The 285,693-nt window shown below is 46.3% G+C and overlaps 3 protein-coding genes and 5 long non-coding RNA genes across 50 annotated transcripts; 4 read left to right on the forward strand and 4 right to left on the reverse strand.

Annotated features, from left to right (window-relative positions):
- Nucleotides 1-28,868: 28,868 nt before the first annotated feature.
- On the reverse strand, nt 28,869-37,847 carry LOC138925127 (uncharacterized). Its single transcript, XR_011440916.1, has 3 exons — nt 37,331-37,847; nt 34,087-35,686; nt 28,869-32,401 (listed from the first exon to the last, which is right to left on the reverse strand). It is a non-coding gene; the product is annotated as an uncharacterized lncRNA (long non-coding RNA).
- Nucleotides 37,848-39,555: 1,708 nt separating this feature from the next.
- Nucleotides 39,556-114,377, forward strand: GLB1L3 (galactosidase beta 1 like 3). Of its 25 annotated transcripts, none has more exons than XR_011440909.1 (20): nt 39,558-39,818; nt 40,581-40,712; nt 40,879-41,091; nt 46,651-46,719; nt 47,346-47,441; nt 48,719-48,827; nt 52,126-52,218; nt 53,660-53,741; nt 54,693-54,757; nt 80,843-80,927; nt 82,142-82,279; nt 82,884-82,964; nt 83,643-83,749; nt 84,584-84,724; nt 85,045-85,116; nt 85,575-85,653; nt 86,118-86,205; nt 86,514-86,625; nt 103,558-103,690; nt 103,826-104,205. XR_011440909.1 is itself a non-coding variant. In XM_070273950.1 (20 exons), the coding sequence occupies exons 1-20, from the start codon at nt 39,649-39,651 to the stop codon at nt 114,282-114,284; spliced, it is 2,118 nt and encodes a 705-aa protein (XP_070130051.1). In that variant the 5' UTR covers nt 39,558-39,648; the 3' UTR covers nt 114,285-114,373. The 25 variants fall into 25 exon arrangements, 20 of the variants coding, with proteins under 20 accessions (XP_070130051.1, XP_023500945.1, XP_070130052.1 ...); XM_070273950.1 differs by lacking the exon at nt 103,826-104,205 and adding an exon at nt 114,216-114,373 and having other exon boundaries at nt 103,574-103,690; XM_023645177.2 differs by having other exon boundaries at nt 103,574-103,690.
- A 39-nt stretch (nt 114,378-114,416) lies between these two features.
- GLB1L2 (galactosidase beta 1 like 2) lies at nt 114,417-161,083 on the forward strand. 10 transcript variants are annotated; one of them, XM_023645179.2, is made up of 20 exons: nt 114,458-114,688; nt 127,313-127,360; nt 127,833-128,030; nt 129,707-129,775; nt 130,403-130,498; nt 132,761-132,869; nt 140,653-140,745; nt 143,570-143,651; nt 149,124-149,194; nt 152,239-152,323; nt 153,631-153,768; nt 154,337-154,417; nt 154,830-154,936; nt 155,631-155,771; nt 156,065-156,136; nt 156,399-156,474; nt 158,711-158,798; nt 159,106-159,217; nt 159,630-159,746; nt 160,022-161,083. In XM_023645179.2, the coding sequence occupies exons 1-20, from the start codon at nt 114,603-114,605 to the stop codon at nt 160,106-160,108; spliced, it is 1,956 nt and encodes a 651-aa protein (XP_023500947.1). In that variant the 5' UTR covers nt 114,458-114,602; the 3' UTR covers nt 160,109-161,083. The 10 variants fall into 10 exon arrangements, with proteins under 10 accessions (XP_023500950.1, XP_023500947.1, XP_070130061.1 ...); XM_070273964.1 differs by having other exon boundaries at nt 114,584-114,688; nt 127,313-127,629; XM_023645180.2 differs by having other exon boundaries at nt 114,613-115,048.
- LOC138925126 (uncharacterized) lies at nt 115,638-117,909 on the reverse strand. The gene is made up of 3 exons (XR_011440915.1): nt 117,616-117,909; nt 116,988-117,089; nt 115,638-116,405 (listed from the first exon to the last, which is right to left on the reverse strand). It is a non-coding gene; the product is annotated as an uncharacterized lncRNA (long non-coding RNA).
- Nucleotides 126,533-127,884, reverse strand: LOC138925129 (uncharacterized). Its single transcript, XR_011440918.1, has 2 exons — nt 127,538-127,884; nt 126,533-126,824 (listed from the first exon to the last, which is right to left on the reverse strand). It is a non-coding gene; the product is annotated as an uncharacterized lncRNA (long non-coding RNA).
- Nucleotides 161,084-163,314: 2,231 nt separating the features above from the next.
- B3GAT1 (beta-1,3-glucuronyltransferase 1) lies at nt 163,315-194,160 on the reverse strand. 9 transcript variants are annotated; one of them, XM_070273965.1, is made up of 8 exons: nt 193,384-193,522; nt 178,848-179,571; nt 172,786-172,879; nt 172,474-172,620; nt 168,449-168,957; nt 167,468-167,764; nt 166,681-166,779; nt 163,315-165,511 (listed from the first exon to the last, which is right to left on the reverse strand). In XM_070273965.1, exons 3-7 carry the CDS (start codon nt 172,787-172,789, stop codon nt 166,693-166,695), a joined length of 1,044 nt encoding a protein of 347 aa, XP_070130066.1. In that variant the 5' UTR covers nt 172,790-172,879; nt 178,848-179,571; nt 193,384-193,522; the 3' UTR covers nt 163,315-165,511; nt 166,681-166,692. The 9 variants fall into 9 exon arrangements, with proteins under 9 accessions (XP_070130066.1, XP_070130067.1, XP_070130068.1 ...); XM_070273966.1 differs by having other exon boundaries at nt 175,442-179,571; XM_070273967.1 differs by lacking the exons at nt 178,848-179,571; nt 193,384-193,522 and adding an exon at nt 194,007-194,160.
- LOC102151035 (uncharacterized) lies at nt 193,772-202,552 on the forward strand. 2 transcript variants are annotated; one of them, XR_002809174.2, is made up of 5 exons: nt 193,772-193,926; nt 195,001-195,160; nt 197,164-197,335; nt 197,899-197,985; nt 202,247-202,552. It is a non-coding gene; the product is annotated as an uncharacterized lncRNA (long non-coding RNA). The 2 variants fall into 2 exon arrangements; XR_002809176.2 differs by lacking the exon at nt 193,772-193,926 and adding an exon at nt 194,032-194,200.
- An 8,167-nt stretch (nt 202,553-210,719) lies between these two features.
- Nucleotides 210,720-216,349, forward strand: LOC138925128 (uncharacterized). Its single transcript, XR_011440917.1, has 3 exons — nt 210,720-210,856; nt 211,380-211,472; nt 216,213-216,349. It is a non-coding gene; the product is annotated as an uncharacterized lncRNA (long non-coding RNA).
- The last annotated feature ends 69,344 nt before the right edge of the window (nt 216,350-285,693 follow it).

The following is a 285,693-nucleotide window of genomic DNA, read 5'->3' on the forward strand; positions in this document are numbered from 1 at the left end:
CAGAATTTATTACAATATCTTTTACACATGCATTAAGCTTTGAAATAAAAATTCTATTCTTCGTGCATCATATTTTCTTATTTAAAAAATTATTAAAATACAGATAAATATGGCAGTCCCTGCCTTCTGGTCCCTGACAAGATGCTGCACTAGCAGGTCCCTCAGCCCAACCACAGAGATGCACAGAGGCTGTAACCAGCTGTGTGCAAGCCCTCTGGCGACCAAGTTAGCTGACCTGGTGTGGAATGAGGCAGTGGCCCGGAGACAGAGAAGCTGGCACCAAGATCAGAGGATGGGGCAGTTGAGGAGAGCACTTGCGTATGATTTTTGCTCTCCCCTACTGCTCCACTCAGCTTATTGCCACCTCTTTGAAGCTCTGGAGTTAAGAAAATAATGGGCCGTATTTCTTGAGTATTTATTTTGGGAGAGGAACTTCAAGTGTAGCATTTTACGACAGCAGTTTAGTGTGGTGGTCACTTGAGGTCCAAGGGCTGCACGGCGTCAGCAGCTGCTTTTCAGATGGACGTCGTTGACCTGCCAGGCGCCCTGCAGTCGCCTGACAGGCTTCTCTGGCTCTGGGCCTCGTGCAGAGCTGCGGCCCTATGAGTTCTGTTAGTAGTTGGCACACTTCCCACGTGGGTCCAGTTATGAGGACCAGTTGTTTGGTGGATGTAGGAAGCATGAAGCTCCCCCGACAGCACCTGGCATGTGATCAACACGGCATACGTGTTTGCTCTTATTGCTCTGTATTTCAATAGGTGCCAGAGCGAATCCTGCTTTCTTATTGGACCGCGTGAATTTTAGAGTTACTTTGACAAATGCCATGAATTCTTGGATTTTGGTTAGAATTACATTAAAGTACACATTACTTAAACTTCTTTTTAATAAGATGAAGTATTTCCATCCATAACCATGGTATGTTTTTCTGTTTCTTAAAGTCTTCTTTTATGCGGTTCAATTGAAGTTTATATTTTTCTCCATAATAGTCTGAAAATTTTTGTTAGGCTTATTCCAAGAAAGTTTATAGTTTCTGTTGTTATCATGAACAGTATCTTTTTCCTATGACATGTTATAATTGGTGCTTGCTATTGCATGGGCTCTCTGTTAGTTCCTATATTTCAACCTTGAATCTAGTAACTTATTAATTTCTAATAGGTTGTCAACGGATTCTCTTGAGTTTTGTATAATGATTATGTTGTCTACAATGTCAGTTTTGCATTTTATATTTCAATCTTTTTTCACTTATTTTTTATTATTTTATTGGCTAGAACCTCCAATATAATGTTGAAAAGTAGTGACAGTGGAGGTCCTTGTGTTACTCCAGAATTTAATGTGACTGTTTCTAAACTTTCACCATTGAGTGAGATGTTTGGTAGAGGACTGGTCAGTGACATTGGGTGTCTACCTGAGGAGAGGCGACTCTGGTGCCCTGGCGCTCACCTCCTCCCCTTTCTGTGGATGAGCACAGCACTAGCTTGGCAGCCCTTTGGTTGCTCAATAGAACCAAGGCCTGGTGGGATCCTGAGTTCCCCTTTCTAACAAGACGCTTCCCGGCCCAGGGAGCTCCCACTGTGGCATAGTTACATAGAAATGCTCTGCCTCCCTAGCCCTATAAATGCATACAGATTTACAGGAGTAGGCCCTCTCTGTGAGACATTCCCAGGCACGTGCAGACCGTCTATGTCTAGCCTAAGCTGTGAGAAGATGAAAGTTGGGGAGGGGATGAGTGCACTCTGCTGCCTCTCTGCTTGGCCCCTCCAACACCCTATATTATGTCTGCATCACGGAGTACTGGTGGTGTGTGTATGGGGCTCCTTTGCAAAATGTTTGGGATGATCAGGACAAGGATTAGGTCTAGGACTTGGTACCCTCTGCTTTCCACATACCAGAGCTTACGTGCCTGCTATTTTGATGTCTTTGTGTTTGTGTATCTGGACTATAATTGCTGTTCTTTTGTTGACCTGTATAATATGATATGGTGGTTCTTGGTATTAGAGTCCATGGACTTATGTTGATTACATCTCTGTGACCCCTGGCTTTTGCACCTGTAAAGTCAGTCAAATACATGGCCAGGAATGGCCTGTAAATCTTGCCAAGATTGCACTTTTGAAACATTTCAGACCAGGAGAAGAAAGTGTATTGGTCTTTTCACACAAGATTTAATATAGGCAGGGATGCTATATGACATTGTTTCCAAGTTCAACAGCCATTTCTTGCCAGTGAAAACCACTGCAGCTTGGAGTTTTACTAAAGACTATAGAAATTTAGACAAGGAAGTGGCACTGCAGTTCCCACTGCACTGATATCGTAACAAAGACTGAACGCGCCACTATAGTCGGCACTTGGTATGCAGCCTGGACATCGCTAGTGCTCTGCTAGAAAGAAAATCAAAATCAGTTTGCCTTAACCCAGAGTGGTGTAACAGCAGCACATCATCAGAGTGTTGAACAAACCCTACATAATGTAAACTGTTGGTGGATGTTCAGAGGTTCTATTACAATGATAATAGCTTTTGCTTAGAAAAGGGCTTGCGTTGTACTACGTGCCACCCAAGCACAGCTGATTAAGAAACAATGGGCAAGGAATGAGGACAAAATCCAAGACCCTCCTCCCAAGTCACCTTTTTGGGAAATCATTGGGCTGTAGCCTGAAGAGACATTCTACAACCAATTAATGATAAACTGCTGGGCCCTTTAGCCACTAACTACAAAGAAAAAGGCCCAGCACTTGACTGGCCTCTTTGAAAATTGTAGATGGTACATCTCATACAAGGGAATTTTGCTAAGTAAACCATACTGAGTTACTAGACAGATGGTCAAATTTCAATAGGACCCCCTCTGGCCTGAGCACTGGAAATAGTCCAGAGAGAGTAAATCAGTCCCTGCCCCACTATTTCCTGTCTCCACTGAGCCCATAGAATTGGAAGTGTTTGTGGCTATCTCAGAGCTGATTGGAACCTTTGGTGATAAGGCTCCACTGGTACTGTCAGCCTTTGTGTTTTGGGACTTAAGGATTTCTTTCTTTTCTGAGAAGCCATGGAAGACAGGTTGCCCCACAGAAAAGTCATGGTTCTCTGACCCAGCATTCTCATCTTGAAAAAGATCCTCCCATAACTAAATTTCCATATGGTGAGGAAAACTCCAAAAAGTTCCATTGTGATATGAAAGTGATACCTCCTATTATGAGCTACATCTGACGCCAAAGACCAGAGTTGCTTCATATATAGGGGGCGTTCTCCCCACCCCTAAGTTATCTTTGCCTAATATATTACTAGATTGGGGTCTTGCCTACAAGACTTAATGCCTGAAAAGACAGCCTGATCATAGGAGAAATAGCTTGCCTCAAGATGGAAATATTTAATAGAATGTTGCAACCATCTATCCTGGTGACGATGACTTGCCAATAGCCCACAACACTGAATATTTTCACGGTAGGCTGAACTTCAAATGATGTTTCTAACTATAAAGCACAGGCTGGAATACCTTTACATGGACATTACCTTTAGTGGACCAACACTAATGTCTTAACTATAATACAAGACTGGATTACTAAAGGCTTCTCTATGTTAACAGAGACAACTTATAAGGTACCCAGTTTTTATGTTACATGTGCATGTGGCAGTGTACGTGTGCATGAAGCAACTCAATCTAAAGAAAGGTATCTGGACTGACAAGGCCAATCAAACATGTCCAACCATCATCCCTCTCAATGAAACCACTGTAAAGGACTGGGATGCCCCAAAACAGGTTTTTTGACATGTATGGGAGCTACCGTTCTCTCCAATGACAACCTCCATGGAATCAGCTCATCTGGCTGTCTTCAATTATTTATATGTTGCAGGCAACTGTACTGCCCTAGCCTTGGCTGAGCCCCAAGGTGCCCAGAACTCAGGGGATGGGGTACAAGGAGAATTTGAGGAGGAACAGAACTTCCTCTTCCTTTGTTATGGTGCTGTACCCACTTTTTTTTTGTGCCTCATTGACTTCAGCAGACAGATGGATAAAAATCATATTGTGCTTTCTTTGACTTCAGTGGGTGGTCTGACAGTTCATATTGGTTAGAGCCAAGGCACTGGGAAAGACTTGAACTTGGACGTTGACTGCCTTGGGTGGTCCTATGGCTACCCTTTTTGGCCCCCAGAGGTCACTTGTAATGACAGCACGGCAACTGTGGAACTCATTACTCTTGGGGGAAAAAAAGAGAGATAGATTCTCTTATCCCCAAGAGGGGTTAATAAACTTCAAATGGTTGGGCATATATAAGTGAGAACTTGGAAAGTGGGATGGAGGTAGAGGGGGAGTGAAAAACTCTCTCTTTTCCTATTACAGAAGTGAAACTAATAGCACCAAACAGCTTCCACTAGTGTTCTAGGTGTGGTTCATTATGAGAACTCCTCGTGATGCTGGATATGTCACTTTCATCTGTCCCAGACCCTGGGATATCATTGATGTCTCACTCCTGGACAGAATTGTAGCAACCACTATGTGGTACATGAATCAGAACTGATGAAGATAGTAATTGTATTTTCTGAGCCCCCAAGGACCTGGCAATGCACTGATAGGAGATAAATCTGAATGGCCCTGGAGGGTCTTGTCTTCCTCACTTCTAGCTAGCTTAGCAGAAAGATAGCTCCACAGGTCTGAATTAGTTCAATGGAAGGCTGATATCAGCTGAGGTTTTTCTTTCTAAGAAGGTCACTTCTTCAACCAGGGCACCTCTGTTATTATATAGACACATAGGTGTTTCCTGTCCTCCTGACATGTAAATATGTAGAGCACTATAGGGTGAGGCCATGATGTGCACCGACCACCTGGCTTCTGCTCTGGGATGGTAAGAGATTGGGAGGATTGTGTAAATTCTACCACTTCTCTGCTTGTAAGTTTGCTCCCAGTAACACTTACTGTATCTCTGTATCGCACGGCACTGGTGGTGCGTGTTTGGGATTCCTTTGTGCCACACTCCCCAATAGCCAGGCTTCCACTCCTCCTGCTGTATATAACTTAGTTTTGTTGTGGAATCTACACCTTTGGAAAGATAACCCTGACTGTTGTGCACAGCAAAATTCTAATTGATGTAAGCCAATCATGGTCATCCTGTTGTGATTGTTGGTGTGGGTGTGGAGGTGGGCCTGTGCTCCCATAAGGAACGGTTGAGGCATGAGGGAAGCTGCCTAGGGCCTTCTGGAAAACTTTCTCACTTTTAAAAAGAGACACAAAAACAGATGTTGATGCTGATGTGACAAGTCTGTGTTGGATGCCTGGAGCCATTGCAGCACCATGCCACTGTGAGGGGGACCAGCGTAGGAACAGGTCAACTCTCCAAAGGCAGCAGAGGATAGATGGAATGTACCCCTGGAATAACTGATCCTAGAGTCCTTCTCACCCAGATTTCTCATTTTGAGAGATGACAAAATCTTATTCTTTAAGGCGGTTGAATAAAAACTTTCTGTACTGATACGGTACTTTATTATGTAAAACAATTTCCACTCTGTTTCTAGTTTTTAAAAGTGTTATTTTTAATTTTACATGTGTGTTAAATGCTTCCTGCTTCTATTGAGATGATCCTGTGGCATTTTTCTTTTGATTTGTTAATGCAGTAAATGATATAGATAGACTTTCCTGTGTTGAAAATGAACACTTGCTTTGCTCAAATAAACCCTACTTTATTGTTATATTTTGGCTTAAATTTACCCTATGCACTCTGCATCTGTGTTTATTAGTGCATTTACTGCAATTATCTTTCTTTTCATGTATTCCCCTTGTTCCCTTGGTTTGCATCAGAAAATGAGCTTGGTAGATTTCCACCTCTTCCTGGTGTCCGGAACAGCTTGTATGACATAGAGGTGATCTGTTTCTGTAAGCATCTCCTGTAACCGTGTTTGGGCTCGGAGCTGTGCACTTCTGAGACAGACATCGGTGTGCAGGGCATTTTCCAGGACAGCTTGGATGGCCACCTGCCCCTGTTCATACACAGGCAGCTGTGGAGAACTGCTGGACACCTGCCCCCAGATGTGGGGAAACGCAGAGAATCTTTGCTTCCCCTGTGTGGTCTGGCTCCAAAAAGCCATCACAGAAATGTTAATGTGTAGCATATCCAATTTCATTCAGTTCTAACTATTTAAAAATATGTATTCTGATTTGTTTTTTAATCCAATGATTATTTTGAAATGTGATTTTCATTTCCAAATGCATGGCTTTTTAGTCTTTTTGATGCTTTCTCATTTAATTTTTATGTATGGAAAATGCTTTTCATAAAATGTCAATTATTCGAAATTTTCTGAGACTTCTTTGGAACTAACATATAGTCAAATATGAAAAAATTGGTGTATGAGATTGTTGTGGCTGTAAGAGCCTCTATATATCTATTGGCTTAAGCTTATTAGACACATTATTCAAATTATTTATTTTTGGTCTGGTTGAGGTAAATGTTTTCAGAGAAATACATCTTAAAGTCCCCTATATAACTTTAAATTTGTCATTTCTCCTTGTAATTATGTTACTTTCTATTTTATATATTTTGAGACTACAGATGGTCCCCAACTTGCGATGTTTCAACTTAATGATTTTTCGACTCTACCATGGTATGAAAGCGATACACATTCAGTAGAAACCATACTTTGAATTTTGAATTGTGCTCTTTTCCCAGACTGGTACGATCCTCTCCCATGATGCTGGGCAGTGGCAGCCACAGCCGCCAGTCAGCCCCGCGATCTCGAGGCTGAACACCGATACACTTACATCCGCTCTGGACCCGGACAGCCATTCTGTTTTTCATTCTCAGTACAGTATTCAATCAATTACATGAGATATTCAACACTTTACTATAAAATAGGCAATATATTAGATGATTGTGCCCTACTGTAGGCCCCACTAAGTGTTCTGAGCACACGTAGGGGAGGCCAGGCTAAGGATGATGTTCAGTAGATGACGTGTGTTAAATGCATTTTTGATTTGTGATATTTTTAATTTATGATGGGTTTATCAGGACATAACCTCCTCATAGGTTGAGGAAGGTCTGTCTGTACACTTAAATTTGTACATGATCATGATTATTATGTTTTCCTTGCAGATTTCCTTTTCTCATTTAAGTAATATTTCTTAACTCAAATCCCTTTTGCCTTAAACTCTATCTTGTCGTTTATTGAGTATTACTATACCTACTTCTGGGGAATCATATTTGTTTGCTTATATATTTTTTCTGCAGTCGTGTCAGTGAATTCTGTCTGATGTAATCTTAGCCTTGGCCTAGCTCAATACCCTTGGACCTGACTCCCATACATGACCCCAAACTCCTGTTGATGCAAACTCGTAAAATACTGACCCTCTCTAATCCGTGGACTGTTTCTTTCCTGAACCAGACCTTGCACTTCCCTACTGGGCTGTGGTGGGGTCAGGAATGGCTGATTTAAGGAAGGATAAAGGGATTTGCTCTTGGCTGCATCAGCATCTTCAGGTGCCACGAATCTTACTCCAGCAAAGGCTTTCTGATTTTCTGTCCTTTCCCCGAGTTGGACATTCAAAACTGTTGTCTCTTCTCCATGTGTACTATTCTTGGGCTGCACACACATCCTGCCCACTTCACAGTCTTTGTAGTCACCATGGAAACCAGTGCCTGGCCCCTTGATCTCCTAGTACCTGCCTTCCACCTGCACTCTATCTCATGCCTCTCACAGTGACAACTGGAGGAATCGTGCCACCCGTCAACACCAACAATGCCCCATTTCCTTCCACCACCAAGAAGGTCATCCATGTGCTTATTAACCTTTGTAACCGGTCCCAAAACCTTTTTTAAAGGGTCTCTTTTCCGGGGCCGCTTGTGTATCAATTACTCTACCAGTTAGGTTTCCAGCAGGAAAGAGGGTCACACTCAGAAGGGGTGATTGAGGTGAGCACAGTTAGGGTTAAAGTCAAAGAAAGCCAGTGAGGGATAATGAAGGACCCTGGGCTGCAGCCGCAGGAAACAGGGAGCCACTCCCCCCTGAAGCCTGAGGGTGGAGAGAGTGAGCTATTGCCAGAGGTCAGCAAGATCTGCAGCTGGAACGTCAAAATGCTCCCTCGCTAGGCTGACCCTCGGCCTTCTGCAGCGCCTGGATTTCCCCACTCCAAGCTTGGGGCTCCCGGGGTGCCTCCTTTCTGTTATGGTGACAGGCTGCTGTGTGGCCATTCTCAGTGACTATTTCCTCATATATGATGCCATTTACTTTCTGTCTTTAAGGGATTCCTATTTTCTGGAGCATTTTTTCCCTTGCTTTTGAGTTTAGTTATCTATTTACCTATTGAAAGTAGAATCTATCCTGATCGTTTCCACTGCTTGGTGCAAGGCAGGAAGACTGTAGGCTGGGTTCATTTAGCTAACTTGAAACTAGAACTCCACCTACGTTCCAATAATAATGTAAACATTTACAACTTTACATTCCCTTATCCATAATTCCGACATCCACAAAACTCTGTAAAACCTAAAGTATGTTTTTTTCACTCATCTGGCGGCAAAGCTTGATCCAAAGTAAGTTAATTTAGAAACAAAAACCTGTCAAGAATTGACATGACACTTTTTAAAAAATTTTTATTTATTTATTTTGGACAAACAAAAATGTATTTATTTAAGGTACACAATGTGATGTTTTGATACGTGTGTGTGTTGTGAAATGATTGCCACAAATGAATTAACATATCCATCACCCCCCATAGGTACCTTTTCTCGTGTGTGTGGTAACATGCACTTAAGATCTACTGTCTTGGCAAATTTAAAGTATACAATACAGTATTATTAACTATAGTTGTGATACTGTTCATTCGGTCTCCAAAACTTGTTTATCTTTTTTTTTATTGAGTTAATGATAGGTTACAATCTTGTCTGATTTCAATTGTACATTAATGTTTGTCATTCGTGTTGTAGGTGCACCATTTCACCCTTTGTGCCCACCCCCCACCCCACCTTTCCCCTGTTAGCCACTAATCTGTTCTCTTTGTCCACATTTTTAAATTCCTCATATGAGTGGAGTCATACAGAGATTATCCTTCTCTAACTGGCTTATTTCACTTAACATAGTTCCCTCAAGGTCCATCCATGTTGTTGCAAATGGGATGATTTTGTTCTGTTTTGCAGCTGAGTAGTATTCCATTGTATATATATACCACAACTTCTTTATCCACTCATCTGTTGATGGGCACTTAGGTTGCTTCCATGTCTTGGCTATTGTAAATAATGCTGCAATGAACATTGGGGTGCATAGGACTTTAGGAATTGCTGACTTCAAGCCCTTTGGATAGATACCCAGTAGTGGAATGGCTGGATCGTATGGTAGTTCTATTTTTAATTTTTTGAGGACTCTCCATACTGTTTTCCATAGTGGCTGCACTAGTTTGCATTCCCACCCGCAGTGTATGAGGGTTCCATTCTCTCCACAACCTCTCCAACATTTGCTACTATTCGATTTAGATATCTTTGTCATTCTAATGGGTGTAAGGTGATATCTTAGTGTAGTTTTGATTTGCATTTCCCTGATGATCAGCGATGATGAGCATCTTTTCATGTGCCTATTGGCCATCCGTATATCTTCTTTGGAGAAATGTCTGTTCATGTCTCCAGCCCATTTTTTGATCGGGTTTTTTGATTTTTTGTTGTTGAGTTGTGAGAGTTCTTTATATATTATGGATATTAAGCCTTTGTCAGATATATGACTTGCAAATATTTTTTCCCAGTTAGTGGGTTGTTTTTTTGTTTCAATCCTGTTTTCATTTGCCTTGAAGTCCCATTTGTTTATTCTTTCTATTGTTTCCCTTCTCTGAGAAGACATGGTGTGCAAAAAGGTCCTTGTAATACTGATGTCAAAGAGTGTACTGCCTACGTTTTCTTCTAGAAGCCTATGGTTTCAGATCTCACCTTTAGGTCTTTAATCCATTTTGAGTTTATTTTGGTGAATGGTGAAAAAGAATGGTCAATTTTCATTCTTTTACATGTGGCTTTCCAGTTTTCCCAGCACCATTTGTTGAAAAGACTTTCTTTTCTCCATTGTATGCCCTCAGCTCCTTTGTCGAAGATAAGCTGTCCATAGATGTGTGGTTTTATTTCTGGGCTTTCAATTCAGTTCCATTGATCTGTGCACCTGTTTTTGTACCAGTACCATGCTGTTTTGATTACTGTAGCTTTGTAGTAAGTTTTGAAGTCAGGGATTGTGATGCCTCCTGTTTTGTTCTTTTTTCTCAGAATTGCTTTAGCAATTCGGGGTCTTTTGTTGCCCCATATAAATTTTAGGATTCTTTGTTCTAATTCTGTAGAGAATGTCATTGGGATTCTAATTGGCATAGTGTTGAATCTGTAGATTGCTTTAGGTAGAACAGACATTTTAACTATGTTTATTCTTCCAATCCATGTACATGGAATGTCTTTCCATCTCCTTATGTCATCATCCACTTCTCTCAGAAAGGCCTTGTAATTTTCATTATATAGGTCCGTCACTTCCTTAGTTAAATTTACCCCGAGGTATTTTATTCTTTTTGTTGTGATTGTGAATGGTATTGTGTTCTTGAGTTCTTTTTCTGTTAGTTCGTTGTTAGAATATAGAAATGCTACTGATTTATGCAAATTGATTTTATACCCTGCAACTTTGCTGTAGTTGTTGATTACTTCTAAGAGTTTTCCAATGGATTCTTTGGGGTTTTCTATATATAAGATCATGTCGTCTGCAAACAGCAAGAGTTTCACTTCTTCCCTCCCTATTTGGATTCCTTTTATTCCTTTATCTTGCCTGATTGCTCTGGCCAGGACCTCCAGTACTATGTTAAATAAGAGTGGTGATAGAGGGCATCCTTGTCTCGTTCCTGTTTTCAGGGGGATGGCACTCAGTTTTTGCCCATTGAGTATGATGTTGGCTGTGGGTTTGTCATATACGGCCTTTATTATGTTGAGGTAGTTCCCTTCTATGCCCATTTTGTTCAGAATTTTTATCATAAATGGATGTTGGATCTTGTCAAATGCTTTCTCTGCATCTATTGAGATGATCATGTGGTTTTTATTCCTCAGTTTGTTGATGTGGTGTATCACGTTGATTGATTTGTGGATGTTGAACCATCCCTGTGTCCCTGGTATGAATCCCACTTGATCATGATGTATGATCCTTTTGATGAATTGCTGAATTCTGGTGGCCAAAATTTTGTTTATAATTTTTGCATCCATGTTCATCAGTGACATTGGCCTGTAGTTCTCTTTTTTCGTGGTGTCCTTGTCTGGCTTTGGTATCAGCGTGATGTTGGCCTCATAGAATTTGTTAGGAAGTGTTCCATCCTCCCTAATTTTTTGGAATAGCTTGAAAAGGATAGGTATTAAATCCTCTCTGAAAGTTTGGTAGAATCCCCCAGGGAAGCCATCTGGTCCTGGGGTTTTATTCTTTGGGATGTTTTTGATTGCTGTTTCAATCTCTTTCCTTGTGATTGGTCTGTTCAAATTGTCTGCTTCTTCTTGAGTGAGCTTTGGGAGGTTGTAGGAGTCCAAGAATTTATCCATTTCCTCTAGGTTATCCATTCTGTTAGCATAGAGTTTTTTGTAGTATTCTCTTATAATCTGTTGTATTTCTGCAGAGTCTGTTGTTATTTCTCCTCTTTCATTTCTGATTTTGTTTATTTGAGCTTTCTCCCTTTCTTTCTTTGTAAGTCTGGCTAGGGGTTTGTCAATTTTATTTATCTTCTCAAAGAACCAGCTCTTTGTTTCATTGATCCTTTCTACTGCCTTTTTTGTTTCAATAGTATTTATTTCTGCTCTGATTTTTATTATTTCTCTCCTTCTGCTGGCTTTGGGCTTTATTTGTTCTTCTTTCTCTAGTTCAGTTAGGTGTAGTTTAAGATTGCTTATTTGGGATTTTTCTTGTTTGTTAAGATGTGCCTGTATTGCGATGAATTTTCCTCTTAGTACAGCTTTTGTTGTATCCCATATGAGTTGGTATGGCATGTTATCATTTTCATTAGTTTCCAGGTATTTTTTGATTTCTTCTTTAAAGTCTTCAATGATCTATTGCTTGTTCAGTAATGTATTGTTTAGTCTCCACATCTTTGTGCCTTTCTCAGCTTTTTTCTTGTAATTAATTTCCAGCCTTATAGCATTATGATCAGAGAAGATGCTTGTTATTATTTCATTTTTTTTTAAATTTGTAGAGGCTTGCCTTGTTTCCCAGCATATGGTCTATCCTTGAGAATGTTCCATGTGCACTTGACAAGAATGTGTATTCTGCTTTTTTAGGGTGAAGTGATCTACATATGTCTATTAAGTCCAATTGTTTTAGTTTTTCGTTTAGCTCCACTATTTCTTTGTGTGGGTCAGGAATTCGGGCATGGCTTAGCTGGGTCCTGTACCTCAGAGTCTCTCATGAGGCCACAATCAAGATATCAGGGCTGTGTCTTATCTCAAGTTTTGACCGAGGAAGGACTCACATCTACTTTCACTCAGTGGTTTTTGGAAGGATTCAGTTCTTTGCTGGCTGTTGCCCAGAGGTTACCCTCAGTTCTTTGCCAGGTGGCCCTCTCTCCCGGAGCAATCATGAAGAAGAGTCAGAAAGAGAATACCCAGAGATGGAAGTCATAGTCGTCTGTGTCCTAATCATGGATGTGATCACTCATCATTTCTCCTGTGTTCTATTCATTCGAAGCAAGTCATTAGGTCCAGCCCAAGTCAAGGGGAGGGGATTATACAAGGTGTGAACCCAGGGGGTGAGGATCATCAGGAACCATGTCACAGGCTGTCTACCACTGGCTCGATGTGGGGGAGAGAGAATGGGAAGAGTAAAGGAAGAACCTCAAATTCCTGGCTGGAGAAATTGGGTGATCAGTGGTACTAATAGCGAAATACAAAAGAATGGGAGAGAAAAACAGGTGTGCAGGGGAAAGCTGAGTTTCCCCTGGGAATTCTAAGTCAATATTATTGAGTTACTGACTTCTTCATGTGGAATAGGAAAGCCCTTTCCTAACTCCTTGCTGGTTGATGTACTGTCAGACAGTTGGACGTATCACTAATTAGGAATAGAAGGGAGACAAAATGTCAAAAGCCATCATTCTTGCCCTGAGGGATTTTCCTACGTAAAGAATGACTGTAGGGTAGGTGTTTGTTTCTTAGAGACTGGCTTTCTCTCTTTGTATTTTTTGGAAGAAAGAACATAAATAAAGCTAAGTACCAAAAACTTTATCTGGTTATCATTTTCCCTCTGGTCAAGCCCTTGTCGATGTTCTTACAATAGTGAGTACTCTAGTTCGGGGTTAGGAGCAAGGCTCCCAAGTCAGACTTCTTGGGTTCGAATCTCTGATCTATCACTCAACTAGTTGTGAGGTTTTGGGTAAGCTACCTAATATTTCTGTGCCTCAGTTTCCTCATCTGTAAAATGAGGACAATAATAGTTCCCATTTCATAAGGTTTTTAAACAGTTTAAATGAGTTAATTCATGTAAGACACCTGGAACAATGTTTGGTACAGAATAATCAGCTATTATTATATTCGTATACTCATTCAATAGATTGAGCAATTACTCTGTACCAGCGTCTGTGCATGTTCTGTGTATGTGTATTCCTTCTCTCTTGGAGCTTATATTAGCAATGGGGCAGAGACAGACAATAAACAAAACTAAAATATGTGGCATGTCATGAACTAATAAGTTAGAGGATGATTTATCTGTATAGTGTGTAATCCTTGGGGTTTTGGATCCATTATCAGGGTTATTTGCAGAAGTTCTCACATACTCACAGTCCTCTCAAACTAATATTAATCATCATCTTGTCACTTCTCTGAGTCACAGTGAGAAGTCAGCTAATGCTGCCTCTGCCGCAGCCATGGCAACTTGCTTGGTGATGTATTGCACTTCAGTTTGGTCTTTTGACTTTTTTCTTTGCTGAGAAAGATTGGCCCCGAGCTAACATCTGTGCCAATCTTCCTCTCTTTTGTTTGTGGGTTGCAGCCACAGCATGGCCGAAGGTGGTGTAGGTCTGCACCTGGGATCTGAAACTGTGAACCTCAGCTGCCAGACTTGAACCACTATGCCAGAGGGACAGTGCCTCTTTTGCTATTTTTATGTGCCCTACTTTTGCGTACTGTGATATGGGGCGTTAAAAGATGAACTGAGGCATATAAAAAATTATAAGAGTTTATTTGAGCAAAAATCAATTTGAATCAGAGAGTATCCAATCTGGCAGATAGAAAGGAGCTAAAAGACTTTATGAAAGACTTTTCTAGGCAGAAGGGAGCAGGGACAGGGACGTTATACTGGCAAAAAGCAGGTTGGTTATGGCAAGGTCACTTTCCTTTAGGGGATGGCAGGCTCTGTCAGGCAAATGCTCTCACTAGTGCTGATCAGGAGATTCCTGATGGACTGCTTTAAGATTCCTTTTCTGAGAGAGCCAAAACTGTGATTGTGTCAGTTTGCTGGTGTGGAACTGGCCCTAAGCAATTCTGTTTGGGCCTGTCTCTTGTTTTTAACAGGGCCCTTGTATCTTTTAGTTTCAAAGCACATGCACATTTGCATTTTTCTCTCTCATTTCATTGTTGATTTCCAAGGTAATCAGGGGAAACCACAGCCTTTGCTCCACTGTCAAACAATGGAAACTCCCCTTATTTCATTTGTTAATCCAACCTTTCCAACGCTTGTTTCTTTTAGCGTTTAGATTGAATTAAACATTTGGCAAGTTCTTGGGAAAGACAATGAGGAACCTCTTTCTGAGCAATTTTGTTTATAAAATGAGCATCTTCTTAGCATTACCAGAAAGGACACTTGGATATCAGATTTACTTTTTAACTGCAGTAAGGCTGATTTTGAGTGAATTCTGCATTCAAGGAACTCAGATTCTGGAAGGGAGGCAGGATAAAATGCGTCAGCTACAAAAACAGAAACCAGTCTAGCAGGCAAAGCATATTTGGGATCAAAGAATTGCTATTCGGGAGGGCAGATTCAGGTAGGAACCCCAGGAGAGAGGCTCAGGGTTTTTATGGGGAAAAGCGAGGATGAAGTAAGTTGTCTCATGGAAGACTTCATAGGGGCTAGATGAGGTAAGGGTAGGCTTGTACTTCAGAGATTGTCTTGAGATTCAGTCATCAGGCAAAAGGCTAGCCTGTGCTTCACTGATTGGTTAGCAATTTGGTCCTCAGCAAAGTCCAGTTTCATCAGTACTTATAAACAGGATGTTCTTGTCCTTACTGACTGTTTGGAATGTTGGTGGTTTGGTCCAGCGTGCAAGATAAAGAAAACAAGATGTGCAAGGCAATTCCTCTGAGATGGCTGCTCCGGCTCTATTTACCTCGGGACAACAAAACATCGAGCCATCAGCCTTCCACTTGAGTTCCAGAAACTCCCCTCCTGTTCAGTGTTATGATCTTAAAGTTATCAAAGCCTGTGTTCCAGGGTACTTGTCAAAGTCTTTTCTGTGAATCTTGTTGAAAATTAAACACATTTGTAAAAGCATCAGAGGAAAACAATAACTGTAACTGATAAAAGTCTTTTAAAAAAGTCAATGGGTAAATGGAGTTGACAAGAAAATTTGGCTTGTTTTGTGACATACATTTTAGATTGTAACTAGAATTACAGGTAATAACATTATATTAGGACATGGCAGATCTTTAGGAATTTCATATAATTTCTAGAACACTTTTTAGTAACATTCACCCATACACTATAACCTCAAAAGGTTTATTATTGCTTATTTGACCACGCTTCTCATGTACTATACCAAATAAGCTTAACTAATTTAATATCTCTCTTTTTATAAGGCGAGGGAACAGATATTTTGAGAGAACCCAGGTACCCTTGGGAAAAATCCCAAAGTTACATCCAAATTGAAAAGATGTTATTTAAATTTTGAATATTTGGGGAAGCTTGTAAAAAATATCAAAAGGTTTGGACACTTGACCAAATAGGGTCACAGATCAGTATAAAGTAATACTTAAGTATCTACTTGGCCACAGTAAAAACAAAGGGTTTCAAAGGCAAATACAAAATGATCACAGTTGTGAGCAGAACTCAACTCCTTCAATACAAAGAAGACTTAGTTTTCTTAAATAATTAAAAACCTGATTAAAAAACATGGGAAATTATTTTGATAAAACATAAAATCTCTATTTTCCGGGCATATTACTTAAAATGTAAAGAAGCTTCCTCAATCTGTTATCAAAAGCAGACCAATAGCCCAAGAGAAGCTTGTCCTTTCAGCAGAAACAAAAGCCAAATTTTAATCTTGCATCAGCTTATTTTGGTAGTAAAACTCATTTTAATAAATTGATTTTAATCTTAGGCATCTTGACTACACATTGAAATTCCTTTCCACAAACCTTCTATACTTTCTTTTCAGATTTAGATTTTGTCTTTTCTTCTTTTCCACATTCTGAAATAACCAGCCCTTCTTTAGGACAAAACTGTTTTCTTTTCCCTCAACAAAATGCATTTCCATTCCTCACACCTTCTTTTACCAAAACACACATCCTACTTTACTTGCACACAGAGATGTTTCCCTTATTACATGTATTGATTAGAATTCTTAACCTTTAGGATCCTTAGTTCCAAGTGAAAAATAAGAAGTAAGCAATGGTGAACTACATTAGCATTTTGCAGTTTGGTGAATTTATAAGTACCTTTTATAAATTTATAGAAACATGTGCCTTTTTTAATAGAAAATTTCTCAGAGTGGCATAAAAAAAGTTCACTAATAGAGTCAAATATCCTTAGCCTGTCTACAAGAGGAAGCCAAAAGTAGATGAATCCATGTTCAGTAGTTAATGTTTATCTTATTTGGAAATGATTTAGGTATTCAACGATAATCCATTACTTAATTTAACTTAACATAAACTTTGATCTTATTTACATTTATTTAAATTACTTGCTTTTAACAATCTGCTTGGATTAGACATTAAATAGCCAACCATCATCTTAAGTTACTTTCTTGCTGACAAATTTTGTAACAGATAACGTGAGATTAATAAATCCAGGCAGAATCAAAGTTGTGTGTATGCATTGTATTCAGTTTTGATAATTCTAAAGACATGCCTGTTTCAATTAAATCAACAATCTTAGTCTAGATTTTATTTACTAAAGATTAAGCCTAGATCATGTAAACTTGAAAACACTTGGGGTAGTTTTTGTTATTTTTCTGAGGTTTAGGAATACTTAATTTATAAGTGCTTGATTTCAAGCCAATTAAATAGAGCTTTTTACACATTGGTTTTGGCAACGCCATCCAGAGGTAGGAAAATATCACATCTCTATAACATAAATACATAGACACATAGACAGATATAAATAGAGATCTCAGAGCTTTCATTTTAAAACTTTAGCTGTGTCTCAGGTACAATAATATAAAATTCAAAAGGAAAGTTGTGTCCAAATTGTATTTCTGGCAGATGGACTAAGTTAAGATTATCTGTTCAGATGGCCAAAGCCTTTTACTAAGCAATTTTTTAATTTGCATGCTGTAAGGATCCTTTTAAAGCTGTTTTTGGAGTCATTTTGTCTTTTATCAATAGTCTAGAATACTTGCAATTTAAATTTTTCCTTCTAGCTGTTTATTTGCTCCAGTTACCTTAGGAGTAGTTATTAGGAGTTCAGCATTTGAATCCTCAGAGGGTCTGATTTTAAAGAGGCAGGTTTTCACAGAATGGAAGAGAGGAAGATGGAATTGGGGGTGGAGTCTGAGCACATGATGGCTGCTGGGGTGGAGTCTGAGACAAAGGAGTCTGGGAAGACAGACAAGATGGCCCTGAGACAAAGAAGATGAAAGAGGGGAACATGAGGCTTCAGAAGCCATTTTGTTATCCTTCAGTTTTTTAGTTGTTTCAGCCAATTTAGACAGGGTATCTTGTAATGAGGCAATTTTAGAGATTTCTGTGCGTTCAGAAGTCTCTAGGTACCAATAAAAATAGCCATACCCCTTGTTTTGCTTAATTTTAGAGCCATGGTCTTCCAATTTGGTTTTGTTACTGGACACAAACACAGGTTTGTTTACCTGGCACTCAATAGGACCAATAACTGGAAACACCAGGCTTGTGGCAAGGAAAGAGATTTATTACTATAGAAAGGCAGCCAGATAAGGAAATGGGAGTTAGAATTCAGATCCACCTCCTTGAAGGGAAGAAGGTAGGGGTTTTTATCTGGGGTTTTACACAGGGGAGAGAAGCATGTGGCCCTGCTGGTTGGTGCCCTCTCACCATCCTGTATTTGGCCTTGAAGACTGAATTTCTTTTCTCTTGACTATCTGGACTTTTCTGGTTGATTTTCATCTTCTGCCTGCATTTGGCCTTGTGAGGCTGAATCTTGCCGTCTGGACCTTGACTTCCTGGGAAAGACAGCTCACTCACACACTAAGAAGGACAGAAGGAGCTGGTTAGTTTTGAACAACAGTTGATGATGCTGAATATGCACAGCTGCGGTTAGCAAAGCTTATCTCAAATGTTTTTCGCTAGCGAAGATTTTTTAACATCTTTGTTCTCAGTTTCAGTTTTTAAAAAAGTAAGTTTGGGGAGACCAAAAATTCCCCCAAACAGCCATTGCAGGTTTGGACTGCTTTTGGTCTGCATGGCCCACTTAGCTAAAAATGCGCATGTAGGGGCCCCAGAGTTCTTAAACATAAGCCAGGCTAGGGTTCTGAAGGAGAGTTTCCCTCAGAATGTTTAGATAACTGGAACCTCATTTCTGAAATTTCCTCTGAAAACCCAAGAATGTTGCTAGAGTCCTTGCCCGGATCCCCAAAAGAAACTAAAATCAAAAGAAAGTTGCTGGATTCCCAGCCCTGATTCCAAAAGGAATTTGAAAAGCAGAGAAAAACTCCTGGGTTCTTAGTAAGCATGAGCCCTAAAAGGAACTGTGCTCCTTCGGAAAATACCTGACTGCTCACCAAGATGAAGCCCTGAGCCAGGAAGGGCAAAGTCCCTTCCTCTAGAGAACAAGGCCTCTTCCGACCCCAAACAAAGTTGGAGAGTTCAGAATGCTGATGTAACAAAAATGTAAAATACTAAAGTGTATGAAGAGCTATTCTGTTCCAAACCTGATTTGGCCTAATTTTGTTTCCACGAAAGCAGCCTGACTTATGGCCTGACAAGCATGCATTGTACATGTGCTTTCACTGTCCCGAGGTGAAGGACGCACACTTTGAAGAGAAGAATGAATGCCTCCCTTCCTCTGACATCAGCACCAGGACTCTTTAGAAGATAATTTTTTCTTTCCAGAAACCATGGTCAAGTTGATCTGCTGTGTACATGCTAAATTGCAGCAAATTATCTCCTTGTGACTTTGGAAAAATCTGTGTCTCTGTCAAGCTTGATGTATGTTCTTTGTTCTGAAATGGTACGTAATCACGCTGCAAACCACACTTCTCCAGAAGGCTTTCTCCCTTGGTGGAGGCTGCCTTCCCAGCTCAGGTAAAATTCACCTTCTCTCCTATCTATAGAATAGTTATTGGTTATTTTCATTGACAACGCAGAGAGAGTGAAGTATGGAAGCCAAGAGGAGACTCACCAAACCAAAAACGGGTGGCTACTCACACATGCAATGAACTCGAGGGGCTCAGTGCAGGCACTGTGCTCACTTCTGGGGGTCACCATCTCTTGGGGGCGGTCTTCTTTGGACCCCACTTCTGGCACCATATTTGTCAACTTAAAAAGCAAATTTTTCAGTTATTTTATCCTCAAAACAAGTTTATTTGGAAGAGCTAAAAGAATACGAGCCTTCTCGACTCAAATTTAGTTGATGTTTCTCTTATTCATTTCACAGAATTCATATGCTGAGCGGTCCTTACAGTGTTACACAAATTAAGGGGCTCACTGAATGTTTATTCTCTCTTTCATGGTTTCCTATCTATTTAAGGACATTTGGTGAAACTGTAACATTATTAAAAAGACATTTCCCATGAACACCCTCAATTTTGTTTTTGGAGAAAGTTCTCAAGTGGAATAGACAGCTGCGGAAGGATGCGACGCTAATAGCAGAGTATCAGAGTGCTTTGAGCTATTGTCTGGCATTTTTAAGTTACACATATCAAAACAACACACACGCACACACACAGAATAAAGTGCTGGTCCACAAACTTTTACTGAAGGACATCTTCTGTGCACCAGGCGCTAATCCAAGTGCCAGGGGCACAGAGAATACTGTAAGACAAACCTCACTCTTTGAGAGGCTCCCTGTTCTCAGAGGATGGACAAACACACAAGTCCAAAAATAATGGTAAAAACAAAGATAGACAGGCATGCAGGTTTGGGCATTACAAGAAGATTTTCAATAACCGTATAGTGACTTGAGTTGGATTTTAAAAAATTTCTCCAATTATCAACTCCACAAACTGCATTCCATTTTAGTCTGAGTAAACTGAGGAAAGAATAGATTGCTTTAATAATAAAGAAAACAGGACAATTTTCAAACCTTCTAAAATTATAATAAAGTCTTACAGGTTCACCATAAGTTATTTTGTGGATCTGCTAGTTTAGAAGCATTTTGTTTTCCCTTTTATTAATCACATAGATAGACTTTCATTTCAGGTGCATCTGTATTTTTCCTAGAGCGCTCTCCTCTGGGTTACCTCACTTGGCTTGTCCAGTGTGTTCAGTGTGGTTCATAGATATCTGCTGGGCTGAGTCCAGCTGAACAGAATTGAATCCTGAGCACTTGTGCAACACGAGACTAAAGTTCGCTATTAAAATCCTTTCAAATCCCAGCTCCGTCGCCAACCTACTGTGTGACTTTAAACAAGTCCCTGAACCTCTGTGCCCTAGCTTCCTCATTGATAAAATAGGGATCATGATGGTACTTGTTTTCTGAGGCTTGAGAGTTAAGAGATAATAAAATGTTAAACACTTAGAACAGTGCCTGGCACATGAGTACCTGGTAACGGTTAGCTACTAAGAACAGAGAAAATAAACTGACGAAAATGAATCACTTTGGGAGAAGGCTTTTAATATCCTTATAGGCAATGCCCATCCAACTCCTACCTCAGTGGATGAAGTTGTCTGCATGGAAAGCAGCCTGCTCAACATACACTCTGTGGGGAGATGGTGACTCTTCTTTCTCTCTTGTACCATTTAAAGGCCTGGTACTTTTCCATCATCGAACTGCGCAGGAGCAGAGAGCAATCTTCCCACCTCTGCCTGATCAGACTGGCTAACTTCAGTTCAAAGGGAAAACACTCTGCACAGCACATTTTAACTGTGGAATCTTACCGAGAGCTTTGCCTGGTTTTCCATTTCCTTAAGTGGTGAATGCATCTAGCAGATTTGGTACCAAAAAAAGACACATTTGAGTGACACTAAACCAGAAGGAGCAGCTGAGATGGGCTGCCTGCCAGTGAAGACCTCACTTAGAGATTCTTGTGTCTGATTACCATCCTGCTGAGGGTTCATTCCCCTTTGCTAGGAGCTGCCCCATGTGATATGCAGCATATCTGTTTTATTTACATCCGAATGTAAATAAAGTGGTTCTTAATTTACTTGAAGATTGAATTTCTATTAGGAGAAAACTTAAAACTAGGGATTTGAAGGTTTCTGACTAGCAAGAATATGTCTGTCATCTGTCCCTCTATCTGTCTTTATCAACTACATGTCATCATGGGTCAGATTAATTACTGGGAGCTGACTGAGTTCATTATATAGCTCAAATGAGCATTTTCCATTTCCTACAATAAATATCTTACAACTTAAGTAAACAAATAGTTTTCTAAAACAAGCATGGTTTACAAGTAAAAGTGGCTAAATTTTCACTTTTACAAATTTTGCTACTTTTCACGAACCATCAATAAGCCTAGTGTCTTAGTCTGCTCAGGCTGCCATAACAAAATACAACAGACTGACTAGATTAAGCAGCGGATGTTGATTTCTCACTGCTCTAGAGGCTGGAAGCCCAAGATCAGGGTGTCAGCATGGTGAGGTCTATGAGGTGTCTCTTCCTGGCTTGTAGACAGCTGCCTGCTTGATGTGTGCTCACATGGCAGAGAAAGAGCAAGCTTTCTGGTCTCTTCTAATAGGGACACTAATATCATCAGGAGGGCTCCATCCTCATGACCTCATCTAAACCTAACTCCCTCTCAAAGGCCCCATCTCTGAACACCATCACATTGTGGGTTAGGCGTTCAACATAGGAATTTGGGGAGCACATAATTCAGCCAATAGCACCTAGGAAGATAGACAACAGATTTTGCATACCTTAACCTTAAAAATACTTTTGTCTCACTTGGATCTTTATTCACAGTCGTTCTTAAATCAGTAGAGTATTAATAGTTAATAAGCTTTTTGTTTAATTTTCCACTGATAATATCAATCTCTAACCCATAGTTTTGGATTTCACAGGTTTCTTAATAAATGCAATTGTTATGCACATTTTTAAAGGTGAATCTAAGAGGAGATCCAATTTTGTAATTTCTAATTCATACATTAATTTCTATAGGGCCATTCCCAAATGCAGTGGAATATTCTGTTGTCTTTTTCTGGAAGCTGTTGTTATATAGAGGCATTTAGGAGCAGGAATTGTGCCTAACATGGAAGTGCCAGCAGGGGAGTCCGCACAGTAGTTCCAGGAACCCTCTGACATTCTCCCCTGCCTCGGGAAGTTAACTTGTAGCTGCATCATCAGTTAGCTGGATGGGAACTGAAGGGGAAAATATTAATTTTTTTACAAATAGTATCAGAGTTGGGTCTCCAGCTGCAGTGGCTGGTTTGTATTTGGGATGTTTGTGTGTTGGAAGTTGGCTTTCAGACTATACTGGTTTGCTCAGGCTGCCATAACAAAATATCACAGACTGGGTGACTTAAACAACAGAAATGTATTTTTCACAATTCTGGAGGCTGAGAGTCCAAGACCAAAGTGTCAGCAGGTTTCTCCTGAGGTTTGGTTTCTCCCGAGGCCACTCTCCTCAGCTGCAGATGGCCACCCTCTTGTGGCTGCTCCGCATGGTCTTTTCTGTATTCTTGGTGTCTCCGTCATTTCTTATAAGAACACCAGTCATAATGGGTCAGCGCTTCACCCTCATGATCTCATTTAACCTTAATTACCTCTTTAAAGGCCCTGCCTCCAAATGCAGTCACAATGGGGTTGAGGCTCCAACATGTGAATTTTGTGAAAACACAATTCAGTCCATAACAGAGGTGTGCTCCCTTAGTCTCAAGACATAAACTGACAGCTTTATCTGATCAAAATCTTACTTCAGGGGCCAGCCCCATAGCCTAGTGGCTAAGTTCAGCGTGCTCTATTTCAGGGGCCTGGGTTTGGTTCCTGGGTATGGACCTACACCACTTGTCAGTGGCTGTGCTGTGGCAGTGACCCACATACAAAATACAGGAAGACTGGCACAGATGTTAGCTCAGGGCAAATCTTCCTCAGGAAAAAACAAATCTTACTTCACTTTACACCTCCTTAGAAATTCTACAGGTTTAATTGACATGAAAGTCTGGGAAACTTGCAAACTCTTTCCAGGGTTCATTTGCAGAGGCCCTCAAATACACATTGTCAGATGGAACCTAAAGATGGCAAACAAGCACAGGATCAGTCTTTCTTAAAATGAACTTATAGCTCAGTGTCTGAATCCTCCACTCTTGTTAAAATTCCTCTATCTGACTCTGCAGGAGATCCTGATTGCTGGTATATAGTTTGTCCCCACAAGGTATGTCAACATTGCAGGTGACTGTGGACCCAGCCATCAGATACGTAGCTGAGGTATTAAATGCTCAGTGCACATGGAAGCCAACCTCACTGATCTTGTCTAAGGAAGAAACAGAGATGGAGAAGAATAGTGTGATTTTTCTTAGTTTTTCATTTAAAACTATTTATTGGGGCTGGCCTCCTGTCATAGTGGTTAAGTTCATGTGCTCTGCTTTGGCGGCACAGGGTTTATGGGTTTGGATCCTGGGCACAGACCTATACACTGCTTGTCAAGCCATGCTGTAGCAGTCCCACATACAAAATAGAGAAATATTGGCAGAGATGTTAGCTCAGGGCCAATCATCCACCAAAAAGAAAAAAAACCCTATTTATTTCACAAAGTTTAAATCACATACAAAAGCACAAGAAATAAGTAAATATCATTCAAAATTCTACCATCCAGATATAAATATTCTTAAAATATTGATAAACAGTATCTTACACATATTTCTAGGAATCTGTACTGATATAGATATATGCATTCATTTTACATAGCTGATTATTGCTTTATATCTATCTTTAACGCCTTATTTTCACAGGAAAAACGTGATGAGAAATTTCATGTCAATCAATATAACAATCAATATAGGTCTATGAACTTTTAAACATTTGAATAGTCCTTTTTGTATATATGTTCTTAACTGCTGCCACACTGATGATCATTTGGATCATCTCCAAAGTTGCATCATAATAAGCAATACTTTGATGATTGTCCTTGGATATTGATGTCTTTTCACATTTGTGTGATTAACATTTTAAAGTGAATTCCTAGAAGTAGGATGAATCAAAAAGTACATATGAGAGTGGCAATTTACTCACATCCTCAAAAACTGTTATTGTCAGTGTTTTAAAACTTTCCATATAAATAATATTTTATTTACATTCATTTTATTATTAGTGAGGCTAAACCCTTCTTCACATATTTTGAACACTTGTATTTCTTCTTTTGTGAATGTATCATTTCTATCATCTTTCAGTTTTTGTTGTTTTTCCTATAGTATTTCTATGGGGTTTTTTTACCCATTAATCTTTGATTATGTGAAACTTATGGTGTAACGGATGAGGTAGGGATCATGTCTTAGTAACATTTCTGGAATAATCATCTTTTCACTCCACTTCTCACAAAGGCAGGGGTTCATTTTGATGTTTAAGAACATGGACTTTGTTGTCAGCTGCACCAGGGCCTGGGCCCTACGTTGGCCCTTACAGGCTGTGGCTGAGGGGAAGTCACTCTTCCTTTCTAGGTTTCAGCTTCTTCATATAACATGGGGATAATATTAATAACTGCCTCAAAGAGCTGTGGTGAGGCTAAAACAAGAAAATTCGTATGAAACGCTCATCAATATGTCCAGTATTGAGGATCAATAAGTTTCTTAATTATCAATAGCTATTATTAACATTAGTGTGTAAACTCCCAAGTATATTTAGATCTCTTGTGTAGTGATTAAAAGCATGGGTTCTGGATCCAGAATACTGGGGTTCAGACACCTATCTCCAGGGGAGCGACATCAGCATCATGGCGGAGTGAGAGGTTCCTTTGTCTCTCCCTCTAAATTTCAACCAAACAAACATCCATTGACCAACAGAGGATTCTGCACACAGCACAACAGGATGTTAAGAGATCCAGGCAGCTATTCGTCTGAAGGTGAGTGGACTGGACCCCTGGGAAGCAGTGAAACTAGGGGAACAGACCCCACCCCCAGCAGCAGTGATCCAGGATGTGGATCCTCATGCAGCAGCCTGCATGACTGTGAGTGGAGGTGAGGATAGCCCAGCCCCACGCATCTGAATGCCAATGGGGTGGCAGCAGTGGCTGATGGCAGCCCCAAGTGCACATGAACACTCAGGGGATGGTGGCAGCGGCCGGTGAATGCATGAGGGGCAGCAGCAGCAGAACAGCAGTGGCCCCACCACACAATGGTCAGTGGAGTGGCAGCAGAGGCCGTGGCCCAACCTGCATACCTACAAGCAGACACGGCAGGAGCACAAAGCCCCCAGTAGTGGCACCCCTGATACCAGCTCCATCATTCCAGGGGCTGCATATACGAGTCCCCAGATGTCCAGGCCTCCACCAGTGACAGTGGCATCCATGAACCCAGTACCCCTGGCAGTGGTGCAACTAGCACCCACAGACAACTGGGGAATAGCGACAGAGGTGGTGCATGGGACCGCAGCATCTGAGCCAATGGAGAGCCAGTGGAGGAACATGAAATCCAGGTGGCCAGAACCAAAGTAACCAAAGCTGTACCCAAATAAGAGATGGTGGTTACTACCACAAATATGCTGGCAGAGGATCAATTCATCAAGTACCATGAAGAATTACAGTAACACTGCAGAACAGAAGGAAAATGACAACTCTCCAGAAACCAAATCTGAACTCACAGAAGATTACGATCTAACTGACAGAGAATTCAAAACAGCTATAATAAAGAAACTCAATGACCTACAAGAAAACTCAGAAAGACAGTTTAATGAACTCAGGAATAAAATTAATGAACAGAAGGAATACTTCACCAATAGAGCAGAATTTATGGAGGAGAGAATTAGTGAGCTCAAAGATAGAAACCTAGAAATATTTCAAGTGGAGGAGGAGAGAGAACTAAGTTTCAAAAAAGTGAAGAAATTCTTCAAGAAATATCTGATTCAATTACATAACATAAAGATTATAGGTATCCCAGAAGGAGAAGGGAGGGAGAATGGAGTAGAAAGCTTGTTCCAAGAAATAATAGTTGAGAACTTCCCAAACTTGGGGAAAGAACTGGATATACAAGCACATGAAGCTAATAGAACTCCTAATTACATCAATCCAAAAAGACCTTCTACAAGACATATAATATTAAAATGCTCAAAAGTCTATGACAAAGAAAAAAGATTAAGGGCAACAAGAGAGATGAAAATAACCTACAAAAGAATTCCCGTCAGGCTTTCAGCAGATTTCTCAGCAGAAATCTTACAGGCTAGGAGAGAGTGGGATGATATAGTCAAAATACTGAGAGACAAAAACTATCAGCTAAGAATACTCTATCCAGCCAAATTATCCTTCAGATATGATGGAGAAATAAAAGTTTTCCAAGACAAACAAAAGCTGAAGGAGTTCATGGCCACTAGACCTGCCTTATAAGAAATGATGAAGGAAGCCCTCTTATCTGAAACAAAAAGGCAAAGGTTTACAAAGCTTTGAGCAAGGAGATAAACAGACAGACAAAATCAGAAAATTGCATGTTTATATCAGAATGAGTTAGCAAACAATTATAACATAAAGGATAACGTGAAAGAAAGCATCAAAAATAACTATAAGCATTTCAATTCGGTCACAAACTCACAACACAAAAAGGAATGATTTGTGACAGCAAGAACATAGAAGAGGAAGAGGAAAGGGATGGAACTTTCTTAGGCTAATAGAGATTAGAGGCTGTCAGAAAAAGGATTATCTCATCTATAAGATCTTTTATACAAACCTCATGGTAACCACAAAATAAAAAATCAGAGCAGAGTCACAAATCATAAATAAAGAGATAACTGAAGAAACCATCAGAGAAAACCACAAAACGGAAATGGCAGACAGAAATACAAGGAAAATGAAATAATGGAAATATAGAACACCCAGAAAACAAAAGATAAAATGGCAGTATTAAGCCCTTATAAATCAATGATCACTGCAAATGTAAATGTATCTAATTCTCCAAAAGACACAGAGTGGCTGGATGGATTAAAAAATAAGACCCAATGATATGCTTCTTCCAGGAAATACATCTCAGCTCTAAAGGCAAATATAGGCTCAGAGTGAAGGGATGGAAAATGATACTCCAAGCAAATGGCAAGCAAAAGAAAGTGAATGTAGCCATACTTATCAGACAAAGCATAATTCAAGATAAAAAAGATAAGGAGAGATAAAGATGGGCACTATATAATGAGAAAAGAGACATTCCACCAAGAAGACATACACTTATTAACATATATGAACCTAACACAGGAACGCCAAAGTATATTAAGCAATTATTAACAGAACTAAAGGGAGAAATTGACACCAACACAATGGATGGACCATCCAGACAGAAAGTCAACAAAGATACAGTGGCCTTAAATGAAACACTAGACCAGATGGACTTAATAGATATATATAGAACACTGCAAGCCAAAATAGCAGAATACACATTCTTCTCAAGTACACAGGGAACATTCTCAAAGATAGACTGTGTGTTGGAAAACAAAGTAAATCTCAATAAATTTAAGAAGGTTGAAATCATATCAAACATCCTTTCAAACCACAACACTATGATACTAGAAATCAACTACAAGAAAAAAGGTGGGAAAATCACAAATATTTGGAGACTAAACAATGTGCTACTGATCAATCATTGGATCAATGAAGAAATCAAAGGAGAAATCAAAAATTACCTGGAGACAAATGAAAACACAATATACAAATTCTTATGGGATGTAGCAAAAGTGGTAGTAAGAGGGAAATTTATAGCAATACACGCCTACCTCAAGAAACAAGAAAAATATCAAATAAGTAATCTTAAACTACACCTACAAGAACTAGAAAAAGAAGAACAAACAAAGCCCAAAGTCAGTAGAAAGAAGGAAATAATAAAAATCAGAGCAGAAATAAATGAAATAGAAACTAAATGAAAAGGAAAGTTCAATGAAACTAAGAGCTGGTTCTTGGAGAAGATAAACAAAATCGACAAGCCCTTAGCCTGGCTCACTAACTAAAAAAGAGAGAAGGCTCAAATAAAATCATAGATGAAAGAGGAGAAATTACAATGGATACCACAGAAATATAAAAGAGTATAAGAGAATACCGTGAAAAGCTACTCACCAACAGACTGGATCCTAGAGAAATGGATAAATTCTTAGAATCATACAACCTCCCAAAACTGAATCAAGAGGAAATAGAGAATCTGAATAGACCAATCACAAGTAAAGAGATTGATAGCTACCAAAAATCTCCCAAAAACCAAAAGTCCAAGACCAGATGGCTTCCCCAATGAATTCTACCAAACATTCAAAGAAGACTTAATTCCTAGCCTCAAATTCTTCCAGAAGCTTGAAGAGGAGAGGAAGCTTCCTAACTCATTCTATGAGGCCAACATTACTCTGATACCAAAACCAGATGAGGACAACACAAAAAAAGAAAATTACAGGCCTATATCGCTGATGAACATAGATGCAAAAATCCTCAACAAAATATTAGCAAATCAAATACAATAATAGATTGAAAGGATCATACATGACAATCAAGGGGAATTTATTTCAGGGATGCAGGCATGGTTCAACATTCACAAATCAATCAATGTCATAAACCACATTGACAAAATGAAGAATAAAACTCACATTATCATCTCAATAGGTACAGAGAAAACATTTGTCAAGATCCAGCATCCATTTATGATAAAAACCCTCAATAAATGGGTATAGAAGGAAAGTACTTCAACATAATAAAGGCCATATAAGACAAACCCACGGCCAACATCATACTCAATGGCGAAAAACTGAAAGCCATTCCTCTGAGAACAGGAACAAGACAAGGATGCCCATTCTCACCACTCTTATTCAACACAGTACTAGAAGTTTTAGCCAGAGCTGTTAGGAAAGAAAAAGAAATAAAAGGAATCCAATTTTGAAAGGAAGAAGTGAAACTCTCACTATTTGTGGATGACATAATTTTACATATAGAAAACCCTGAAGAATCCACCAAAAATCTATTAGAAATAATCAACAAATACAGTAAAGTTGCAGATACAAAATCAACATACAAAACTCAGTTATATTTCTATGCACTAACAACAAACTAGCAGAAAGTGAAATCAAGAATACAACCCCATTTAAAATCACAACAAAAAAAATAAAATATCTAGGAATAAATTTAACCAAGAAGGTGAAAGACTTATACACTGAAAACTACATGACATTATTGAAAGAAATCAAAAAATATATAAAGAAATGGAAAGATATTCTAGGCTGATGGATTGGAAGAATAACCATAGTCAAACTGTCCATATTACCTAAGGCAATCTACAGATTCAATGCAATCCCAATCAGAATCCCAATGACATTCTGCACGGAAATAGAACAAGGAATCCTAAAATTTACATGGCACAACAAAAGACCTTGCATAGCCAAAGCAGTCCTGAGAAAAAAGAACAAAGCTGGAGGCATCACAATCCCTGACTTCAAAATATGCTACAAAGCTTTAGTAATCAAAACAGCATGGTACTGGCAGAAAAACAATACAAAGATCAGTGGAACAGAATTGAAAGTCCAGATGTAAAACCACACATCAATGGACAGCTAATCTTTGACAAAGGAGCCAAGAACATACAATGGAGAAAGGAAAATCCCTTCAATAACTGGCGTTGGGAAAACTGGACAGCCACATGCCAAAGAATGAAAGTAGACCACTATCTTGCACTCTACACAAAAATTAACTCCAAATGGATTAAAGACTTGAATGTAAGACCTGAAACCATAAAACTCCTGGAAGAAAATATAGGCAGTACACTTTTTGACATTGGTCTTAGCAGCATCTTTTTGAATATCATGTCTACTCAGGCAAGGGAAATAAAAGAAAAAATAAACAAATGAGACTACATCAGACTATGAAGCTTCTGCAAGGCAAAGGAAACCATAAAGAAAACAAAAAAGAACCCAACTGGGAGAAAATATTTGCAAATCATATCTCCAACAAGGGGTTAATTTCCAAAATATATAAAGAATTCATACTACTCAAAACAACAAAAAAACAAATAGTCTGATCAAAAAATGAGCAGAGAATATGAATAGACATTTTTCCAAAGAAGATATACAGATGGTCAAGAGGCATATGAAAAGATGTTCAGAATCGCTAATTATTAGGGAAATGCAAATCAAAACTACAATGAGGTAGCACTTTATACTTATCAGAATTGCTATAATTAACTAGACAAGAAATAGCAAATGTTGGAGATGATGTGGAGAAAAGGGAACCCTTATATATTGCTGGTGGGAATGAAAATTGATGCAGCCACTATGGAAAACAGTATGAAGAATTCTTAAAAAATTAAAAATAGAAATACTATATGACCCAGTTATCCCGTTACTGGGAATTTATGCAAAGAACTTGAAATCAGCAATACAAAGAGAGTCATGCACCTCTATGCTCATTGCAGCATTATTCACAATAGCCAAGACGTGAAAGCAACCCAAGTGCGCATTAACTGATGATTGGAAAAAGAAGGTGTGGTATATATAGGGGCTGGCCTGATGCCATAGTGATTGGGTTCGTGTTTGTGTGTTCGGATCCCAGGCGTGGACCTAGCACCACTCATCAAGCCATGCTGTGGCAGTGTCCCACATAAAATAGAGGAAGATTGGCATAGATGTTAGCTCAGTGACAATTTTCCTCAAGCAAAAAGAGGGGGATTGGCAATGGACATTAGCTCAGGGCCAATCTTCTTCACACACACAAAAATGTTATATATATATGCACAATGGGATAGTACTCAGCCACAAAAAAAGACAAAATCATGCCATTTGCCACAACATGGATGGACCTTGAGGGTATTACATTAAGTGAAATATGCGAGACAGAGAATGACAAACACCGTGTGATTTCACTCATATGTGGAAGATAAACGCATGAACAAAGAGAACAGATTACTGGTTACCAGAGGGGAAGGGGGTGTAGGAAGAGCGAAAGGGGTAAAGGCGCACATATGTACGGTGATAGATAAAAACTAGATTATTGGGGGTGAACAAAATGCAGTCTATACAAGAACTGATATGTAATAATGTACACCTGAAATTTATACAATGTTATAAACCAATAGGACCTCAATAAAATAATTTTATTTTATTTTATTTTTTTTTTTTGAGGAAGATTTGCCCTGAGCTAACTGCTGCCAATCCTACTCTTTTTTGCTGAGGAAAACTGGCTAACATCCTTGCCCATCTTCCTTTACTTTATATGTGGGACGCCTCCCACAGCATGGCTTGCCAAGCAGTGCCAGATCCGCACCTGGGATCCAAACGGGCAAACCCCTGGCCGCCGAAGCAGAACATGCACACTTAACCACTGTGCCACTGGGCCAGCCCAGATAAAATAATTTTAAAAACTATTAAATATGAAAGATCTGAAAGATGTGAAAATAATAATAATAGGAATGATAAAAGTAACCATGATAAACAAAAAGATGCTCCATATCATATGTCATCAGGAAAACGCAGGTTAAGACATTAGTGAGAAACTACTACATATCTATTAGAATGGAGAAAATCCAGAACGTGCACAATACCAAATGCTGGCAAGCAGGTTGAGCTTGAAGAAGAATAAGAGTAAGAATTCTCGTACATTGCTGGTAGGAGTGAAAAATGATGCAGCCATTTTGGAAGACAGTTTGGAGGTTTCTTACAAAACTAAACATACTCTGACCATATGACCCAGCAATCAAGCTTCTTGGTGTTTACCCATGGTACTGAGCAATGGGCTCTCTCTGCTCACTGTCATCTGAGCCAACTAATCACAATGAGTAAGGGATGGAGAAAGGAAGTGTAGTTAGATTAGCTGGCTAGTCAGAAGGTGGGTGACTAATGCCTCAAAAACCTATCTTCAAGGATTACAGAATCTTGAGGCAGTCATATAGGGAAAATGGGCAGTGAGGAGGGGATCCGGGGATGTTGGTCTCCAGGCATGACGGGCTCCCGGCATCACATTGTTCCATTCTTCTGTCAGCTGGGATGGATACCTTGTAGGTGTGTTTCCTGCCTGCGGTCAGCCTGTTCCTGGAGAGAAAGTCATAGAATAAAGTTTTAATTTATCAAGGTATTAGGGAGTGCATGCGTAAGCGGAGGCCATAAATCAGGAGAACATGTGAATTTTTTAAAGTATGTGCAGAGCAGTGAGTAGTCACACAGAGAAGGGGTTGGGGACATTTAGCAAAACAAGATGGCCTCACTTTTGCTCACCTACAATTTCCCCCGTCAGTAGTAACCCATAATCTTATGGTCAAGGGGGAGATAGGGCATTGTAATTCCTCTAGCTGCTTCCTGCTGAATCAGGGCGTTGTAGGGGGACTATCGCACGGAAAAGAGTTACTTTCCTTTTGAATTAGAAGAAGGGTTAGATAGATTAGATCAAAGGGTTTTTTTAAGGACATATTTTAGTTCTCCAAGGGGTTCCACCACCCACATTCCCATCGATACATGTGGGATACTTTTCTGTGATTTGGGGGCTGCCTGATCCAGGAGTGATGTATGCAGGGTTTCACACCTACAAGCTTTACGGATGAATGAATGGTGAGAAGACTCTCAAAGGGGCCCGTCCATTTGAGTGACAACTGGTTTTTGGGTCCCTGATCTTTCCAAGTTTTTAGCAAAACATGATCACCAGGTCGGAAGGTGTGTAGAGGGACATCAGATGGATATGCAGACCTATGAGGAGCAGACTCAAGGACAGAAGTTAGTACAGAGCTTAATGATTTAACATAATAAGCAATCATGACATTCCTTAAAACGTCCAGAGATTCAGTCCTGGGGGTAGATGCCTGAAAGGGTCTCCCATATAGAATTTTGAAAAGACTCAATTTGAGTCCACTTTGGGCAGCTACTCTAACCCGTAGCAGGGCAAGGGGCAGTGCCTTACCCCAAGTTAGTTGTGTTTCCTGACAGATTTTGAGAGATTCATTTTCTCTGTCTTTCCAGTTGATTGAGGTCTGCAAGCTGAGCATAGTAGCCATCGGATGCCTAAGCTTTTGGACACCTGCTGGGTTATTTGGGAGATAAAGGCTGGTCCATTATCACCCTGAAAGGTATTAGGCAGACCAAACCCAGGGATGATTTTTTTAGCAACATGCGAGTGAGTTTTGATGCTTTCTCAGTCTGAGTGGGAAAGGCTTCTACCCGCCCAGAGGTGTCCACAAACACTAATAGAAACCTAGAATTCCCAGTTGCCCAGGGCATCTGGGTAAAGTCTATTGCTAGTCTTCAGTAGGCCAATTTCCTTTATGTTGGGTGCCCAGATGCGGGGGACTGGAAGCAGTCTTGGGGCTGTGTTTTCCACAGATTATGCAATTTTTAGTCACCTGTTGTATAGTCCTTTGTAGGTGGGGCCTATGATGTACTTCTGGACCCATTAGATTTTCCCTCTGGTGGCCAGGGCAGTGCATGATAGCTACCTAAGCAGGTCCATTAATAACACCAAGCAGTTTTAAGGTTTTAGGGCCATGTCTGATTTCTGTTCTTTCCTGCTGTTAAGAATCCCCTTTCTTTCCAGATTGCCCCATGAGCATGAACTACAGCAAAGGCATAACAGGAATCTGTGTACATATTTACTCTTTTCCCTTGACCTGGATGTAGAGCCCAAGTGAGGGTGACGATCTCCACCTTTTGAGCCAATGTCCCTGGGGCTACGGCTTTGGCCTCTAAAGTCTCTTGTAAAGTTATGACCATGTACCCCATGCGTCTCTTACCTTGACCCATGAAGCTGCTGCCATCTGTGAAGACTTGCAAGTCTTGTTTCCTCCAGCAAACAGTCCAAGAAATCAGGCAGCTAGAATACACTGTCTCGATAACTTGCAGGCAGTTGTGTCCTAAGGCTTCTGATGTCTTGTTAGGGAGTAAGGTGGCTGGGTTTAGGATACTTGCATCTGTACATTTGGATTGTCCAAAAGGATGGCTTGGCATTTGCCCATCCTTCCTGCAGTGAGCCAGTGTCCTCCTTTTTGTTCTAATAATGTGAGTACTTGATGTGGCACACATACCATGGTGGGTTGGCCCAGGGTGAATTTTTCAGCTTCCTGCAGGATGTCACAAGTAGCAGCCACTGCCCTGAGGCTGTGGGGCCAGTCTTTACTGGTCTCATCCAATTGCTTGGAAAAATAAGCCATTGGCTGGGGAGTCATGCCCAGTTTTTGAGTTAAAACCCCCAAGCTTATTCCCTGCCTTTCACATGCATATAGGTTGAAGGGCTTGTCCAAGTTAGGAAGTCCCAAGGCTGGGGCTGAAATTGTTTGTCTTGATGGTATCAAAGGCCTCCTGACATTCCTTTGTCCATTCTCGTGGCTCCTGGTCTAGCCCGGTTAGAGCCTCATAGAAGGGCTTTACTCTGAGGCCATAGCTAGGAATTCAGATCCGACAGAAACCAGCCCTGCCCAAGAATCCTTGTAGCTGTGGCCAAGCGGTGGGAGGGCTCAGACACACTAGCTTTCTCTCAGTCTGGCAGCAGTTCCCTTTGGCCTTTTGATAAGGTAAACCCTAAGTATGTAACTTTTTGTTTGCATATCTGTGCTCTCTTTTGTGAGATCTTATACCCACATTCAGCCAAAGGATTCAAGGTCTTTATTGTGTTGGCCAGGCACTGCTCATAAGTGGGGCTCGCTATCAGCAAGTCATCCACACACTGTAACAGCAATCCTTCTCGTAATTGCTCAGGTGGCTCAGGTCTTTAGCTAGGGCCTCCCCAAATAGCATAGGGGAGTCTTTAAAGCCCTGAGGGAGCAAGGTCCAACAATATTGTTGTGTGGCCTGAGTATTTGCGTCATGCCATTCAAAGGCAAAAAGTGATTGCCATTCTTCTGTGAGTGGTATGCAGAAGAATGCATCATTTAAGGCCAAAACTGAAAATCAGCCGTATTCACCTGGAACATTGGTTAGCAAGGTGTAAGGGCTGGGCACCACAGGATGCAGGTCCTGAACCACCTCATTTATGGCACAAAGGTCCTGAACAAACCGATATTCCTCTGAATTAGGTTTCTTGACTGGGAGAATAGGAGTTTTGTATAGCGACTGGCAAGGTCTGATTAATCCTGCCTTCAGGAATTTCTGCAGCACTGGCTGAATGCCCTTCTGAGCCTCCTGTTTTAGCAGATATTGTTTCAGGCTAGGCTTTATCTTTTGGGTTTTCAAGGGTCTATGTATTGGCTGGACATTCTGTGTTTTCCCAGGCTTCCCATCTGCTCACACGTCCGGTCTCACCTCCTTGAAGATCTCCAGTGGCAGTGGGTTTGGTGGTGGTATTTGAACACCTAGGGGGGCCATCTGGAACCAGCAGCACTTGCACCTCTGGCTGGCCTAGAGTAAAAGTCACTTGAGCATTCAGTTTACACAGAAAGTTTCATCCCAGGAGGAGAACAGAGCATTCAAGCATATAAAATCTTTCTAATTAAAAGATTCAAGGTAGAGAAAGGAGAGTGCATCCAAATGAAGCTGGCCAGTCGCCCGTGTCCATTTATGTCTATGCGATATTGTCACAGTGGAAATTGCCCTGTTCCGGGAAGGCCCCCTGACCAAACTGTGTCCCTTGCCAGGTTCGAGAAGGAGAGAATCCTTCTCTTAGACCCAGCAATCCCTCAGGCATTTTCTGTTGGGTGAGCAGTGGACCTGGAAAAGGGAGAGGAGGCGGAGGAGCCAGGGGACTCCTTGGTCCATTGATCTAGATATAACAGCATACAGGCTTGAACATTAGGAGTTTTGGTTTTTTTTTAAAGATTGGCACCTGACCTAATATCTGTTGTCAATCTTTTTTTTTTCCTTCTTCTTCTCCCCAAAGCCCCCCGGTACATAGTTGTATATTCTAGTTGTGAGTGCCTCTGGTTGTGCTATGTGGTTCACTGCCTCAGCATGCCTGATGAGCGGTGCCACGTCTGCGCCCAGGATCCGAACCCATGAAATCCTGGGCCACCAAAGCAGAGCATGTGAACATAACCACTCGGCCACAGGGTCAGCCCCTAGGAGATTTTATCTTTTTTTTTCCTTCTTTCAGAACAGTTCTAGCTGCCAGATGGTATCATAATTGGGTGACCTATTGGGGCCGCTTTTCTCCTGAGCCCAGGGTTCAGTGGGGCCAGGCTACATTACAGTAAAAGATCATCCTTTTCTTTGTCATGGGCTCACAACTGAAATCAGCCCAATTGGCCAGCATGCACCCTGGCTGGACTCTTTTTTTTTTTTCTTGGAATGGACAGGGTAGCTCTCCTGGTGGTCGTTTGTGTCTGACAGTTTACAAACCCGGAGCAGGGTGCAGGGGTTGAGTCGAGGCGTCCGTATCACTACAGGACTTAGCCAAATCCCATCCGTCTGGGCACACAGTTCTTGCTAAATCAGCCAAGGAGACAAGAGGTACTGGCTTCAGGCGGGGTAAACATCTAATTTCCCAACACTGGAATAGGCGGTCAGGCGCCTGGCACAAAGATGTTTAGATCTTCTATTTCGCGGGAAGTCCAAATCCAGCTTACTTTAAGCCTAAACCTGACTTTTACACAATGACAGCAAAGATCATGCCAGACTAGACAGACTAAGCGTGGGAAAGGTGGTCAGGCCACGCTCTCACGCCTTCCTCCTAGGGGTTAGCACACAAACAGTGGTGCCCGCACTGAAGTGTACAATTCTAGCTTGACACTTGACAGAAAAGGTCACAAACTTCGAGTCCCCACAGATGATGTAACAAGCACTGGAAGTATGTTGTGAGATTCTGACAGAGAGAAAAACTGGCAAACAGACTGGTGGAACAACACACACACTCAGGAGAACAGACCATACTGGTGTGCGCACCACAGAAAAACCAGAGACTAGTCTTCCGTATGATATACTAGGCAGTCTGTACTTCCTCTATCCCTAAACAACGGTGCCTAAACCAGACGGGCGTTGGCCTGATCAAGGCACCCAGAGAAGGGAAAAGGAATATGGTACCCAGGAGGTACACCCCAGATGACTCACCTAGCTGCAGATGCAAGCTCCTCAGCTCACGATCCAGTCCTTCGTTTCCCGATCACTGAAGCATTGGAGGCAGTCGCCAAATGAGGAAACCACAAGGGGAGTTCCCCAGGTGGAAAAGCGGCAGCTGCAGGAAAGAATCCCCAGACAGCCTCCTCCAAGTCGACTGGCCATGGGCAGAGGCTGTGGTCCCATCTGGGTTGCAGCAACTTGATACTGAGCAATGGGCTTGCTCTGCTCACTGTGATCTGAGCCAATTAATCACAAAGAGTTAGAGATTGAGAAAGGAAGTTTAATTAGATTAGCCAGTTAATTGGAAGATAGGGGACTAATGTCTCAAAAATCCATCTTCCAGGATTACAGAATCTTGAGGCAGTCATATAGAGAAGATGGGCAGTGAGGAGGCGATCCAGGAATGTTGGTCTCCAGGCACGACGGGCTCCAGGACTCATGCGCCATTCTTCTGTCAGCTGGGATGGGTACCTTGTAGGTGTGTTTCCCGCCTGTGGTCAGCTTGCTCCTGGAGAGAAACTCATAGAACAAAGTTTTAATTTATCAAGGTATCAGGGAGTACATACGTAGGAGGAGGCCACAAATCAGACGAGCATATGAATGTTTTAAAGTACGTGCATAGCAGCGGGTAGTCAAACAGAGGAGGGGCTGGGGCCAGCTCACTTACACCCACACGAGTCAAAAGCTTATTTCCACACAAAAATTGCCAAAACTTAGAAGCAACCAAGATGTCCTTTAGTAGATGAATGGAGAAATAAACTAGTATATGCAGACAATGGATTATTCGTCACCAAAAAGAAATGAGCTATCAAGCCATGAAAAGACAGGGAGGAACTTAAGGCATATGACTAAGTGAGAGAAGCCAATCTGAGCAGGCGACATATTATATGGTTCCAACTATATGACATTCCGGAAAAGACAAAACTATGGAGGCAATAAAAAGATCAGTGGTTGCCAGGGGGATGGGTTTGAAAGAGGTGAATGGGTACTATCCCAGGGGATTTTGGGGCAGTGAAAACACTCCGTACGATATTATAATGGTGGATATATAGCATCATACATTTGTCCACATCCATGGAATTTACAGCACCAAGAGTGAACGCTGTGTAAACTATGGACTTTGGTGATTATGAGGTGTCAATGCAGGTTCATCCCTGGTAACAAATGTACCATTCTAGTGAGTGATGTTCACAGAGGGGAGGCTGTGCATGTGCATGTGCAGGGGTTATATGAGAAATCTCTGCACCTTCCTCTTAATTTTATTATAAACCTAAAAATGCTCAAAGAGAAGAGATCAGAAGATTTCTCTTTTCATCACAGGGACTTCAAATCCAGCATGGCCAAAACTGGGTTCAACACTCTTGTCTCTATTCAAACCTCTATCATTTCCCGTGTTTCTGATCTCAGTAAAGGTCACCCCCATCTACCCAAGTCACTTAAGCCTGAAACATGGTCGTCATCCCAGACTCCTTTCTCTGTATCACCTGCCACATCCAATCAATTACCAAGAGCTACCAACTTTACTTCACAACATTTTCTTAAATCCACTCCCTCTTCCTGCTTACTGTTACCACCAAGAGAAACACAAGAGCCCTCGTCCCCGGGGGACCGGGTCTATTGGGATGACTTGTCTGTTCCCATCCAGCCTCCAGCCTGTGGCCAAGTAATCTCCATACAACCCTTTGCTGATGTAGTTCCTGCTTGAAATCTCTGGAAAGAGACTTAGCTGCTGGACGTGGCATCCACAGCCCTCCCTGCCCTGCCTCCTCCCGATCTGATGTCTCCAGCCCCGTCTCCTGCTACTTTATAAGCAAAGAATTCCAAGCTAGTTTCTTACACACATTAAGTCATTACTTTTAAGCTATTCCCACTGATAGGAACAGCATTCCCACTTTCCTTCGCTCTGATAGTTCACACTCATTTACCAACTCAGTTTGAGAAAACTCCTCCTCCAGGGTCGCCTGTGCGTCGTCGTCACACCCTGTGGAGCCTTTATTTTAGCACTTACTCATCGTACTGAAACTATTTTCCTGCGTGTACACCACATCTATTAGTCCAGAAGCGCCGTCTGGTACCAAAGGGCCACTCGTTAAAGTGGTTGAACCCGTGGAATCAAAACTTCCCAGCTCTCGGGTAGATTGAATTGTCCTCCTCCTTGCCTCCCCCTCTGCTCCGCCTTTCTGCCTTTCTGTCCCAATTGGCTGGTGATACGCAGTTTAGGAAAATCAAGGTCAGGGTGATAACCCAAGACTCGACCGCCTTACTCCCCCCAGCTGAAGGTCATCTGAGCAGACAGGTGGGCGGACACCATGTGTCGCAGGCCCGGCTCAGTCCCTCTTGCAGCCCAGAGCCCGAGACCTTCTCCTTGGCGCTGCCCGGCAGGCCCCGGCTGCGTCCCCAGGCTGCCGAGAGGCGGCGGGAGCAGCGCCCGACCTCCGCTCCTGCAGCCCGTGGGGATGGCTTCCCGGCCGCGCTCCAGGTGAGCCTCCCCGCTGTCCCGGGGCCGCGCCAGGCCGCAGCCCATCCCGCCCTTGCAGGCGGGGGCGCCCCTCTCGCCCCATCCCAGGTTCTCCGTCACGAAGCGCTCTTCCCGGGGAGCCTCCTGGACCTCCCTCCGCGTCTGTCAGTCAGCCAGTCAGGCGCAGGCACTTATTGCGCTGGCCCCTGGGGACGTTACGGGAGGGCAAGGGCCCCTTTAGGTTGGGATGCCTTTCTGGGCCCTCAAACCTGCCCAAGACTCTCCTTATCAACTCGCCTTTCAAGCCTTCTCTCCTCCGCTCTTTCTTCTGCCCGTACCTGGGTTACCGCGCCCTGCTGAGGATCTATCCATTTTCCAGATGGAAGAAAATCAGTGTGGACGCTGACAAAGGGCTCCAGGTCCCAGGCACTGTCCTTCCTGAACTTGGTGGATGAAGCGCTCCCGTCTCTCACTGAGCCCCTTACCCCTCCTCTATCCTTTCCCAGGACCCCCTGCCCTGGGGCCCAGCCCTGTCCTGCTGCTGGCTTCAGGCTCCTGGGGCTGAAAGTCTATCGGCATCTTTCTGCCCTGACTGAGGTGGACTGTGGGGCCGCCCTGGGTGTGCAGGGGCCTTCCTGGCCGTTAGGCCAGCCTAGGGGCGCTGCCGGTGAGGAGCCCGCCGGACCCCTTGCTCCAGTCTGCCTCTAGAGCAGCTTTCCAGCCCTTGTAGCTTGAGAAGGCCGATGCTTTCCCCTTGTCATTGTCATTTCTTTCTCTTTTCAGCCCGTGTCTCTTCTGGAAAAGAATCCTGTGCATCTTTTTCCTACCATGTATCTTATCAGGTTTTTCTCCTCGAGTGAAACATAAAAAGAATCTCTTATCTGGAAAAGCGCAGCCTCAGCTATCCCAGTACAGGTTTGCCTGAGTGGGGAGAGGGGAGCTTTCTCTCCTTTCTTGGAGAAAATAACATCAGAAGCATGCACAAAGCACGTCCTGCTAACAATAACTTCTTCTTCTGCTAAGGCTTCAACAGTCGCTCCTCTTTCCGTTTCTCTCTCTCAGTCTCTCGCTATCTCAGCAGGTTTATTTGGTCTCGTCTGACCCCTCTGGAGCTGAGGAACCGATCCATGGGACTGCAGACTGAAAGCAGAGTTGGGAGTAATCCGTACTTCACACTGGAGGGTCACAAGTTCCTGATCTTCGGGGGCTCCATCCACTATTTCCGCGTGCCCAGGGAGTACTGGAGGGACCGCCTCCTGAAGCTGAAGGCCTGTGGCTTCAACACTGTCACCACGTGAGTGCTGGCCCCTCGCCCTATGTGGCCTTGATACCTATGGGGCTCCTAACACCTGCCTCCCGGCTCAGAGCCTCTGGTTTGGGAACCTGGCCTGAGGGTTGCCCTGTGAACAGTCATTCCAACATGCGCCCATTACGCTTAAGTGCCACTTGCATCTCAGACTCAGTGTGCTGTGGTCGAAGCCTTGGACAAAGGTCAATGGGGGAAATGTAAAAGGAGTGAGTGATCTCCTCAGGAGTCTCTCTCAAGGGAGAGTTATTGGGTCCCTCAGAGCACCCAGTTTACTGACGATGCTTAAAGTATGCTTGCACATAAATACGTGGTGTCTTTAAAATAATTCTTATTTGTGTAAATGGAGATGAACGCGTAGATGCATAGTAGCAGTGTCAAAAAATGAGCAAGTCGGGAAATACCAGAATCACTAACGTGAGGTTTAGTGGTATAAAGGGAATGATTACAGCAGCTCGATGATTAAGGGGGTCTTCAGGCCCAGCTCTGCCTCCAGCCACCGCGTCTCAGGGCCCTGGTGTAAATGGGCAGAACAGTAATTGCTTCATAAGGTTGTGTTGATGATTAAATGAGATAAGACCTTTATCTTATTTATGTGAAAAATGCCTATCACAATGCCTGGCATGTATATACTCAATTATGGTGGCAAAAAGAAATACAAACCCAGTTTAGTGAATCAGAAGAATTTAAATATAAATTTAACATGATAAATTTAGCATGATATCTAACATGATTACGTGTATAGGGACAAAAGGTAACATGTATCTGGGGTGTGCTGATGGCCAGGCATTTTCTAAGCATGTTCACAAAGTCACTTAGTCCTCACCGACGTGCTGTGAGATGGCTGGTATGATGCCCGCCCTGCCTGTGGGTGAAGAGACAGAGTACAGCAGGCTTCATGAGTGTGGTCAGGGTAAGCGTCTCCTCCCAGCATCCTCTCCAGGCCTGACCATGCAGTTGTGACCGAGGATGCTACCCGAGGCACACATGGAGCCAAGGCTCCTGCCTGTTCACAGACTCAGCACTTAAAAACTGGGCGCAAAGCAAAAACCATATTTGAATTATCAACAGTGGAGTTCCTTTCATAACAGACCTACTTCCAGAAAAGTCTTAAAACTCAAAAAACTGGGAGTCAATTAAGGGTTGGGTTGAAGGGTGAGCCCAAAGAAAAAATTCTGTGGAAGGCTACACTGTAGAAGTGGATTGTAAAAGGGGGTGTGGTTAACTTCATGGGAGCCGTCTTGCTGGAGGTGAGAGGAAAGGTGGGGAAGCCCAGCCTTCATAGAACAATCGTGCTGGTGCCAGAGCACAGCAATGCTGATTTCAGTATGTCCTCCACGGTAAAGGAAGAGAACCAATTTTAGTTATTCAGTGAAAAGGTATGTGGTATTACACACGGCCAGGCATGGTCCAAACCTGGAAATTTTAATTCACTTTGTCCCTACAGCAATCTTGTGTGGTGAGGAGTGTTGTCACTGTCTTTTGTAGGTGAGAAAACTCAAGTGAAGGGAGCCGAGGGCCGTTTCCCAGAGTCACACAGTTGGTGGCAGCAGCGCTGTGCTTGAATCCAGTCAGGCTCCAGGGTCTAGCTGCTAAACAGCTCAGTGCCTTTCGTGCTTGAGGACTTTGCTTACAGACTGAGAATTACGTTCACGGCACTTTGCAACCCTTGTTGTAGAGTCTTGTTGTGAAGTCCAAGTGCCCTTTGCACGGCATTTTATCATTTCAGAGTTCAGAATATATTTTTCTGTTTCTTGATGAGATGTTTGTTACCAGCGATTAGAAAGGTCTGTTGTTTTCAGGTCAAGCTGTGGGATTTTATTAGTTAATGTCAGGAGACAGTAAAGGCAGTCCTGAGAAGCTCAAGCTTACAGTATAGTTAAGCAGGAGTGGAAGAATGTCAGCAAAATTCTATGGGGCGTGTAATGTAACCTTTTACATCTGTAACTATCTTGAATATGTAATCCCAAAATATTTAAGTTCCCTTTCCTTTCTGGGTGAATTCTACATTGCTTGTTATGGATTATACTTAAAGTATATTGACTTTTAAAAAAAGAGAGAACCACTGGATGTCCTCACATGCCTGCACCCTGACCAGCCATACAGCGGCCGGGGGGTAATGCGCAGTGAATCAGAAGGGGAGCCCTTCCCTCCTGGATGGCCCTCCACCGCCCCCTGGCGGCAAAGCCAAGCGTCGTACTCGCTGTGAAGGAGAAGGCGCCCCAAGGGCCCGGTGGGTGCATCGCTGCAGAGCTGAGACTCACGGGTGGATTTGAAGCTGACAGGCAGCAATGGATCATTGTCTTATCTAATGTGCAAAGAGTTTAATCATAAACAATTGTTAAGTTTTACGGAGAGCCTTTTCTACATCTATTGAAGGGAGTATGTGGTTTTCCTACACTCTTCTGTTAAAGCAGTGAATTGCATTGACATTTTTCTCACATTCCACAACCCAAGCCCTGAGATAAATGCCGTCCCGTTATGAGAAGTGCACACGTGCACACTCATGTGCACACACACACACAGGTTGCTAGACTTGATTTGCTAGTGTTTTATTTCAGATAAGTATATTTATGATTATAACTGAAATTGATTTAAAATTTTATTTCTGTTAGTGTCTTGTCCAGTTTTGATATCAATCTTATAGTAAACTCATTGTCAACTGAAATAAAGAGTCTGGGCAAAGGTGAAAGGAAGGAGTTTATTCGATAATCAAAGTGAGGAACTTGAGTCCAGGGAAACGGCCCAGCAGTGTTCTGAGGAACTGCTCCGAGGCCGCAGGTCTGAAGCAGTTTACATACCTTTGAGCAGGGCAGGAGAAGGCTAACATCTAACAGTCATCTACTGCAAGGGTAGCAGGAACTTTCTGGTTATACATCAAACAAGGCTTGTAATGTTGGTGTTATCTACGTGTGAGGGAGGCAAGGAGCAGGGCCATTGCTTTTCCCCTCAATCTCTAAGAAATGCAGCCTGGAAAGGTGAGTGTGAGGGCCCCACTGTCTCCTCCTGTTGCTTATCCATCCTGCTGGCATCTTCAGTCATGAGAGGGGACGCTGCAAGGCCATTTAGACACGGGCTTACGAGGCTGCGCGGCTGCCTCACAGCACGGCGCTGGTTTCTGGACTGACTTTAAGCCTATGCAGCTTGCTTGTTAGATTCACCTGTTAGACCAGGGAGAGGGGGCCCAGCTCATTCGTATCATCAAGTGACTACGTCCTCTTTGTCTATTCACTGTAAATATTTTGCAAAAGAGTTATCTTTACCCTGAACATTTCTTAAAATTCACCTGTAAAACTCAGTGACTACTGTCTTTTCTGGTTGTGAGGTGCAGATGTTGGGGACAACATAACTTTCTTGAATGATTGTTGTTTAACTCACATTTTCTGTTGCTTCTAGAGTATGTCCTATTTTTATTCTGTAGTTTTTCTTATTTTTCATTTCCTTTCTTCTTTTGGATTGACTGAGACTTTAAAAAATTCTCCTCTCTTTCTTGGAAGTTATATATCATATTGTGTATTTGGACCTTTTTGTACTCAATTTTGTCTAAGTTTTACTCTTTTTGAAGAACCAGCTTGTCGCTTTATTAATCTTCTCTATGTCTTTGTTTTCTATTTCACGATTTCTTAGTTGTGTATAATTTCCTTTCTTCCACTTTATTCGATTTTGTACCTTTTCCTCCTCCCCTCCTTCTCTTCTTGTCTCCTGAGTTGAATATTTAGCTCATTTTCTTTCCAGGATTTTATGTTTTCTACTATATTTATTCAGGAACATGAGTGTATCTCTAAGTATTGCTTTGGTTATATAGCCCATAAATTTTGCTATATAGTACTTTGAAAGTCATTTCGTTTCAAATATTTCACTATTTGGGTATCTGCTTTCTGTTATAGTTATTTTTTATTTTACTTTTTACTATTTTAAAAGTGTAATTTTCAGGGCCGGCTCCATGGCCGAGTGGTTAAGTTTGCACATTCCGCTGCAGCGGCCCAGGGTTCGGATCCTGGGCGCGGACATGGCACCACTCGTCAGGCCACGTTGAGGCGGCGACCCACATCCCACGACTAGAAGAACCTGCAACTAAGATATACAACTATGTACAGGGGGGTTTGGGGCAGATAAAGCAGAAAAACAAACAAACAAACAAATTGGCAACAGTTGTTAGCCCAGGTGCCAATCTTTAAAAAAAAAAAGTGTAATTTTCTAATTTAAATTGCATTTATCTTGGGATAACAGACTATGTGGTGTAGATTTTTGGAATTTGTTGAGGTTTATTTTGTATTTTACAAGTGTTCCACGTGGTTTTTAAGAATGTATATGCTCCATCTGTTGGCTCCTGAGTTCTCTATGTATTTATTAGATCCAGCCTTTTAATTTGGTGTTCAAATCTATTTCCTTACAATTTTTTGCTGTTATTATCTTTGTTTCTTAGCGGAGTATTTTAAATCTTCTCACTATGACTGTGGATTTATCCATTTCTTCTCTGATTCAGTAAACTTCTCTTTTACTTGAAGCTGTGTTATTAAGAGCATAGAAGGCCATGATTATTATATTGTCTTGATGGATCATTCCTTTTATTATTAATGTCTCTCTTAATATCTGTGAGAGTATTTTTTTGCCTTAAAATTCATTTTGCCTACTATTTAAGATTGCTAAAATAATTTTGCCTCATCTATATCTTTTTCCATTGTGTTTTCAACTTTTTTCAGCAATTTTCTTTAAAGTAAGTCACTTGTAAGCATAAGCATCATTTAGCAAAATGTTTTCATTCTATTCTCTCAGTGTGGAAGTATAAACTTTACCATGCATGTTTAAAGTTTTTAGCAAACCAACTTTTCATTTCTCCTTGCAACAAAAGATCTTGAAATACAGTCAGTTCTGCCATAATGCTACATACGCATTCTTAAAAATCTCCACACTGTGCAAAACTGTGTAATAAGAACTATAGGGCTTATGAGAAATATGAGATTAGGGGCACGTCACGCAAAAACCTTGTTGTTGACATGCAAGAAGGATAGTCACCTAATAACAATAGCACCTAATAAACATTTTACGCATGTCCCTTTGGCCCTACATACTCAGCCCTGTCGGGGAGGTCCCTGGTGGGGTCCTTCTTGGTAAGACCTGAAGGTGGCACCTTCCTTTGCTGTGTCTCTATTATCCTCATAGAAACTCCTCCTCTATTCTTATTTTGATCAATTCTTAGCAATAATTTCTTCAACATGTGTAGACATTTGTGGGTATTTTTCCCTTTTCTTTATATTTTTTTAATAGGTTTTACAAAGAATGGAGTGGTGAGTAGAATGATATATCTGTAAACCCAAAGAATCTAGAGTAGGATTAATGGCAGCTTGGACTACAGTTGGGTAATAGAGAAAGGAATTATTGAAAATAATCATTGCTCATGTAATAAAGGGTTAATTGCCATTGGAAACTTCAGCTTATTCCAAAATAGAGCTATCCCAAGTTTTGACATGGGTTTGGGATTGACCTAGGAATTTAGAGGAAAGAAATAAGAAGATGCTTATTGTACTTCCCTCTTCCCTATTACAGCTATGTTCCATGGAACCTCCATGAGCCAGAAAGAGGCAGATTTGACTTCTCTGGGAACCTGGACCTGGAGTACGTGCTGTTGCTGCTTCTGTGACCTGGCCCGGGGTGGGAGGCAGAGAAGTGGCTCCTTGGGTTGGTTAGGAGCCATGGGGGCATCTGGCTCTGCTTGAGAGCCAGAGAGACTGGGCTCTTGGGCCTTGTTCTCAGGACAGTGGGAAAGGCTCTGCAGCCAGCACCTAGACACTCTGCAGCTGTGAACCTGTTACCCCCAGGGGTCTCGGCCTGCTTCTTCCGAGCCAGACCTCTCACTGCCTCCCAGAGGTGCCTAATCCCAGGTGTCAGCCCCGCTGTGCAGTGTGGCCCAGCCCCCAGGACTGGGGAAGGGGTTGCCCCCTTAGGGTAGCAAGGCCGTTGGGGTCAGGTTCCCTGGTGGCCTCCCCTGCACCCTGTGTGATGCCCTCCTCCTCATGTCCCCACTGGGCCTGTGCAGACGTCCTAGGCTGGGAGCTGGCTGGGAATCCTGCTCTGCTGGGGCCGGGGCTGCGGCCTCTCTTCCCTCACCCGTCTCCCCACTTGGAGAGGAAGGCAAGCGAGGGAGAGGTGGGCAGTTGCGCCACCGTGGGCTGTGATGTGTGCTGGGCTCCTCCTCAGCCTGCGTCTGAGGCCGTGAGAGCTGCTGACGTTGACCTCCCTAGGGCCTTTGTCCTGACTGCTGCGGAGATCGGGCTGTGGGTGATTCTGCGTCCAGGTCCCTACATCTGCAGCGAGATTGACCTCGGGGGCTTGCCCAGGTGAGCCGGCTGAGTCCAGCATTGCAGTTGTAGTAGTTTGCTTTACTAAGAGTAAAGTTCAGTCTCCTAGTAGTGAGCCTGTGTGCTGTGTTTCACACCATGTTGTGTGTTCTATACACATTGTCTCAGGCACTGCTGTAGTGAGGGATAGGGACTATCTTAGTCCCCATTTTACGGATGAAGGACTGGAGACTTTGATCCTGGTGCTTTGGGCTTGTGGCCAAGAGTGCGTGTGGGGGAGTTCAGGGGGACACGTCAGGATAGTCATACCCTTCTTGCCCCACAGCAGGGCGGGGTCCCCCTCTGTCCTCCTGAAGTGGGAGGAACAGGAAGGGAACCTTAGAGAGTGGAAGGGAGGGTTCTGACAACTTCTGGGCTTGTTCTCCTTTTTCTGACTTCTGGTTTTTCTCTTATTTTGTTAACGGAAGACCGAGTTCTCCACTGTGTGAGTGCCCTCAGCTCCCTTCCCTCCCCTGTCATTTTTCTTTGCCTTCTTCTCTTGTCTGTGATGCTGGCCCTCAGTCCAGACAACTACAGTTCAGGGTGAGAATCCAAGAACGCTCTTCTAGTACCTCTGCAAGGTGAAAGGACTCCCCGATAGCCACGCTCTGCCTCCAGCTGAGCACCTTCGCTCCCGCGGGGCCGGTAAAGGCTCTGCTTTTCTCCAAGATGAGCTTGTTCTCCCACCCCAGCTCAGGAGCAGAAACAGCCTGACTTGGAGGGCAGTGGGTGTTTGAGAGAAGCAGGATTCACTGTGCAGTTTAGCTGGAGGCCTCAGCCAGCACCTTATGAGTATCATACTTGGGTGTGCTTCTTGGTTTGTAAGCTCCTACTCTGTGCTTGATGTCTTAGGTCTTAGAGGAAACGTAACCCTGTGCTTAAGGTACATATGCTGTGCTCACAAAAAATGTTTTAATAAGCTGAAAAAGAATGGAGAAGGGTATTCAATGACAGGTTATAACACCTCTTGTAAGACAAGGTGTCCAAGGCTTGATGGAGCTGAAAGCACCTCCTCAGTCGCAGAGTGTCACATTGACAAAGGGGTATCTTTCCCTCTAAATCTCACAAGTCTGTGAGAACCGTCCCAAGAAGCTCACGTGGTAACTTCCTTTCAGGACCTGAGGCTCCAGGATCATGGATGTGAAATCAAAGGATGTAGGACTGTGCCGAAGGGAGTCCTGAGAAGGGCTGGCTGCTGTGATCAGCCCCAGCCTCTTGCTCCCCCTCACCCCTGACTTCCCACCTCAAACACTGAGCTTGTCTGCTTTCACTCCCAGCCGGTTACTGCAAGATCCCCAGGTGAACCTGAGAACGACTGACAAGGGCTTTGTTGAAGCAGTTGATAAGTATTTTGATCATCTGATTTCCAGAGTGGTTCATCTCCAGGTAAGGCCAAATGACCTTTTCCCTCTTTCTTATATTTGCTTTAGGAAAATAGTTTGTACTGACTTGTTTATGGAATAGGCCATGCCCAGTCTCTCTGAGAGCTGAAGCTGACATTCTTAAATTCTCGACCCTTGTCTTAAGTACAGTCTTTACTCCAGAGCTTAGGAAGACAGGGACTGACAAAGAGTATTGGTTTGTGTTTGTCATCATCATTCTGAATGTACTTGAAGTTCACTAAACCCGTTGGCCTTTATACTGCTTATTTCTATGCTTAAATTATCTTTGTTGTTTTGAACAGTTAGTATGAATGTGTGGTGCAAAAGTTCAAAAGAGTACAGAGAGTTTATGGTGAAACGAGCTCATCTCCCTTCCACCCTGTTCCAGAGCCAGTCGGCTGCCTTTTCAGGAGACAGCTCATTTTATAGGATTTTGATGTGTCTTTCCAGAGATTTCCTACACATATCGAAGCTAATTACTTATGCACATGCTTACACATGTGTATCTGTGTGTACATGTATACTTTTTGTATAAAAATATGCAGTTCCCACTGGACATTTTTCTTTTGTCACTTGAAAAAACATTTTTGAAAGCTGCCATTCTTTTTAATTGCTGCATAGTATTCCATGATATCAATACATCATAGTTCATTTTACTAGTGCCCTTGTCACTGACATTTGATTTTTCAAGTTTATGCTATAATGAATAACTTGGTTCATATGTCATTTTGTAACTGTGAGGGTATATTTGCGATTGCTTACATTCCAGTTTATTCTAATTTCATAAATGCAAAGAGCACAGGTGCCATGCATTTTAATTTCTTCATGGAATACTCTGACCTTATGCACTTGATAAGAAATGCCTTTGTTTTCACGATGTCAACCTGCGGCACACAGAACAGTATGTAACAAAGAAAGAACAGTATTCCCTGAAGTCAACAAGGCGATAATTGTTTGATTGTTGTGTTTGCTTTGTAAAATGTGACTGTCTTCAAACAAGAGGAGACACATGGCTATTATTTAAATAAAAATATATCAGAACATATCTCTTGATATAGTTTGAGATACGACAAAACCCAGAATTATTAGATAGTAGACTAATAGCGTATTATCTTAGACTCTTCTTTTAGGGGAGAATATGATACAGATTCAGCCCTTTATAACTAATTATGGATTCTGAATTGTTAAGTTACTTTCATTAGGAGAACTATAAAGAGGGGACTGGGAAATTAGGGAGGAAAGTGAAAGGTTGGCAGTTCTGCAGCGCGCTGTCGGGGAGGCGGGCAGCACTGAGGGGAAGGACACCTCGTCTTTAGGACTGAGCTCCGGGTCTGTTAGGCGCAATCGAGGTACATTTTTTTGTAGGAAGGTCTGAGGCCATAGGTTTGTGGCTGGATTTCTGCCCTCCAGATGGGACTCAATGGCGGGAGTAAAAATCTCTGAGCCTTAAAACTAAAAAGACTTTGAAAGTTTGGATGGAAGCTGAGGCACAGGAGCATTTGCATAGATGCAGCAAGCAAAGTCAATTTATAAACATCCCGTTGAAATCATGAGGTGGGAAATCCTAGGAAATTTTAAGAAGCAAGGAATTATAAGTGAAAATGAAATGTATAGGGCTCATTATTACTAAATTGTCGGTATTTTAAGGTCTTTATATTTGCTTGGTTATCTTCATTGGTTAAATTGTTATATTTAAATGACTTTTAGGGTGTATTTACCGTTTTACTTGGGAGCTTTACTCTTCTAATCCTGTTGATTTCATAAGGCAACTATGAGTCCTCCTATGATGGAGTTTTTGGAAATCTCACCCTTCAAGTTGGGGAGAAGATACTATTCAATAATACAAACAACTTTTCTCAATTCATCAGTTCAGAATACTTGTGTTCATTCAACAAGTAATTATTGCACCTACTATGTACCAGGCGCTGTGTAGGAGCCAAGCTTCCAATGATGAGAAGGACAGACATGTCCCTGCCGCTGGGAGCTTGCAGTCCAGCGTGAGAGGCAGACAGCACTTACGGGATGAGTGATAGCTGCCGCAGTGGAGGACGTGCAGGACGCCCTCGAGGGAGAAAGGGAGGTCTGGAGCATGTTTTCCAGAAAAAGTACCTTAAATAGGACTTCAAGGGTGGGCAAGCATTAGCCAAGCCAGGGGTGCTGGTCAGGAATCCTTAGCATGGACGAAGACCAGATGGCAAGAGAGAGAACGAGGAGTTTGAAGAACTAAAGAAATTCAGTAGTGTAGAGCCTAGTGTGAGGTGAGAAAGAAGGAAAAGGTGAGGGTGTGAAGGAAAAGCCCCCAAACATGCTCGTTCTCCTCTGTTCCTGCTCAGAAGCTAGTCCTGTGGTCCAGAAGGGAACGCCTCCCTCTAAAACTGTCATTTACTCCAGGCAGCAGGGGCCATGTGGGGAGGGAAGTGATCAGACGCTCCCTCTCGATGCTCACTCCACCTTCAGTTTGGCGAGGCTTCAAGGAGCAGAGTCGACCTGAGTGTGGAAGGCACTGAAAGGTTGAACTAAACATGGAAAATTGTAATAAATTTCAGCACAACTAGGTCAGTGTTGATGGCTTAGATCGTGCGATGGGGGTGGAAGCTCTTCCATGGGGGTTTGAGGAGCGGGGTAAAAGTGAGAAAGCAGAGAAAGTGAGTGTAGACACTGGTAACTCTCTCAAGAAGTAGAGCCCTTGGGGAGCAGGGAGCAAGAGACATGTCGCTGGAGGGGAACAATCTTGGAGGTCTCCCTCCTCCCTCCCTCCTTCTCTCTCTCTCTTTCTGATGTGAGGGTTCTGAATAAGTTTCCATGATGATGGAAGTCTGTCAGTTTAGAAGAAAGGGTGGAAAGCACAGAAGGGAGAAGGAATGGTGCAGAAAGCCAAGCTCCTGAGCAGATGGCGGGAGGCAGGGGGACTCTGCACCTGAGTGGTGGCATTGCCCTGAGACGGGAGGAGGGACACCTTGTTCATTTGTCAGCTAGGAAAGTGGGTAGGGTGGGCGTGGAAGCAGGTGAGATTATAGGTTTGAGATTTCATATTTAAGTAGCTAATTCGTATGGGAAAGAGAGAGGACAACTGCGGGAGTGGCTCCTCTACAAAGCTGGGAAAGGTAGGACTCCTTGCAGCAGCTGAAGTGCCTGGATTTCACTGACTATCAGACCCAAGGGGAGGAGAGAGAGTGCCCAAACTAAGGCACCACTCAGATCAAAGAATCTGGAACAGGTGTGTCATCTTCAGCAGCAAACCCAGAGACTCCATCTTCTCCCACCAGTCGCCTCACTCTCTCTCGCTCATCATCTGTCTGTAGTACCGCAAGGGAGGCCCCATCATTGCAGTGCAGGTGGAGAACGAATATGGTTCATTTTATAAGGATAAAGATTACATGCCCTATCTTCAACAGGTAAGAAACACTTAGTTTGTCTCCATATTTGCCTACCTTCGTCCTCAGTCTGTCTCTTTCACAGCACGTGTGTCTGAGTCCTGGCCTGGGTGACTCTGGGATGTGAGGTCAAGTTCAATTTCTTTGTGAATCTACAATATGGTCAGGGTGATCAAGATGTGCTCAGATATCTTTATTATGAATCAAACATGATATTAAAAGATTATTCCTTTCTGTTGCTGTCTCTGTGACCTAGAACTGTCATTGAAGGTGGGGGTTGGTGAATCTACATCCATAGAAAATAGATAATGCTTCATGAACTTGACAATGATGGCTATCACCCTGCAGCTTTCTGACCTGTAGCATTAGTATTCTTTCTTCTGCTGCCTTTGCTCCTGTATGGGGGGATGTCTTAAGCCAAGAGTAACTTCAGTCCTGCCTGGTGTTCTTTCTGGCAAGTCAGGCCCCTCCCTGTCCCTGACCTCCCATGTTCAGGAAGCTGATGAGCTCTGGTCTGAACTGGACCCCTTGCCTAGGTTGCTAAACAGGATGCAGGGGTTCCATTGTAACTCTGTCTGTGCAGAACCCAGTAGCTCTTTCCACACAGAGACCTCTGGATGGCCTGGAGAGCAGTGAGGAGGAGTGGCCAGCTGGGCAAAGAAGAGAGAGCAGGTGATGAGAGAGGGAGGAGGGCAGGGCTGGACTCCGCGGATGTCCTGGCTCCTGCTCTGTAGCTGGGGCTTCTGGAGCTGGACAGGGTCTGTGAGAAGTTCCCCTCCCTAACTCAGGAGCGTCATCACATCAGATCCTCTCAAATCAATCTCATTCAGCTAGCATTACTTTTCCTTGATTTTTAAAATTTACTGCTTGGCTTCTCTCCTAGGCCTGGATATATAGGACAAACAGACGGGGTCCTCTCACCCTCTGGCCGTCTGTCTGCTCCCTATGCCCTCAGTAAATATGAATTTCAAGTTAGATTCCCTGCTTCCCCAAAGCCATGGCAGACTTCCGTGCTTCCTTTGAGTGTCCGGGTAGGACCTAAGTTTTGTGAAGTTTGCCTCTGATCTTTCTTAGGGCCCCGCAGCCTCAACCTCTCCCCTTCAGGCACAAAGGGTTTCCCAAGTCTTCTTTCTCTCTTTTTCTCGGATTTAGATCCTCCCTGGTTGCTTCCTCATAGACTTAGCCCTGTGCTTTTCCCCTTGAGGCAATGACCATGGGTGTCAAAGCCCGTACTCCGCTGCTGTTGTGGCCGTCCCCAGGAAAAGCACCAGACTGGGGTGGAGACCACCATCCCCTGCAATTTACTGAGCTGCGCATGGTCAGACTCTCCATGCAAACCTTTCTCTCTAGCTCTCAGGCTGCCCATCAGAGCCCACTTGTGTTTATTTCCTAATTTCCTTATAGCTCCTTCTTCCCATGGCAGCAAGAGAAGTAGGTTCATTTTGTCCACTTTTATCAACAGGCCCTGCTGAAAAGAGGGATTGTGGAGCTTCTCTTGACCTCGGATAATGTGGATGATGTGCTAAAAGGCTACATAAAAGGAGGTACAAATTTAGAATTATTTTAAGGGAGAACTGAGGCTCTTAGACAGCCAGTTTGAGTCTTGGACGAGTCTCAGAAAAAGAACAAGAATATCTCTGATACCTCTCTTTCCCATGTACATTGAAACAGACCCCAGAGATTTGGTATTATAGTAGATAAGGACTCAGGGTCAAAGCAAAGAGTTGACTCACCAGCTCTATGTCTTTTCCTTGCTCTTGTGGTCTCTCTTTAAACAGAACCATAATTGAGCTCTTCTGGACTCAATGTACCTTTCCATCTTTCATAATTTTTCTGTGGCTAAGAATCTGCTTTGGTGCTGGGCATGGCTTAGAATCAAGGCCTTCTCCACCAGCATGGAGAACCACATGGAGAAGCAGAAGACAGGTATTGTGTCAGGAAGGTGGCCTAGGACAAGTCCCAGTTCTGGGATCCTGCTCCCTGAGGCTCACTGTGAGCTCCAGGTAGGTCCTGAGAAGAGAATAGCAGAACAATTCAGAACAAAATCATAAGGTGATGATAGTGAAGGAAATGACCAAGGTGTGAGCAGCCACATGGGTCCAGACGACTATCTGTCAGGTGGTCCTGAGCTTAAGACTAGCTGCTTCAATATACTGCTCTCTCTCCTCATTTTTTATGGCTCTTCCTCACATTATTTCCATGGTATGGTAGAAAGTGTACTGAACTTGGGGCCAGGTAACCTGCATTCAATTCCTAGGTATAATCAAGTTGTGTGACCTTGGCCTGTTCCACTTCTCTGCACGAAATATGGTAATTTTAACTGCCCTTCTTGCCTCACCTTGTCTTTGCACATGTCCAGTGATGTGAGGACATATATGACAGCCCTTTGTACTTTGCAAAGTGGAATAGAAGTAGCACAAGGTGTGGGCTTCCATCCCTCCCCTGGTGGCACTTGTCACAGTGCCCCATGCAGCACCTCTCCCTTCTCTCTACAGTGCTGGCCACCATCAATATGAAAAAATTTCGGAAGGATGCTTTCCAACACCTTTATAAGGTGCAGGTAAGGATGTCTTGGAGATGAAGGTCTCCGCCCCTTTTGACATGCCCTCCCGCCTCTGCAGCTGGTGCTCAGTGAGAAAGGAGGCTTTGCAGGAAGACCACAGCTTTTCCCTGGGGCTCAGCTGGCTTCCAAAGCGATTTGGCAAGTTGATGCTTTTGGCTTGGGAAATGAGGAGGGAACCCCGCTTCTGTCACCTCTGTTAGGGGAGCACCTCATGGAGATGAGCAGTGGAAGTGTGAGGGGGTTTATATGAGGTAAATCAGAGGGCGATAACATTCTCTTTCCTCTACAAGGACAGAGCTCAGAAATGGGCTATGGGTATTGCTGACAGGGGACTCACGCCTGGCTTTGGTGGGGTCAGCCATTTTTAGCCAGTCTGTGCAAACTGTGGGAATGAATGACTATTGTACATGAATTCATTTAACAAATATGGATTAGGTAGCTCATAGTTTCCTCTCAGTGGGTGACCCCCTGTGTTAGTTACAAAGATGGACAAACCATAGTCCATGCCTTCAGGAATTATATCCTTTCTCCGCAAAACTTCTGGTTTGAACTCTGACAGACCAAATGTGGTTATAGTTTCCTCTTCTTAACACACTTTCCTGGGCTTTCTTCATGCCTCAGATAATATCCAAGACCTGTGCCACGGGCTGCAAGCCCTGGTGTGACTGACACAGTCTTCATTTCCAGCCTCAGCCCGCGCAGCTCTTGGCCCTCAGGCAGGAAGGCAGCCTTCAATGCTTGTAAAGCAGGGTACCCTCGCTTGCCAGAGCCCCCCAGCACCCCTCCAGTGCCCTCACCTCAGCCTCACACCCTCCTCCACAAGTTTTAATTAAGAGCGAGTTAATCTGATTTTCACTTCTCACTAATTTTGTGGTTTCTAACCTAGTGAGAAGCGCCTCTGCCAGGGGTGGATGCATGGCTGTTTCTAGTGTTTAATGTCTTTAATAAGTCTTTCTCAGTTTTTGGTTTCTTTTTTGCTTGTCACTTCTTCTTCTTTTTTTTTTTTTTTTAAGATTTTATTCTTTCCTTTTACTCCCTAAAGCCCTTCCGGTACATAGTTGCATATTCTTCGTTGTGGGTCCTTCTAGTTGTGGCACATGGGACGCTGCCTCAGCATGGTTTGATGAGCAGTGCCATGCCCACACCCAGGATTCGAACCAATGAAACACTGGGCCGCCTGCAGCGGAGCACACGAACTTAACCACTCGGCCACGGGGCCAGCCCCAATTCTTCCTTTTTTTTATGAGGAAGATTGGCGCCGAGCTAACTTCTGTTGCCAATCTTTCTCTTTTTGCTTGAGGAAGATTGTCACTGAGCTAACACCTGTGCCAATCTTCCTCTATTTTATGTGGGACACCACCACAGCATGGCTTGACCAGCAGTGCTAGGTCCACGCCCAGGATCCGAACCTGCGAAGCCCGGGCCATTGAAGTGGAGCACACAAACTTAACTGCTGCGCCACTGGGCTGGCCCCTCTTGTCACTTCTTGTTTTTAACAGCTTTATGGAAGTATAACTTATACACCATTAAATACAACCATTGTAAGCAGTTTATTTAATTTTTTTATTGCAGTAACATTGGATTATAACTTTATATAATTTTCAGATGTATATTGTTAATATATTTTGAATTCTGTGTAGATTACATCATGTTCACCAACCAAAGACTAATTACAATCCATCACCACACACATGTACCTGATTGTCCCTTTCACCCTCTCCCCTCCTCTCCCATCCCTCCTTCTCTTCTGGTAACCACCAATCCAATCTGTCTCTTTGTGTTTGTTTGTCACTGTTTTTATCTTCCAGTTATGAGTGAGATCATGCGGTATGTGACTTTCTCCCTCTGACTTATTTCACTTAGCATAATACCCTCAAGGTCCATCCATGTTGTCACAAGTGGCCAGATTTCATCATTTTTTATGGCTGAGTAGTATTCCATTGTGTATATATACCACATCTTCTTTATCCATTCGTCCCTTGATGAGCACCTAGGTTGCTTCCAAGTCTTGGATATTGTGTATAATGCTGCAGTGAACATAGGGGTGCATGTATCTTTATGCATTTGTGTTATCAAGTTCTTTGGATAAATACCCAGCAGAGGAATAGCTGGATCGTATGGTAGACCTATTCTTAATTTTCTGAGGATACTCCATACTGCTTTCCATAGTGGCTGGCAGTTTACACTCCCACAAGCAGCGTACGAGGGTTCCCTTCTCTCCACATCCTCTCCAACACTTGTTGTTTCCTGTCTTGTTAATTATAGCCATTCTGACTGGAGTGAGGTGATACCTCATTGTGGTTTTGATTTGCATTTCCCTGATAGCTAATGGTGTCGCACATCTTCATATGCCTGTTGGCCATCTGTATATCTTCTTTGGAGAAATGCCTGTTCAGATCTTTTGTCCATTTTTTAATTGAGTTCTTTGGTTTTTTTGTTGTTGAGACATATGAGTTCCTTGTATATTTTGGATATTAACCCCTTACCTGATATGTGGTTTGCAAATATCTTCTCCCAATTGTTAGGTTGTCTTTTCGTTTTGTTGATGCCTTCCTTTGCTGTGCAGAAGCTTTTTAGTTTGATGTACTCCCATTTGTTTATTTTTTCTTTTGTTTCTCTTGCTTGGTCTACATGGTACTTGAAAATATGCTGCTAAGACCGATCTCAAAGAGCGTGCTGCCTATGTTTTCTTCTAGAAGTTTCATGGTTTCGGATCTTACATTCAAGTATTTAATCCATTTTGAGTTGGTTTTTGTGCATGGTGTGAGATAATGGTCTGCTTTCCTTCTTTTGCATGTGGCTGTCCAGTTTTCCCAACAACATTTATTGAAGAGACTCTCCTTTCTCCATCGTATGCTCTTGGCTCCCTTGTCGAATATTAGCTGTCAATAGATGTGTGGGTTTATTTCTGGGCTCTCGATTCTGTTCCATTGATCTGTGTGTTTGTTTTTGTGCCATTACCATGCTGTTTTGGTTACTATGGCTTTGTAGTATATTTTGAAATCAGGGAGTGTGATACCTCCAGCTTCATTCTTTTTCCTCAGGAATCCTTTGGCTATTCGGGGTCTTTTGTTGTTCCATATAATTTTCAGGATTCTTTGTTCTATTTCTGTGAAAAATATTTTTGGAACTTTGATTGGAATTGCATTGAATCTATAGATTGCTTTAGGAAGTATGGACATTTTAACTATGTTAATTCTTCCGATCCATGAGCATGGAATATCTTTCCATTTCTTTGTGTCTGCTTCACTTTCTTTCAACAATGTTTTCTAGTTTTTGGTGTACAGATCTTTCACCTCTTTGGTTAAGTTTATTCCTAGGTATTTTATTCTTTTTGTTGCAATTGTAAATGCGATTGTATTCTTAATTTCTCTTTCTGCTATTTGGTTGTTAGTGTATAGAAATGCAAATGATTTTTGTATGTTGCTTTTGTATCCTGTGACTTGACTGTATTCATTTATTATTTCTAAAAGTTTTTCAGTGGATTCTTTAGGGTTTTCTATATATAAAATCATGCCGTCTGCAAATAGTGACAGTTTCACTTCTTCTCTTCCAGTGTGGATCCCTTTTATTTCTTTTCTTGCCTGATTGCTCTGAGTGGGACTTCCAATGCTATGTTAAAGAAGAGTGGTGAAAGTGGGCATCCTTGTCTGGTTCCTATTCTTAGAGGAGAGCTTTCAGTTTTTCTCCATTGAGGATGATCTTTGCTGTGGGTTTGTCATCTATGGCCTTTATTATGTTGAGGTATTTTCCTTCTATACCCATTTTATTTAAAGTTTTTATCATAAATGGATGCTGTATCTTGTCAAATGCTTTCTCTGCACCTATTGAGATGATCATGTGATTTTTATTCTTCATTTTGTTAATGTGGTGTATCACATTGATTGATTTGTAGATGTTGAACCATCCCTGCATCCCTGGAATAAAACCCACTTGATCATGATGTATGATCTTTTTAATGTATTATTGTATTCTATTTGCTAGTATTTTTTTATATTATTATTTTTTTATTGAGTTATTGATAGGTTACAATCTTGTGAAATTTCAATTGTACATTAATGTTTGTCAGTCATGTTGTAGGTGCACCACTTCACCCTTTGTGCCCACCCCCCACCCCACCTTTCCCCTGGTATCCACTAAACTGTTCTTGGTCCATAGTTTTAAATTCCTCATATGAGTGGAGTCATACACAGATTATCTTTCTCTCGCTGGCTTATTTCACTTAACATAATTCTCTCAAGGTCCATCCATGTTATTGCAAATGGAATGATTTTGTTCTGTTTTGCAGCTGAGTAGTATTCCATTGTATATATGTACCACATCTTCATTATCCATTCGTCTGTTGATGGGCACTTAGGTTGCTTCCATGTCTTGGCTATTGTAAACAGTGCTGTATTTGCTAGTATTTTGTTGAGGATTTTTGCATCGATGTTCATCAGTGATATTGGCCTGTAATTTTCCCCTTTTGTGTCATCTTTGTCTGCTTTTGGTATCAGGATAATGTTGGCTTTGTAGAATGAGTCAGGAAGCCTCCCCTCCTCTTCAATTTTTTGGAAGAGTTTGAGAAGGATAGGTAGTAAGTCTTCTTTGATTGTTTGGTAGAATTCACCAGGGAAGCCATTTGGTCCTGGACTTTTATTTTTTGATTACTGTTTTGATCTCCTTACTGGTGATTGCTCTATTCCAATTCTCTATTTCTTATTGATCAAGTTTTGGAACGTTGTATGATTCTAAGAATTTATCCATTTCTTCTGGGTTATCCAATTTTTTGGCGTATAGCTTTTCAGAGTATTCTCTTATAATCTTTTGTATTTCTGAGGTGTCTGTTGTAATTTCTCCTCTTTCATTTCTGATTTTTATTTATTTGAGCCTTCTCTCTTTTTTTCTTGGTGAGTCTAGTTAAGGTTTGTCAATTTTGTTTATCTTTTCAAAGAACCAGCTCATGGTTTCATTAATTCTTTCTATTGTTCTTCTAGTCTCTAATTCATTTATTTCTGCTCTGATTTTTATTGTTTCCTCCCTTCTGATGCTTTTTGGCTTTATTTGTTTTTCTTTTTCCAGTTCCTTTAGATGCATTATTAGATTGTTTATTTGAGATTTTTCGTGTTTGTTGAAGTAGGCCTGAATTGCTGTAAACTTCCCTCTTAGAACAGCTTTCGCTATATCCCACAGATTTTGGCATGTCATATTTTCATTTTCATTTGTCTCCAGGTATGTTTTAATTTCTCCTTTGATTTCTTCATTGACCCAATCGTTGTTCAGTAGCATTTTGTTTAATTTCCACATTTTTGTGGCTTTTCTGATTTTCTTCCTGTAGTTGATTTCTAGTTTCATACCTTTGTGGTCAGAAAAGATGCTTGGTATTATTTCAATCTTCTTAAATTTATTGAGATTTGTTTTGTGTCCTATTATATGATCAATCCTGGAGAATGTTCCTTGTGCATTTGAAAAGAATGTGTATTCTGTGCTTTTTGGATGGAATTTTCTATATATATCTACTAAGTCCATCTGGGCTAATGTATCCTTGAAGGCCAGTGTTTCCTTATTGATCTTCTGTTTGGATGGTCTATCCATTGGTGTAAGCAGAGTGTTAAAGTCCTCTACTATTATTGTGTTACTGTCTATTTCTCCTTTTATGTCTGTTAATAGTTGCTTATATATTTAGGTGCTCCTATCTTGGGTGCATAGATATTTACAAGTGTTATATCTTCTTGTTGGATTGTTTCTTTTATCATTATGTAGTGCCCTTCTTTGTCTCTTGTTACAGTTTTTGTTTTAAAGTCTGTGTTGACTGATATAAGTATTACTACCCCCACTTTCTTTTCTGTGCCATTTGCATGGAATCTCTTTTTTCCATCTTTTCACTTTCAGTTTGTGAGTGTCTTTAGGTCTGAAGTGTGTCTCTTGTATGCAGCATATGTATGGGTCTCGTTTTTTTATCCAATTGGCCACCCTATGGCATTTGATTGGAACATTTAGTCCATTGACATTTAAAGTAGCTATTGATAAAAATGTATTTATTGACACTTTGTTACTTTTTTTCCCGAGTGTTTTAGTAGTTCTTCTGTGTTCCTTTCTTCTTCTCTTGCTTTCTTCCCTTGTGGTTTGATGGCTTTCTTTAATAATTTGTTTGATTTGTTTCCTCTTACTTATTTGTTTACTTACTATAGATTTCTGGTTTGTGATTACCATGAGGTTCCTATATAATATTCTACATATATAGTAATGTATATTGAGTTGATAGTCTCTTTAGCTTGACCTCTTTCTAAAAGCTCTACTCGTTTACTCCCCTCCTCCCACATTTTATATTTTTGAAATTATATCTAATGTCTTGTTTGATGTGTGTGTCTATCCATTATCCTCATCATTGAAATAGGTAATTTTAGAACTTTTGTCTTTTAACCTACATATTATCTTCATAGCTTGTTAATCTGCTACCTTTACTGTATTTTTGCCTTTACCAGTGATTTTATTCCTTTTTTAAAAAAAATAATTTTCTTATCCCTATTTGTGGTCTTCTCTTTCCCACTTAAATAAGTCCCTTCATCATTGTAGAACTGGTTTCTTGGTGATAACTCCTTTAATTTTTGCTTGTCTGTGAAGTTCTTATCTCTGCTTCCATTTTTAATGCTAAGCTTGCTGGATACAGTGTTCTTGGCTGTAGGTTTTTTTCCTTTCAGCACTTTAAATATGTCATGCCAGTCTCTTCTAGCCTGTAGGGTCTCAGCTGAGAAGTCCGCTGATAGCCTTATGGGCTTTCCTTTGTATGTCACTTGTTGCGTTTCTCTTGCTTCTTTTAGGATTCTGTCTTTATCTTTAATTTTGGACATTTTAATTATAATGTGTCTCGATGTGGGCCTGTTGGTGTTCATCTTGTTTGGTGCTCTCTGTGCTTCCTGTACTTGGATGTCTGTTTCCTTCCTTTGGTTAGGAAAGTTTTCAGCTATTATTTCTTCCAGTAGATTCTCTGCCCCTTTGTCTCTCTCTTCTCCTTCTGGGACACTTATAACACGAATGTTAGTGCACTTGATATAGTCTCAGAGTTCCCTTAGACTGTTCTCATTCTGTCTAATTCTTTTTTCTTTTATCTGTTCAGCTTGGGTCATTTCCTCTAGTCTTTTGTCTATCTTTCTGATCCATTCTTCACTATCATCTACTCTGCTTTTGAGTCCCTCTAGTGAATTCTTAATTTCCAGTGTTGTATTCTTCATTTCTGATTGGTTCTTTTTTGTATTTTCCAATTCTTTCTTGATGTTCTCACTGTGTTCATCCAGTCTTCTCCCAATATCTGTGAGTATCCTTATGAGTTTTTATTTGAGCTCTTTGTCAGGTAGATTGCTTATTTCTGTTTCATTTAGCTCTTTTTCTGGGGTTTTGTCCCATTCCCTAGCTTGGAATGTATTCCCTTGCCTCCTCATTATGCCTCTTTCTGTGTGCTTATATCTATGTATTAGGTGAGTCAGTTATGTCTCCTGATCTTGGAGAAGTGGCCTTATGTGAGAGATGTCTTTTGAGGCCCAGAAGTGTGCTTCCCTTTCGTCACCAGTCCAAATGATCCAAAAGTGACCCCTGTGTGGGCCACTTGTATCCTTCTGCTGTGTCAGGGTTGCTCTTACTGCAGGTACCCATGGACTCTAGGGTTTCCCTCCCTGGGAGGCTGTTTGTAAATTGGGTTCAGGAAGCCCCAGTGCCATTGGCCACAAGGTCTAACAGCACACTCCAGTTGCAGTTTTCCTGTTAATTGGATAGGTACCCAGTGTGGCTGGTTGCTAGGCTCAGGGGCTTACGGTTGCTGTAGTCCTCAGGCCTACAAGGCTGTTGTCAGCTCTCTCAGGATTGCAGCTGAGTGGGGCTGGCCCTAGGCACAGGAGCACCTAATAGTTTCAGGCTTTGGAAGGTGGGGCTGATCCTCTTTGTGGCTGATTGTGAGCACAGGTCTTCTGCCAGTGATAAGCCCCACACCCCACAGGTCCACATACACTGTCAACAAAGCCCTCGTCCATGCACATGTCCTGACCCTCTGGAGCATACCCAGTCGCCCCACCATGGAGGCCTCCACATCTCCACCAGTAACCCCCATGGTTCACCTGGTCCTCACACAGGCCCTGCCATGCAGAAGTGGACAAACTCGCCTGCCTGTAGAGGATCAAGGCACCCAGTCTTTGCAGGCCGACAAGTAGCCTGAGGGCTTGCTGTTGGGAGGGGCCGGTCTCTAGGGCAGGCTGCCTGCCCTAGTCAAACTGGATTAAATCTGCACTATAGTGGGTGTAGCAGACTCGGGGCTATCAGGGCAGTGGAAAAACTTCAATGGCATCTGCCACCGTCTGTGTCAGCATTCCTGTACTAGGTCACAACAATGGCTACCACCAATGTCTCAGTCTCGTCTCTCATCGAGATGCGCCCAGAGCTTACCAGGTGAGTCTCTTTTCACCAAAGGACTGTGCACCTTTCCTTTTGGAGATTTTAGGTTACTCTTTGAGATGGGTGAATTTGTGCACAGGCCCTTTAAGACCCAGGTTTTCTCAACTTTCATCCGATAGCTTTTCTGGGAGTATTCCCTGCTGCAGTTAGTAGCCAGTGAAGCCAAATAGCAGGACACTCATCTCAGTTGTGCTGAGTCTGAAGGATGCTTATAGCAGTATCAGCCCCTACTAAGGTCCACACTTCTCCAGGGAAGGCTGTGTACCTTAGAGTGGCTCCTTCCTGGCCAGCTGTGAAGCTCTGCCACCCTTGAAGGTGGCTTTTTTCTCTCCAGAAGGAATTTCCGCCTCTTCTGCCTCACTCAGGACTGTCCCTTGTTGTGGGGTTTCTTTTTATCCAGTTTTCCATTTTCTCTCCAGGGTAATTTTTCCAAGAATAGTTGTAATCTGGTTGTGTCCATGGGAAGAGGTGAGTTCAGAGTCTGCCTACGCCACCATCTTGACGAGATCTCTCACAAACAGTTTAATATATAGAATTTTACAACCATCACTACAATCTAAAAAGTTTCCTCATGATCATTTGCAGTTAATCCCCCACTGCCACCTCCAGGCAACCCCCTGGTCTGCTTTCGGTCTCTACTAATTTGCCTTTTCTGGACATTTCCTGTAAGTGGAATCATGCAGTATCTGGCTTCTCTTGTGCACTTGGTGTCTTTCAGGTTCATTCACCTTGGGGGTGATTCAGTCCTTCATTCCTCCCCATAGCTGGGTGGGTCGTGCTTTTGCTGTCAGATATTTAGAGTCATAGCCAAACCCAAAGTTGTGCAGCTTTTCTCATATGTCCTCTTCTGTGCCAATATGGTTAATACGGTTCTGAACGTTGACCCTGTCTTGCATTCCTGGGATGAATCCCATTTGACTGTCATGTATTATCATTATATTTACTACTGGATTCAATTTGTTCATATTTTGTTAAGAATTTTTGCTTCCATATTCATGAGGGATCCTGGCCTTTGCTTTTCTTTTCTTGGCATGTCTTTGTTTCATTTTGGAATTAGGATAATGCTAGCCTCACAGGATGAGTTTGGAAGTGTTCCTTCCTTTTCTATTTTCTGAAAGAGATTGTATAGAAATGTTAATATTTCTTTCTTAGTGTTTGGTAAAATTCACCAGTGAAACCATCTGTACTTTAAGTTTTCTTTTTTAGAAGGCTTTTAACTAGAAATTTAATTTCTCTGATAGAGCATAATTCAGGTTATTTTTTTTTGAGTGGACACAAGACAAACTTGTGTCTTTCAAGGATTTATTCTGTTCTATTTCATCTAAGTTTTTGATTCATGGACATAGAGTTGCTTGTAATATTCATTGATATCTTTTTAATGCCTCTGTTGTCAGTAGTGATGGCTCTCCTTTCATTTCTGATATTGGTAATTTTGTGTCTTCTCTCATCTTATCTTGGTCAGGATGACAAAAAGTTTATCAGTTTTATTGATCTTTTCAAAAAACCAGCTCTTGGCTTGTTTCCTTTCCTCTATTATTTTTCCATTTTTTATTTCATTGATTTCTGTTCTCACCTTTAGTGTTTTCTACCTACTGCTTCCTTTGGATTGAATTTGCTCTACTTTTTCCAGTTTTTTTTCTGATGGAAGCTTATGTTACTGATTTGAGACTTTCTTCTTTTCTAATATGAGCATTTACCACTAAAAATTTCCCTGTATGCCCTGGTTTTGCTGCATCCCACCAATTTTGATATGCTGCATTTTCATTTTCAAAAAATGTTTCAAGAAATGTTCAAAATATTTTAAAATTTTCCTAGAGACTTCTTTATTCCATGTATCAGGTTGAAATGTGTTGTTTAATTTCTGAATCTTTGGGGATTTTCCAGATATCGTTCTGTTACTGATTTCTGGTTTAATACTGTTAAAATTCAAGAACATACTCTGTATGATTTCTGTCTTTTTACTTTTGTTAAGGTTTATTTTATGGCTCGTAATATGGTGATCCTTGGCAGATGTTCCATGTACACTTGAGAAGAATGTATATTTTACATTTGTTTATAAATTTCCATTAGGTCAAGTTGTGTGATGATATTGTTCCGGTAATCTCTCTCCTTGCTGATTTTCTGCCTACATATTCTGTCAATTATTAAGAGAAGAGTGTTGACATCTCTGAATATAATTTTGGATTTGTTTATTTGTCCTCGAATCTATCAGTTTTTGTCTCATGTAGTTTGCAGTTCTGTTTTTAGGTGCATACACATTTAGAATTGTTATATTTCCCTGGAGAATTCACCTCTTTATCATTATGTGATGTTCACTTTCCTTGTTTTGAAGTTTGCTTTGGCTGATATAAGTAGAGCTATTCCAGCTTTCTTTTGGTTACTGTTTGTGTGGTGTAGCTTTCTTTATCTTTTTGCTTTTTACCTGTGTTAAAGTCTTTGTATTTAAAGTGGATTTCTTGTAGACAGCATATAGTTACAGGTTGCTTTTTTAAAGATTCAATCTGACAATTTTTGTCTCAATGAATGTGGTTAGATAATTCACATTTAAAGTGATAATTGATATGGTTGGATTAAAATCTATCAACCAACTAGCACTGCTAATTCCAACTAGCATCCAACTAGCACTATTCCAACTAGTAATCTAATTAGCATTGCTAATTCTTTTCTATTTGTGCCATTTTTTTCTGTTTCCTTTTTCTTCTTTTTTGCCCTTTTCTTGGGTTAATTGAGCATTTTTTCTTGATTCCATTTTATCTCCTCTATGGACTAATTACTTTGACCACATTTTAAAATTGTAGCTGTTCCCCAAGGATTTAAAATATACATTTTAAAATAATCTGAAACTATCTTTAAATACTAAACTGCTTCACATGTAATGTTAAGATCTTACAACAGTATATTCCTAATTCCTCACTTTAAAGATGTCATTCCATTGTCTTTTTGCTTCTGTGGTTTCTGATGAAAAGTGTTTATTAATTCTTATCTGTGGCTTTTGTAGGTGATTTGTCTTTTTTTTCTCTGACTGCCTTTAGAGTTTTCTCTTTGTCTTTGGTTTTCAGAAGTGTGAGTTAATGTACTTAGGTGTGGTTTGTTTCTTAGAATTCATCCTGCTTGATGTTCTCTGAGATTCTTGAATCTGTGGTTTGGTGTCTGTCATTAATTTTAGAAAATTCTCAGCCATTACTTATTCAGTTATTTTCTCTGTTCTCTCTCTTCTTCTGCAGGTCCAGTTACCTGTACACTAGGTCATTTGACATTACCTCACACCTCTTGAGTGCCATTTTTCCCCTACTCTTTTTTTTTTTTTATTTTTCAGGTGTTTCGTTAATTTCTATTGAATTTTTGTTAGTATACTGATTCATTCCTCTCCTCTGTTGAGTCTACTGATGAACCCACTGAAGGAATTCTTCATTTCTATTACTGTGTTTTGATTTCTAGTATTTCCATTTGATTCTTTCTTGTAGTTTCCATCTTTCAGCTAAAATTGCCCATCTGATTTTGTGTACTGCCCACCTTTTCTATTATAGCCTTTAACGTATTAATTACAGTTATTTTAAATTATCTTCTAATTATAACATATATGTCCTATCTGAGTCTGTTTCTGATGATTGTGTTATCTCTTCACAGTGTTTTTTTTTTTTCTTGCCTTTTTGCATGGCTCATAGTGTTTTCTTGGAAGCTGAACCTCTTGTGTGGGACATGGATGCTATCTTGGAGATAAGCATGCTTTTCCTCCTGCCTGGATTTTATCGTGGAGTTTTGTGTTAATCTAGTTAGGAGTTGGGCTGAATTTGAGGTTTGTCATTGCTATGGTTATCCTCCATGCATCACAGCCTTCAGATTCCTCTAGTGGCATCTTGTGTCTAGGGTAAGGGCTCATTTGGCAGAAGTATTTTCTCTGTGTTTGCACTCCTCTGGGCTTTGGGTCTTCCCTTTGCATTGGACCTCAGAGAAAACCTGTCTCTTCCAGTCTCCCAGCTATACTACAAGGTATTTTTACTCTATTCTGGTTAGCCTGATGTTGAGACAGGAAACTCATTCCCTGAAGTTCTGATTAAGACAGTCTTAGGCAGGGACTGTGTCCCTAGGTCTGAGGGGTGTGGCCTTTTCAAGTTCTCCTGCTCCTCCTCTAGCTATAGTTCTGGGCCAAGCATGTGTTCCTATTTCTTTTCCAAAGGGGGTGTTTTTTCCCCTGCTCCCTTTTCCCAGATACAATAGGTTTCTACCAGTGCCCTAAGGTGACAGCTTTTGTTGCTCTTCTCTCTGCAGGTGAAGGCTTTGTTCCCTAGGGAAGATGGTTATGGGAGATCTGACAGTGCCTCATGCTCCCATTCCCCAGCCAGTACCAGGAAGGAAGTCAAAGTACCACAGAATGTGTGGTGTAAACAGCATTTATTTTCTTAGGTTTCTGGAGGCTAGAAGTCTGAGATTAATGTGTCAGCAGATTTGTTTCTTCTGAGGCTTCTCTCTGTGGCTTGTAGATGGCTGACTTCTCTCTGCTTTTCCACATGATCTTACTTCTGTGTGCCTGTATCCTAATCTCCTCTTATAAGGACACCAGTCAGATTCAATTCGGACCCAGCCTGATAACTTCGTTTAACCTTAGTTAACTGTTTAAGTACCCTCTTTCCAAATACAGTCGCATTCTGAGGTACTAGGTGTTAGGACTTAGACACATAAATTTCGGTGGATGCAATCCAACCCTTACAGAAACTTACTGAGGGTTCTCCCCAGTCTTGCCTCAGAACATCAGGTGGATTCGTGGAGGTAAAACTTGCGTGAAGGTATAAGACCCCCTACATCTGGGCCCCCAGGGGCTTCACACTTTCAGGCTAGTCTACACTCAGTCTTTACCAATTCTTTAAAATTATCTATTTCTATCTTACAGGCTCCAGCCCCAGGTAAGCAAATGATTAGGTCCTGTTTCTCTCAGGTATCAGGTTTACGATGAGTTTTGGTTTATTTGGTTGCTCTGTGACCTCAATTTTCTGAGAGGTTCACATAAATAATTTGTAGTTTTTCAAGCCTTGTCCTTGTTGTAAGTGTGGGATTTATGTTCCTTCTAGCTCTCTATATCTCTGATTATGAGCAGAAGTTTCTCTATTTTCTGCTGAATAAATATCATTGTTACAGTTTTTCTATGTTTTAATATAAGCACTTAAGAGTACAAATTTCTCATTAGCCCATGAATTTTTATATTTGTTATACCATAATCAGAATAATTTGAATATTCAATAGGATTGCTTCTTTGACCTATTAGTAGATCCAGGAGTGAGTTTCTTAATTTCCAAACATATAGAGTTTTTCTTTTTCCTTAATTACAGTGCAATCAGAGAACATACTCTATACCATTTCAAACTTTTATAGTTCTTCTTTCATCATAAACTCATGACTTTTTAATATGTCTAATGCATTTTCATCAATTATAATCAATATATTGTTAAAGCTTAAATTGTTTTCTTGCTGGCTAGTTGGAAGCTCCTTCAAGCTGGATCCTATTTCCTTCTGATTTGACACCATCAGTCTTCCATAGTTCCCTTGGTTTTTGGCAGAGTAAGATGTCCAGATTCACCTTATACATTTCCAATCCTAGGCCTGAAATAGCTATTTCTATTAGGAGTCCTGCTGCTTCTATAGAGCACAATCTGTGAGGGCTACTGGATTGCCATGGCTTCTAGATATGTTCAGTGTGTAGGGCCAGGAAATAGGTACATTTTTAAAAGAGGGGGAAATTAAGAGTCTCCACTGATTTGTTAAATACAAATTTAGAATTGTAGGTTTATATTTAACTTCTTTGATTTATACTCATTTTTTCTCTCACTCTGGAGATCATAATTGCTAACAATATTAATAATTTTATTATTTAATCAATTCTACAATAATAGATTTGAAATAACAATACTGGTAATATTACTGAAAATAAGAAAACCCAATAATCTTTAAGATTTCTGTGGGTTTTCTTTTATCTTTAAGGTGTATCCCACAGGGAGTGTGCAGTCAAAATTCTATGTACTAAGGTTACATGGAATAATTTCTTTGTTTTATGTAGTTATTTTACCAGTTTGGTGTAGAATTTGGTTCATTTAAATTTATTTTCAATTTTTAGACATTGTCCTCCATTTTTAAATTTTATTTGTGTTTGTGTCCTATCAGTGGTCAAGTTTTGTAAGTGCCCTGTATCCTTGAAATGAGCGTGTTTTGCACAGCTGGGTGTGGTTTTCTCAACAAGTTCTTCATATCAGCTTTGTTTATTGCATTGTTCTAATTTTCTACTTCCTACCATGATTGTGGATTTGCATATGTCTACTAATAGTCCTTAATATTTTTTCCTGTACTTCAAAAGATTTATCAAAGTTTTTTAAATACATTTTGAAGCTCTGTAAATTTGGAATTCTTTTATATTCAAACAGAGGAAATGTTTATCATTAGGAAATGACCCTCTTTATCTGTATCCTTTTTTAAATCCTTTTTGGTTTCATTTGCCTATGCTAAACGTTCACTTTTTTAATGCTATCCCATATTATTTAAGCCCCCTTAAATTGCTTTTGGATCATGATGGGGGTGGATAGTTAACTAGACAGCTGTCCTTATTAGTGTGACCTGGTGGGACTACCACAAACTACTTGTCAGTGTCTAGAAACTAACAACTGAAAATGCATTGACCTTTTGCAATTGGAAACAATACCTTGTTGGCTGCCATTCAAAATGCAATTACAATTTCTGGCATACTGCAGTTGTCACTTTACCTTATTTATGTCTCTCTTTGTTCCAAAAGGATTTAAGTTCAGCTGAATAAGCAGGTATTATTCTAAACTATAGTGATCAAATGTCCTAGGTTGTTCTCTTCTAGCTTTCTGAGGAATCATTTGAGTGAAGCCTGAAAAATATATTAACAAGTTACTATAATCACAGAATTTTAGAGATGGAGGGACCTTAGAAGTTATCTAGGGAAAGGAAAAAGTCCAAGAGACACTGAACGACTGTTGTCCCACAGTTAAGAAAGGGCAGACCTGTTGTGTGAATCCAGACTGTCACACGTCTCCGTCCCTCCCTGCTTCCTGCACATATTTGAGAACACCACTATCTGGTGTTAGAGACGTGCAGATGGACCTTTCTGCCATTGTGTTCCGTGTACTTTAATAGTTAACCGAAACACTGGCCTGTTCCGTAAGCTGATGCTGTCAGAAGCCAAGAATGTATTGTATCTTTCTGTAACTCCAGTCTCTGTATATGAACAGGAGAATCACCAAACCTATTATCTTGTCTTGATAAACATTTTAAGTGAGAAATCTTTTCATTTCCCAAAACAATCCTTGTGAAATAGTGCACTTCCTCTGTGAAGCAGTTTAACCTGTGGAAATGTGTGAGGAAGCTGAGCAGAGGGCTCCAGAGTTCCAGGAGCAGCCATGGCACTACCGCATTTTTCACTGGTCAGTCACGGAACCTTCCCTTATTAGAACAATTATTTCTTCAATCTCATTTTCTGCTGCATACTTTTGCTTTCAGTTAGAAGATTGATGATTTCAGGAACATTTGTTAACTCAGTGCCCTGCTTGGTGGTGTTTACAAAGGCCCTTTGCTGCCTGGCCCTCCAATGTGTCAGAGATGTCGTGGGTATGAACCGAACTCTTCAGTGTGTTTTCCTCTGTGTTCTTTTCCACGTCTTTGGAAGCATCTCTAAAAAGGCAATGAGAAATGTGTGAAGATAAGAGAATAACCCACTTTCAGGACAAAACTGTTATTGTATTTGCTTAGGATTCACTCATTTAGGGGTGTTCAATAGCTTCTTCTCCCTAAAGGTTTATTTTTCTTTTTTTGTTATTGTTTTTTCTTTATGGTTTATTTTGTATTGATGTATAATTGACATATTATATTAGTTTCAGATGTACAACGTAATGATTCGATATTTGTATATGTTGCAAATGATCACCACTATAACTCTGGTTAACATCCATCACACACAGGAACATTTTCTTTCTTGTGATGAGAACTTTTAAGATCTACTCTCTTAGCAACTTTCAACTATTCAAAATAGTATTATTAACTATAGTCACCATGCTGTACATTCCATCCCCGTGACTTATTTATTTTATAACTGGAAGTTTGTACCTTTTGACTCTCTTAACTCATTATGCTCACCTCTCACCCCCACTTTGGCAACAACCAATCTGTTCCCTGTATCTATGGGCTTGGGTTTCTTTGTTGTTGTTGTTTGTTTATTTTCCAAGTATAGGTGAGATCATAAGGTATTTGTCTTTCTCTGTCTGACTTATTTCACTTAGCATAATGTCCTCAAGGTCCATCCATGTCATTGCAAATGGAAAGATTTCATTCTTTTTTATGGCTGAACAATATTCCTGTGTGTGTGTGTGTGTGTGTGTGTGTGTGTGTATCACATCTTCTTTATCCATTCATTCATTGATAGACACTTAGGTTGTTTTCATGTCTTGGTTATTGTAAATAATGCTGCAATGAATATGGGGGTGCATATATCTTTTCAAGTTTGTGTTTTCTTCAGATAAATATCCAAAAGTGGAATTGCTGGATCATACTATAGTTCTATTTTTAAACTTTCGAGAGGCTTCCATACTGTTTTCCATAGTGGCTGCACCATTACAAGCCCACCAACAGTGCACGGGGGTTCCCTTTTCTCCACATCCTTGCCAACACAGTATTTCTAGTCTTTTTGATAATAACCATTCTAACAGGTGTGAGGTAATATTAATTTTTGATTTGCACTTCCCTGATGATTAATGATGTTGAGCATCTTTTCATGTACTTATTAGCCATCTGTGTTCCTTTTTTGGAAAAAATGTGTTTTAAATTAAATTTTTTGTTGCTATTGAGTTGTATGAGTTCTTTATATATTTTGAATATTGGCCTATTATCAGATACATGATTTGCAAATATTTTCTCCCATTCGTTCAGTAGGATGCCTTTTCACTTTGTTGATGGTTTCTTATACTGTGCAGAAGCTTTTTAGTTTGATGTACTCCCACTTGTTTATTTTTGCTTTTGATGTCCAAAAAAATCATTGCCAAGATCAATGTCAAAGAGCTTACTGCCTATGTTTTCTTTTAGGAGCTTTATGTTTCAGGTCTTACATTCAAATTTTTGATCCATTTTGAGTTAATTGTTGTGTGTGGTGTAAGATAGGGTCTAGTTTCATTCTTTTGCATGTAACTGTCCATTTTTCCAAAACCATTTATTGAAGAGACTGTCTTTCCCCGATTTTATATTCTTGCCTCCTTTGTTGTAAATTAATTGACAGTATATGTGTGGGTTTATTTCTGGGCTCTATATTCTGTTCCATTGATCTATGTGTCTGTTTTTATGCTAATATCATACTCTTTTGATTACTATAGCTTTGTAATATAGTTTGAGATCAGGAAGCATGATACCTCTAGCTTTGTTCTTCTTTCTCAAGATTGCTTTGGCTGGGGTCTTTTGTGGTTCCATAAAAATTTTAACATTTCTTTTTCTATTTCTGTGAAAAACGGCACTGAAATTTTAATGAGGATTGCATTAAATCTGTAGATTACTTTAGTAGTATGGACATTTTAACAATATTAATTCTTTCAGTCCATGAGCATGGAATATCCTTTCATTTATTTGTGTCTTCTTATTTTATCACTGTCCTATAGTTTTCAGCGTTCAAGTCTTTCACCTCATTGGTTAAATTTATTCTTAGGTATTTTATTCTTTTTGTTGAAATTGTAAATGGGATTGTTTTCTTAATTTCTCTTTCTGATAGTTTGTTATTTGTGTATAGAAATGCAACTGATTTTTGTGTATTGATTTTGTACACTGAAACTTTACTAAATTTGTTTAGTAGTTCTAACAGTGTTTTGGTGGAGTCTTTAGGGTTTTCTATATATAATATCATGACATCTGCAAATAGGGACAGTTTTACTTCGTCCTTTCCAATTTAGATGCTTTTTATTTCTTTTTCTTGCCTAATTGCTCTGGCTGGAATATTCAATACTATGTTGAATAAAATGGCAAGAGTGGGCATCCTTGTCTTGTTCCTGATCTTAGAGGAAAAGTTTTCAGCTTTTCACCCTGAGTCTGAGGTTAGTTGTCTTATATGGCTATCATACATGGCCTTTATTACGTTGAGGTACTATACTCAGTTTGTTGGGAGTTTTTATCATGAATGGATGTTGAATTTTGTCAAGTGCTTTTTCTACATCTATTGATATGATCATATGATTTTTTTCATTTTGTTAATGCAGTGTATCATGTTGTTTGATTTGCAGATGTTTGCATTCCAGGGATAAATCCCATTGGATTATGGTATATGATCCTTTCAATGTAATGTTGAACTCAGTTTACTAATATTTTGTTGAGGATTTTTGCGTCTATGTTCATCAGGGATATTGGCCTGTAATTTTCTTCTTTTGGAAAGTTATTTTCTAGTTTTGGTGTCAGGGTAATGCTGGCCTCAAAAAAAATGAGTTTGGAAGTATTCCCTCCTATTTTTTGGAAGAGTTTGAGAAGGATTGCTATTACTTCTTTAAATGTTTGGTAGAACTCACTAGTGAAGCCATCTGGTCCTGGACTTTTGTTTGTTCGGAGGTTTTTGATTCTCTATTTCTTCATGATTCAGTCTTGGTAGGTTGCATGTTTCTAGGAATTTATCCATTTCTTCGAGGTTGTCCAGTTTTTTGTTTGTTTTTTTTTTTTGATATATGATTGTTCCTTTATAGTCCCTTATTTTCCTTGTATTCTCAGTTGTAATGTCTCTTCTTTCATTTCTGATTTTATTTATATGAGTCTTCTCTCTTTTTCTTGGTGAGTTTGGCTAAAGTTTCATCTATTTTCTTTATCTTTTCAAAAATCAGCTCTTAGTTTCATTGATTTTTCCTATTGACTTTTTAATGTATTTATTTCTGCTCTGTTTTTTGTTATTTCCTTTCTACTATTAACTTTGGGCTTAGTTGGTTCTTTTTTTAGTTTCTTAGGTGTAAAATTAGGTTGTTTATTTGAGATCTTTCTTGGTTCTTAATGTAGGCACTTATCACATGAACTTACCTCTTAGAATTGATTTTGCAGCAGCCCATAAGTTTTGACATGTTGTATTTGCATTTTCATTTGTCTCAAAATTTCTTTCTTTCTTTCTTTTTTTTTAAGATTGGCACTTGAGCTAACAACTGTTGCTGATCTTCTTTTTTTTTTTTTTTTGCTTTTTCTCCCCAAATCCCCCCAGTACATAGTTGTATATTTTAGTTGTGGATACTTCTAGTTGTGGCATGTGGGATGCCACCTCAACATGGCCTGATGAGCAGTGCCATGTCAGTGACCAGGATCTGAACTGTTGAACCCTGGGCCACCAAAATGGAACATGCAAACTTAACCACTCGGCCATGGGGCTGGCCCCTCAAGATTTCTTGATTTCCCTTTGACCAATTGGTTATTCAGTAGCATGTTGTTTAATCTCCACATATTTGTGAATTTTCTAGTTTCCTTCTTGTAATTGATTTCTAGTTTCATACCATTGTAGTTGGAAAAGTTGCTTGATATGACTTCAATCTTCTTACATTTATTAAGACTTGTTTTGTGGCCTGACATACGATCTGTCCTGGAAAATGCTACATGTGTGCTTGAGAAGAATGTATATTCTGTTGCCTTTGGATGGAATATTCTGTATGTGTCTGTTAAATCCATCAAGTCTAATGTGTTGTTTAAGATCAATGTTTCCTTATTGATTTTCTCTCTGGATGATCTATCCATTGATGAAAGTGGGGTATTAAAGCTCCCTACTAATATTGTATTGTTGTCTATTTCTCCCTTTAGGTCTGTTAATATTTGCTTTATATATTTAGGTGCTCCTATGTTGGATGCATAAATATACACAAATGTTATATCCTCTTGTTGGATTGACCATTTTATCCTTATATAATGACTTTTTTTGTCTCTTATTGCAGTATTTGTCTTAAAGTCTACTCTACCTGATATGAGTATAGCTGTCCAAGCTTTCTTTGGTTTCCATTTGCATGGAATATCTTTGTCCACCCCCCACTTTCAGTCTGTGTGTCCTTACATGTGAAGTGAGTCTTTTGTAGGCAGCATGTAGGTGAGTCTTGCTTTTTTTTAAAAGATTTTTTTTCCTTTTTCTCCCCGAAGCCCCCCAGTACATAGTTGTATATTCTTCATTGTGAGTCCTTCTAGTTGTGGCATGTGGGACACTGCCTCAGCGTGGCTTGATGAGCAGTGCCATGTCCGCGCCCAGGACTTGAACCAACAAAACACTGGGCTGCCTGCAGCAGAGCGCGCAAACTTAACCACTCGGCCACGGGGCCAGCCCCTGGGTCTTGTTTTTATATCTATTCAGCCACCCTATGTCTTTTGATTGGAGAATTTAGTCCATTTACATTTAAAGTAATTATTGATAGGTATGGGCTTATTGCCATTTTGTTAATTTTTTCTGGCCATCTTGTAATTCCCTTGTTCCTTTGTTTTCTCTTGCTCTCTTACTTTGTGATTTGATTATTTTCTGTAGTGGTGTGCTTAGATTCCTTTCTCTTTCTCTTTTGTGTATCTATGATAGAATTGTGCTTTGTGGTTACTGTTAGGCTTACATAAAACAACTTAAATTTAACAGATATCTATGTTTAATAGATAACAACCATCTATTTTAAGTTTATAACAACTGAAGTTTAAGCACATTCTAAAGCTCTACATTTTTACTATCCCACCCATATTTTATGTTTTTGATGTCACAGTTTACTTCTATTATGTGTAGTATTTATTTTTATCTTAAAATCAGTTTTGTCTGTTATTGATATTTCCACACTAGATTTCTTTGTTTAATATTTAAGTGGCATATCATTTTTTGTGTCATCATTTTAATTTTACCATAATTTTGTATACATGTCTCTTATAAACAGAAATTAGTTGAATATTTTTTATCTCAGTCTGACACAATCTTTTATTTGGAGCACTTAGTCATTTATATTTAATGTAATTATTGATATATATTGAATTTAAATCTATCGTCTTATTGTCTGCCTTCTTTTTGTATTTTCCTTTAGAATCTGGGCTTCTTCTTGTGGATTTGGTTATTTTAAAAAATCACTTTCTGTGTTTGATCATACCACTATGGGAACTGTAAACTCTATTTTTATCTTTTAAAGACTGTCCTTGAAATTTTGATGTAAGTGCTTAACCTACCACAATCTAAAGTTAAGCAATATCTTTGCACTCTACCTGGAGTATTTAAGTATCATGGAACACTGACTCCATTTACCCCTAAAGACACACATTCTATTTCACTCTTGCATTTGACTTCTATTTTTGGAAAACTCTAAAAAATGTTATTATATTTATTTTATGTAATCAGTATTTGTTCAGTTTTAGCCCAATATTTACCATTTTTTGTTCTTTATTTCTTATATCCCAGAGAGTCTATTTAGGATGATTTTTCTTCTGCTTGAAGTGTATCCTTTAGAAATTCCTTTAGTGATATCTAGTTATAGCAAACTGTTTTTTTTTTTTTTCACCTCAGTCTTTCACTGTCTCTGGAATTCTAATTTGGTGGTGGTTTTCTTTCAGCATGAAGTCTGCTAACTTCATTGTTGCTTTTGAGAATTCTACTCTCAGGCTAACTCCCTTGCAAGTAATGTTTTTTGCTTTTGTCTGCTATTAAGAATTATTTTCATTTTGGTTTTTGCAGTTGGAGTATAATCTGTCTATGTGTGAATATCTTTTATTTATTATTCTTGCGATCTGTTTGGCTTCTTGAATGTGTGTATTCTCAGCTAGTATCTCTTCAAATATTGCTCCTGCCCTGTTGTCTCATTCCTTTCCTTCTAGGATTCCAAGTAAATTTATGTTAGACCTTCTCATGTGTGCTCAATATCTGTAATTAGTTTGTGTATTTTTTCTCTACTTTCTTCTGATCTATATTCACATGCATTAATTCTCTTCTCAGCTATAGCTAAGATGATATTGTATTTTATCCAACATCTTTTCTTGTCCTTGGTGAGAAGGTTGATCCAAATAACATAAATCATCATTATTGGAAATTGTAAGTTTTTTATTATATCTTTTAGTATTTTTTTAAAAAATTTGTTTTAAAAATTTTCTCTTCAGGGACATAAGTTATGTGTAGTGCAAAATTATTTTGTCTGTCTTCCACATCTCCCTCATCCATTTCTCTCTAATCTTTTCTACTCTATGTTTATTTCCACTTAATTTTGTTCACCTTTCACTACCTTTCTTTTCATATCCTTTACAGTGTTTATTTTCCTTTTATCTGCTTCCAGTTTTGACTTAATATTTTCTATTGTATCTACTTTTAAAAAAATAAATCTGCCAGGTTATATTTTAGCTCCTTATGTATTTTATCATATCAGTCTTCTTGAATAATTTTAGTTCTATTTTATGTTCTAAATTTATAGAGGTGATTGTTTCATTGAGATTTTTAACTTTAAAATATTTTTACCAAAATTTTGACCTGTTCTAGGGCAAGTTTTTGCTGTTTCTCCTTTGTAATTTCTTTTCCTGTTTTCCCCCCTTTTTGTTGTAAATTTTAAAAATAGATTCTGTTTTTCATTCCTTTTTTATTACTACTCATCTTTGACTTGAGTAGTAATTGGCTTCTCTTGTGGGCTCAAGTACTTAAGAGAACTGTGGGTGAGAAGAGTATTTGACTGCATCCAGGCTAACAATGTATCTTATGGCACATTGTATGCAGGGATGAATCCTTCCTTTTACCTACCTTCCTTTTCCCATTCCCTGCTCTCCCAGGGAGCCAGCTGAGATTACAGGACTGCTCTCAGATGCCTCACAAGCAGACTTCTTCCTGCTAATAGTTTTCTCCTGTGATTCTTCAAATTACTTCTTTCCAAGATTCTGATACATTGAATTATGCAAAGTGTACTCCTTTTACCAGCTTGTGCACCCCATTCTGTAATCAAAAATAAGAAATTATTGGTATTACAGTGTAGAATATTCTTCTTTCTTAGAGGAAATCTGTACTGCTACCCTTTCCTAAAATCTTCAACCAAGAGCATCTTCTCTCTGCATTTTTTTTTAAAGATTTTATTTTTTCCTTTTTCTCCCCAAAGCCCCCCGGTACAAAGTTGTATATTCTTCATTGTGGGTCCTTCTAGTTGTGGCATGTGGGACGCTGCCTCAGCGTGGCCTGATGAGCAGTGCCATGTCCGCACCCAGGATTCGAACCAACGAAACACTTCGCTGCCTGCAGCAGAGCTCGTGAACTTAACCACTCGGCCACGGGACCAGCCCTCTCTCTGCATTTTTGAATCGTTGATAGACGTTCAATGCGTTGGCACTCTTTTCTCCTAATTTATATTTTGAAGTTTCAGATGTCTCTTAGATTTATGGAAGATATTATTTGTGTTTCATTTCTCATTCTTGGTTTTGGTTTTGAGAATTTCCAAGAGGAGACTGTTAAGTGGACCAATAACACAGTGCCACATTAACACCAGAAGTCAGTCTTTCCCCTTAAATACAAATGGAAAAAATCAAGGATTTATATTTATTTAGTAAAAGTTCCTAGTGAAAATATAATTACACTACCAATAAAGAAGAAAATGGAAACCAGGGAATATAGAGTTAATTCAGGAAACACAATATGATTTTGAAAATGCTTATTAATATGCATAGAGATATGGATAAGATTATTTATGCATGAGACAAGAGTAAGACATTAGAAAAAAGGGATAATCAGAGAACCAAAAAGCACTCCTTGAAATGAAAATCTAATATTTGAAATTAGAAATTAAATATAAGAGTTGGAAAGTACAGTTGAGGAAATTTCCTAGAAGTAGTACAAGTCAACAATAAATAAAGTATAAGAGACATGTAAATGTCTTAGAAGATCAATTTAGGTTGCCTAACATCTTGCCAATAATAGCTACAAAAAGAGAGGGCAAAGAACACAGAAGAAAGGAAATTACAGATAACTAAAATAAGAAAATTTCCTTTAACTGAAGGATATGTATCTCTAGATTTAAAGTTGCCCCTCAAATGGTAAGCACAATAAATGATAAAAACACCCTCACTGTAAAATTAACATCATAGGAAAACCATGGGCTTACATATCAACTAACAAGAATCAAATGTATAGGCTTTTAAAATATCAACATTGGATGATAGAAAGCAATGGAACATGCCTTTAAAATTCTGAGGATATTTGAATTTCAACTTAGAATTTTATACCCAGCCTAAATCTTAAGCAACTGTATTGATAAAAAAGATATCTTTAGGTACTTAATGACTCAGAATAATTATTTTCCATTACCCTTTCTATGGAAGTGTTTGGAGGATGCAGGAAATGAGGAATTAAACCAAGATAGAAGAACACATGAAATCCAGAAAACATTGTATCCACCCCCAAGGGATCAGCTAAGTCCTAGGATGGCAGGTCTTCAGGTTTACAGTATGATCATTTTTTATTACAGCAGGATGCTGGAGGACTCCAGGAACGCAATTGAGAATGCACAGTATGAATGCCTGACATATTCTCCAAGAGAAGCCCAGCCATAATTTTCCATTTTAATACAAATGGCACAACAATTAGGTAGTTCTGCTGTGAAGAAGATGTCAACTTTTAAAAACAGAACCTACATTCTTCAGCAGCCTTGAAAATGTTAGGCTAGATGTGGAATACAGGTATCAGGCTGAAAGCCTGTGGCATCTGACAGGTTAGGCACCAAGAATATGAATGTTAAAAGAGATACCTGTCGTTTTAGGTGAGAGTTAGTTTAGAAGTTTTGGAAAATGGAATTGCTTTGATATATTTTCTTCTAGTTTTGGATAGTAAGTCCTTTACAATCCAGAGACAATATAGTGTAATGGTTAAGAATGGGGTTCTGGAGCCAGGCTGGCTGAGTTCAAATGCCAGCTCTAGCATTTCCTCGCTGAGTGAACTTGGATCGGTTACCTAACCTCAATTTCTTCTTGTGTAAAATAGCGACTGACAGTATCTTCCTTATAGGTTGTCACACAGAACAAATTAAGTAAAGTACTTCAGATAGTGCTCAGCACATAGTGAGAATTCAATAATCATTAGTAAAAGGTATAATCCATAAAGACATTTATGATTCTTATATATATAATTGTTTATTAACCAAAATATACAAAGTAACAACTGTTAGAAATAAAAAAGAAATGAATAGAAACAGAATTACACTGGACATTTCAACATAGATGAGGGAGAATAAAATTAAATAAAGGTATAGAGGAAATGAACAATGCACTTAATAGACAACGTAACTTAGTGGCTGATATTTCAGGTGGGGCCTGGATTTGAATTGTGGCTCTGCCACAACCATCAGCGTGACCTCTGAGCCTCAGTTTCTATGGGAGGAGTTGCAGTCAGGTCCTTGTATATCCAAAACTGATTCTTTCAACATCAGCCTCACATGTGACAAGGCTGGGATTATTGATGATGCTATCCAGGTATAGCAGGAAGGCACATAAAGCAAGAATGATCCTGGAGATCACGAGTGCCGAGGAACAGTGGGAGAAACAAAGCTGTGGATGGTGGCAAAGGTGCAGCGGGTGAGGGGAATGGGGGGAGGTAAGTGCCGAATTGGGAAAAGGTGAAAAGCATGAGTTCCTCAAATCTCCATGTGTTGTATTCAGTTTTTCTTTTTGTCAGACTTAGCATTTGATTTGGTTTGTTTCTAGAGGGATAAGCCCATTATGATTATGGAATATTGGGTCGGCTGGTTCGACACGTGGGGAAGTAAGCACGAGGTTAAAGATGCGGGTGGTAAGTGTTTTGCAGTGTTTGACCCCAAGTAGAGATGGCCCTGAGTCGTGGATCATTCACACATTTCTCTGCTAACTAATCAGCTTGTTCAACCACAATTATTGGCTCAGACCCTATTATGTACAGGGACTTGGTTAGTCCTGAGGGTGCCCTGGTGAACAAAAGTTACCAGTTCCTAGCCCCAGAGAGCTTGTAATTTAGTGGAGTTGACAGATGATTAAGAAGTAAAATAATCAATATAGAATTCTACATCTGCAAGTGTTTGGAAGTAAACAAACAGGAGGCAGTGATAGGAAAGCTAGGGCCGACCTGCAGAGGGAAGACCAGGTGGTCATGGACAGGGTCCCTATCATTATTATGAAAACAAGTTCACTTGTGCCTGAAGTAAAGAAAACTGTTGAAAAGTACTCAGTAACTAGAAGACCCTGCTTTGAGCTGAAAAATAGAAAAAAAAAAAAAAGGCCACCACCACTACCATCCAACAGCAGTTTTCTGATCACTCTCATGTCAGGCTCTCTGCCGTGTTTCCACATACGTTCTCTCATCAGTTAATTCTCTCACCAGTCCCATGATGGAGTAGCAATTAGGACCTTCACTTAACAGATAAGGAAGCAGAGGCTCTGAGAGAGCAGACAGCCTATCTGAGGTCATACAAATAGGACAGAGCACAGCCAGGGCAGAATCCCACATCTAACTCACTTTTCACCACCCTGCTCCCTATTATGGCTGGGGGAAAGATGGTCATACCTGTAAAATCATGGTGACAAAACGAGTTTCTGTGGCTAAAGATTGAGAACAGCCACTCATGGACTAGTACATTGATTCTAAACCAGTGTCCCTAGACATTGCCCAAGAAAGTAGCAAGTGTACACTAATTATTTGTACAATTTCAAAAAAGTTTAATGAACATTAGAAATTTAAGTGACATAAAGGTTCTTAGGCTATTATTTAATACATGTAGCTTAGAGTCAAATTATGTCCATACTCTGGGAAAAATAATTTTTAAAAAGGCTCTTAGTATTGACAAGACTTGGTTTCCTAGAGTAGTTCTGGCCAATTCCACCTATTTTCTAGTTAGAATCCTAGTGGAGGGTGAAGGACCAAACAATGAAGTTGATTGTGGGGCCAGGTTGGGAATGATAAGATTTCGCCACAGACTTCTGTCCTCTCTTAATTTTTAATTTTCTATACGTCCTCATCTTTTTACTCTACAGATGTTAAGAACACCGTGTCTGAATTTATCAAATTTGAGATCTCCTTCAACGTATATATGTTCCACGGTGGAACCAACTTTGGTTTCATAAACGGGGCCATAAATTTTGTGAAGCACGCTGGTGTCGTCACTAGCTATGGCAAGTGTTCACTCGTATGGTCACCTCCCAGCACAGGTGTCATTGGAGCTTCACAGATGAGCCTCCAAAAGCAAGTTCTGGCATTATTGGGTTCTTGACCTATAATCTATACTGAGCATTGAGGATTTTCCTTTCTTCTGTGATGTTCGTAATGTCCCTCACAGGCTGTCGTTGCACTAGACTGGGCTGCCTGTGACCTAGAGCTCTGCTTCAGTCATTGCATACACTGTGCACCCCTTGACTTGAACCTTCCAAGAGAGACAGAATGCAAGTGGTGATTGCCATACGGGCACCATTAGGCACAGCTGGGCAGTCCAGATTGAGGAAAGAAGAGAGTGCCCATTAGAAAGTGACACAGAAGGATAAGCCCAGCGTCAGGACAGCCTCAGATCTCAGGCAGGCTTGTGGGGAATGTCCCTAGATTGGCATTAATGTCCCTAAATTGCATTCCCACATGGCAGCCTGGGATGGACTGGGCCAGGGGGCAGGGAAGATGTGTCTTCTCTCTCCTCTGGTGGTCCTGGCCCATTTCATGCAGAAGTGCTGAAACAGGGCCTGTTGTGGAGGATTACCTGGCCTATGACAGCGCCCTGGTGTCTTGCAGACTATGATGCTGTGCTCACAGAGGCCGGGGATTACACAAAGAAATATTTCAAGCTTCGAAAACTCTTTGGATCCATCTTAGGTACTCAGCAGCCATTTCAATTTGAGGGGTGGTCCTCCTCGTGAAGTGGAAGGCTGAGAGAGGGAAATCCTTCCCTCTCTGGGCAGAAGCCTAATGGAGCACTTAAGAGCAAGCGCAATCTTAAATTCAAATCCTGGTTTCCCACTTCAAAGCTGTGTGATTTTGCATGAGTGTTTTTAAGCCCCTTAAGCCTCAGTTTCTTCATTGAAACACTAAGACAGTGATACTCATCCCCTTTAATGATTGTGCAGATTAAGTAAGTTAGTATTTGTAAAACTGTTAGTATGCTGTATGACATAATACCCTCATATATAAAAGCAAAAATTGTTCTATTTAATTCTATTTAAATGAAGTTAATTAACCATCTACTATGTACTAGAAAGTAGATAAGCACCAGCATTGCCAAAAGGCTTAAGGCAGTTCTTGCTCCCTAAGAACCCTCCGCCTGAATGAACAATGTCACCCCTTAGAGGTCTGTGCATACAAAATGGCTCCAATTTAGTCACTATTGCTTTTTCGTCGCTCTTCGGAAAGTGTACCCACGTGCTGGGTTGGTACCTGTTTCTCTCGTTGGCTCTGGGATATGAGAGCTCATGGATAGGGAAGGGGAGGATTGGAGATATAACTCGGAGCAGTTATTTCAGGCACTTCTCGCCCCATGGCCCATTTTCATTGCAGCAGTTCCCCTGCCCCCCTTACCTGAACTCACTCCCAAGGCTGTGTATCCTTCTACGAGATCATCCCATTACTTGCCACTGTGGGATGTCCTACAGTACTTAGATGAGGTGAGTACTGCCTGGGCACTGGAATAGGGGGTGGCCATTGGAGACTTGGGGGAGAAGGCCTTGGACTGTGGAATAGAGATTCCTTCAAGAGCTTTTTGTTAAGTGTGGAAACTCATCCTCTGTATTTCATCCGAATTTAGAACTGTGGGACAAGAACCATAAGCTTCCTCTGGGTGGACTGGGAAGGGGTTTGAGCTTGAAGAGTGAGTCAGGATAAGGGGAGAAGCAGGATGTTAGAGGATCCTATTGCCCATCTCAGATGAATCCATCTGGTGAATGCTCTTGTGTGGGACTGCATGATCCAAATGGGAAAGGCTGCTGAGTTTCTGACTCCTCTTCACCATTAACTAGGCCAAATGACAGAAATTCTTTGCGTCCCTGCTCTCCTTTTAAAATTAGATTACTTGTCCCCTTTTGGAGAAAGGTGAAAATTGTTTGAAAAATATTAACTCTTGAATTCATTTTGTTTTCACCTCGCTATTGCTGTTTTAGATAAAAAGTAGTGACTGGCATGTTGTAGATGCTAAATAAATGTTTACTTAGTGCATAATTCTTTGCTCAACTTCAGTCACTTCAGAATATAACTTATTTACTCTGTCAATTCTCATGATTACAGCAATTGTTCCCTTTACCATGCTCCCACCATCCTCTGAGTGTTTTGGTCAGTGGAGACATAAAGGACAAGAGCATGATCACATAGCATCTGTTTTAGTAGTTCTCATCCAAAGAACTCTTGGGGACAGTTAGGAGGTAGAAGAAAAAATGACAAGGCTCTTAGAAGTATCCCGACTTCTCATCACCCTGGCTCCTGTTTCTGCCATGTCTCTCTCCTAGCCAGTCATGTCTAAAATGCCAGTCAGCATGGAGAATCTTCCTATAAACAATGGAAATGGTCAGTCCTATGGATTAGTCCTTTATGAGACTCCCATCTGCTCTGGAGGGCAGCTTCATGCCCATGTTCGAGATGTAGCACAGGTAGGGGCCAGCAGGCTGTCTGTGGAGGTAAGCAGACGTGTAGCCTAACTCTGCTATTGGGGAGGGCAGTTACTCACTGGTCAAATTTACTATTTGAAAGTAATTTTAAGCACCTACTGTGTGTGAGGCATTGAGAATATAAAGTCAAACCAAAGATTCTTGCTTTCTGCTTTATCACAACTTAAGTCTATTGGGGCCTCCCTGTCAGCTTCTAGGCATCTGTGAGCACCAAGGCTAGACACTTCCTTCATAATGACCTCCTCCCTAAACCAGAGCCTCTCTTCTTCCTTTCTGATCTGATCCTTGCTCTTCTTTTGAAGGTGTTTTTGAATGAGACAACAATAGGAATACTGGATGATAGTATTCGGAACTTGAAGATTCCTGAAGTCAAGGTATGTAATTCAAGAGTCTAGGTGCTGCCCTAGACCTCTGAATCAAAGGCAAACATAGCCTAGTCCTGAAATAGACGGCCACTTTTCTCTAGCATGACGCTTTGGTTCGCAGCAGGAACTGTTTAGGGCTCTAAGCAGAACAGCATCTCTCAGACCCAGGTACAGCGGAGCTGTAGCATACATGCTTCTGTGTGAATGGAACTTCCCCATTGAGCCCTTGAGTGACTTCTCTGAAAGGCACTGCTGAATCTCTCTGCATTTCCTAAAGGCAGACCAGAAGAGGAAAGGAAAGATTGAGTATGGAACAGGAACACAGAGAGGGAGGACAGCTGGGCTCTGGAGCCTCCTTTTATCCCATTTGCTTGTCTTTCCATCTGGGACTCATAGAAAAGAATGGTTTCTAGAGTAAAAACCCTACATGGACTTGTAGTCTCCATGAGCTGGTCTGTCCCTGGTAGGAATGTCAACTTCTAAGGATCCTGGTGGAGAATCAAGGACGAGTCAATTTTTCATGGAAAATTCAAAATCAGCAGAAAGGTAGGCTCTAGACCTGAGAAACAGGCTCTAATCTCTCTTCATGTTTCCTTGGATCCTAAGATTGGGATTATGTGGGGATTAGAAGGAAAAAAATGAGCCCCTCAGGCAGTGGGATACCTAGGTCCTGGGACCAAAGATGCAAGCTCCTTCCTTCTCCCTTGTTCTGCCTTCTCTAGTTTTCCAGGGTATGAAAGTAGTGCAATTGTGTTGAGTCCTGGCTTGTCCTAGAGCAGGGCCCAGTCTCCTTTTGGGAATTTCAGGGCAAGTTCTGATACCAACTAGGGACCTTTCTTGGTAGTATGGAAACATACAACAAGAAACTTTCAATCATAGCAGCTCAGACAAGTGTTTGCCTTTATGGCTGAGCCCTTGTCACAAGGTATATATGGGCTGCATTTCTTTGTTTAGATACTGGAGAATATCCAGTCTCTGTCCATATTCTCTTTCCTACCTCCCACCTGCAGGATTAACTGGACCTGTTACCATCAATAACATTTCCCTGGAGGGTTTTACTATCTATTCTCTGGAAATGAAAATGAGCTTCTTCAAGAGGTGTGTTCCTACTTAACGCCCAATAGATCCTTTGAGCGATCAGGGGACTTAGAGATTCCAAACTCTTCACTTTGCAGATGAAGAGCCCATGATTCAGAGAACTGAAGTGATTTACTCAGGATTGTAGAGTGCTTTGGAATCAGTACTAGAACTTTAGAACAAGTCTTCTGATTCCAATTTTATTGCTTTTAGTCTAAAACATCTCACTGAATCAGAATCCTAGTTCTGCATGGGAACTCTAGGGTCAATATCAGGACTGGAGTTGGGAAGGGGCTTTCCTCTCCCTCAAGGCATGGCCCTTCTTCCAGGCTCCGCTATGTCCCCTGGAGGCCTGTCCCAAACAGCTACTCAGGCCCTGCCTTCTACCGTGCTACACTGAGGGCTGGCTCTTCTCCCAAGGACACCTTCCTGAGACTACTGGTAAGTGAGTTGCCCTCATCTCCTTGGTGCCTGCCCCAAACACCTATACTTTTTAAAGAGTCTTGAAGCAAAGCTATAGTGTTCCTGGCAGGAATACATCCCTTTCTTCTTTCTTTTTCTCCCAACCTTTCTCAATCATCCTAATTTATCATTGTTTAAAAAATAATCCATCAAAACACAATGGAAAAATTCAAATAATAACAAGATGTAAACAGCAAACACTGGAAGTTCTCCTTCAAACCCACTCCCATTCCAATTCCTCTCTTCTCGGAACTAAGTATCATGAAGTCTATGTGATTTCATATGTAACTTTGCCTAAACACATACACAATTACACTAATGGGAGCATTCTATAAATTATATTCTGCAACTTGTTTTTTTTGAGGGGGTTAATTTTTAACTAGTATATCTTTTTATGTATAAACACACATAGATAAATGCACAAAATATGAACGTACAGATCAATAAATATCTCAAAGTCAACACCATAGAATTACCATTGAGAAAAAAAATATATTGTCAGCAACCCTTCAAATCACTGTCTCCCCTTCTCCCTAAAAGGTAGCCATTATCTTGACTTCTAATACTAATTCAGCGTTTTCTCCTTTGATTTCATGTAAATTGCATTACATAGTATGTCTTCTTTTTTTAAATTTTATTGAGGTGATATTGCCTTTTAATATTGTGTAAACTTCAGGTGTACATTGTTATATTTCAGTTTCTGTATAGACTGCATCGTGTTCACCACCCATAGTCTAGTTTTTATCCGTCACCATACACATGTACCCCTATACCACTTAAACCCTCCCCCCAACCCCTTTTCCTCTGATAACCACTAATCTGTTATCCTTATGTATGTGTTTGTTTGTTTACCTTCCACATATGAGTGAAATCATATGGTATTTGTCTTTCTCTGTCCGACTTATTTTGCTTAGCATAATACCTTCAAGGTCCATCCATGTGGTTTCAAATGGCAAGATTTTGTCTTTTTTTTTTTTGCAGCTGAGTAGTATTCCATTGTGTATATATATATATATCACATCTTCTTTATCTGTTCATCTGTTGATGGGCACTTGGGTTGCTGCCACATCTTGGCTACTGTGAATAATGCTGCAGTGAACATAGGGGTGTATAAATCTTTTAAAATTGTTGATTTCGTGTTCTTTGGATAATACCCAGTAGTGGAATAGCTGGATCATATGGTATTTCTATTTTTAGTTTTTTGAGAAATCTCTATACTGTTTTCCATAGTTGCTGTGCCAGTTTACATTCCCACCGGCAGTGTATGAGGGTTCCCTTTTCTCCACATCCTCTCCAACACTTATTTCTTGTTAGTTATAGTCATTCTCATGGGTATAAGGTGATATTCCATTGTAGTTTTGATTTGCGCTTCCCTAATAATTAGTGATTAGTGATGTTTAACATCTTTTCATGTGCCTGTTGGCCATCTGTATATCTTCTTTGGAAAAATGTCTGTTCAGATCCTCTGCCCATTTTTTGATCAGGTTCATTTTTTTGTTGTTGAGTTGTATGAATTATTTATATATTTTGGAAATTAACCTCTTGTTGGATATATGATTTGCAAAAATTTTATCCAAGTTGGTGAATGTCTTTTCATTTTGTTGATGGTTTCCTTTGCTTTTCAGAAGCTTCTTAATCTGATGAAGTCCCACTTATTTATTTTTTCTTTTGTTTGCCTTGCCTGAGTAGACATGGTATTCGAAAAGGTGCTGCTAAGACTGATGTCAAAGAGTATACTGCCTATGTTTTCTTCTAAGAGTTTTATGGTTTCAGATCTTACATTCAAGTCTTTAATCCATTTTGAGTTAATTTTTTTGTGTGGTGTAAGATAATGCTCTACTTTTATTCTTTTGCATGTGGCTGTCCAGGTTTCCCAACACCATTTATTGAAGAGACTTTCTTTTCTCCATTGTATGTTCTTGGCTTCTTTGTCAAAGATGAGCTGTCCATAGACGCGTGGTTTTATTTCTGGGTTCTCAATGCTGTTCTATTGATCTGGCGTCTGTTTTTCTGCCAATACCATGCTGTTTTGATTACTACAGCTTTGTTGTATAATTTGAATTCAGGGAGTGTGATACTTCCAAATTTGTTCTTTTTCCTTGGGATTGTGTTGGCTATTTTGGGTCTTTTGTTGTTCCATATAGATTTCAGGATTCTTTTGTTCTATTTCCATGAAGAATGCCATTGGGATTCTGATTGGGATTTCATTGAATCTGAGGATTGTTTTAGGTAATATGGAAATTTTTACTATGCTTATTTTTCCCATCAATTAGCATGTAATATCTTTTCATTTCTGTATGTCTTCTTCGATTTCCTTCAATAACGTCTTATAGTTTTCAGTATATAGGTCTTTCACCTCCTTGGATAAATTTATTCCTACATATTTTATTCTTTGTGTTGCAATTTTAAATGGGCTTATATTCTTAACTTCACTTTCTGCTAGTTCGTTATTAATGTATAGAAATGTAACTGATTTTTGTATGTTGATTTTGTATATTGAAACTTTACTGTGTTTGTTGATTCTTTCTAATAGTTTTCTGGTGGTTTCGTTAGGGTTTTCTGTATATAGAGTCATGTCATCCACAAATAATGAGAATTTCACTTTTTCCTTTCCAATCTGATCCCTTTTATTTCTTTTTCTTGACTCATTGCTCTGTCTAAAACTTCTAGTACTGCGTCAAATAAGAGTGGCAAGAGTGGGCACCCTTGTCTTCTTCCTGTTCTCAGAGGAAAGGCTTTCAGTTTTTTATCACTGAGTATGATGTTGGCTGTGGGTTTGTCAAATATGGCCTTTATTATGTTGAGGTACTTTCCTTCTATACCCCCCCTTTTTTTTTGCTGAGGAAAATTTTCCCTGAGCTAACATGTGTTGCCAATCTTCCTCTTTTTGCTTGAGGAAGATTAGCCCTGAGCTAACATGTGTGCCAATATTCCTCTAATTTGTATGTGAGTTGCTGCCACAGTATGGCTGAAGGTGGTGTAGGTCTCTGCTGGGATCTGAACCCATGAACCTGGGCCACTGAAGCAGTGTACCAAACTTAACCACTTATGCCATGGGCCCACCAGAATCTATACCAATTTTATTTAGAATTTTTATCATAAATGGATGTTAGTTCTTGTCAAATGCTTTCTCTACATCTATTGAGATGATCGTGTGAATTTTACTCTTCATTTTGTTAATGTGGTGTATCACATTGATTGATTTGCAGATGTTGAACCATCCCTGCATCCCTGGAATAAATCCCACTTGATCATGGTGTATGATCCTTTTAATGTAGTATTGTATTCGATTTGCTAATATTTTGTTGAGGATTTTTACATCTATATTCATCAGCGATATTGGCCTGTAATTTGCCTTTTTTGTGTTGTCCTTGTCTGGTTTTGGGATCAGGGTAATGTTGGCCTCATAAAATGCATTAGGAAGCATCCTGTCCTCTTCAGTTTTTGGAAGAGTTTGAGAAGGATAGGAATTAAGTCTTCTTTGAGTGTTTGGCTGAATTCACCAGAAAAGCCATTTGGTCCTGGACTTTTGTTTTTTGAGAGGTTTTAGATTACTGTTTCAAGCTCTTTGCTTGTGATTGGTCTATTCAGAGTCTCTATTTCTTCTTGGTTCAGGTTTGGGAGATTGTATTATTCTAAGAATTTATCCATTTCTTCTGCGTTATCCAGTTTGTTGGTGCATAGCTCTTCATAATACTCTCTTATAATCTTGTGGTGTCTATTGTAATTTCTCCTCTTTCACTTCTGATTTTATTTATTTGAGTCTTCTCTCTTTCTTTTTTAGTGAGTCTGGCTAAGGAGTTGTCAATTTCATTTATTTTCTCAAAGAATCAGGTCTTAGTTTCATTGATCCTGTCTATTGTTTTTTCAGTCTCTATTTCAATTATTCCTGTTCTTTTTTTTTTATCTTGAGGAAGATTGTCCCTGAGCTAACATCTGTGCCAATCTTCCTCTATTTTATATGTGGGATGCTGCCACAGCATGGCTTGATGAGCAGTGTGTAGGTCCATGCCTGGGGTCAGAACCCATGAAACCTGGGCTGCTGAGTGGAGCATGCAAACTTAACCATTATGCCACTGGGCCAGCACTCCTGCTCTGACTTTTATTATTTCCTTTCTTCTACTGACTTTGGGCTTTGTTTGTTCTTTTTCTGGTTCTTCAGGTGTAGGGTAAGCTTGTCTATTTGAGATTTTTCTTGTTTCTTGAGGTAGGCCTGTATTGTTATAAATTTCCCTCTTAATACTGTTTTTCTACATCCCATAAGTTTTGGTATGTTGTATTTTCATTTTTATTTGTCTCTTTGTATTTTTTATTTCTCCTTTGATTTCTTCACTGATCCAAAAGTTGTTCAGTAGCTTGTAGCTTAGTCTCCACGTTTTTGTGACTCTCTCAGCTTTTTCTTGTAGTTGACTTCTAGTTTGATAGCATTGTGGTTGAAAAAGGTGCTTGATATGATTTCAGACTTCTTAAATTTATTGAGGCTTGCTTTGTTTCCCAACATATGGTATATCTTTGAGAATGCTCCATGTGCACTTGAGAAGAATGTATATTCTGCTGTTTGTGGATGGAATGTTCTATGTATATCTCTTAAGTCAATCTGGTCTAGTGTTTCATGTAAGGCCACTGTTTCCTTGTTGACTTTCTGTCTGGATGCTCTATCTATTGTGTTGGTGTCAATTTCTCCCTTTAGTTCTGTTAATAGTTGCTTTATATACTTTGGTGTTCCTGTGTTAGGTGCATATATATTAATAAATGTATGTCTCCTTGGTGGAATCTCCCTTTTATCGTTATATATTGTCTATCTTTTTCTCTCATTATCTTTCTTTTCTTTAATTCTGCTTTGTCTGATGTAATTATGGCTACACTCACTTTCTTTTGCTTGCTATTTGTTTGCAGTGTCACCCTTAACTCTGAGCCTATGTTTGCCTTTAGAGCTGAGATGTCTTTTCTAGAGGCAGAGTATTGTTGGGTCTGTTTTTTGATCCATCCAGCCACTCTGTGTCTTTTGATTGGTGAATTCAATCTATTTAGATTTAGAGTGGTTATTCATATATGAGAGCTTAATACTGCCATTTTATCTTTTGCTTTATGGTTGTTCTATTTTTCTATTGTTTGTTTTCACTTGTATTTCTGTCTGCCATTTCAGTTTGTTGGTTTCCTGTGATGGTTTTCTCTTTATTTATGATTTGTGACTCCTGATTCTTTGCTTTGTGGTTAACATGAGGTTTGTTTAATAGATCTCATAGATGAGAAAGTCCATTTTCTGATATTCTCTTATCTCTATTAGCCTAAGCAAGTTCCATCCCTTCCGCTTCCCCTTCTATGTTTTGCTTGTCACAAATTATTCTTTGTTGTTGTGAGTTTGTGACCATTTTTGATGCTTTCTTTCTCTTTACCGTTTACTTTTTGTTTGCTAACCTGTTTTGATATAGAGCTGAAATTTTCTGATTTCGTCTGTCTATTTATCTCCTTGCTCAAAGCTTTGTAAACCTTTGCCCTTTTATTTCAGGTAGAAGGGCTCCCTTCATCATTTCTTATAAGGCAGGTCTAGTGGTAATGAACTCTCTCAGCTTTTGCTTGTCTGGAAAAGCTTTCATTTCTTTGTCATTATCTGAAGGATAATTTCACTGGATAGAGTATTTTTGGCTGACAGTTTTTGTCTTTCAGTATTTTGTATATATCATTCCACTCTCTCCTAGCCTGTAAGGTTTCTGCTGAGAAATCTTCTGAAAGCCGGGAGTTCCTTTGCAGCTTACTTTTTCTCTCTTGTTGCCCTTAATACTTTTTCTTTGTCATTGACCTTTTATTGTTGTTGTCATTAAGGAATATTTGCCCTGAGCTAACATCCACTGCTCTTTTTGGATGTGAGCCACTGCCACAGCAGGCTACTGATTGGTGAGTCATGTAGGTATGCACCTGGGTAACAAACCTGGGCCACTGAAGCAGAGCATGCCAAATGTAACCACTAGACCACTGGGGCTGGCTCTGTCATTGACTTTTGATAGTTTTAGTATTGTATGCCTTGGAGAAGGTCTTTTTGGATTGATGTAATTAGGAGTTCTATTGGCTTCATGTATTTGCATTTGCAGTTCTTTCCCTAGGTTTGGGAAGTTCTCAGCTATTATTTCTTTGAATAAGCTCTCTGCTCCTTTCTTCCTCTGGGATATTTATAATCCTTATGTTACTTTTCCTAATTGAGTCAGATATTTCTGAAAGAATTTCTTCACTTTTTAAAAATCTTAGTTCTCTCCCCTCCTCCACCTCAATCATTTCTAGGTTTCTACCTTGAAGCTCACTGATTCTCTTTTCCATAAAGTCTGCTCTATTTTTTATGCTCTCTACATTAATTTTTATCCCATTAATTGTGTTCTTCACCTTCAGAATTTTTGGGGTATTTTTTAAGCTTCAATCTCTTTGGTGATGTATTCTTTCTATTCATTAATTTTATTCCTGAGCTTATTGAAGTGTCTTTCTGAGTTTTCTTGTAGGTCATCGAGTTTCTTCATGACAGCTAATTTGAATTCTCTGTCAGTCAGATTGTAATCTGTGACTTCAAGTTTGGTTTCTGGAGAGCTATCATTCTCCTTCTGTTCTTCCATGTTATTGTTTTTCACGGTGCTTGGTGAATTGATCCTTTACTGGCACATTTGTGGTAGTAACCACCTTTCTCATTTGGGTGAGGCTTTGGTTACTTTAGTTCTGAGCTGCATCTGGTTGTATTTGAGACCCTGCACTTTCCACCCTCCACTGCCTCCTTGTGCTGCTTGTGCCTCTGAGGTTGCTGGTGCCTTGCTGCTTTTGTTGTTGCTGAAGTTGCAAGTGTTGCCACCAAGGTCACCAGGCTGTGAGCACTTCTGCAGCTTCCAGGGTCACCTGGGTCTCTTGTCCCCCACTTACTCTCTGTGAGCTCTCCATGGGCTCAGTGCTGCTTCCTTATGCACCACTTGCACTACTGCTCCTGGGTTGTCTTGGAGTGCTGGCAGCACTGCTGCAAGGAGTCATGGCTTCACAGGTGTTGCTGTTGCTGTTGGGGGCCCAGGTTCTTGTAGGCAGCCACTGCTTTTGGTAGAGCCACTGGTGGGGGGGGTGCCACCACTGGGGTTCAGGCCTCAGGTCCTGCTGTGGTTCCTGAAGCCTCAGGCCACAGGTGCCTCCTGCCACTGCTAGGGGAGGCGTAGGGGCTAAGCTGCAAGTGTTGTTGCTGGCCCTGCAGTCTCTGGTCACTGGCACTTGCTGGTGTGCTTTTTAAATTTTTTTTTAATTGAGTTTATGATAGTTTACAATCTTGTGAAATTTCAGTTGTACATTATTGTTATTCATGTTGTAGGTGCACCCCTTCACCCTTTGTGCCCACTCTGCATCCCCCTTTCCCCTGGTAGCCCCTAATCTGTTCTCTTTGTCCACATGTTTAAATTCCTCATATAAGTGGAGTCATACAGAGATTGTCCTTATCTGTCTGGCTTATTTCACTTAACATAATTCCCTCAAGGTCCATCCATGTTGTTGTGAATGGGATAATTTTATTCTTTTTTTATGGCTGAGTAATATTCCATTGTATATACATACACCATATCTTCTTTATCCAATCTTCAGTTGATGGGCACTTAGGTTGCTTCCATGTCTTGGCTATTGTAAATAATGCTGCAATGAACCTAGGGGTGCATGGGACTTTTGGAATTGCTGACTTCAAGCTCTTTGGATAGATACCCAGTAGTGGGATAGCTGGGTCATATGATATTTCTATTTTTAATTTTTTGAGAAATCTCCATACTGTTTTCCATAGTGGCTGCACCAGTTTGCATTCCCACCAGCAGTGTATGAGGGTTCCTTTTTCTCCACAATCTCTCCAACACTTGTTACTTTTTGTTTTGGTTATCTTTGCCATTCTAATGGGTGTAAGGTGATATCTTAGTGTAGTTTTGATTTGCATTTCCCTGATGATCAGTGATGATGAGCATCTTTTTATGTGCCTATTGGCCATCTGTGTGTCTTCTTTGGAGAAATGTCTGTTCATGTCTCCAGCCCACTTTTTGATCGGGTTGTTTGATTTTTTGTTGTTGAGTGTGTGCATTCTTTATATATTATGGAGATTAACCCTTTGTTGGATATATGACTTGCAAATATTTTTTTCCCAATTAGTGGGGTTTTTTTTTGTTTCAATCCTATTTTCCCTTGCCTTGGAGAAGCTCTTTAGTTTGATGAGGTCCCATTTGTTTATTGTTTTGATTGTTTCCCTTCTCTGAGAAGACATGGTGTCCGAAAAGATCCTTTTAATACTGATGTCAAAGAATGTACTGCCTACGTTTTCTTCCAGAAGCCTTATGGTTTCAGGTCTCACCTTTAGGTCTTTGATCCATTTTGAGTTTATTTTGGTGAATGGTGAAAAAGAATGGTCAATTTTCATTCTTTTACATATGGCTTTCCAGTTTTCCCAGCACCACTTGTTGAAAAGACTTTCTTTTCTCCATTGTATGCCCTCAGCTCCTTTGTCGAAGATAAGCTGTCCATAGATGTGTGGTTTTATTTCTGGGCTTTCAATTCAGTTCCATTGATCTGTGCACCTGTTTTTGTACCAGTACCATGCTGTTTTGATTACTGTAGCTTTGTAGTATGTTTTGAAGTCAAGGATTGTGATGCCTCCAGCTTTGTTCTTTTTTCTCAGGATTACTGTAGCAATTCTGGGTCTTTTGTTGCCCCATATGAATTTTAGGATTCTTTGTTCTATTTCTGTAGAGAATGTCATTGGGATTCTGATTGGGATTGCATTGAATCTGTAGATTGCTTTAGGTAGTATGGACATTTTAACTACATTTATTCTTCCAATCCATGTACGTGGAATGTCTTTCCATTTCTTTATGTCCTCATCCATTTATTTCAGGAAAGCCTTGTAGTTTTGTTGTATAAGTCCTTCACTTCCTTAGTTAAATTCACCCCAAGGGATTTTATTTTTCTTGCAATTGTGAGTGGTATTGTGTTCTTAAATTCTTTTTCTGTTAGTTTGTTAATAGAGTATAGAAATGCCACTGATTTATGTATGTCGATTTTATATCCTGCAACTTTGCTGTAGTTCTTGATTATTTCTAAAAGTTTTCCAATTGATTCTTTGGGGTTTTCTGTATATAAGATCATGTCATCTGCAAACAGCGAGAGTTTAACTTCTTCCCTCCATATTTGGATTCCTTTTATCCCTTTCTCTTGCCTGATTGCTCTGTCCAGGACCTCCAGTACTATGTTAAATAAGAGTGGTGATAGAGGGCATCCTTGTCTCATTCCTGTTTTCAGGGGGATGGTGCTCAGTTTTTGCCCATTGAGTATGATGTTGGCTGTGGGTTTGTCATATACGGCCTTGATGATGTTGAGGTAATTTCCTTCTATCCCCATTTTGTTCAGAGTTTTTATCATAAATGGCTGTTGGATCTTGTCAAATACTTTCTCTGCATCTATTGAGATGGTCATGTGGTTTTTATTCCTCAACTTGTTGATCTGGTGTATCACGTTGATTGATTTGTGGATGTTGAACCATCCCTGTGTCCCTGGTATGAATCCCACTTGATTGTGATGTATGATCCTTTTGATGTATTGCTGAATTCTGGTGGCCAAAATTTTGTTGAGAATTTTTGCATCTGGGGCTGGCCCGGTGGCGCAGTGGCTAAGTTTGCACGTTCCGCTTCTCAGCAGCCCGGGGTTCACTGGTTCAGATCCTGGGTGCGGACATGGCACTGCTTCGCACGCCATGCTGTGGGAGGTGTCCCACGTATAAAGTAGAGGAAGATGGGCATGATGTTAGCTCAGGGCCAGGCTTCCTCAGCAAAAAAAGAGGAGGACTGGCAGTACTTAGCTCATGGCTAATCTTCCTCAAAAAAAAAAAAAAAAAAGAATTTTTGTATCTATGTTCATCAGCGATATTAGCCTGTAGTTCTCCTTTTTTGTGCTGTCCTTTTCAGACTTTGGTATCAGAGTGATTTTGGCCTCGTAGAATGTGTTAGAAAGTGTTCCATCCTCCTTAATTTTTTGGAACAGCTTGAAAAGGATAGGTATTAAATCCTCTCTGAAAGTTTGGTAGAATTCCCCAGGAAAGACGTCTGGACCTGGGGTTTCATTCTTTGGGATGCTTTTGATTGTTGTTTCAAGCTCTTTCCTTGTGATTGGTCTGTTCAGATTGTCTGTTTCTACTTGACTCAGCTTTGGGAGGTTGTAAGAATCTAAGAATTTACCATTTCCTCTATATTATCCATTTTGTTGGCGTATAGTTTTTCATAGTATTCTCTTTTAATCCGTTGTATTTCTGTGGAGTCTTGTAATTTCTCCTATTTCATTTCTGATTTTGTTTATTTGAGCTTTCCCACTTTTTTTCTTTGTAAGTCTGGCTAGGACTTTCTCAATTTTATTTATCTTCTCAAAGAACCAGCTCTTTGTTTCATTTATCCTTCCTATTGCCTTTTTGTTTCAATAGCATTTATTTCTGCTCTGATTTTTATTATTTCTCTCCTGCTGACTTTGGGCTTTGTTTGTTCTTCTTTCTCTAATTCAGTTAGGTGTAGTTTAAGATTGCTTATTTGGGATTTTTCTTGTTTGTTAAGGTGTGCCTGTATTGTGATGAATTTCCCCCTTAATACAGCTTTTGCTGTGTCCCATATGAGTTGGTATGACATGTTATCATTTTGATTTGTCTCCAGATACTTTTTGATTTCTTCTTTAATTTCTTCAATGATCCATTGCTTGCTCAATAGCATATTGTTTAGTCTCTACATCTTTGTCCCTTTCTCAGCTTTTTTCTTGTGATTAATTTCTAGCTTTATAGCATTATGAACAGAGAAGATACTTGTTATTATTTCTATTTTTTTTAATTTATAGAGGTTTGCCTTGTTTCCCAACATATGGTCTATCCTTGATAATGTTCCATGTGCACTTGAGAAGAATGTGTATTCTGCTGTTTTTGGATAGAGTGTTCTATATATGTCTATTAAGTTCAACTGTTTTAGCTTTTCATTTAGCTCCACCATTTCCTTGTTGATTTTCTGTCTGGATGATCTGTCCAATGATGTGAGTGGGGTGTTGAGGTCCCCTACTATTATTGTGTTGTTTTTAACATCTTCCTTTAGGTCTGTTAATAGTTGCTTTATGAACTTTGGTGCTCCTATGTTGGTTGCATAGATATTTATAAGTGTTATTTCTTCTTGATGGAGTGTTCTTTTGATCATTATATACTGACCCTCTATGTCTCTCTTTACCTGCCTTATGTTGAAATCTTCTTTGTCTGATATAAGTATTGTGACACCTCCTTTCTTTTTTTTTTTTTTTTTTTGCCATTAGCTTGGATTATCTTCTTCCACCCCTTCAATCTGAGCCTGTGTTTGTCATTGGGGCTGATGTGTGTTTCCTGGAGGAAACAGATTGTTGGATTTTGTTCTTTAATCCATCTTGCCACTCTGTGTCTTTTTATTGGAGAGTTCAATCCGTTTACATTGAGGGTGATTTTTTGATGCATGAAGTCTTAATGCTGTCATTCTGTCACTTGTTTTCCAGTTTTCCTGCATTACCTTTGTTTCTTGTCCTGTGTGTTTTGGCCTACCCATTGACATCTGCAGTTTCTTATTTTCTTACTTATTTTTTGTGTCTCTGTTCTGTTTTTAAGGTTAGTGGCTACCCTGAAGTGTGTATTCAGAATCTCGTGAATAGCAGTCCATTTTCTGGTGGCCTCTTACTTCCTTAGCCTAGACTGATTCAGTCCCTTTCCTCCTCCCCTCCTAAATTATTATTTTCATCTCTTATTCCAACTTGTGTTGTGAGTTTGTGGTTAGAGTGATGAGATTGTCTTTGCTTTGGTGATTTACTTCCCTTTATCCTAATGCTATAGTTGAATATTTTCTATCCTATTCCGATTCTATTTGTCTCCCTACTCTGTGTTTTGTGACCCCTTTCTCCCTTTTTTAATTTTTTCAAGTATGAGAGCCTTCTTGAGGATTTCTTGTAGTGGAGGTCTCGTGGCTATGAAGTCCCTTAGCTTTTGTTTGTCTAGGAAAGATTTAATGTCTCCCTCATATCTGAAGGATATTTTTGCTGGATAGAGTATTCTTGGCTGAAGATTTTTATCCTTTAAAGTTTTGAATATGTCATTCCAATCTCTCCTAACTTGTAAGGTTTCTGCAGAGAAGTCCACTGAAGGCCTGATAGGGGTTCCTTTTTAGGTTATTTTCTTCTGCCTTGCTGCGCTTAGTATTCTTTATTTGTCATTCTCTTTTGCAATTTTTACTACTATATGCCTTGCAGTAGGTCTTTTTACATTGACAAATGTAGGAGATCTGAAAGCTTCCTCCACACTTATTTCTCTCTCATTCTCCAGATTTGGGAAGTTCTCTGCTATTATTCCTTTGAGCACACTTTCTGCTCCATTCTCCTTTTTATCGCCCTTGGGGATTCCAGTTATTCTTATATTGCATCTCCTCATTGAGTCAGCTATTTCTCGGAGATTTTCTTCATTCCTTTTTATTCTTAATTCTCTCCTTTCCTCTGTCTGGATCCATTCAACCTGTCTATCTTTGATTACTCTGATTTGCTCCTCTATGGCAGCCACACAGGCACTCAGGGAATCTGTATTCTCTTTTATCTGATCCATTGTATTTTTCATCCCTAGAATTGCTGATTGATTCTTCTTTATAGTTTCAATCTCTTTTGTGAAGTATCTCCAGAACTCATTGACTTGGTTCTCTATATTTTCCTTTGCCTCATTGAGTTTTTTGACTATAGCTATGCTGAATTCATTTTCGTTTAGTTTACTTATTTCTGAGTCCTCAGGGCATAATTCTGGGTGCTTGCTTTCCCTCTGGTCTGGAGATTTGATGAATTGATGGATGCTGGAAGAAGGATGGGTCTTCCCCAGGGTGATATTATTCCGTTGCAGTTACAGCCCATTGCCACTAGATGGGGGTCGGGAGCCATGTATTCTGAGCCCTCTGGCTTCAGCCGAGATGGCAGCGCTCAGTGCAGGTTGAGGGAGGGAGGCGTACTTTCTCTCTGGTGCAGACCCGGTTTCCTGATCAGCTCTTGCTATCTGCTCTCCTGGGGTCTTGGCTTGCTGAGGTCACCCCATGTGAAAGCTTTCCCCCATTAGAGGGTTTCTGCTGCATGGGTCTTTGGGAGTCCTTGGTGATCCTGCGGATGTGCGGCCCCTCCCCTTCTTCTTCCCTCACCTGGTGCAGCAATCCCGGTCTCTAGGGGAGGAAGCGAAGTTCTCTCTTACCCTCTTCCAGCTCCTCCAAGGGGGGCTCCAGTCTCTGTGCCCTCTGTCGTTTGGCTGCTGTGGGTCTCTGAGGATTTCTGTGCTATTAGGATATTTTTTTGTTGGAATATGGTTGCTCTTTTTTTGTTGTATGATGGAGGGGAGAGAGTCCCAGGCAAGATCACTCAGCCATGACTCTGACATCACTGCCACTGGTGTGCTTTTTGAAGCCTCAGGTCATGGCACCCTGCTGCTGCTGGTGAATCTGAATTTTGGTTGCTGTCCCCACTCCTGGAGAGACCAGTGCCACTGCCAGAGGAGGAGGAGGGGGCTGGGTCACCAGCACTGCTCTGTGTCCTGAAGCCTCAGGACGTGTGTGCCACCTGCCACTGCTGGAGGGGGTAGGGGCCACAGCCTCTGGTTATCATTGCTGGTGCACATGCTGGTGGTCTGCTCTGAAACAGATCAGGGGACCCTGCCCCTGCCAGGGAAATTCATCCCTTGGATATAGCCCCCACTGCTGGAAAGACCAGCACCACTTCCCAGTTCTGCTGTGTCCCAGAGCCTCAGGATGTCTGCACCAGTGGCCCCCACTGTGGGGGACAGGGGCCGAGCCACAAGTCTTGTGTTTTCCCTTTCAGCCTGTGGTTGCTGGCATGCATGCCAGTGTGAGGATCCCTGTTTTGGATTACCGCCACCAGGGGAGAGGGAGGAGGCTGCTCCCCTATCTCACTGCCTCCTGGAGGTCCAGTCCACCCACCTTCAGTTGTATAACTGCATGGATGACTCAGGTGTTCTGGTATGCTGTGCAGGGAGTCCTTTGTTTGTCACTAGATGTCTGACTGGTTTTAACGTAAAGTGGAGAGACAAAGGACACAACTCATTCCACCATGATGCTGATGTCACTCTCATGGCTTCTTTCTTTCTTTACTTGTTTGGCTGGGGAAGATTCACCCTGAGCTGTGCCAGTCTTCCTCTTTCTCTATGTGGGCTGCTGCCACAGCATGGCCACTGACAAGTACTGAAGGTCCCCACCTGTGAACCAAACCTGGGCCGCTGAAGCAGAGTGTGCCAAACTTAACCCCTAGGCCACTGGGTCTGGTTCGTGTCTTCTTTTGTTATATAGCTTCTTTTGTTCAACATTGTCTGTGAGATTTAACCATTTAGTGATGTCGTGGTGATTTGTTCATTTTCACTCTTTTATAGGATTCCACTTTATAAATATACTATACTTTATTTAACTATTCTACTGTTCATAGAGATTTGTATTATTTCCACTGTTTGATTATTATAAATAATTAAGACTGCTTTTGTGTTTATGTTCATACTGAGATATCTTTGTTAGGTTTTGGTACCAACATTTAAGACCCATATAAATGGAATGATTTGGAAAGTAGAGTTAGTGTAAAACTGGTATTGTTTCTTAAATATTTGGTAGACTTCATTAGTATAACCATCTAGGGCCAATGTTTTCTTTGTAGGAAAGTTTTCAAGTGTGGATTAAATTCCTTCAAGATTAAAGTACTATTCTGATTTTGTTTCGTTAAAAATCAGTATTGATAAAATATATTTTTCTGGGAATATTTCCTGGGAATTTCATCTAAATTTTCAAATGTATTGTATTTAAATTGTTTGTTTTTAATGTCTAGATCATCTCTAGTAACATCTCTTTTTTCTTGATAAGTCTCACTAGAACATTACCAATTTATTAATCTTTCAATGAATGAATGTTTGGCTGTGACTCTTACTATATTATGAATTTCTTTTATGTCTAATTTCTGCCATTATCTTTATTATTTTTTATAATTTTAAAAATTTTTTAATTTTCTTTTTTAAAGATTGGCACCTGAGCTAACAACTGTTGCCAATCTTCTTTTTTTTTTGTCTGCTTTTTCTCCCCAAATCCTCCCAGTATATAGTTGTATATTTTACTTGTGGGTCCTTCTGGCTGTGCTGTGTGGGACGCCACCTCAGCATGGCCTGATGAGCAGTGCTGTGTCTGCACCCAGGATCCAAACCAGCAAAACCCTGGGCTGCCGAAGCAGAATGAGTGACCTTAACCACTCAGCCATGGGGCTGGCCCTTATTCTTTTTATTTTAAGAGTTATCTGCTTTCTTTTTATAATTTCTTGTGACAGCTGCTTCTATAACTGATTTTTAATCTTTATTCTTTTTTAACATATGAATTTAGACTATTACTTTTCATTTAAGCATGGATTTGGTTGTGTATCATAAGTTTTAAAGTTTAACATAAAATTGACCATTTTAAAATGAACAATTCAGTGGCATTTAGTACATTCACAGTGTTGTATGACCGTTCCTTCTATCTGGCTCTAAAACATTTTTATCACTCTAAAAGGAAACCCTGTACCCATGAAGCAGTTACTTCCCCACACTCCCCTCCCCTCAGCCCTGGCGAACAGTAATCTCTCTGTGTCTGTGGATTTTCCTGTTCTGGACGTGGACTCTCTAAGTTTTTATATGTTTTATTTTCATCATCAATGAATTCAAATATGTTCTGACTTCCCTTGTGAGTGTTTTCCTTGGCCTCTGGAAGCGTATTTCTTAATTTTGAAATATTTGAATATTTTATAGTAATCTTTTTGTTATCAATTTATGTTTAATTGCACTGTGGTCTGAGAACTTTAAAATCTCTTAACAGTTTAATCTAATATACGGTCAAATTTGTAAAGACTCTGATGTATACTTGAAAGAATATGTCTATTCTGCACGTGTTAGATTCATGTTCTATATATGTCAATTAGTTCAAGGTTGTTAAGTATCTTCTTTCAAATATTTTATGTCTTTATCGATTCCTGTTTGCTTTCTCTATTAGCTATTGAAGTGCTGTATGAAAATTTTCAACTGTGGTTGTGAATTTTATTTCTCCTGTTATTCTGTCAATTTTGCTTATATATTTAGAATCTATACATTTAGCTTCTCTATATATGATATATAAATTCATGGTAAATTAAGAATTTTATCATCAGGACATGTTCCTTTCTATCTCTAGCAAAACTTGTTGGCTCAAGGTCAAATTTTTCTGATATTAATAGAGCTATAGCAACCTCCTTTTGCTTAAAATTTACCTATTATATCTTTTCCTGTTGTTTTTCTTTTATTTTTTCAATACCTTTATATTTTAGATGGTTTTCTTATACATAACGCTTAAGTGCTTTATTTAAAATTCAGTCCAGAAAGTTTTATCTTTTAAATGGAGTATTTCAGAGACTCCAAGTTTATGTGTTAGACCATTTTTCTATATCCCTTTTGTCCTTCCCATCTTGTGTATTCTTCATTCTTCTCCCCTGGATTGGGACCCTGAGGGTTCTGTGTTGTACTGCAATTGTATTGCAGATTTAAAAAATTGTGTAGCTTTTGTAACTGTTGTCAGCAGTAGTGTTCACTCTATCACCTAGTACTTATTTCTGGAAGCAGGAGACCTGTTTTTTGATTTTAAATATAGGATTGTATATCATAGGGTGGGAACAACCGTAGATTGGCATGAAAGGACTGGTTCATGTTTTTCTCTGTCATCTGTGGACCAGGCACTGTGGGGCAGAACTTCTGGAACATGCCCCATTCTAAACTCACTCCCACTTTCAGTGCCGTAAAGCATCTCAGTCTTGCTCTCCCTCCCCAAGTCCCTGAGGTTGTACCTTGCCAATGTGAGTCTGTTCCTATGTCTCAAGCCTCCATCCCTTCCAGAACTGGAATTATGGCTTTGTGTTCATCAATGGACGTAACCTTGGGCGATACTGGATTATTGGACCCCAGGAAACACTTTACCTGCCTGGTGCCTGGCTGCATCCAGAAGACAATGAGGTGAGTCACCTCCACCCTTGACTTTATGTCTCATTAGTGTTCAGATCTGTCTTCATCCCCAGAATACAGATTGCAGTCTTTCTCATCCTGTGCTGAATAGGCTTACCCTTTCTTACTGTCAACTCTTCTTCCCAGATCATTCTGTTTGAGAAAATAAAGAGTGGTTCAGTCATCGAAACTACAGACCAACCAGTGCTATAAGACTGTGTTATAACATATTTTTTGTATTGTTGGAGTTCATCTACAAGCAGTTTTTCAGGAGAAAGAATGTCAAGAATATCAAACAAAGTGCTCACTACAGTAGCAAAAATGTGAAAATAACCTTAAAAAAGCAACAGGAAAATTGTTATGTATACTGTAGTATATCCATATGATGCCTATTTTCAGTCTTTAAAAAGCCCTCAAAATCTTCAATGACTGATTTACCTGGTTAAATGCTTAATCCTTAGCAGGTTCTTATTCTCTAATCAAATGTACCTTTAGGCAGATATGAATAAAATAAAAACCAAATTTTATTTCTGCCTCTCCAGACTCAGTTGGGAGGAAGGGAAGGGTCTCTGGACTAAGAGAGTAAGGATTACTGCTCTCTGCAGGCCAGGAGAGCATTGTGTATGCTGACTGGCAAACTCCTGGGGTGTGTGTGTGTGTGTGTGTGTGTGTGTGTGTGTGTAGGAGAGGGGAATACAGGGGCAGTGATCAATGACTTCAGGCATTTCCTTGCAGCCTGTGTGTCTCCAAGGTGACCTGGTGGGTCACATCCAGTCAGAGAAAGCAAAGCAGTTTTCTTGTTTGGTTCTGACACGTGTGACAGCAAGGCCTGACATGGAGCACACTGTGTCTTATCACTCCTCAGCTATCTGGGCACAGTCAAAGCTCTTACTGATAGTAGGCAGATAGTAGTGAGATACACCATACACACGTGAATAACCCAGCTAATTTTCTCAAATGACGCCATTGGAAACTAATCACATTCTTATAATCAAAATATAGCACTTGGCCTAAATTGAAACCATTGAACTATAACAAAGTCTTCTCACCTTGTTAGATATAGTGCATGGGGGCTTCAAGAAATCTAGAAAATAATCTAGTGTCCAAAAGGAGAAAGGAACCTTCCTTTTTGGGATGAGCACAAAGGAGTCAGATTTATCTTCTCTCCCACTAATCTGAAGGGCTGGCTCATTGAAGGAGAATTCTATCATGTACGTACACAACTCCTACATAAAACTTTATTCTTTGGGGCTCTAGACTCAAACTCATGAAATCGATGGATAAACTGTAGACTAAGGGGAAAAACAGAAATAATAATCATGAAGATCATGACATGTTTTATATTTCAGATGTAATATATACATCATTTCTAAACTTAAGAACAACCATTTTGTAGCTGGAAAACCAAGGTTCAAAGAGGTGTTTGAATACATCTCTCTCTGATTTACACCTCTTCTTTTGTTATTATACCTCAGTTCCATACCTGTCAATCTTTTCCAAATATGAATGCAACCATACTGTCCAGAAGATGAACTCTCAGCGTGCATAGAGAAAAATGCTCACCACTTACAATTCTTTACCCAGCAAAACTGTCTTTCAAGGAAAACAAAACAGGGGCTGGCCTCATGGCTAAGTGGTTAAGTTCATGCGCTCCGCTTCAGTGGTCCAGGGTTTCGCTGGTTTGGATCCTGGGCACGGACATGGCACCACTCATTGGGCCATGCTGAGGTGGTGTCCCACATGCCACAACTAGAGGGACCAACAACTAAAATATACAACTATGTCCTGGGGGGATTCGGGGAGAAAAAGCAGAAAGAAAAAAAAAAGAAAAAAACTCCAAAATACAGACCTTTCAGACAAAGGCCAAGAGATTTTATTATCGAAAGATCCCCACACTGAAGGGAATTCTGAAGCAGCCTTTCTCAACTGGGGTTCCATAAGAGAATTCAACCTTACAAAAAATGTTTTCAGTGGTTAGCTTCTAATTGTATTGTTCTAGATGTATATTAGGGAAATTAATTCACTGCAGACCATGGATGCCTCAGGGCATCACAGCTTGTCTCTCAGGGAACCACAGTTGAGAAAAGATGTTCTAAAGAATGTACAGTCAGCAGAAAGAAAATGACCCTAGAGGAAAGCTCTGAGATTTGAAAGGATGTGGAGCAAAGAAAAGATGGTGACAAATCTTTGAGTATATGTGAACAAACATTAATTCACTTAAAATATACCAATGTCGAATTTAAGGGTAAAGCCAGTATAAAATTGTAAGACTAGGGAAAATGTCCTGTAAGGTGGAGGAATATGATAGCAAAAGAGTGATCTAAAGTTTCTGTGATGCTCACATGTTAATTTTAGACTTTGTTGAAGATGGATGTTAATAAACTTAGCTTAACTGTTAACAGAATATACATAATGCTTGTAACTTTCAAAAAACTAAAGGGGATAAATAGAATGAGAAAAAAACAGCTAAAAACTCTAACAATAAAAGGTAAAAGGGAGTAGAAGATAAAGTAGAAAAATAAGTACAAGTAGAAAGTACATTTTAAGATAGTAGAAATAAACACAAATATATCAGCAACCACAGTTAATTTTGTAAATGGACTACACCCTCTAAAAGACCAAAGTTGTCAGACATTATTAAAGAAAACCTAAATAAATGAGTTTTACAAGAGAGCCACCTTTAACATAAGGACACTAAATGATTGAATGTTAAAAGATAAAAAATATGCCGTGCTTATTCTTGCCAAAGAAAGCTGGAGTAATCACATTAACACCAGGCAAGTGGACTGGACAGCAAAAGGTGTTACTAGATCCAGAGGGTTATTACAGTGATAAAAAGGATGTAATTCATGAGAAAGAGGTAACAATTCCAGAGTTGTATCTTGCTAAAAATTTAGCCTCTAAATATATAAAGCAAATATTTCCAGTTCTATGCATAGAAAAAGACAAATAGAAGTGCTTTACACTTGAGAAAAGTTTTTGAAATTGACATATGGTTCATATACTATAAACCCCACTCTTTTAAAATTTACAATTCAGTAGCTTTTAGTATAGGATATTCACAAGGCTGTGTAACTATCACCATTGTCTAAATCCAGAACATTTTCATCACTCCAGAAAGAAACACTGTGCCCATTAACAGTCACTCGCCATGCCTCATCCCCCTCAGCCCCTGGCCACCACTATCTACTGTCTCCATGGGTTCGCCTATTCTGAGAACTTCACATGCATGGATTCATACAATATGCAGCCCATTGTGATGGACACTTAGCATTACGTTTGTATGATTTGTCCATGTTGTAGCATGTATCAGTACTTCATTCCTTTTTATGGCTGAATAATATTCCAGTGTATAGAGAGACCACATTTTGTTTATCCATTAATCAATTGATGGATATTTGAGTTATTTCCATTTTTTGACTATTGTGAATAATGCTGCTATGAACATTCATGCACAAGTTTTTGTGGGGACATATCTTTTCAATTCTCTTGGGTATATACCTAGGAGTGGAATTGCTGGGTCATATGGTAACTCTTGGTGGTGTAGTGGTTAAGAGTCATTGCTCTCATGCCTGCAGCCAGGTTCCCTGTCCTGGTCAGGGAACCACACCACTTACCTGTCAGTTGTCATACTGTGGTGGCTGTGTGTTGCTGTGATGCTGAAAGCTGTGCCACCGGGATTTCAAACACCAGCAGGGTCATCCATGGAGGACAGGTTTCAGTGGAGCTTCCAAACTAAGACAGACTAGGAAGAAGGACTTGGCCACCCACTTCCGAAAAAATTGGCCATGAAAACCCTGTGAATAGCAGTGGAGAGTTGTCTGATAGAGCACCGGAAGGGGAGAGGATGGTGCAGAAAGACCAGGCAGGGTTCTGCTCTGATGCCCACAGGGTTGCTAGGAGTTGGGATCAATTCAACAGCACTAATAATAAATGATTTAATATTTTGAGGAACCCTGAAACTGTTTTCCTAAGTGGCTACATCACTTTACATTCCTACCAATATACGAGGGATCCGATTTCTCCACATCCTTACTAACACTAAATTTTGATCTATTTTTTGATTATGGCCATCCTAGTGAGTGTGAAATGCTATCTCGTTGTGGTTTGGATTTGCATTCCCCTAAAAATTTGTCCTCTTAAACACTGAAGCCAAAAATATAGCAATGGAGTAGTGTAACTGAAATTTCATTTCATTATTTCATTATTTCTGAAATTTCATCTGCATCTCAGCCTCCGTTCTCACAGATACTAATTATCCTTCGGCAAGGGTCATATCAGAATGACTTTTCCTCTCAAGGCAGATCAACGTGTTCCTTCTTGAGCAGGTTCAAGCCAATAAGCCATTCCTTGCTTGGATGACTGCCTTTGTTGCTATTATTATCTGTAAAGTATGGCATTAAGGCTTTCTTTGCTGAAGTTTAAAAAAGAAACTTTTTAGCATGTCTTAGCTGGCAGTCAGTCTTTCTGAAGATCTTGCATAAAGTAAAGGGACAAGAGAGTTTAAGCGCCTTGTATGTCACGGAATTTGGTTTTGGTTGAAAAATGCTTACCTTATACTGTGCTGAAATTACCTTCTAAATACAGAGCTGGAGGTTATGAGTGAAACATACATTTGTAATTTCTAAATCATTTATGGCCTTAGCCATGTTTGTCCTTTGCCAATGACAATCACATGGCACCTTTCATTTTATAAGTATTTCTGAGTTTGCTGTGCTAGACTCAGAAATCATGGCAACAAAACAAAAGAGAAGCATAATTAAAATCATCATTCATTTATTATGCTCTCGAACCTTAACTTCTGTTTGTTTCTGTATGTCCAAATATCTGATACACAAAATATGGATATTTCTGAATATCACTAGTTGGTACACAGCAAAATATAATTCACGAAAAATGTTTTCAGTAACATATTTTGTAGAAGGAACTTCGCACCTGGGAGTCATAACTTGGGCTGATTTTTAAAATCCTACAGTAGTTGAAAAATGACTGAAAACAGGAAGAAAGAGCGATCATTTTGAGAAAGGTTCTTTTAGCTTCAATAGACTCAAAGCTGTAATAAATTGTCTTCTTAAAGTATTGTTGTAAGTCTGTCCTTGTGAACTTTGGTCAATGAGAACAAAATGAGCCTAATTTTTGTTTAACACTTTCGTCTTTTCTTCATATGTTGCTTATTCTTTATTCTATCTGGATTGGACATGATTTATCATAGATATAGCTGCATATCATTTTGGAGCTATTCCTCCTCATGAAATTTTGAGGTGGAAAGAATTCCCAAGGAAGACCTTTTGTCCAAGACTCATGGCTGGAATGAAATTAAGTAATAAAATTAAATTTGGTTGATAAAATGTATATTTTTTAATGTTATCACTGGTATATATCAAACAACCCTAAAATAATAAAAATTGTGATTTAATCATCTTTATTAATATACCTTATTTATATTTTTAAATTTATATGTTATGTAAATATATATCTATATTTAATTTTTAAAAAGTTATCTTTCATATACATTTGTTGGCTCGAAGAGGATATAATATTCTTCCTTAGAACTTATAAAGCTAATGTACTCTTTTAATATTCTTATTAGCTATTATTTCCCTATGTGCATAAGTATTTGAAAGTTCTTGTTTTTGTACATTATATTAATAGTTTTCATAATAATCAGTAATCATTGCTTTATTTTACCAACAAAATTTTAATGTTTCATTTCACGTCAGATCTCAAATGTACACCTACCTTTTTTTTTTTCGGTGAGGAAGATTGGTCCTGAGCTAACATCTGTACCAATCTTCCACTGTTTTGTGTATGTGGGATGCCGCCACAGCATGGCTTGATGAGAGGTGTGTACATTCAGGCCTGGGATCCAAACCTGTGAACCCTGGGCCACCTAAGCGGAGCACGCGAACTTAACCACTACACCACTGGGCCAGCCCCTGTATACCTACATTTGACAGTGAATAATCAGATATTAACATCAAATTGAAATAACAAGCCTAGTTCTCATTTCTGATAGTGTTACACTGTTTGTATTTGAAATTAACCTAAGTGATCACTCTATCATGGAGAATGCAGTGATGCCTTCAGTGATCCTAGACGCTGACACCTAGAGCCTGTCCTTCACTTGGTCACCAGACTGCATCCACTTCACCTACTCAAGGACATTGCTCCAGACATTCTCCACAGTCTCTCCCACTTCACTAATTTTCATTCTCTTTTGATCATGCTGATAGTCAGCACACAAGCATGCTGTGGTTTCTCCCACCTAAAATAGAACACTACTCTTGACTCAGAGTCAAGCACCACCAGCAGTCATCCCATTTATTTATTCCCCTTTCTAGCAAATATCCTTGAATGATTTATCCATGTTCACTCTCAGATTCCTCTTCACACTTTCTCAACCCATTCCAGTCAGCTTCCCCAACCCTACCCCAACTCCACCGAAACTGCCTGCGTCATATTCACCAAAAAACTCCAAGTACTAAATCCACTTGTTGGTTCTCAGTCTTTCCTTAACTTGTCAGCAGCATGTAACACTGTTCATGGCTCCTTCCTCCTCGGTAACTTTCTCTGTCGGTGTTCAGAATACTGTCCTTTCTGAGTTTTGTTCCTGCCTTACTTGCTGCTCTTTCTTGTCCAGCTTTGCTGGATCCTCCTCTTTTCTCAGTGTTAGGTGTCCCGGGCTCATCCTTGGTCCTCTTTCTCTGTCCATATTTACTTCATTGGTGATCTCATCCAGCTTCATGCATTTAAATATCAACTCTCTGTCAACTCCTAAATTTATATCTCCATCCCAGACCTCTCTCCTCAACGTCAGGCTTGTATATTCAACAGTTTACATGATATCTCCACTGCATGTCTCATACCTCAGACTCAACAAGCCCAAGCTGAGCCTCTGATATTCCCTTACAAACCCATTCCAGTCACAGCCTTCTCCATTTCAGGTTAGGGCAACTCCAGTTCTTCCAGTTTCTCAGACCCAACGTCTTGGAGTCATCCTTGAATTCTCTATTTCTCTCAACCTACAAGCAATCCAGGAATCACAGCAATCACCTTGTCTCTGCTTTCAAAGTACTTCCAGAAACCCAACACTCCTCACCACCTCCATTGCTACCCCCTCTTGTCTGAGCCAATGTCATCTCTCATATGCATTACTACAGTAGCTTGCTAACTGGCCTTATTTCTCCTACTCTTGCCCACTCCTGGCAATTCCCAACACAGCAGCCAGAATCATCTTTTACAGCAGAATTGATGTCCTGTCCAAAGCTTGCAATGGCTCCTCATTTCATTCAGAGTCAAAGCCCTGCTCTGAAAGACCCTATGTGATCATGTCCCTGGGCTTCTCGGACTCATCTCCTGCACTCCTTGCCCTCCCCTTCTCTTCCCACACGGACCTCCTTGCAGTTCACAGAATACCGTGTCTGGTTCCAGCCCGAGGGGCTTTGCTCTAGAGGTCCTCTCTGTCTGGACAGCCCCTGCTCCAGATGCCTGCATGCATGGCTGGCTCCCACCCTTTTCAGATCTTGCTTCATTAACACCTTCTCAGGAAGACCTCTTCTGTGCACACACCTCCCCACACACTCCCAAGCTCCCTTCCTTTATCTATTTTCTTTTTTGCTATGGAATTGATCACCTTTGAACATACTCTTACATTTGTAAAGTTTTGCTATCTTTCTTCCTCAGCTAGAACATAAGTTTCAAAGGGAAGAGATCTTGTTTGGTCCACTGACGTATCCCAAGCACCTAAAGCAGTATTCAGCATATAGTGGTCATTATGCATTTGTTGATTCCTTCTTAATGAACAAAACGTTGTTGAATTAGATCTTTAGCTTTTCAGCCTTCCAAAGACTGAGGCTTAAAAGTGGTATTTTTGGACCACCAAGGCGAACGATGAAGTTCAGTGCATCCTTTCCCAACTCACGCAGGCCTCTCCTAGTCCCACTGACACATCATTTTGCGTCAGGAGCCTTGATTACCTATCTTAACTTGGGTATGTTTTTTTTTCTTTTTCCAAGGCCAAAATCTCCTTCCTGAGACTTTTCTATTTTCGTTTTGTCTAGGATGAAATTGCCTTCCTTTATTCCCAGAAATTCCCACATGTTCTTAATTTCTTTGCTAAAGACTCTTTGGCAACTTGACATCGTAACTGGCCTTCCCATGTAACCCTGAGCAAAGGAGCTGGTGAGGGTGGGTGGGGAGGGCTGTTGTCTGTCCACGAGGAGGAAGCGAGGAGCAGGTTGTTATATTATGGCACTGGAGCCCAAGTGAATATACTATCACAGGACCCACATTTTGCATCTTGTCCTCATGACTTTAAGAGAGATTTTGCCGAATGTTTTCTCAAAATTCAGATGCACTATATTTAAGGCATTAGCACAGTGTGCTCAAAAATAAGATACATAAATGAATGAATAACTCATCTATAAACCTGTTTGTTACCTGTTAAAAATAAAAACAGCCAACGAGGTTGGTTTGATACGATTCTTTTTCTCCAGTGTCTCCACTGTACTTATTCCGAATGACTGCAGCTTTTCCTCTTCCCCTGTGCTTCCTCATGTGTATTTCTATTTCCCAGTGACCGTGTGCGAGACATGAATGCTCAAGGAAGGAGCCATCCTCTCTGGGTCTGTTAGAGTTCTGACTTAGAGTGGTGGGCCTGAGGATATCAACAGGACTTCCTTTTCTTTTTTTTTTTTTTTTTTTTTTTTTTTAGATTTTATTTATTGCCTTTTTCTCCTCAAAGCCCCCCAGTACATAGTTGTATATTCTTCGTTGTGGGTCCTTCTAGTTGTGGTATGTGGGACGCTGCCTCAGCATGGCCTGATGAGCAGTGCCGTGTCCGCGCCCAGGATTCGAACCAACGAAACGCTGGGCCGCCTGCAGCGGAGCACGCGAACTTAACCACTCGGCCACGGGGCCAGCCCCAGGACTTCCTTTTCTTAAAAAAGCATTTCTTCTATTTTCTAAACCAGAACCCTTGACACTAGAAAGGCAGCCTGTGAAGATTTTGACTCCGTATATCAGGGATTCCTTTCCATCCCGTGTGCTTTGCCAGACCACTTTGTTTACTTCACCATTAGGCCGGTTCATTTCACTGGAGCTTCCGTTCCCTGAGATTTGAGTATTTAGTTGTCTGCTTTGGGTTAAGATCTCAAAGGAGTATCTTGCTAATATTTAAAAAATCCAAAGCCCTGGCTCCTGATCTGACATCTCAGATTAGAGCTATCTTTGTAGCACTCTCCGTGGCATCATTAAGTTCAGATAAGTTAAAATTGTTCTTAAACTGTGAGCAGGGTTTGTCGATAGTTCTGCACTTCCCAGAAGGTTAAGGGGTAATGATGGTTTTTGTAGCACTGAGTTATTGCATTTCTCTCCAATAAATAAAAGCAAGGGGTACTGGGATGGGCTAAGGATTTCAGAGTTCTTATAGCCCACATTGACAAGTTTTTACTAATATCCGAACAAGAATATGGAGATGCTGGTGTGGTTTATGTAACTTGAGGATATCCTGATGTTTAATAGACTGTACCACTGCTCAGCCATATTGCCAGCAGTGAAGGGTGAACGTGGGGTGAGTGTCTAGCACGGGCCTCCACAGGTAAAAACGGGGGTTAACCTTTGACACTTTCTCCATATGCCTCATGGGCTAGCTTTTATCCAAAAATATTTTCTTTATAGTCTTAACAACTATCAAGCAACGATATATGTTACAAAGTGGAGAAAAGGTTCTGATTTAGGAGAGTGTGCTGAGCAGGGCGGCGCGCTCTCTGCAGGTCTCTAGGACCGTTCCTGGCCCAGCTGTCAGAACTGCGCCGTGCAAAGCCCCCATCCATCCTCTCTTTGTGGCCGGCTCTCCCGACCCTAGTTTATTTGTTTCTTTTTGCCTCTCCTTGGTTTAACTTCTGCTACTTGGCTAAATATTTGCTTAATGCGAGAAAAAGGACCCTTCACACTAAAGTCTGCCTGTCTTTGTTCCAAGAAGTAAAATCTCATTTTCTTCCTATCAGCTTTACAAGGTCAAAACTTGTAAATGGAAATGGTTTAAGAACACGCAATGGGGGATATTTTCAGAAACCTTGATACTCTGAAAAGACAGCCTCCCTAGAAAATGTTTCAGATTTTCTTTCAGTAAAATCTGAATTTTGTTTTCGGGATGGGCTGGGTTTGTGATTGTTAGAAAGCATAAGTTTCGCCCAAATGTTACACAACATCCTTGTGACGTAATTCTGTGCAGAATAAGTATTTTATTCGTCCTTTCCCAAAATGTGAGGCGTTTATCTGGACTTTTTTAAAATAAAAAACTGAAAGTGCTGGGAGTCAGGACCGGAGTAACGCTTGTGGAGACCAAAGGCGGAAAACATTCTGGTGCGCGCCCGGGCCCCTCCCCCCCGCTATTCAAACATGAAACACAAGCAGCCATAAAATATGTCTAAAGGAAATTCTACAGCGTTCTGGCTTTTCACATAAGTCACTACTACTTCAAAATTTTTTCTCTTCAAAACTTGAACTGTTTTAAAAGGCTGCGTTGGCTTTGCAGGCGCCTTTACGACACGCTTGCCGCAGCAGCGCGGCGGGGACTACTCGACCGCTGCGTTCCACGAGCTAGCAAGCGCCGCGCAACGCGCGCCCAGCGCTCCGCACCTGCTCGCGCCCCACGTGCAGGAGCACAGCTTCCGGGCCGCGCGGGGCCGCGGGGAGCCGGCGCCCGGCCCGCCCGCGCCCGCCGAGGCCCCGCCCTACACACGCTGGGCCCTCGGCGCCGGGGCGGGGCTTCGGGCCGCAGCCAATGAGCGCGGGCGGGCCCGGCGGGCGGTGGCCCGGTTGCCCAGGCGACCAGCACGCGGCCCCGCCCCCGCGTTGAGCCTCCCGCGCGGCTGAGCGCAGGCTGGAGTGGGAGCTGGTCCCAGAACGCCGCGGACGCGCGATGACCACGTGGAGCCTGCGTCGCAGGCCCGGCCGCGCGCTCGGACTCGTGCTGCTGGGGTTCTTCACTTTGCTGGTGCTCCGCAGGTGAGAGAGAGCCCCGCCCACAGCTGCCCGACTCCAGACCCCAGCCCTCCACGCCTCGAGTCCCAGTCTCCCCTCTCCGCCGAGGCAGCCCCGGGAGTCGTGTTACCGCGACCCGCGAGTCCTGAGTTCCCTCTGGGAACAGCACTCCAGCCTGTTCTCTCTTGGAGCTCCCCAACACCCCGGATTCCCTCTGTGCCTCCAGGCACGCTGCTCCTGCCTGGAGATCCAGGCCTCTGGGTGACGCCGGGCGCTGCCCTCCCAGTCCCCGGGCTTCTGTACCCTACGGCTTCCCCGCTCTTTCTCCGCGCCTGGGATGCCGGGCTCTGCTTTCCTCGTGGATACTCCCAGCCGTCTGAGAAGGTTAGCAGAACTAGCCTTCAAATCCCTCTCAGATGTACGCCCATCACTGCCCGGCCCCCAGTCTTCTTTGGGGAACCCCCTTCTGCTGTTCTCCCAGGTCCCCACATTTCTTAGCGAGCCTGCTGGAGGCTTCTCGAACATTCAGCAGAGGGCAGAGGGCAGAGCTCCAGTGCTCATACCCATGGTCAGTTTAGCCTGCCTAGGCAGTCATGAAAATGCTGTCCTCTGGGTCCTCCGAGATCCTTGGCCCTGGATTGATTTGCCCTGTTCTGGGATTGATGTGTCTTCTCTCTCCACTTTGTCACCATTCACCACCTCGCTCCTCCCCACCTCCCCTTACAAAATGTTGTCTGTGGCAGGTGGCTGCACTTAGTGATAGAATGTTTTATCCCCTAGCCTGTGTGGGTGCCCTAGCCCAGAATTTTTCTAAACTGTATGTATTTATACGATTCTATAGCTCTGACCGTATTTTTCAGGTTGCTGCCTGGCACTTTCCATATTCAAACCTGCAGTGTTGCTGGGAAGGCAGACCAGCAGTGTCAAATGCTTTGCCACTGAGACTTAATGCTGGAGAAGCTGAAGACTGAGCCACTGGAACTGAGGGCTGGCACACCGCCCTCAGCTTTATCTTTTGCTGCTTCTCTGTCCTTCTTGTTAGTTAGTAGCTCTGAACTTCCCCTGGGAGATAGACACGTTTTTGATGGAGATTAACATCTGAACACTGCCACAACAGCACATTCAGAAATTCTTTCCAGTTACATCTTTAGAAATCTTAGATCTCTTCTTTGTTTTGGAGATAGTAAGGATGTCATACTATCATTTGGGAGAAGGAAATGGTGCTCTTCTCACTCTTGGCCCAGAAAACTTAAGATGTGTTTTGTTTCCCCAGTTGTCCCCAAGACTTTTCCCCATCTTGTCTGTGGTCTCTACCCATTCCTCTTTGAAGATGGTCCTGGCTCTTGTAGGATGCTCTGCCTTCCTCCTGGTGCAAGGCTGATGCAAACCCCAGAAGAATTACTCACTGTAGAGGCAGCAGGAGCCTCTGGCATGGAGTCGGGTATCAGGGAGTCCATACCCGGAGGGAAAGGCCAGAGGTAGAAGTAGCTTGTGGCTTGCCTGTTTTTGGAAGTTAAGGATACGGCAGTCCATGCAAGGGACCCAGACAGGTCGTTATGAGGGGCGGCACTCAGGGGCCTGGGATGGGCCAGGTGGGTGCAGGAAGGAGGCCAGATGCTTGTGGGTGTCAGGCAGCTGACTGGGTTGTGACGAAGCCTGAGCTGCTCACAGGTGAGTTAACCATCTCCCCATCTGGGTTGGGTGGCCACAGTAGGAGTCAGTCGGGGCCTTATGGAGTAGCCTGGAAATGGCAATAGAGAATGAATAGCTGTGACTTAAGCCCGTGGAAATAGTTTGAAATGCTTAAGAAAGTCATTGTTTTTCCTGCTATCTCTTCTTTCTCAGCGGGTAGAACAGAGGCCAGAGAAGCTCTGAACCAAGTTCACGGCCATCTCTTACAGTCCTTTACAATACGTGTCTTTGGGGCATCTTTTTGATTGTACCTTCATGGGCCCTTTCTACCCAACTCCTTCAGTCCAGCTTGGGCTGGACACGGAGGGTTAGCTCTGGAGGCCAGAGGAGAACAACTCTGTCGCTTCCTTTTCTACCTTAGTCCAGCTTTGCCTGAGTCGTTAACTGAGCGGGAGGCAGGAGCCTGCCCAGCTGTTGTTGGGAATGTGGATGTGGCCAGTGGAATATAGGCTGCAGGGGCACTGGCTGCTCGGTGGGCAGCGCCATGGAGGGTGGGAGAGCAGTCCTCTCCTGGGCCTCGGGCGGCCCGTCGAGGGTGGGGAGCAGTCCTCTCCTGGGCTTCGGGCGGCCACTGTTTGGGCAGGGAGGGGGCTGCTTAGCTGCAACTTTTGTTTTTTTCCGTGAACTTTACCTTGGGCTGGTTCATGGTCAATCATAGCTGTTTGATTACATCATAGCCAAGAAATAGGAGGACCAAGATGATTTTTGAAGATTGCAGTCTTCAGGGTTTTAGCTTAAAATTAAAAAAATTACCTTTATCACAGTGTAATTGCTATGCAATAAACTGCACATATTTAACACGTACAGTTGGATAAGTTTTGACATATATATCTATCTGTGAAACTGCCACCGCAATTAAGGTGGTGAAAATATCCATCAGCCCCGGAAATTCCCTCATGCCCTTTGCATCTCTCTCCTAACCCTCTCTGCTGCCCCATCCCCAAGCACACTGATCTGTTGCTTTCTGCCACCATATATTAGTTCTCATTTTCTAGAGGTTTACAGAAATGTAATCCTAAACTGTGTGCTCTGTTTTGGTTTGCTTCTTTCACTCAGCGTGTTATTTTGAGGTCTGTGATGTGTGTATCAATGTGAACTGTGTCTTCCGGCCAGTTGCCTCTCAACTCTTGCCTCCTCCCACTCCATGAACACAAGAATGCCTGTTTGATAATATCAAGGCATAGTTCCTATTCATGATTTTTTCTTTAGACTAAATGCATAACTGAGCAATAATTCAGTTAACTCTGTGCCTTTCATACCTGAGATTTTAGCTGGCAAAGGTCAGGAGAAAGGAAAGCTTCCGGATAGGCAGCCTGCATCGTGCCTCCTCAAAGGTTAGCTCGTCTCTTGGCTCAGCTGTCACACTCATACTGCTCCCGCACTGGCATTTTCTGGATTACAGGCCTCAAGCTCTTCTCATAGGAAAGAAAAGGAGGAGAACCTATCAACTCTCCTTCGTGAAGGTGGATAACTTAGCAATGTGACCAGGTCTCTTTCTTTGATCCAGATCATGGCCAGTCCTGTTCTCCAAGGGTTTGTGGGCAGATTGTCCCTCTCTTCCTGGGCTTCTGTGAGGTCATTGATTTTATGAGCTTTCTCTGTTCTAGGACTTTACCCTGCTTGAGGCCTGAGTCATAGTTCCTGGAATCTTCAAAGTCTTTGAAGGTGTCCCTTTCATCTTCCATCAGTGAGGTTTGCAGCATCTGGGAGGTGTCTTTAATCAGGAAGTCATCTCTCTGTCACAGGTGGGAAAGCATGCCTATCTTGGCAGTGGCTCAGTCAGGGAGGGGTAGGATGTCTGAGCTGCCCTCTGCTGGGAAGGCAGACTTGGCACTGGGATTCTTACAGGGCCATGTAGCCAACAACTGGTGGGGACGAGTGTCTTGGAGAAGAGCATGGGCATTATTGGTGTATTTGTGATCTAAGAGGCTGGGATAGCCAGGGGATTGGAGGCAAAAAGCAATGGAGCCTGGGCAGCGGAAGTATCAGAAAGTTGGCCAAAGAGTTCTCTCCACCTTAGGTCACGGAAGTAGCAAGTGAAATAAAAGCACTTAATCTTTGATGAAATGACTCACAGTTCCATTGTATCTCGATGAGTGCTCTTCTGATGAAAATTCAGGAGATGTGGGAACTTAGATCTTTTCAGAACATTTGGTACCTGGAACGGACTCTAGAGTCCAGGCGTGTCCGTCCGCACCCCCGCCCCCCATCATCCAGGAGAGTTCTTTTGGTGTGAGTGTAGGGATATTTGCTGCTTCCTTTCCACCTAGTTTTATCTTTTGCTTAAATCTGTTGCTCTGGATATTAAAGGCAATATGGAAAAAGAGTTCCCGTTGTGTTGGACTTCTCCTGGAATAGAAGGACAGGGGTATTTTTAGAGGCTCATGGTAATGAAGCCAATGTTTTGTGATTGGGATCTGCCCAGTTGGGACTGTGAGTTGATACTCACTGGTCTATACTTCCACACTCAGTGGGACAGTTAGTGGGGGTGTTCCTTTCAAGAACACACTGTTTTTTTCCTGTAAAGTTTATTTTGCGAGTAGGTAATATGTGAAAAGGATGAAATATCCAAATACTATAAAGGGGAAAGTAAACCCCTCCCTCCTGGCCCCGGGCACCCCTCTCCCTGCCGCTAGAGGTGATTACTGATAATGGTTTCTCTCAAGGGTATTCTGTGCATGTATAAGAAGACAGCTGTATGTATTACCCCGTTTGTCCATTAGGCATATAATTTATTTGAATAGCCCCTATTGGCGGACAACGATTGTTTGCAATCTTTTAGCTACTGCAAATAAAGTTGCAATGAATATCCGTTGGATGTATTTCTGTGTGTAGAATTGCTGACCACATGAGATATTCATTTTAAATCTTACAGACATTTAAGTAAGTGAAAACAATAAGTCAGTCAGTAAAATAGCGCGTTGTGTTTTTCTTGAATCAGTATGGAGATTCTGAGCTCTCTGGTCTGAGAGAGAAATTCTGTTTAACCTGCGTGTGTCTAGATTCTTTGCGTCTTGTGAGAACTAGCCCATCTCTTATATATCCGTGTAAGTAAGTCCCATGTGGTGGATTTAAAAAAATATTTAATATATTTATGTTGTCCCCTGTTTCATGAAATCATTCTTATTCCACAAGCATCACCAAGATGAGAGTCTTATCAGTAGCGCCCTTTGGGTTAGCTCGTGGAGTTCTCACCTCTCTCTAGGTTGAGATACGACACTGTTTCTATTTATGATGCTACCAATGGGAATTTTTCCTAAAGTGAAAGTACAGTCTCATATAACCTCAGGACCATTTCTATTGTCGTTATGTGGCTGATTAGTAATGAGGAGTTTTTGTTATTTCACGATTGGGTCTCAAAAGTTTTGATCTAGTGAATGCTTATTCACATGTAAACTTCCTACAGTATTTAGAAAACGTTGCTTTCTGAACCACCAGCATGTCCCTGGGTCATGTAGGCAGCCACTTGGTCTGCCTTGCTGGGCCCTGGGTGCTCGGCCAAGTCCTGGCTTACCTAGGAGCCTTCAGAGGGAGGTCCAGAGGTGCTAAGATTGTAGTAGTGCAATAGACCTGCAAACTGCTGCAAAGTGACCTTGCATCTTGGCAGAATGAGTGCACCGACTTTTGGAATGGAAGGCCAAACCCTTTGGGAATATTTAATGCTTCTCTCAACAAAGCAGGAGCCCAGAGCATTGGTCCCAGGCCAAGCAGCACAACCAGGAAGCAGAGACACAGGGACAGGGTTCCATTTCTCCGGGGTGAAGTTCTTAGGGCTCAAGGATTCACCCACGAGGCATTCTTTTGGAGTAGTGGCGTTAAGGGTACTGGCCTGGGCCGAAGAGCGGACAGTTCCTTCCTCAGGCTCTCAAACTCCCCGGCCGAGGGTGGAGTGCACGTGACTGGTAAGACCAGAAGATTCCCAAGTGGGCAGTTTAGGGGCATCAGACATTCAAAGAAGTTGGACCTCACAGGAGCCTATAACCACCTGAGAATCTTAAGAGTGATGAATAGAAATTTGTATTTTAGACCCAGGTCAGGAAATTTCTGTGTATGATGATGTCTTTTGGGCAGTCTAACATATCTGCCATCTAAATAATGGTCTTGGGTGTGACCACTTGGATAAATGAAGAGGTGAGTGTTTTCTTGGTCAGCATCTTTAATATGATGCCCTGGACCCAAATTCTGTTCAACCTCTACTTAGGGTGGCCCTAATAGGGTCACAGTGGCACCTGGAAATTGAATTTGTAAATTATCATCTCAGGTTAGCAAGTACACATTACGTATACTGCCAAAATAACAGACCCTCAGGACCAGCAAGGACTTGTGTTCTGGGAGTTAAAGGACTACTTCTGCAGATTCCTACCTCATGGAGCTGGCTTGTCCATGCCCTGGCCAGCCTAAAAGTGTACAATTGTTGCCTGATCTCTGCTGGAGGTCAGCATACTCCAGAAGTTGACGATGCTGTCTTTGCCTTGTCTGGTTGTGTGTATCCTGGCCTGTCCACATCTGGGCGGACTATGTGAAGTATGACAGAAGACTGAAGGAGATGGCTGTGACCCCAGTTACTGAGCAATATTTGTAGGACTTATAGGTGACAGAGGGATGCCCTTTGGCTTGGCAAGAAACATTTGAGACCTGTCCTGATGCGGACACCTCGTTCAAGGAAATCATTCAAGTGGATGACTGGATCCGGCTCCTCTCCCGCCCCAGCTGCCCTGGAAGACCCTCTCTGAAAGCTGAGGATCAGGTCATGGGCCGTTTCACATGAGAGAGATTGTAAGCTTGTCACCTACTCGTCTGCCCTTTTCCATTAAACATGTCCACCCAGCACTTTTGGCCATGCCCAGTGCCATCCAGTCTGTGTGGAGCCTGCGCTGCACCCTTTGTCTTCGTGACCCACTACAGTGATGAGTACAAAGTGTGAGAAGACATCCTCTCTCCACTGCTCCTCCCTCGCCAGTCACCACCAGATGACAGCTTGTCACCATAGGGAGCTCAGGAGCCAGGTCTCGCCATTACAGTTTATTGTTGTGTCTGTAGCTTGCACAGCTTGTAATACTTGGAAAAGGGGTGGCAGCGACATCCGTTTTGCTGAGGTCTTGTTAAATTGTCTGAGGCCCTGTCAGAAGTCCTGACAGGTGTGCCTTCGTCCGGGAACGTCCCCACCACCTGTGAATGGAGCGTGCCTCTGAGCAGAGCAAGGCGAGGACAGGCCAGGTCAGTGACCGAGGCTGCTGTTCGGGTGGTTCTCGGGCTGGAGAGCTGCTTGCCCTGCAGTGAAGCGACGATATGAGGGCGACGGAAGTTCCAGAGGAAAGTGTTCATGTGAGCTCCAGCGAGAAAGGCCTCATCAAACACAGTCTCATCACGAATGAATTGCTCACCAGGAAAAGCGGCAGGAGCGAGCTGGGCTCCCTCAGAAGGTAGTTAGCTGCTTGGTAACAAGCCCAAGTCAGAAGGAGAGGCTCTGTGGCCTGCAGTACCCACCTAGTTTGTATTTCCTTTATTTTACGATTCCTGAGTTAATTAATTACTCAGGGAACTGTCGAGGTTGTTATTAATGCCATGATCACTGTCAGTATTAATAACCATTTGTATCGTACTTTGTCATTTACGAAGCTCTCATGTGCATCATCTCATTTTCCCACAGGGAAATCCTTTGAGAAATCCAACATTTGTCTTTGTCATTGTCTCAGTGAATCCATCCCTTTTATTAATGTATTAAAAACGTCTCTAGTAACCTACCAGAAAATCTTCAAAAAGGAAACAATTGGACTCTCCAGAATTTTACAGCAGTTAGCTTTTGTTATTTGCAATGTTCAGTTCATGCCTCTTGATAAGCACTGAGAGGAAATTATTTTTTTGTGAGGAAGATGAGCCCTGAGCTACCTGCTGCCAATCCTCCTCTTTTTGCTGAGGAAGACTGGCCCTGAGCTAACATCCGTGCCCATCTTCCTCTACTTTATATGTGGGACGCCTATCACAGCATGGCATGCCAAACGGTGCCATGTCTGCACCTGGGATCCGAACTGGCGAACCCCTGGGCCGCCAAAGCAGAATATGCACACTTAACTGCAGCGCCATGGGGCCAATCCCAGAGGAAGTATTTTTCAAAACATCTAGAGAGTGATAGGATATGAAGGCACTGGCCAAGAGAAGCTCTACCCAGGAAGAGTGTGTGCACGCAGATCTCCGCGGAGGAGGCAGAGAGTAGTGGTTCTCAAGCCTTAGCCGTGGGGCCTGGTTCAAATGCAGCTGCTGAATTAGCAGGTCTCGGCAGGCCTGAGTTCCTGCATTTCTGACAAGCTCCAGGGGAAGACAGTCTGCACACACAGACGACACCTGGGGACGTAAACCTAGACAGGGGTTTCCTACTGAATAGTTATCACCTGGGGCGGGTGAAGGAGTGTGTGCTCCCAGAGGGAATGGGGGAGTCCCGGAGAGTCTCCTCCAGCCCTGGCTGTGCCCCAGCACGCAGCTGGTGGGGAGGAAGGCTGTTGTAGCGTTTGGGGAGACGAGGTCATCAACAAAGGTTGGGGGCGGCGAGGTGAGCCTGGTGAAGAATTGGAGATTGTCCTTTTGAAGTTCTGGCCATTGAATAAGGATTGCTACCGGGTGGAGTGATTGCTAAATTGTATTCTCGCTGTCTTTAAAAACAGTGAGATTGTGTGTGCGCGCGCGCGCGTGTGTGTGTATTTTCACCACTGGACTGTCAGCGTGCCCCTGTTTTTAAGAAAAGACTCTGTCCACCCGGTTCTTCCTCACTGTAGCCTGGGGTGAGCCTGGAGGGAGGTGCCTGAGGGGAGAGCCTGGGGGTGGGCAGGCGGCCTGGAGAGGAGCACCTGAAGCAGGAACACACCGTGCGTTCTTTGGAGCAGATACAGTCAAAACCAGGGAGAACAAACCCTCCTGTGCGTGAGGTGTGGGAAACTTCAGTCACGGCCGAACTAGTCGGGAGTTTGTAGCCAAAGGAAAGAGCCAGAGCAAGGGGGTGGCTAGAAGGAGGCCCACAGTGGCCACGGGGCCCTGAGACCTTTAGTTTCTGGGGCCTCGTCCTCCCAGGCGGAGTTGGCAAAGTTCCCCGTAAAGGGCCAGATAGTAAATAGTTTCACTCTGTAGACCGTATAGTTTCTACTGCATTAACTTCACTGTGCCTGGAAACAGCCACAGACAACACACAAACGAGTGGGTGTGGCGGGTGCCAGTAAAACTGGTTATGGACATTGAAATGTGAAGTTCAGATAATGTTTGTGTGTCTCAAAATAATATTCTTTTGATCTTTTTCAGCCACTTAAAGGCGTGAAGACCGTTCTTGGTTTGCAGGCTGCACAGACACAGGTGGCAGGTGCACTGGGCCCCTGGCTGGAGTCTGCAGGCCCCTGGCCAAGGGGCTGGGTTGGTCTGATGGAATCCCAGTGCATAGATCTTTCATTGTAAAATTTTGGAAATTGTCATAAAAGAGTCTGGCACAGAGTCTAGCACATAAAATATAATTAGATGCTAAATTAAAGGGGGGAAAAATGGAAAGTTTGGAGTTATTCGTGTTAGGGACATAAACACACCCACTGAGGCTATTCTCTCTCGTGTGCAAAGCTTGCTAGAGTCGAGTGATTTCAGATGGTGGTGGGATGCCTTCGTAGCACATCACAGAGTGCTCTGTGTGTCTGACCCTCACAGCAGCCTTGTGAGCAGTGAGCGCAGAGTTAGCCTGTTTACAGAGGAAGAAACTCATGCCACAGAGCTAGTGTCACCAGCCCTAGGTGACAGTGCTCCTAAGGCCGGGGGCAGGATGTGTGTCCAGACCTTCCCCTTGCTGATACTGTTTTTGTTTTCACTGCCGCATATACGTGGTCCTTTGGAAGAATTGTGTTCTGAATTATCATTTATAAGTCACTTAGAACATGGAACTTTTCTCTTTAGAGAAAGAAAAAAGTGCCTAGGTTCTAGGTTATCTGCAAATGATCATTTCGACTCTGATGAAGCAGAACTGTAGTCCTGCTGCTGCAGCGTGAGTTTTGGGTCCTGGGGCTGCGAGAAGTAGGAAGGAATAAGTAGAAATAATTTTCTTTGCCCATGAGTTGCTGAGACAAGCTTCCTGTGGTTAATTTGTACCTTCTGCCCTCTTGGCTCCTGCTTTTCTGTCTCTGGCTCCCAAACTTGTCCCAGTCCTCCTATAAATCTCTTCCTAGGCCAGTGACCCTCAACCTTGACTGTGAGGATCTTTGGAGGAGCTTTTAAAAACTACCAATACCTGTGCTCCAGCTCCAGAAATAGTCATGTGGTCAGGGGTGGGGGTAGGGGCTGAGCATTCGTTAGTTTTAAAAGTTTCCCTGGAGATTCAGATATGCTGCCAGCTTGGAGAACTACTGCAGCTTCTTCTGCGTAGCTGGCTTCGGTTAGGTTTCAGGAAGGCTGCTGATGAAATGATTCCACAGTGTTCTGTCTCTCCCACATCTCTCGCATCCATTTGGTGCTAAGCCTGGTACGTTGAACTGGTCACTGTGTTTGTCCTGCCATCTCTATGAGCACAGCTGCCGGAGGCCAGACCACCGGTTCTGGTCTAGAGCAGAACTTCACGATCTGGCTGTGGTGAAGAATCATTTTCCTTTTCTTCTTTTAAAAAAAATTTCCAATGTTTTCCTTTATAAAATGCAGTAAAAACAAATTAGTAGAAAAAGGAAATGAAGAGAAAAGATACAGAATACCCACCTGAGCCTTTTATGAGTCGCTTCAGCAGACATGGAACTGCTCTCACTGCTGTGAAAGTAGCTCAGTTTCTGGCCTGCTCACCGCGGGCGAGTGGCAAGCCATCGGCGGTGAGTGGCCCGGCCCCGCTGCTGAGGAGGGCCGCAGAGTACACCGCCTCCTGCCTCCTTGCTGGTCGGCTTGCCATTCCCTGAGTAGATCTGTCTTCACTTTTGGATGCTTCTGCCCCGTTTCCTCTCCTTACTTACACCCCTGCCTTCAAGGCCCAGTGAGAGTGTCGCCTTCTGTGTGAAGTCTTCTCTGACCCCACCCAATGGTTCAGGTAATTCCTTCATTCAACAGTTACCGGTATATTTCAGCTACTGTCCTGCGTCATCACGTGGCCTGGCTACCTAATTTGTGGGGCCCTTGTTAAAAAATTACCAATATTTTCAGGATAGAGACAGCAGAGTGTCTGAAACTGTGTGCGGGGCCTTCTTTTTAATTAATTAGTTATTTAAAGGCGTACAGTGTGTTACTTTGATAGATTTACATATTGTAATATGATTGCTGTTGTACAATCTTTACAACATCATATAAATACAGTACAATATTGTTGTCTCTCTTCATTCTTCTGTGCATTAGATCTCTGTATCTTGCTTACTACTTGTTGAAAGGGGCCTTCTGAGTGTGGGGCCCTGTGCAGCTGCATGGGTCACACGCCTGGGAGGCCGGCCCTGGCCATGTCTTTGTGCATGCCTTATAGCAACACACATGCCACTGAATTGTAATTATCCGAGTGTGGAGTGAGGTGGAAAAGACTATATGTATCAGAACTCCTATGGGGACCATAAAATGTGTGGTTTGGAGGAACTTTGGTAGGATGAGAGCGAACTTCCTGAGGAGCGTGAGCAAGTTGTGGTGGATCTGCACTAAATGCTGTTAGAAATGGTGGTCCCCTTAATAGCAGGGCACTGGCTGCTTTCCAGTGTAGGGTATGCAAGTTTATGTTCAGAGCTGAAGCACTTGGCATTGTAGGTAGGGGAGAAGCTGGCTAGCACATAGGGCAAGGACCCAGTGGGAGGACGGTGCTGGTAGCAGAGACGGAGATAGAGCAAGATGGATGAGACATCCCATGAGCATATTGGGAGAATCAGCTGTGGGGTGTGTGACATGCATGTGCCATGTGCCCCCATGCCACCCACTGTTTGTCCACATGGTTGGCCAAAGCTTTGTGAAGGAGCAACCCCTTTGAAGGGTGCAGAGAACTGGTGAATCCAGAATCAAGACTGCTGCTCTCAGCCCAATTCTGGTTCCAACATGTGTGTTTTTTCTGAGACAACAGTCTTCAATCGGCATGTTATTTTAGCCGGTGTTACAAAATGAATGGGAAGAGCTTTTTTATGCAGAAGAGGCCTGCCTAAAATGTTGGGAACTGTAATGAAAAGTGGGTATGGAAAAGACATCATCAACTACAAAGACAGAAACCAGTTAAAGAGGCAAAGCATTTATTTGGGATCAAAGAATTGCAATTCGGGGAGCACAGATTCAGGTAGAAACCCAAATAGTGTTGATCACAGGAGAGGGTTTATGGTTTTTATGGAAAATGGGAGGTTGAGGTGAATTTTATTAAAGAAGAGTTCATTGGTGCTAGGTGAAGTAAGGCTAGACTTGTACTTCATTGATTGGTTGAGATTGGTCATCAGCAAAGTCCAATTTCATCAGTCCTTACAAACAGGATATTCTTGTCCTTACTGACTTCTTGGAATGTTGCCAGTCAGGTCTAGTTTGGAAGATAAAGAAAATGACATGCAAGGCAATTCTTCTGAAATGGCTGCTCTGTTTTAATATGGCTCCACTGATGCCATCTTTCACAGCATCAATTAAAATTTGCTTTTACCCCTTACTACTCCTGATGTTGTTTTTCTGTCTCCAATTTTCCTAAATTTCCTGGCTGGAAGTTTTCCCATTCTGTAGCTTCTCTTACTAGCTTTTTTTTCATGGCCTTCAGGAGACTGGGAGGAAAAGAGAAAGGGGGAATTTTAGGAGCACTGAGTCACGGGGATCAATTTGAGGGGGCTCACCTTGGCTAGCCCAAGAGGTGCTAAGAGGTGCTTTTTGGGACGAAAACTTTCCAACAGCCCTTTCCACTAGGGCTCTCTGTTGTGCTGGTTTATCTCTTGGCTGACACTTGATCTTCGGATAATAATTAAGACCTGGAGGTTTGGTCAATGAATAGATGCTGTTTCTAACCCAGATACCTCTTTCCAGGTATCTACACCTCGAGCCGGGCAGCTGTGACCGTGAGGTGGCTCAGAGGTACTATTTGAAGTAGTTGCTGTTTGGATGTTTAGTCAAATGGCCTGTAAAATCTGGCCATCTGTCATAGGCACCTATGTGTTGCACCCGCCCCCAACTCCACCCCCCGGGTCCCCAGCGCTAGCAGGCAGCTTCTCAGCCCACTGAGAGCATCATTCCCACGTGCTGTGCGCCCACCTCGTCCTGTCTCCTGTTAGCACCCGGTCTCTGTGTTGAGTGTTGTTTGTCTTGTTCCTGACTGCAGCTCAGCTTGCTCTTCCCCTTGATGAGTGAGTGATGCTGAAGAAAGACTCCTTCGAGGTTGCCTGAGTTGGAGGGTGGGGAGCCTTTTCTGAGTGTCCTGGAAGCAGGCCCTCCTTAGAAAGAAATGCTGAGGGCCTGCCGAGGAGGAGAGGAGGCCCGGCGCCCCTCTGTGCCCTGCTCACTGCCGAAGGCGAGCTCCGGGGCTCCCGACTGCCTTGTCTTGTTGCAGGTTGGACTGGTCTAACCTGACCCGTCCTTGGCTGAGACGCCGCCAGTTAGGGCTGCAGGCGAAAGACCAAAACTTTATGCTGGAGGACTCCACCTTCTGGATCTTCGGGGGCTCTGTGCACTACTTCCGCGTCCCCAAGGAGTACTGGAGGGACCGCTTGCTGAAGATGAAGGCCTGTGGCTTGAACACCCTCACCACGTGAGTGCTGCCCCCACCCCCGTCCCCAGGTAGGGCTCCTTGCCTCTGTGTCCGGGCTGCTTCTGGGAGCCCAGCCTGGGGTCTCCACCATGTCCGGATGGTGAGCCCTGGCAGATCCTAAACCTGAGCAGCCTCTGAAGAGAGTCTTTGAGCCAGGCTCTGTGAGGAAAACTATAGGAGAGGCAAGCAGCCCGAGCCCTCTGCTGGGTGACGGCCAGACAGCCTCCCTCCCTCCTGCTGCCTCCCGCACTCTCATGGGCAGGGCTGGGAAGACAGGACGTGGCTGAAAAGTCTGGAGGAACAGAAAGAGAGGTGCTGCGCAGAAGAATGTAGTGAAGGAGGCGAGGAGGGTAGAGGGGAGATTAAATTATCACATGGAATCTTTTAACAAGCACTCACCCCCCAATTTATACAGCAGATGAGTGTAGTCTTCTTCAAAATAGCCCCTTGAGAGGCTGTCAGCAGTCTCCAGCATTCCTTTCTGGAATCATCTTCAGGGTGCTGCAGCTTTCATCCCAGCCCCCACCACAGTGATCGGCTCGTGGGGGCACTCAGTAGAATGTTGATGTGAAAATCAGTTAAAACATAGGCTCATTTGTGAAAAATCTTGATTGTTTTGTGGGTTTATTTTTCAGAATTTCCGACAGATATTTGGATCCAAGTCTGTGAAATAAAATGGGTTATCTGGCTGGGTTATTCAAATTTCAGGCGATATTGTATGAGTACATATCAAGGACATGGATTTTCTTGGCTGGTTTATGAACTGGCTTTGAAGACAGTTTCTAAAAAGAGTTACAGGAGTGTTCTGAGCTACAACAGCATGGTTGAAACAAGTGTGTATTCTCTAGAAAGATTACTTAAAGGATCCATTTATTTGCATGTGTAGGTTCTGATCCTGGGGTACATTTACATGTTAGAGGACTCCTGAAGCTTGTAGGAATATTGTAGGATAAACCTTGCCTTCTAACAGCAGGGTAATCTATCTTTCCTTAAACACAGAACTCTTGAGTCTGAACTGGAGGCAAGCAAGCCCCGTTCCCTTTGCCTCTGTAACTCTGCAGTTGGAGGGGGCCCACGAGAAGCCGGGGTGGGGGCGAGTCTAGGAGAGGAGCAGCTGTCATTACTGCTATCGTATGTCACTCCTGCCTTCTGCCTCTTGAGTCGGGTCCCTTAAAGAACTTACTTCATTTCTCATCTTCTGTTTAGAGTTACAACCTCTAGTCTGTTACAAGCTTGAAATTCTGGATGCTTCAGTAAAAAATAGGAATGATGATTAAGATTTTTCTCTTACTGTACTTTTAACTGTTTTTCTATGAAGCTACTTCTTTTTCTCCAATGAAGAGAGAGACGGAGAGATGAGGAGGAGGAAGGGGGAGGGGAGCACACACTCACGCTGACCTGAGGTCAGATCCCACACTGCACCCAAGTCTTCTTGGCCTTCTCTCCCTTCTCCTGAGGAGATGAGGTATTAGTCCCCCAGGGACCTGCTCTGGATTCTCAAAGGCTCCTAGATCTCTTCGATTAGTTCTTAGTTCTGGTCCTGCTGTCATTAAGATAATGTTCTTAAGAAATACATCTTCAACAATCATAAGGGGTTTTAGGAATAAAGAAGGTAATCCGGGAGTTGAAGTGGAAGAGATGAAAAGCTCGGCTTGTAACTGTCTGTTCTATTACAGCTATGTTCCATGGAACCTCCATGAGCCAGAAAGAGGAAGATTTGACTTCTCTGGGAACCTGGACCTGGAGTACGTGCTGTTGCTGCTTCTGTGACCTGGCATGGGGTGGGAGGCGGAGAGGTGGCTCCTTGGGTTGGTTAGGAGCCATGGGGGCATCTGGCTCTGCTTGAGAGCCAGAGAGACTGGGCTCTGGGGCCTCGTTCTCAGGACAGTGGGAAAGGCTCTGCAGCCAGCACTTAGACGCTCTGCAGCTGTGAGCCTGTTACCCCCAGGGGTCTCGGCCTGCTTCTTCCGAGCCAGACCTCTCACTGCCTCCCAGAGGTGCCTAATCCCGGGTGTCAGCACCACTCTGCAGTGTGGCCCAGCCCCGCTGACTGGGACAGTGGTTGCCCCCTTAGGGTAGCAAGGCCGTTGGGGTCAGGTTCCCTGGTGGCCTCCCCTGCACCCTGTGTGATGCCCTCCTCCTCATGTCCCCACTGGGGCTGTGCAGATGTCCTGGGCTGGGAGCTGCATGGGAATCCTGCTCTGCTGGGGCTGGGGCTGCAGCCTCTCCTTCCCTCACCTGTCTCCCTGCTTGGAGAGGAAGGCAAGCGAGGGAGAGGTGGGCAGCTGCGCCACGGTGGGCTGTGATGTGTGCTGGGCTCCTCCTCCGCCTGCGTCTGAGGCCGTGAGAGCTGCTGACGTTGACCTCCCTAGGGCCTTTGTCCTGACTGCTGCGGAGATCGGGCTGTGGGTGATTCTGCGTCCAGGCCCCTACATCTGCAGCGAGATTGACCTCGGGGGCTTGCCCAGGTGAGCGGGGCTGTGAGAGGCTCCAGGTGCAGCTTGCATTGGTCCCTGTGCTTATGCAAAACACTAATCACAAACGTAGGTTTAATTTTGCTTTTAAAGTATATTTTTCCATTCCCCAGTGAAGTTCCTTTTTAGAATAAATGGCATCCAAAGGAGGTCATTTTTTTTTTTTTGAGGAAGATTAGCCCTGAGCTAACTGCTGCCAAACCTCCTCTTTTTGCTGAGGAAGACTGGCCCTGAGCTAACATCCGTGCCCATCTTCCTCTGCTTTATATGTGGGACGCCTACCACAGCTGGGTGTGCCAAGCAGTGCCATGTCCGCACCCGGGATCCGAACCGGCGAACCCCTGGGCCGCCAAAGTGGAACGTGCACACTTAACCGCTGTGCCACTGGGCCGGCCCCCTGAAAGGAGGTCATTCTAAGTGTTGTGACAATCATTGCCTTTGTCCAATTCCGTGTGGCTTTTGTCTGGCGAGCCGCGGGAGCAGGGCTGGCCACCCTTAGGCAGTTCGCCTCATCAGGGCTCTGCTGTGGAGCTGGGGCCTCAGTCAGGCTGTGTACCTGCTCTGGACCTCACTGTCCCTGACTGCAAAATGGCCACAATCATGCTCACCCTGTCTGCTTTTAGGGATGTTACGAAGCATCGTTTTCTAAGTCCAAGTATCTTGATAAAGTATAGGAGTAACAAATTACTGTTTTACCTTTTATCTTCAAGCCTCAGGTCCTGTGAATTATCTTAGGATGTGTAGTCTCTGCTGAGGTCAATAGAGTGCTCTGTGGTTAGAGTGGAAATCCAGACCAGGATCACCTGGTACCACATTCCTTCCTCAGCCTCATCATTATTGCCATTAATTTCCAGCAACAAGATTTTCTTATTAATAGGCATAATCTTCCCCATCCTCACAGTGTTCCAGGTGGTTAGACCCCCTCTCCCCCGACCCCGGCCGCCCCAGGAGGGAGGAAGGCTGGTCTTGTTTGTCGTGCCTTCTCCTGTGGGAGCGGCCTCTCGCCACAGCGCAGCCCCAGCCTCAGCCTTGTTTGTTCTGTTTCCAGGGTGACCCAGCCCTTCCCTAGGGGGCACAGGTAGGCCCGTCTCCGTCTCCTCCACCACTGGGGATCACTTCTCTGCCGCTCTGCTGTTCAGCTTGGCAAGTGTGCCTTCCCCAAGCCTGCATACAGCCAGAGTGGCCTCCCCCACACCTGGGGATTAAATCTGTGTGCAGCACTGTCCTCAGGCCCAGCTGCAGCAGGCGCAGCGGAGGACAGGATCTCAGTCTCAGCTCAGAAGTGGTGGGAGCTGCAGCACTCAGACCTCCCTGTGCTGTTCCGTCTGTCCAGGTCCTGGTCGCATCATTCGGCACACCCCGGGGAGGCCAACCTGGGAGCACTGGGAATCAGGCAGGATCTCAGTGGGGAGGACACACCAGGCCTGTTCCATGTGAGATGGAAGGTGGGGTCTAGAGGAAACTGCTCTCTCCTTGTCCACTTTTACCTAACATAAAATGATAATTTTCTGACCCTGTTCAGGACTTCCAAAGCAGGGCAGGAGAAGCATGGGAGCCTTTTGTAAGAAAATATAAGTGTTTTCTCAGAATTTCAAGTGAGAAGGAGAAATACCTTGACTCCAGCTCTGGAACTAATGCTCCATGTTCATCTGGGGAATGTGGTCACCACAGACAGGTTGCAGGAAGAGTTAATCTTGCTCAGCTGAGCTCTGAATCACTGATGCGCGGATGCAAATGCGCGGCCGGCTGTCAGTTTGGAGAGCAGCTGGAGCCCAGGGGAAGCCAGATTAGCCTCTCGGCGTCTGTCTCAGGCTTGTTTTTCTGGGTGACACTGGAAGGTTGCATCTGTGTCCTTCTCCAGTCCCAGTGATTCCTAATCCCTTTGTCTTCACGTGACCCTTTGTAATGAGATCGCAGAGTAAATGCTGGAAGACTGGGCCTGGCGTCCAGTGAAAAGCTTTTCTCCCGCTTGACTGGCAGCCAGACCTAGAGCTGTGAGGCTGGAGGTAAAGCCCCTGCCCGTGCTGGTGTCCTGAGGTAGGAAGCGGTGCTGAGTGCAGGGCCTGGGCTGGGGGCTTTGCTCCTGAGTCAGCTGGAGTAACTTCTGCCTTCCTGGCTGAGCAGAGGTAGTGGGGTGGGAGGGGCCTCCAGACACATTCCCAAGCACCCTGAAGCTGCTGCCTTTCACTCCACCATCCCCTGCCCAGGGCAAACCCACAGACAGTGAAACTAACCCCCCGCCCCTTTTCATTCAAGCTGGTTACTCCAAGACTCTGGCATGAGGCTGAGAACAACGTACAAGGGCTTCACGAATGCAGTGGACCTTTATTTTGATCACCTGATGCCCAGGGTGGTGCCACTCCAGGTAAAAGCAAGCAGCCTCTTTGACCTTCACCTGTCTTCCTGCTGGGAGTAAAGAGGCCAGGTCAGCTCTCAGATCAAGGGGCTCACAGTTCCTTTCAACACGGGACCACATTCTTCCCTGCTGCCTGAGATCCGTCATTGGAGGGGCTTGCAATGGTCGTCTTTTCAGAGCTGCCTGCCTCAGTGTTGGCCTCGGTGGGGCAGTGTGTACGTTGCCCTGCACAGTGCCACAGCTGCACCTCTGGATGCTCTGACGACTGAAAACACCCTCGTGTCCGAGTCGCGGTAGCACAGGGCTCAGCTCTATGCAGAAAGGAGTGGCTATGGGTGGCCCTTGCCTGTAAGACAGCAGGACTTCTTACAACTATAAAATTACAATTGATGGCTTTTTAAGGTACATCCTTCTGCCAAAAAGGTCCTGCATGGTACACATTTATTATTCAAAACATATGTATTAAAATAAATTTTTGTGAGAAAGTATCTTAACATTGCATGTAATAATTGGAAGCAATAAAAAGGCAGAAATGGGAATAATTAACCCAATTGCTTGTGTAAAAACAAGAACAGCGACACTGAGAAATTAGTATACATCAGTACAAATTGCTCTCAGTCAATGGTTTGGAATATTCACAGCATGCATAGATGCGAGGAACTCTTTGATCATTTGTGGGGCAGGCAAATAAAACACAGGACACTCAGTTAAATTTGAATTTCAGATAAACATGGAATAGTTTTTTTAGTATAAATAAGTCCCAGGTATTGCATGGGACATACTTACATTAAAAAATATTCGTGTATATATAAAATTATTTATTGTAAATTCAAGTATAACTGGATGTCTTGTGTTTTTATTTACTCAATCTGGCAGCCCTAATTACGAAAGAAGCAAGAAGCTAGGAAATTATGGGCCTAGATTTTTGCAGGGAAGTTGGGGTTGCCCAGATGCTTCAGTGGGCTGTGGTGGGTTGGGTGGTGGAGGTCGGGGTGGGGTGGTAGGGAAGCCCATGCCATGTCCGTGCCAGGAATATGGGTCAGGGGTTTCCTTAAACATGGAAATGGCATACCAAACCTATGAAAACAATTTTTTTTTTCTGGGTATAACATCATTTTATTTTTTATTGTGATAGAATATACATAAAATTTACCATTTTTAACCATTTTTAAATGTACAGTTCAGTGGCATTAAGTACATTCGGGTTGTTGTGCAAACATCACCACCATCCGTCTCAGGAATTTTTTCTTTTTCCCAAATTGAAACTCTGTCCCCATTAAACACTACCTCTCCCTCCTGTCTCTATGGCCCCTGGTGGCCACCATTCTACTTTCTCTCTCTCGATCTGACCACTCCAGGACCTCATATAAATGGAATCAAACAGTTTTTTTGTCCCTTTGTGACTGGCTTCTTTCCCTTAGCATAATAGCCTCAAGATTCATCCGTTTTATAGCATCTGTCAGAATTTCCTTTTTAAGGCTGAATAATATTCCATTGTCTGCATGTACCACATTTTGGTTATGCATCCATTCATCAATGGACAGTTAGGTTGCTTTTGGCTATTGTGAATAATGCTGCTGTGAACATGGGTGTACAAATATCTGTTTGAGTCCCTGTTTTCACTTTTTTGGATATATTCTCAGAAGTGGTATTGCTGGATTATATGGTTAGTCTGTATTTAATTTTTTGAGGAACTGCCATACATTTTCCACAGCTGCAGCATTCTATATTCCCATGGGCCGTGCACAAAGTTCCAGTTTCTCAGCATCGTGGCCCACACTTGTTTTCTGTTTATTTGGTAAAAGTCATCCTAATGGTTGTGAGGTTAGATATCTCATTGTGGTTTTGGTTTGAATTCCCTAATGATTAGCGATGTGGAGTATTTTTTCATGTCTTTACTGGCCATCTCTGTATCTTCTTTGGAGAAATATCTTTAAGTTCTTTGCTCATTTTTTAATCGGGTTGTTTGTGTTTTGTTGATGTTGAGTTGTAGGAGTTCTTTACACATTCTGGATGTCAGTCTCTTATCAGATACATGATTTGCAGATATTTTCTCCCAATTCCAAGGGTTGCCTTTTCACTCTTGTTGATTGTGTCCTTTCACGCATAGAAGTTTTTAAAGTCCAACATATCTGTTTTTTCTTTTGTTGCCTTTGCTTTTTGTTCCATGTCCAAGAAATCATTGCCAAATCCAGTGTCATGAAGCTTCTCTCCTATGTTTTCTTCTAAGGGTGTTCTAGTGTTACCTCTTATGTTTAGGTTTATGATCTGTTTTGAGTTAATTTTTGTATATGGTGTAAAGTAACAGTCCACCTTCGTTCTTTTGTATGTGGATATCCAGTTTTCTCACCACCATTAGTTGAAGACAGCTGTTCTTTTCCCATTGAATAGTCTTGGCACCCTCATTGCCAATCATTTGACCATAGTTGTGAGAGTTTATTCTTTGGCCTCTATTCTGTTCTGTTGGTCTATATGTCTGTCTTCACGTCACTACTCCACTGTTTGGTTACCGAAGCTTTGTAGTAAGTTTTGAAATCAGGAAGTGTGAGACCTCCAACAATGTTCCCAACATTGTTTTGGCTATTCGAGGTCCCTTGAGATTCTATATGGATTTTAGGTAGGATTTTTCTTTCTTTTTTTTCTGTTTTTAGGAAGATTAGCCCTTAGCTAACATCTGCCGCCAATCCTCCTCTTTTTGCTGAGGAAGACTGGCCCTGAGCTCACATCCATGTCCATCTTTCTCTACTTTGTATGTGGGATGCCTACCAAAGCATGGCTTGACAAGTGGTGCTAGGTCCGCACCTGGGATCTGAACCGACGAACCCCGGGCCACCAAAGCAGAACGTACGAACTTTACCGCTGCGCCACTGGGCTGGCCCTCGGATTTTTGTATTTCTGCAGAAACATCGTTGAAATTTTGATAGGGATTGCATTGACTCTGTGGATCACTTTGGGTAGCACTGACATCTTAGCACTATTAAATCTTTCAATCTATGAACACAGGATGCCTTTCCATTTACTGGTGTCTTCTTTAATTTCTCTCAGCAGTGTTTTGTAGTTTTCAATGTAGAAGTATTTTATGTCATTGATTAAATTTATCCCTAAATATTTTAAGCTTTTTGATGCTATTGTAAATAGAATTGTTCATTGGTAGTGTATAGAAACAGAATTAAATTTTTTGTGCACTGATTTTGTTTCCTGCAAATTTGCTGAATTTGTTTATTAGTGCTATTAGTTTTTTTGTGGAATCTTTATGATTTTCTACGTATAAGATCTGCAAACACAGATAATTTTACTTCTTCCTTTCCAATTTGAATGCCTTTATTTTTTTGCCTAACTCCTCTGGCTAAAACTTTCAATACTATGTTGAATAGAAGTGGCGAAAGCAGGAATCCTTGTCTTTTTCTTAATCGTAGAGGAAAGGCTTTCAATCTTTCACCATTGAGTGTGAGATTGGCTGTGTGTGGACTTTTCATATATAGCTTTTATTATCTTGAGATAGTTTTCTTCTATTCCTAGTTTGTTGAGTGTTTTTAGTATGAAAGCAAGTTGAATTTTGTCAAATCTTTTTATGTGTCAGTTGTGATGATCCTGTGCTATTTTTCCTTTATTTTGTTGATGTGGTGTATCACATTGATTTTCATTGAGTTGTCCTTGCATTCAGGAATAAATCCCACTTGTTCATGGTGTATAATCTTTTTAATATTGTTGAATTCAGTTTGCTAGTGTTTTGTTGAAGATTTTTGCGTCAGTGTTCATCAGGGATGTTGGTCTGTGGTTTTCTTCTATGTAGAGTCTTTTTCTAGCTTTGGTAATACTTCATGGAATGAGTTTGGAAGTGTTCCCTCTTTTTTGATTTTTCTTGCAAGAGTTAGAGAAGGATTGGTGTCAATCTCCTTACTAGTTACAGATCTATTTGGATTTTTTGTTTCTTCATGATTCAGTCTTGGCATGTTGTGTGTTTCTAGAATTTGTTTATTTCATCTAGGTTATTCAATTTGTTGGCATACAATTTTTCATATTCCTCTCTTATAATTCTTTTTATTCCTATGAAATTGGTAGCAACACCTCCTGTTTTGTTTTTGATTTTTAGTTATTTGAATATTTTCTCTTCTTTGTTAATCTAACTAAAGGTTTATCAACTTTGTTGATCTTTTCAAAGAACCAACTCTTGGTTTTTCTGATTTTTCTCTATTGTTTTTCTAGTCTCTGTTTTTATTCTGCTCTAATCTTTATTACTTTATTTCTTCTGCTATGTTTGGGTTTAGTCTGTTTCTCTTTTTCTAGTTTCTTAAGATGAAAAGTTAGCTTGTTGACTTGAGACCTTTCTTCTTTAATGTGTTTACAATTATAAATTTCCCTCTTAGCACTGCTTTCACTGTATCCTGTAAGTTTGTTTTGTTGTGTTTTCATTTTCATTTGTCTCAATATATTTTCTAATTTCCCTGTGATTGCTTCTTTGAGTCACTGGTTTTTTAAGAGTGTGTTGTTTGATTTCCACATATTTGTGAATTTTTCAGTTTTCTTTCTGCTGCTGGTTTTTAGTTTCCTTATATTGTGATTGGAAAAGATACTTTGACTTCAATCTTTTAAAACATTTATTAAAACTTGTTTTGTGGCCTAACATATGGTCTATCCTGGAGACTATTCTGTGTGCACTGGAGAAAAGTGTGCATCGTGCTGTTGTTGGATGGAGTGTTCTATATGTATTTGCTAGGTCACATTGGCCTGCAACGTTGTGCAAGTCCTGTGTTTCCTGATGGATCATCTGTCTGGTTGTTTTATCTATTATTGAAAATGGGATATTGAAGTCTCCCGCTATTACTATAGAGATGTCTTTTTTCTCTTCAGTTCTTTGAATATTTTCTTCATATATTTTGGTACTTTGGTGTTCGATGCATATATGTTTATAATTGTTATATCTTCTAAATTGACCCTTTTATCCTTATGTATAATATATATTATGTATTTATGTGTATATAAAATGTAATGCCCTTTGTCTCTTCTATCAGTTTTGACTTACAGGCTGTTTTGTTTGCTCTTAGTGCAGTCATCCCTGCTCCCCTTTGGTTACTGTTGCACAGAATAGCTTTTTCCAGCCTTTCACTTTCAACTCATGTGTGTCCTTAGCTCTAGAGTGAGTGTCTTGTGGACAGCATATGGTTGGATACTGTTTATTTGTCCATTCTGCAAATCTGCTTGTGGTTGGAGAGTTTAACACATTTACATTTGAAGTAATTACTGATAGGGAAGCATTTGCTTTTGCCATTTTGTTATTTGTTTTCCGTATGTCTTGCCATATTTTTCTCCCTCATCTCCTCCGTTACTGCCTTCCTTTGTATTTAGTTGATTTTCATAGTGACAAGCTCTGTTCCCTTTTCATCTCCTTTTGTGTATAGTCTATAGATGTTTTTGTTGTGGTTACCAGGGGGATTACATATACTGTCCAAAAGTTATGACATTCTATCTTTTTTTTTTTTTTTTAAAGATTTTACCTTTCTCCTTTTTCTCCCCAAAGCCCCCCAGTACACAGCTGCATATTCTTCGTTGTGGGTCCTTCTAGTCGTGGCATGTGGGACGCTGCCCCAGCGTGGCTCGATGAGCAGTGCCATGTCCGCGCCCAGGACCCGAACCAATGAAACACTGGGCCGCCTGCAGCGGAGCGCGCAAACTCAACCACTCAGCCACAGGGCCAGCCCCTATGACATTCTATCTTATATTGATACTAGCTTAACTTCGATCGCATATAAAATCTCTACTCCTTTATAGCTCCTTTCCCCCTTTATGTTATTGATGTCACAAATTACATCTTTAAATATTGTGTACCTATGAATATAGATTTATAATTATTTTATGCATTTGTCTTTTAAATCCTCTAAAAAATAGGAGGCAGAGTTATGAACTAATATTGTAATAACACTGGTTTTTACATATTTACTTTACCAGAGAACTTTCATATGCCTTTCATGTCAATGCGAGGGACTCCATCTAACATTTCTTGTAGGGCAAGTTTAGTGGTAAGGAACACCTTCTGCTTTTATTTGTGTGAGAATGTCTTAATTTCTTCCTTGTTTTTAAAGGACAGTTTTGCTGGATTTGGAATTCTCAATTGTTAGTTTTTCTCCTTCAGCAGTTTGTGTCATCTCACTGCCTCAGTTCTGCAAGGTTTCTGGGAAGACATCCACTGATAGTCTTTACTGGGGGTCTTTGCAAGTCACGTTTTCCTTTGGTTCCTTTCAAGAATCTCTTCGTCTTTGTCTTTTGACAGTTTGGTTATAGTGTGTTGTGGTGTGGGTCTCTGGGTTAAAGCTACTTGGAGTTCATTGAAGCTTCTTGGACTTGTATATCTGTGTTTCCTCAAATTTGAGAGGTTTTCTGCCATGATTTCTTCAAATAATCTCTCTGCTTTTTTCTTTCTTCTCCTTTGGGGTTCCCATAATGAGTTTGTCTACTTAGTGATGTTGCATAAGTCCCTCAGACTCTGTTCACTTTTCTTTATTCTTTTTTCTCCTTAGATTCAATAATTTAAAATGACTCTGTCCAAGTTCACCCATTCTTTCTTCTGCTTGTTTGAATCCGTGGTTGAACTGCTATGGTGAAATTTTCTATTTAGATGCTGTCGTTTTTAGCTCCAGAATTTCTGTTTAGTTCTGTTTTGTGGTTTCTGTCTCTATTGCTATGCTGATTTTGCTCATGTATCCTTTTCTTGAGGCTTTGTCCGTGTTTTTCTTTAGCTCTTTGAGCATATTTGTGACAGTTGTTTTAAAATCTTCGTCTAGTAAGTCTACTGAGTGCATTTCTTTATAGGCTGTGTCTGGCGACAGATTTTGTTGCTGTAAATGGGCCCTACTTCTCTATGTCTTACACGCCTTGTGCTCTTGTTGAAAATGGGGCATTTGACATAGTGGTCACCGCCCCCAGTCTTTGTGGGCTGGCAGGGAGCACCTTCACTGTGTAGCAGGCTCTGAGCCTTGAGATCGGCCCAAAGTGAAGGCTTAAGATCTTCTCAGATATTTTTGGGTATGTGTCCTGTCTGGTCTGTGTGTGTGCTTTTTTTTTTTTTCCTCCCAATTTCCCTCGACTGCTTTTACATGTTTTAATTTCCCAAAGAGTCTCATTCCACCTTTTTCTTGTGGCCTTAGATGTTCTATTATATTCCTCTGCCTGTAGTCCCTTGCCCTGAGGCACCCATGGGTCTGTAATCCCTCGGAAGTTTTCACATGCAGCTTCCAGGCTGAGGTCCAAACTATGCCAACATTTCCTGTCTGAGCTCTAATTCAAATGAGACACAAACTAGTTCACTGGGCAGCCCAAAGGTAGCCCAGAACATTTCAAACAAGTTCTGTTTTGCTCTTTCTGTCCTGAGGGAGGGAACTGGTAATTGGGGTGCTTCTTTCTGACTATGCCATGCTATGCCGGTGGGCAGAGCGTGACAGGAGAGTGAAAACACCATGAAATCTGCTACCATTTTGAATGTGTCTTTTTCTTGATTGGGTATTCACTTGTTTGCTCAAATGTTTGACTGTTTTCCAGACCTCCTGTAAAGTTACTTTAGTCATTAGGTGGTTTATTTGATGTTTCTGTAGGGGAACAGGGCCTGGAGCTTCCTACTGCACGTCATACTGATGTCATTCTCAATTATATACCAAACCTTTTGAGACTTTTGCTTTTAAATGGAATGTTTTGCTAGTAAAACATGGTGGTGTAAAACACTGGTGATAAGTGTGTTGAAATTAGATAATATAGTTCCCACTACAAACTCAGCTTCTGATTGCTTATCTCTTTTCCCCAGTACAAGCATGGAGGACCCATCATTGCTGTGCAGGTGGAGAATGAATATGGTTCCTATAACAAAGACCCCACCTACATGCCTTACATCAAGAAAGTAAGAATCAATTCAGTTCATTTCTTCGTATTGCTTCCTCTGGAATGTATTATGGGCTATGGTGTGACATGGGGGTCTAATACTTTTCTCATATTAATACCATGTCTCCCAGCACCATTTATTAATTAGTGAATCCTTTTTCCATACTTTCATTTCAACAGGGCTGTCACTTATTTACCCTATGTTGATGGAGTTTATTTGGGGATTGCAGTACACATGTGGTGTTGCAGGGGCTGAGGATAGAGGAATTGACTGAATTGAGTGGTGATTAGAGAAGTCTTCCTGGAGAGGCTGCTCTCATTCCAGCATCTAAAGTAGCGGTTCCCAGCTTTGGCTGCACGTTGGCTTCATCTGGGGAATTTTTAAAAATCCCTATGCCAAGATCATATACCATACCAGTTAAATAAGAATCTCTGGGGTGATACTTTGACATCTGATTCCAATGTGTGGGTGAGGTTGAGAACCACTGATTTAATATTTGGCAAATGAGGGATGGGCAGGGCTTGAACAGGCTAATACTCAGATCTGGTTTCTTAGTAGCTGAGACTTTGAACAAATGCCTTAATTTTTCTAAAGCTCCATTTTCTCTTCTCTGGAGTGGGACTAAAGAGAATATTTGCCTCTCTGAATTGTGTGTCTATGTGAGGTCCCATAATAGGCTCAGTGCTGTTCTAGACATATAATAAGTCAATAAATGAGACCATGACAGAATCATTGGCATTGGTTTTGGAGTACTTAGAAGAGTTGGCCATGGTGTGAGCTGAGGAAATGTTAAGTGGCCTCAGTGAATTTATTTAATTAAAGCCGCTTCAGCTTTGGCCCTCGATGTCCTAGGCAGCATCCCATCTGCTGTCACAGGCAGATTCATTTTCCATCTGGAAGTTACTTCAGTCTCTACAGAGGGGTAGACCGAGGCTCAAGCGCTTCAGCCTCTAGGTTCTTATCTGCTCGTCCCCCTTCTCCTGCGGTGCAGAACGCCCCTGCGCAGGGAGCAGGGCTCTCTCTAGGAAGTGTGGCATTCCTGAAGCTGAAAGGGGAGAGTTCAGTCCTGACAGTCGAGTCCAGCCACAGCCTGGGCTACGTCACCCCTGCAGCTTCCTCTTTGTCTCTGAATCAGCTCGAAAGGTCTCAGCCAGGGCATGGGGCAGGGCAGCTTCTCCGGCTCCACCTCGGCCTCTCAGTCTGTCTCTTGAGTGCTGGAGCTTCTCCAGCAAGTGCTGACTGAATTACTGAGCTGCAGAGGAGGAGCGCTCCCCTGATGGGAGGAGAGGAGAGTGTAGCCCCTTCTGTGACCGGTCCTGCTCAGTCACACCTCCCTGGCATCTGGGAAAGGTATCTGTGTGTGACACATGTGGACACTGAGAAGCCCCAGTGCCCAGCGTCTGTCACACTGAAGCTCTTGGGAGCATCCCCCTGAGCTGCCATGCAGCTGTTCCTGGGCTGTTGTGGACATGTGGACACCGTCAGCATAGGACGACACTGGGCCAGTCACCTCATCTTTCTGAGCCTTAGTTTCATCATGTGCATGATGGAGACAAGAATGCCTTTCTCTGAGTTGACTGTGGGAATGTGGAGGGATAACAGGCACCAGGCCCTTGGCTGGTCACTGGTGCTCATCCCTTACAGTGTGCAGTCAGTAAATGAACGCCTGTGCAAAGTCCAGTGAGACTAGTACAGCTGTAAAAGTTGGCCATTGTCCCTGTTTGCACCCTCCCAGCCCACGTGAGGCTTTCCACATAGGGCAGGAACCTAAGCAGTGTTTGTTAGATGCCAGTGAGTGACTGGTTGGAGAGCTGTGAGGTGGTGGACCTCACCTTGCCTGACAGATTAAACTACAGCTTCTGGTGTCCCTGAGAATTGGACCCTGTTCTTTCCTCACCAGCATCCAGGGGCAGACGGGAGCTTTGTTCCCCCACTGGATCACCTCTCTGCCTCCCCTATTTCCAAAAGAATCTAGTTGAAATAAGCAGTCTTGTCATAATATACGTAGGGAAAATGATAGGAAAGTACCCCTTGCTGGGGCTTTTGATCCAAAAGAGCCCACAGCCCCAGAGCAGAGCCTTTGAATGGTGACAGACTGGGCTCAGGTCCATCTGCCATCAGCTCTGATTCCCACAGCACTTCTGCAAGCCTCTCTGAGGCTCTTCATGTGTACACTTAGGATGCTGCCTGTGAAGACTGAATAGGGTGGTCTGTGCGCAGTGGCACGGCAGTCCTGCCCATAGCTATGCGCCGTTGTCCTGAATGGTGAGGCGCATTACCCCCACACAGCGTGTTCCTTGCATGTCTTCATCGTCAGATTCTCTGCCTTCACGGGGCACTTCCTGTTCTACTGGGCCTGCGCCGGCACCATGGGCATGTGACTGTGGTGTGGCTGTTGACCAGAGCCTAGCCTGGTGTGGGGAAGGGAGGGGCTGCTTGTTTCTGGTGCGGGTGAAGGGGGAGCTGCCCTGGAGGCCTGACCCACTCCCGGAGCCCTCCTGTCAGTGGCTCGGTGACAGCATGGCCCCTGGCCTTCTGAGCTGGCCTCTGAGCAGACCCCTCTAGGAGCAGCACACTAGCCAGACCCAGCATCTTGCCAGATTGGCAGTAGCTAAGGGCTGCCAGAGCCTGACGGCCTTGCCCCTGCCGCTGTAATTCAGGCTGATTGGAGCTTTGTCGAACATGGCGGGCACAGACAAGGTGGTTTTCTCTCCATTCTCTGCAGAGAAAGAAATGCTTTATTTTGAATCTCTCCCCTTTCTCTTCTGGCTGCTGCAGTCCCAGTGTGGGGCCAGCAGAAGCTGTGAGGAGTGGCAGACTTTGAACTCTTTTATCCCCACAGGCTTTGGAGGACCGAGGTATTGAGGAACTGCTCTTGACTTCGGACAACAAGGACGGCCTGAGCAGTGGAGCTGTTGATGGAGGTGCCTTCATGGGGCCACGCAGGGCCAGGGGGTAGTTCCCTGGCCTGGCTGTATACACTCCTCCAGACAGCCTGAGCCACGAGTGGAGTTTCTCTGAGGCCTGCTCGTCTGTTTGCATGGCACTGGCCCCAAAGCTCTGGGCCTCAGAGGGCTGGACAGTCCGTGACAGAGACGGACTTGCCACAGCCAACTCTGTAGCTGGTCTCCCATTTCTGTCGAGCGCTCTGGATACTAACAGTGCTCCGCAGACTGCAAGACGTGGGGAACGGCAAGTTGGGCCCCTGAGAAGGTCTCTGAATGTTACAAAGAGGGCTGAGCAGATGAAGCATGGAGCATACTGTGAGGATGGCTTTCCCAAATCCTGCCAGAATTGTAGAGATGACTGACCACTTGCCAGCGTCAGTGTGGCCCCCACAGTGAAGGACAGTTGGCTGGGCAGAGAGTGCACAGTCAATAACCATGGCAGTGCTCCATGCACCAGCATCCGTGCCCCTTACTCTGCCTCTCTTCCCGTTAGTGTAGACGCACTTGCCCCGCTCCTGATCTGCCCGGCCGCTCCACACTGCACTAAGCCCCTTCTTCTCTCAGCTGCTGCAGGGCAGCGAGCCCCTACTGCCCCTCACTGTCCAACCTTCTTTCTATTGGACCGTTCCTATCTGGGTAAAAACTTGTTGCTAGTTCTCCCTTCTAAAAAAGATCTGCTGATTCATTTTCCTGTGCAGAGGCTGTTCTCTTTCTCTGCTCCCCTTTCAGCACGTCTCCCCTGTCCATGCTCATGGCCCCTGTTCCTCCGTCTCCGTCTCTGTCAAAGCACAGTGCTGCGCCACCACCCTCGCCATCCCACTGGCGGTGCACTGTTCCCGGTTGCTAGTGACCCCACAGTATCAAATTGTTAGTCCTCGTCGCCTCTGATTAGATTTTAGTTTTCAGCAGCTATCAATCTCTTTTTCTTGAAAATTTCCTCACCTGGTGTAAGGGACACAATTTCCTGGCTTTTTCTTGCCCTCATGGGCAGTTCCTTCTCGGTGTCTCCTGCTGGTCGCTTCTCTCTCCCTGAGCTCTGATGCTCACAGTCCTTGTGGCTCACTCCTTGGAATGAGTGCTGCTCTTCTCTCGGTACGCTTACTGCCCTCGTGGTGTCATCCAGATGGCTTTAAATGCCATCTCTGTGCTGATGAGTCTGAGGCATGCATCTCCATCAGGGACCCTTCCTGAACTCCTGCCTTCCATGTGCCTCTCCTCCTGAGCACGGCCCTGGGAAGGCCACCAGTCTCAGTGGAACCAGTGGGAACTGAACTTGTCTCATTCCCTCCCAGAACCTGCCCCACTTTCAGTCTTCTTTTCTCAGTAAATTGTAACCTCATTGCCCACTAATTCTGCAGGCCCTAACCCTTGTAGTCACTCTAGACTCAACTCCTCTCTCTCTGTATGCCTGACACATGGCCATCAGCAAATCCTTTTTACCTTTAGCTTTATCTTCAAAGTTTATCTGGTATCCAAATAAGTTTTACCACCTCAGCTATTACCATCATTTTTCATTTGCAATATTGCAACAGCATTGGAACTGACCTCCCTTTTGTTCGCTATTCCCTCCCCAAGAACTCCTCTGTGTGCCTTGAAAGTATCACTCAGATCATCTCGCGCTGGCCTGAACTCCAGGCATACCTGACCTACTCAGAGTGAAGTGCACATTCTGAGAATGGCTGCCAAGGGCCTCCCCAGCGGCCTCTGTGCCCTAGCTGGCTGCCTCCTGCTCTCCTCTGGCCCACTCTGCTCCACCCCCCTGGCCTCCTTGTTGTTGCTAGAACGTACTCCACGCCCCCAGCCTTCTTCCAGAGAGCTGTGGAGTTGTCCCTCCAACTCCCCTCCGAGGTCGCCTAGAGGTGAGGCTTCCTCTGAAAATTGCAGCTTCTTCCGGAGCTCACCCAGCCCTTCTGCCTTGCTTTGTTTTTGCCTTCCAACCTTCCAGAGTTTCTTTGTTTTATTTACCTGTTTCAGGCAGCAGTAGGCTCTGCCAGGCCTGGCTTCTGTCTGTCTGGTTTGGCTGTGCTCCCGTGCCTGGACACGGTGTGCGCACCGCAAGGATGACCCGTCCTGAAGGGTCTTCCTGCCAGCTGCCTTCCTGGGCTCCCACGCCGTGCCTCTGCTACGTGGGCACGCCGCTCTGTATTGTCCCTCCTGCTTTCCCTCCCCTAGCCCGAATGGCTGGAAGATAGCAGCTTTCCTCCCTGAAGCCCTAGGCCAGCGCCTGGTGTGCGGCTGCCACTCAGAATGACTGCTGGATGAGTGGGCGGCAGCGGCTCTGGTCCCCAGGCAGAGCGAGTTCCTCAAGGAGCCAGATCCCAGCTCCCGAGGAGGACCGGCAGTGATTCCGTGCGTCCACGCGGTGGCACTGTGTCCCTGCGGCTGCCCCGGGGGCGCACCTGTGCGGGGTGGGGCCTGGGCGGCTGTGGCCCTGCTGGAAGGAAGACCCTTTTATAGCGCCAGCAACCAACGTTGGGGAGGAAAGCGTGGCGGTGGGTCGGAGTCTCCAAGGCCCCTGCTGATCTCCATGCCCCCTCCACTGCAGCGCCCCCTCTGAGAGCTGCCTGCTGCCCAGGCTGCCTGGAATGATTTCTCTCAGTTAATTAAAAGTGTAATTGAAGGAACGCATTTACAGGATCTAAAAGTAAAATAATGGAAATGCTTGTAAATACGGTGTGGCCTGCCTCCTCCTCCCTCTCGCCAGAAATGATCATTTGAACCCTTTAACTTTTTCTTCTGGTGTTTTTCTCGTAGTTCTTAAGAATGGGCATATAGAACTCTATACTTATTGATTTAAAATTCCACTTACTGCTGTCTTGTTGCATTGAGGGTTTAGTCCTCTCTCGCCACCCTGGGCCCGCGGCTTCCCCTCCTGCCCTTCTGCTAGCCATGTGTAGTCAGTGGCCGTGCCATCGCAGGTCACCACCTTCATGCAGGCCCCACGCTGCGTCTGACGTTCTGGACGACGTTTGCAGATTGACTCACTTTCAGGATGCTTAGTTTTCTCTTTCAATGTACTTACCTCATTTGTTTGTCATTTCTTGTAAGTTCTTCGTTCTCTCCCTTTGGTAAATGTAAACAAATCCTTTACCAAAGACCTTCCAAACTCCTATCATGGGTGTTTTCCAGACGCCTGTACCTGTCGGGTTCTAGGTTGAGTCTGGTCGCTGTCTGGGACCGCATTGTCTCTGACCCCACGGCAGCCTGCTGCATAGCGCTACCCAGACTGACCCGTGTCTGCTGTGGAATCTGTTTCCTGGAACTTTGACAGCATTGCTCTCTTATTTCCTAGGATCTGCTCTTGCTGCCGAAGTACGGTTCCATTCTGGTGCCTGATCCTTTTAAATGCCCTGTTTTCTTTTCTCTCCTGTTTCTAGGAAATTTTAGAGTTTTCCTTTTATCCTTGGTATTCTGGTATTTGACAATGATGTACTTTGGTGTCCCTTTCTTGGCACTTTTTTGGATCACTTGAACTGAAACAGGGTCATCAGTGGTGGGACACTCATCATGCATTTCTTTGATATGCTTTCCCTCTTCTCTCTGATCTTCTGGTCATTCCTGTTTCTCATGGATTGGACTCTGATACTGATTCTCTAAGTCGCTTATCTTTTTGATTTTTTCTCTTTATGCCCTTGAGTTCTACTTTCTGAGCAACTTCTTCAGCTTTTGTCTTCCGATCCTTCTGTTACCTCTTGGATCATGTTTTCCTTGAATAATTTCTTTTCTCATAGGATGCTTTTTTAATGGATAATATGGTTCTTATCTCTCTCTGAGGATATTTTACTATTTTTTTTTAACTTTTGCCTGTTCTGCTCATCCTTCCACCTGAGGGGCCTTTCTCAGTTGGTGGCTCTTGCATGGGCAGTTAAGGAAGAGGCACTCTGTGGCCCCTTGGGGACCCCGGGTGGAGGAGAGGCTGTTGGCAGGTGTGCTCCTTTGCAGGGTGGGTGGGCCCTATTGGGCTCTTTCAGTGAGGGAAGCCCGACTGTCAGTGCTGGAGTCCAGAGACGGCTCCTTTGGTCTATGGCTGCAGATGTTTGGGGCGCAGGCTGGGGGTGGGCAGGAGCCCCCTTGGTCAGATTGCCCTCTTTCCCCGCTTCACGTCTCAGCCACACTCTGCTGTGCCCCGTCCCTCCAAGCCTGGAGCCGCTGGGGCTCAGCTTTCCTGGAGAGTGTGGTCCCCTGAGGGGACAGCACCGCTGGGGAAGTGGCTTGAGGGGTGCACGAGGCAGGGGACAGGCGTTCCCCCTGCACGGTGCCTCGGACATGAGGGAGGCCTTGGGTTGCAGGTGGGCAGCCAGTCATAACTTCTTCCTTTCTCTCAGGCTGTTCCCTGCCCTTTTTCAGTCGCTTAAGGCTTTCTTGAAATCTCTTCACTGTTATGCCTCCTCTCTAGTTCTTGTTCCTTATGGCCTTCCACTTTTTCACGCCTTGTTTTTATTTGAGTGGAGTGTCAGGAAGCTAGGAGTAGATGCTGTTCAGTTAGCCATGCTAATCCTGTTGACCTCTGAGATTTCTGCCTGGTCAGTTTCTGACAGGCCTCCTGTCTTCAAGGGATTTCTGCTTTAGTTGAGGGGGGTCTGGATGTAGGGTTCCCCAGTGGGTTGCTGGAGGACAATGACATCACAGAACAAGGGTGGGTATGAGATGGGCCAGGGGCTGCAGTCCTGCTCTGCTGCTCACCAGCAATGTGGTGACCGTGAGGCTTGTTATTTAACCTCCTGGAGCCTCAGCTCTTGTCTGTTTTTAATCACTGGTGATCAGGGGCTTATGTCTGACAGGAGAGCATCAGGGTGGTCAGCTTGCCAGGCCGGCTCAGTCTCTGTCAGGCCTTCCCAGTCTGCTGGAACCCAGGCAGAGGCCGCTGAGTGTGAGCCCACTGCCCAGGCAGACAGGAGGCAGGCAAGGAGCTCCAGAACCAACTGCTGCAGTGGGCTGGCCAGGGGATCCACAGCCATAGGCAAATGTAGCACATCTTTCTCGGCATCCTTTCACTAATGGAAAGCCACTTAAAATATAATTTTAAATTAAAAAATGAACACCATGGGGTAGAAGAGAAAATTAGCCTCGTCAAAGAAATGAAAGTGGAGTCTTCATTTAGGTTGTTACCCCGTACTAGGTGCTTGAGGTGCAAGGAGAGCTCCGACTCTGGGCTCCTGCAGAAGAACAAGTGACAGAACCCACACTCTGGCTGTAAACCCATGTGAATCCAGAACAGATGCCTCGTGAGGGCCTCCCTGTGCACTCTGTGCCGAGGGTGGGATTTCCAAGATGAGCAAGATAAATCTCCTGACATCAGAGAAACCAAACTCTAATTGGAGGTGGGAAACAATGTCAAGCTTAGTTAATTTATTATGCTGGTGAACTGCGAAAGGTCTGGGGTAGTTCAGGAAATCTTCCTGGCTTTATGAGAATGTTCTGTTTCTTTTTTCTTCTTTCCATCCACAGTGCTGGCCACCATCAACTTACAGTCACAACACGACCTGCAGTTATTAAGCACCTTTCTCTTCACTGTCCAGGTGAGTCTGGCCCGGGCCCTGCTCCGTGTGAGTGTAGGAATCCTAGAGGGGAGTGGAGCCTCTGTGTCAGAAGCCTCTGGCGCTCTGGACACCTGCACTGTGCTCGGGGTGCCCCAGATGGGAGAGAAGCGCTGCAGAACCCAGCTCCTGCTGCCCCATTTTGCTGCGCCCGTGGCTGGGGAAGCCGTGTGGACATGCTCTGAGTTGTTGCTGTGTGAGGTGATGCATGAATATGGTTTCCTGCCTCTTGAGAAAGGGCCCTTTTCAAAGCTCTAGGCATGATGCCATCACAGAGGCCTCTTGACTAGAATTCTGTGACTCACGTAGCCCCAGACATGCTCATTTGGGCCCTAGGGATCAAGGGGAGAAACACTGCTGTGCCCTGTGCAGTATATGTCTAACCTTAACCTGTGAGGCCCCTGTGGGCCTAGAAAGATGATTGTCGTCAGTAGGACAGGCAGGCTGACCCATTCCAGGTCAGAGGGCGAGAGGAGTTTCTGGCTGTACCTCAACATCTATCAGGGTGATGGGAATTTACAGTTAAATCCTGTTCTGATCGATTTCTTGTCTCTCAAGTTCATGTGTCTCCCCTAAGGAGAGAGATATGGTCTGACCAAGGCAGCTGCAGCCCATTTGCAGAACTGAGAGACCCGTCTCTCACCCTGTCTTACTGAAGGGTGGGAATGCCCCAATCTGCCAGCATGGGCTGATGGTCATGTTGATCCCTGGTCTAGAGCGAGCTGTTGGAGCGTTCGTGTCACAGGTGGACAGATGCCTGTGGAGGTGCTGGGGTTGTTCTCCATCCCAGCTGTTCATTTGTTAGAGCAGAGGCAGTGTCCTAAGGCACATCCATATGAAGCCATCACAGCAGTGTGGAGCCACGAAGGATGAGGGCCACCTGTGTGTATGGCGTGGCTACTACTGAAGTTTAGAGGCACAAGCAGAACGGGCAGGGAGGTGCGCAGGAGGAGGTGGGACCAGGCGGACCTCACCCCACGCAGACTTTGTGGGGCAGATCTGGAGAGAGACAGCAGGTACAGGTGGGCCCAGATCCAGTCCCTTTCTCCTTTCCTTGCCTCCTCCCGTATTTACTGAGTGCCTGCTCTATGCGTGGGGTGGGGCTGGGCCCTGTTCCTCTGCAGTGACTAAGATGACAGGGTCTCTGCCCTCCCGTGGTTTGTTGCCTCCTTGGGGAGAGACGTGTTAACAAAACAGTTGCCCAGTAACTGATGGGATTGTACAGAGTGCTGCCTAGGAGAAGCACAGGATGCAGTGGCTGCCCTCCGCCCACTGGGGCTGGCCGCCCTGTGCTTCTCTCTCCTCTTCTGTGAGTGGGGGTGCCGATCGTAGCTAGTCAGAGGTTGTTTGAGGATTGAATGAGGTGATACTTGGAAGGCACCCAGCACAACAGTGCTTCACGTTGGCTCCTTCAGGGTCCTCCTTGGAGAAATGGCCACACCCGTGTGCACCAGGCCAGGTCATCCTTTGATCGAGTGGCACTGCTAAAGGCCTTTCTGTTCACAGCTCAGCGATGTTTGCTTTCCCCAAGGAAGGGGAGTTGAGTGCTTCTTTGTTTTGATCAAAGTTGCCTTTGAATGGGGACAACACAGGCCCAGCTCTCCTCCACTTTGGTGTGGCCAACAGCACCTCGCTGGTCCTCCCATCCATGTCAGTGATGGAGAGAACCCACGCGAATGTTTCCTGAGCACTTCCTAAGGACCAGGCCCTGGGTGCCAAGGGCTTTATGTGCATCGTGTCCTTTAGTTCTCCCAGTGACCATGTGTGCTCACTGCTGTTACTACCGTTTTACAGTCAAAGAGACATTTGTAGAAGGGATAAACACCCAGTAAGAGCATGTTAGGGAGGACAGCGGAGCCCCAGCTCCTCACTGTGTGGTGCAGTGACCTGGGCCAGTGGTGGACAACTCCCTGCGTTGGCCCTGGCACCCTCCAGTCATGACAGAGAGCCCCTCATGGCACTGCAGAATACTGACATGTGGCACTTAAGATTGATTCCTCCCTTTTTAGTGACTTAGATGTGGTCCTATATCCCCTTCTTTGGAGGTGGACAGCTGTAAAGAAAACCAAGCCACATATCTTGCTAAGAATTATTGTGACTCCTTTGGCCTTCCTCTGCTGTGGCTGGTCCCTTCCACTCAGTGGACTGTGAATCTTCACCCTGGGTCGGACTTTATTGCCCTGTGGGCACTTGCCTTCGAAATGTGAAGCCGTCACTGACAGAGACGGCCTGTGCGGAATGAAGAAGGCTCTCTGTGCGGAGCTTGAAATGCAGCCTCTCAGTCCTTCCACCTCCCCCAGGTGCTACGGTGCTTCCACACACAGGGCAGAGTAGAGCCTGGTCCCTGGAGTGATTTCTGCATCCTTGGGACAATCCTGTGCAAAGTCAGTGTTCTGAGGCAATAGTAAAGTCTTACTGAATGTCCCAGCCAAAGTATGAAGCCAGACATTGTGGCTGCAGAGCCTGCACTGTGAAGGGCTGGGCTGTGATGCCCTCACTTCTTGGCTCTTAAAGAGAGGCCCACTCAGCAGCTCTCTGACTCTTCCTTCTAAAGGAAGCAGCACCTGAGGGGCCTGTGTCCACGGTGTACCTCTCAGAAGTGGAGTTATCCTGACAGAACATTCTCCTTCCCTGGAAATTGATAGGGTTGGCTTGATTCAGAACAAACCCCATGTAGGAAGAGACTCTGAAAGCAGGTGCTGAGTTCTCACGAAGACTGACTTTGAACACAGCCCTGTGTTTTCGTGCTAGCGCTGTATGCAATGTTGAGCCACGTCAAGGCAGCAGGGCCACTGCAGCCACCTTGGTGGCCTGTTCCACCCCGTCCTGCAGGGTGGAGGCCGTACATGGAGGAGAAGCCGGTGCAGGTGTACTTGGTGCATGTCTGTGCTCTGCTTCCCATGGCCTCTAAGGCAAGGGGCTTGCAGCCGGGGAGGAGTTGGGGGACAGAGGTGCTGGCATCCCCTCCAGGAAGAGCTTTCCTCTGTCTCTCTTGACCAGCTAACTTCTCATTTTGTGGTGCCCAGGGGGCTCGGCCCAAGATGGTGATGGAGTACTGGACGGGGTGGTTTGACTCGTGGGGAGGCACACACAACATCCTGGATTCCTCTGGTGAGTGTTTTACAGTACCTGCCTCCAGCATGTGTGTTGACTGAAGAGGTAGGAAGAAGTTCCAAATACCCTGCTAACTGATGTAGACTAGCTGGTGGGTGCAAGCCTCCTGGGATTGTTTGCATGTAATAGCTCATATTTTCCAGAGCCATTTGTCTTGACATTTGAAGTGAACAGTAGGACTTTTGACATTGCTTTATTATGTTTTCGTAATTAGATAAGTAATGTGTGCCTATTGCAAACATCCAGCAAATACAGAAAATATATAAAGAAGAGATAAAAACCCCAGAGCCCAGGGAAGACCTGGGGTGTGCAGTGTAGGCCGCTCTCTGTCTGCAGCCCCACGTGCACATGGAGAGATGTGGACAAATGCAGGCACATCTGCTCCTCGTCACCTGCTTGTGCCAGTGAATGACATAAAAGACAGCTTTCTATACTGTTAGATATAGATTCCATCACTGTTTTTAAGAATGGAAAGAACTCCATGTATTGGTGACGAAAGCACAATTCATTTACCCACTCTCTTACTGATGAACACTTAGGTTGTTTTCAGTGGTTCTTTTTAACTGAACGCCATGTCAGTGAGCATTCTTGAACATCCAGTTTTGCATACCTGGCATATTATTCCCGTATAAGTTCCTAGCAATAGAAGTACACATTAATGCAATTTTGATATATATTTACTAAACTGCCCTCCAGAATGATTGTAGCAATTTTCACTCACCATTATTCAATGAGAATACATTATTCAATGAGATTCATCAACAATGAGTATTAAGATAATTCTTAATATTTGCTAATCTGATAGGTCATTGTTTAGTTCACATTTCTTTGACCAATACTGAGGTTTTTAAGAAAACATATACATGGATATATTAATTAACCATTTATAGTTCTCCTTTGATACTGTCTTCTTGTGTCATTGGTTCTGATAAAGCAGGGTTGAGGAGGTGGTCAGAACTGCATCTGTAATTCTGAGCGCTGTCTTTCTGTGTCTTACAAAGCGAGAGTAAAGTGGAGAGGTGTGCCAGATGGAGGCAAAGGCTGCTCTGCACAGCGGGTTGTCCGCGTTGTAGTTGATGGAGACCTTACTGACTGAGAAACAGCTGGCAGGCCGAAGCTCAGGGCCGCGGTTCTGGCCCGTCTCTGTTGCTCCTCCTCTGCTCTTCTGTGATGGGGGTTTAGTGGAAGCTGAAGGGCAGAGCGATGCAGTTGGATCTGAGGAGGGGCTGGGAAAGAGGAGACTTACAACTTGTCTCAAACTCGAGGTCACTCTGCATGTTCCCCCTTCTCCCCTTCTCCTGTAGAGGTTTTAAAAACCGTGTCTGCCATCATTGACGCTGGCTCCTCCATCAACCTCTACATGTTCCACGGAGGCACCAACTTTGGCTTCATAAATGGAGCCATGCATTATTATGACTATAAGTCTCATGTCACCAGCTATGGCAAGTATTCCCCATACCTCCCCTCCCCAGAACACCCCAGCATTTGTGTGTCTGGGACGATTTATGGAGAGTCCTTTAGGGACACCTTCTGAGCCTTTAATGCATTTGGCTGTAGAGTGCCTGGGGAAGGGGGAGGTTTGTGTGGATCATCAGTTTTCAACTTCCAGAGCAGGGGGGATGGCAGCCCATGGATGTGCCCGTGAGCCTTTTGGAATTGAGCTGGAGGGAGTGGGAGAGGTGCGGCGGGCAGGTCCTCACATGAGGGCAGCTGCTTCTGCCCACTCAGGCCCTTCCCGTGGCGTGACCCCCGCCCTCCCCTTGACAGTCCTGGAAGGCAGGAAAGATGCCTGGAAATTTAGGGTCATGCTGTGGTCACAGGCAGTTTGGGTGGCACTTTGTACTGGTTGGTATTTGTAGTATTTTGACTGCTGGCTCATACCGAAAGTGTTTGCCTCCCAAATCGCTGGGATAAAGATCCTGCTGCCCGCCCCCAGCTTCTCCCTTTTTGCTGCCACAGACACTGTCCTGGGACATGGGTGACCAGTGACAGCACCCTGGTGTCTTGCAGACTATGACGCGGTGCTGACAGAGGCGGGAGATTACACAGCCAAGTACCTCCAGCTCCGGGATTTCTTCGGCTCCATCTCAGGTACCTGGCCAGCAACAGGCTCCAGCACCACCATGGGCCCTTGCTTTTGCTCTGAAACTCCTGAAGAGTTCTTTCCTGACCACCCCACCTCAACCCCAATTGATCTGTGTGCAAGAATGTCCTGGACAAGGACAGGCGAGTTGAGAGATTAACTGTTTTCATCCTAGTTTGTGTCTTGCTAGCTTTGCCTTTTCATGGGTGCTAAGATTCCTGAGGATATGACAACGCCCTCATCCCCCATGGCATTGCCTTGCTAGCAGGGTCTGGGCCTGTCTGGGAATGGGCCTGTTTTCCTCTTGGCTCTAGGATAGAGGAGGATGTTGGGCCCTGGCTGGGAGCCATGGGTTGCAGAGGCTGGAGGGGCAGTGACTGGGGTCCTTTGGGATGGCCCTGTTGTCTGTCTATGTTGCAGGTACCCCTCTGCCTCCCCCACCTGACCCTCTTCCCAAGACTGCATACGAGTCCGTGACGCCAGCTTTCTACCTGTCACTGTGGGATGCCCTGAAGTACATGGAGGCGGTGAGTGCTGTGGGTAGGGTGGCGGGGCCAGGAACCCCTCCAGACAGCTGTCATGGAGGAAGAGAAAACCAACTCTTGATAGCTTTGAGGTCCACGCTCCAGCTTTAGAACTTGGAGTAAAGAGAATGAACCCAAGGTAGACTATGAAGTGGGAAGGAACTCTTTAGACCTTGAAGAAAAACTGGATCACACAGTAGGGATTCCCTTTCTCCAGCCTCAGTGGGCAGAGAGGATGATGAGGGGGCAGGAGAGTGGGCTTCACCCTCCTCTGAGAAGAGGGTGTACCTCCTGTAGCTGACTCAGAGGGGTGCTGTGATGCAAAAATGAGGGTGGCTTAAAAAGCTGAAAGTCCACGAGATGGCAGGTCTTCATTCTGTTGTTATTGCATATCCCTCTTCTCATCCCCCTAATCCTGTGACCTGGAGAGCCAGAGTTAGTGTGAGAAAGAGTCAAAATCAGGATTTTGGAGCTGAGAGCGCCAATCAGCTGGACTGGCTCCACATGTTTGTGAAATGAGACATCAAAATAGAAAAAATCTTAGAGGCCCCTGCCCCACCCCTGCCCCACAGTGTGCTAATTCCCAGGTGGGGATCTGTCTGCTGCCCCACACTCCCCAAGAAGGCTCAAGATGAGGTTGCTGCCTTTGTTCTCCTCTGCCTAGCCCCTGTGCCTCCCCTGTCTTTTTTCTGTACAGCCAATCAATTCTGAACAGCCAGTCAATATGGAGAACCTGCCAGTGAACAATGGCAACGGACAGTCCTTTGGGTACACACTGTATGAGACCACCATTGCCTCATCTGGTGTCCTTAGTGCTTTTGTGCGTGACCGGGGACAGGTAGGAGCATCTCCTCTTGATTCCTGTGGGCTTGTAGTCCTCAAGCCCGACAACAGATGTTTGACTCTCTTTCCTCTCACAAATCTGGCTGTTCCCAGTGTATGGAGATGGCCCACCACCGTCAGCTCTGTAGTCCTTTTCAGCTGTAATCATGGGCATTCATTTTTCCTCTGTGCCTGGCTAAATGCCCTCCTCAGCACACACAGTGTTATCTCTTTCTCTGCTAAGCAGAGATCCCTCTTACACCTCCCTCCTGTTGACCCATGGGTGCTTTCTGTCTGTTCATTTGGCAGGTATTTGTGAACACGGTATCTATAGGATTCTTGGACTATAAAAGGAAGGAGATCAATATCCCCTTGATCCAGGTTTGTTACCCTTGTGGAGCTGGGCAGTGGCTCACGCCAGCTGCTTCCTGAGTAGATTTGGCAGGAGTCAAAGAGGAAGATTGGCAGACTGGAGGCTTCTTAACCACAGAGCTGCACATGGAAAGAGGGGCAGAACATTGCATTCTGATCACCCTCAGAGCTTAGGGGAGAACTAGGGTTCCACAGAGAAACCCCCAGGTGCAGTTGTGATCTTATAGCTGAGTAATCAAGCATTCATCATCGACCACTATATTCCTGGCAGGGTTACACCACGCTGAGGATCTTGGTGGAGAATTGTGGGCGAGTCAACTATGGGGAGATTGATAATCAGCGCAAAGGTGGGTCACAGCACATGCCGAGGGAAGAACTGCCAATGCTCAGCATGTGCCCGGCTATGCCTCCTCTGTACTAGCACACCAGCAGGCCATGGAGGCAGATTGCAATGAGGTGGGGTTATGGTGGCCCACTGGAGGATGTGGAGTCATAGAGGCCCATTGGAGGGAGGTTGGCCATGGAGAACCCTAACAGTGAGGTAGCTCATAGAAGCCAATTGTAGTGAGGTGGGTCACTCACAGACAACCATTGCAGTGAGGTAGGGTCATGGAGGCCCATTGAAGGGAGGTGGGCTCATGAAGGCCCGTTAGAAGGAAGAGGGTCATGGAGGCCCACTGTAGTGAGGAAGGGTCATGGAGGCCCACTGGAAGAAGGTAGGATCATGGAGGCCCACTAGAGGAAAGTGGGTCATGGAGGCCCAATGGAGGGAAATATGGTCATGGAGGCCCACTGGAGGGAGGTGGGGTCATGGAGGCCCACTGGAGGGAGGTGGGGTCATGGAGGCCCAATGGAGGGAAATATGGTCATGGAGGCCCACTGGAGGGAGGTGGGGTCATGGAGGCCCACTGGAGAGAGGTGAAAGTCGGCCTGAGAGGACCAGCTGGGTTCTGACCTCTTCCTGGTTAACGCTCCCTGTGCATGTTGTCCTCATGGTGAGCACACAGCAAACACTGAGCCAGCCTCTCCACATCTCACTAGGCTGCAGTTGCTTTAGCAGGGGGCTGTCTGCTGGGGTGGTGAGCAGGGGTGGGTGAGGGGCAAGGAAAGGGATTCCCAGAAATCCAGATAAGGTATGTCCACAAATCCAAATCCAAGAACTCCTGTCTTCTTGGGTCTCCACACTGGATTTCTTTTCTTGATCCGCCTTGGAAATGCATTGATGCTCTCCTTTGTGGTGGGGAGGAGGCAGAAGACAAACAGTGAACAAAATGCTCTTGATGCAAGCCGCTCTTGGAAAAGTCTACCAACTCAATTCAGGTTTCTTGGCCTTCTAAATCTTCTTTGCTTAAATTTGTGTCTTCCTTCTTATCCATTTATCAGGATGTGGTTGGTTTCACGTAAGTTGTGAAATAAGAACTTAGAGTAAATGCTACTGTGGTGAGGAGGGCTGATGACCTCCCAGCTCTCCCATGGGTTTGCCTTTGTAATGAAGAAAGCTGCGCAGCCTGTCCTCGTCCTCACCTGCCAGGGAAGCACTGTGGCCCACGGGGGACTCCTGGATCCGGGGGTCAGCCCTCTCCAGTGGGCCTCAGGGTAGCTTCTGGCACTGTCCTGCTCACCGTCTCTTTTCCCTAAACAATCCCCTGCGCTCCTCTCTGGGTTTCAGCTTCTTCCCCCAGGGGCTCCCTCTCCAGGCCCATCCTCACTTCCTGTCTTCTCCTGGCATGGGAAGGGACTGCCTGCTTGAGCCTGTTCCCTGTCCTTGCCTCCCCAGGCCCCTGGCCAAGGTGTGCCCTGGACTCGCACTGTGGAGTTCCTGTCCTCTGGAAGCGTTCAGTGTTTATAAGGCACAGACTTTGTTTCCAGAAATGTGTGTCCCCTAACACACCTGTACCTGCAATTTAAGAGGGTCTGCAGGCCCCATGAAGCCTGTTCACATTCCCCAGCCTGTCCAAATTCCCCCTCTAGCCACTCCGCAGTTCCATGACCTAGAGGACCACGGGAGCTGCTCTGAGACCAACACAGCTGACCCCTCCCCAAGGCACCAATTAATCTCTACTCACGTGTGCACAGCTCCTCAGACTTGGATGCCCAAGTCATACTGCCATTGATTCACAATTTAAATATTTTAGAAAGAAATCTTTAATCCTAGGTCATGTAGAAGATTCCTGGCTGAGTTATTAAGTCTCTTTAGTCTGGGACCCACTGAAACTGACCTTGAAGCCAGTCTAGAACCACTGTGACCTCTTGGTCATCTGTCCTTTTGGCCTCATTTTATTGTGTTGGAATTCTCAGCCCCCAAAAGGGAGCCTCCCCCTCAGAGAGAGGCCAGAGACTGTTCTTGCCCTCTGACTCTCAGCTCTGTCCTCGCCCTCGCTTGGGTTCTTCCTGGCCACATCTAGGACTGGGCACACACTGGTATTACTCGTTCTCATCCTCTTTGGGATTTCTAGGGAAATGCCATGTGATGAGCCCCTTAGGGAGTGTATCCTTCACATCAACTTCCCACATGTGTCAGCCGCAGCCAGGTCTGCTGCCCCGCTGTGGCCATGCCCGTGTTTCCTTGCCTCCTTCTCACAGGTTTAATTGGAAATATCTATCTAAATGATTCTCCCCTGAGCAAATTCAGAATCTACAGCCTGGATATGAAAAAAAGCTTCTTTCAGAGGTAGGTCCCTGCCCCGTGCAGTGTGTGAACTCACAGACAAGGAGCAGGAGAGCCAGGAAGGCCCAGGGCTGCTCTCGCCTTGCCCCTCCTGCCACCCATGTGTAAACAGACCCAGAGCCCAGATGGTGGCAGTACCAGCGCTAGAGAGTAGGGGATCCCCCTGATGCCACCCCGCTGCCCTCCCTGTGCTCCAGTTAACAGGCGGGGACCGGGGCCGGGGGGGTGTGGTCCTCTGGAATTCGATGCAGGACAGGACGCAGATGTGAGAAGGTGCCCCTCCCTCTCTTGTCTTCCTTTCTGGCTGTAGGTTCAGCTTTGACGAATGGAACAAGGTCCCTGAAGCACCTACATTCCCTGCTTTCTTCCTGGGGGCCTTGTCAGTTGCCCTTTCCCCCTCCGACACCTTTATGAAGCTGGAGGTTCGTAGTCCCTCCCTGCCCAGGCTCCCGTCTCCCCTCAGAGGGAGCCCTCTGGACCACCTGTGCCCAGAGCGTCTCTGTCCTTGCGTCCCCTCCTCCGAAGGGGTCACCAGGGCCTCCCTAGGCCAGGCAGAGTGGGCTCAGAGCAGGAGAACCACCTGGTGGTACTTCTCAAGGTCTAGGTTCCTACGTCCAGTCTGAGCCTGGTGCCCTGCCGGGGAAACACGGTGCTAGTGGGGATGGGAGCTGAACTCCCCACTTGTTAACCTCGTGGCTGTCAGCATCGGTTCATCCGGGCCTCCTGGGAGCCGAGAACACACAGCCCGTGTTTAACTGTGTCTCTGCCTTCCCATGTGACTTTATATTCCGTGGCTTTCATGGTCAACTAACCTCTTCCCTACTCTGCTTAAAGGGCTGGGAGAAGGGGGTTGTGTTCATCAATGGCCAAAACCTTGGACGCTACTGGAACATCGGACCCCAAGAGACCCTCTACCTCCCCGGTACCTGGTTGGACCAAGGCATCAACCAGGTGCGCGCACTTGCTGCCCTTCCTTTTCCCCAGGACCCCCTTCTCCTCCCTGCCCTGACTGGCATCACAGGGTTTCCCTGGTCCCAGTCTGTTAAGGCTGGGAGGGCAGGAGGGGGGCAGAGGTGGTGTCCGGCTCCTCTGTGCTCTTCCTTGTGCTGATGAGTGTGGGTCCCTATTCCTTCCAGCCTGGTTCCCAGCTCCCTCCTGAAGGCCCCCTCTTCTGACTCTCAGACAGACCTCCGCTGTTGTCATACCCTAACCCTTCTCTCCCCCAGGTCATTGTTTTCGAGGAGAAGATGGCAGGCTCTGTGATACAGTTCACTGAAACACCCCACCTAGGCAGGAGCCGGTACATCAACTGAGCAGCACCGCCCAGCACCTCCTGTGGTGGGAAGCAGGCGAGCGCCACCCTCCTCCTAGCTGACAGGAGGCCTGGTGGGCCCCTCACACCCTGCCATCAGGAGAGTGCCCTTAAGTAGCAACCTCAGGGAGCCAGGGGGCCCCAGCTCTGCCCATTGCTTCAGTTCAAGACCCTAGCCCTGGGGACCCAAAGAGGAGAGGTAGGATGGCCAGGGAAGGATCCCTTCTTGCCTGAAGTGGCTCTTGACCCGGCTCTGCCGCCCCACTTCCTGCTCTCCTGGGAGAGGACAGGGATGTCTCTCAGGGTGCCTGGGGCCCTCAGGAAAGGCCTGACTGGTTGGCCCGGACTCCTGGACGCTGGCTTGCTCCTTCGAGGTTCTCACCTGGCTCAGCTACCTCCCTTGCGGCCCCTTTTCATTTCTGAAGTAGCGACCTGTCACCACTTGTAGGGGATAGGAAGGGGGTGTATATCCTGATTGGCGTTGTTCTCTTCACACCCTCCTGAGCCTGCTCTGGGACTCTGGGAGGGGCTCCTGCTGAGGAGACTTTTCATTCTCCTTTTCATTCTCACTGATTGCGTCAGATAGGATGACAGCCTGAGCTTAAGAGAAGCAGAAACCCTCGGTTGCTTGTTTCCTGATTAGAGAGTCTGTCCAGGTTTACTGGGTGGGAAGCTCCAGCTGAGGAGCAGATGGAGACCCTCGCAGAAGCCGCACCCTCCCCGGGCCACAGGGGGGTGGTGGCAGGAGGCCTGCTCCAGTGCGCGCCGCCCCCCGGAAGGTTGGGGCCACTGGGCACCCAGCCTGGCGCAGGTGTGCTCCCCTCCCTCTGCTCCCCGTGGCCACGCGAGGGGGGAGGGGCAGCCTGGCCCCACAGTTGTCTGTCCGCTTTGAGGCGCTTGTTCTGGGGATCGAGTCCAGTGGTTTGGCTCAGGTTCACTGTTCTGAATTGCAATAAAGCAGTAGAATTGAATCAAATCTCTTTGGTGGTATTTCTCCAATTCTCTTTGTGCTATTAGCCAGAGATGCCCGCCATGTGGGGTCAGCCTCATATTTAGCCTGGCTGGCGCCTGTGTCCAGACGCTAACTTTACCTATGAGTGGATGACCTGGCCTCTGGCTCCTTCTCATGTCCTCCTGACCTGCGTTCCCCCTGAAGTGTCACCTGGATTGCAGGTGCCCCTGGAGAGGAGAAGTGCAATACAAATCCGTTCTGCTGCTGGTGGGCAGGCGGTAGACCTGCTGGACAGCCACGAGCTCTGCATGTGAGTGAGCTGCAGTGGTGTTTCCTTTAAAAATAGCATCTGGATTCTACTGCCACAAATGATTTATCTTCCATAATAGTCAAAGTCAAATAGCAGACCCCTCCCCAGGGCGGTGCCTGCACCAGGAGCCCACAAAGACAGGGCAGGGAGAGGAGCAGGCCACGGGGCCCCCTGCGGCCCGCCGGCTTGCAGCCTGTGCTCGGCTGAGAAAGGGTTCTGCACAGGTGCAGCTATGATGTGCAGCTGCTGGGCCCCAGAGCTGAGCCGAGTCAGGACAGACAGTCACAGGGGGCTGGGCCCAGGGGTCCCACTGGGGGAAGAGAAATGGAGCTTATTAAAGTGAACGTCATGGACCATGACCAGGGGGCAAGAGGAGGGCAAAGTCCCCAGTTTTGCCGAGACTCAGCAGCTGTTCCTGAACTGCCTTGGAATGGAAAGCCCAGATCTCAGATGTGGGTGGGGCCGGGGCTGCTGGGCATGGCCAGCGCTGGGTCTCGCTGCACCCCAGAGTGTAAGTGGGCTTCTGTTGGAAAATGTGACAGGGAACTGATATTTAAGGGAATCTTACTGTGAATCCTTTGTGAAGCGAAGAATCCCCTCAGATTACTCTCACGTGAATCTGCGAAGATGCCCTGGCCCTTTCTTAGGGCAAGGTCCTCCTGCACCAACTTAATATTCTTGACCTTCTTATCTGCGAAATGACCCTGCAGCAACTCTCCAGAGCACCTGGAAGAGATCGTCCTCAGCTCATTCAAGGCTTGTCCAGACATTCCCACTGGACAGCCTCAGCTCAGTCTCTCTTGAAGACTACCCGTGGTAACCCCAACTTCTAAATGCTGGAGGTCTCCAGACCCATTCTTGGGCCTCTTCTTCCCTCTGTCCACACTGGCTGCAGAGGGCCTCATTGACCCGGGCTTGTCAATAGCCTTGACACTAGTCCTCTGCAGTGTTCGTGTTCATCTCCGTCCGAGCTCTGGGTATACTGGCCACTGTCCACTCACTTCCCTCCTGCACGTGTCTAATGGTCACGTCACACCAAACTCCCCTACTCCCATGTGTCCCTCCTGCACTACGCCATATCTGGAAAGGGCAGTTCTCTTCCGTGTCTCAGATGATTTTGGCTCCTCTCTTTCATATCCCATCCATCAGCAGATTGTGCCTCTTAAACACTTGGAGAACCCGATCACTTTTCTCTGCCCCAAAGCTTGCACCCTCATCTTGCTCGCTGTCATCTTGTGCTGGCATCATTGAGGGAGCTGCCTCCTTGTCCCCTGGCCTGCCCTTGTTCTCTCTGTGCATTGTCAGCACAGGAAGCGGAGTGATTCTTCCAGAAGGCCAGTTAGATCCTGTTGGTCCTCTGCTCCAATCCCTGGAGTGGTTTCCCTTTTCACTCACAGTAGAAGCCAGAAGCTTTCCTCTGGCTCCCAGGATCAATGCATTCTGTGCCTCCCTGCTCCCATGTCTATCCCATCTCCCACCACCAGCCCCCCCCCAACTCCCCAATCTGCTGCAGTCACACTGGCCTTTTTGCTGATCTTTAAACATGCTAAGCACTCTCCTGCTTGGGGGTGAGTTCCCTGTTCTGGAATGCTCTGACCCAGATAATGCATGTCTGTGTGCTGCTCTGACCAGATGTCACCTTTTCAGGGCGGCCTTTCTGACCACCCTACACAGTCAATCAGCTCCTCTCCACAGCTGCTCTGTCTCCCCCACTCAGCCTCATGCTTCTCCTGGCACAGACTGCATCTGGACCACTGGAGATATCTGTTGTCCGGGCGTGCCTCTCCCTGGAAGGCAAGCTCTGTGCAGACAAGTGCTTTGGTTCCTCACTGCTCTGGGTCAGCTCCTAGAATAATGCCTGTTCTTAGACGGCACCCAACAAATAAATATTGGTTGGATAGTTAAAGCAATAAATGAGAATAAAATAAGGCAGGGCTAAGGAGAATTAGGACTGTTAAAAACCATATTTGACTTTTAATTTTGAAAATAATTAAATACAGTTAAATTAAAACAGACCAGATGGTGCAGCTCACCCCAGACTCTGTTCTCTGGACTCCTAGGCCCCAACCTCACTCTTTTGCAGTGGGGAGCAGGGAATGGACTGGGTTTGGAGAACAAATTGTGGCCATGGACCCAATTCTGATTTATCACAAACTCATTCCCAACAAGGATGAAAGCTGCAGTCCACCAAGGTTATAATTATAAATAAATACACATGCAGCTGAGAGGGGATATTAGGTGAAAACAACTGAACTAGCATCTGCCAGAAAAAAAAAAAAAAGAATACCCCATTTTGTTGTTCATTATCAATTTCCTGAAAATGAGCCCTGGGTTTTGGCTGAGAAGGTGGCCTAAGACCAGCCGGGCTGACCTGAGCGTTCAAGGCTGGTTTCAGTGGGTGAGGCAGTGGAGTGCCTGGGCATACACTCACCCATTTGATGGGTGCCCTGGGCCCACCTCCTCCCTCCTGTCCCGTGCCACCCCACCTGATTCCGAGGGGTTGATTTCCAAAGTAACCATCCAAAGACTGAGGTTGGGAAACGTCCTGCAAGGCAGCTCAGGTCCTCAGGGATACCATCCCATCTGATGGTTTCATGACTACTGTGGGAAGTTAAATCCATCTCAAAATAGGCAGCCAATGCTATTTTCTGAATGTTAGGTCTCCCGACTGAGTCCCACCCGCTACACACCAGGAGAGGGTTCTCAGTGGTCCTCAGACAGGTACGGTGAGTTTAAACGGAGTGGGGGCTGTTAGCGGTTAAAATATAAACACCTCTTCAGTAGGCGCGGGCCTTTTCCTCCACTCGGGAGGAAAATTGTGCTTCCAACTTTCAGAGCATGAGTGGGATAACCACCAGGGGGCCACTGCAGTGGCCTGGAACCAGGGAAATGCCTTCTGTCCTGGCGGAGGGGCAGCACGTGCACACCGCTCTCTCCAGGGGAGAGGGGGCGGCGCGCGCACAGGGCTCTCTCTGGGGGAGAGGGGGCGGCTGGACAGGAGGCGGGCGTGCTCTGCATGCTCCCAACTGAGGGACAAGAGAGCTTTTCTTTCCCGTTTTGTGTTTAAAATAGAGTGATTTCCAAAGCAGTGTGTGCTCAGGTCTCCTTTCCCCTCAACGTCCAAATTATCTCTGCCCACTTTCCATCAATCCCTCTGCTAATCCAGAGTCCCCTCCCCCGCTCCCTCCAGCTCCCCTGACCTGGGGCAGGAAGGTGTCCTGGAATTGCCTGGCCTCCCTGCTCATCCGTTCTGGCCCACCCCTGGTCCCTCAAGCCCTGAGGTCTGTGGTCTCCAGGAAGAGGGCTCCTGCCCTCCCCAGTCCCAGCCGAGGCAAGGGGCCCTAGTGCCCGGTGGGCAGTGGGGATGCAGTGCATGGACAGGGCCCACTTGCTTCTAGTCCAGGTTAGTCCATGACCTGTGCTGGCTGGAGGGCCCACCTCCTTCCCTGTGCTGGAAGGAGCAGGCTTGAGGGACGTGGGGCCAGAGGAAGGGCCTCTGCTCCCACCACAGCCTGAGGTATAGGGGGAGCCTGTTGGCAGGCCCAGGCGCCCTTCATGCAGGGTTGGTTGCCTCTTAGGATCAAAGACAGCCTTATGCTCTGGAAACAGGAGCCAGAGGAAAGCCGGAAAGGTATGTCTACTTGGGAGGGAGGGGACGGGGGCGTTCCCGATGCCTGGTGGGGGCTGCTCTCTGGCTTTCAGAATTCCCTGGCCAGGTGTCCCATGTAGTCGTGCTGGGCCGCAGGACCAGGAAGCTCGGGAGGCCACACTCCACTACCAGGGTCCTTTCACCTGCCTCCCAGCCTGGAGTCACTCCAGGGCTTGGGTGCCCTCAGTGTCTGCTCCCACGACCCTGCCAGTACAGAAGGCTCTGGGGAGGCGTACTGGGGCACCGGCTCACTGGCTGGTGTGGCTTGGCTAGCAGCTGTGCCCCTGGTCATGCTGCATGGAAGAGAACAGCAGGTCTGGGATTCCTGTGCTTGAAGTTCTCTGTCCTTTGTCCTGGCATCAGGCTGGGCTCTCTCTGAAGCCCCCAGAATAGAAAGGAGGGTGATGGTGATTCCTTAGGAGTTTGCCTTGGAGGGACCATCAGCTGTCGGGATAGGATGGAAGGCCAAGAACAGGGTCTGGGAAGGAGGCTCCTGTGAAGGGGAGAGGAGGAACAGGTGAGGCCCGGCAGGGAGTGACCAGTCTGTCCATGCCGCCCAATCCTGAGCCCCCAACAGGGGTCACCCCAAGCTCTGCAGAGCCCATGCCCGAGTGCTCTGTGGACCCTTCTTGAGAGGCGGCAGGGAGCAGCTTCTTCCAGCGACCAGTGAGGGTAGAGGCAGGGGGCAAGGCTTGTATTGCATTCTCAGTGGCACTGGCCAACTTGATTTTTTAAGTTCTGGGAACAAAACAGGCAGACTGACAATGTATGGTCCCCTGTAGGCAGGGTGGTTGCAAATGCGATATAGAAGCTGAAGCTTAACTCCTGAGCCAGAGGGCAGATGTGTGTCCCACTGCCTGAGCCGCCACCACTGTGACCAGATCATAGGAAAGCCCATAGAAAACTCCTGGCTTTGCCAATCACCAGGCACAATTGACTTCATTTAGCTCTTCTGAACATCCTTTCTTTACCTCTAAAACATAGATAGATCCTGTGGCCTACATCAATAGGGGGTTTTGAAGACTCAAATAAAAATAGTAACACTTATATAGGACATAGTATGTGCCAGAGACTGTCCCTGGGGCCCCAACAACCCATTTTACAGATGCAGACACTGCAGCCCAGAGAAAGAAAGCAAGGTCAAACGGAGAAGAGTGGCAGACCTGGGAGGGGAACTAGGCTCTGGAGTCCGTGCTTTCACCACTGTGCTACGCAGTCACTGCCGAGAGACATGTGGACCTGTTCAGTGAGGTGGAGGCAGTGAGCGAGGGGGTCACTGTCACAGTGGCATGACTGAAGAGGAATCCACGGGGGAGACAGAGCCTGCAAGAGAGTCTACATAGCAGAGCCTTGCAATGGGACAGTGTCATGGCCAGAAGGACAGTAATAATGACAGGGAGTCAGAAGGAGGTGTCTGGAAAGTGAGGCCTTCCAAGGAGCTGTGGTGGAAGGACCCAGTGTGGGGGCAGTGGGCTCCTGGTGACCTGCAAAGGCACGAGGGGAGGGGATGTCAGCTCCACCTCTCCCACTCCTGCCTGCATTGGCCCCGTCCTCCCACAAGTGAAGACCTAGAAGATAAGCCTCACTCGGCAGGCAGATGTGTTCCGCGTGCAGACCTGGTGCCCTCACCCCGTGCACTGTCCGCCCTTGTCCCCGCCGCACCTGTATCAGGGCTCAGATCTCCACAGTGGGGTCCGTGAAGCCTTTTTTCCCCTCGTTCACCAGCACCGGCTTCTCTGTCCGTGTGTGCCAGACCAGGATCTGTGTCCAGGACAGGAAACAACATGGGGCAGGCCCCTGACTTCCCACCCCCTGCCACAGTTTCTCCTGCCCCTCTCATTCTGCCCTTCTTCCGTCCAAATTTCCTCCATTGTTCTTTATTTATACCTACCATCTCATTCTTGCTGTTAGTACATGTATGCATTCAAAATATCTGTTGGAAACAGAAAGTCTAGAGCTACAGAAAATAGACAAATCTCAAGATTTCCTCTTGCTTCTCATCCTCCCCCGGGTCTCGTGATGGGTCTCTCTAGAGAGGGAGAAAGTTCTTCAGGAGCCTTCAGCTCAGCTAAGTGATAGCCCTGGTCCTAGCCAGAGAAGTCCAAACTAGAAGCAGTGCGTGCGTATGTGCGTATGTGTTGTGCATGTGTGTGCACACGTGTCCGTGTGTTTGGCAGGGAGGTCGTGGAGCACTGCTGTTTGTGTGGGGAGGCCATCCTTGGCTCTGCCTCACGGGGCGCCACCCCCATCTTCCCCCCGACCTTCCTGGGCTGCCCAGCAGGTGGTAAGCTGCCTTCCGGGGTGTGCTCTGGGAAGGCGTGGCTCTAGGCTGGTTCTTCTTTGCAAGCCTGTTTTGAGGCCTTGATGTCCTGCTCCCTGAGCTGTCGGGCAGGTTTGGATGGGCTTGGACACACCTGCGTTGCAGCTGTCAGCTCTGCTGAGGTCTTACCTTGGTGCAGTTGGCTGCCTTGGGCTCCAGGTCGCTGAGGGAGACGAGCTCTCGGAGGAGACTGCTTTCCTGGTAGCCCCCCTTCACGCCACGCAGCTTGAAGTAGGCCTGGCTTCGCTGCAGAATGAGCCGCAGGTTGACTGCAAACCCAGCCATGTCTATTGCAAACGGTCGGTGTGGGTCGAACACTGTCTTCCAGCCAACCACCTTCCCTGCCCCATTGACCCGTGGGGCCTCGTACCGCAGGCCGCCGACGAAGGCAACAGGCCACACGGATACCCTCCTGGTGCTGCGCATCTATAGGTGGGGGATCCAGAGTCAGGACACCTAGGACTGCTGATGGGGAGTGATGCCCGTCCCCATGGAAGGTGAAATCACTGCTTGACTCTACGCAGACAGGCCATCTGAGGCCCCACTGGGGACCCAGGCCAGCCCTGCCTCGGGACGCATCTCTGGAGATAGGCAGCTGTGGAGGAACCTGCCCTGGGCTGTGGGCAAGGCCTGGCCTCTCAAATCCACTCATCTTCCCCTCTTCACATGACCTCCTGCCCTGCTTTCTTCCTTGCTGCAAAACCTCCCAGTCGTCCCAATCAGAGTTCGAAATTCCCAATTCAGAGTCCCCCTCCCCCAGACTACCATGATGCACAAACCCCAGGGACACTCAAACCACAGAGTCTTCCGGCAGCCACACTGAATGACCCCACTCTAAGCCCTCATTCAGGCCATGCTTCTGAGGCCAGGACTATGGTCATGGGCTCCAACTCCAACTTTCTTCCATGTACCCAGTGGGGGCTGCTGAAACCTGCAGCGAGTTTCTCTCATCCCATCTGCACTGACCTCAGCCTGGCATCCCTCCTCTGGTTTCCCTGTGTGTATACCCAAAGGGCCCCTCCACGGGAGCCCCGGGCCAAGAGTGCGCGTCTCCATCCCTCACGCCGCACGCCACAGGCCCGGCATCCGCGCCTCCTGTCCCATCCCTACCTCCTCGAAGAGCTCCAGACTGTAGGTGTTGTCGTCGTCCGCGAAGTACACCACGCCGGGCTGGCTGGAGTTGCGGGGGAAGGTTTCGCGCAGCCAGCGCAGGGCCAGGTTACGCTGCATGGTGCCGCGCGGGATGCGCGGGTCCCGGGCGTCGCCGCGCAGCTTGTAGTTGCGGGGCGTCTCCACGTGCAGGTGCGTGTAGTTGAGGCCGGTGTCGCGCAGGAGGCGCGCGGTCAGCGGCGTGCGGCGCGGCGCGTCCTCCACCACCAACCAGTGCAGGTTGGGCACGTGCAGCAGAGTGTTGGCCATGCGCGTCAGCTCAGCCTTCTGCACGGGGCGGCTGTAGGTGGGCGTCACCACGTGGATGGTGGGCAGCGTGTCCGACCACGGCGGGGGCCGCGTGTACACGTACTCCGTGCGCACCACCTCCACGATGTCGCGGTCAGACATGCAGTACTCCCTGGGGTCGGTGCCTGGCGGTGCATCGCGCCGGGGGTCACTGCCGTCATCTGCAGGGTTGGGAGACAGGCAGTGTGGGGACAAGAGCGATGGCTTGGCTCTGGCCTCGGGTACTGGGCGGGATGCCACCCACCCTGCCACGACAAACCTCTCTTCTGCTCCTTCTGCAGGCGTGTCATCGGCCCCTGCCTGGGGCTCTCCCTGTTAGAGCTGCAGGTGAAGTCTGCACCCCTGGAATTCTCCCGGGGATTTTCCTAGCTCTGACCCCCGGATGACACAGAGATAACCTCTTCCTCCTCCTCACATTTGGCAGCGCTGTAGCTATTTGAGGGCAGCTGGCCATATTCCAAGACTGCATCCTCAGTTCCTAAGAGAGTTGGGTTTTATATGACAAAGCGTCCCAACCCTCACCACCTAGTGCCCTCCTCATCTGGCTGGAGCTGACCGCACTGCCCCACACAGGGTTGGGCCAGCAGAGCACAGGGACATTGGCGGCCTCTGTGGCGTGGCTGCTGCAAAGCCCAGGAGCAGGGCTAGTGTTGTGGCTGCAGCACAGTGTGGACCCTGAGGAGTCTGGGGTTAGGTCACCCGACTTTTCACAAACCCTCTAGTCAAGTGGGACCTCTCCCCTCCTGGCCTTATGTAGTCAATCCTTTGAATCTTGGTGCAGAACTTAATACATAACTACTGCATTGTATTCCAGGTTTTTGCCCATGGTTATCAAGATAATTTTGCATCCTGAATCTATCATTTCTGATTTGAGATAGTCCCACATTTTGGCATACGCAAAAGGATAGGGTGGAGGTCTGTTCCAGCTCTTCTGCTGGTTTGATGTCAATCTCCGAATCTGCACTTTCTGGACACATTGACTCAACTATCTGGAGGCTGCCTGTCCTGACCCTCAAGGTCCCAGCATTCCCCCAGTATCTACCCATCTCCACGAGGAGACCATGAGGGACCTGTGTGAAACTTTGCAGAAGCTGGCCTCTGGTGAAACACTGACAGGCAAGGGGAAGCCATTCCTTCCAGAAGGCAACCTGCTCCAACTGGGGAGCTCTAATGAGCACGCTTTTCCTTATATCCTGGACATCTTCCTCCCTAGTGAAGCTAGAAGTCCCATCAGGAGGAGAATTCAGGGCAGTTGGTTGTTTTGTTTTCTTTTTTCTGTGAGTAAGATTGGCCCTGAGCTAACACCTGTACCAATCTTCCTCTATTTTATGTGGGACACCACCACAGCATGGCTTGACAAGTGGTGCTAGGTCCACACCCATGATCTGAACCTGTGAGCCCCAGGCCACTGAAGCAGAGTGCGTGAACTTAACCATTACACTACCAGGCCAGCTCCATCCCCCTTGGTATTCTTGTTGTTAATGAGTCCCTTCTCTCCAAGTTACGTGTTTCTGTTTGAACAACTATGAGGCCCTCCTGCTCTCACTCCATTGCAGCAGGAGGTGGTGACAGACGACAGACCTAGGAATCCAAATGCCTGGGCTCAGATGCTGCCCAGTTCTGTCACTTATTAACTATATGCCATTGAGCAGGTCATTTAGTTTCTGGTGCTTCGATTTTAGCAACTGTTAAATAGGGCTAATAATAGCATCTATTTTATTGAGTTACCATGTGGATTAATGAGTCAATACATGTAAAGGGCTCACAACACTGCCTGGCAGATTCCGTCATTTCCTCATGTAGAAAAGCAGGACAGTGTCCAGCCCTACCTCCTCATGGCTTCATGCAGCTACGGAAAGGATGACACAAGCAATCGCATGAAAGGGTTGAAGTGCAGTCCGGGGAGGACGCTGTGAATCAGCCATTCTGTGCCCTCCCCTCCGTCCCACCACTGTCATTAGCACATGGGGTGTGTGCAGTGCTTATGTGAGGGCTGACGCTGGGCTCGGGAGGAGATGCTGAGGAACCCAGAAGAAGGGAGTATGCACAAGCTAATGGTGCAAAAAGACACATAGCAACAGCGGGGAGCCTGTGATCTGGGCTGTGGACATGATGCCCATGGGCATGTGGCTGCAGGGGTGGGAAGACCAGCACAGACACAGTTGATCAAAGGCGACTTTGGGAAGGAGTTTTGGGTCAAACTGTGGAAAGAGAACAAGGTTGAGGAGCGAGAGACGGGCGATCGGAATTCTGCCAGGATATATATAAGGGTTACGTTATCCTGCAGTCAGTAAAGGTTTGGAAACCAAGGCCCAGGAAGGAGACTTGGAGAAGCTTTCCTCACCTTTTTGCCACTCAAATAATCCCTGACAGGTGGCCCTGCACCCTGAGAAAGTCCCCCACGCATTAGGCCTTGGCCTTCTCGCTGGCTGCAGGGACCTGGCGACCCTGACTCCATCTCCCCACAGCTTTCATTCAGTTCCTCTTGGTCTGCTCTGGGGAGACAGAATGCTAATTCCGCATCCTCAGGCAGTGTCATCAGCGCTTAGAAAACAGCCTGACGCCCCTGACCCCAGAGCTCTGCCGAGAATGATGTCCACACGATGTTACGTCCCTTATGGTTGTCTTAACCCCTCTAGATGTAGTTGTAGGATAACAACTCTAAAATGATAAGTGCCAAAGAAGAGATGCTGGAGTTGGGAAGAGAGGATAAATGTCAGGAAGAGAGGCTCCAGGTGCCCAGCACTGGGCAGTGGGAATTTAGCCATCTTCAGCTCAGTCCTTCCTCCCAGAAGCTTCAGGAACAGCTGGGCTGAGCAGGACCCGATGTGTAACTGTGGAGCAACCGGCTTCAGACTGTGATTTTTGGCTCCTGCCTGCATCCAAATCACTTGGGGTTACAGGCTCCATGTGCATTCCCAGACCCTACCTGGGACCCATCATCTCTCTCTGGGAGGGGCCGGAGGCCTTCATGTGTTGCCATGCTCCCATCAGATCTTATGCATGCTTCAGTGGGAGAATCCCTGCCCTAGAGAACTGAGTCTATGCGTGCACTGAGTGGGGAGGGGAGAAGAGCGTGAGACTAAGGACTAAGGAATGAGGGGGCAGGCCAGATGCGGGCCATGCAGAAGGATTTGGAGTGTAGGGAGCCCCAGCGTGGGAGGGAAAGGTAACCTGGTGGAGGGAAAACTCTGGACTCGGAGCCAGGAGGAGCCAGTTCTAACTCCAGCTCTTCCCCTGGGACTTTCCCTCTGAGAAGGAGCTCATTAAGTCCTGGGACTTTTCCTCTGCACAGGCCTGATCTCACAGAGTAGGACTAGATCCAGGCTGCCCAATTAGGAAGAGGAGCGTGTAATAATACTCTCCCTGAAAGGTTTTAAAACACAATACAGGCCAAGAATCTTATCCATTCATCCTTCCTGCTCAGCGCAGAATGCTCCAGTCCTTGCACATCCTGGAACTGGATGCAGAGTTGTGCATGTGTGTGTGTGGCAGCATTCATCATTCCCAAAGGGGCCAAGACCCCCAAAATGATAAGCTCATTGGCCTGGATCATTCACTCCTCCCAGCTGCCTGGTAAATGAAAATAAGAACTCCATCAGAATGGCCGTGGTCATTCTTATTACTGAAGCTGGGCTGGGAGACGGGACCGGGGCTGGCCAGGGGCAGGGGCTCACCCTTATGCGTGGCCAGCAGAGGTGCGATGGTGCTCTGGTGCCACACTGTGACGAGCAGCGTCCAGGGCAGTACGATGAGAACGATCGCAAGGATGTCCCGTCTTTTCGGCATCTCCAAGGCTGGCTGGACCCACAGCTCCTCGTTACCTGAGCGGTGGCAAGGTCAGGAGAGGGGCGGCCCCAAGGGCGGCAGCAGCAGACAGTGGCGAGCACAGGGGAGAAAAGAACAGGAATGGGCTGGGCAGCCCGGGCACGGGGACGGCAGAGAAGCCGAATGTTGGCTAGCAGGCCTTACCAGCACTCACAACCCACCCATTGCGGAAGCAGGTTTGCGGAGTCCAGCTCAACCAGAGTCTGAGAGGGGTGGCTGTCCGGGGCACGGTCAGGAGCCCTGCGAGGTGGACACCTGCAAGAGAGAGCAGAAGAGGATGGCCAGAGACCTGGGCCGGGGACGGACGCCCAGAAGGGCCAGACCCGGCTCCAGGACACAAGCAGCAGGGTTTTCACAGTAGGGCCCAGACCACCATCTCCCTGCAGACGGCCTCTGCCTGCCGCCTGGGCGAAGTGAGGCTCTATCTCCCCAGGCCTGGGGCACGGTGCTGCCTGCTCACGAGAATCAGCAGGGTGCACAGGTTAAGGACACAGACTTCAGACACACCTGCCCTGGTTTCAGTCCCAACTCTGCCACCTTTGCCAAGTTATGGCAGCTCTCTGTACCTCAGTTTTCTCCTCTATGCAATGGGGTAACATCAGTACCTACTTCACAAGGTCGTTCTGAGAATTAAATGAGTTAATGCCCACAAGCCCATAGGATGGCACCAGATATATAGACAGCGGGGGCTCAAGACAGCTCAAGAGAGTACTCTGTGCTCCTGTGATGTCCACATGTTTGTGCCCTGATACTTTTTTCACAGCCTGGATAAAGGGGTCAGCATTGGGGTGAATGCTCTGAAAACCAAGAAGAGATGTTTTGGGGACAGGCCCTGGGAGGTGCCCTCCCTTTGTCGGCATCAGTAGGAAACTCTCGTGAAGCACCTACTGTGCATAGGGCAGAGCGTTGGGCACTGGAGCTGAGTATCAGCAGGAAGGAGAGGTGGTCCTGGTGGGGCTGCCACACCCTGGGGAGACAGTACTCAAAGTGGCAGCAGCAGGCGCCCTAGGAGAGGTACCCCCTGTGTGAGGAGGGGAGCCTGCTCAAATTTCCTGTCAGTTCTGCAGAGGGTCTGCCGGTGGCATTGTCCTCTGGGCCTTGTTCTCTCATGTGACAAAGGAGAGCAGGCATAGAGACCACATGAACACCACGGAAATGGTCACATCCTGCTCTCTGCCTTCCTCTTCACTCCTGTGCTGAGCACTGTGCAAGACGCAGGTGGGGTCTGTGAGGGAGGACGGCAGGGAGCAGAGCCTTGGGCAGCCCCTGGTGGGTCCTGGTGTGCCTACCACCCATGCCCAGCACCGTGCAGTGATGTGCCTCAGGGCCAGCTGCCTGCCCAGCCCAGGTGGCGTGTGCCCTGCAGCTCTGCAGATTTGAAAGCCGTGGCTTAGGGGGAGCTTTGGAGACTGTGTTCTGCTCTTCTTGTCTGGCCCTATGTCCAAACAGCTCTGATGCCCTGGGGAGGAATCAAGCATTGTTCTCCAGTAAAGAGCACTGTTTTCCTGCGGGGGCGGCCAGCAAGCCCCTGCCTGCCTCCTACTACCAAAGGCCCACTCTGCCTCCACAGTCTCCTCGTAGGCAGATGGTAGACAGGCTGCCCCTCATTCCTCAGGGAAGTGGAAAGCCCACCAGGGTTACAGGTTACAGGCAGAGACAAACAGTGGGGCACAGAACAGGGAGAATAATCCTGGGGCACATGCTGTGTCTCCTACAAACTCCTCTTCCACAGCCCCAGCAGGTGACAGAGCCCAGTGTCCCACCCCAGGATGCCTGTCCGGGTCTCATGTGCTGAGTATGATGAAGCAGAGTAAGCTCCTGCCACACCCCAGCCCCAGCCCCAGCCCCAGCCCACGCTGTGGGGCCACCGACAGGGCCACAGAGGGCTGAGCTGGGGCCTTGGTTTGGCTGGGCAACCTCAGGCCACACCTGATGCAGGACTGGGGAGCTTCTCAAAGGCCTGGCTGGGAGATTGCCTCTGGTTCTCAGTGACTCCCAAAGAGCTTTGCCAAATGTCCTTCACATTGGGGAGGGTTCTAAGCTCAGGATGGAGAGGGCAGTGGCAAGGTCAGCTGCATGCCACATGGTGCGCACACACCCAGACTCTCCTGGGCACCTTCTTGCCTTTACAACTGTCACTTCTGGGCAGGCTCCTCACCTGAGCCCACACCTCTGGCCCCACTCAGCCTCTCACTTGTCTGCTTGGGCTGCCATTAGTAATAACACTGTTAGGCGGCACTGGTGGTGTTAAAAGACAGCAGCCCACACTTCCGTTCAGCATCACAGCACCCCGGCGGGAGGTGGGAGTCAGCGGGGCCAGCCCCTGAATCACTTGGGACGTGGTGGGGCCAGACACCAATCCAGACCCTTTGGCTCGGGCTGCCATCAGGAGCAGGGAAGGGGCATGCCCCAGAGCCCCCAGACCTGGTCAGGCACAGGACGAGCATAGGGACACACACAGGCCCTGACCCAGAGCCGCTTCAGAGCCACCCTCCTCCATGAAAGCCACCTCCACAGCGGGGTCCCAGCACCTCCCTGGATGCAGGAGCAGGAAGGGGGCAGGAGAGGAAAGTGGGGAGATGGAGACAAGGGTGCAAGGGGGCCATGGAGAGACAACTCTGATCCCATACGGTCTGTTTGGTCAAAACATCTATGAAAGCAAGGGGAAGGGAGGATGAGGGAGGAGAGCTCTAAAAATAAACTTCGCAATAAACCCAGTTGTGCATTAATTACTCTGGAAGCCATTACAGCTTGAAAACCCCATAACTTTAATGGAAGCTATTATAAGCATAGTAGCAAAATCGTGTGGCTAATTACCAGGCGGTTATTAAGCAGAACAGGGAGAGCCCCCAGACTTGGAGGAAGCCAGCTGGCCCGCAGGTGGCAGACTTGTGGGAAGTGGGGCTTGGGCTGTGTTGGGGCTGAGGCTGTGCCCAGCCCACCTCCAGAAGATCTGAGGCCAAGTCTGAGATGGGGCTGCAAGTATGAGCACCTCGCCACCGCCTGCCACTTCTGCCTGGGAGGAGCAGCAGCTTGCCTGTGGTCCAAGGCTTGGCCCTGCAGGCTGCATCTGCCTTAGACCCCAGAATTGCTTTGGGCCCAAAACATGGAGGCTTGGCCACACCCAGATGCCAGGAGATAGCAGGGGGCAAGGGCAAGGAGAATGGGATGTTTGAGGAAGGGTCACATGGAGGCACAAGAGGTGGCTGACAGGAGACTGTGCAGGCATGAATAAGTGTGGGGGCCCAGGGTCCGCTGTGGTCATGACTCCTCATCAGACACTTGTAACTCATGTCTGTGACCAGCCTCAACTGTCATTTATCCCTCGGCAAGTGCAGACATGAGGACACCTTTCTGCCCCCCTGGGTGCTGTCAGGAGCCTCCACTGGACATAGACAAAGGCTACAGTGTGGGTAGAGTGTGTGAGGCTGCCTGGGGGATGGCCATTTGGTGACCGGAGCAGAGCGCTGAGAGGCAGCGGCAGGGAGGCAGTGGCCTGGACAGTGCTCTGGCCGGCTCTCCATTGGGTGATGGGATCCCACTGCTTGTCCTCCTTGATCTCTGTCCTCCTCTTCAAAATATGAAGGCTGGATTGGGAGAGTTCTAAAGAATTTTCAGTTCTGCCGTTTTAGCAACTTGAGGTTAAGACAAGTAGGGCTCTGTGAGGATGAAGCAATGTCTTACGTGAGAAAAGCAGGGGTCTGGTGGGCATTCAAGGCCAAACCTAACAGCTTTCCATGAAATTGGTCATGATTTAAAGTCCAATAAGCCATGGACATTGGCCATGTATGGGAAGATCTATTTATAAGAATTTGTCTATGGATTTTAGGGTGTCATGAACTATGCATGAGAACTAGGGAGTGTTTGGGACCTAGATGGGAGGGATCCGATGTGCCCAAGGCTGGGGCCAGGCCAGCCAGGCGGGACAGCCCAGGAGAGGCTGGGCATGAGGAGGCAGGGCTGGGTGTGAGGTCGGCTTCAAGGATGGCTGATTCCAAACCTACAGAGAGGCTTTCTTCTGAGCCTGCAGGTGTTCACACAGAAACCTCATCAGTGCCCCTAGTCCCTGAAGAGGAGGCTTATGAATTCCATTTGATAAATATTAATTCAGCATCTGTAGTGGACAGGTGCTGTGTTAGATTCCGTGGGCAGCACAGCCAGGAGAGAGGGAGCAGGGGCTTCCTTCCAGCATCTCCCAGCCCGGAGATCTCAGCTCACTCTGAGGCCTCCATCACATCACTCATCAGTGAAGTGTGATCAGTACTGATGTTGCAGAGATGGTGTCTGTGTGTGTGTGTGTCTGTGTGTGCGTATGTGTGATGGGAGTCGGTTGCAAACAAGCTCAGAAACCATCCAAGCCACTCATCTCTAGAGGAGATAAAAGCCATGTTGCCCGGTAAGGCTGGGAACAGTAGTTAGTTGATTAGTCAAAGAAGTACGTTAACATGAAGAATCTCTCAAAACGATGCCTACATGCCCCACACATTTCAATTTGGGAAAGTAACTTTCAAAGAGCCAGGAGTTCAATCGACGATGTTTCCCCACTACTGTGCAATATGTAGTCACCGTCCCCGAGTCCCAACCATGCAGCACTGGCCAGCTGACAGCACTTCCACCTTTTTGATGCAGGCTGAGGCCTCTTCTTGGGGGACATCATCCATGTCCAGACATCATCTATGCCGCGATGCACCGCCTGTGACCTCCAGTGTTGAGTTATTTAAGATGACCTGAGACCTGAAGGACACTGGTGACTAGTCCGAATGTAATGTCCTGCAGAATTTTTATGGCTTTTCCCACCAATCTTCACCTAATTTGGAGAACTTTTTTCAGACTCACCTTATGGAGTCTTTTGAAAACATTCAACTTAATTTTCATAGAAACAAGACATTTACTTCTTTCTAGATTGTATTTCATGGTTTATATGATACTCTGGGATGATGATAATAAGCATGACGGTTGTAAACAGGCTGGGAACAAACATTACAGACTCAACAGGATGCAGCTCAGCTGGTGTGAGGGCATGGCCACCAGAGGGGACCCCGGCCTTGGGCTTGCTCAGCATCTGACAGCACGCTTTCCAGAGGCAATGAAGAACATCGGTCAATGTGCTGAGTCTATCGAGGAGAGGCTGGTTAAGAAAGCTTCTGGTGTAACTGTGGAGGAAAGAAGCCATCCGTCCTCTGTCCCTGGGAGCCTGAGTGGCCCTGGGGCTGACTGAGGCAGACTCTGAAGCCTTCTCTTGCAAGAGCACAGCCAGCTCCAGCAGCTGGACCAGGAGGAGGTGGGGTGGGTGGGGCGGCCTGGGGGCCAGGGCAGCTGGAGGAGGCACCTGCCCTCTGGGCTCGGGAGCAGGGATGTGGCAGCAGAAGGCAGGAGGAGGGAAAATGTTAAAAGAAGTTAGCAGGAAGGATGCTGGTCAAGCCTCCAGCTTTACCCTCCGGCTCCAGACAGTCCCCAGGGGAAGGGAGGCACAGACTTGTCCCAGAGATCCCCCCAGGAGCTCCTAATGGGATCAAGGGATTAGTACTGATGCTGCTGCTGCTGCTCCGGAGAAGCCCAGTGCCAGAGCTAATCAGCCCCTGGTCCAGTCGATCCATACTTCATTAACCTGCCCCAGGCCTCCTGCCAGCCCTGGACCCCCACCTGGTTTCGCTCCAGCCACCAACTCCTGCTGAAGGACACAGGCATCAGCCTCTCTCCACTCATGGCCCCTGGAATACTCCGGGGGCTCCAGGGAGCCCTCTGCCCAGGTCTCCTGCCCCTCTTCCTCCAGCTCTGCCCCATCATCTGGAGTGCAGGGGAGGGGGGGCATCCCATGCTCACTCCACTCAGAAGTGAGTGAGGCATTTGAGGGTCGTTGGCCAGCAGCATTCGTTTTCTCATACAGCTCAGCCTTCTGTCTGCACAGCAGCCCTGTGAGGCAGGCAGGGAGATTTCACCCCCGTTTTACACATGAGGAACCCAAGGCTTTGCAGGCTGCATGATCGGCCCAGGGTACTGGCGTTAACCGCCACCAGGGCCGCTGGCGCTCAGGCCTTGGACTCTGCGTGGTGCGCCCCCACGCCCATGCTGCCTCCCACCCTGCTTCGGCTCTCCCAGCCCACCCCTCAGGCCCAGCCCAGGGCACTTCTGCCCCAGGGACAGAGCTCCCTGAGCTTGCCAGGGCCACCCCTGCCCTGCCCGCCCTGTGGTCAGCTGAGTGTCCCAGGAAGGGGCTCCCCACCCTGCTTTCCTGGTGCTCGCTGAGGAGAGAGGGGTCCAGGCAGCGGGGGAGGTCTGCGTTCTGCCTCCGGGCCCACCACTGCTGGCTCTCACTCCTGGGTACTTCTGATAGGACAGGCGGTGCAGACGGTGCGTGGATTCGCACCATCTTGCTCCCTTCTGACCAGGAAAACCAAGCCAAGTGTTGGGCAGCAGGAAGCGCTGTTCAGTTCAGATGGCCCAAAGCACATCCTCACACTCTGGTTTCCTTCCAGCCCAAGAGTGTCAGAAAATACAGCGCACTGTTGTTTGTTTTAGGTAGTTCCTTTGTTTTTCTTTCTGGTTTTTCAGAAATAGCTTTTGGATTAGATTTGGGTTCTGATTCAGTAAAAAATGAAAATTGGGGTTTGGCTTCGTGTGGTGCTCTGCAAGTGAAAATCCATGCTGGTCCACCGCAGGAACGTGAACACAGGCGTTGGCCCAGCCAGTTTTCCTGAAGTCCCCTCAATGCTGCCGCTCCTGGTCTTCAGGCAGAAGGGTGTCCACTCACCCATAGCCTCCACGAGGGAGGCCCTCAGAGCAAAAGCCCAGTGCTCCCTTTGTGGGGAGCTTGCATTGCTGCTCTCTGTTGGGGTCTGCGCAGGCTGGGGCCGGAGCACACAGATGACCCACGGCTTGGCTCCTCAAGAGTGGGGACACCGGGAGGGTGCAGCAGCCAGGGAGACAGCTGGTTGGAGGATACAGACCTGACGGAGAAGTGTGGACAGATGAACAATGGTCAGCCAGGCCCGTGGAGCACCCCCATGAAGAGCCACCAGGTGGCAGTCATGAAGGGTGACCCCGCAGGACTGCGTGGGGGCAATGCTGGGTTGCTGGGTGGGGGAAGGCATTCAGCAGAAAGGTGCTGATTGCTGACAGGACAGTGGAGAGTCCCAGTGAGCCAGACGGAGAGCAGCACGCAGCCCCTAGGTCCTTGCCTGCGTGACGGGGGAAGGCAGGGAGGGTCATGTCTGGCTTTGGAACTTTCGGGACTAGGGAGCAGCCCTGCAAAGACGCCTGCAGCCCAGCTCCCAACTTTGGCTCAGGCTGGGGGCGAGGAAGGGCGTGGCCTTCCCCACCTCCACTGCCCTCCTTCCTAGCTGTCTTTCCATCCTTGCCCGGGCCCATCCTGGCAGCCATGCCAGCCTTTTGAAAAGAATGTCATTGCTCCCAAGACAAGTGTGTTAGTTTTCTACTCCCAACAATCACACACTTAGCAGCTTAAAATGACAAACATCTTCAGTTCCTCAGTTCCTGTGGGTCAGGAGCCCAGGCACGGCTGAGCAGCATCATGCTCAGGCTCGCAGGCTGCACAGCACTGGCTGGGCTGCGCTCTCCTCTGGAGGGCTGACTGGGAAGGACCTGCCTCCAAGCTCAGGGTGTTGGCAGAGTCCACTGCCTCTCTGTCGTAGGACGGAGCGCTGTGCCTCCTGCTGGCTCCTGGCTGGGGGCTGCCCTCAGCTCCTAGAGGCTGCTTACAGTTCCTCAACACATGGGTTTCTCCAACACAACCACTTACTCCCTCAAGCCAGCAAGGAGGGAGTCTAGAGCCAGGCTGCTAACAAGATGGAGGCCGGGACAACAGAATGTAACCGTGGGAGGGAACATTGTCTGCCACCTTCTGCTGATTAGAGGGTAGTCACAGGTGCCGCCCACACCAAAGAGGAGGAGGTCACACAAAGGCATGAACAGCAGGAGTCACAGACACCTTGGAGTCTGTCCACCACAGCAAGGAGGCCAGGTCACATCATGCCCCTCAGCTCCCATGTGATCCCATAGCCCCTGAGGGTGGGGCAGCATCTAACCACAGTCACAGCCTTCCGTTACCTCCCTCCCATCTTCCTTTGCTCTCCTCTGCCCGGAGGAGTGGCACATGGAAGGACAGTGCAGTAGTGGAGAGAGGCTGGGCCCTGGAGTCAGGCAGCCTGCACATCATACCACAGGCTCTCCTCTGCTCTGTGACTCGGGCAAGGTAATGTCTCTGGGTTTCGGTTTCCCATCTGTAAAATGGGAATAAAAATGGTGCTTTCCCTGCTAAGGTTGTTAGGGTGATTAGAAAAAAATCAACATAAACTCTCTGGCACATGGTTGGTACCAATAAACAGAAGCTGCTGTAATTGTCAACATTGCAGCCCTGGAGAGGGCCTGGAAGGGGCCTGCTCGGCCCTGCTTCCCTCCAAGTCCCTCCAGCGGAACTTCTGGCTGCTGGAAGGCAGGATGGAAGCCCCAGACCCTGAAAGCCCCATATTGCCGCCGAAAGAAGAGGTAATGAGGAGCAGCAGCTGAGACGGTCAGAAGGGACACCTCTCCATCTCAAAGGCTAATGGCAGCCTTACACAGAGCGAGCCCTTTGATTTCTCTTTGCTCAGTGTCTCCATCTCCAGGGTGGAGCTGTCAGGCCTCTTTTATTGTCTGGCATATTCCACTGTGGTCGTAAATTCAACATGACTAAGACCCAACCATCGTCTTTCTTCCTAGAGCGGCTCCCCATCCAGGCTCCTTCTTTATGTTGTCCGTCTTGGCAGCCGACGTGGAATCCCAGGGCTGTCCTCAATCCTTCCTCCTCTCTGCATCGGTGCCTTTGGCCTGGCCGGCGCCCAGGCCTTGGGCTGCATCCCTCCAATACTGGTCCAGGTCCCATCTGTGCCTCCATGGCCTCCCATTGTGATCTCTCTTCAGAGTCCACCCCACTGCCTGACCCAACTTACTGACTTGCTCATGCTCAAAATTTCATGTATCTCCCCAACTGCAGCTTACTGAGCCTGGCATTCAAGGCTCTTTGCCATATGGCCCCCACCATACAGCTCTAACCACATCCTCTCCTGTTTCATACCCACCTCTGCCCAAGACAGGCTCTGACCTCTGCAGCCCAGCCCAGAGCCTTCTCCTCTCACTGCAGTGCCTATGAGAGCCCTGGAAGCAGGCAGACCTGTGTGGTCCCTTCAGATGGTAATTCTCTATTCCCACTCAGAGCCAGGGTCTGGGCCAGCCCCAGGGGAAGAGGGCTCAATGTCGAGTAAGATGCCTAAAGAACACGCCAGGCCTGGCCCTTGCAAGCTGGCTTCTCTTCATTCCCTTCCAGCTGCAACCTTGCTTCCTCCCCTTGGCCTCTGAGCCCTGCTCTCCTCTTTGCCAGACCTCTGCCATCACCCAGTGTGAGAATGTGTGTGTGTACCTGGGCCTGCTGGCAGAGGCTCAGTTTGGGCATTGTGCCCTTTGCTCCTCTTGCTCATCACTCTCTTGATGCTGTCTGATTTGGCAAGATGTCAGCCTGGCTAAAGCGACTGAGGCACCCTGCTCCCCATCCTCCTGGACGTGGAGTTTGTAATTTCACTCAAAAGAATGGCTGGGACTGAGGCTTCCATTCTGACAACTCACCGAGGCTGTCTCAGCAACTACAGAGCCCCCTCCTGAGTGATTTCACAGGGCCACGCATGCACGTGTGTTCATGACCAGAACCCCGTCTGAACGAGTGCATGTGTGTTCATGGGCATATGTATGGCATGCCCTTGGCTGGGCCCTGGCAGAGAATCCCGTGACTGGGTCTCTGTTCAAATGACGATTATCTCATGTGCTCTTGGCATCCAACAGCCTTGGATCCTAAAACACAGATGGGGTGAGGTGAAGAGGCCAATTCCTTTCTCTGGGTGCTGGGGGTGGGGAGCAGCCACCCCTACAAACTACTGATGACACAGTGGCTCACACTCAGTAGTGATTTGTGGCTTCCCAAATGATTTCACATTAGTTATCTCACTACACTCTTGTAATTCCAAAGCCTATTCTTGTTTTACAGGTGAAGAAACTGAGGCACAAGGGGGTTGAGTGTGCCCACTGTCCAATCATACAGTGGCCTGGCCACACCCCTGCCTGAGGCCTGCTCCCTACTTCCCTGGGGAGCGGTGGACCCAGCAGGGGCCCAGGCAGTGCAGCCAGTACAGCTCTCCTGGCCTGCACTCACTGCTGGCTCCCTCCCAGGGGAACTCTCCTGCCTCCATGCTGGTCCTCCTCCTGGCCTGTGCCTGGTGTGGGTGTCTGTGCTGAAGTGGCCCTGTTCATCACAGTGGGTATGACCACAGACTTTATCCAAACTAGGGCGGCTGAGAGTGCGCTGGGGTGATAAAGCCAGACCTGGGAGTCAGGGCATCAGCAATGGGCACGATCTGAGATGACCCTGGGTGCAGTCGGTGGCCCCAACAGACCCTTAGAGCCCACGGCCACCCGGTGGGCCAAGTGCAGACCGGGAGCTTCTCCCCTCTGCCCATTCCCAGGTTTGGTCTTCACTCCTGCATGAAAGCTGTGCTGCCAACCTCTGTGAGCAAACTAAGGATGGCTCCTGGGCCCTGCCCCACAGCTCTGGGAGCAAGGGGTCCTCGCTCACTGCCCCACCTCGCCTCCCCCTTCGAGACAGGCTGAGCAGAACCAGGGGTGCATTTCATCCTAGCGCAGGGCCTGCCCGATTCCACATATATTACAGCCAATCACTCTTTCCCAACCTCTCCCACTCTGCGCCTGCCTGCTGCAAATACTCAGTGCCATGTGAGATGCCGGCAGCTCAAGACAGCGTGGGTGGAGCTGCCCCTCACATGGTGCACATCCATGGGGTCGGGCCACCACAAGCACCTGCCTGAGCTGAGGGAGGGGGCAGGAGTGGATGGCTTGGAAGATTCTGATACAAAATGAACAGCAAGGGCTGGGGGCCACACAACCGCATCAACAGCCACTAGAGAAACAGGAGGTCGAGAGCCATGCGATAGGTGGGCAGCCCTCCTCTTCTGCCAGGCTGCCCAGACGAGCAGTGGGGGTGGCACATTCCCTGACAAGGCTGAGGTTAGAGAACAGTCCAGAACCCAGAAAGACTGGTACCCTAGCATCCTGGGCTCTGGGAGCTGAGCTGAGAGGAGTGCATTCCTGTCTCCTCGACTCTCATCTACAGAGGAGGTCCAGAGAGGCTGAGACAGGCCTAAGGCTGCACAGCCCAGGGTAGGTGCCCAGTGTTGGTTGCAACGAGGGTCTGCAGTGTGGAGCCAGACACAACTCATGGAGATTGCTTTGGTACCCATGGGACCCTGGCGGGCCAGCAAGCAGGGCATTTGGTCTTGGCAAGGCCTGGGGACAGGGACCAAGCAGGCCAGGTAACCTGGCGGGCCTGGCCCTGGGACCAGGGGTCCATGGGCAAGGCTTGGGTTTGGAAGCCCTGGAGGGAGGGCATGAGCAGCCAGTACCAGTCTATCCCTACACTGCTGTCCTCCCACCCTTGTGTTGTCCAGGCTGCTCTCTGCCTCGGTTTCCTTTGGTGCTGATGTCCATGTGGTTGTGGATGAGGGGGCTGACTAGGGGAGACTGTCCTGAGCTCTGCATGGTCTCCTCTTGAAGCCTTCCGCAGCGTGCCCCTCCCCAGGCCTGAGCATTCACTGTGACCATGCAGCAAATGTCCAGCCCTGTGACCTGCTGGGCACTTGCTGGTTTCCAGGTTTGCCCTCAGACCCCAGGCCATGGGCTCCTCTAGGGCACCAGGCCCTACTCACCTCGATCCCACCACAGGGCCCAGGCCCTACACAAAGCAGAAGCTGCACCAATATCTCAGACTCAGTTTCCCCATCTGCAACACTTACCAGGCTATTTTTGGGATCAAATGAGGGAATCCATGGAAAACATCTAGCTTGGGGCCTGGCACACAGTGAACACTAAAAATGCCCGAAAATATAAAATATAATAGTAACTGTAACAGCAGCAACCACCTTGTTTTAAAATTCAGGTGACTCCAAGTGCCAGCAAGAGAAGGGAACAAGCAAGAGGGCGCCTGGCTGCTTCCTGGGGGCCAGCTCTGAACAGCCTCTGGGGCAGTTCTTCTGGCAGACTCCTCCCTCCCAAGGATGCGGCTGTGCTGAGCTGGGCTCTGTGGAAAGCAGGCATGCTGGCATGTGGCAGTGTGATAAACGGGGGTGTGTGCACGTTCCTGGAGTGCCAGCAGCTTGCCACACGCAGGGCAGCCATCCCCCTAAACCCTGGAACTCTGGCCCAGCTCTCCCTGCCCTGCTCTGCTCTCCAGGCTGAGCTGGCTCCCTTCCTCCAATCACGTCCACAGCTTCCCCAGCGCAGCCTCACACAGCCAGGCGGCACTGCTTCTGTTGTCCCTCTTTTACAGATTTGGACACCAAGCTGGGAACAGAAAGGCCTTGTGACAGGCAGACAGCTGGGCCTGTCCTGATGCTGGACGCCTCCCTGGGCTGCCTCCCCTTGGCCCTATTAGTCCTGAGTCCCTGCCCAGGCCCCAGACACGCACTCAGGGCAGGACTGGGGACTGTGGAAGGTCAGGCGTGCCCTCTCCTTCTCTTCTTCAGCCTCCAGACCTGTCAGAGAACAGAGACTCTCCTCTCCAGCAGTCTTGGGGCTGAGCCCTGGCCATCGGCAGAGGTCTAGGCCATGTGCCCCTGGGCCCCATCATTTCCGGCCCTTTCTCTCTGGAAGCAGGCCGGGTTCTTGGAAAGTTCCACTCTCACCACCTCCCACCTCGGAGGCTCCCCCACCTCCTCTGTTCCTCCTGCCCTATCCCTTAGCCCCTCCCCTGTGGTGTCCTTGAACCCTATTGCCTGGGTGAGAAATGATTAACAAAGGTGTTGCAGGGGGTGGGTGGGGACCTCAGTCTAAGAAGGCCCCTGAGCCTGGGGTGGGCAGCCTGTGCTCCCCACAAGAGCAACCAGGCAGGGATATGATGAATTGAGGGTCCCTAAGTCTTGGTCCCCCAGATGGTGGATCACGCTGACAAGATCTGTACGGCTTACGGGCCGTGTGTACAGTTAGCGACAGGGCGCCCGCCCCGAGGAGGAGCCTGCACAAGCGAAGGTACATGCCGGGGCACGCTTGCCACATACACAGGGGCTCCAGGCCATCCAGGGCTCCTGCCCCAGGGAAGGGCTCTGGATAAGGGGCAGCGTCCTCTCCAGGGACCAGGAGGCGGCAGGGCAGGGAGGGGACAGGGTGCAGGCAGCCCTCACTGGCCTGTCCCTCTGCCTGCAGTGCTTGTCCCTCACCGTCCCTCCACCTGCTGAGCTGCTGCTCAGCCTTTGAGGCCGAGGCCGGGCCCACTCATCCTCGACTGGCACACGGGGCTGGTCCCTGAGGACACGTGCTCGGTGCTGGACGGTGACGGAGCAATCAGAGGCCCAAACCAGACACTCTCCTCAAATTTGATGGGCTCCTTCCCTCTGTTCTCCTGTGACACCTGGTACGGAGGTCGACTTGGAGCAGGGATGTACCTGCTGGGCCCTCCACTAAGGCAGCCCCTGCAAGGGAGGGACGAGCGGGGAGAAGCACCATTACTGAGCACTTTTTTCTCCATGGCCTGGCATCAAAGAACCTGCCAACTAGGTGACTGGAAAAGCAAAATGTGGCACATGCCTGCAACAGGACACTATTCAGCCAGAGAAAGGAAGGACATCCTGACACAGGCTACAGCACGATGAGCCTCGAGGACACGATGGTAGTGAACTGAGCCAGTCACAAAAGGACAACCACTGTGTGACTCCCCCTCAATAAGGAGGCACCTGAGGTGACCCAACTCAAAGACACAGGAAATAGAATGATGGTTACCTGGGGCTGGGGGGATGGGCTGGGGAGTTGTTTAATGAATACAGTTTCCAATTTGCAACACGAAAAAGTTCTGGAGATGGATGGTGGCACGATATGAATGTACTTAATACCACTGAAAACTTAAAAATGGTTAAGATGGTAAATTTTGTGTTGTGTTTTTTTACTACAGTGAAAAAAGAACCCATCATCCACAACGTCTGGCTGGATCGATCTGTAAACAATGACACAACCCTTAGGGCTGGACCTGGGGCTGGGGGGTCAGAGGGCTTCCCTTGCAACAGGGCTGGGTGGGCCCCTGTGTGTGGCCTCAGGTGGGGCTGCTGGGTGCACCTTTCTGCTCGTTGTCATGTGAGCGTGTCACCATGAGAAAACAGACACAGGGCACATCTTGGGGAAGCACCCCGCCTCCCCGAGGTTCCAGACATGCCTCTTGGAGTGAGCAGGATGTGGCCGGATGAGTATGGACACACACACGACAACACATATGCTTGCACACACACAGGCATGCACACACAGGGCAGCCTGCTGTGTCTCCCAGTCCTGGGACCTGGGGAGGGGTGGGCAGTGAGAGCAGGTGGGACACTTGTTCCGAGAGAGAGAGAGAGAGAGCAAGAAAGAGAGAGAGAGAGAGAGAGAGGGAGGCTGATTTGTAGGGGAGAAGAACATAACATCAACAAGTGATGAGCTAGGCGAGAACACTTCAGCTTAAGTTCAGAAACTCTTGGATGGAGAAAGAAAATAGCACACGGAGAGGCTGTCCATCAACCTGAGCAGGGTGGTAGGGGGATCGACCTGGCACCCGGAGCCGGGGTTCTGGGGCCATGAAGGTCAATCTCCCTTGGAGCGCCAGCCAGTCCCTACCATGGAACAGCTTGTCCCTCCTCCTCTGTGCTCTGTGCCTGAAGCGGGAAGGGGAGAAGACAGCATGGGGCTGAGCTGGGAACTAAGGACGTGCCCAGGAAGCCGTGGGAAGGAGGTGTCCCCTCATGGTCCCTGGTGTGGGCTGCTGGCACTGGCTGCATCATTCCAGGCACTTTGTCTCCAGGGGACACAGTGCTCACACCTCTGGGAGTCGGCACTTACCTCAAGGGTGTCAGGATTCTGGTGATGGGTGAGGGGTGCTAAGGACGAGACCAGGATTTCCTCAGGCTTAGAGGACACCCCCAGGGAGTCCCCAGGCAGCAAATGGGGACCCTGAGGGCTTCAGGTCTGGGCTGAGCGGGAGCTGGGCAGTCCCAGAGCCCAAGTCTCAAGCCATCTGGGGTCCCAACAGTTCCCCCAGCCTGAGGAGCTCCAGGCTGACCTGTTCTCCCAGTCAGAGTGTGCACGGACACCGCATAGCAGGCCAACGAGTCACTGATTTAATTAAAGTTTTGTATGTATTTTTAATTCATTGCCTGGGGCCTGAAGGATCTGACCTTCCCCAGGGCGATGTCAGAGGTAGTGCAGGCTGGTCCTCCTGGGCCAGCTGTCAGGAGAGAGAAGGCATGTTCCAGCCTGGGCAAAAGGGGCCCTGGGGTCTCAGCGCCGGCTGCTTCCCCTGACCTGGGAGGCTGCTCCTGCCGCCCCGCTACACTGCTCTGTCCTGCCAAGAGGGAAGGCAGCTGGACAGACAGCCAGGACAGGGAGTCGGGAGACTTAGATCACAGTCAGGACACGGCACTAAAGGGCTGTGTGACCTGAGACAAGAGTGGAACCTCTCTGGGCACCGGTTCCCTTATCTATGAAAAGTAAGAAGCCACCTAGAGTCACAGAACCCTAATTCTGGGAGAAGCCTTGCAGGCCAGACAGCCTCCTGTGTCCAACTCTAGTTTGTGGCTAGGGACGGCCAATTCTTGATCTCGGTTCATTTCCTCTCCCCGTCTGCCTTCCAGCAACTTGGCTGGCAGGCTCCCTTCTCTCTCTTGCCTCCCTCTCCTGGGGTGTTCTGTGGATTGCATACCGAGGTAAGTGGTATAATTTGGGAGGGAAATGTTCACGTGGTTCATGCTCCTCAGAGTTTAGACGAGACTGAGGCTCAGGGAGACTCCCTCACACAGTGAGATGCTGACGCTGCTGTGCCTGTACCTGATCGGCCAGCTGATCTCTGAACCCTGGCAGGCCCAGGGCCCTTCTCCCTCCTGGCCACTTCCCTCTGCTGAGCTCAGGGCATCGGACTCCTGGCTTTCTTTCCCTCAGGACCAGGGAGGGGGTGAGCCAGCAGAGGGCCCCTCCAAGCCCCTGCTCCATCCCTACTCAGCAAGATGCTGGTCGCAGCTGGGACCTCATATGCTCCTTTTATTTTGAACTTCCAAGGACTTAGGAAATGCTTTCTGGTGAGAGTGATTCCAAAAAAACACAATTTCAGTTGCATCCACTTCCGAACATGTTAGCCCCTGTTTACATGGCAGTGTTGACTTACAAAGGAGGACACACTCGTCCTGTCCATTTCTCTCCCCAGGGCTGAGTGGTGCAAGTTATCATCTGGCCACGTTGCCATCACAGGTGAGAAAACTGAAGCTCAGGAAGGGTCAGAGATGTAAGCAAGGTCACATGCCCATTACTGACAGCCTGGCACCTGGCTTCGTGCCTGGCACAAAGCAGGCTGTTCAATGAGTGTTTGTGAAGTGAACTGTTAAACGAGTAATAAATGCTGCTGAGCAAAGCACTCACCGTCGCATGTTCCAGTGATTCACACAGTCACCTGTCATGGCCTAGGCCCGCCTCACAAACATCCTATTATCAGCCCCCTTTTAGAGACGAGAAATCTGAGGCACACAGAGGTTAAGGAATGTGCTATGGACACACAGCTAGTAAGTGACAGAGCTGGGAGCCCCGTCAGGCTCCAGAGTCCATGCTCTTTGTCCCCTTGCTAAATCTAGAGTCCAGAGCAGCACTTTCCAGTAGAACTTTCTGTGATGCTGGGAATGTCTGTATCTGTGCTGGCCGATACGGTAGCCGCTGGCCACGTGAGCTCTTGAAATGTGGCTGGTGTGACTGAGGGACTGCCACTTATGGGAAGAAAAGCAGCCCGTCCCACATCTAGTGTTGGGCTCTATGGTTTCTTAATGATGGTCAAAGCAACAGCCCAGAGTCTTGAACCCAAAGACACTCACAGCCTCAGAGGCCAGATTGCTCAACTGCCTCGTAAAGAGGCAGGAAGATGGAGAGAAGCGAAGGGGAGAGGTGAAGGAAGGCACCCAGCCACACATAGTCACCCAGCAAGGACCCACAGAACCAGGTCCCCAACCTCAGGTCCTGTCCACTCCTAATACCAAGGCCATGCCCTCTTGTCTCTGCTCCCTCTGCTTCCTCCATCCCTCTCTCCTTCGTGGAGCAGTAATGATGGTTCACGTTTCCCACTTTAACAAGAAGAGAGAAACCCTGCCCACGGTTCTCAGACTGAGCCGTGAGATCCACGGCCCTGCGGGCTAGGTTCACCCCCAAATCCATTCAACTCTTGGTGATCCAGACCAACACTCTCCACTCTGGGCTTATCAGTGGCAAAGCTGCAATCCCTGCCAGGCATGTGGCCGGGAGGCGCTGCCCTGCTGTCAGCTGGAGTGTACAGGGAGCGCAGGCTTGCGGGCTTGGTTTAACATTGGCTGTAGCTAAACCTCATTAGAAAAGTAAATTTGCTGTAGCTGCAAAAAAAAAAAAAATGCAGCAACCCACATAACCCTTCCAAAGCTAAACAGAAAACTCTGTTTCTGGATATTTGATGCTTTATGTTCCCAGCACTGGCCCAGAGCCTGAAACACGGTAGGCGCTCAGTCAGCATGTGCAGAAGCAAACGGAATTCTGAGCGATCTCTGTCCACCTTGCCGCCTTTCAGCAGGAATAAGAGGCCACAGAACTGGAGTTCTGGTAAATTGCATGCATTTTTAGACAGCCGTTGCCTGATAAACTGGGACGATTACATCGACCACTAATTAGACGTGGAAAGTTGTTGCTGTCGCTCGGCAAGGAGACACTAGAGTGTCCTTGCAAAAGAGTGCACCCCAGGAGGGCCTGGACGAGGCCCAGAGTCTGGAGGTGGGGGAACCAGATGGGGGGCCCCACGGGAGACAGGAGAGACTGCAACGATTCCCACGTGATGACTCCAGGGTTGGCCAAAGAATTGCTACTCCAAATTCTACAGCCATCCAGATCCTGGAAGAATGTGGGGGAGGGTATACAAAATAAACACATTAACATTCAACTAGCACTTCATGGGAAAGTGGCCTGGTGAGAGGAGGGCTCCTCGGTTTACAGCCTGGGAAACCAAGGCTCAGAGGCTCCGTCTCCCCAAGTCCACTCAGCTGGTCACAAAGGGAGCAGAGACGGATGCCCTGGCCCGGCTGCCAGCCTGTGCTCCACGCTGCAGTGCTTCCAAGCTGGATGCACTTCAGCAGGGTCCCCAGAGGTCTTCTTGCCTGCAGGCTTGGGGTGTATGAAGGGGGTTTTTCTTTTTCCTTCTCCCCAGGTGTCAAGTCTCCTCGGAGCCCACACCCTTCCCCACCCCACTGCATCCCAGAACCAGGAGGGTGGTGGGTCAGGGGCCAGGACATGTGGAGGAGCCCTCAGCACTGGGGAATGGGCCTGGGCAAAGGGTCTCCATGAATATCCTGCTCTCACAGCCCGTCCCCTTCTGCCTTTGGGCCTCCCTCCCACCCACCTGCATTCCTCAGAGCCACAGAAAGACCCTTCCTCAGGAGACCATGCCACTGCTCCACTGCGGGGCCCCTGCGGGCGGATGACTGCCAGTACTGGGGATCTTGGGAAGCAGGGTTCCTGGGCTGGCTCCCACAGCACCACTGGGCGAGCCAGACTTCTGCCTTGGGGCCTCCCTCCTTCGTTCTGTGAACGTGCTTGTGTCTTTGTCTCTGGTCTCATGCTGGCTTCTTTGCCTGCCTCAGACACTCTCAGATTCTTTCTCTTCCTGAGCCCTGCCTCTCTCTCCAGTTCTCAGTGGAAGAGTGCTCTCAGGCACCTCTGTGCCAGCTCACTCCTCTCTTCCAGCCAAACTGAACCCACATGCCCCCTGTCCTAGAGCCCGACTCCCACTCAGCTCGCCTGCATCTCTTACCCGTGCAAAACTCCCGCCCTGCCTCATCACCCTGTGCTCTGCAGCACGGAAGGACAGTGACTTGGTCCCCCCGCCTCTCAAAAACTACTGTGGGACAGTCCACGCCTGTCCAGGGGCCTGGGGCAGGGACTAGGCTAGTCCTACCAGCATCTTCCTCTGAAGCCCCTGGTCTCTGCTGCAGGATCCAATCCTGTTGCTGGAGCTGTCCCACCTCAGTGATTTATCTCGCCACGCTTCAGGAGGACCAGTCAGTGCCTGCTCCTCTAGAAATCTATATGCACTCATCCAACCCAGCACATATGAGCTTCTGATACGCCTGCACATGGATGATTCCCAAGCGTCTCCAGATCAGGCACAGAAATGGCTCCTGTGCTGAACGGGCACAGACCCACCGCCCCTCCCTGTTCCACTAACTCTAGCAAGCCTTCTTGCTCCCACCAAAAGGGGTAGAGGAAAATGGCACACAGCTCCAAAACCTTTGGGGGTGTTGGCATGGACGGGGCAGAGTGGACAGTCTGTTTGAGGGTCTCATGGGGAAGAGTCTTCATTCCGTATTAAGGAAGGACTTGATGTTTGGTCCAGCAAGGCCAATACTGGTCACTAGCTAAGCAGGTTCTGGGAGGAAATGTCTCAATCCCTGTGGTGGCTATTGGCAGAGGCAGCAAGACATGAGGCACAGAAGACAAATTTTAGAAACTCTAGAGCAATGGTCCTGCAAGGCCACCTCGCTCATAACCCCAGTAACTTAGGAAGCTGTGTGCCTCTCATCTCCACACAAACATACACGACAACTTCACAGTGCTATGCACTAGAACATCCCTACCCCATCCTTTTACACAGCGCATGCCACACAACCCAAGCTCAGGGTCCCAATGGATACTCCATCCAGATTGGTACCCTTGCAGGTGGAGCTGCACCCACCAGCATGGGGCTAGCAACTGTCAAGGCCCCCTTCAGAGTCTGTGAATTAGAAATCCCCAGAGTTCCTCAGCTCCAGCTTCTACAAGAATCCATGTACATGGTGCATGGCTGAGACTAGGCCCTCCTGGGAGAGAGAAAGGGGAAGGGGAGGCTGGTCAAGATCTTGTTTATGTGTGTGTGAGGGGAGGGGGGCTCTTGACTCTAGCTGCTTGGTACCAGGCTGTCACCTCCTCTCCCTGGCACTGTTGGATCCTGTGGTTTCCTCCTTTCTTCTTTCCTGCCTCATCTCTCAGCTTCCTTTTCGGAAGCTGTACCCTCTAACTCTGGGGGATCAGGATGTCAGGTCTGAGCTCGAGTGCGGGAGGAGGGTGGGGAACTTGACCATGCCTCCTTTCTTCTCCTCGGTACACTAAAGGTCCCAAGGACCCTCTGTCCCCTTCTTGCCACCTCTCAGCCCCTTAGCCTCCCCAGCAGAGCTGCAGAGCCTGGGTCCCCTGAAGAGAGTTAACTTGCCAGTGCCTGCAGCTCAGAGCCGTTGGGGATGACTACTGGGAGGCAGGGGTGCGGTGGGGGTGCTGGCCCCTGACTCCTCTGGACCCCCAGGAACTACCTGCTGAGATGGAAACGGACCAGCGAGCTAAAAGCCTGGCCAGTTGTTGGAAGCTGCTGAGAACCAGCTCTCCCCTAATGCAGCCCGAGGAGGGCAGGCGGAGCCCAGGTTTTGTTTCTCAGCCCCTTGGTGGCAGCGCCTCCCAGCCCGGGCCTCCTTCCTGGCCCCCTTTCCAGCTGCTTCCACTGTGCGCACAACCCAACCCAATACACAGACACACACACACACACACACACAAACACACACACGCACCCGGGAGGACACGGCGTGGTTACTGATGGGGACGCATAAAGGGGCTCTGTGCGCGGCCGCGGCGCCCGCGGGGGCGAAGGCGGCGTTGGGGGCACTGACCTGCGGCGGCGAGTCCAGATCGTTCCCGGCGCGGTCCATCGCGGGCGGCGGCCGCTACGCCCCGGCCCCGGCGTCCCCCGGCTGCTGCCCTGGGCCGCGCGCACCTCCCTCTCCGGGGTCTCTCGGGCTCCGGGCCCCGGGGGTCCACTTCATAGCCGGGGTCCGCGGCCCGCCCGCCTGCAGCCCCCGCCCAGCCCCGCAGCCCCCGCCCGGCTCCTGGTGGACTCCGCGAGGCGACGGCCGGAGCCTTGGAGCGCGCGGGAGGGCGCGGGCAGGGCGGCGTGGGGGGCGGGGGAGACAGAGAGGGGAGGCGCGGGGGGCGGGAGGAAGCAGGGGGCCGGCACCAGGGGCGCGGAGAGGGAAGCGCGGGCGGCCTGGGCGCGGGGCCGGAGCCTAGCCGAGCGGGCCGGCGCGGAGTCCCCTCGGCGGCGGCAGATGCGCCGGGGCCGCCGCGGCTGTGACAGCGCCTCCCGCCCCGCCCCCACGCGCGCCCGCCCCGCCCCGAGCGAGCGCGAGCTGCCGGCGGGACCCGCGCCGCTAATGGTCGGTACCAATCTCGGCCGCAGAGGCGGGGGGCGCGGGGAGGGAGGCCGGCGAGGACCCCCTGGGATTGGTATCATCACCTCCGCAACACAGCCTCCGAGCGGAGGAGGCTCTTGCTGTAGACTCTGGAGCAGGGGCTGCGCGCGGGGTCCCGACGCCCCCGGGCCCCGGCTCGCTGGAGTTAAAGCTCGTCGCTCCGCGGCCTGCACCCCCATCCCACCCCGCCTCCACCCTGGCTGTTCCTGGCGCCCGGCTTGGCAGCCTTTCTCAAAGGGTGATTGTTTCCGGGCTGGGCAGTTGGGGGGCGGTTCTCTGGGACCAAGAGCCAAGCTGGGGAGCAGGGAGGATGCAGATCCGTCCTTGGCTTCAGGCGTCCCGGGATGGGCGATGGCTGGTGGGGGCGGATGGTATCTGCCCGATACAGGGGTGCCTGTGTGGGGTGGAGATGGGGGTCCTCAGGCGCCGGCCTACAGGGCGGCCCCACCTGTCAGGTACTGCTGCCTGGTCGAAGGGCGTGGCAAGTGTCGGCCTCAGCCCACCTCCCACAGTGCCCTCGTTGTTCCAAGGAGCAGGCAGGGAGCAAGGCTGGGGTGGAGAGGGAGGTGGAAAGGGATAACGGAGAGGCAGGGATGGAGCAAAGCGGGCCAGCGGGCTATCCAGGAATTTACCAGGGATCTTGGGCAAAGAAGCCTCTGCATGTTCCTTGCCTATGTGAGCCGAGTGGGCTGGGGGATGTGTGACCAGTGAGTCCGTGTGTATGCACATGTGTGTGCATGTATGTGTGGGGGCAGGTGTAGCCATGGCATGTAACCATCTATGGAGATACTCCCAAATGCTCTTTTGTCAAGTTGCCAGAGACTTAGAAGCTATCCTTGTATGTTTTAAGGATTTGTACCCCTGACTGGTCCTCCTCCTGCACACCTGTAGGCAGAGACACCCTTTGTCTTCTTCCGAGCCACAGGAGAAGGCCAGCTCCTGTAGCTGAGGTTCTGTTCCCAGCAGGGCCCAAGGATGTCAGTGTTTTTTCCTAGCTCAAAACCTCCCACCAGGTCTGATGCCTCCTTCCCTTCTCAGGTGCCCAACTGTCAACCTGCCATCACACGTTGCTAAGTCAAAATTGTGCCACCAGGCAAGGTGCTTATGTCCTGTAAGCTGATGCTGAGGAGCACAGGACCCCTCCTATCACGTTCTCTGCTCTCGTCACTACCTAGCCAGGCCCTGCTCCTTCTGCTGAGTATGTGTGGTGGGTGTGGGATGGGGGGAGGGTAGGGGCAGGGCTTTAGAATTAGCCAATTTGGTCAAGACCTTGAGATGAGGAAGGGGTGCCACCATCCATACCATCTCACAGACATTTGAAACTATAATTAATTGCTGCCTTTAGGGACAGCTGTCCCTCCCTCTCACTCTCTATTCCTTTCCTGTGTTTAATAGCCCTCTTTGCCAGAGAGGAAGTTCTTCCAAATCTAACCTGAGTACCTCCTGCCCAGTGCAGGATCATTTCATTATTCTCTTAATGCAGGATGAATTACAGCAAGCCCTACTCTGCTTTTTCCTTCCCTTATTGGAATAACCCTTGCTCTTTTAAACTCTGCTAAGAGAAACTTTCCTGAGACCATGTTTTCCTTGCCTCCACACTCTGCTTCTCCCTAGCACTCTACACCATCTGGAGAGAGCGGAAGAGCAGTGCAGGAACAGGAAAGGACAGCTCAAGAGAGTGCAGAGGAGGGACCTGCCCATCAGTGTGCATGGAGTACCAACTGCCTCTCTCCCCACTTGCGCAGCCAGTCCCAGTCACAGAGTCACCAAATGTCAGGGCAGATATGACCTTGGAGAGTTTCTAGTTCTAGTCCCCCATTTTACAAACAAGAAAACTGAGAACCACAGAGGGGATCATCAACAGCATGTGGTGTGTGTGTGTGAGGGTGTGACAAGTTTACACCCATTTCTCCATCAGTTTCCCAGGACAAGGTTCAGCCCCAGGTGCTGAGCTTGGGGAGGGAGGCAATGAGAAAGCCTGGGTTTCAGGCCAGTTCTGAAGGCACCACCTGAATGGCCACCTCCCTTCAGAGCCAGTCTCTTCAATAGTAAAACCAGGGTTGGACTAAATCACCTAGAGTCCTGCCTGGTCCCCAACAGGCTGTGGCCACTTGGACCCTCTCTGCAGGCATCTCAGGTTCTCTCCCTTTAGCTAATGGGAGGCTAACCAGAGGGAGCACAAAGGGCAACAAGCTTTACCCTCACCATACTCTAAGAACAATAGTGGTAGTAAATCCCTTTCTAGGGACCCATCTTATTACTTAGCCCCAGGCTCTATTTACAGAATTTTTTAATATTAATTTTTTGAGCCAACTTAAAACAATAATGTGGGATTAAAATTAGTGTGATAAGCCTCAGTGAACACAGAACAGCCTGCCATTACTTTTGGTGGGAAGTTTTGGCAACACCCCAATTGCATGGACACACACAAATATACAGACAGCTATGTAGACACAAAACACACACACAAAGGCAGATATGCATGCAAACACACACAGCTATACCCTCCTATACCTCGTGTGTATGTATGTGTGCATGTACGTGTGTGTACTTGCAGAGACCCGCACATCTACAGACACATGTGCACACACCCCCCAGTCCCCACAAGGTGGTTGGACCCTAAGTGGTGTCTTTCTACCCCTTTTCTCTGTCTTCCTGCTTGGCCTCTGCAGGTCTGTAGACACCCTTCGCTTCCTTCCACATCTGGATTTAGTGGATCCCCAAAACTTAGCCCTTGCTCCAAACGCAAGGAGCCCCTGGGTCTCCCTGAATGACTGATCTTTCCCTCTTCCCTCTTCCCCTGCCAAGAGTGAGCCCCTCTTCTCAGAGGCCCCCAAAGCCTAGCACCAAAGTGTTTAGTATGCAAAGCCCAGATCTGTCCTCTGGGACAAGCTGCTATGTGTTTATTGTGTAGTTAAGCAGAACAGCAGCCCTTCCCCCACTCTAGTCCTGGCCCAGCTCCTGCCATCTGATGCCCAGCAGGGTCCCATAAAACTGTTGTGTGCAATGCAAATCCAGCAAGACATCTGGGAGGGTCTGTAGGTTTTCTCCAAATCACCTGTGCCCTAATTTAATATGAATGACAATTAGTTGACTCTTATTGGCTAATTATTCCCCTTGTGAGTTCCCTCTGCCTTGGCCTGTCTTTTACCAAGGAGCCTTGGTCTGCTCCTGATTTGTAATGGTGCTTCCTTTTCCAAGGAGCCCTTCCTTCTCAGCTAACCACCCCAGAGAGGAATCGGAGCACAACTGAGCTGCCACCTGCCTGTCTGGGATTCGGCGCCTGTCTTAGCTGTCCAATTGTTGGGGCCCCACTTCTAGGGAGCATCGGATGCCCCCCTGGAATCTACAGCAGTGATTTTGCTGTGAGCGGGTAGGTCCAAGGAGAACGCCCTCATTACATGCTGCGGGTGCACACCTGTCGTTGCACAGCCCCTCCCACACCAGAGAGTGGGGAGCAAGAGGAAGGAGAGAGCCACTCTGCTAGGCAGGCAGGGTGAGCTCCTCAGGGCTCAGTCATGCCTCCAGCATCCGCAGGCACACGTGAAATGCTCCCGTGGTGGCTCTCGCTGGATGTGTGTGCATGTGTGGTTTTGGGTGGTTGAGCTCAGGGCCCAGGGACTGGAAGGGGAAGAGACCTTTTAGCTCTTGCCTTTCATCAGGAGGCTTCTGGTCAGAGCTCTAGATCTTGAACATGCTTGTTTCCCCATAACAAATTGAAATGGTCTTTGGTCACCAGGACTCTCAGCCCTGGTCTTTTCCCCCTCCCTCCCACCCCAGCAGGGCCAGCATTCCTCCTGAGCTGCAGCAAGCAGGCTGACTCCTGCCTTCTGTCTCTGCCCTCTCTAGCCTCTGTGTCCACAGGAAGGACACAGTTGCATGGCTCTAGACGGCTGAAGTGATGTAATTTTTGTTTTGTTTCTCCTGTGGCTGAAGGAGGCATGAGACGCGATGGGAGAAGAGCCCTGCGGTGTGGGGGAGCATCTCCCTGAGGCGAACTGGGACCATTCTCTGTCGCCTTGGGTAAGTGTAAACAACTCAGGTTGCCCCTTGACCTCCCCAGCCACTCCCTCATGTCTCTCCAGAGCCCATTCCTCCCAAGTCCCTCTAGAGCCCCTTCCAGCCTGGGCCTGAGTCAACTGTAGAGCAAGCCCTAGGGGCTCCCTAAGTTCCTCCAAGGCTGCCCTGGCCCTGTTGCCCTCTTCCTGCAGCCTCTCCTTATTCCCAGGCACCTCAGGAAGCAAGCTGCCTTCGCTCAGTCCCATGGCGCTTTCTCTGGATGCTCCTACTCACGTGTGCGTCTTTCACTTGTTCAGCTAATAGTATCTGCGGGTGACCAGCTCCTGTTATGTGGGCTCCTGCTGTAGACCAGGCTGTGCTGGACACCAGGCTATATGGTAATAACAGACAGAGCAGTAAAGAACAGCAATTAGAAACGTTAACTTTCTATCTACCAGGTGATGCTCTAAGTCTTCCTGTGCGTTAACTAATTTCACAATGTTTATTTATGAGGGACTGTGTAAGATAAGGTTCTATTATCAATTCCATTTTATAGGTCAGGAATCTGAGGCGTGGTATTCAGGTAATTCAGTCAAAGTCACATGTATACTAGGTGACGAAGTTGGCTTTGATGCCGGCAGTCTCGTTCCGGGACTCGTGCTGCTCATTGTCTGAGTGTACCTCAGAAGCCCGTGCGCTAGCAGCTGTAATAGGCAAGCAGACAAACAGGATAAACACAGGTGTTGAGTGAAATGTTGGACGGGGAATCAACAGGGTGAAGAGCTAGGGAAACTCTTGGGAGGGGCTCTTTAGAGGGGAGGATTGGGAAAGCCTCTGTCAGGAGGTCACGTTTGAGCTACAACCTGCAGGATGAGAAGGGCCTGGTTCATGAGGAGCTGGAGGACAGGGGCCGGGCCCAGGGAACGGCAACAGGCACAGCTGGGAGGCAGGAAAATGCTCGGTGTGTTTGAGAAACAAAAACAAGGCAAGTGAGGCTAGAGCATGGAGAGAAGGACAGTGACAGGTGAAGTGAGAACGTTCTCTCTTGGAGTTTAAGGATTCGTGTGCATGACTGACCTCCACTCTAGTGTCTTCTAGAGAGGAGCTGTTCAATAAATATGATGGATGTAGTTGCTTAATTTCCTGTCTAGGCTCCCCTCCACAGCCAGGGTGATGGGCAGACATCTTGGACCTTTGGGTGTTAGCAGAGCTTCTGCAGAAGTAGCTTCCTACCCCTGAGCCTCTCTCACCCTTTCTTTTTGAGATTTGGAAGATGTAAAGGAGGAGCCAGGAGTCTTCCCTTGTGGGTACTTTGATTTCATTTATTTGTTCATTCATTCATTCAACCCAATTTCTGGGAGACTCCTCTGTGCTAGGAGCTCTGCTGGGTGCTGAAAATAGAGAAATGCAAAATCCAGCTCCTGCTCTCAGTCCAGTGGTCCTCTCACCCAGAGGTTTCTGTGTTTCAGTTCCACCATCTGCTTTTCTTCATGTACCGTACCACTGGATCCTTCTGAAGGAAGGAAGAGATGGGCAGGGCATTGGTTGTCTATGGGCAGACCGAGACCTGGTCAAGGGCTGCTGCAGATGCTGAGGAGGAGGGGAAAGCAGTGGGCAGTGGCCGCTGAATTCTCTTTGTTATCACCCAGGATGCTGGTTATAATGACATTTTTTGAGTGGGAAAGGAGGAAGAGGAGGAGAATATAATGGTTGCAGGTAAATTTCAGACTTAGAGTAGTGATTTTTGATCAGGCACATTCTGAAAGAAAGATTTTATGTTAAAAGATTTGAGAAATCTTTTTTTGTGCTGCATGTATCAGAAGCAGGCCTCTCTCCTTCCTCTCTAGATTCCTCAGTCCTGTGATTTTCTTTCTTTTTTTTCCCCTAGAGCCAAGATGATGGCAGAAGGTGGGGAGGGATGATACTTACAATTAGCAGACCCTGATGATCTTTGCCTAACCTGCATGTGGCCTGATTAAGTGTTATGGCAGATGGGAAAAGAGAGAACCCACACTAAACACTACCTGACAGCCTCCTTGATCATAGGAAGCTGAAGGGGCCGAGGAGCATTTACTTGCTGGCTTTATGGAATGAGTAAGGGTCTGTTAGGATCTCTGGGCAGTGAGAAGGAGGAGGTATGGACATATGAATGGAAAGGATGCTGAATGTTGGAGACAGCTTTTCCTCAGACTTCAAGAAGAAATGAGGGGGACAAGGCCACTTGAATGCCTTGACACAGGTCAGCAGCAGGCCCTCTGGTGATATTCCAAAGCTGGCAGTCCTGAGCCTCCTGCCCAGACAATTAGCCCCCCGGCCAGTGTGGCTGCTCACAAGGTGCCATGCCCTAGAGATAGTTGCATACAGACGTGCAACTGAAAAAGCTGCCCTTCATCTGACAGCCACTTCCTGGCTGCCTGCATTCAGGGTCTCTGCAGGGGAACTGGTGATCTGTCCTCTCATAGCCTAGTGATGGAGAAAGGGTGTCAGGAGTTAGGGAGAGCTCTAATAGGACCCTCTGGGTTAGAGCACGCATTTGACAGTTGTAATTCTCCAACTCCATTTTCTGCAAATGGATGGTCATTTTGGGTTTTCTGGTCTCTAATCCCTCATTCAGCAAAGCAAACACCCTAAATCCTCTATAATGTAGGTTTTACAGTCTCACATCTACAGATCTATGTTTCAGCACCGAGGCCAGCGCCACTCATGAGAGGCATATGTTCTCGCATCTGGACACAGGCAATATCAGGACACTGGAAGCCCAACTTGGGCTTGGCAGGAGGGCATCACATTGTGGAAGCTAGGCTGACATCCACATAGAGCCTTGTTTCCAGGCCCTGTAGCTGTGTTTCTTTGAAAAAGACAGGATCTTCTTTAAAGTGGCAGCTAGATAAGGCGTACTAGTAGAAACAAGATTTTTGGGGGAGGATCAGAAAAGGTAAGACAGCCCATGGTCCAAATGAGGGGACTGAGCTAGATCAGGGATGTCAAATGAATTTTATTTGCATTCCAATTTCAGGAAATTGGTTATGGATGTGTGAAGCGCTGTGTGAAGTGTTCTGAGGCTATGTGTGTGGTAAGCAGGACACAGTGTAATGACCCATTAGTGATGTTTGCCTTGAGTGGGTGGTGCTGGCCATTTCTGCTAAGTAGTTGATATCTAAGATCCTTTTAATTTCTAGGATTATATGTCTTTAAAAATCAGTGGTTCTCAGTATTCTCTTCTTTAAGTTCTTTTTTTAAAAAAGAATCCATTCATTTGTTCACTCATTCAGTTAACGTTATTGAGTGCCTGCTAGGTGCTTGTTACTGGTCAGTACGTTTTCCTTATGCTCATGAGCTTACAGTCTAAAGAGATTCAATATGGTGAGATAAAGATAGTGTTCTATGGAAGTGATGATATGTTCTGGGTGTAGTGAAGGTGTGATGAAGTCCTGGTGCAATGGGTCCCCTAAATCAAATTGTAATCCTCCCTACACATTGGTGGCCCAACTGGCATAACTTTATAGTGAGCTTTCCACAACTTAGCTCTGAGATCCAGAAAAGAGGTCCCAAAGGCTGGGTCATCAGTTTTTTGGTAAACCTACCTTGTTACTTGACACTTGCCTATTTACGTAGCCAGGGCAATCACAAAGCCCTCTCCTAGGCCTGGCCTGGCTGTCGTCACCTGTAGACTACCTGGTAGAACTCCACGGTTGATGCACAGGAGGGCCCAGCATTTCCCCCATTTGAGAACACCTTTAAAGCTCTTAACATTTTTTTGAGGGGGGATCTGGAACGTCCACATTCTCAATTAAGGATTGAGGAGAATGATGGGAGTGTTCTGACAATGCGAGGACTGAGGATACCCCTGGAGATGTAGGTCAGACCATTTCCAATGACCTTTTCCCTTGTTCTCTAGTAAACTAATGTCATCTTAGTGAGTCTCAGAAGATTTGTTTGTGATAAATCAGGCTCAAGGAACCTTAAGCAATGGGAAAGTGGATGTTTTAGCTTTATACCTGGGCACACTGGGACTCAGGGAGGAAAGAAAGCTGCCCAGGCCACATTACATGGCCACGAGCCCACCTGCATGCTCTGACCCCCAGCAGACCTGGAGAGCCAGGACATTACAGTGGTCAGGGGACCTCCTGAGGCTGAAGGCTGAAACTTGATCCATTTATCTCAGTGGTGAACAGTGAATCTCTCTGCCTTTCTTGAAGATCCCACAATTAAACAGGCAGAGAAATGTATTTCATAAAATATGTATATTGTTTGCCTCATACAAAAGCATTTTAATTTCTCTTAGCTCATAGCCAAGATGAGCGATGGGAGGAACAATCTTTCACTGCACATTAAAATCAAGTACTGGCCAGCAGAATCTTCTGAGGTCGTCCTCGTCATCATCATTACCATCACCACCACCAGCATCTCTGCTATCTATTAGTCAGCATAATTCCTCCTGAGTTCCATGGGAGTTCAGACTGTGTCTTGTTCATTAAATCAGCTCTTCCACCCAGCCCAGTGTTTGGTACCTGCTCGATACCTAATGAATATTAGATGTTATAATAGTTTATTAAAAATGAATGAATAAATAAATGAGGTTTCAAACAAACTGTGTTGTTTGATTTTTCCTAAGTATAACCTCATGAGATGGGCAGGGGAGGTCTCATCACTCTTCAATTATGTATAAGGAAACTGAGGCACAGATGGGTGCCTTGTCTTGACCAAACCCTATCTTGGGGTCTGCTCTCACAGAGGAGATTGTCCTGCTCTGCTCAGGTTTTCCTCCTTGGGCAGAATCTAATCCTTGGCCCCCTTGCCCCTGCCTCCCTCCTGGCTTGGCTGGGTGCCTCTGCTTTTGCCTGAAGCCAGTCCTCCAGCCATTTGCCTCCTCTGTTCCAACAGACTAGCCTTGCTTCCTTGAGTAATGGCTTCCCACCAGCACTAGAGCCTGAGGAGCAAACTCTTCACTAGTGGATGGAGCTGACATGCCAGAACAATTGGACTGAAGTGATTGTAGTTCTCAAATAGTTGCCCAGCTTCTAATTCTATCTGTGAGATGGACTAATTTGAACAAGAATTAGTTTCTAACTTGAGAATCCAAGCCCTGGCCCAGGAAGGGAGAGAAGGGCTTTGTGTAGTCCAGGCAGGAAAGAGGTTTGTGGCCTGCAGGAGGCCCAGGGGCTTTCCCAGAAAAGGTCTCTGGTGAGGAGGGATGGGCCTGGTCCCTTTCCTCTGCCCCACTGCTCTCTTCCACCAGTATGTCTGTGTCGGTGATGGTATCTCAGAACCGGCTGAGTGGAGTGGTGTGCTGATGTTCTGGCTCCCCTGGCCCCTGGGTAGAGCCGAGGCAATGAGCAGAAGTAGAATCTAAAAACCATACAACTCAGAGTTGGAAGGAACCACAGCTTATCCATCCAAACCCCTGCAGGATACTCCATCCCCCTGTGCAACATCCCTGGGAGGGACCTATCCTATTTCTGTTTTGCCAGAGACCCTTGTGCCTTTTTACGCATCCCATTCCATTTTTGTTCTGCTCCCTAAATTAGAAAGTTCTTTTTACTGAAACTGAAAACTGCTTCCCTTGACATCTTTGGGCTGTGTCCTTTAGGGTGGTGACTCAAACTGTAACGTACTTAGAAATCTCCTGAGTCTGATTGGCATCTGACTCAAATGTAGGTTCTGACTCAGTGGGCCCCAGACCCATATTTCTAAAAGGTCCTAAGGTGATGCTGATGCCGTGGGCCCACAAGATCACTTTGAGTGGTAAAGGCTCATGGGCACAAGACAGGGTAAAGTTTTAAAGGCAGTGATAATGTCCATCTTTTGATTCCTCTTCACCAAGATAAACATCCTACATTCCATTAAATTCATAGTAAACAAGTTTTATAAATTCATAGAATGTCAAGTTTAGAAGAAAACTTCTCCTTTGAAAGAGATCTTGTCTAATTTATTTTCATTTTACAAATGAGAAAACTGAGGCCCAACAAGGTCTGGAAATATGCCTGAAATCATAAGGCTGGCAGAGCAAAGAATAGCTAGAATTAAGGTTTGTCGAGCCAGGAACTTTTTCTCTTAAACTGTGCTGCCTTCAGATATGGGAAGTAAGAGGAGCAGGTAAGAGAGGATGACAAGATGTGGTTCCCCAGCTGCTGAAGGAGGCAGAAGCACAGAAGAGGTAGTCCTGTCAGTGATGCTCCATAGGGTTCAGAATAGTAGGGTGTAGTGGCTCCTGCCAGGGAAAAGGGGAGGGAACAAGAGGGAAGTGTGATAAGAAGAAGGCAACAATCAAGAGAGGGATAAATACCCATGGAGAGCAGAGACAGGAATAATGCAAGGCTATTAGACACTCTTGTTGAATAGGAAGAGATACTGAAGGTGGAGGGAAGAAAGAAAGGATTGGGCCCCTTAACAGGTGTCAGAGAAAATGGGCACCCATCCTCCCCATTCCCACAGGACTCGTCCCTGTTCCCACACAGCACAGAGCCCTCTGCACAGTATTTCCTGTTTACGTATATAGAATAAGTATCTTGAGGGTGAGGACCACGATTTGTTCACCATTTGTTCACTTAGTGGTCTAGTGGTTAAGATGCTCTTACTACCATGGTGAGGTTCATGTCCTGGTCAGGGAACCACACCATCTGTCTGTCGGTTGTCATACTGTGGCAGCTATGTGTTGCTGTGATGCTAAAAGCTATGCCACAGAGATTTCAAATAACAGCAGGGTCACCCGTGGTGGACAGTTTTCAGCAGAGCTTCCAGCCTGAGACAGGCTAGGAAGAGGGACCTGGCCACTCGCTTCCGAAAAATCGGCCATGAAAACCCTGTAAGTAACAGCGGGGCATTGTGTGATACAGCACTGGAAGGTGAGAGGATGGCGCAAAAGACTGGGCAGAGATGTATTTGCTAGGCACAGGGTTGCTAGGAGTCAGAATCCACTTGTCAGCACCGACAAACTTTCCGAACCTAACTCAGGGCCTGGCATACAGCAGGTACTTAATATATATTTTTCAAAAGCATGAATGCCTGAATAAATAATTAGGAGTAGGAAGCAAAAATCTAGGACTGTACAACCTAATAGAGGAAATCTGGTTACTGTGGACATAAGAAAAGTGTCTTGTCAGAAAGATGTGGAAATTAGCCCTGGGATAACCAAGAAAACTTGGCGAGTTTGGATGTATGTGATGAGGATCAAGGGTAACTCCTAGGTCTGTGGATCAAAGAGGTAGGGAATAGTGGGCGGAGAATCAGATTTCTTAGGAAAAACAAGAGTTGTATTTTGGACGTTAAGCTTGAGATGAATGTTGGGTACTTCAGGGAACATTCTGAGTAGGCAGTAGTATGCGGCTGGCGTCGCTGAACCCAGAGAAGCTGCTGGAGACTGTAGGGCTGCGCTGAGTCCCTCCGCACTCCTGGAGCTGGAGAATGTTACTCTAGCAGCCATGAGGGTGGAAGCAGAGAGTCTCCCCTCTGCAGCCTCAGTGGAGGACGGACAGCTGACCCCCAGGACTCACAGGCGTCCCGGTGTGCCACTGCTCAGGGAACTCCAACAGCTTGAAAGGGCGCATGAAGTAAACATGGGGCAGCAATGGAAAACTGAAACACAGTGAAGGGGACCCTTCAACACGAGAGAGAACAATTGGAACGCCCAGCGGAGGCAGCTCCGCTGCAGGACGCAGATGCAAACCAACAACAGGAGTGACCAAACCAAGCCCCCAGGGGATTAAAGCACAGCATACATGGAACTTTCCGGAGCTAAAAGGCACACATTCCAAGTGGAAACATTAAGTAGCTGAATTAAAGAAGGTGGCAACTCCTGAAAAGTAAATTGTTGACTTAGAAGATCAAATGGAAGAAATATCTCAAATATGGAGCCAAAAATATAGAGCTGGAAATTATGAGGAGAAAAGAAATAAGATATTTGGAGGATACATTCTGGTGAATTCACATGTAAATAGTAGGCGTTCCAGAAGGAGAAAAAGGAACAGATGGAGAAGCAATAAATAAAAAATAATACAGGGAATTTTTCTTGGTTTGTCAAAAACTTGAATTAGGAGCTTAAAAAATCTCACTGAGTTCTAGGTGAGACTGACGAAAATCTCCCCACCAGGCACGTATTAGGGACCATGAAAGACGCACGTCTTCATCTTCCCTGCGTCCGCCTCAGAGAGATGACTGCCTTTGTCTAAGCGTGTTGACGCCTTAACACTGGCCCTGAGAGGAGCTCTGGAAGACTCCTTTCCGCGGGTCCCGTCTTTAGGGCACAGAGATGATGGGGAAAGTGAGTGGCTCTGGACCGCTCTCCTGCTGTGAAGGGCAGGACTCAGGCCTGATCACCGTCTCCACAGAGACATACAAGGAAGCAGACCTCAGAAGCACACTGAAGAGCGGGGTGGGCCTAGGCTCGGTGGACCGAGGGAAATGGGCATTTCCCAGACCTGAGGTTCTCTTCATCCAGACCGCACCCTCACGTTCAGGTGTGCGGGTGCCAGTGTCCCCAGGTGGCCTAGTAGCAGAGCACAGTGCTGTGGGCAAGACTTGGTTAAGAGTGGGCCATGCTTCCATGCTGCTGGCCTAGCATGGTTAATGTACTAGGGTGGAGACACCACAGGATCAGTGTAGACACCACAACAAATTCACCAAACAGAAGAGGGCTTTACCAAAAGTGCAGGAGCTTTGGGCATGCTGAGAGTAATACAGCTGCTGACCAGCCAGGATCTGTACGTTCCTGCAGTGTAAACAAATTAAGAGTCTTCAGGAGCAGAGGTGTAGGGTTGACTGGTGATGGAATGTTGGAGTTGTGTGCATAAAGGAAAGGTTCTGGAGCCGCAGGGCTGTGTGGCTCTGGCATTTAGAAATTTTGATGTAATCTCTTCAGCAGGAGGACTTGGGCCTACCAAGGGGAGGCCTCCTGTTGTGGTCTTTACTGTGCTGGGAGCAGGTCGAGTGAAGAAGTGAATAAGCACATGCAGGCCATGCAATCCAGCCTCGTGAGGCAGATGTGGAGGACCTGTCAGGACGGAGAGGTGCCTGGTCTGCCCCTGTCCTCCACCTCTCCGAGCTGATGTTTAGGAATGATGGTCATGGTGGCTAATGTGCGCATCATCTCACGCGGCTCAGAAATCACTGTGAAAGTCGTGGTCTCCTTACTGCGATGATGACAACGGCGGTGGGCATATCCTTGCCACACTTCCATGGGGTATGGAGGGGCAGGGATTGTTATGCACCTGTTCTACAGAGAGGAGAGTTTTGTAGATAAAGAAAATAAGCAACTATGAGGACGAGTGGGCCTCACTTCTTCACCCCTCCCTGAGTCCACGCCCCTGTCACAGTTTCATTGTAGGCTGTGTGCAGTTCCTTATTCTGTGACTCTGGGCCTATCCATGTAATTTACTTCGGACATTGTGATGGGGTGGAAGTGACAGCAAGCCATTCTGAGACCAAGCCTGAAGAGGCCTTGTAGGTCTCTGCCTTTTTCTACCTTTACTGTACTAGGAGATGCGTTGCTGCCCCCTCAGCCTTGACCCTGGAATAAGTGGATGTGGAGCAGCCCCCATACTCGCAGACCTGCAGCTGGAATTTGAGCTGCCTCTGTTGGCCTGCTAATCTGTGAGGGCAAAGAAGGTGGTTTTAAGCCACTGAGGTTTTGTGGGTTTGTTTCATTATGCCGAATTATTATAGCAATAGCTAACAGATGCTCTTATAGACAATATGTCACTGAGTGCTTCCTCAAACTTTGTGTGCAAAAGAATCACTGAGGTTCCTGCGAAGACACCTTCACAGGACAGTGGGAGATTCTGATTTACCAGCTCAGGAGAGGGCCCCAGGAATCTTCATTTTAAATTGGTGCTTCCTGATTCTGTGGTGGGTTGTTTGCCTACAGCCCAGGGAATGGGCAGAGCGATGCTCTGTGTCTCTGCTCCCTGGGGGCTGCTGGGTGGGAGGGTCGGGGTACATCTTCAAGCCTAGGATGTTTGACTCTCAGAGTCCAAACACTTCCGCGTGAGCCCAGCTCTGACGCGGGAGTGTGCGTGTGCGTGTGTGTGGTGGGAGCATGTATGTGGGTGCAGCCTATTCATATTGCAACTTGGGACCGTACTGTGTGTGCTGTGAATGGTGTGGCTCTAATCTAGCAGATTGTTTCAGGAACGTGGTTAATGCTGTGCTCTGAACTGCTCGCAGCTGCAGCTTCTTGAAGAGTGCTGCCTCTCTCTGCACACACACACATGCACTCGCAAGAAGGCATTTTTCTTTCTGCAAAGATCAAATTGGCCTCCTTGTTGCCAGCTCAAAGCAGCTGTTTATTTGTTGTTTTCGTGTTTTCAACTGTTGTGATGAGGTTTGCTTCCTTCTCCTTTAACTGAATTACGTGTCATTTAGCTCTTCAGAGCAAGCTGCAGAGTGAGCTAGATCCTTCTGTCATGTGGGGCTTCAAATTCCTTCTGTCCTACACCCCGATTAGACCAGCACAGCCATCAGCACTCGGGCCCTGAGGCACTCACAAGGAAGAGTCCAGAAGCTCATGGTGTGCCCTCAGCCCAGCTGGAAGCTCCTCCTCATCCTGCCTCCCTGGGAGCTCAGCTCTGGGCCAAGGACCAGGGCGGAAGCTGGGTTGCTGGGAGGAGGGCGTTGTCCCTCCCAAACTTCTCCTCATGCCCACACTCTGTGAGGGTTCAGGAACGCAGGAACCCAGCTCTGGCTTGCCTTGGGTCCCTTGGCCCCGTTGCAGTGGCCCACGTTAGCTGAGTCGAGTAGAAGCAGAAGAGGAGAATGGAAACAAGTTTGCAAGAGAGCTTGTGAGCACAGAGATGGCTGGAGGCAGTGGCATGGATGGAATGTTTTCAGAACCTTCCTTTTATCTCTTGGTAGCCAAGTTCTGTCAACACTGACCTTGAAGGGCCAGAGAAGCTCACCATTAGCAAATATCCTTCCATTTTCCTGCTGCTGAGCTGTGGCCTCCACTCCTGCATTTAGTCCTGCTCCTCTCTCCAAGCAGGACCACACTTAGACCACCTCCATCACCCCACTGGGTCCACTGTTACCTTTATATGTGATTGGATTGCTGGGTGGCCACTAGCAATCACTTCCCCTCTCTGAGCTTGAGTCTTTTAACCCTAAAATGGGGTGGTTGGGCTAAATGAGCCAGGTCTAAGATTTTTGTTAATTCTGTCTTTGATTTGCATGCATGCCTATGAGTAAACTTAGTTCCTTCTTAGTAATTCTGCAGTGAATTAGTGTAGCATTGTCAGTTTAGCATCATGGCGATAAAGAACCTTGATCCTCAGGTAAATTGGTATGGTGATGGGCTTGATAACATCCACAGGGAAGTGGAACTGACCTCTCAGACCTCAGGTGTACTTGGCTGCAACTACAGCAGCTTGGCAGGTGGGGGAGCTGGGCACAGAGGAGACCTGGAGAAGGTCAGGCTGGTGGGTGGCTGATGCAGAAAGTCTGGCAGCTGTAGAGGGGGACCTACTGTGTGGACCAGTCCGTGGAAGCAGCGGGGGTCCCAGCCCTAGAGGAAAGTAAGCGCTGGGCAGAGAACAGACAGGGACTACTCCAGGAGGGTGAGGCATGAGCTGCTGCTGAGTATACAGTGTACAGGGCCTGCGGTTACTAGTACACGCCTACCTGGGGTTGCTCATGGGACATAAGCATCCTTAGCTGTGGGGACCTCACACACTCCAAGTGAAGGAAAGACCAAGCTCACTTTCCCTTTCCTGGCTGCTTGTCAGGCTGCAGTCCTATTGGGTGAGGCAGGGGTGGTGCGTACCCAGGACGCTGGGTGGGGGTTTGTGGGGGCAGTGGACATGCTCCTCCTGGCCCTCCCCTGCACCCAGCATAGCAGCAGGGACTGTGGCATGCTGGCTAGGAGCCAGGAGCCTGGAGGACTTATGGACCAATGATGACTCTGATCTGGAGGTCCAATTTGCTGTTCCTGAGCCCCTCCCAAATAAATTGCAGCTCTTCACAGCAAGATTAACTGATGCTTTTAATAATAATGCAAGAAGGCTATATATATTTTCTTCCCAATTAAGCTTTTATGAAGACATCAACCAAACACAGAATTCTGAACTAAGGCGTGCTGTTTCTTAGAAGCAGCCAGCCAGTGTCCTCTCTTTCCTGTAGAAGAGGGAGGGGCCCTCCCCCAGAGGCTCTTGCACGTGTCAGCAGGGCAATGGCAATTCAGGGAGGCGTTTGCTTCTTAGTCAACAACAGAGGAGGAAGCTGAGACTCAGAGTAGCTGACTTGCTCAAGGGCACACTGCTGTGGTGGGAGGAAGGGCAACAGGTCCTGTGTCCTTCTGGTCGGAGCCAGGTGGCTCCGTGGGGAAAATGTTCTCTCACATCCTGGCCCTCTCCTTCCACCAGGGGAAGTCCACCTCCCCCTGCAAGGATGGCTCCTCGTGGGGCTGCCCCGAAACCCACTTCAGCTAGGCTCCACTGTGCTCTCCAGTTCCACTGAGGAGACCAGACGCGGGAATGAGAGCCAGCAAGATTCTTAGAGATCCTCCAGGCCAGCGGTTTACACACTTGATTTTTCCAAGCAAAGCTCTTGGGTTTAGAAGATCCCAGAGTTGCTGTTCTTGCGTGGGGAGAGGCGAGGCCACGGGGCCGGGGGAGTAAGGCCGGGTGGGCTGGGGCAGGCTTGGAGAACCTCCACATGGCTTCCCAGGTACTTCGGGGGAGCTCTGCGCTCCTTGGAACACGAGGAAAAGCCATCAAGAGGCCCGATGCCCCCATTTTACAGACAGGAACCTGAGCCTCGTGCTGGTTTGCCCAAGATGGCACAGTGTCTGAGAGCTCCGAATAGAACCCTGGTCTCCTGGTTCTCAGTTCTCTGTCCTTCGGTGCGTCCCACTGAGATGGTATCGGAGGATTTCTTCTCTCTGCAGAGCCCCTGGGGCTTTGGGAAGGTGAGTCCGCAGCCCTTCATGGCCCCTGAGGCAGGGTTGCCCCAGACCCAGAACCAGCTGCCAGCACATTAACCTGCGAAGTGCTTCATCAGCTTTGCTTAGGATTGCTTCTCAGGCCCCCTGAGCGCGTGACACTGATTGACCCCTCCCCCGAGACTCTTGTCCTGGTGTAGTTACAGGTGCTGGGTCTTGCAACTTGGTTTCTCGTGATTGTATTTACTTCAATAAGAGGGAGTCCTTCAATGGGCCACCATTTGCTATTTAATTTTTATCTTCATTTTCTAGATTTCTAGAAAACATGGTTGCTGTAGATAGAAGAATTCAAAATTTAGGAGTCCTCTGGCAGGAGCAGGGCCTCTGTCCCCACGTAGGGTGGCATTCCAGGGTTGGGGGGTGCCTCACCGCTGAAGCCCTCACTCTCCTGGCAGTTCTATTTCCTTTTCCTTCGTGGTGCCTCCGGGGTGTCGCGGCACAGGGCCCTTCGGCAGAGCTCAGGTCTGTTTCAATGTGGTTTTCACTGAAGGCCTGGCACTGAGTCACAGACACAAGGAAGATGCAGTCGGCCTCGAGGCTTCAACCTCCTGTGGGGAAGAAGACATAGGAACAGTACAGCATGGTAAGCATGGGAAGTGCTGGCGAGAGGGTTCTGGGCACTTCGGAGTGCGTCTTGAAGGAGGAGAAGAGCTCCATGGAGGAGGGCCTGGGAGGAGGCGTCCCATGCACAGGGACAGCAGAGGCCCAGAGGCCCGAGGGGCTTGTCATCCACAGGTAATTCTTCTCAGAGAGTCAGCAAGTGTATCTGAATCCTCTGATCCTATTTTCTTGGAAAATAACATTGCAGTGCAGGAAAACCACTGTAGGAGAGTCCAGTGGTTCCAGCCTCAAGGCGGCTGTCCAGCTGTGAGAGGCAAAGCGAAGCCAGAAAGTAGCTTGTCTTCTGGCTGCCCAGTGATGGAGAACAGCCCCGGGGAAGGGTGACATGGCAGCAGAGTCACTACCTTCAGCAGGCAGCAGGCTCGTCTGTGAGACCCAGGCTTCCTGCCTGGTCTGCTCTAATGATGGGCACTGGGTCCTAATAACGATGAAGTGACCCCATGTGCAGCCACACAGCGCCCTTGGGCTCACGCGGTTGTTAGAGAGGTCCTCTCCTCCTGCATTCTTAAGCGTTAGAGTCTTGGCTTACCTTTTCATGCACTTTTCAGTGGATAAAGAACGTCCACGGCTGTGTGCTGAGCTCTCACGTGCTGCGGACATTAGCACTCCCATTTCACTGGTGAGGAAGGGAGCATTCAAGAGAGGGCCAAATTGATTTTGTTAATAGGTGGGGAGCTGGGACTTGAAATTGTTTTTTTGACCATATCTCTTTCTAGTTTATCTCTGCTTATGAGTTGGGGAAAAGGAAAGGAAGAAAATAGCATTATTGATTACTTCCTATGTGTGAGGCACTTTATCTATGCTAACTCATTTGACCAATAATACCCATTTTAAGGTGGAGAAACTGAGGCTCAGAGAAGTTAAACAATGTGCCCAGTGTTGCACAGCTGGTGAGTGTGAGCTGGGCTGTAGCTTCAGATCAACTTCACTACCTCTTTCCTTCTCCTGTGGCGCTCCAGTTATATCTGGACCTGAGACAGGGCTGGGTTCCTCATCACTCGGCCCTCTGTGGGTTCAAACACTGTGTAGCCACCTCAGGTCTGCACAGTCGAACCTTGTGGGGCAGTCAGCTATTTTGTTTACTTGTTTATTTCAGCCTAGCCGTGCCTGGTGCCCCTCTGCAAAGCCTTGTCTCTTTGGTTGGTGGGTGTCTCAGAGTTAGAGGTCATCTCTGCAGCAGTGAGGACTGGGGAACAGGACCTTCCCCTAGAAGTCACTAGACGTCACTGCACATCTCACCAGTCTTTGTAGGAGTTTGGAGGCTTACCCCTGAGGCTGAGAGCCTGCCTGCAGTGTCCACAGCACTTAGCACCCTCAGCCTACTGCCGTCCTTCAGTGATAAGCTGTCCCCGCTGCCTGCTCCCCTCAGAACCTCCTGAGCCCTGTGGCTTTGACTGTGGCCCCCATTCTGGTCCCATTCAACTGGTCATGGAGGAAAGGACACTGGCCAGACCACTGTATCCAGCTCTGACCCCACAGACCAGTGGCCAGTGGGGGAATCCTCAGACTCTTGTCCCCATACCCAGCTTCAACATGCGGGCAGAATCCCTAGGAATCTGACCCAATGCCCTGTAGGTGTCTTAGGTTTGACAGTAAATGTCATAGATAGGAATGCCGAAGTTAGATCATGTTTTGCGGAATTGGAGTTAGGGGGCCAGTGAATAGGATCTTCCAAATTTTGCTAGTAAGTCAGCAAATGTAGGCACAATAGTTTACAAATTGGCTAGTAGAAACTCAGAGAACAAAAGAAATTTCAGCATTATCCAGTCCAACTTATTCACTTCACAGGAGCAAAAACTGAGGCCCAGAGAGGGGAAACCATGTCTCTGTTATGCACCTGGCAGCAGAGCTGAGATTAGGGTTCATGTTTATGGGTGCTTTTTTTTGGAATTATGCCATAATATTGCTACTTTCAACATCCTATTTCTCATCTTCATTTTGGCCCAATTTAGCAAATTATTTTAGATCAAAATGTTCATTTTGGGCTGTAAATTAGCTGAACAGTCGCTGCATGGATCTCATACCAACAGCTACAGCGAGCCCTCAAAGCCAGCACAGGCCTGGCTCTGCCCTGCACCCTCTGCCTCCAGGGGAGAGAGCCCTGCCAGGGAGGCCTGGTGCTCCTAGAGACTGGGGCGCCCACCACCTGCCCTCAGGCCCTGCTCAGCAAAACACGGCACACACAGGAAGGGCCTCAGAAAGAGCTACGAGAGGGCTAGGTGTCACAGAGATGTCAGTTCTTCTATATCAACGTGTAGGCTTGATTCTCCTTAGTCAAACTCTGATGTTTTTCAGGAGGACTTGGCAAAATAATCTTTAAATTCATTTGAAACAATGTTCAGGTGAAAATAGCTAAGAGTTATGACAGAGAAGTTGAATGAGGGGGCTTGTTTTATCATATATTACAACATATCATAAAGCGTTGCTAAGACGGTACAGTAGTTAAGGGAGAGGAGAGAGATTTACAGCCCAGGGTGGCCCAGAGCAAGGCCTCTGCCACAACACAGGCAGTGGCGCATCTCAGTGTGGGGGGCATTGAATAAATACTGTTGGGAAAAATGGCTTGTGCTTTAGGAAAGATAAGCAGTTTAGAACCTCACTTTATACCATATATCAAAAGGGATATATGTTAATGGGAAAAAATCAAACCATATTGCAATTAGAAGAAAATTTAAGTCAGTGCTTACCTCTAAGTGAAAAAAGGTAATCTAGGCATAAAAGTGGTGGAATAAATAACAATGGATTTGATTATATCAAAAATTCTGGGGGCAGTGGTTAAGTTTGCCCACTCAGCTTCCGTGGCCCGGGGTTTGCAGGTTCAGATCCTGGGCACAGACCTAGCACTGCTCGTCAGGCCATGCTGTGGTGGCATCCCACATAAAATAGAGGAAGGTTGGCACAGATGTTTGCTCAGTGACAATCTTCCTCAAGCAGAAAGAGGAAGACTGGCAACAGGCATTAGTTGCGGGCCAATCTTCCTCACACACACACACAAATTCCGTACAGCAAAAGTGTTCTACAATAAAAAGCCAAATGTACTGGAAAAAGTTACAGCTATCAAAGACAAAGAATAAATTTTATTTGAAGAGCTCATAGCTATGAGATAAATGCTAAAGAAAAATACTAAGAAAAATACAAAGACCCAAAGAGGAAAATGGACAAAGATCCTACAAGAACAGGTTGAAATACTGATGACTAAGAAACATGTTAAAAATGTTAATTCTGCTTAGAAATAAATAAATGAAAATTGACAAAAATGAGATACTATTTTCACCTACCAAATTAACAAAGGTTTGACAGATATGCGTTTGATGCGCTTCAGCGAGTTGAGGACGGGCCAGTAGCCTTCTCATACACCGATTGCTGGTGGGAGGCTGTCTGGTGTTACCTTTACCTAAAAAGGTCTGAGTACAGGTACTAGAAGCCTTTGTGTACATTCAAACAATTTGATTAAGTAATTCTCCTTTGTGTTTGAGATTCATGCACAGGATGTTCATCATACTGTTGTTTGTTAGAATTGTAACCCAAATGTTCATTCATTCTTTAAATCATTTATTCAATGAATATCAAAATCTGTTATGTTCTAAATACTGTGTTAGATATTGGGGAGACACTGATGAATAGAAAGTTTGTGGCTTCTGCACTTTGTGGAACTTAGAATTTAATGGGAGAGACAAGAAACAAACAACTAAGAATAGTTAATCATCACAAGAAAAAATTGTAACTATATGAGGTGATGGATGTTGTCTAAACTTATTGTTGCAATCATTTCACAATATGCACATATATGAAATCACTATGTTGTATACCTACAACAAATACAATGTTACATGTCAATTATACCTCAGTAAATCTGGAAAAAAAAGAATTATTCAACAATTACAATATAATTATGGTATATCCTTACAATAAAATATTCTGACTATTAAATGTGATGTCTATAAAGAAGGATATCCATCCAACAAAATATTTTTCGAATACCTAATATGCACCAGGAACTGTGCGAGGCATAGAGGATACAATTTTCAAACAGACACATTGCTGCCTTCGTGGTTCTCCCATAACCAGGAAATTGTAATGCTGTTGAGAAGGACTCTGGGAGAAGCAGTGCAGGACTGAGGTAGCTCAGGAGAGAGGCCATTTCCTGAGATTGAGTGAGTGGTCAGAGAAATCTTTCTGGAAGAAATGCCATCTAAGCTGGGACACCAAGAATGAGTAGGAGTTAGTCAGATCAAGAGATCTGAAGAGAATAGTGTTACAAGCAGACATGGGGAGGGGCCTTAGAAAAAGCAACAGTAAATATAACATGACGTCAATGGTGTAAAATCTGTAAGGACACGCCGGGAGGAAATGTACTAAAATGTCAGCAGTGGCTGGTGGGTTTATATGTGGTCTTTGTTTCCTGCTTTATTCTCTTCTGCAGATTTTTGAACACTGCTTTCTCCTCCCAGGTCTCCCCCAGTAACTGCTGGCCAGTCCACAGACTCGGCCACTGGGCACTTGGCTGCAGTAGCACAAAGCACAAGAGGTGGTCATCTGGGCTCTGAAGGCTTTAAGAGAAAGGGCACATCTGACTCGGAAAGTGCCCAGAGCAATAAGGGAAGAAGGGAGCCCTTACACCGGCAGAGGGAAAGGGGAAAGTTGTATTTTCAAGATAAGCTGTGTTCAGGAGACTTTGATGTTTCCATTTTGTTTTTGATAGAAAAGCCTCTCTGAATAAGGAGCAGCCCGCGGCCCCACCTGGTGCAAGAGACGCTGGAGGACTGTGCCAGGGCTCGCTCTCTGCGCAGCTGAGAGGCAGGGAGCGCTTCCTCTGGGTGCGGGCCGAGCTGGGCCCGGAGGCCGTGCTTGTCCTGCCAGCCCTCAGACCCTCAGAGCTCGCGTGTGCCCACCTTACACACCACCGCTCAAGGACCTTCTGCTTCTGAATGGGGAAACGCTCCTTCCCCAAGCTGCTGTCTCAGATCTGACACTTCCTGACTGCCTATTTCCAAGAACAGACTCCCAACGCTGTGGCCACGGGTCCCAGGCATCCTGAAATGTGGCCCTACTTGACCTTGTCCTCCATCTGGACTGAGCTCCCCTTTCTCCAGCTGTTCAAGGAAGGCCCACTCGTTTTGTAAGATCCTGTTAAAAACCTTACCTCTCTGTATAGTCTTTCCTGATCACCCCAAATCAAACAGGCGTTTTTCTCTAACTTGTCTGGCATCTACTTTCAGAAACACTCATTTGACGTTTATCACATTCTGCCCTTTAATTGCCAATTATTTGTTGGTGTGTCTGCAGCTGTCCTCCCAGCGTGTCATTCTCTTCTGTTTACTTAGAAGGCGATCCTTCCCTTTCCTGCCTGTGGAACTCCTACTGAACGCTCCCGGGCCTGGTCAGGGGTCACCCCGCCATGGGCTTCCACTCTGGCTTTTTGTGAATCATAAATCATTTTTATCCACTAGAACGTATTCCCTGTAGAGCTAAAAACTACATCTGACTTATCCTAGTATTTCCCAAGGTGCCCAGCTCAGAGCTGGGGCCTCATGGGTGATGCAATTAAAGGATGAGTCAGTGAGGGAACAGACGGAAGCGAGCTGAGCGCTGTCTGAGGACTGTTCTGGCACGTCACAGGTCATAGGCTGGCTGTGTTATGCTTCTTTTTTTTCATATTCTATAGAAAGTACTATGCATGTAATGGGTGTTTAATGAATGTGAAATGTTTTATTAATTGCTATGTATGTGTTGACGATTTTATTATTAATGTTGTTAGTCAATACTGCCATCACTGAAAGAAGTGTGTCAGAAGGAGGTGGGTACTTGACCCCCGTTCCTCTCATCCTTGGGTAGGAGAACTTCCTTTTGGAGCTTTCCTACTAAGAAGGTAAGATCCTTATGGTCAGTAAACAAGGTATTTAAATCCAACTCTTGTCTGCGTCTGGGGAAGGGTCCTCTGACTAGCGTCCAGCTGCTGTCTTCAGGCGAGGTGCTTTTACAAAGCTCCATGGCAGGAGATATGCCTTCCATCCAGGCCCGTCAGGCCCTGTGAGGGCCTCGGGTGCAGGAGTCATCTTCCTGTCTGCCCGCTGGCCCACGTGATGCATTCCACTGAGGATGTGGAGCCAGGATTAGAACAGCGGTCAAAATGCCTGAACAATTCTAGAGGTCGCAGAACTGCTTACCAGTGGGGAGTCCCTATTTTCCACTCCGACTAGTCTCCCCCTAAGACTGGAGTCTGAGCTCTGGGCCGGATATCAGCCTAGGTAGTTCCCATGGTACCTTTTTTCAAAGCTGCATGGCAGCTCTTCTCTTCCTTCTCCTGCAGACCATGTTAGTGAGAGGAACTGTCTGTGCCCCACAGCATCTCCACTACACATCTTAGCAAAGAGAAAAGAGAAACAAGACAAAACCCAAAAAACTCCAGGTCAGCAGAGCAGTGCTGTCCAACTGGCTGTATTTTCCTGACAATTTCTGTGCCTTGTTTTTTTCTCCTGAGTAAAGCCTTTCTTTTGAGCCCAATGACTCTCAGAGAGAAGCATGACACAGAGATAATTAGTTTTTAAAGGTGCTGAGGCGTCACAGCCACGGACAGCCGAGCCTCTCTGAGCCAGCGGATGATGCTGTGGGAAAGTGATGCAGCCGTTCTTCCTGATCCTTGGAGCAGGGCGCCTTGGTTGTGTGCCTGGCCTCAGGCAAAGGTGAGATGGCAGGTGGCCCCAGGCAATCCCAGCCCATGGGCCACTGCTCAGACCCCGGTCAGTCCTGGCTCTCAAGAAAACCCCCATGTGAGGGGTCTGGGTCATGCTGTTCTTGCACAAAGCTTTGTTGGGTGACTGTGTTGTAAAAGGACCTGGGAGTAGATCCAGGATCACTCGGGGGAGGGGCTCGGGATGGAGAGACGAGCAGAGAGAGTGGGCAACACCAGTCACCAGGTGGGAGAACTCAAGTGAGAGACAGACGGACATCTGATTTCGTAAAGAAGCAAGCTGGATAGGGCTGGGCGGTCGAATGGGAACTGGGTTTCTCAACCGACACAACTCTTCCTGTCAAATCCGCTGTCGCAGAGAGAGAAATGGATGACATAACATCCATTTGGGTCAGGCAAGATCTGGGAAGCCCAGATGGAACACAGATCCCACTCCTGCCTGGGTGCACTGGGCTCATTCCTGGACCGGGTTTGTGGTGAGGGCTGCGCCTTCCTGTACCCTAGGAGGGCCTGGCTGGGAAGGCCGTCCTTGGGGTACAGAATTAGGCAGGCTCTCCCATGGTTCTGAGGCAGTGCTCTTCTGGGTCCCTTTGGCTGGGCCCCCTTTCTTTGTTCCTGAGCCAAGCCCCTGCCACACAGGCTTCACAGTCACACAGATCTGGGTGGGAGCGTGGGCTTGCCCCTGTTCCTGGGCAACTCTTCAGCCTCTCCGAGCACCTATTTCCTTGTGAGTGCAGTCGGGCAACCTGGGTGAAACTCGGAGTCTCTTTCCTCAATGGGCCATCCTGCGTGGAGGGGTCCGGGGTGTCCTCCCAGAGCACTGAGGTCACTGGCTAGGTCCCCTCCTTCCTGCTGCCCAGTTAGCGGGCTTTGAACCCTACTGGTTCTGGGGGTGCCAACGTGGCGTTTGGAGTGACATTTCTATCTGGTACCTTCTGAACCACCTCTGTGATTCTGAGAGCATGAAATACAGAACCTCCATGCCTTGAGTGATGGGGCCTGGCTGGGCCCTGGGTCGCAAGCCAGGATGGGGAGCAGCGTCTCCATAGGCACAGCCAGCTCTGTGGTCAGGGCACTTGCCGGGGTGCATTTGGGTCAGGAGATCCAGACTCTGCAGTCCCGGGAATTTGAGGTCTTTACCACAGCCAGCTTCTCGAATCCCCCTGAGATGAGAAAGCCCCCCTCTAACCTCAGCATTTTCCCTGAGGCTTTTGCTGCTCTTTGCTGTGGCCCCAAAGCCGCACTAGTGAGACAAAAGCTCCTTTATGAACTGTCGGGGACTTCAGAGGTCTGCTGTCTGGTGGGCCATCTATTTGGGGGATTGTCAGTGGAGGGGGCATATCGGAAGCTTCTGGAAAATTTCTGATGTGACTGTATATGCTCTGGCCTCTATACTGTAATCATCACATTAGACACCTCACACACATGGGCTGAGGACACAGAGAGGCCCCGTTCTCTGGATGGGTCTTAACGTCACGCACAGCCTGCCTGTCCCTTGGGTCCTCAAAAACCACGACCCTCAAGACCTGACTCCATGGCACAGTGAGGACACACTGGAGCCCTTCTATTCCAGAAGGGAGTGGCTGTCCAGGGGCTGCACTCCCAGTGGTCTCGGGCGGAGTGGCCTTACCGTGCCCGCCGGCACCCTCTCAGCCCCGCAGTTTGCTGCAGGGACCACCTTGCTTTCGCCTCTAAGTGGTGAGTGGAAAGTGAGGGTGGATCTGTGTGCCCTGAAGATGGATTTAAGGAAGGGACGAGAAAGAAACTGAGATAAACTGTACCTCGCAGGCAGAGTCCTTCACAGTCCACAAAAGACAAACAGACCTAGGGTCCCAGGGTAGGTGACAGAGCTGCTCAGAGGGAGGACAGGCCCCAGCCCTGTGCTAATCTCTGGGCTGCCCACGGGTCCATTGCCAACCTTTCCATCCCTTTGCAGAGAATTTGATGGGAAGAACGAGTTAATCCAGTTCTGTGTGCCTTAAAAGGATCATTTCTGTTTTAGCGTGTCAGCTGGATCTCCTCTGCCAAGATGATGGGTGGGGAATGCCCCAGCAGTGCTCAGGGGCTGGCTTTGTGCCTCAACAGCTGCTCATGGCAGCAGACAGCAATTCTTGTTTGCTTGTTCTGCCCCTGACATTTTCCTTCCTGTCTTCCAGGGGTGGGCAGCGTGGAGGACGTCTCCTCACGGTCCTTGTCTGTTGTCTGTGCCCCACACAGAGCTCATCCCCTCCCTGCTATATCAAAGGCTTCTTTCCTTAGCAGATGCCTCCTGCGCTGAGAATACTACAATCGACAAGGCGTGAACCTTCCCCTCAAACTAGCGTCAAATCCCGGTTCCTCCTTCTCTCCTAAGTTCCAGGCTGGCCTGTGTGTCCAACTCATACTATTCAAAATAAAACCCACCGTCTTCTAACTTTTCTATGGGTTTCTGGCACCGCCATTCTCCTGATCACATCTCAAACCCTAGAGTCACCAATGACCCCCCCCCGCCCCTCACCCACATCCATCCCCGTCTTCATGTCCTGCTGGTGCTCCCTGTCCACATCCTTCTGGCCGGGGCCAGAGCCCTGACTTAGGCCCTCTGCCGGCACCTCCAGGCCCCAGAAATAATCCCTGCCTGGGCTCCCTGTAGGCTGCGGGCAGATTAATCGTCCGAAGGCTCTGCTTTGATGATACACTTTTACAGTCACATAAAAAGAAGAATTTAGGCAGTCAGTCGTGTTAAATCTTAACCGTCTTTACACATTTTTTAGTGCAGCCCGTCAAAATCATCACCAGCCTTGTAGGTCCCCCAGTTACAGTGTCCATGATAGTACCTCCTGTGGCAGCAGGTAGCAGGCCCCTGGAAACGCAGGGCACTGAGCTGACCCTGTGGAAGGCGTCCTCTCTCAGGGCTGATGTCACACGGCCACTGCTGGCGCCGACTTCGCCCAGGCCGTTTCCTGCTGGGTACCACCTGGGGCTTGAGGTTGCCTCCCGCTTCTGTTGCTCAAGAGGGACAAGAGGCACTCCCTGTGGCGCCATCAGCCTCCGTCCCCAGAGGCAGGTATCACAGCAGTTAACGAGGTGGCGTCATGTATCGATCTTTTAGTTACTGGATGCGGGGAGGCCTGGGGCTCTTAGGGGAGTGCTGAGGTGGGCAGAGTGGACAGGCTTCGGCAGCAGCTGTTAACCAACCTGTGTGGGAGCAAATATGCCATCTCAGTGGTGGGGACTAGAAGGAGGCAGGAACACGACCCACAGTTCCGATTTGCTGGGTTGGGCTATGGGTGGTTGTCTTCTGTTGAAGCCCGGTTGATGTTGCCGACATGTACAGTAATAATTAAAAAGACAACACTTCTGAAGAAACAAAGGCAGTGACAAACAAAAACAATTTGGTAGGTTCTGAACCCAGATTCTGTGAGTTTAAAACTTAGCTCCAATACTTAATGGCTGCGTGATCTTGGCCCAGACACTTGCCCTCTCTGGGCCTCAGTTTTCTCATTTGTATAATAGATATAAAACGGCCTGACTGGCCCCTGGAGGGAAGCACCTCTCCTCCCCTCTCTGTGAAAGCAGAAGTGTCTGTGGAGTGGATGGTCCCACCGAGACAGCACCTTCATAAGAGTTTGCCCAGGCCAATCATTTTCAGTCTTTGCCTTTCCTGGATGAGCCCCCGTGACAATAGAGAAGGCGACCTGGGAGCTGGGCAGGTGTGAAGTGCTGGAGGTGAGACACAGGCTGGATGGACTCTAACGGGGCATTCAGTGCCGGCTTTAGAGGGTGGAGGGCTTCTCCTCTGGGAGGCTGGAGTGAGGTGGGCATCTCCTCAGGCTTTCTCTGGCATTCTGGGCATTACCATCCTTATGAGGGCTCAGAGGAGAAGCCAAGAGAAGAGCCAAGGGCCAGAACGTTGCGAGCTTTGCTCAAATTGATAGGAGTGGCCCCTTCAACGTGAAGAAGTGGTTCTCCTCGGTGCCTCCTCTCCCTGTCCACACGGCCTGGTCTTCAACTCCGCCTCTAATAGCTTCTTTAACTTGGGCTGTGTGCTCTGGTCCACCACCCAGCACTGAATTCCATCCCCCAAACAGGGTTTTACATCCTCCCTCCTTCTAGGAACTTTCCAAGATTGGTCAAGTGAGAGTCAGCAACTTCCGTGGCCCCATTGTCTGGCAATTCTAATGGGCATTTGTCCATGACTTTCCACTCAGTGCATTTTTCCCAATGTGGTTTTGATATTAAACGTGCTTCTATCTAGTTACTGTGGTCCATGGTGGGCTAGTTTCTCATGCCCTACTGGATTTTTTTTTCAAATGATTGATCTTTACAACATCTTTAATAGAGCCTTAACTTCGATACATTCCCAGAAAGCGTATCCATCCCTCCTTCCATTCCTCCATCCATCCATCAATCCTGTTCTCCTTCCTGCCCTCCCTCTCCCCTCCCTCCATCCAATAGCTACTGAACCCCAACCAGGGACACAGCTGTGAACAGTGGAGGTATAGCTCCTGTCAAGGGGATTCCATTCTGATGATTTTGATTCAATAATATGAACCAACATTTAATTAAATCTTTTGGATGTTGATTACCTGAGAAATGGAAAAAGTCAGGGCTAGAAGGTACCTTAAAGATCATCAGGTAAAACCTTCTCATTTTTCAAATGAGGACTCTGAGGCTAGAAAAGGAATGGGGTGGCTAGAGGTCCTTCAGCTGGTCAGTGGCCAAAACAGGCTTAAACCCATCCTGTGCAGAGCGTTTCCCATTGCACAGTGTGGTCCCGTCCCACCTGTGGTTCCTGGGTTTAGACTTGGTTTCTGTGAGTGGATGGTTTACAAGGCTGTTTTGTGTGCACATGAGGTCACATTTGGGACAGGGAAGACAGTGGCATTTCAGGTGACTGAAATCTGGGATGAGAGAGAACATTTCTGCAATGGAATCGCCTCCTGTCTGTGAGACCCGTGGTAATGTCTCAGGGAGGCACGTCTCTGGGACATCCCTGGGAGGGCTTCCAGATGGGAAAGCAGAGACGAGTCAGTGCGGCTGGCCCTGCAGACATTCACCTGGATTGGCTTGACCCTCAAATCTAGGCTCCCAGGTAGGGTAAACAAACTCCCCACGGCCCCCTACCCACCTGGCCAGGTGGGACTCATGCTACCTGGGATTGTACAACAGGGCCCTCGCCCCTGAAGCTTTCTTCTGGGCTCCCATGCAATTCCACTTGGGAATCTGTTCCTGGGATGCAGAACTTTGTTGGGAGGGCTGTTGGATTGTGGCTGCCTGGCCCCCCTCAAATGTCTCGTCATCTATTCATTTCTCTTTGATCCCCTTCCACAGTGCTTCCCAACCTGGCTTCTTTTTCCAGTCATGATGAACACAGAAAACAACGTTTGAGTTGTGCACTGGACCAACCTGGAGGGGACTTGGGGGTGTCTCTATGGGACTTGGTGAAAACAGTCATTACATTCTTGTCCTATGCCTTAAGGTTGGTGAGAAATTGTAAAATATACAACTTAAAGAAAGCTATTAAATAATAAATTTGTATAAGAGTTCTAAAAATCCATGAAAGTTTTTAAATGAGAAAACTGAGCAGGCTTTTGAGAGTGTAGCTTTTTTTTATATGTCCGTGTTGATGCTTAAAATACCTACATTGCAATTTCTCCCTCAGACTTCATTCCAATTCCTGGTAGGCACCATTGACTAAAAGCTTTGTTCACACAAGTAAGCGATAAAAGTTTTAAAACCATATTTTACAGCCATTCAGAAATTTACAACAGTTGAAATTGTGTTTAAAGGCTTCTTCCTTTGCGTTCACTGATGGAATAACGTTGGAATTTCTTGTAATAATTTGAATGGGATTTCTTACTGGCTTCTCTCATATCACGTATTTCTAAATCAGGAATGTGTGTGTGCTGTTGGAGCAAAGAGTTGGACACCACCGCAGGGCACATCGCTCACCAGTGGTGGGTGGACACAGACGGTTGGGTCCTTTGCCTACAGCTGCACCTGCCAGAAGGCCCTGTCGAGCCCCTCGTGCCACGACCACAACTGGCTGCTCCTTGGCTGCAGGCCATGCCCTTGGGTGATGGGGACACAGATCCTCCCGTGGGCCCCTTACCAAGCTACTGTCCGGCCGTGCAGGGAGCATGGCACTGAGCAGCATGTGCGCCTGTCCTGTGCCGGCGACCCCACTGTGCTGGAGCCACCCTTGAGAAGCCCACTCCGGGTTGCTTGGGCCCCCCTGGCACTCTGTCCTCAGGGCTGGTGCTCACGGTCTGCTGGCCCTGCTGGGAACCTCTGCTTAGCGTATTGCTCCTGGAGGCATCTCCACATCCTCTCCCCTCACCCCTCTGGCGCTTCCTCCAACTGTCTCATTTTGAGCAGATGACATTTTTCTCCTGCTCTGTGGAGAAAGCTGAGATTATTCAGTGGAAAACCCCATTTCTCTTCTTTTATATCTCAATTTCTCTATTCTTCACCTTCCTCTCTTCCTTTTTTCTTATTTTCATTTGCAAAACCATCCTGCACAGACTACAGAGGAGGGTGTCCCAGCCCCTGATCTTAGGTCAAGGTCCTGGAAGGCCTTATCTCAGTGATCAGAGGTGTCTTCCACAGGAAAAAACGACAGCGGTGGTGATAATTCACGTCTATACCGTGACAACGGTGACGGTGATGGTTATTCATGTCTCTATAATGATAATGACAATGGCGAAGGGAATTCACATCTATGTAGTGATTGCTGATATTGACAATGTCCTTTAGTCCTTGAAACCATCATGGGTATAAAGCAAAGGACATGTCTGACGATCCTGACAAAGATGAGGAAATGGAAGCTCTGAGATAGTGACTTTGTTTGCCCAAGCTCTCATTCCCAGCAGTCAAATCCCACCTTCCCTCTCCTATTCTAGCACTCATTCGATCAGCTAAGGGTAGGCAGTTAGAAGAGGAACAGGTAGTGCTGGTGGTGGTGGGTGGATCTTGCAAAGGGCCAGCAGAAACCCAGGTGGGACCAGAGCACAGGTGTAACTTTAGTGCACCCGCTGTGGGAAGACAAAGCGGGGCATCACAGAGGAGAGGTGGGTCAGCCCTCTATAGACATCAGTTGGCAAAGCCATGCACCTAACAAGTGTGTTTCGGGTCTGTGCATTGGTGGAGACAGAGGCAAGGAGTGGCCACCCTAGCACAGTGAAGACCGGGTGGGGCTCCTGGAAGAGGTCCACATTGGATCAGAGACGGTCAGCCAAACACAGGGCCATAAGAGAGCTTTGGATAAACATGAGAGAAGCATGTTAGGTTGACTTCTCAGTCAGGAGGAACTGCAGGCCAGCACCCAAACCCAGGGTGTCTGACCGCCACTGCAGAGGACCCTGTAGAACAGGCCTCCGCACTTCTCACTGCAGAACGCACGCTTGAGCATCCTCAGTAAACCCCTTTGCTGCCTGCCTAAGTCCTCTAGTCATCACTTTACACAGACGTCTGGGTTCTAGAGCCTCTGTGCTTGTGATTTAACGGCCAGGGAAATGACATGCTGGGAGTTTTACACTGAGACCGTCCTTTGTAAGAGCTGCATCTGAAGAAGGGAGAAGGGGCGCGCTCACTGCTGGATGCCGGGACCACTCCCAGGCAGGTCGTTACCGGCTTCCGTTCTTATAAAAGTTCAGTCTGCGACTCCTCTGAGAGTTCCCTTGTGGTCAGCTCAGGTTGGAGAGAGCTGACTTCATGATGTTCAGCAGGTGAGAGGAAGATAAACTTTGTATCCTCAGTGAGCAAATTCCTGAAAGGCCACTTTTTGAAAGACATGTTTGTCCAGTAACATATTTAAGATCGATAAGGATTTCACAGTGTTTATCCGGGGGTACAAAACATTAAAGATCTTTTGTTAGCTGAGACGTTGATTTTCTGTCTCTACCACTGACAGGAAGTACTCTCTTCTTTGGGGTGTAGAAAGACTTCTACACCCAGAGAGGGATAACCAGAGCGGCCGCACCCAGGACTCTGTGAGTGGCTGTGAATCGGCAGATGCTGCTCTTTCTCATGTGCCCTCCTTTAACCCCCTAACAGCTCAGGGGGGGCACTAGTGTGGAGACCCCTCCCAGATCCCACAAGAAGAGAGACCAATGTGGTGGCAGGGCACTCACCACCCTCAGACCAGCCCTTCCCTTGTAAGGTCCCACTGTTCTTAAGTTCTTACCATTTTAATCATCAGTTTTAGCAGGATCCTCAGAACTCTTTTCACAGGAGACCCCTCAGAGCACTGGCAGACCGGCCCCCCCACCTCTGAGAGTGCATCTCCTTGAAGAGGCTTGGTGAGCGTGAGCACTCTTCCTTCTGTCAGGCAGGCCTGCGTTATTGCTCACCTCTTCAGCAACGTGCTGTAAACTGGGGAAAATTGCTTAACTTCTCTGATCCTTGCTTACATCATCTGTAAGACAAGGTTGGTGGCAGTGCCACATTGACACGGTTGTTGTGTGTTTCAAACGTGGCAATGTATGTGAGGTGCGTAGACCAGTGAGTGCCACATCACAAGAGCCCAATAAGTACTTGATATGAATGTGTTTCATCAATTTGAAAGCCACAATTCCCCCAGATTTTGGCACCTCTGCCGTAGGAGCATGCCATAACTTTTCATGGTGGCTTTAGCTAGGTGTCATGACACCGTGCTCGTCGCCCATACATGTGCAAAGGTCCAGAGCTCCAGCCTCCAAACTTGCAGACTGGGTGCCAGTGGCCCAGAAGACCACTGGGGGACAATATAGTGGCTGTTTTCTAACTCATGGGAATCAAGTGTTGTGGGGATGGTGAATGAGCCTTGTTTAGCAACCTTCCCAAAGCAAGAGTTAAAGTCAGTCACTTCTATGTAATTGCAAACTGTGCGTAAGAGCTCCCAAGTTCTTATGCAGCTTCTTTTAAAAATGTTGCATCAGCTAAGCTTGTGATGGCACAGATGATATCGTGTGGAAAAACCTGAACACTACCAGCTCTGAATCAAAGTGGTACAGGAGAGTTGGATTCTAAATGGGAAGAAGTCTTAAGAATATCTTATTCAATTTATCTAACTGATATTTTTCTTCTTACATATGTAAAAGAGTAATATGTAATAAAAGACATTGCCAAAATAAGCCTAAATGGCTCTTTGAACAAATGCAAAATAAAAATTATATCATAAGAATGCATTGTGTCTTAGTTTAATTGGCAATCTTTTCTTTCTTAATAAACAATACACAAAGTAAAAAATAAAATTCAGTTGTTAGCATCTCAGATTCAGTGAAGCAGAGTACGAGGTAAGTCACAGGTGTCTGTGGCCCCTTTAAGTGGTCCTCGCGTGACGCGGTTGTGCGATTGCGGTTTCTCCTGTGAGTGAGTTCAGGTCGGGTTGCCAGGGTTTCTTTGTGATGATTAATTTTTTGTGTCAACTTTTTAGTCTATGGCGTCCAGTTGTTTGGTGCCCTGCTAGTCTGGGCGTTGCTGTGGAGGTATTTACAGACATGACTAATATTTACACCAGTTGACTGCAGACTAGTCAAATGGATTATCTCCCATAATGTGGGGGTGGACATGGGACTGATGCAATCAGCTGAAGGCCTTACGACCAAAAACTGTTTTCTCGAAGAAGGAATTTTGCTTCAAGACTGCAGCATCGACTCTTACTTGAGTTTCCAACCCGCTGGCCTGCACTATGGACCTTGGACTTGCCAGCCCCTGCAATCACATGAGCCAATTCCTCAAAAGAAATCTCTCTTCCTCCTATTGGTTCCTTTCTCTGGAGCATGCAGACTAATATGATCTTTTCATATGTATTGGATGGAATTGAACAGTATGACCAACATAAAACAAAGAAGGAAGGAGCCCTGCAGAGTTGTATGTGGAGAGAACTTGCTTTTCTTCATGCAGACTAGTTTTGCACTAGCTTGTGGGGTGGTGGGTTGACTCTGCTTGGTGGCTTTCATTGTAAACGCCACATCTTCCCCACCATCATGGAACTGGTTTTGGCAGATCCACGTACAGACCCTTATATCTATCACAAGAAATTTCCATTTCACTGAATTGGGCCCATTGCTTCAGCTGTAGGCATCGTTTACTTCTTAGAGGGCCCCACCTGGGCTGGAGGCTGTGCGTCCTGCAGGTGCAGGTGTGGTGGTGCTGATTGCCTTCTCATGCTAGGCCTGGAGTGGCCATCTCAGGTTCTGGCACCCCACTCAGCATCCCGAGTCAGTTGCTCTGGACTATGGCTGCACATGGGCAGACGTGAGTGAGTGGTATTAATAGTTCCCCAGCATAATCCGTCATCCCCTCAACAATGCATTTCTGACAGTTAATTAGAATCCACACAGTGGAATAACGAATATCGTGTTTAGAATTACAATCTACTGCTGAACAACGGTTCAGACAGCCCGTTTTCTCCTGTCACGCTGGATGTCTTAAAGTGTTCAGCTTCCAATGCCTGTTTAGCACTCTTTCACCAAAAATTCTGCTAAATGGCTTCAGATGGCTTAATCACATTGAGGGAGTGGGACTTCTATCTGTCCATGGTCAGGAGTCCAAGGAGAGAGAGAAGGGAAACTGCCAGTGCCAAAGGCAGGAAACCAGGGTCTTTCTCCTGGGCTGTGCCTCTTGAGCCCGATGATCATCGGAAAGTAGGAGGAATCTGAGCAACAAAGTTTGAGTTGGAAGGGACCAGAGACATCCAGTTCAATCCCTTCTCATTCAGAGGCTTAAAGAGGATACAAACATGCCCTGCTATGCTTTCCTCTGCTCCCCCGCCAGGTCTGGGGCGTTGCTGCCAGGACACAGACAGCTCTCACAGGGCCATAGCCCTTCTCGCCCATTTCTCGGCTATGCGGCTGCTGAGGGAGAAAGGCCTGGTGTCCTCATACAAGGGCAGCCAACTGTTCGGCAAGTTGAGAGTCTCCCAGTCTGGCTGCCCACACTGTCTCCAGCCGCAGCAAGGCAGCAGCCCCTTGAGAAGTGCCCCTGGCTCTACCCTTGGAGCTGGGCTTCTGTTCTGTTGTCAACTTGTAGGTGGCCTGCAGAGACCAAGCAAACTGTGACTGGGAGGCAGGGCAGCCCTGAGGGCCTGGCTCTGGGAGAGTCAGCAATATTCAACAACCTGGTGTCTGTGGCCCCCAAAAGAAGTGTCCTGTCATATTCTTGTTTGGGAGTGCGCCGAGGTTTCCTGTGTGCACTCCCACCCTGGGCCCCTGAGGTGGTTCCCAGAGAGTCCCCAGGATTAGAACCCATCTGCACAGTGTTCAGTGGTCCTGGCTTTTACTGGCCGTGGGACCAGGTCTGCACACTTAGGCTATCTGAGATTGTTACTTCATCTATACAATGGGCACAAGATGGTGTCTACTCCTCAATTCTAAAAGGAACAAATAATGTAATCCTGTAAAGTGCCCAATAAATATGTGCTTGATGTGTGTGTGTGTGTGTGCGTGTAAGAGAGAGAGCCAGAGTTCATTTTTCCATCGCTCACATTTATTCTTGGTGCCCTCAACACAGGCAGGAAGCTGTGTCCTTGGGAGAGATGGCATCTCCCCTTCGTGCCTTGGGGGAGGTGGGTGGACATATTTCTGGACCCCATGTTGCTTAACAGAATGCTTTGCTGGCCTAGGGCATGAAGTATCAGAACCAGTTTAAGAATAGGTTAGAGATAACAAGAATTCACTTTATTCTAGCCATTCAGACTTGGGGGTGTGGTGGTGTATTCATAAATGTTTTATCAACTGGCAAAAAAAAAAAAAAAGCCTTGGTGCATGATGTGCGCTGGTTTTGATGGTGTAAATACCCTGCCATGGCTGATTTTGAGCTTCCAGCGCAGGTCACTGACCCTGGACTTGGAAGAGATGAGCACAGTGGGCTCTCATGAGTGGTGAGGTGGGCTCCGGCCCTGCTTCAGAGGGGAGATACACTGTGCGTGGGCTCCGGCCCTGCTGGGGAGGGGGAGATGCACTGTGGTGGGATTTAGCCTGCTTGGTGCTGAACACCCCCCATTCACCACCTCTCCTCCCACTCGGCCTCTCAGACCCTGCTGAAGCTGAGGGTGCTCATTCTCCCGGCTGTTTCCTAAGTACCTCAACCAGGTCTGGAACTGGTGGTGGCACTGGTTGGTTTGGGTCCATGCTACAGCCCCAAAATCTCTGACATCCTGTGTGGCTTAGCTTCTGTGGTGCCTCCTGCTGGGTGGCATTTTACTGCGTTCCCACCCTCCGCCTTTCCTAGGGCGCAGTCAGACGTGGTGGGGATGCGTTATGAAGGCCTACTCCATGATAGATGTTTCAACCACGAGTCCCAAGTGGGCACAGGGGAGGAGAATTTGAGAACCCTCGAGGCTTCCCTTTGCCTGGGTCCTGGACCAGCCTGAAGGGCCTTGGTCTTTCTGTCAGCTGTAGGCTCTCACTCAGGGGCTTGCTGGTTCCTCCTCTGTATTTAGAGCTAAGAATGACCCTGTCCCTTTGTGCTCATGGCAAGGTGGGTGATTCTGCCACCTCCACTCCTCACTGCTGGGGGGCTGGGCTCGCGGCTCCTCCCCAGGCCTCTAGACCAGAGGCTGGCCTGGGAAGCCTGCTGAGCAGATGGGCTTTGCCCCCTGGCTCTGTGAGGCAAGAGGAAGACATAGCAGAACGGCTCACAGTGGCATGCCTTGCTACGGCTTTATGAGTAAACTGGGCCCCTTGTGGAAAGACCACTGTACCTCGATGCAAATCCCCTCAAGACAATGAATATGGGTTCCTTTGTCGTAATTACAGCAGCGTCTCGATCTGCCTGCAGTGATTGAAGTGGAGCAAAACTGCGGTTTAATTCATTCCAGGCCATTTCCAAATTGCGCTGTGTACAGAGGCCTTGATGCAGAAACGCCCGCTGTGGCTCAGGCCCTGCAGCGAGGCCTCTGTTGTGAAACGGAGGCTCCTGCTGAGGAACAAGCTCGGCTTTGCTGCACAGGTTGTGTGCGAACACCGACAAGCCCTGTCTCCTTGTCTTCAGCTCTCTCTGCAGAGGCTGTTCTTGTTCTGCATTTTGGAAGCCTTGTCCATGCTCCTATCTGGTGAAGAAGCTGAACTGCAGCTCAGAGGAGTTGAGCCCCTTGCCAGGTCCCCTTAATAAGGACCTGGAAAAGAATTGTTTTCAGAAAGGGTCCACCCACCATTCTCTTTGCCCTTGATGGCTGCTCCTGGGAAGTTGGCTCTTTCTGGAGGGGCAGGCGCTTGTCTGCGGAGCTCTCAGAAGCAGCAGGGCTCTTACCAAAGGCAAAGGGATACGGGTAGGAGGCCTCTTCTCAGCAGAGGTGTTTGGGGCATGAGCTGGGAGAGATGAAAAGGCAAGGCGCGGGAGGAAGGCAAAGGAGTGGCCTCAGGTGAGCCAGGGATCATTCCAGCCCAGTTGGCGGGGCTGGCCCCTGGGAGCCTTGTGATAGCTGCTGTGGCAGCTAAGCAGCACGATTGATATGCCCTCCGCAGGGGTTCATGCAGAGGCTGAGAGCCCATCTGCACAGTGGCTCTCTGGCCAGCACTGCGCCTGCAGTGGAATTGGAGAGGGGCCCTGTTAACATATGGATAAGGCTGAATCAATCAATAGAGAACTCCTTGGAATGCCTTTCCTCCCTGTTGGCACCAGGAAGAGAAAAAATGTGAATATAGTTTGTAGGGTAAAAAAGTACACTGGCTGGGGAGGCAAAGGGGGTGGCAGCAGGCTTGTTATGAGCTTCTGTTTACTCCCTTGTAAAGAAGGAGGTTTCTTTAGATTGCACAAGGTCTTTACAAATCTGGGATCCCATTATTTTAAGCATGGACCTTGGAGGTTCCAAAACAGGGAGCAAGGAAAGAGGGTGTTGAGTAAATGGAAAACACATCTGTAGAAGTTGCTAGGAGTTTTAGAGGACAAGCTGTGTCCTTGCTGGGCAGGGTATGCATTCGTCTGAGTGTGAGCTCTCAACTATTGGGATGGACAGAGCAGGGGAGGAGAGTCTGGCTGCCGAGGTCTAGGATACCCGCAGGCTCCCATTCTGGAATTGCTACCTGCAGTCCAGGACTGAAGCAAAGGTCTTGGGGGAAATTCTGAGCTTATTATTTCTGGAGCTGCAGAAGCCTCCTCTCTTTTGAACTGCCTAATCTCAAGCCCAGCTAACAAGATATGGAAGTTCACAGTTGGACCAGGCCTGCATGAGGAAGAGTTAGGGAACAGTCCTGGACCAGGGCATACCACAATAGACAGCAGGAGCTGGGAGGGGGCTGCCCCAGCTTGCAGAGAGGGCCAGCTGAGGTCAGTGTGGCAGGAGAAATTAAAGTTCAGGGCTAGGTTTCCTATGAGCCTGAGAGCTCCTTGAGGGCTGTATCTTCTTTCTCCCAGTGACCAGCATGGTGCCTGGCATACGGATGCTGCTCAGCATGTGCCGGCTGAATGGAGCGTTCAAACCACAGGTGAGACAAACAGCAAGTTGAAGCCTAAACTTATGTACCCCTAGATCTGTTCCTCCTTATCTTGTGAATGGCCCTAATCTATATCCATTCACTCAACGGGGTCTTTTTGCAGCCCTCCCTCCAAATCCAATCAATTTCCAATGCTTCCAGATTTTGCCTCCTCAGCGTTCCTCAGTCCATTCACTTCTCTGCATCCCTAGTGTCATCACTCTGGTTCCAGGCACCATCATTTCTCACCTGTTTGTTGAGCAGCCTTCCCAGTGACCCCTCAGCTCTATTCACACCATCCCTCTGCTCTAAATTCCTTAACAACTTCACATTGCCTGCAGGATAAAGTCCAAGCCAAACTTCTGGGCCCTTCATGGTCTGAGCTCTACTTATTTCTACAACCTCATTTCCCTCTCCCCGCACTGCCCAGGCCTCCAGCCAAATAGAGCTCCTTGTTGTTCCCCGAAGTTCTGTCCTCTTTTTACCTTGGACATTTGCATCTCTTGTCTCCTCTGCCTGGAATCTTCCTCTCCCTTTGCCTTGGCCAACTCCTTGCCCTCCAGCTTGGCTTAGAGCTGAGCTTCCCTGAACCCCTGTGCTGGTGTTCCTGTGGGTGCTCCTGAAGCTGTCTGTGTGTCTCCATCCTAGTCCCTGCCAGTCTGCTCTCAGATAACCTGCTACCTCACATGCCTCTTCACAGGCCTCTGAGCTCCTTGAGGTCAAGAACCATGACTGGTCCTCGTCCTCACCAGTGTCTGGCCCAGAGTCTATCTTCAAATAGTGTGCACTGTATTCTATATTTTCTTTTTCTCATTGAGGAAGATCCACTCTGAGCTAAGATCTGCACCAATCTCCCTCTATGTTGTATGTGGGATGCCTCCACAGCATGGCTGACAAGAGGAGTATGTCCGTGCCTCAGATCTGAACCTGCGAACCTAGGCTGCTCAAGTGGAGCTTGCAGAACTTAACCACTAGGCCACAGGGCTGGCCCTTGTATTCTATATTTTCTCGATTCTAATGGAATTCCATACTATAAGGCATACCATCTGCTTGCATTTTAAGAGGAAATGGTAGTGCCACATTACATGTATGCTCAATTATTTTTGACTAATAAAATCGCATGCATTTATCTAAGCCACTGCATTTTCTATTCAGCAAGGACTAGGATTAATGTCTGGATCTGCCTTTGTTACATCTGGGGTGGGAATGTTCTTCTCCACCACGGGAGCTGCGTTGGCCATTCCGCAGACACTCACGGCAGCTACTGCGTTCCGCGTTCCTCAGGGTGTGCCAGACGCGGACCTCCGGAGCACTTTAGGATTGCCAGCGTAATTTCAAGAATATTGAAAAAATGCCATGATTTCTTCTGCTTTTGCTGTTTGATTAAACTCAGTTTTTCCTACTCTTTTTAATTCTGTATTGACTTGTATATTGCTGGAAGTAAAGTAGCCTGTCTCGAGAATGAGTCGGATGTTTTTGACAGATGCTGTTCTGCTGGTGAGTGATACTCCCTCGAGACGCATGCTGTGGTTCCCCCACCCTCCCAGCTCTGACAGTGCTGCAGCCTGTGCTGGAGCCTTGGCAGTTTATGCAGGAGCCTGTCATCGTATCGCTGGTAAATAAATGGCTATCTCCAGGATGCACGATCACTTTCCCTCCAAGGCTCTGTCATGGAGGCGGCATCTTTCTGAAGACATTTTAGGTGAAAATTATGGATTCTTGTTAAAGAGAAAACTACACTTACGTGATGCTACCAAAACAAATAACCAATTGAAACAACTATTGGATGGATGGATACTTTGTATTCTTTTTACCCTTCCTACCCACACTGGCAAAGATGCCTTTGTGAGGACTTATTTCTCTATCTGCTGTCTGGCAAGTTTCCTGGATCTCAATCGTAAGACACGTTTAATTTAATGAATGTTCATCAGTGAAACTCGATCTGATGTAACCGAAGAGGAGAGGGGCAGGGTAAATGCGGGCCAACTGACTCTGCCTGTTTTTACTAAAGTTTTGGCTGTGTCTAGCTGTCTCTGCGAGTTTTGCGCTTCCTCTCGTGAGTCTTATGTTTTTGCCCATGTGCCCCTTAGAAGGGGCTCCCCAGGGTGGGGGCTGTGACTTCCTCCTACATTCTAGCTCCTATTCAGCTGTATTCCCATAGGTATCGAGGAAGAGCATGGTCCCCCTCCAGACTCTGAGGATGAACATTTCCAACTGAAGGAAAGGCTTCTGTTGTCGTTATTGTGAAGAGAGGTACTAAAGGTCTGTGTTCTCTAGCCTGTTGCTCTATCAGTTTCCAAGGGTGAAGAAGCAGCTCCATCCTCCATCTTAATTCCTTCACCTCATGTCAGGGCTCTTCCTTCCATCTTTGAAGAGTTCAAGCTCTACTGGCCCAATTTGCTTATCTCCTTTTATTTATATGTTCTGTCATTTTTTAGTAGTCATTAATATAGGCAGGAGGGGTCTGTAAAAGATGATGCTGGCCTAAAGGAGACAGGCGGAAGTTGAGAGCCCCCTCTGTCGCTGTATGTGGGGAAGGGGCAGTTTTTCTTGTGTTGTGAGAGATTCCTGAATCATTTGTTATAACCCTCTTCTGTCCCTACCAGGATCATGGATGTAGCCTGTGCATTGGACATGTTTCTCTTCTTCACTTCTCTAGTTTGCCAGTTTTCCAGACATCTCTGGACATGGAGGAGCCCTTGGTGAGTGGTAATAGCCAAGAAGAGACTGTGACCTCAGGGACAGAAAATTATTCAGTATTAAAAGATCAAAGCAAAACCCACTGCTAAAGTGTGACTCAAAACATGGGTTTTAGATGATTTCTTCCCCCCAAGGCCTATCACAGCTATGCTATCACACCAACCTTGCCTGAGACCCCCCACTGCAGTGCTATCACACCACCCTTGCCTGAGGCCTCCCATGACTGTGCTATCACACACTCTTGCCTGAGGCTTCCCACGGCTGTGCTATCACAGACCTTTGCCTGAGGTCTCCCATGATTGAACCATCACCCCATCCTTGCCTGAGGCCTCACATGGCTGTGCTCACACCATCCTTGCCTGAGGCCTCCCATGTCTGTGCTGTCACACACCTTTGCCTGTGGTCTCTCATGGCTGTGCTATCACACAGCCTTGCCTGAGGTCTCCCATGGCTGTCCTCACTGCATCCCATCTGAGTCCTCCCATGGCTGTGCTTTCACACCATCCTTGCTGCCAAAGAACACAGAAAGGGAGAGAATCTATCCTGATAACTTCAATAATCATCCACATATGAATAATTATTTTCAAATTGCAAAGCACTTTTATTTATGTCAAAATCACTGTTCATATTAACTCCATGAGACTTTCTTCGTAATTCCCTTTTCATAGGTATACACAAGGCAAGTTAAGATTATTCATTCATTTATTTATGTATTTATTCATTCATTCATTCAGGAAACATTCACTGAATACATAATATATACATATCTGTTGTGTAAGAAATGCCTTCTAGGAGTGCATAATCCAGCGGGCAAAATATAATATTGTATTATAAAAGTATAAACTATGAAAATGTATGATATAAAAATAATAAATTTTAAGAAATATAGAGATAAAAATTTCTCTGGGATCACATATAAAAGTGGCAATTAAATCTGATGGAATCGTGAGGACTTACCGGGCATGGAAAGTGGTCTGTTGTGTTTGTTACAGAGAGGGTATAGAGTGATGAATGATGAGGCGAAAAGGTTCTTTTGGGAGCTGAGACAGAGTGAAGGTTTTGAAATGCCAGGCTAGAAAATCGCATTGTATTAGATAGCAACGAGAAAGATTTGAGCAGGGATTGAGGACCATGAAACAGGGACTGGAAAGGAGGGCCCAGGTGAGAGTTGAGCCTTGCCTGAGGCCCCTTAGTGGTCAGCAGGCGGTGAAGTTAGCACAGAAACCTCAAGTCCTTTGTTCTTTCCACTGATAACAAGCTGCCTGTTCTTATAAAATGTCCCATTGATTTATGAGTAGGGGAATGGAATCATGGAGAAGTCATGGACTCCATGCCAGGGTCCATCCTGGGGTCAACACCAATGAGTAGTGGCCTGCTTGCTGCTAAGCCTGTGTCTTTTCACTGCTCTGCCCCGAGTGCCCACACAGCACACTGTGCCAGGAGAGGAGCAGTGATTGCCTCCAGGGCCTCCCTACTCAGGAGGCTGTGTTGTGCTGGATGTGACAGCTCAGCCAAGCGTTCTCTGGGGCTCCCCTTAGAATCTGCCCTCCCAGAGGGTCTGGAGAATGGTAGATGAAGCAGAAGGCTTTCTTCCTGCTCCTGGCCCCTCCTCTCAGCTGGTCCAGGACACTGGACTATGCAAAGCCTGAGTCTGCTGCAGGTCCCACAAGCAGGGAGATGGCAGCAGCCTTTGATGGATTAACCCTTCTCCAGGCACAAAAGGGAGCTTGGGGGCTGAGGGAATGGACATCTCCAACTGCCAAGCTCTGGAGCACTTGCCCTGCAGAGAGCTGCTATTGTCTTCTCTTTGTCAGGTCTGAATCCTCTGAGGTGACAGCTTTGACTTCAGATCCCCTTTCTCAATTGAGTCTTTGTCACTCCATAGATGATAATTTACACATCCAATAACTATACCTAGCATGGATGGAGGCGTAGGTAACGTGACTGGGTGGGAGAGCTGTGCATACCAAAACATTGTGGGAAAGGCCGTCTCTCAACAGCTGGAGTCCTGGAAGTTGGGGTTTCTTGAAGCTGTGCTGCCTGAGGATCATGGTGAGGAGCCCAAGTGTTCCTTTTTCATTCACCAAATATCTTATATATAAACATCTTAGCTCCAAATCAGTATGCGGAGGGTGGGGATAAAATAATGGATAACAAATGGTCTTTGTTTTTGAGGAGCTTCTAGTATAATGAGAGAAATAACTAGCCTTTGAGACTGCATAGGAGGTCAGTCACGAAAGTGTTTCTGTGCTATGGGATCAGGGAGCCAAATAACCCCTGTAAGTCATCTATATTCAATTCAATTCAACAATCTGTGCTAAGCACCTGTTTCTGGGGAACACGATAGAGTGATGAGTTGGGAAAGTGGAAAAGCAGAGACTGCAAAGACTATGAAACACAAGCTGATCTTTCATTCTCTCTCTCTCTCTCTACCTCTTTGCTCTCTCTACATCTTCACCCTTTTTCATTCACTCGTTCAACAAATATCTGTGATGCTCTTACTCTCCTCCAGACTCTGTGCTTGGCATCTAGGGGAGAATGTGAGCTGAATACAGACTCCATCCTTGTCCTCATGGACTTTACTCAAGTATGTGGGAAAGACAACCAGTAACCAAATAAGTGCCCAAGTATGTACTTAGGAACTGTGCTCGAGAAGGGCACGGGGCGGGGAGAGTGGCCTGTGGGGCAGTCTCTTTGATGGGCCCCGGAGTGCTGGGTGTGTGCCACAGCAACTAAAGACCTTTGATTCTTTATTGTTGGTATATGTTACATTATAAACATAAAATATTATATATACATAAATACTATATATTTTATAATATACATTTATTATATACACATATATGTGTATATTTTAAATTGCAACCCATAGAGGATGATTTCTGGAATTAAGAATGAGTCTATTGAAAAGCTCAACATTGACAGAAAATGTAAATTCACTCTCAAAGATTTTACATGTTGAAAGAGGCCAGGAAAATACTACAAGAAAATGTGGGTGAGTATTTGTATAATCTTTGGGTGGGTAAGACTTTTCAAAAGCATGAAGGAAAAGATTGATAATTCTGATCACACAAAATTTTAAAGCTTTAGAAAACCATGGACAAAGCTGAAGGACAAGTGAGAGACGGGAAGCCTCCTGCCTCACGCACGGCAAGTCCAGCTGGCAAGGGCGGTGCAGCTGAAATGCAGGCCAGAACACTGACCATCTTCCATACCAGTTGGTAAGGAGTGCTTCCCTCAGCCTCAGAGCACCATGTTCCCTGTCCCCAGCTCCCCTAGGGCCAGCCACTCTCCCCCACATCCAGGAATTTGCAGATTAACGCCAGTAGGATGTTGCTCCAACGCTATGGCTGATTTTGATCCTAATTGGCTGATGCCCATGACACACAATCAGCAAAATACTTTGAATTTCACTCCATCCTTAACATAATATGACTGGATGACTGTTATGTGCCAGGTGCTGTCTTATGTATGTTAGACTCACTAACTCATGTAATCCTCACAACAATTCTAGGAAGGGGATATTGTTACTATCCTGGGTTAGGGATGAAAAAATAGAGATAGAGAGAGGTCACCTCCTGCCCAGGGTTGTACAGACTGAGCAAGATGGAGCAGTGTTGAATCTGGGCTCTCTGACTTTGAAGATGATACTTTTTTTTAAAAAAATTTTTCCTTCTTCTCCCCAAAGCCCCCCTGTACACAGTTGTATATTTTAGTTGTTGGTCTTTCTACATGTGGTATGTGGGATGCCCCCTCAGCATGGCTTGATGAGCAGTGCTAGGTCCACGCCCAGGATCCGAACCGGTGAAACCCTGGGCCGCCGAAGTGGAGCACTTGAACTTAACCATTCGGCCGCGGGCCCGGCCCCCGAAGCTGATACTCTTAACCACTGAACATCATTGCCTTTTCCACATCCACAAGAGCAAGAAGAACAACCAGTAGGAAAATGGGTGAAGGGTCTGAACAGGTAATTTGCACACACATACCAACGACGTATAGACACACAATAAACCTATGCAAAGATTTTCATCTTTGCTAAAAATTGCAAATAGCAACAATAATGAGACATTTTTCTATTGTCATATTGGAAAAAATTTAAAAGATGGGCAAAACCCAGCGTTAGAGATGCTGTGAGGATTTGGACAATCTCAAGTACCGTTAGTAGGTGGAGTCCTGACATTTTGGGGCAGTTTGGTAATATGTATGGAATATAAATGTACTTACCCTTTGAAACAACTAGCTCACTTCAAGGTTTACCATAAGTAGGGAATTACAGCAGTGCAAAAAGATATGCATGCAAGGATGTTCATAAAGTTATTGTCCATAATCACAAAATAATGGCAACAGCCAGAGGGCCTATCAGCCCTGAGTTGGTGGAGCAGATCATGGCAGATCTTTACGACAAAGCACTGTAACTCTTAAACATGGTGCTTAAAGTGAAAATGCCTGAAGAACATTTTGCATGAAACAAGGTCACAGGACAGCGTGTGTCGGATGACCCCACCTGTAGAAAATTATATGCACATGTGCACGTATCTGCAAGGGGACACTCTGGAAGGAGGGTCACTGGACGTAAACGGCAGATATCTCCAGCGTGGGAGGTTTTTCCCTCTCCTTTTTTAGGGCAAATTTCATATTGCTGGAATTTTTACACTCAAAAAGTGTCATTATAATGAAAACTAAAGATATTTAATTAAAAATAAATGACCAGTAAGCTATTGGCTCTGGCATTTGGTCAAGTCTTCTGGAAGCCTTTGAGCTTCTTTACAGCAGGGTTTTCAAACTGCAGTAAAATCCATTATTGGTTATGAAATCAATTTGGTAGGTTATAGACAGAATTAAAGACAAAAACAGGGGCCGGCATCGTGGCTGAGTGGTTGCAGTTCCACGTGCTCTGCTTCGGCGGCCGGGGTTCACGGGTTCCGATCCCGGGTGCGGACCTACTCCATTCGTCAACCATGCTGTAGAGGTGTCCCACATACAAAGTGGAGGAGGACTGGCACGGATGTGAGGTTAGGGCAGATCTTTCTCACAAATAAAATAAAACAAGACCCAAACCAAACCCCAACATTCAAAGTTGAGTGTTATTTTGTGAAATAAGAAGCATTTCCTGTGTGTGCCTGTGATTCCAGTTGGTAAGGCAGTGCTGTCTCTGGGGGACAGCACTGCTGTGGAGTATGCTGACGGGGTGTTCCTGGTCAGTCAGATTCCTGGGGTCCAGACTGAGGAGGCTCCTCCAGCCTCAGAGCACAGAAATCAAGAGCCTGGCTCTTCCTGCTCTATGGCACCAAGCCCGTCCCAGCGCCTTCGCTCGGTCTCCTTTCTCTCCTTCTCCTTCCTTTAGCCAAGGCACTGAAAGGACTGTGGGTTTGCTGAAAGTGTGTTTCCCACCAGCAGCATCAGGCAATGGAGAGACAAAGCCTTCCCTAAAGAACAAACGGCTCACTGAAGGCAGGCTGTTCACACGGCAGAAACTTACTTTCACCTCAGTCTTGCACACTCGAAAACTGCTGGATAAGAAGATTCAGGGCCACCTTGTAAGGCTTATGCGGAGAGTAATTTAATGCTTTCTCTTGACCAAATCAAGCATTATATTGGTAATGGCCTAAAAGAAGCCAATAGACAGAAAGACTGTGTATAGCAATTATAATACTAATAATACCACTCATAAAATATTTTATAATTCAAGTGTAAATATGACCTAAGGATAGCAAGTCATTGCAAAGGGTTGTATTAATCACATTTTTTATTTTCTGTGTTTTACGATGCTTTGACATCTTGGACCCTTGTGGAACTGGGGAGAAACTGCCCCTCCCAGAGTTAGCCAATTCCTGGAGATAGAGTACACCTTTGATATGCAAACCAACAAATTCAGAGCCCGTACCCCCATCTGCCTCATTTCATCAGTCTGGGACTCTATCTCCCTGCCCTAAGTCACCCTGGGCCAGGTACTGGACAACTGGAGACACCCCCACAGCCCAGAGCCTGGCACAGTCCTCAAACTATCCAACTCCAAGCCTATTCAGCCACTTCATCGGCCTCACTCATCCCTTCCCACACAGCCACAGCCACAGCTTTTGTTCACCTCATTTTCCTCTTGCTCCTTCTGGCTCCTGGTGCTTCCCTGTGTGGCCCTGTGTGGTGCACTGTGTGACCTCCTCTTGGGAACGTGAGTAACTATCTTTTCAATGGTGATCATCTCCTGATCTTATGGGCTTAATAGGCCTGATTATAACAAATTCTGGGTACATTTTAAAACAAGGGTCAATCAACTCCAAGTAATGCAGGCACTCGAAATTTCCAGATTATTCAGAATTATTAACAGTGGGCTCAAGCCATTTGAAGATTTACATCCTCACTTTGCTAGTAGATTTAAGACTGCCGAGAACCTACTCTATGAGCAGATGAACCACCTGAAGGGTGAATGGCATCTAAAACCCACCAGAATTAAGTCCAGAGATTGGCAGAGTCACGACCTTAACAATTCCTATGAGAGTTAACTCAAGAGGTCTAAAGTAAGATGACTTGCAGTTCTGTATGTTTTCAAGAGCGTTCATCAGGGACCCTGAGAGCAAGGTGGGAATCAACTCTTGGGTGTGTCAACAACTGGAGCAATGCTTTTCAGAATCTTTTCTCAAAGATCTTTTACTGAAAGTGTTAAGCCACGTAACGCCCTTCCTGATTACCGTGATCATATACCTGGAAGCCATGCTGTGAACGAGCAACAACTAGCTCTCTTTCACAGAAAAGCTTCTTATCTTCCTTGCAAAGGATGGTGTAAAAGCTTTCAGGCCAGTTCACACCTGGGGGATTCTATGCTGGAAGCATTCATGCTCTTAGAAAAATTTGACAACCGGAAATTGTCAACCGATTTCTTATGCTCCTGAGAGCTTACAAAGGGGAGTCAAGAATCATTCCTTCTGGATTCGAACACTACACCAACTCACTTACAAAAGAGATATATTCTAAGAGAACAAGAGTAAAGCACCTAAACGTCAAATCGAACAAGGCTGACTCAAAGCTTTTCCACGTTTCTGAGGCGTGATCTTAGTGGCCTGTTGTAGGGTACACTTGGTGGAGACCGTAAGTGCCCTGTGAAACTCTTCTGTTTTCCAAACTTGCTGTCAGTCATGACATGCTGCACTTGCTGTGGCAGGAGGGGAGGTTAGGGTGAATGGTGAGAGAAGTTGCAAGAAAGACATTGTATAAGTCCAGCTGACCTTGATTTCCTGGATTTTGGGAGAAGGAGCCATATTTCAATGATGTCTTGATGACAGGTGAAATAGGATGCTTATAGGCGAAGAATGCATGCTAAGAATTGTGTCCCACCAAGCAAACAACCTCCCACACGTCCCAATAATAGCAAGACTTCATTTTCTGTGCCTGTAGGTACTGGGCGCTTGTGCTGAATTCCTCACATTTGTTGCCTCTTTAAGTCTCACAATCACTGTGTAGTATTGTTGCTACATCTATGGACATGGAGCCTGGGGCTCAAAGAGTTAAGCGTCTTATCTGAAGTAACAGACAGTGAAGGTGAGGGTATGGATTTGAGCCTAATCTTCCCAACACTGAAGCCCATGCTCTTAATTCAACCCACACTGCACCAGCGGGATCCACACTGGGCCAAAATCCACCACTTTTCTATTGTAGAAGGTAAGAGGAGGGTCAGCTTTCCTGAAGCAATTCATCTCCCATCATGTTTTCCTTCTCCCAAAGGTAACCATTACTGGCCACGTACGTGCTCCTTGAAGGGACTTGCTGTGTCCTGGAGTCACCATCACAAGGCATTTTCAGGCAAGGCAAGCAGCTGTTGCCTTCTGAGTCTGTGTGATCCTGCAAAAAGCATATGGTTTCTTAACCAAACATTTCACATTACAGTGCAAACTGTTGGGGCTGGGGTGCTTGGCTACAGGAGGCCTTGAGGCTGCAGGGGCTTGCTGACCCATCAGAGGGACTAGGACACATTTGTGTGGATGGTAAGAAGCTCCTATGAATCTGTGTTTGCCCCTCTCTGGAGACACTTTCTTCCTTCCCCTTGGCTATACAGTTGGTGCTACCTAGCCATGCCTTGTCTGCGCATCCACTGGTCACTGCACTCTTGTTCCCAGGGGGGCCTGGATGCTAGAATGCAGTCAGCACAGAGGAGAGGGGCCAAGGGACAGCATGGGGTGTCTGTCCACACCAGCCACACCGGCGGGATGTGGCTCACATGTTTTCCGACTTTACTTATCTTCTCTGAGACTCAGTTTCTTCATCTCCAAAGCAGGGTAAATAGTGCCAATCCCAAAGGATTGTTGTAAAATTAAATGAGATTAAATAGGTAAACCCCCTAATGTGTTTAGCTCATATCAACCTCTCAATAAATGTTCCCACGACCACGTTCCCTCCTTCCCTCCCTCCCTCCTCCTCCCTTCCTTCTTTTCATCATTTCTTCTACTCTCCATTTCTATTTTCCTTCCCCAACTCCATTCTCCAAGGCTCAGCTTCTAGAGTCATGCTGACGGGTTAGGACAAAACAAGGAAAAGCAGACCCCCGTGGGCTGCACAAACGCCACAGGAGGCTTGACCACAGCTCCTTCATCACTAGAGGTAGGACCAGGGAACCTTTCCATCCTGATGATGCGTGAGAGGGGAGAACAGAGGTTGAGGGGTGAGGGAAAACGAAAGCTTTCTGGCCATGCTATCTTCCCTCCTCTGGGTAAAAAGGAAATTCCTGGAACTGAAAACCAAATACTCCCCTGAAAAAAAGAAGACAGTTAAAATTTATTTCTGCTGCAGTGTAATAAAAGGAAAGGAACCATCCACATTAGGAAGTGATTCCATGCTTCTCCTGCATATTCGAAACCAGAGGTCCTTACTGCTGCTGGCTCATTCATCCCAACCATTAATTTTCTATTATGGATAAAATTAATAAGTTTAGCCAATTTTTGATGCTCATAAAGTTGTGCTTTTCATTACCAAGGTTAACAGCCTGCTGGAGACACCTCCTTTTGGTGGGGTGCTCACAGACTTTGGACTGGCAGACACCACCTGCTGGGGTTCAGGGCCAACCTGCACCCTAGTCCTGACCCTGGGACCTGGAGGCCTGCTTCTTCTGCCTCACATCCAGCCAAGCTCCCCCTCTTATCTGACCTCCAGCTTAAAGCTTACCTCTCCCAGGAGCCCTCCCTGATTAACCCTGAGCATTATGAGCACCCAGTGATGTCATGTCCTCTCAACAGCTACACACAGAGTTAGTGACACATAGGAGTCTGAAGAAGGAGACAGCCAGTCTGAAGGGTCAGAGGGTGGAACCACTGGCCAGGGCTCCTCACCCTGGCAGGGGATCAGGAAGGTTTTCTGAAAGGTACGACATTTAAGTGTCCAGGCTGGGAACTGAAGGATGAATGCAAGCTAGTAGGTGAAGTGGAGTGGGGGGTGGGGAAGGAAATGCTCCATGACCAGGGGGCTGCAGGCTGGGTGTGACCTGTTCTAAGAGCCCTAGGAAGGGGACAAGGTGACCAGCAAGAGCAGGTCACCAGGCCTCTGTGCCCCACTCGGCCCTTGGGACACATGGCTATAGAATTAGAGACTCCTCCAGGTCTGCTTTGTATCTCTCTCACAGTGCATCCCTCTCTGCCAGGGGTCAGCACCACAGTGCACTGGCCAAATCCAGCCCATCACCTATTTTTGTAAATAAAGTTTTATTGGAACACAGCCATGCTCATTCATTTACATATGGCCTATGCTGCTCCTGTGCTATGACTGCATTGTTGAGTGCCTGCGGCACAGATGGTATCACTTGCAAAGCTAAAATGTTTCCTATCTGGACCTTTGTGGAAAAGGTTTGCTGACATGGCTCTCAGTTTTTTTGCTGCTTGCAGTAAATTTTCCTGATGCTTGAGCTCAAACAAAATATTCCTGTCCTCCCTTCTGGTGCTTTGAGTCTCTCTATAGCTAATGTTAAAGTGCTAAGAGTTAATACGATTATAAAATGCAACCACAAGGGCTTGGCTGTGTTTGGATCCTGGCAAGAACTAATGACTATATAATAATAATAATGATAGTAGTAAATGAAGTAACAGGTTCTGTTTACTTAGCAATTGTTGTGTGATGGATATTGGGCTGGGCTTTTTACATACATTATTACATGTAAATTCTCAAAAAATTTCAGATGTAGGTTTTTTTATCCCCATTTTATAGTTGCTGAAACTGAGACTCAGACAGTATAAGTGATGAGCTTGAATCAGTTAAGAACTTTGTTCAGCTTCTAGCAGGAGAAGAGGATGTGTAAAACCAGTAGCTTAAACAAAATTTAAAGCTTTTCCCCCTTCCACAGTAGAAATCTGGAGATGAGCAAATATGGCAGACTGTATCTATGTTCTGCATTCTTACCACATTATTTTCCAGTTTCAGGTCTCCTCATGGACCAACACAATGTCTGGAGCTCCACTCATCAGGGTCACATTCTAGTTAGGAATGATGGGGGAAGAGGGAAAAGGGCAAAAAAGGAATCTCCCTACAAAGATCACACAAAATCTTCTGCTTGCATCTCATTGGTCAGAATTTAGTCACATGGTCATAACTACCTGCAAGGGAAATGTGGTCTTTTGACTGGCAATCCCCACCTTGTATAGCATAGGGATATGTCACCAACACAGAGGGGAGAATGAGTACTGGGAAGGCTGCTAGCAATGTCTGCTGAGTCTGTCACTGTGGCTCCCCAACTTCCATGGACACTGTTCTTCCCACATAGAGAACACCTACCTCCGTTCCTATGGCAAGACCCCCAGATCTTGTCTAGTTACTGCATCCAGCTTAAGGCCCAGGGCCTTTCACTGTTGTGCTACAGGCACCACCTCTCCATCAGTGCAGACATGGCTTCTTGTGGCCTGGTGCCCCGTAAACTGAAAGACAGGTTATTTGCTTCTGTGGGGGACTGGAATTGGCCACCCCAAGATGCATCTCTTTGGCATGAGGATTATTTTGGGCTGGTTACTTTTAAAAACTGCAGACAGGAAAGGAACTCTGAAAAGCAGAGTTTACTTACCCTTTGTTAAGAGACATTTACATTGTAAAGGAAATCTCCCTCTGCAAAGTTGTCTCCCTCTCCGCACAGGAAGAAGGAGGGATGACCTTATCTCTAGAAACTCTCATCAATGCAGAAGGCAAGGACTTAAATCTGCATAATAACCTGACTCTTGTTTACTGTGCTTGTCTGGTAATTTCCCGTAACTGACACCCCCACCCCCAACATCCTCCTTTGTCTTTAGCTGAAGATGATATTTAAGGTGGTGGCTTCAGCCATTTTGGTGAGCTTCTCAGTTTTCCTGAGCCTCTCCCATGTATATGTAGGAGAGGAAGACATTTCCTCTACCCGGTCTGGGTTCTTCTGGCTGGAGAATGAATTAAATTCACATGAGACAGCATAACAGGTAATCTCTGGTAGAGAGAGGGAGACACCTTTGCAGATGGAGATTTCCTTTACAATGTAAATGTCACTTAACAAAGGGTAAGTAAATTCTACTTCTCAGAGTTTCTTTCCTGCCTGCAGTTTTTAAAAGTAACCAGTGCCAAATAATGCTCATGCCAAAGAGACATATCTTGGGATGGCCAATTCCAGTCACCCATAGTCCCGCCTTTGAAACTTTTAAGTTTCACAGTCCTTTGAAACTTTAAGAAGTTTCATAGTCTGGAAGCTGAGTGGTAGATTATTTCACCTCACTGAACACATTTTTTTAGTCCTGGTAATAGATCAGTCCAGTTAAATACATTTTAGAAGGTGGTGATACGGGGGTTGGGGGGGAGCTTCCAAAGTTAGCCCTATATTTTGGAAGCAAGAAATAAGGTATTTAATAAGTATTACTATGGAAATAAAAAGAAAAACAAGGTTAATGGTTGGAGCAAATTATAAACCAGTTCCTGAGTGCAGGGGGCAGCCAGTCAAGAAGACTTCTAGATGTCAGAGCCAGAACATCTTTTGCAGCTTGAAATGTCTCTGATGACGTCATCAGGCATTCAGGTATCTTTCTGATTGGTTTACAGCTTACACAGCAACAGACAGAAATTTCTCGAGTTTATATCAAGCTGTTCAGCTTTAGGTTGCAAGGCTCAGGAAAAAGCGTATGTTCAATTCTCAATGATTCCAAATGAAAATGAAGGAAAAAATGGAAAACATTAGTTTGGAGATTTGTAACCAGATATTTCAGGAGAAGTATTCAGGATCCAGTCCAGTTCACAGGTAGAAAGAAAAACCTCAAAGACAATTAACAGAACTAGGATCTAATATCCACAAATGTGTATTATAGCTTTTTACTGAAACATAATTTTTCTCCCTAAAATCACCCTCACTTTTACAAAAGATAGCCAAATTAAGACTAATTGGTTTGCAATATAAGTTTAATTTCAATAAACTTGGCCCAATTATTTACATAAGTGCAGCAAGAATAGCAGTTGATCATATAGGCTCTTAAATCTGCTTTGCTGTAATTTTTTTATGAGGAATCTCAGATTGAACTTTAAAGACCTCTTGAGAACAGAAAAGCTAAGCCAAGGACTTGCCATCAGATTTTGCCTGCAGTACCTACAGATTTGGATGAATTTCTCTCTTCTCTTGAGATTCCCCAAAATATTTTGAGGTTCCTTGCACCTGCCAGATAAGTGAGCTTCCTTATTTACCAGTTAAGATTGCTGGAATCTCTCTCTGTAAACAAGGTACCAGGCCTATACTTCCAAGTGGCTTTATTTTCAGAAAGTCAACCTTATTCCTCAAAGGCAGTACTGTCATATCCGAGTCTGTATGTTTCTCTCAAATATGACATTCCAGTCAAAGCTTTGGTAAGATAACAAATGTGCCCTGTTATAAGGAGAACAGATTCTTATTGAACTTACGCAAATAACTATATTGCCATGAAATAACCATACTCACTCGCTCACTAAGTTTCCAAATTCTGGAGGGATCAGGTAGGGAGAAAAAGCTAAATGGTTCAGTTTTGCTCACAAAGGTATAATTTCACCAAATTGCTCTAAGTCATAGCTAGCGTAAGAGAAAAGAGGAAAAAGAGATTTCCTTAAATCTGAGAAAACAAAACAAAACATCAAAAAAATCAACAATATTTCAAATAAAAGTCATAAAAATTATAATCAGCCTCATAAGTTCATTCAGTTCTGTACAACCGATTCTTGGTCTTAATCTTCTGTTAGCAGTTTTATGAGGTCATCAGTTTCTCCATTAGATTTCTGTAATTTCTTACCCAGTTCAGTTCTATGATCTGAAAGTTTATCAGAAACATGTATACCAGAGTGTCAGTGTCCTTTCCATGAATCTCTCTGAAGATGAGACATATTTGCAAAAGCAGAAAGCATCAGAGTAAAACAATAACTGTCTATAAATGACAAAAGACTCAAAAATGACAATTGCCAGAGATATTTGGTTAATTTTGTGAAATACAACACTTTAAAATAAGCAGAATTATGCCTGATAACCAGGACATATCAGAATTTTAGAAATGTTATATAATTTCAAAACATTTATATCAATAACATTTACCCACATAATACCACCTAAGAAAGATTATCATCACTATCTGACAATGCTTCTAATGTAACTTAACAGACCAAATAAGCCTAATTAGTTTAGAATCTTCCTCCTTATAGGAAGAAAGAACAAATTTCTCTGTGAAGTCCCAGGGGCCCTCTGAAAATCCCCAGGGAAACTCTCTGCCTTCATCCAGGTCAGAAGAAAGCCTTTATTAAGAACTTGAATATTTTTGAGGGAGAAGGGAGTCAAAAATATCAAAAGGTTTTAAAACGTTTGTTCAGATAGGAAACAATGCTCACTGTGAAACACTGCTCAGGTATATACTCAAAATGACAACAGAAATAGTCAAGGGCAAAACAGTTAAAACAGTCAAATTCTTAAGAGACGTCTTTCTTTCTCAACATAAGAAATTATTTTAACAGATTCTGTCTTTTGAGTAGACTTTGAGCAGGCCAAAAGTTCAAGAAAGTTATCCTTTTGAGAGAGAAAACCAAACTTTAACTTTTGCGATGACATATTTTATTTTTTTAACTCATTGACTTAATTCAACTTACTTAATCTTAGTCAACTTGACCAGCATAAACCTCCTTTCAGAATTTCTCCTTCACAAACTTATGCAATTTTCTTTTACCTTCAGAATTTGTCCCATGCTTTCTTTCTTCCTTTCTAGTACTTTAGCACAAATTTATCTTTCTTAACCCAACAAACAAAAATACTTCTATTCTTTATACCCTCTTTACTGAAAACACACATTTTACTTTCCTTGAATACAGAGCTGTTTTCCTTATTATATTTTCAGTAGCTTTAATTACATATGTTAATTAGAATTTTAAACCTTACAGACCCTAGTAAAAACTAAAAACTAAGCAATTATGAACTGTCTTTTATATTAGCATTTTAAACACGTTTCATAATTTCTAGAAACACGCCACTTCACAGTAAAATACAAGGCATGCTTTCTAATAGACTCAAATGCTTTTAGCCTCTTTGTAATAAGAAGCCAAAAGTAGATAAACTTACATTTAATAATTAATGTCTAATATCTTATTTGGAAATGATCGAGATACTCAATGAATTTTGTCATTTAAATTAACCTAGCAAAGCTTCAGAATTTCGTTACCAAAAAGATTTTGGAAGTTATTTTAAATACACATGCCATAAACTATAATTATTGCTAAAAGTTTATCTATAGACTCTTACTTCATTTATATCTAAATCACTTGTTCCCAATAATAATGTTTAGATTACCCACAAAAACTTCATGAGACATTAGACAAAATTAGCTATCATTTAAAGCTATTATGCTGACCAATTTCTAACAGACAACGTGAGCTTATTTGACTAGTAAACCCAGGCTGCATGCCTGCGTCATATTCAAATACTGACAACTCTTGAGGACATGCCTTTTCAATCAAATCAACAAACTTAAACTTTCATTAACCAAAGATTAATTTATATCGTCTTAACTTAAAAGACACTGGGTTAATTTCTATCACATTGAGAATTTATGTAAGTGCTTACTTTAAGCCAATTAAACAGAGCTCTTAGCTTTGGCCACAGCATCCTGAGGTAAAATCACACATATGTAACATACTTGTAGACACACAGACACAGAGTCTCCACAGCTATTGTTTAAAACAGTCACTGCCATGAATCAGGTACAATAATACAAAGCTCCATAGTTATGAATCCAAATTTTGTTTTGAGCCTTTTTCCTAATATTTGTGGAGAAGACACTCAAGATGCTAGATTTTTTCCTTGGCAATGGCATGCTTATGGCCTTTTCCCTTTTTTTTTCAGTCCTTGGAATTAACTTCATCACAACTACACAGAGAAACCACTCAAGTTTCTTCAGATGGAGTTTCTGGGGTATAAACCATCCAATTGAAAGCGCTTCCAACTAGTTAAAATGCACCCGAGGGGTGAGTCTCTGGGGATGGGTGAGGCATTCCCCATGGCAGTAAAGCTGGTACCTGACTGACAGCAGCCAGAGAAAGGGTGCAGAGCCTGACTGTGGGCATCAACATAGTTATAAGATATAGTCAAGTCCCACTTAGCCTGGACTCTTAGTCCCTGAGCCAGCACAAGGTGAGGCAGGGAAGCAGGAGGTAAAGGCATGGAGCTGGCTTAGGGCCGGGGGTCCCTGTGCTGGGGTTGAGAGTTAAGTGCAGAAGGTCCAGGTTCTGGTTAGGTCCAGCCTGACCTTAACCTCGACTTGGTGACAAGAGAGAAGGTGACAAACAAGACATACAAAGCAGGGAAAAGAAGGGATCAGGCCTCACCCTTGTGGCTTCTTTCTGAGGATTATCAAGGTAAAGGTCACACAACAGTTCCTGTGCCTGGGCACACAACACCGGCAGGACAGTTCACATGATAAATCACAGATCTCCTAGCCTCATAACTGACTCAGTAGGCACCTAAAATACTCAATGAGTCAACTGCCAAGAGAGGGCACCCCACATGGTTGCTGGGGTGATCAGGCCCGGAAACCAGAGAGGGGGCTCCCAGAGGTGGAGGCTTTGACACTTTAAAGATTTCTTTGTTTCTCTAGTGCAAAGCTCAAAAGGAGCCCAAAATGGCCACTCTAACTTTAAGAGAGAGGAAAGAAAAGGGTCCATTACCTTGAAAATCTCCCCTGAACCTAGGGCAGCATCCTACCCATTCTGCCTGTGGGGTTCCTATAGCAAGGGGTGATGGGGGCATCGCCCAGAATTGCATCCCTTGTATACCTGCCCTATCATGCCTGACAGTAATAGGTGCCCGGTGAATTGTCCCACAGATAAAAGAATAGAGAAAAACAGTGAAGAATTTTCTGCCAGTCTGGGCGACATTCTACCCAATTGCATCCTGGAGCCACTCTCCCAAGAAGGGGTTGACACACTCAACCAAAGGTTAGAGTTTGGTACTTTCCTTGAACCAGAGTCCCGATTGGGATGTTCCTGCGGTTCGGAGTGTGGTCAGGAGCCATAGGGAGGAATACCAATCCAGCCTTAGGAAAAGAAACCTGCCACGGGAGTCTTGGAGATTGGTGACCATCCTAATGACTTAAGTGGTCAATCTGTGCCCACGTAAAATTTATATATTAGAGATAGAATTAGGAAGGAATGGATTAATTCATTCTCCATCACCCTCAAGCTTAAGGTACTGATTCTCTTCAGGCTGAAGTCCAAGGTTTGCCCCATAGAGTAGCCATGGGCAGCGAACATGGATTCATACAGCTGTCTGAGAAGGTTCCCAATGGAGAAGTGAATTTAGATCCATCCTTGAAAAAGAGAAGGGCACAAGGAAGACTAGAACTTCACCTCACAAGCTGGTGAAGCAAGAAGGCTTGGCGAGCCGAGGAGGCAAAAGAAAGGTTTTTTGGACTCTCAAGGTCTGGAAGTAGTGCTCCTCTATTCAGAGAATAGCATGAGGACAGGGCCCATGGTCAGCGAAGAGCTGCAGCATGGGGACAGGACCCATGGGCAGGACTTGCTTAATAGGTCTTGGTCTTATACTATTGAGTAGGGAAGTATTCCCAGCCAGACATTTTAAAACATACTCAGGCAAAGTTGATATAACCTCTTTATAAAGAAAATCAGCTCAAGCATTTCAAACTTTATAATCTCATCAACACTTAGACCTTTATATTTCATCAATTCAATTGTAACCTGAGTCAGGGTCTTAAAGCTAGTCATTATTTCATTGCATGTATTTCCTTTTTAATTTGGCCTTTTCATAGGTACCAATAAAAATTTTGATGAGAGCTCTCACAATTTTTTCCCCCAATTTAGAAGTTTTCCGAATTTAAATGATGCATCATCTGGCCACGTTGATGAGTAGGATCTTAACAGTGACTCAACCAATAAGCTTAACCATGGACACAAGAGACGTCTCCAAAAGAGATCCAGAAAGTTCACTTCCAAAAATAGTCTAAGAAAGTTAAGACCTTCATTGCACAGCAAGCAACAAAGGTTGAGACGACAAAGGCCCTTTATGAAAGCAATTGTGACCCCTTATGACAATCTCCCCTGAGAACTAACACAGCCCAACAAAGAGAGTGTGTCCCAGAACCCCAGTCTACACAACTGACTGCCAAGATGTGTGCCGGTACATGCATCCTCCAGATGGCGGAGACCAGAAAGATTGCAAAGCCAAGCTCTCAAGACATAGAACAAGACAAAAGGCCCAGACAACAGGCTTATAGAGATGCCTGTGTCTTACGACAAACAACAAAAAGACAGAGACAAGGAAAAGTACTATCTCCAGGAGGAAAAGGAGCTATAATCAATGAGTACTCAACCAAATCCTAGAGTCATTGAATCCAACAAGCTAGCCTCACCAAAATTTTCTCCTGCTAATCTAAATTTAGAAGAGCAAAGAAAAACTCACCACGCTTGCTTCCATTGGACCCTGCAGGCAGAGATGTGGGAGACTGACATGATAAGAACTCTTACCTCTTGCTGGCTCTCGTCAGGGGTTCGGGATCTCTTGACTGCAGCAGTCCAGGAGCAAGCAGTGTCCAGCCAGTGAAATTTTATCCCATCCAAGCCGCCAAACTGTAGGGGAGGAAGTCATTTCCTCTACCCACTCTGGGTTCTTCTGGCCGGAGAACAAATTAAATTCATGAGACAGAACAACAGGAGAAAATTAAACAAAGCTTTATAACATGTATATATGGGAGAAGCTCAGGCAACTTGAGCAACTCACCAAAATGGCTGAAGCCCCCACCTTAAATATCATCTTCAGCAGCTTCCAAAGATGGCGCCGTGAGTAGTCCTCTTTGTCTCTCGCCCTTCGAGTCTACAATTATTTGGACACTTATCGCTTGACAAAGGATATCCAGACAGCATCTCAGGACGTCTGAGACACCCACGCGACTATACATCGGAAGGCGGATGGACTTTCCTCCGGGAGGATGTGGAAATAGGTGAAAACTCTCCGACCCCGACGGGCAGCCTAGTACCCGCAAGCGGCTTTCTCCCAACGGACGCCCCCAGAGGATCCACACACATCTAGGGCAGGAGCGAGAACACAACAGAGGAGCGACGGTGGAAACAGGTGACCAGAACCCTACTTAAACCCCCCGCAATTACTCCTAAACGCAGAGGGAAACTTTGGAGTTGCACACCTGAGCCCGTGGGGAGAGTCTCTCCCCGCCATTGGCGGGGAGACCCGGCCTGGTGCTCGGAGCGCCCGGAGGGTCCCAGAGAGAGACACGGAGGGCACGGAGGTCTCCCAGCTGCCGTTGCCCGCCCCATGGGACTAGGGATTGCCGGAGATCTCGGAGAGGACCGGGGCGGGGGAACTTTCAAAGGCGGGTCCGGCGACCCGGTGGGGAAGCGCCCGAGCTCCGCCAGGCAGCAGACAAAACTCTCTGTCTACCGGTAGCAGAGGGGCCACGCTGAGCACTCAGGGCTCCCGGCAGAGGCCCGGAGAGAAGCCCAGAGGGCGGGGCGACCCCCAGCTGCCGTTGCCCGCCCCGGGGGACTAGGGATTGCCGGAGATCTCGGAGAGGACCGGGGCGGGGGAACTTTCAAAGGCGGGTCCGGCGACCTGGAGGGGAAGCGCCGGAGCTCCGCCAGGCAGTAGACAAAACTCTCTGTCTGCCGGTAGCAGAGGGGCCACGCTGAGCATTCAGAGCTCCCGGCAGAGGCCCAGAGAGAAGCCCAGAGGGCGGGGCGACCCCCAGCTGCTGTTGCCCACCCGGTGAGGCTAGGGATTGCCGGAGATCTCGGAGAGGACTGGGGCTGGAGAGAGTTCCAGAGACCCAGCTTAGTAGCCTAGGGGGAAACCCTACAGGCTCACAGAAGCCTTAGGGAAAGCCTCTGCACAGCACCAGTAGAAGGCACCCAGCCGCCAGCCACAAGGCTGGAAGACCCCAGGGCAAAAGCAGCATAGCTAGGTGTACTAACCACAGACTGTAGAAGATGCCAATAGCTCTCCTGCGACCCATAGAGGACAAGTGAGATTTGGTGGGTGCCGACAGCAACCGAGCGACAAATAAAAGTGATCCCACCCCTGGCCGCTGGAAAAGCCCATAACACCGTTGCAGACCCCAAGGAGAGAGCGCATCTAGGTGGGCAACAACAGTAGGCACCTGCAGCCTGAAGCCCCCCGTGACGGCCCCCACGGCAGAGGAGGGAATCCAAAGGGCCACTGTGGCTACGAAGAGGGGCCCAGGCCCAGTTAGCAACTACGGACAGGGTTCCTGGTTGGTGAAGTATAAACAGCTGCTCCCCCCACCGCAGCAGCTGAAACAAGTGAAAGGAGCAACTAAACTCTATCTCCATGCGGAGGCACAAATCAACATCATCAAGCAATATGAAAAAATACATTAAATCTCCAGAACAGAAAGAAAGTAACAAATACACAGAAAACAATCCCAAAGAAAATGAGATATATAACCTAAATGATGATGACTTCAAAACAGCCATCATTAAAATACTCACTGAGTTAAGAGAGAATTCTGACCGACAACTCAACGAGTTCAGGAGCTATGTCACAAAAGAGTTTGATACGATAAAGAAGAACCAAACAGAAATACTGGAAATGAAGAACACAATAGAGGAGATTAAGAAAAATCTAGATGCTCTGAACAGTAGGGCCGATAATATGGAGGAAAGAATTAGCAATTTGGAAGATGGCAATATAGAATTGTTGCAGGCAGAGGAGGAGAGAGAAGCAAGACTTAAAAGAAATGAAGAAACTCTCCGAGAATTATCAGACACAATTAGGAGATGCAACGTAAGGATTATAGGTATACCAGAGGGAGAAGAGAAGGAGAAAGGGGCAGAAAACCTATTCAAAGAAATAATGGCTGAGAACTTCCCAAATCTGGTGAGGGAGATGGATCTTCAGGTGACAGAAGCCAATAGATCTCCAAATTTTATCAATGCAAGAAGACCAACTCCACGGCATATAGTAGTGAAGCTAGCAAAAGTCAACGACAAGGAGAAAATATTAAGGACAGCCAGGCAAAAGAAACTAACCTACAAAGGAACCCCCATCAGGCTATCAGCAGATTTCTCAGCAGAAACTTTACAGGCTAGAAGAGAGTGGAATGATATATTCAAAAATCTGAAGGACAAAAACCTACAGCCGAGAATTCTCTACCCAGCGAAAATATCCTTCAAATACGATGGAGAAATAAAAACTTTCCCAGATAAACAAAAATTAAGGGAGTTCATTGCCACAAAACCTCCTCTTCAGGAAATCCTCAGGAAAACCCTCATTCCTGAAAAATCCAAAAAAGGAAAGGGGCTACAAAACCAAGAGCAGAGGAGATAAGTAGAAGGACAACAACAGAGAGTAGCAGCTCTACATCAGAACAGATTAAACCATGGGACGAGAAACAAAGGAAATTGAAGAAAACCGGAAAACAAGACACAAAATGGTAGTGGTAGGCCCCCACGTCTCAATAATCACTCTAAATGTAAACGGATTGAACTCCCCAATCAAAAGACACAGAGTGGCAGGATGGATCAAAGAACAAGACCCAACAATATGCTGCCTCCAGGAAACACACCTCAGCCCCAAAGACAAACACAGACTCAGAGTGAAGGGATGGAGAACAATACTCCAAGCTAATAATGAACAAAAGAAAGCAGGTGTCGCTATACTAATATCAGACAAGGTAGATTTCAAAGCAAAACAGATAAAGAAAGACAAAGAGGGACAGTATATAATGATAAAAGGGACTCTCCACCAAGAAGACATAACACTTATAAATATATACGCACCCAACACAGGAGCACCAAAATTTGTAAAGCAACTCTTGATAGAACTAAAAGAAGACATCAACAACAATACAATAATAGTAGGGGACCTCAACACACCATTAACACCAATGGACAGAACATCCAGACAGAAAATCAACAAGGAAATAATAGAATTAAATGAAAAATTAGACCAGATGGACTTAATAGATATATATAGAACACTTCATCCAAAAACAGCAGGTTACACATTCTTCTCAAGTGCACATGGAACATTCTCAAGGATTGACCATATTTTGGGAACCAAAGCAAACATCAATAAATACAAGAGAGTTGAAATAATATCAAGCATCTTTTCTGATCATAACGCTATTAAACTAGAAATCAACTACAAGAAAAAAGCAGAGAAAGGTGCAAAAATGTGGAGACTAAACAACACGCTTCTCAACAAACAATGGATCATTGAAGAAATTAAAGAAGAAATCAAATATTATCTGGAGACAAATGAAAATGAGAACACGACATACCAAATCATTTGGGATGCAGCAAAAGCAGTCCTAAGAGGGAAATTCATCGCAATACAGGCTCACCTCACTAAACAAGAAAAAGCTCACGTAAGCAACCTCAAACGACACCTAACAGAACTAGAAAAAGAAGAACAAACAAGGCCCAGAGTCAGTAGAAAGAGGGAAATAATAAAAAGAGCAGAAATAAACGATATTGAAACAAAAAAGACAATAGAAAGGATCAATGAAACAAAGAGTTGGTTCTTCGAAAGAATTAACAAAATTGACAAACCCCTAGCCAGACTCACCAAGAAAAGAAGAGAGAAATCGCAAATTAATAAAATCAGGAATGACAGAGGAGAAATCACAACAGATACCAATGAAATACAAGAGATCATAAGAGAATACTATGAAAAACTATATGCCAACAAATTGAACAACCTGGAAGAAATGGACAAATTCCTAGACTCCTACAATCTCCCCAAACTGAATCAGGAAGAAATGGAGAATCTGAATAGACCAATCACAAGTAAGGAAATAGAAACGGTAATCAAAAACCTCCCCAAAAACAAGAGTCCAGGACCAGACGGCTTCTCTGGAGAATTCTACCAAACATTCAAAGAAGACTTAATACCTATTCTCCTCAAACTGTTCCAGAAAATTGAGAAAGATGGAGAACTCCCTAACACATTCTATGAAGCCAACATCACTCTGATCCCCAAACCTGACAAGGACAACACAAAGAAGGAGAACTACAGGCCGATATCACTGATGAACATAGATGCAAAAATCCTCAACAAAATTTTGGCAAACCGATTACAGCAATACATCAAAAAGATTATACACCATGATCAAGTGGGATTTATACCAGGGACACAGGGATGGTTCAACATCCGCAAGTCAATCAACGTGATACACTACATTAACAAAATGAAAACCAAAAACCACATGATCATCTCAATAGATGCAGAGAAAGCATTCGACAAGATCCAACACCCATTTATGATAAAAACCCTCAGTAAAATGGGTATAGATGGAAAGTACCTCAACATAATAAAGGCCATATATGATAGACCCACAGCCAACATCATACTCAATGGACAAAAGCTGAAAGCCATCCCTCTGAGGACAGGAACAAGACAAGGGTGCCCACTTTCACCACTCCTATTCAACATAGTTCTGGAGGTGCTGGCCAGAGCAATTCGGCAGGAAAAAGAAATAAAAGGAATCCAAATAGGTAACGAAGAAGTAAAACTCTCGTTGTTTGCAGACGACATGATCTTATACATAGAAAACCCCAAAGAATCCACAGAAAAACTATTAGAAATAATCAACAACTACAGCAAAGTAGCAGGGTATAAAATTAACGTGCATAAATCAGTAGCATTTCTATACACTAACAATAAACTAACAGAAAAAGAACTCAAGCACTCTATCCCATTCACAATCGCAACGAAAAGAATAAAATACCTTGGGATAAACTTAACCAAGGAAGTGAAGGATCTATACAATGAAAACTACAAGACTCTCTTGAAAGAAATAGGCGATGACATAAAGAGATGGAAAGACATCCCTTGCACATGGATTGGAAGAATAAACATAGTTAAAATGTCCATACTACCTAAAGCAATATACAGATTCAATGCTATCCCAATCAGAATCCCAAGAACATTCTTCACAGAAATTGAACAAACAATCCTAAAATTCATATGGGGCAACAAAAGACCGCGAATTGCTAAAGCAATCCTGAGCAAGAAAAACAAAGCCGGCGGAATCACAATCCCCGATTTCAAAACATACTACAAAGCTACAGTGATCAAAACAGCATGGTACTGGTACAAAAACAGGTCCACAGATCAATGGAACAGAATTGAAAGCCCAGAGATAAAACCACACATCTATGGACAGCTAATCTTCGACAAAGGAGCAGAGGGCCTACAATGGAGAAAAGAAAGTCTCTTCAACAAATGGTGCTGGGAAAACTGGACAGCCACATGCAAAAGATTGAAAATTGACCATTCTTTTTCACCACACACCAAAATAAACTCAAAATGGATCAAAGACCTAAAGATTAGGCCTGAGACAATAAGTCTTTTGGAAGAGAATATAGGCAGTACACTCTTTGACATCAGTTTCAAAAGAATCTTTTCGGACACTGTAACTCCTCAGTTGAGGGAAACAATAGAAAGAATAAACAAATGGGACTTCATCAGACTAAAGAGCTTCTTCAAGGCAAGGGAAAACAGGATTGAAACAAAAAAACAGCTCACTAATTGGGAAAAAATATTTACAAGCCACTTATCCGACAAAGGGTTAATCTCCATAATATACAAAGAACTCACACTACTTAACAACAAAAAAACAAACAACCCGATCAAAAAATGGGCAGAGGACATGAACAGACATTTCTCAAAAGAAGATATGAATATGGCCAATAGACACATGAAAAGATGTTCATCATCGCTAATCATCAGGGAAATGCAAATCAAAACTACACTAAGATATCACCTTACCCCCGTTAGATTGGCTAAAACATCCAAAACCAAGAACGACAAATGTTGGAGAGGTTGTGGAGAAAGAGGAACCCTCATACACTGTTGGTGGGAATGCAAACTGGTACAGCCACTATGGAAAACAGTATGGAGATTTCTCAAAAAGTTAAAAATAGAAATACCCTATGACCCAGCCATCCCATTACTGGGTATCTATCCTAAGAACCTGATATCAGATATCTCAAGAGTCCGTTGCACCCCTATGTTCATTGCAGCATTATTTACAATAGCCAAGACGTGGAACCAGCCTACATGCCCAGAAACTAATGATTGGATAAAGAAGATGTGGTATATATACACAATGGAATACTACTCAGCCATAAAAAAAGACGAAATTGGCCCATTCACAACAATGTGGATGGACCTCGAGGGTATTATGTTAAGCGAAATAAGTCAGTCAGAGAAAGACGAACTCTATATGACTCCACTCATAGGTGGAAATTAGTATATTGAGAAGGAGATCTGATTGGTGGTTACCAGGGAAAAGGGGGGGTGGGGGGAGGGTACGGAGGGGGAAGTGGTGTACCCACAACATGACTAACAAAAATGTACAACTGAAATCTCACAAGGTTGTAATCTATCATAACATTAATAAAAAAAAAAAAAAAGAAAAAAAAAATATCATCTTCAGCTAAAGACAAAGGAGGATGTTGGCGGTGGGGGGAGTCAGTTATGGGAGATTACCACACAAGCACAGTAAACAAGAGTCAGGTTATTATGCAGATTTAAGTCCTTGCCTTCCACATTGATTAAGAGTTTCTAGAGATAAAGTCATCCCCCCTCCTTCCTGGTACAGAGAGGGAGACAGCTTTGCAGATGGAGATTTCCTTTACAACGTAAATGCCTCTTAACAGAGGGTAAGTAAATTCTACTTTTCAGAGTTTCTTTCCTGTCTGCAGCTTTTAAAAGTAACCAGTCCCAAATAATCGTCATGCCAAAGAGACATATCTTGGGGTGGCCAATTCCAGTCCCCCACATATATATGTTATAAAGCTTTGTTTCTGTCTCATCTGAATTTAATTTGTTCTCTGGCTAGAAGGACCCAGAGCAGGTAGAGGAAATGTCTTCCTCCCCTACACTTCCAACCTCCCAATGTGTCATTGTGGAGAAAGATAAAATAACCACAATTAAAGCATCCACCTTCCATTCAGGCATGGGGGAAAGAGAAACACCGAGATGACTGGTCCACAGCAATGGTCACACCCTGCTAGGCAGGAATGGAAAGAACTGCTGCCCCGCCAGTGGGCTTGGTTCCTTGGCCGGCCCATGTGGCCACCCCTCTCCAGCTCTCTGGGAGCAGCTCCTTGGGCTGTGTCCTCTATGGTCTCTGGTTTTGCCTTGGGAGGGTCCTCTCCGTAGATTGACATCCTGCCTCCTTGGAGTGGGGCACTGGAGTGCTGGTCCTTCCTAGGGATGAGTAGTTTCAACACCCACGGTTTGGAGGGTGAGACCAGGGAAGGGAGAGTGTTTTAGGCTTTTGCAGGCTCAGTTTGAGTCTCAGGTTTCAGACTGGGCTTGAAGTTTCTTTTAAAACACAGTTCCCTCGTCCCTAAATTGACTTCTAGCCTATTTGCTTCTGAGCATCTTAATGTGCAATAACCCCAGGCACATTTCTTCATGTCTAGACATTGTTTTAAGTCAGAAAGTTTGTGTCTTTTACTTGCTGGCGTCTGTAGCTCGGTCTGTCCCCTCAGCTCGTAAATTACTGGTGACCACGATAACGCCCTTAATCTGATCTTTGTGGGGCATGGACTCTCATTATCTGCAGAGAACTCTTAATAAAACAGTTTAATAAAGGCTTTGGGTTGTAGTTTTATCTTCCACCAGAGTTCCCATTTCACAGCCCCCATTTGTAACTGTTTCACTTTGGGGTCCAGAACCATTCAGCTGTTTTTAGCTTGCAAAAACTTTCACTCATCATATGTGTGGTGTGGGATAGAGAAACGCAGCATTTCTTCCCCTGCTTGTACACCAGCTAGCTCTACTTGAAGTCCATCTCTCTCTTGCAGGATTCTGTTGAAAGTGACAAGAATGAGTCAAATCACACACGTTCTGTTTTATTTCTCCCATTTCCCCAGTGCTGTACTTCAGAAGCGATGTGGTCTAACTTCCCGTGGAACAGCAGCAGCCTTGACCCACTGCTCTACCCCTGCTCGTAAAGGATGCAGGTTCCAGGGAGGAGCTTCACCTCCGCGGGCTGCCCAACGCCCTCACTGAGCTCATCCACATTCAGGTTCGATGATGTGCAGCACCCACAGCTGAGAGCAAATTCTCTCTCAGTTAGCGATTGCATCTGGCTCTTAATAGAGACCTGACTTCGTGGCCTAAACACGTGAGGGTTTAATTGATACAGTGCTTGTGCTCATTCTGAGATTTTATAGAGTCAGCGTTCGAGCCCGGGGCCACCTGACTCCTAGGACAAGGCAAGCACTGCACCATGCTGCCAGACCGAGCTTCCTGGAGCCTCGGTTTCTCTGCCTGTGACAGGGCTGGAGTCATCTGCCTGCCTCAGGCGGCTGTTTTGAGAATGAAATGAGATATGGCATAAAGCATTACACGAATATTTGATATTATTATTGGTGTGTTTTTCCTTCTGGGAAACTGATTTTCATTTTAAGCAGAGCTTTCAATGTCCAGATCCAAAGGAGTGATGTTAATGGGGAAATTTCAGGCATCACGCAGGCAAACCAGTATTAGAAATGTTCCAGGACACAGGCGGCGACTTCCAGCCCCCCTTCCCTGTCATCCTTTACAGTCTCCTCCTTCTTACTTCCTTACTTCCCAAATCCTTTCTTCAGCCTCTGCCCTTTCTCTCCCCCGTGATGCTGAGCAGGTAGCCAGCCTGGTATGTTAGGAGGTCCCCAATGGAGTGCCATTTTGAGATGAACTAGAAGGTCAGGAAGGACCCTACCACCCCTGGTTCTCAAGGACTAAGAGGCTTTTCTCATGGAAATTGGCGCACAGAATGTGGGTAGCCCACCAGCAGAGAAGCACTGTGGCTGAGCAGGGCTGCGGACTGGGGAGCGCACTGCTCCTCACAGCCTGCCTCTCTGTCCCACAGAGCAGACAGAGCAGGTCCGTGCGGCGTGGCTGAGGACGCACATCCTCTCTGGCTGAGCTCCGGCTAGCTTGGCAGGCTACAGGGAGGACCTGAACGTGCCATATGGGCCGACACTCTGAGGATGTCATTAGCAGGCTTGGAAGGCCATGATGCTGGCTGTGGGAGAGAAGGAAGCGGGGACTTGTGGACGTTGTAGGTGGGCTACAGATGCAGCTGAGTGGGAGGAGACCCTGCCTTCTGTCTGGCGGGGCCTGGTCCTCAGGGGCTGGGACAGGAGGCTTGCATTATAGCAGGAAGCCTCCCGCACAGACCTGGGAAAAGGAGTTAATTCCTGGGTCCAAGGAATTAAAATAAACCTGTAATAAGCACTATTTAGGAAGAGCATAGCGTCATTCTACACAAATCATTTTTTTTTACAAATGATTATAAAATAAATTGACAAAAGGCACACAGAAGAAACTAAAAGCCATGAATGCCATCCCTGAGAGATAACCACTGTCATCACCAGGGCCCGGGGCCTTTCTCATGACCGCTCCCCACGAGGCATGTACAGACGGACCGGTAAATCGCCTCACGCGCGTGGAGATGTGCTCTTCACCATCTGTACCTGCATTCCTCCCTCCGCAGCTGTTTGTTGGGGATTTCTGTCTTGTCAACGAATAGACCGTGTAGATCTTCAGCTCTAGAATCTTCTACTTCTGTAAACAGAGTTAGTTTGTGGGGGGAGTAGAGCTGTTAAGAGTGTGGGAAAGCCTGAGCTTTGCCTGACCGGCGAAGGCTTCCCCAGGCATCCTTGTCTAACCGTGAGGCATCCTGAGGGCATCCCGTCTGTGAGCCAAGGTGGCCTGTTCTGTGGGAGGGTGAGCACGGGCCCACCCTATCTGGGAGTAGAGTGGGGTCCCTTCGCCCTTCCAAGCACACAAACGTCGATGGGGCGGAGGAGCTGCCTGTGGGATAGGGCGGCACAGTGGGCGCTGCGGACAGCTGCCCAGCGGGCCTCTGCAGGGCTTTGTCTGGGCAGTGGAGTGCATCAGAGCTCACTTTCCCCTCATGTGGCATGCAAGTACCTGCAGGCACCCGATTTCATCATTTCATGGGTCCAAAGCCCAGGACTCTGGGCTGGAAGCCAGAACTTTCCATATTTTCCTCTGGCATTCCCTCCCTCAGTGCATCCCAGTGTCTTGGCCCTGCATGCCTAATCAATCAACAATTCATCCTCCTTCTATTGCCAAAGTAATTTAGCTAAGATGCAGATCTGAACTTGGTCATCTTCCTGCTGAAAATCCTGCAAGAGCACCCTATGGCTTAACGACAAACGTTCCTGCTCTGAAAGGGGGCTTGCGAGGCCTTGCAGCCCGGACACGATCTCCTGCCACTCACAGCCTCCTGAGAACCATCTGCTGCCAGGAGGAATCTCCCCAAACCAGGCTGCTTCCCACCTCCATGCGTTCCTTCTGCTTGGAGTGCCCTCTCGCCCTCTTCTTCTGGTCAATTCATAGCTGTCCTTGAAGCTTGGCTCAGGTACTCCCCTCCAGGGGGCCTCCCAGTCCTTTCCCACTCCCTCTACCCCGGCTACCAAACCCATGTGTGGATCTCTGTGGAATGCCTGCACTCGCCTGGCGCTGCAAGGGGCCGGGCATGTTTCTGTCTCCCATTAGGCCTGGGTCCCTTGGCTTTGTGTCTCTGGACTTAGCATGCTGTTCATGGAGTTGGTAGTGCATCTGCTGAATGAGGGAATGAAGGGACTATCATTTCTCACATTTGGCTTGGAGACTGAGTCAAAGTGCTCATGGAGGAGAGTTAGGGGAGCGGAGATGAGTCTAGTGACCAAGGGTGCTGGGTCTGAGTGTACTTGTCTGCCACTTGCCATCTGGTGGCCTCTTCCAGGTCAGCAGCTTTGGAGGCTGGGAAGTGAGGACCAGTGTTGAGCCTGGGCTGCCGTTGGCAGTGGTTGGTGCTGGCTAATGGCTCTGCCACGTGGTCTGAAGATCTGAACTCTGGCTTTGGTTTCATGTCCAGCTGGTGTATGTGACCTTGGGCAAGTCACTTCACTTTTCTAGACCTCAGGGTCCCCATCTCTAAAACTAGTGGGAAGCTCCCGTGTTCCTTTGACATTCTCCCAGCTCTGATGCTCTGTGGCTCTGAGCTCGCTCTCCTTGGAGAATTGCCTGAGAAGCAGAGGCTGGGAGAGACAAGCAGAAGGCAGTCCCTCTGCTTCACTGACCTTGGGCCCCAGGGCTGTGAGTCTCAGTGTGGGTCTCCCTCAAGGGCCGAAAGCAAAACCGAAATGACAGTTTCACAAGCCAAGGCAAGGCTCTTTCACTTTCCCTGTGACAAGTCCTTATCTGGGGGACTGTAACTAGGAAGTCAAACTCCCCACCTCGGAGCCCTGTACCCGCTCTGTCTCTTCCCTGCCTCCCTGTTGCCTCCATGCCGCGGCCGAACACACAGAGTTGAGAAATGAAGCTTCACTCATGGGCCTTCGCCCAGGGGAGTCCCAGACCTCTTGAGGCCTTTTGCAACAATGGGGATTCTGGAATCCCTTGCCAATATTTCAAAAAAGTCTAATAAAATTTGTGCTTAGACCCATGTTAAAGTTGCAAGGCTAACTGAAATGCCAAAGTCTTTAAGTTTGGCTTGAATTACAGCGACTTGGTGTAGTCATCTCCTACCAATCGGCAACTCTAGTGGACACTTATAATATCCATTGACTTCTTTAAAAAAATGAGAGACAAAGCAAAAAGGATAGTCCAGCAAACCATTTTTTACAGCATAAGGCAGAGATAATAAATGTGGAGAGGTCTAGAGTGATTGAGAGGAAGGACCTTGGAGCAGCAGGCTGGTCTCTCGTGTGATGAGTGAGGCACCTGTGGACGGAGAAACGGGATGGCTCACTCCAGGTCAGATGGGGTGGGTGGACTCCCCCCTTAGAGGTTTTCCTACATAGGACTACACATTCTGTCACATGAACATATGGTGGCATTTGCTTTTTTGGGGCAAAGACTCCTAAACTGAGCAGTACAATCAATGTTGGGTCTGACCCTTAGGCAGTAAGGAAGTATTTACACCATTGCCAAGGTCCAATCACCTCCCAGATGGAGGGAAAAATGCCCCAGTGCCTTCTTGGGAAGCCTGCTCTGATGAAAACATCATTCATGAGGATGTTCCAGCCTCTAATGCCCTGAGTTCACTTGGTAAAGCTTCCAGAGGGTGTTTTTCACAAGTCAGGTATGAAGGCAGGAGGCCTGGAGGCCCCCGAAGATAAAAAGAAACTGCTGCCTAACATACAAATGGCCCAGACTGGGACCAAGAGCTGACTGGAGAAAAATGCACTGTGTCCACTTACCAAACACCTCCTCTGGGATGGGCCCCGTGCTAAGTGGTGAGGGTGTGGAGATGAACGAGCATGCCAGCTGCTGGGGGGCACTGCAGAGACAGGTGACAGCTAAAATCATATCTAGCACACAATAAGGATTCAGAAAACATTTTTGGATGAGTAAAGAAATAAAGTCAATGAGTGTCATATTGGCATTGTGGATTGTAATATTAGCATGTTCAAAAGGTGCTTGCCTTGCTGATTTGGGAATCAGAGAAGAGAGAGGAAAGTGTGAATTGACAATCTCAGTGGGGAGGAAAACCAGGAAGGACACCCCAGCTGGAGTGGCAAGGCACCACAGCCTGGGCAAAGATACAGAGACGGAAGAGTCTGGGACGAGCAGTCTGCCATATCTGGGTCCAGAGTTTGTGCAGGTGTGGGGCGTCTGCGGGCAGGTGCTGATGGAGAAACCTGGAGTCCTGGGAGAGGCCCACTCACATCTCTGCTCTAACTGTGGCTTGGTGTGGGGATGAGGAGAGAGGGGACCAGATTGTCTAGGCCCCATGTTCTCTGGCCTCTCCGTCCCTCCCGTGCCTGCCCATGCAAAATCTTAGAGAATCAGGGAGAAGATACTCCTTGGGCCCTGGGGAGACCCCCTCCTCAGCCCCAGGGAAGGGACCTCTGGGCATGAGGATGCTGGAGTGCCAAGAACTCGGCTGTCAGCTTGGGTCAGGCAAGTCAGCCGGAAAGTGCTCCTTGGGGGCTGGTTTGCAGTGAGCTGCAGAAGCTGGAGCACGCGGCTGCCAGCTGGGAAATAACCACAGGGCAAGAGCCTCCTTGGCTGAAAGGCAGGAGAGGACAAACGTTTGCTGAGTGCCTATGTGGAGGCAGGCACTGGGCCAAGCAGTTTGAAGAAGGCTATTTCATTTTAACACTTAAAACAAACCTCATGTGGTTTGCCCCTGTTTTACAGATGTGACAACTGAGCCTCAGAGATAGCAAACGCTTTGTCCTAAATCACACGGTTAATAAGTGAAGGAGCTGAGGTTTGAACCCAGTTTGCTATCTCTAGGTTCAGGGCACTTCCTGCTCTGTTCCTCACCCCTCCTCGCGCCGGTCCTTTGCTGACCATGCTAGCCTGAGATCTCAGTAGAATCCCTCTTTGAATCCTGCATAACCTCAGAAGATTTGCCTAGGGCAGGATGAAAGATTTGCCCCTTCTCTCCTGCCCCCACCTCCACAGCCTGTTGGACCCTTCGTGTTAAGAAGATGCCTACTTGCCAGATTATCTAGGAGTTTAGGCCACTGCTATTGCTCCCTTCTCTCCTCTCTCATCCACCATATGGACTAAGGGCCACACCCCCTTGTCCTGTTTGAACCTTGGCTTATATGTTGTTCAACCTAGTGAGTAGCTCTTGGTGGGATTGTAGCCCAGAGCTGTGAGCATGAGGAGGCAGAGAGGAGAGAGCAGCGCATGGCTGGGCTGGGGATTTGGTGGCTCCCTCTTCCTTTGTGGATTCAGCTTTGGGACCAGTTCTGACTGTTCTGTGGACTCCTCAGTGAGCCGTTCCTCCTGCTGGAGTGGAATCCCTGCCCCCTCCATTGCCTAAGAGGGGTTCTGTGCAGAGGCTCCTGGGGAACAGAACAGGAGCTGGAGTGTGGCACAAAGAGTGCCTATCTAAATGGTGACCTCAGGCTGGGTGAGGAGGCGAGGCCGTAGCTGCCTTCACTCTGCTGGTGACTTCTTGCTGAGATAAGCATAGTCTGCAGCCCCTCAGCTGCCTGTGGAGGCGGCTTAACGCATTCCCATGATTGCAGAGGGCTTCCTTGCCAAACAGACCTTATTCCCCAGGAGCTGGAGGCCTCCCAGTGCCTCAGCGCTCAGAGAATTATAACCATCCGTCTCCATCTCAGTTCACTGGAGAAGGAGGTGGTGGAACTCCAGTACCATTATACAATATACAATACAATATATACAATCTGTGCCGTGATTAAGTGGATCCTGAGGGAAACTGCCCTGCAGGACAGCTGCCAAGGGCCGGAATCACATAGTGAGTTATTCCTGTGGCTGAGCATCTGCCCTCATTAGAGCCCAAACTTACTGAGAAGGGGCCAGTAGGAGCCGTGCTCTCAGTAATATACTTAGTGAGGATGAAGATATCTTGTGCTTATTAAGTGACCATGAGCTGGGAGAGAAGGGCGTGGAGGACAGGGCGAAACTGAGGCAGGGAATCAGGTGGAATGCATCTCTGCCTCCATAGGAGGGTGCAGCAAGAGGGAGCATCCTGGAGGGAGAGGCTGGTGTGTGCTGGCATCAGGACCGACTCTAGCCAGCTGCCGTGGGATCTTGAGTGAGTCTCTTACCCACTTTGAGCCTCAGCCTCCTCATCTATAAATCGTGGATTCTGGACTAAATGGTATATAAAGATTTGACCAGTTCCAACATTCTGGTTCCTGGAAGCCTTTAGGGAAAAGAGATCTTCTTTTTACCATATTTGATTTTTGATCTTCTTTGGTTGGGAGAGACTACAGATGGTTAGAGAAGAACCAGCTCAGAGATAAAGCTGAGAGGCTAGCAGAAAAGTATGTTAAGTTTACCCACTGTGGTTCCAGAGACCCCGGGGCACTTTCATTTTAGTGTTCTGTTTGGATCTCTCTCCTCCCAGAGTTGAGAGGTGCAGCTACTGCTCTTCTCAGGGATCCTGCCCAAGGACAAAATCGGCCAAAGGGGCAGGGAGCTGTCCAGCAGAGAGAGCTCCTGAAACCCATGAGGGATAGTTCCAATCCAGCAGGATTTGGTCCTTGGGTCATACTTCATATGCGCCAGATGCCCAGGACGGGGAGGGAGACCCACGGACAATGACCCTGTCCTTAAGGAAAGGACGTTGGGCACAAACACTGGACCTTCTAATACTTCACTATCCAAAAAGACAACAGTGCGGGGGTTCATAGGACAGGGAGGAAAACGAGATGTGAAAACTTGAGAAGGGCTGGGATTCGAGGGGATTTTAATCAAGAGTGGATACAATCTGGTGGCATATTGGTAGAATTGCAAGCAGAAGGGATGGCGAGCAAAAAGGGGTTTGCAATCTTTGCAAAAAGGAGGGGGAGAGAGTGGTGAGGAGGAAGGGCCAAGAGGAGGAAAAGAAGAAGGAGAATATTGGAGAAGAAGAGGAGGGGAGGGAGGGAGGAGAAGAAACCACTATGGAAGGAGACTGAGGACAAGCAGTATGCAGCTCACATGCTTCTCTGGCACCACTCCAAGCTGTGGGCTCAGAATTCAGCCTGGGAGGAGAGAGCTGAATACTGGGAGAGAAGGCAAGGAACTGGGAGAGGAGAAAAGAGGAGGCATCTCACACTGAGAAGCCTGGAGTGAAGCAAATGCTCCTGAGGCCCTGAGCCCTCCTGCTCTCAGGACACGGTACCCCACACACAGCTGGGGCCCAAGACTCGGATCCTGAGCCATTATGAGCCGCTAAGAATGTGCTTAGCCTGCCTTTCCACCTCCCCTGCTGAAGCCATCCTCCTCGGGCTGCCTTCCCATTTGTTGGATCACTTCTCCCTCCATGTAACCTTTGTGACCCATGACCTGAAGACTGATGGTCGGACAAGAGGGGTGCCTGTCCTGCTGTTCTGTTGTCAGCTGCCTCCTTGAGAATGTCTACTCTTCAGGGAAATATGAAAGCACCTGCTCCAACATATCCCCTTTCTAGTGCCCAAGAGAATGGGGCTGGCCCCCTGCCTCTCTCCTTCCTCTCTCTGAGGAAATTCTTTGGAGCTCACCTTTTCCAAGAAGTCTTCCTTGTCTAAGCTCCCATGCCAACATCAACTTTACTCAAAGCTAACTGCTGAGTCTCCACTCAATTGTTTAGTATTAAATTGTTTTCTTATTTCTTACCCCCTTAAGTGGGCACACACCTGCACTTGCATGGCTGCCATCTTTCATTCTTCAACTGGTCGAAGAGGAGGGCTTTGTGCTCAAATAAGATTTTGTTTAATATCCTCACCAGCAAAATGCATTAGGTTATTTCTGTGCCTGCGTGTCCCTTCCCAACAATGATGTCCTTATTCCCCTCCCACCTAGAAACTGAGGGAAGCAATGGGGTGGGAGACAGAGCTTTAGAAAGATACTCTTCAGATAAGACAAAGGCCCCTTACAGCTGTGATGGCTGTTGGAACTGCTTCCTTCTGTTATTTATTGCTGGGGCTTTCACATCGGAGTTCAGCCCATGCTTTCAAGTCTTCAGTATCAAATAGCAGTTGGGCCAACTCCCTCCTGCTGAAATGCAAGAATAATAATCTTTCACAGGAAGACAGATTTAGGTTATATTCCATAAGAAATTCCAAAGTCTCAGGAATGGATTCTCATTGGTGCATTTTATTGGGGAGGGGAGTCCCTAATGGCCCTAAGTAGAGAAGGATGGTTGCTATGTCTAAAATAGATTAAGAACAGTACAGGTTGAAGGTGCTGAAGGCCTGGACAAAATGACCCCTAAATCCCTGATTTGGCGACATTTCCAATCTCTGGCTGAATACAAGTTACTTTGCCCCCAGCCCCACCCCGCCACCCTTCCTCCATGCTGCCCTGGGGACTTGGCTATTTTCTCATCTCTCAAAGAGAAGGGGAACATCCATTATGAAAACCCACTGATATAATTTGAACCCGCATGCAATTAAAAGCTAAATTAAGCAGCTTCATGAAATCCAACCTCCTGGTTTAACAAGCTTGATTCCCTAAGTGGCTGCTCAGACCATGGCTGAGGCGTGGTAGGGGTGCGTGGGTGAGGGAGACGCACAGCTGTCAGGAGAGGGAGTCCTGTCAGGAAGTCCTGTTTTATGGCCCCCGACCCACAGGTTCCTGGGTCCCCTGCAGTGTGGGTGTGAGGGGAGGCACTGTGCTCTTAAGATGGGTGTCCCGCACATCAAGTAAGCAGGCTCACTTGATGCCCCATCTCTGGGGTCTGTGCCTGGGTCGGGAGGCACTGGGCCACACCTGCAGCAGATCTGACAGAAGTGTTCACAGCTGAGTCCTGGCTCTCCTGCCCCCTTGCTGCCCTGTCATCATTGCCCACTGTCGACCCGGCACCACAGGGGAAAGGATGGTGCACGCCTTGCAATTATAGCCGTGATCTTCTTCCTCCCGCCTGTCTATCTGCAGGAAAAAACTTAAAAAGTGAAGAAACGCACCTTAACTTCTCAGAGAATTGGATGGAGTTGAGGAAGGAAACATGAGAATACACATTTTTCAATTATATATACTTACCTCTTCTCAAAAAGATTTGAGGAGGCTGACAGAACGGAGCTTAGAGAAGCCAGCCCTAGCCTGTGAGGACAGTTGTCATTTTGGGGTTTGTGGCCAAGCAAGTCCAAAGCGAAGGAAGACAACAGAGGAAACGGCAGCACTGTCTCTTTAATTGAGGTAAGAGAAAACCAGCCCAGGGGAGATGATGAGGGTCTGGCTGAGCAAGGAGTGGAGCCAGGCTCTGCGCAGCGACAAGGCAAGGAAGCGCAAGCCAGGAGAGATGCAGGACCAACTCGAAGGGAGGGCTCTGTGTGTTCTTGTAAACAGAAATTTGGTCACTTTACCACAAAGGGCTAAGTTTTAAAATTGATATGATTTGTATCTAAATATCCTTACATGTTTATGTTCTGTTAAGTAATTCTTCAAACTTTAAATTTGATATTAGTGTAGCTTTCTTTAATGGTAGCTTTTTAAAATTTAATTAACTGCCTCAACTTAGCTTTAGAAATAAATAACATAAATCTTGAATAGTATTCTTAACGTTTTCCTTGGTTGTAAGGAAACGTGCTTTTGTGAGGAAGTGTCTGCAGCTGGAAGCCCGTCCCCCGGGCCCAGCCTCGAGGTGTGGCGCTGCAGTCCAGACGCAGAGGGCTGACCTGGAGCGCGCAATAGGGGCTGGCGCTGCCGCTGCTTCGCCTGCTGCAGCCCACGGCACTTCCCTCCCCAAGCCTGTCACCCTTGCTTCCTCTCTTCATAGTTTTGGGATATGCAGTCATGTGTCCAGGGAAGGTGACCTTACCCACGGGGCAGGTCAATCGTGGGCACATTTCCCTAGTAAGTCATTGGCTTACACAAGGGCTAGTAAGGGCAGGGTACACGATCTTGGCCAATGAGATAAAAGGGGAGATGAGGAGAGAGGTTCCTGAGAAAGGTTCCTTGAAAAGAGACATAAGGTGGGGGGCCTTTCTCTTCTTCCTCCGGATGTGTCATGCTTGGCTGTGATGCCAGAGCAATGGCAGCTGTGACCATGGGGGACCTAGCATTAGCACAGATCCAAGATAACGAGGGTGGCAGAGAGAAAAGATAGAAAGAGCCTAGGCTCTTGATGACGTTGTTAAGTCACTCAATTAAAAAATCTGGGAATTTTCCTCCCTATGACAGTTATTTTGTGCAATAATAAATTGCCTTATTGGGGTTGGCTTGCTAGTTGGAATATTTTGTATGCATGGGTAGCCATGCATTTATTTCTTAACCCAACAATCTTATGAAGTAGGTATTACTATTGTATTCATTTTTCTGGGGAAGAAATTGATGCTCAGAGTGGTTAAGTAACTTGCCCAAGGCCACGCAGCAAGGAAGTGCCGGAGGTAAGCTCAGGCCACCCTAGAGCCGTTGCTCCGACCGTCACATTCCCCAACCCAGCAGCTGGCAGCCATTTGTCTGTGAGGAATGCTAGCCAGACAGTTCTGAACCCCGCAGGGCTGGGCCCCATCGCATGGCACCAGGCACTGCCCTCCTCGTCCCTTTCCTCCTGCCAGAGAGTAACCGCAGCAGCGACAGCCTCTTGGATTGCAGAGGGTGACAATTTATATCTCTCATTTCATCACACCATCTATCAGCAGACAGTCAGGCTCTAAAAATCAATCCCACACAGACTCCAGACCCGCCAAAGGCGCATCTGACCACAGGACCCATCTCCAGACTGCAGGCTGGATGGTGGGGGGGGGGGGCAGTGACTTTTCAGAGGGCCTGGGCGGTTTCATTCAGTTACTTGTTTTGACACTCAGCCAAATTTCTTTCTGCCCCTTTGCCTTGGTTTGGGGGATGTGTGAGCCGATGATGTGGTCCTGCTTGTTCCTCTGGCCTCCAGGTGGCCTGGGCTCCCCTAAGTGGACCACATGGTCACATTTTGATCCCACCCAGCTGCAGCAGCGATCAGGACACAGCTGGCTTATGGATCATTTTCTCAGAATGTTGAACCCCTTGGTGTCCCCTTCCTGTGGCTGGGAGAACATTGCCTTGAAAGTGCCAGGGCATCCAGCAGGCATTGGCAGCTCCAGGATTCAGGAAAAGAACCAAGGGGAGGAGCCACAGCAAAGATGGGAGCAGAAGGCAGAGAAAACAGAGATGGACGGAAGTTTTTGAGAAGGAGGGTCCTTTAGACTCAGTGGATGGGAAAGACTGGCTTGAGAATACTCTCAGGGGTGATGGTTCCTTGCATCTGTATGTGCAGTGTTTTCAGAGCACTAATTGGAACCTCACAACACCCATGACATGGGCTGAGTCTTATAATAACGCATGTGTGACAGATAGCAATAATGATGGCTATTCTCTTATTGAGGCATTATTTTGTGTCATCCCTTTACCGGTTACTTTATACAGATCATCTCGTTTGACCCTTATAACAACCCTGTGAAGCAGATACTATTATTGTTCCCATTTTACAGTTGGGGAGACTGAGACCCAGAGTGGTTAAGTGAGTTTTGCAAGGTCAAATAGCTAGTAGCCATCAGAACCTGGGATAGAACTCAGTTCTTCTGGCTCCATATTTAATGAACTCCCAGCTAGCCCAGAGAGATGGTCCCACACCTGAGCCCTTACCTGGGCACCAGGATAAACTTGTCTCTACCCCCAGAAGCTAGTAGAAACACCAGGAAGTTGCACCCTTTGTTAGGAGACAGAGAGGTGAGTCCTCTACCAAAATTTGCTTGTGAAGCTGTTTATGAACTTTCTGGGCATTTTGCTGATGGTGCAATTTGCAGAGCTGTTAATGGTAATGAAACTGGCCAGTGTCAAGTCACACAGGGGAAGCTGAGAAGTGAGGAGGCTGCCAGGCCTTCGAGCCGCCCTTTGCTGGGATTAATGAAGCCTGTGTGCTCTCCTGACGTCGACAGCTCCCGGAAATGTCAGGTGCCTCGCAGACTGTCTTGTGAACTTGTCAACCTCCCTTCCTGCCATCACCAGTCACTGGAGGAGATATTGCATAACCTTAAACTTACCCTTTCCTTCCACGCCTGGGTTTGGGGCTCTGGTGGTCGTTTGGACACACGCTTTGTAATTCTGGAACCAACTCAATTCAGTTGCTGGACCTCTAATACCGTGCCCCCGTGGCCCATGTGACTTTGTACAGTAGATGTGGAGAATAGCTCAGCTCCACAATGAGGAAAAACTTGGTTCTAGTAATTTAATCTCCATTAAAGTCATCATAAACTATTTACTATTGTTTTTAAAAAGAGAAATGTGAACTAATGCGCACCAACAGAGACAGCCTGAGCTGAACCACCCATAAAGCGGCCTCATGCCCTGGCTCTTACGAGAGCAGGATTTGAACAGAGATCGGACTCAGAGACCTGGGGCTCTGTGTACCCCTGGCACAGCATAAGTGAAACCAGAAAAGGGGCTGAAAGAGGAGAGAGCGAAAGCTGATGAAGACAACTCCACTCCCGGCTCCAACGGGGCAAGACTGCCATGTTCATGCCACTGTCTCTGAGCACTTTTCACGGGTCAGCCACTCTTCTGTGTTTAGGAAGAAAGCAGTGTTTAGGATACAGGGCCTGACGTCTGAGAGCTCCGTCTGGTGGCAGAGGTGGACACACAAATAAGCTCGTTTAAGGAGGAAAAGGCTGTGACAGAGGCGTGGAGAAAGCACGGTGCCAGGAAAGAGAGGAGAGGTGCTACTTCCTCCGAGAGCATGTGGAGCCTTCCCCGAGGGTGCAGCTGGGCTCACAAGGTTGTGAGTGGGGCTGTCCCAGGTTGGGGAGCGGGGGAGCAGGGAGAGGCGGCACAGTGTGGGTGCAGAAGGTGGTTCAGATCTGGTTCCCAGAATTTCTTACTCTTGAGCCCTTGGGCATGCTAAATAACTCATCTAAGCCTCAATTTTCTCATCTATGAAATAAGGATAATGATGCCCATTTTACATAATTGCGGTCAGGATGTAACGTGAACAAGGATTTAGTCTACGTGAGTTGATTTCTGTGAATGTTGGTTTCTCTTCTAAATTCCAGGGGGGGTGGAATTTGCAAAGAAGAGCAGGGCATGTCTGGAAAAGGCTGAAAAATATTTCCGTCTGGCAAGGGCAAGTGCTGAGCTAGTCAAGGATCTTTGGTTTGGGGTAAGTCATTTTCCATCTGGCTCCTCCAAATAGGACTCTGCTTCTCATCTAAGCTCATGTATAGGGTGAACACCAGTTGTTCACCAGGTATGTTTTGGAGACCTTAAGAATCTCCAGAGATGACAAAGTGCAGAAACTAAAAAACTCTAGGAAGGCCAACGCTCCAGGTTTACTGCACAGCACAGTAGCAGCATCAGCGGCCCTGGGTCTGTGAGCCTGCCTGGATTGGCTCAAGGCGCTTCATGAATCAGCCAGAACCCAGAGACCACGTGACTCTTGGACCCTATCCCAAGAGTTGGTGAGCATGTCTGGTGGGGCCCAGGAATCTGCATGCAGAAGGGAGTGCCTGGGTGATTCTGATGTGGAGAAGCCCTGTGCTGGGAAGAAACACATTGACCACCTGATCAAGCTAACTTTCTCCAGTTGAGACCCTGGCTGGGGTAAGGCCTGGAATCAAAAATGGGGAAATAAAGTCCTGGGAAGAGCCTTACTCCCAAGGCCGTCTAGTGCACAGGGTGCATGCCCGTGTCCTGGCCCTGGAGACTCTGAGGCTGGTCCAGCTGGGGAAACATCTCTGGGGGCCATTCAAGAGGCTGCTCCCTTCTGGGTGGCCTTCTGCAGCAAATGTCTAAAGCAGCAAGGCAGCCTCCCCGGAGGGCCCACTCTCGGAGGAGGAGAGATGCCCACCTATGGGGGATTCGAGGGTATTGGAAGCCTCCTGTTTCCGAATGCCTCCCCCTCTGGCCTGGCCTTCTCTCTAACTTACATGGGTGAAAGTCCTGGAAGTCCCTGCTAATATGCAGATGTGTTATCCCAAAGAAGGGGCCCACAGACCCCTCAGCACAGAGAGAGCTTCTCTGAGGAGAGGTGAGCTGGTCACTGAAACCATAGACCAGGACGTTGAGGGAATGACACATTGATTCAGCCTGAACCGAGAAGAAAACTGTCCAAATGGGCATGGGAGTTAAAGTAACCTGATGAATTCGACTCACTATTTATTCAGCTCTGAAATTGGGTCTGTGGAAAGACAGTTCCTGCTCCTACACACAGCAGCCAATTAACAGTAACACTGGCAGAGTGAAATACAGAGTAAGGGCTGTTCTGAAGAGGGTGGGGCATCTGGGCGAGGTCTTGAAGCATGGGCAGGATTTCCACGAGTGGAAGTGAGGCATCGGGTGTGTGCATGTGTGTGTGTGTGTGCGCGTGCGCGCATGCGGTGTGTTTCTAGAGGAAGTGGTGGCCTAAGCAAGTTCAATTTGACTGAATAGAGGATTCATAGAGGAGGTGGTTAGGGTCAGAGTCTTATTACGAGTCTGAACTTTTGCGGGGCATTGAGGTTTCTGATCAGGAAACTGATGTGTGCTTCGAGAAGCCGGCCTGGCAGAGTAAGATTGGGACTGGCTGATGAGCATGCACAGTCACGGGCTCGTACGACCGTCCAGAGGCAGTGGAGGCCTGCACCTGCAGGTGACCTGTGGAACAGAAATGCTCTCAGGTAGCACTTGGTGAGTGCCTGCTGTATGCAGGAATTGCACATCGGTGACTAACTGAGCAAGCAGCCAGCAAAGTGAGTGTGGTTCTGTCATTGATTCTTTCAACCAGTGTGCGCCAAGTGCTTCTGTAGTACACTTGTTGTGGGAGAGACACAATGCTCACTTTCAGAGACTTTACCTTCTAATACTTTTTTTTTTTTTGAGGAAGATTAGCCATGAGCTAACATCTGCTGCCAAGCCTACTCTTTTTGCTGAGGAAGACTGGCCCTGAGCTAACATCTATGCCCATCTTCCTCTATTTTTTTATGTGGGACGCCTGCCACAGCATGGCTTGACAAGCAGTGCGTAGGTCTGCACCCGGGATCCCAACCACAAACCCCAGGCTGCCGAAGCAGAAGGTATGAACTTAACAGCTGTGCCATCAGGCCGGCCCCTTATTGGCCCGTTTTTGGATGAAGAAAGCAAGGAATGAAGAGATAGAGTTGTCTGACTCTCACAGTGAGAGGGAGAGCCAAAACTGTGTGTTCGTGTCCAGGTAATCCATCTCAGGACCCTACTTTTAAGCATCGCACCAGGCAAAGCTTGCTCTCCTCTTCCCCCGCCCTCCCTCCCTTCTTTCCTGTCTTCCTTTCTTCAAATCCTTCCTCCAAAAGGAATCCACGATGGTTTTGGCCACTGTGTGTAGCACGTGGGTGGGTGGCGGGGAAGACAGAGCAGAGTCTGTGGTGGTACTGAGTTCTCTCCTCTGTACCCTGACAGACACAGGGAACCTGGAAACCCAGCAGGCTTGGGTGGCAGTGTGGGCACCCTGGTGAGTGGTCCTGGGAATTCAGGGGCAGTGGGAGGATGCCACTGTGAGGGGCTGGGAGGGGCTGCGAGGACGACTGGCTGCATGGCCCGAAGGGAGGAGCCCTCAGCTGGGAGACCACTTTACCTGTTGCCTGTTTTCCAAAAGCTGCAAATTGTGATTCAGACAGGAGAAGGCACCGTCCAAGCCACACAATTGGACAAACTCATTCTCACCCTGCATAATGGGAGAAATTCTTGATGAGTTTGGTCCAGCACCAGGAATGGGCCCAGCTGTGTGTGAGGGAGTGGTTGCCGACCCCGTGTGCCTCTCTGTGCGAGTCCAGTTCTACCATACAGGCACTATGAGCTGACTGAAGGTGTGGCCCCTCCTTAAAACCTCCATGGTCCTCTCCCCAAGTCAGAGGTGCTGGTAACTTCCTGCGCCCACCCTGTGCACCGCGACCATCGTCTGTGTGTCTGTCTCCCCAGCCCGAATCAGAGCGTCTCTCCGGAAGGGACCATGTCTGAGTAGCTTTGCATCCTTACTATGACGTGTCTAATACCTGCACTTGGTGGGTATTTGTTAAGTAGTTGTGGAAAGGAAGCAGTGGAAGGTGGGAAAAAAAGGAGAAAGGGAAGTAGGAGAGGGAGAGAGAAAGAGAGAGAGAAAAGCAAGACTTGTTTTGCCCAGTTTCTGGCACAGAGGGGAGGAGGCGCAGTGGAAGTCCTCAGCTCGGTCCAACCACAAGCTCACTGTTGTGTGTCCTGGGAGAGGGTGACACCTGACTCAGAGGCCCTGAGTTCCAGGAGCTGGGGCGTGTCTGGGGCAGGTGCATAGGCAAGCTCACCCCTTCCGAGCTGGGCGGCTGGACGCGGTTCCCACCACTGCTGTCTCATGTTCTCTGTCCTCTGTGGGGAGACCTCACATCCTCAGTCTGTGTCCAGGACACTGCGCTGTGGACATGTGTCTGCTGGGGCTCACCAGCTTCGTGGGGCCGTGTCTGCCCCCCAGCAGCCCCTGGGGCTCATCAGTGTCTCTGCATGCTGCTCCTTGTGGTGGAGGTGAGAGAGTTCGGCCGGCACCCTCCAGACTGGGGAAGCTACGGGATTTTTAGACAAACTGCCAAGGGACAGAGAGGAGTGAGCGGAACCATCCCCACCCGTAGCCTGCCCCTGTGGAGTCCACACCAGACGTGCTGTAGAGCCCCACACCTTGGGGCCTCCCCTGGGGCTGTGCGGTGTCTCGTCCTGGTGGCTCCCTCCACCCCATCCTCTGCAGGCTTCCTGGTCAGCAGTGGAGCCGGCCTCCTGCACTGAAGGCCGCGGAGTCCATCCTATTGCTCTCACTAGGCTGGTCACAACCAGCTTCTGCTTTGTGCCTGCAGGTCTGTCCCTTCCACAGTCTTCCGCATTCAAGAAATGAAAATTCCATCCTCCCAGTCTCAAGGCCAAAACCACAGCCACCACCCTTGACTCCTTTCTCTCTCATCCCACATCAAAGAACCCTGTCAGTGTTACCTTCCAAATCCTAGTTTGACCCTCCACTGCCATTAGCCTGATCTACACCTCTACAGCCTATCGCGCAGATGTTTCCTGAACATTTCCTGGCTGCCACCGTGGCCCTTCACCATCTCTCCAGCAGCCAGGGAGGTCCTTCAAAAATATATCCTGCGTCTTGTCTCTGCCCCAGTGCTCCAGGGGCTTCCCTGTCCCTGGAGTTGAGGTCCGTGTGCCCTCAGGCCCCCACAGCCTCAGAGCCTGTCTCTTGCCCTGGGCCTGACCTTCCTCACACTCCGTGAGATGCCTTTTCACTTCCCTTGACCATGCTGAGCATGCTTCTGCCCCAGGGCCTTTGCACTTGGTGACCCCTCCACCTGGCATACCCTTCCCTTGTGTCTGCATGGCCAGTCCCTCACTTCCTTTAGGTCTGTACCAGTCAGGATGGGCTGACATATTATGCTGCAGTAGCAAACACCCCCATTTCTCAGTTACTTAAAAATAGCAAGGTTATTTCTTGCTCACACTACGTGTCCCTCTCAGGCCAGCTAGAGTCTCTGTTCCTTGTAACTCTCATGCTGGCAACTAGGCTGGCTGGGTCACCTCTGGGACAGTGCAGACGACAGGAGGGAGCAGGCAGGAACAGCTGACTCCGGCCATTTCATTGGCGAGTGTCAGTCGCGTGGCCACCCTAACGTCACTGGGTGGGGAAGTGCCGTCCTGCCCCTGCCGAGGAGAAGGGAGAGGTGGATGTTCGTGAGGAGGCCTCAGTCTGCCTCCTGCGCTGCTGTGTCTGGGTACCTAGAACATCTGCTGAGTGGACGCTATGAACTGAAGTGAGTCCCCTCAAAGCTCACGTGCTGAGGCCTCAGCCCCCAGGGTGACTGTCTTTGGAGTGTGGCCCTTGGGGAGGTGGTTAAGGTTGAATGTGGTCATAGGATGTGGTCTGAATCTGCTGGAACTGCGGCCTTGTAAGAAGAGGAAGACACACAGGAGATCTCTCTCTCTGCGCTTGCACAGAGGAGAGCCGTGTGAGGACACAGCAAAGAAACGGCCGTCTGTCAGCCAGGAGGGGAGTCAGAACTCACCAGGAGCTGACCCCGCCCTGGCAGCAGCTCCATCTTGGACTTTCAACCTCCAGAGCTGAAAGAAACAAATGTCTGTTGTGTAAGTCCCTCAGTGTGTGGTATTTCGTTACGGCAGCCTGAGCTGACCAAGACAGCAGACAGACAAAATGAAAGAAAGGAAAGACAGCCAAGTGGCTGCAAGCTTGGCTGCTCGGCGCAGGCATCCAGGGGTGGGGCATGCCAGGGGAGGAGCAGCAGGTGTGGAGGCCCAGGGGGAAGTGAGCTGGGACAAGGAGAGGAAAGAAGATCAGTGTGCTGTGGCCTTGGTGTGGTGTGGCGGGCAGGGGGACACCATGAGAGGCGAGCAGGTGCTGGGCCATTCAGGCCTCCCCACCAGGAAACAGAGTTTAGATCTCATTGGGAAGCCACTGGAAGGCTCTAAAGGGGGACGCATACTATGATTTAGTTTTAAAAAGTTACTTTGCTACCTGTGTGGAGAGTGGGCTTAAAGGGGGCAAAGGTGTAAGGTCCTTGGGTGTGAGGGCAGCGTGTCAGGTGCCTCCCATTGTCAGCCGCTTGCACGGGCCTGGCGCTGAGTGGGCGCTCAGAGTGCATGTGCACGCATGTGTGCAGGTGTGTGCCTGGTGAATTCACTGAAATGGAATTGGGGGTCCTCTTCTTTTGCTCTCCATGCTTCAGGCAGCAGAGAGCTCCCCCCTGGAGGTACGCTCCATGCCTTGCCTCATTTTTGCAGGGTCCAGCAGAAAGTGGCTTTGTTTCATGCTCTGCATTTGGGAGGGAGGGAGCTCTGTTACCTGGGGAGGGGCTCATGGTCCTAGGCAGAATGGGGCTCACTGTGTCAGCTCCTGGGGCAGGTACAGCTGCCATGGGTGCCCCAGCATGCACAGATTCGTGCCCCAGGCCTGAAACGGGCCCTCTGAGCACACGTGAACACCTCCCTCTCCAGCTGAAAACTGGTAAACCTGTGTTCTGGCTGAAACTGGTGTTGGGATGGCTGGGGTGCCAGGAGCCCTGACTTGTGCTGGTGCCCTGGGCATGCAAGGGCTTGAGCCCCTGGCCGATGCTGCCTTCAGCTCACCTTCCGAGCAGCAAGGTGTCTGTGATGGTGAGGAGGGGAGAAGCAGCCCACGATGCTTTGCCCTGTCTCTTCTCCCTGGGCTGACCTCTGAGCCCTGAGTGTTCAAAGCTACCGTGGACTCCACTCCAAGAAGAGTTGTATTCAAGTCTGCCATCAGAAGCTTGGGGCCCTCTGGAGAGCTCTGCACCTCCATGTGGCCTGGTGCTGGCCAAATGAGGCCAGGCCCCCAGCTGGACATGATTCTATTATTGCTGTTCCCTAGCTGCCATCTGGGTCCTGGTTGTCAGTCCTCAGCCGGCTCTCAGGTCCCCAGGAGCATCTCTAGAGCTCCTCCTAGGCTGGGCATATGGAAACGTAGCAGGCCCCCCAGGACAGGCTTCCTGAGCAGTCCGTGGCTGCCTGCAGCTCGGCAGGAGCTTCACCTTGTGCCTTGACCGGCAGCGAGCTGTGAGCTCAGTCAGCACCTGAGAGCCAGGGGCGCCTCTGCTGTGTTTATCTCTGAGCAGTATGGATGTGCACACATGTGTGACCGTGTGTCAGCTGCATGTGGCCTGTGAGGTACCGTGTGTGCCCTTGTGTCTGCTTGTGCACGTAGGTATCTACTCATTCAACAAGTATTTACTGAAGACCTACTATGTGCTGGTCACTGAGGAATAGGGCAAACGCTTTCTCTGCTCGTATGGCCCTTCAGTCTTGTAGGGAAGACAAATATGAACTGAGCAAAGAAAAATCACGTGTAAACGTATACATGTGAGATGCACTACAGCAGGTCCTCGTGTCCCGGTGACTGTGCACTCCTGAGGGGGCAGCTGTGTCCCTGGGAGAGAAGCCACATCAGCCTGTGCTCCTGTGTGTACCCGTGGACGCTGAGGCCCACACTGTGAGCACTGTCTTCACGAGATGCTAACGAAGAGAAAAGCTGGACCCGTACGGAAGTCATGCATCTGAGGAGGTGGAAAGAGAGAGGGTGGGAGCAGTGTGTGTGGTGTCCCAGAGACTCTATGGATAGGCCCAGGGGACAGAGCCATGTGCTGGGCTCCTGGGTCACCTGAAAGGGCAGGAGCGTGGCCTGGAGTTACCCTCACTTTGTCCTCGAGCAGGCTGTTCACTTCCTCCTCTGGAAGTGGTTTTCTCGTTTGTAAAATCAAGATCATAGAAAAAATAGTCCCGAAAGGCCCCCCCGAGCCTTGGCACTCCGTGGGTCCTGATATGACCCCGTCCTTAGGGGCTATGAGGTGTAGCTAGGGGTCTGAGAGGTACCTAAATACACAACCACACACACTCGCACAGCCACGTGCACAGTGCACACATGTGGACACGGCAACGTAGAAGATTCGGTCGAGAGACTCCCAAACTAGTTAAAGCAGTGCAGTCAGAGGAGGCCTCTTGGAGGACTTAAATAAAACATGAGGATGACCAGAAATAGCAGAAGGAGGCGAGGATGGAGGGGCTGAGGCGGGCACGGTGGGGAACTGGCTGGGAGCCGGCAGGTGGCCTCGCAGGATGGAGGAGCTGCGGTCTTGCTTCGCGAGTGCGTCTTAGTCAGCCAGCTGCCATAACAAAGTACCACAGAAACTTGTTCCTAACAGCGCTGGAGGCTGGAGGTCCCAGATCGAAGTACCGTGGGTTTGCAGATGGCCATCTTCTTGCTGTGTGCTCACGTGGTCTTTCCTCTGTGTGTCTGTGTCCAATCTCCTACTCCTCATCAATCACATTGGATTACAACATCAGTCTATGGATTAGGGCCTGCCCTAATGACCTCATTTACCTTAATTACTTTTCTTTTTTTGCTGAGGAAGATTCACAGTTTTGCCCTGAGCTAACATCCACCACCAATCTTCCTCTTCTTGTATGTGAGCGGCTGCCACAGCATGGCTGCTGACAGACCAAACCCGGGATGCTGAAGTGGACCATGCCAAACTTAACCACTAGGCCACCAGGGCTGGCCCAATCGTAATTACTTCTTAAAGACCCTATCTCCAAATGTAGTCACATTCTGAGGCACTGGGGGTTGGGACTTCATCATTTGAATTTGGGGGACACAATTTAGCCCATAGCAGGAGGGGTGGCAGAAACTTGTACCAGCCACACCAGACACAGTAAGAACAGCCAGATGTGGCATCAGTTGTGTTTCTCCCCAGCTGGGGCTGTGGAGTGGTGCAGGGGAAGGCACAGGTGAGCTGCACTGGCTCAGGACCCAAGTAGAAGATGCTGGTCAAGGACAAGTCCTGAAGCTCTCTGTGTCTCTTTGAAATGAGGCTTAGCTAGGGGAGTTTTGAGTGCTACGTAAAAGATGAAGATGGTGACAAGAACATCACAAGCAGTTTACTGAGGGCCAGCGCATATGAGGCTGTGCTAAGAGCTCTGCTTATGCAGCAGGTGGATTTTCATTTTCCTCATTCTTAATGTGGCCTGGGAACATGAGGCCAGCATAGCAGAAGTGGAGGATGCAACCCCAAGTCCAGAAGGAGCCCGCACTCTTTGAGCACTCTGATGTGGACATCGTAAGTAAAGCTCAGAGAGCTGAAGTGCTCGCCTGGAGTCACCCAGCTGGCACCGTGTCGGCTGCACTGGCATTTACTTTAGAGATGTTTGTGAGAGGTGCTTGTTTTCTGGTTGTTGGATCATTTTGCTTTCCCAAGCAGGTAGAAGAAAATACAGAGGGGCCATCATGTGTGAAAAGCTGTGGGGCTGGCTGGGGTCCAGCAGCGACAAACTCTTTGCCCCAGTGTGTTTGCGCAGGGAACAAACCCTCAATGGCACGGTCTGTTGGCGGACATTCTGTTCAGGTGGAGAGAGGTTTCCTGGTGTCCTGGAAACACCACCCAGGGATTCAGCATTCCACAAGTGACACATAACTCATGCGGGACCTGACAGGGTCCCTAACGAGAACCCCAAGGTACTGTTTTGCTCTAGAGTGTGAGGGACTAGCCCACACCCTGCCTGGGGGGACCCCATGCCTCCCGTGACCTGAGCGCACGGCTCTCTTCTGTCTCTGATCGCCCCGGTCCAGTAAGCCTTCCACTCACCTGGGCTGGAGAGTAGAGCTGTTGCTTTCCTGGGTGTCAACGTGAAAAGCTGACTTTTGCAGTAGAGGAAGGCTTTAATGTAGAACTGTTTTAAGCTCCTTTCACAGTGCATTTTAACAGCTTGTTGCATGAAATCACTCAGTTGTGTGGCTTTCAACCCAGGCCGAAGCTGTGCCGTCCAGTCCAAACCACTCCTGCTTCCTTCCCCGCTCAGTCATCTGCCTCCCCACCCCAAAACCAAGTGTCTGCTGAGAGTAGGCCAGGCCCAGGCGCAGACTCAGCCACGGGGCGGGTGACAGGGAGATGCGTGGGTAGGGGCAGCGGCAGGAGCGCCCCAGGACAGACCTGAGAGATGATGCTGCGGAGAGCCAGACCTTGGAAACAGAAACCAGACTCTAGCTGCAGGTTTTGGCAGGCCATCTTCCCAGCAGTCAGGGTGGTTCAAAGCATAGGTTTCAAAGCCAGGCAGACCTCCATCCCAATCTTGGCTGTGTTGTCGATTAAACGCATAACCCTAAGCAAGTTGTTTTGCCTGTCTGCGCCTCACTTTTCTCATGTCAGTAAAACGCAGATAATACTAGTGCCCACCTGAGGGAGCTGTCACAAGGATTAAAGGTGATCGCGCATGTGCAGGGTGCAAAGGACGACACCTGGTGCATAATACGCACAGGGAAGTGCTGGCTCTTGTTCTGATGCTGCTTGTTTGGTGTGCAGCTCAGAGATGGTGTCAGAGCCTCAGAGCGCTTGAGCTGAGAGCAGGTTTAGCCCTCGTTCCTGCACCCACCTCATCCTCAGCTGTCCCTTCTCCCTGTCCCCAGATCTCTCTTTTCACCCCCGTGCTTGGTTCTGTCTTTCTGCTGATTAGACCATTCAATCACTTCTCTGGAGCAGCCCCATGGCCCCATCTTGTCCCTTGGCTCCAGCTGGTGCTGGGTGTGCTTGGGTCCCCATTGTGACCTCTCTGGTCCTGTCTTCCCACCTGTGAGTGCTAACCCCACGGCCTCCCTGATTTCATCTGAAAGTCTAAGACCAGCTCCCAGTGTTCCTTCCAGACTGGAAGAGAGCCTTCTTTCCTCATCTTCCCCGCCAGGACTCTCTTCAAGGGAAACAACTTTAGAGAAAAATGAAGCTGTTTTAAATATAAATGGCTGGGACACAGTAGGACCTTATTAAAATACAGAGAGATTAACAAGGTCTCATTCCTCTCAATTATTAACGATGTACTTGTTCTTCAGAAAAGTACCCATGAAAATTTAAAACAGATGAAAATGGTTGTTCACTTAAAACTGCTCAGTTAATCTGTGAGTAATGTTTTATTCAGTGCATTAAATGAACACACGAGGTTGGACACCTGCTGGTGCCTCACCCTAGGGCACCAACAGGCACATCGATGGAGAGAGACATTGAAGGACAGGGGCGAGGGGCAGCTGAGGGCC

This window comes from Equus caballus, chromosome 7, assembly GCF_041296265.1.
Source record: "Equus caballus isolate H_3958 breed thoroughbred chromosome 7, TB-T2T, whole genome shotgun sequence".
Lineage (NCBI taxonomy): Eukaryota > Metazoa > Chordata > Mammalia > Perissodactyla > Equidae > Equus > Equus caballus.

Coding starts and splice junctions, on each gene's coding strand:
- GLB1L2 (XM_023645179.2), top strand. CDS start 114,603: ATGACCACGTGGAGCCTGCGTCGCAGGCCCGGCCGCGCGCTCGGACTC. Junction 129,776..130,402: donor TCTGGGAACCTGGACCTGGA/GTACGTGCTGTT, acceptor TGACCTCCCTAG/GGCCTTTGTCCTGACTGCTG. Junction 153,769..154,336: donor GTCTCATGTCACCAGCTATG/GCAAGTATTCCC, acceptor GGTGTCTTGCAG/ACTATGACGCGGTGCTGACA.
- B3GAT1 (XM_070273967.1), bottom strand. Junction 168,958..172,473: donor TCTGCTGGCCACGCATAAGG/GTGAGCCCCTGC, acceptor CCAACCCTGCAG/ATGACGGCAGTGACCCCCGG. Junction 167,765..168,448: donor GTCTGGAGCTCTTCGAGGAG/GTAGGGATGGGA, acceptor CCCCACCTATAG/ATGCGCAGCACCAGGAGGGT.
- GLB1L3 (XM_070273939.1), top strand. CDS start 39,649: ATGTGTCGCAGGCCCGGCTCAGTCCCTCTTGCAGCCCAGAGCCCGAGA. Junction 40,713..40,875: donor CCTCAGCTATCCCAGTACAG/GTTTGCCTGAGT, acceptor TCGCTATCTCAG/CAGGTTTATTTGGTCTCGTC. Junction 54,758..80,842: donor AACACCTTTATAAGGTGCAG/GTAAGGATGTCT, acceptor GTTTGTTTCTAG/AGGGATAAGCCCATTATGAT.